This window comes from Schistocerca serialis, chromosome 5 (genome assembly GCF_023864345.2).
Source record: "Schistocerca serialis cubense isolate TAMUIC-IGC-003099 chromosome 5, iqSchSeri2.2, whole genome shotgun sequence".
Lineage (NCBI taxonomy): Eukaryota > Metazoa > Arthropoda > Insecta > Orthoptera > Acrididae > Schistocerca > Schistocerca serialis.
Genome location: NC_064642.1, coordinates 484,125,234 through 484,413,591, shown reverse-complemented (window position 1 = coordinate 484,413,591; position 288,358 = coordinate 484,125,234). Strand labels below are relative to the sequence as shown.

Sequence of the window (288,358 nt, the reverse complement as noted above, 5' to 3'; positions counted from 1 at the left end):
AGACCTGCTCACCAGTTCTGCATCACCTGCTGGGCCATTTGCACATTACTTCCATCTAAACATTAGATTCCTACAAACACTTTGTACATGCATAGTTAATGAGCAATGAGCCTGATTAAACCTTAATCAAAATTATTCCTGATGAATTATTTATGAATTTGCCTTATTGATACAATGGCACTATGTCCCTATATATTTTGTTTCTCTTCATAAAAATTAAATTAGCTGGCTCAATGGCCTAAAATCATTCGAAGAAATTCAAAAAATTCTTTATTTCTTACTTATTTGTAAGAATGGGAATAGATTACCAGGTGGACGTTTAGTCCTTTATGGCAACTTATCTACACACTCGAATGTACTATGGCAGCGTTTGCTGGTGTAAGCGAAGATGCTTTCATAACCCTAAGCAATTCTAGTTCAATACAATTTAGTACAGCTTTAGACAGGAAGCTGAATCAACTGACTTCCTCCCAAGCACGCTTTTCTGACAACATCCATTTATCTACTCCATCTAATTACCAGTCGATGGGCTTTTCGTACGCTACCTTCCTGTAATTATTCCTCACATGGTTATTCTGTTTTACTGGGTGTCGATTTTACTGTAAATAAACTCACAACGAAGAAAACAGACACGCAAACAAACCAGTCCTTATCCATGAATTATTCAAATATAGCGTGAGAAAAATGTTATCATCATAGAAAATATAAATTTAAAACATAAAGACAATTTCTCTGTACCTCTGAATGTTTCCTATGTAAAACTTTATTTTCCCTGGCAGTTTGCGCTTCTGTCATCCAATACATCATCTACCGATATTTCCTTTCAATCTTATTCATCTTTTTACTCTTTCGTCAAAGCCGTCGTATTCATGTATCTAAGAAAAATAAATACGATAAAACATACGTTGTCCTTTGTTTAAATTGGTATACGTGCATTCATTTACATAATTCTTTGCTGATGGACATCCAGCTTCTGTCGATGCATGTCGTACAGCCTCTGCTTCTAGCTGACCTTGGCATTCCACGTCTTTCAGCACCCAATTGTCCCTAAACAAACATAAAGGCGTTGCCAAGTTCTTTCTTCCCAAATTCCTTTAACATTCAGCAGAAACGTATCTTGGCGTGGCCTACACAACCCTTCTTCTTTTCCCTACCTACATTATATTGCAAACGCTCCTCGATGTCCCCTCCTAGTCTTTTCACTATATTAATCAGTGTCCAAACGCGACTTTGGCGTGAAGCTTCACACCACAAATATCAACAACACTTCCCACCATTCTACGAACAGCCCTTTGAAACATCAACTGCATAGTTGCTCTCAACACTTCGAGGAAAAGAAACCTTCCCCGCGTTATAGCCAATTATCACAAAAAATAACCCAGTCTCTCTCCTGTATACTGCCATTCATTTACTTCTCCAATCTTCACAGTCATCGTGGAGATCCCCAAGTCCCTTCCACAAATAAAAACGCGCTACTGGCCTCATGTAGAAAAAATTCGCTTCTTTTATAAAGCCCGGACAACTTTTACAACTCTGTCATTTTTTTAGTGTCGGGGACTATTTTAATTATTTCATGAACAGGAACCATGACAGAAGGAAACATCACAAAAGTCTAAGTTAACTGTCACTATGCTTCTAAATTACTAATCCGTCCTTCGACTCCGAAATAATTTATCCAAGCAGATATTTCCTACATTAGCTAAATGATACGTTCATAAGAAAATGTAACATAGAATCCTGCATTTGTTTGTTCCATACACAGACTCATTATTCTGCGGAGGGCTTGACGTTCCTGATATGATGGACACCACTTGATTTACCTGTTTTCACTCTATGCTTGCTTTATGTTTCTGTACGTCCTTCTCTTTGATTGCAGTTTACATCCTTCTCATCTCTTCTGCTCTGACATAATACAATTTCCTTTGGTCCAGCCTATGATTCCGAATTCCATTAATCATAACCACCATTTTCTTTCTGAAGTCGTAAATATGATTTTTCATCTACTTATTCCTTGTTCATCTCTAGAACCGACTCACAGTCTTTGTCGGCCTCCCTCGCTTTTCTCCTTGACTAAAGCATGGCGTTAACGTTTAAATGCTTATTCTCTGATCCCAATCATTATTTACAACTCGTCCATCTTCGTCACTGCCGTCGCTCTCATATCTCTCCCACCATTTGCGTCTCTCCTTTGCTGCACCCCACCTGGTCTGCTCCAAGGTGTTCTGCGGATGTTCTAATGACCGATCCTGTTTCTGACATTTGTCATTGTTGATCCTGATTTGCTGCGTGACCTCTGACATGAGCATCTGGTTGCCTAATCTCCGTGATTCCCGCTTGCTGCACAATTTCATTGAGTTGTGACGAAGTTGCTATAAATTGTGGGCGTTCGTTCGTTATCTTTGGTGGGAAAGTCTAGAACCACCCACCCATGTCTGGTGATCTGTTCCTATTGTTTATTCTGCTATTATCCCATGGTGGCAGTCCACGAAAATTGTTTTATTGCTCTCCGCATCCCTCATTCTTTCCTTCACCCCATTCTTGTTGAAAGCAAAATCTAACTCCAGTAATATTTTTTGAATGCTTCTATGTCTCTGTCACACCTGCCACCCAATACTTTCTGATGCCTGATAGGTAATATCACCTAGCAAAATCGTATGATTTCACTTGCGCTCTATGGCGTGGCAAAGTGGTGTTTATTGTGTAAAAGATTTTCAAAAAACTTCACAGACTCCTCTATTCTGATGATCCTAAGTCTGTGTGCATCGAAATTTCTTGCCTGGTGCACTTTCGAGCTTCATAGAGCAGTACATCACTAGGAAAGCATCTTCAAACTCCTAATATGAGATATATGTTTCTCCGGTCTCACTCTTTCCACTGTCGGATCTCCTACTAAATGTGCACACAAGAAGTCTACTTTGCGTTGCAATGGCCATGATGGTGGTAATGTTTAACTGAATTGAGATATCAAAACCCTGCGATGGATATATTTGCCGTAGTCCACATATGTTAGGAATTTCCGTATGCAACGGAAGTGGTTAAATTCGAACGCTTCTTCTCCTTAGCATACTTGCTGTCGGTTGTTTGTGTTTCTCTGTATACTGCTATAGATCCCCCGTACGTTTTTCACTCAAGAAGTCTACTTTCCCTTGCGTCAAACTCGTTCTTGTCCACTGCATGCATCCCCATTAGTAGAATACAATTACTTTGTGGGTTGTCCGGCCGGAGTGGCCGTGCGGTTCTAGGCGCTACAGTCTGGAACCGAGCGACCGCTACGGTCGCAGGTTCGAATCCTGCCTCAGGCATGGATGTGTGTGATGTCCTTAGGCTAGTTCGGCTTAATTAGTTCTAAGTTCTAGGCGACTGATGACCTTAGAAGCTAAGTCGCATAGTGCTCAGAGCCATTTGAACCATTTTGTGGGTTGTCATCCATCTTCCAAAATGAACGTAGCGCGATCGGCTCACGAAAACCATTCTACTTACTAATTCTTCTTTTCTTTGCTGTACTCGACTGGACCAGTGATTAAGTTTCCTCGTTGGTCCTGGCTGAAGCTGTATTCTAATTTCGATTATCCTCGTGTCTCTTCTCTGTTTTCTGTGGTTAGAATTCTTCTGGTGCGATTCTAACTGTACTGAAGCTTCATTAGATTTCGTGACAGAATCACGATAAATATTGTATAGTTTTCTTCTGATTTCTACGATGCATGTTTCCCTTTTTTCCTGCATCCTGCTTGCTTAGTCCAACTCCTTTTCGAGGACTGGAAAGTTGTTATATTTCGTATTTATTTCTTCGTGTGCTGACTCTACGTGTTCTGCCAACTGTTCAGGTGATTGCGCTACCTTCTTCGCGTATGTAGCATCACCCGTTGCTTCCATCGCAAATTTTTTTACACCTTTCAAATTTTAGCTCAAAATATCCAATTTTTCCTTTTTCTCTTTCCTAGTTACCTTCATTTCACGTAACACTTCGTTTCTCGCTGCCTTATTCTTCTGCTCAATTTTTTGCAAAAATATCAATAAAGCAAGTTCAAAGCTACTTCGCTCATCTCTTCTACTGCATGTCAACACTGCCGAATATAACTGAGAATGTGTCTACAGTGGTGAAACTGCCCCGCTACTCCCTTCTACAAAGTAATCTCTGATCATTTTAACAGAACTCACGTCTCGTGAAGCGACAGTGGCATCCTCTTTCTCGTTCTCCTTGTCGTATCCGATCGCACATTCTGACCCGAAATTCTCAAAAAAATGGTTCAAATGGCTCTGAGCACTATGGGACTCAACTGCTGAGGTCATTAGTCCCCTAGAACTTAGAACTAGTTAAACCTAACTAACCGAAGGACATCACAAACATCCATGCCCGAGGCAGGATTCGAACCAGCGACCGTAGCGGTCTTGTGGTTCCAGACTGCAGCGCCTTTAACCGCACGGCCACTTCGGCCGGCCGAAATTATCTGTCTGTTCAATCTGAAGCACGGATGGACACAGAATTTCCCATTCTGTTGGAAACGTTATCTTCTCCTCACCCATAACTGATAATTCCAGATTTTGACCTCGCTGTATATTCGAAATTTCCTTAGCTGAAATAACTCCCCAGTTGCTCTCGTCTGACACCTAGTCCTCATTCAAACACCTGTTCAAATCACCTCAAGTATGGGTACAAAAATATTATTAACGCCATCCACAATTGTTTCAGCGCTGTACGAACGTTAATAGATCGATGGAATGCGGAGAAAGTCTATACAAATCAGAGAAAGCTGAAATTTTACTCATATGGATTACTTAATTCGCATCAGCAGAAGTTCTATGACTAACGCAGATTCATGTCATTAGATCTGTGATTATAAACGAGTCTAATTTTAACTGTCGAAAATGTTACTTCTCTCTTCGCTCTATGGTCATTACATTAGGCAAATTTTTTTAAAAATATTCCTGAAAATTTAAAAGTACAAGTTTTTCATTCATGACTTCTTCAAAGTGTCTCCAATAACGGTTGTGTCTCTGTCACGGCTACGCTAAAATTTACTACCCCACCGTCCATGCCTTTAGGCAACTAACCTATATCGGTATGTAGATGTCCAACAACGACTGTAAACTAACATTTGTTATGGAAGGATATCATTTACTAATACTAAGTTATTGCTCTACAGACTTCAAAAGGATGGTGGGATAGTGACCAACTTAATTTTGTGACCAGATAAGATGTGTATGTAATGAAAGTCAAAGTTACCATAAGTTCTGTTGTTTATTATAAATCCTCACTCAAAATGAGTGCAGAAGTCGCACTTAACTATAAGACAAACATGCTTAGTAACATCCTACTCATTGACAAACTATCACAAGATTATGAGACAGTTACAAGTAACTAAGCTTGGTGGAGATTCAAGACAAGAAACTGATCTTTTCCCGCGATCTGACGACAGTGATTGCCAACATTTGAGTTCGTAAACTTATGCATGTCAGAAAGGCGTCCTTCTATTACTCATTAACATTCTAACGTTCAGTAAGTACGTTGCGAGCTGTAGACGACGAAGCTGATTGCAGAGGTTACCATTCTTCCTAACAGCGTGGTTGTGGTGTCCAACAGTGCTGCTGTCAGCGGCTGCTGTGGACGATGCCTGTGAATACCGAAAAGCTACCTGACGCAAACTTTACATCATGCTCCAGTTGGAGCTCCAAACTGAAATGATTACAAGTGATTTCTCCACCGGCAGCGGACGAAGTGTCACCTTAGTTTAAAAATGGTTCAAATGGCTCTGAGCACTATGGGACTTAACTGCTGAGGTCATCAGTCCCCTAGAACTTAGAACTACTTAAACCTAACTAACCTAAGGACATCACACACATCCATGCCCGAGACAGGATTCGAACCTGCGACCGTAGTGGTCGCGCCGTTCCAGACTGTAGCGCCGAGGACCGCTCGGCCACACCAGCCGGCCACCTTAGTTCCTCCTCTTTTTCCTCGTAACATTCGTCCATTCTTCGAGAGCCTATCGTAGCCTCTCACAAGCAGTCATCCAGTCACAAGGCTCACCTTCATGTCCTCCCAGTTCTCAATAATAATCCAGAACTACTGCTTCAAACCAGACTGATAAACGATATTCCCGAATTTTCGCTCTCAGAGGCCTACAGCTAAAGCAAGGAATGTGTTTGGGCTTGTCTAGTCGGTGCGTCAAAGGAACACGTTGACGATGGCCCAGCTACAAGTATTTCTGGGACGAGAAAGTTTCAGTCTCACACATGTACAAGTTAATGCTCCCCATCAGCCGACTTTGATCTGATGCCTGTCTATGAGACTGTCAGCTTAGCCAAACACAAATCTCAAGAAATAAAATGTCTACAAGTGCACCACTTACTGGCAGCCACTATCGGATAATCTTTAATGGTAAAGGAATAAGCTATTTTAAAATCAAATTAATTGAATCTACATTTCATTCTGTATAATACGTATCTGAGATATCGATAATATGAATGTATACGGAACTGTCAGTTTCGTCGTCTCTCAAGGTGCCATACAGATTGCCTATTCAAGTTCGTCCAGCGTAGTAAGGTGGTTTTGATGGCCAAACGTGCTCCACAAGCCGGCCGAAGTGGCCGTGCGGTTAAAGGCGCTGCAGTCTGGAACCGCAAGCCCGCCACGGTCGCAGGTTCGAATCCTGCCTCGGGCATGGATGTTTGTGATGTCCTTAGGTTAGTTAGGTTTAACTAGTTCTAAGTTCTAGGGGACTAATGACCTCAGCAGTTGAGTCCCATAGTGCTCAGAGCCATTTTGAACCGTGCTCCACAAAGCATTGTCACAAGGAGTCAGATTGGTTGAATATGGAGGCCAGTCTACCCTTTTTGCTAGTGAACGAATCGTAGCCGACATTTGCGTAACTTCAATGGAATATGAAGAATATTGAACTTCTTTACGTCGTGCACTGAACTGTGCACAGCCAACTGGTACTGAAATGGACTTCTACTGGTACTTGCAAAGATATCACAGTGTACCTCTGCAAATAGCTGTCGAATTAACAAAAACCCTTGCCTTGTTTGCTCAGGAGCGACATAGTGAAATGGATGAGGATCACGAGGTAGGTAGTGAATGCAGCGACGTACTCGTGAGTAGTGACCGTCAATGGAGCAGAGCCCTGTAGCGCAATGACTAAGTAGGCTGTGGTTCACCTGGTGGGTGAACTTCAGCAGACTGGTGTGGTGACTATAGGCTATCAGTGGCGGCAGCAGCAGCAACTTGTTGACCAGCTGATCCGTAAAGTTAGCTTCCTAGATGCCGTGTCACTGCTGTAATGCGTTGCTGCTCAGTCTCCATACCACCATCACCGGCCATAGTAGGTGGCGTAACAATAGACTGACTCACCAAGTGAGGGTGCAGCATTCCCAAGAAAGTAAGTTCAAATGGTTCAAATGGCTCTGAGCACTTAACTTCTGAGAACTTAGAACTACTTAAACGTAACTAACCTAAGGACATCACACACATCCATGCCCGTGGCAGGATTCGAACCTATGACTTCAGCGGTCGCGCGGTTCCAAATTGTAGCGCCTAGAACCGATCGGCCACTCGGGCCGGCCAAGAAAGTAAGTTGCGCGAATTATGTGTTAACTACAATGTATAAGAAAGAGCATGTTACTTCTGCAACATTCAGCACGCTGTATGTGGCAGTCACAGTTTTAACCAACTGACGAAGAAGACAATGGACTATCTGTAAACGAGACACAGAGCCACGTTCTTCAGGGTTCAGCGCTCCAGATGAAGTGAGTCCTGTTTTAAAAATGGCTCTGAGCACTATGGGAGTTAACATCTGTGGTCATCAGTCCCCTAGAACTTAGAATTACTTAAACCCAACTAACGTAAGGACATTACACACATCCATGCCCGAGGCAGGATTCGAACCTGCGACCGTAGCGGTCACGCGGTTCCAGACTGAAGCGCCTAGAACCGCACTGCCACACTGGCCGGCGAATCCTGTTTTACTTCCTAACGTTGCTTCTAACCACTTCCAGTGTGGTAAGGAAACGAGATTTAGGAACAAGTTGATGGCAAGGAAATAATGAGAAATAAATTTTCGGCTTGGTTCTCAGTAAGGCTGATTTCATGCAGCCTAGCTTGTATTCTGAACGAACTCTGAACACATCAGCTGATAAAATTGTCTGCACGGAAAGATACTGAAGGTCAAAAACTGCAGTATGAGAGTATGTCTTACAATGTACCAGAAAAATACAGGAGTTCTCAAATGTGAATGATAAAGGGAGCTTGCTAAACAAACAAAACGTAAATAAAAAGAAACTGAATGTAAAATCGCCCCGAACATGGCCCGACGAACATAAGCCAATGATGGAGTATTATGTGGCAATAATTTCAAGCAGAATTACGTAAACAGAAAGTATGTTCTTCAATGAGATATCGTTGGGTCTCTGTTTCAGTGAGACGCATCTAAATAGCGAGGTAACGCAAGTAACTTCACCGAAAATAGTATTGCAGTCTTGTGTGAACCATTCCGGATTGTCAATTATACCATACAGGTGTGATATTCGCCGAGATTTTCCGTAACAAACTCCAAGTAGGACCAATATCACAAAAATATACAGTAGTATTTTCAATAGATAGAATAAATTCTACATTTTTCATTTTGAGGGGCACAGGAGCGGTGCCAAAAATATTGCAAAAGCTGAGAAAGGACTGTACTGCACTATGCATAGTCTTCATTACATCTTTGCGACGTTAAGTATCGATTCGCCGTAAGGGAGATTCAAGAATACAGCAGACAAGGAATAACGTACGTCCTTTAATTTACTAAATTGTGTTCGATTTGTAACAGCTTAAACAGAGAGGAGAGAGAGAGAGAGAGAGAGAGAGAGAGAGAGAGAGGGAGAGGGAGAGAGAGAGAGAGGTAGTTGGAAAATACTTTGCAGATAATCGATACTCAACGTCTTACACACACGCCATTTAAGTGGACCTTTTTTTAATACATGACGTCTGCCTAATGGAAATCGTTGTTTCTGATCGAAGCTTTCAACATAATGAGTATGCTTTCCATTATTTTCATGGATATGACAGATAAACCGTTAGCCTCTATCTGAACGGAGCATAAGGCCATCCCGCAAATCACCTGTCGCTGAGAACGGATATAAGAAATTAAATGTCAAATGGTGTATCAACAAAACAGATATAGTCAAGAGAATACATCATTTTCAACGCAAGAAAATCTGTTGAACAAAAATAAAATGTTTGTGAATTCCCACAGTGAAACACAATAACGAATGTAATATTTCGGAAAGAAGAAAACGACATGACATTTGAGGATGACATTAATAAAGTCTGCATGAATAAGAAGCTTTTGGAGACGGATGTAGGTACACTACTGTGGCGTCCCTCCTGGTCGCGGATGTGGGTAAGGTCTCACTGACCCGTCTGCAGACTATACTGGCCATAGCCCAGTCATATATGGCTGTTGTCTGTTGTCTGAGGAGCCAAACATTAGTAATACCTGTGGTACATGCATTATGGAATGACACAGTTATGGAAGACGTTTCATATTTTGAAGAGAAGCCACCATAACTTTAAGTACAATTCTGTTTTCTTTTTACCTGTAGATGAAACTCGGTCGTAAATACAACCATTTAGTTTGAGGAGTTTAGTCTCTTGCAGGGTGGCAGAGTGATCCTATTTTCCCAGAGTTCAGAACCAAAATGTTTTTGTTACACTATTCTGGATTTCAGTTTGGTGGGTGCTTTGCTCTTTGACACCAGCTGTCCGAGTCACTGGCGATTATTGCACTTTAGCTGTGTTAACGTGCGTTCTGACAATTGTTAATACCTTCGCTCTGACTTGGTTTCAGTCGCAATACATAGTCTTATGGCAGGCTGCGGCTACATATACTTCTTTTCCGTACTGAGAAGATATCATGCGATCGATTGTTTCACTTGTGAAAACTTCCTTAAATTCCTATTACCTTGGCCCTTCTCATGCATAGTAAGTAACACCCTTTCACCTTGTTGTGTGACACAACTACTAAAGTTATTCTGTATCACAAATATTTATTCCGTATCGCCTGCAACTCGGAACTGCTTCTACGATGTAACTCGTTATTCTCTGAATGAAAGAGGCTCTATGCAATGCCTTATCTAGATCAAGAACTTCACCTACGTTTTCAGCATCTCGAAATTGACATCCATCCGGCCTTCCTAGGATGCAATGGATTCTGCATAATCTCTTCGGCTTGTTACATATTGCAAGCGTAAAATTGTATGATACGTTCTCTAGAATTATTCTGGGGCACAATGGAACGAGCAAAGACGTAACAGCCATTTCATGTGTCGAAGGTGGTTCTAACGTTACATTTTCAAAGAGACCATCAGGAGTTCCGAAAACCGTCGTTTCCTGGTCTGCTTCGTCAACCTGAACCTGCTAACAGTCTGTCTGTGTGTCCATTGTTGAGAAAGACTTTTGTCCTCTCAGGCGGACTGTGGTGTCTTCAAAGCGCACTAATGTATAGATATCTTCCTTCAATATTTTGTTCACATGTCAGCAGGCACAGCAAAAACACGATGTCGGAACATCTATCTTCACAAGGATCGCAGGAGATGTTCAAAGACACTGTGAATGTTCTTTGAGGTCATCTTGTATCATCTTCTCCACTTCTTCCCCGGTTATCTGTCGTTCAGCTAGCGACACACTACATGATTGGTGGCTAATTGGTGGATCATACCCACTGTTGATACGGTGTTTTATCAAGGGTCAGCTACTCTTTCTTTTCCGCTCACGATGTAAAGGCATCCGAAAACGAAAGCAGAGTGGCTATTACTCGCCGACTTGTTTCTTGGTCGGACTAGACCCTAATGGCATTTCGATACCAGCTTCCCACACTGCGTTGTCTGTATCGGAATCGGAGCACGATTCTCCGTTTATACCACTAATCTGCCCTTCCTAGACTCCTTTGGATGTCCCTGTGCACATACCTTTATCGATGAATTGTAGCTGCTGTAGTGATCCAGAGTTCCCTTTGACCACTTGCAATGCTTAAGATCGCCTCCGGCAGGTAAATTCCTTTGGTGAGCCAGAGTAGCTTTTTGCAATAGATAAAAGTGTCACAGTTTAACTGAAGACTTACACTGAGGACTAGAACACGTTTCGTTCCTGTCGGTGGGCAACAATGTCTTCCACGGCAAAGAAACCTCCTTGCACAGAATGCATACAGAAGAATTAAAAGCCAGAAAAACTAAGTAAAGGCGTAAAAGAGCAGTCGCTTTACGCGTTTCGTGGGAAGACATTAACAGTGGATTGTGGAAGCAAAAATAGGTTTACAAAATTGGAGTGTGACAACAGCATTGCCTGAGATCTCTCGTAGGTAGTGGTGCGCAGGTAAGCTTAGTTAGGAGAAGTAGTTTGAGAAACAGCCGAACGTATTAGGATTGAGGGAATCGCTGATACGATTGCGAGGACTAAAGGAACTGTAATCCTCGGATTATGAACGAGAAACAGAAAGCAAGTTAGGCATCGTTTTGTCGTACTTCGAGAAGATGAGGATTTTCCATCTGATGTGCTGGTGGGCCGAGATTTTTTCAAAGAACATGCAGTCGTAAACTATTAAAGTACCAGAGGCCTGTGGATCCACGGGGAATGGATGAGAATGAAGACAGAGCAGGAGTGTGAGCTCCGTCCAGTGCTGTCCAGTGCCTATAGTCACGGACTATATGCAACTTAAAAATATCTACCTAAAATCAGTGTATCCATTGCCAAGAATAGAAACAATTCCGAATGGTAAGGAAAGGCTAAATTGTTTCCCGACCCTCGACTTAGCAAAGGGTTATTACCAAATCTTATTACACGAACAGGATCGAGAAAAGACGACTTTAATACGCCGTATGGACATTACGAGTACAAACGAATACGGATGGGTCTTAAGACAGTACCTAATGCGTTTTAGAAGTTAATTAACTCCTTCTTCACAAGGCTACAAGGAGACAAATTATTCATCTATTTGGGTGACGATGTAAAATGTGGCTCCTCTTTAGAAGTACACATCGCTCAGCTTACGGAGGTATTCGAAAGGCTTTGATTCCACAATTAAAAACTACAAGTGGACGAGTACGAGTTTTTGCGAAACCGAGTGTGCTATTTGAGTCACATTTTATCGGACCAGGGCTTTAGCCCAGTGCCACAGAAAGTCAAGGTGATTAAGATGTATCCACAGCCGAAAACAACGAAGCTATTTAAGGCGTATTAGACCTTGTGGGATACTACCAGCGTCTTGTAAGCAACTTCAGCAAAATCGCGAAGGCGCTGCGTGAAATATTAAAGAAAGAGGTTCCTTACACTTGGGGTGTCGAGCATGAAAATGCTTTTTAGTATTTGAAAGGGAAGTGGATCAGTCCACCTACATTACAGCACTCGGACTTTGAAGAGGACTTCATAATTACGACGGACGTTAAGCAATCAAGTACTGGAGTGGTTTTAAGTCAGGGAAAAATCGGAAGCAACTTACCTGTCGCGTACGCCTTGAGGGCGCAGCACATGGCAAAATTTCTCATCATATTCTATATCTATATCGCACAGTATTCCCGAAATTCATCATGTGTGAGCACTCTTCAAGATACTTCCTAAATAGCAGAACAGGTAAGTCAGAAATGTTCCTAGTTAAACTATAGAAATACCTTTCTCACTTCAGAATCTCTCACACACAGTCTCTTATTCAAAAGAGTCTATAGTTATCTATACCTCTAGAACTCATTACCTACTTCACAAAATATGTACTTACAGAAAATGTCATTTCATGCACTTTCCTCAAAAATAACACAGTATTCTGTCTGGTAAAGGTAGAGCAAAATGTACATCACAAGTTACCACAAGGCACAAGAAATTTCATTCTTCCTGAACACAAAAAGAAGAAAAATATCTTAGAAACCGAAACCAAGTCTACTCTGTGATATCAAGATCTCAAGTCAACGGAGCCGGTTGAGTGTCGTGTCATCTGACCTTTTATCATTGTTCTTTTGCGTCACCCTCTCCGATAATTCTTCGACACGTTTTGCAACAGTCATCAACGGATTTTGCGTCTTTCAAACTTCAGTAGTCTGTAACTGTAATTACTCGAACTTTTATGTTAATTCCTCAATTTACAATTGTTGTGACGTCTGTTGTCTTAACAGTATCAACAGACTGTAGGTGGTCAAGTGTTGACTCAACATTATTATTATCAGACTTGAGTACCTCGCGTAGCTGAGTGTTCAACCGTTCTGATTTTTCTCAGATTTACGATTTAAATTGTTATTATCTCATCTCGCAACAATCTGAAGTTTCTTTCTGTTTGTTACTAGACTCTTCTATCTCTCCACGAAGTTCCTCATTAGATTTTTTAATCTCGTCATTAACTTCTCCAATTTCCTTATTGGGTTTTCTAAACCATTTATTATTGGATATTATCAAGTTGAACTAGTATTAACTGTGTAACATTATTGCTGAAAGAAGTGAAGACAAAATTACTTTGCTTCATAGAACAAGAAGCAATACCTGAATCTCTCATACCAAACTCAGATTATGTTACGGTATTTCCATCTCCTGACTTCCGTCTAGTTCCCTGCAGTTCATCAAAAATGATTGTCAAATAATAGCCTATACTCTGATTATTCACAGTAGTGTTCGAAATTTCCCTGACTTCATTATCCTCAGAAGAATTTTCTGCACCATGTCTCAAATTTTCTGAAACGTCAGAAAACGGCTGAAACAAAAATTTTAAATTAGTGCACAGCAACATGCAAGCAACAATAATGCTATGCAATAACTTCTGACCGACTACTATTGCATAAAATTTTCCAAATACAGTAGCAAGACGAACTGCGAAATCGTCGAACCACACTAAATCCTGTCAGAAAGGTCGACAGTTGAAAAGTGTAAGTTTTTAACTTCAGTGTTAGTAATTATTGTTTGTTCTGTTCAACTAACTTACGGGTTTGCTGCCGGGTGACGTCGTCGAACACCGCCGATATTTCGACAGGAGCACACCCTGCCATTCTCAAGGCACAAATTCGAGGAAGAAAAAATGTGCAAGCAAATTTAATACCTCGGTTCACAGAGGAGAAACAAGGAAGACACCACACACAGAACAAGTGTCAACACAACCAAAGATAACAACATCAGAAATATCGATAGTTACAATTAATCAACAGGTGAGGTGGCACTAATTCTGTCCCTCTGTTTTTGATGAGAGACAGAGCCGGAATCCAAGCAGCATTTAAACAAATTCCACCATCTCTGTTAATAAGGTTGCTTGATAATCTGATTTCAACAGCTTCCTTAATAACACTACCCCAATAGCTGGACGTGCAAGCCAGAATCTCCGTGTTGTTGTATTCCATAGGATGACCGGTGTCAAGGCAATGTTCTGCAATAGCGGATTTGCTCGGTTGATGTAAGCGTGTGTGACGCTTGTGTTCAATAGATTGGTCTTCCACAGTCCTGGTTGGCTGACCAATATATGACATGCCACAACTGCAAGGAATACGATAGACCCCAGCCTTACGCAAACCAAGATCATCTTTTACGGACGCCAACAGGCCCTTAATCTTAGAAGGTGGTCGAAAAACACATTTCACATCATATTTCCGCAAAATACGGCCAATCCTGTTGGAAATGCTTCCTGCGTAAGGCTAAAAGGCCGTAGACCTAGGAGCCACTTCGTTGCTATCGTCACTCACCCGTTGCAGAGAAGGCTGATGCCGCAACGCACGTTTGATCTGCCTCTCACTGTAACCATTCTGACGATAGGTGACTTCGAGATGTGCTAGCTCAGCTGCCAAACTTTCAGAGTCTGAGATAACGTGGACCCTGTGAACCAAGGTGCGCCGGCCGGTGTGGCAGTGCGGTTAAAGGCGCTTCATTCTGGAACCGCGTGACCGCTACGGTCGCAGGTTCGAATCCTGCCTCGGGCATGGATGTGTGTGATGTCCTTAGGTTAGTTAGGTTCAATTAGTTCTAAGTTCTAGGCGACTGATGACCTCAGAAGTTAAGTCGCACAGTGCTCAGAGCCATTTGAACCATTTTTTTTTGAACCAAGGTGCGAAGTACTCCTTCACGCTGAGCTGGATGGTGACATCTATCAGCTCGCTGATACAAGTCAGTGTGGGTGGGCTTCCTATAAACAGAATGTTCCAACGTACCATCAGTCTTCCTTTTGACCAACACATCAAGGAAGGGAAGGCATCCTTTCTTTTCCACCTCCATAGTGAACTGTATATTCGGGTGGATTGAATTCAGATGTTCCAGAAACCGGTTTAAATTCTCACTACCATGAGGCCACTCAACAAAAGTATCGTCTAGATATCTGAAAAAACACGCAGGTTTCAAGGTCGCTGACTCCAATGCACGTGCCTCAAAGTCCTCCATAAACAAATTGGCCACAATTGGTGACAACGGGCTTCCCATTGCAACTCCATCAGTCTGTTCGTAGTACTGACCATTGAATAAAAAGTAAGTGGAAGTCAGCACATGTCGAAACAAATTAGTTAACTCGACACCAAACTTAACCTCAATTAGCTACAACGAATCAGAGAGAGGAAGGCGAGTGAAAAGAGAAACCACATCAAAACTGACTAAAATATCAGAGTCATTCAAACGCAATCCCTGCAATCGACGTAAGAAATTTGCAGAGTTCTTAATGTGGTGTTCAAACCTACCTACTAGTCTGCTCGGCTCAACAAACTAGCAAGATGTTTAGCTACACGATATGTCGGAGCACCAATTTTAGAAACAATAGGCCTCAACGGGACAGCCTCTTTATGGATTTTAGAGAGGCCATATAATCTAGATGGTACAGCACAGTAAGAATTAAGACTCTTGATAGTCTCCTGTGACCAAGAACTTTTCTTCAGGAGATTATTTGTCTTTCTCTCAGGAGGAGTTTGATCAGTAAACCTTAAGCGGTGTAAAACTGAAAGAAACTAAAAAACAATTTAATTTACTCTATTCGGAAAATCTATGATTTAAACACTAACAGACGTTACAAAGACCTTTGCATTTCGTCTACAATATGATTAGCAACAAGTTTAATTATTTCACAATGTCTACAAACAATAATCATGCCTCTGGTCACAACAGAGATATATATATTACTCTCAATGTATGCATTCAGAAATCTGACAAAGTCCCTCCAGTGCGCAAGCAAGCAACAACTATGTGCAGCAGAAAACGGAAGTTATCAAAAATCATCAATTAATACTGAAGTCTCCTCCGATGCTGCTAGCACAATCTGGATAGGCTGCGACGTCTGACGTCGTACGGTTTCTCTCTACCGCCCAATGCGTCCGACGACTTCTGCCTCCCGCCTCCTCTCAGAAACTGTTCACCCCCTACTTTTCACGACAATAATACGTCAGTCTCAGTGTTTGTGTATACACACCACAGCAAAATCAGCGGGCAAATTTTCATAGAAGTATTAACGACCAAATTTGTAAAAATGGAAACGGCACTGAGTCTGATTGGGCAACTTCCATGGCATGAATCCAATATAAAGAAACGAGGAATCTTAAATGTCGTGGGCGAGGTCAGTAATATTCTGTTCAGAACACTAGACGCTGTGTACTTTAGGGCAAAGACAGATATTCCCCTTCTAAGAAACAGAAACAGCTACTTCGACATTTGAAGTGACAGCAAGTGACAATAGTTAGGACAACCTTGACTAGATTTATTTAAACGATTAGCTCCATAAGGAAATATGAAGAAATTATCACGTATACAATGAAGCAATTATACCGGCACGTAGTAGAATTTAAGAACAGCACTGACAAACGGTTGCAGTAACCCTTAATTTTTATCACCATTAACGAGTAGCTGATACAACTGACGCGCAATTTCAGTGAGCTGGAGCCGGTATACTATATGTTACTATCAGCGATTGTCAGCACTCAGAAAGGTTGCCCTTGATCAATCTAGTTCTGATCGTAAAGTATTTATAACTAATAAAAGGTGACATCAAAGGAAAGCGGTTCCCTGTTGATCTTAAGGTTGACAGAGGATACCGATTAATACAATTAATCAGATTCATTTTCATTGTTGTAAACATTTTACATTACGTGTTAAACGTCCATCTACTAGAAAAAGACTTGTTTAATCTCTACAAAATGCTACCATTACAGTCAGAAATGGTTTGAATCAGACAATTATTTACGTATATTGCCCCAGGGAGAGGAACTATTGCTAATAAATGACTGAGATGTCAATATGCGAAGTTAAATAACGAGAAAATAGAGTGTAAGACGCCAAATCAGAGCCTCAGGATGTGCAAATAAGTATTTATACTTCTGTTCACCTATGATCATGACAAGTGTCAGGTTAAGATGCTGCAACTGTAACACCTATTTTTGACCAATTTTGTACCTCTATCGATATTTTTATGTCAATTTCTAGTATTGCTTATGATAATGTTGTATCTGTCATGTAAAGTCTTTGACTTTGTGTGTATATTTCAGTTATTTGAACTTTTGAAAGATGATGTTTAAATTATGATTGTGAATTTCAATAACTACAGAAATGATTGTTGTGTAATGTACTGTGAATGACTTGGTCCATAGTTAGGGATTATAGGGTTGAATGCAGAAAATGTGGGGAAGCCTTGCGGAATGGCAAAGTTGTGGTTGACGAGCAAGTAGTAACTCGTCCTTTGTGATAGGTAAGGAGTCTAGGCTGAGCTGTGCTGTGGTTAACACCTCGCTATCAGTAGCGGATCATTGTGGCACATATTCCTGGAGTTTTTAGGCCAAGAGCAGTATGGCGGCCATGACAGGATATTTATTGTTCTCAATCATAAAATACAATAAGTATCTAGTGAAAAACTAGTGTGGTTCTAGCAGTGAATGGCCAGTGGCATGAGGGTGCAGCCAAGTCCAGCAGAGTGAACAACAGTACACGTTGAGTACAAAAGTAAATTGTAATATACATTCAGAATGGACAGTGAATCCAGTAACTACACCGAACGAATGAAAAGAAAGAGTGCATAGCGCTATGAGAAATGCGGCCGGCTGAAACAGTAGTTCCCGCGAGCATATAACAGATGGCGCAAGTGATAGGCAGCTCACCTGCACGTAAATGAATAGATCGAGATGTTGAGAGTGTCCCAAATCAAACAAGAAAAAATAGAGGACACAAATGATGAAGACTTTGTAGAAAATACCGGTTATGTGAACAAATCAGCTGACATGTTTGATTCCCCACAAATAAAGAAAGAACCAAAAGAGGCATTTGAGGTAGAAATAGAGCAAGAAACTTCTGAAGAAAAAGAAATTAGACAATCATTGAGGGTGATTGACTATTTAAAAATGTTGCCTGACCAAATGAAAATACAAAGTAGCAATCTTGAAAGCCAGCTTAAAACCCAAGATAGCAATCTTGAAAGCCAGCTTAAAACACAAAGTAGTAATCTTGAAGTAGTTAAAACACACGCCAGCGATCTCAAAAGTCAGATGAAGTTTCATAACACCAAATGAAGTCAACAGATTGAACAGGTAGACCAAAAAGTAAGTACATTAAGTACTGCTGTCACTGAAATGAGAAATGTAACTAGTAAGTGAAAACATGGCTAATACGCAGGGACAAATTAATTATATTAATGAAAGGTTCGATGTTGAAATCATTAGCATCCAAGAGAAAATAGAACGTTTGGTAGTGATGAAAGTGGACACAAAAGGGTTTGGTCAGAAAACTTAAATAGTAGGCGAGTGCATTTGAGAAGAACCGTTTCAGATACCGAAAAAGTTTTAAGTAAACAAGTTGATGAATGCGAACAGAAGTGTGATCAAAACACTTCGCAAATTCAAGGATAAATTTCTGACCTCGAATGTAAAATATGAGACAAGCCCGGTGTCATTAGTAACGGAACACGTCTTAGTAAATAGTGGGAAGGCGAGGAAAGATTCGATCCCACCAAGAAACATAAATAATGGCATCTGTTAAATTTAGTGAAGAATTGCAAAAGAAATTTCCTGATTATCTGATCAGGAAAAGATAAATGTAATGGTTTGCTCTTTGGTAGGTGATACCAAACACTGGAGACTCATACTGAATACAAAGGAAATGACGTTTAACGAATTTAAACAATAATTCACAGAAGAATATTGGTCTGAACAAAAGCAGAAATGCTTATGTAGTGTGAAATGCATAAATGTAAACGCTTCTGTTACCGGAAAAGACTGATTTATATTATTTCTGTTATGGACAATTGTAATGCATTTATGTGTCTTTAGAACGTTATTGTAAAGCAAATGTTTACGTTCCCCGATTAATGGAATAAAATTTGTGAAAAACCTTGTATAAAAATTTGTAGTCGCTGAGGACAGAGCCTAGAAATTTTTCCATAAGGGAAGAGGTGCGGCATATATTAAAAAATTCAACGCCTCAAAGGAAATAGAACAGCAGCCAGAAAAAATAAATTTTCTAAAAAGTACTCAGAGTACAAAGGAGGCAGCACAGGAAGGGCACGGGCTTGGGCGTTGGCCGGAAATGTTACGTAGATACATGACGTATCACGTGAGCTCACATGTCTAGACGCAAGGCGCTGCAGTGTGTTGGTGGTCACCATGTATGTTACACACAAGGTCCCACAGGATGATGTCTGGAACCGCAAACATGGAAAGGGCGGTATGGCCTGCCACACATTGTAAAGATGGAAGCGTCGTAGCCTGTGGGAGAGTTCGGTACAGATAGTGGTCCAGGAGGGCCGTCTGTGTAGTTCAGCCATGGGGCATGGACTTGTAGTAGCCGCTCTGCCTCTGCTCACATTCATAATTTGCTGCATACCTCCCTCCGTGGAATTTTGCAGTGAGGAGTGGTGTACTTTTGTTCAAGTTCTGATCCAACAGTTGCTCAGATGAGCAGCTAAGGGCTGTAGTTATTCAAGTCTTGCCTTTGCTCGATTATTTCCTGACCAAGTTCCATAACTCTTTCAAACCTCCACTCAGCCATCTCCACGTTAGCTGACTGGACTGACCGTCTCGCCTCCAATGTCACTGAGCGTCTAGGCCGCTCGCTGGAACTGGCAACACTCAGCTCTACAGCCATTAGTAAAAACCATCATGGTAAGCAACGACGACAGCTACTTCTATGCTAACACATATTCAACATTCAAAAAACAGAAAAAATACAGTCATCTCAATATACACTTTATATGAGAATTAGCTCCCCCAACGATGTACTATATGAAATAGCACATTCCACCCCATGGTTTACGCAAACGAAGACAAAGTACGGAATAGAGGAATGCTTAATTGAAGTAGTAATGCTGTAGTCATGAATTCACAGACGCATTAGCAGTAAGACTAACTAAGAAAGAATACAATTAAATTCATAAACTAAAGCGCTTGTGGAACCTTACCTCAAGAAATTGACACGAAGAGATGGTAATATCTGTCCCTGACGTAAGAGGTAAGAATATTAAAAGAAATTTCCAGCTGTATTGAATTCAGAGTGAGATCTCAACACGTGAAACTTGAGTACACATACTAAAATCACCGCAGTAATTTCATACAACAGACTTGTCGAATGTGTGTAAAGAACACTAACGAAAAAGCAGCAAGTGGGCACTACTGTATGAAGAACCATATGTCATCACATGCATTCCAAAGCCAAATTATCATTTGAGATTTTAACAGGTTTCAAAGTACACAAAAGCAGAATCAATAACGTTAAAGGTTTGTACCCACATGGGATTTTAACAGGTTTCAATGTACACAAAAGGTTAAGTCCAGCTACGAGAATATTCGTCATGCTGAGCACATAATAAACTGAAAAGCACGAAACGTCACTTATACTAACCTCGTTTTAGCACAAACACTAAATCTGCAGAACGCTTATGTAACAGTGATACAAGATCTACGTTAGTCGGTACTGTATTTATGTGTCTGCATACATACACAAGCATTGATTTGAACAGGACGTACAGTGTCACTGAATCATTTTTACCAACAAAATTTCTTTGTTATTTATAATGTCAAATGTTTTTCGCCTGTGAAGGTATGAGACTGTTCTCTCTGTGTGCGGAGATGAACTCAAACTTTCAGGTTATTGAATGATTCGTATGCTTAACGTATGTAAATGACAGGTAATTTGTGAAGGAAGTAACTGGACCATGAACTGATGAAAAGAATTGCGGAAATAGCAAAAGACAGTGAATGATTTCCTGTCAAAGCAGGAAAGCATTTATAAAGACACACAGCGCTGTTTGACATGTTATCATCTAAACATAACACGGTCAATACACGTACGTAATGTAATATTCTATACACAAAGTAAATGTCAGTAGTACACTTACGCAAACACAGATAGGCAACAAATGGTAGGTTGTTGCTGGCTCGAAACCTGTAATCAGAAGTTTCTTCATCTGCTCATTTTCTTTGATCATTTATTTCTCTTATAACTGAATATTTTTTCATAATAGGTACTTTGCTATTTTGCCGCCAATACTTTAGGTAGAGATTGGGTTGTAACGTTGCTACAACAAATTCGCAGCCATGTGTAACGTATATGCGACTAATATACACTCCTTGAAATTGAAATAAGAACACCGTGAATTCATTGTCCCAGGAAGGGGAAACTTTATTGACACATTCCTGGGGTCAGATACATCACATGATCACACTGACAGAACCACAGACACATAGACACAGGCAACAGAGCATGCACAATGTCGGCACTAGTACAGTGTATATCCACCTTTCGCAGCAATGCAGGCTGCTATTCTCCCATGGAGACGATCGTAGAGATGCTGGATGTAGTCCTGTGGAACGGCTTGCCATGCCATTTCCACCTGGCGCCTCAGTTGGACCAGCGTTCGTGCTGGACGTGCAGACCGCGTGAGACGACGCTTCATCCAGTCCCAAATATGCTCAATGGGGGACAGATCCGGAGATCTTGCTGGCCAGGGTAGTTGACGTACACCTTCTAGAGCACGTTGGGTGGCACGGGATACATGCGGACGTGCATTGTCCTGTTGGAACAGCAATTCCCTTGCCGGTCTAGGAATGGTAGAACGATGGGTTCGATGACGGTTTGGATGTGCCGTGCACTATTCAGTGTCCCCTCGACGATCACCAGTGGTGTACGGCCAGTGTAGGAGATCGCTCCCCACACCATGATGCCGGGTGTTGGCCCTGTGTGCCTCGGTCGTATGCAGTCCTGATTGTGGCGCTCACCTGCACGGCGCCAAACATGCATACGACCATCACTGGCACCAAGGCAGAAGCGACTCTCATCGCTGAAGACGACACGTCTCCATTCGTCCCTCCATTCACGCCTGTCGCGACACCACTGGGGGCGGGCTGCACGATGTTGGGGCGTGAGCGTAAGACGGCCTAACGGTGTGCGGGACCGTAGCCCAGCTTCATGGAGACGGTTGCGAATGGTCCTCGCTGATACCCCAGGAGCAACAGTGTCCCTAATTTGCTGGGAAGTGGCGGTGCGGTCCCCTACGGCACTGCGTAGGATCCTACGGTCTTGGCGTGCATCCGTGCGTCGCTGCGGTCCGGTCCCAGGTCGACGGGCACGTGCACCTTCCGCCGACCACTGGCGACAACATCGATGTACTGTGGAGACCTCACGCCCCACGTGTTGAGCAATTCGGCGGTACGTCCACCCGGCCTCCCGCATGCCCACTATACGCCCTCGCTCAAAGTCCGTCAACTGCACATACGGTTCACGTCCACGCTGTCGCGGCATGCTACCAGTGTTAAAGACTGCGATGGAGCTCCGTATGCCACGGCAAACTGGCTGACACTGACGGCGGCGGTACACAAATGCTGCGCAGCTAGCGCCATTCGACGGCCAACACCGCGGTTCCTGGTGTGTCCGCAGTGCCGTGCGTGTGATCATTGCTTGTACAGCCCTCTCGCAGTGTCCGGAGCAAGTATGGTGGGTCTGACACACCGGTGTCAATGTGTTTTTTTTTTCATTTCCAGGAGTGTATTTAACGTAGATACAGCCAATATTGCCTATGTTCGCCTGTCAAAATAGAATCGGTAAGCAATCTGAGATACCAGTGAACGGAATCTAACCTGCATAACACTGTATGTATGTTGTAGGAGAGTCAGTTTCCCTGTCATTTAAGCCCTCAACTGATCGTTACATGAAAAACCTAAAACCGACATTTGGATAAGCTATCTGACTGCGTTTCTGAATATGAAAAACTGCAGGAACAAATGAACCTGTAAAAATGAATACCTAAGCTATCGGACTGCGTTTTTGAACAAGAATTTACGAGTGGTACAGAATGTGGCTTGTGCAACGGAACTTACTGAATTAGAGTACATGACATGTTGTGGTGTGTTAATGTCTCTCTTTTGGCCCTACGTTTTGCACTCACCTCTTTAGATGACTGTCTTTTTCGAAGTGGTTTACAGCAATGCACAGCAGCTTGCAGCAGCAGCGGCTTATTGTTACTAAGAATGAATTCAATAAAAAGGAGTTTGCTTGGGTAGTGTTAGCTACTAAATAACTTGTGAGACGGAATTTCATATATTGAGCCCATTCAAAACTTCAGAATCATCATGACCGATAATAGGCAATGACAATTAAAATGATATATGTATCAGTCATGACTGACTGCCAGAGTAACAAATTATTTCAATTTCAAAGTTACATTAAGGGGAGTTGGAATGCCGGAAAATGGAAAAAATTCACATTTTCAGTTTTTAACCTTATAACTTAATTTGAAATTTTCTGCTTAAAATGGTGCAAAATTTGTTAAGAAATTCCAATTGGAAGTATTTTTATTTAATTTTTCAAAATTACATGTGCGCCCAGCAAAGTTACCCATCTTGTGATTTGTACACATTTAAATCTTCGCATTTCCGAAAACATTACATATAGAAGGCTGTGGATTTCACTCTTCAGTTGTAGAATCTTTGATCCTTCCATAGGTACCATTGTTTTTACGACTAGCTGTGTTTATTGTTCAGTTTTTGATCTGTGAGTGTTTGTTTTGAGCCTCGAGTTTAGTTTGTCGCTCATTTGGAGTTTGTTATCTGTCTTGTTTTGACTTTCAGTGGTGAGTGCGTAGTTTCTACGATGCCTAGGAGTGCATCATTATTTAAAAAGCGAAAGTTTCGCGGTAATAGATTTACAAATAACGTTTGTTCAAGTGATTCTGCTTCAGCACCTGTTGATGCTGGTGAAAGTTCTGACGTTTGTACAGCTGAGATGTGTGAAGGAGACACGCCCACCAGTGCATCAAAAAAGAAGTTATCAAACTGTGCAAGTGAAATTACAGATGAAGCTTCTAATGAACAATATGTTTTAGTCGACTTTCCTGTTTTTACTGAGTTTATGAAGAAATGTTTGTGTTGTAATCTTTGTGGAGGTTCTTTTGATATGAACATAACAAAATCTATAGGACTTTCCTGCAAAATTGCTATAGTTTGTGCCAGTTGTGAAAATGAGACCTGTTTTTGGAGCTCTAAAACATGCAGTAGCAATTTGTTTGAGAGTAATATCAGGCTAATGTATGCAATGAGAGCAATTGGTAAAGGACATACTGCTGCTCAAACATTTTGTGCCATAATGAATCTTCCACCTCCACCTGCTAAAATTGACAATTACACTGAAGTGATAGGAGATGCTGTTCAGTCTGTAGCAGATTTATCAATGAAAGCTGCTGCCAGTGAAGCAAAATATATAAATGAAGGAAACCCAGATATCCCTGTTGCTTTTGATGGAACCTGGCAGAAAAGGGGTCACACATCCAAAAATGCTGTTGCTACTGTTACTAGTGTGGACAGCGGTAAAGTTTTGGACTATGAAGTGCTCACTAAACATTGTTACCATTGTGCATCTGGTAAGATAGAAGCAGCTCACATATGTAGCAAGAATTATGAAGGTACGAGTGGAGGCATGGAGGCTGCCGCTGCTGTGAAAATGTTTAGCAGATCAGAAAAAGAACGGGGAGTATTTTACACAAAATTCCTTGGAGATGGGGACTCCAAGGCATACAAAAGTGTTACAGAATCCATGCCATATGTCAATAAGACAATAACTAAACTAGAATGTGTCGGTCATGTTCAGAAACGAATGGGCACTCGTCTAAGGAAACTGAAACATAATCTGAAGGACAAAATTTTGTCAGATGGTAAAACCATTAGAGGTCGCCTGTCAGATAAAATTATAAATGAATTACAACAATACTATGGTATGGCAATAAGAAATAATGCAAATAATTTGCAGGAAATGAGACAAGCTGTATGGGCCACATATTTACATCGATCATCAACTGATGATAATCCTCAACATTTTGCTTGTCCAGATGGTCCTCAGTCATGGTGCAATTATAGAAAATCTCAAGCTACTGGGGATCCTTATCACCATAAAAATTATATTCCATTGGCTGTTATGGAAGTAATTAAACCAATATATAGAGACTTGGGGCATCCTGATCTTCTGCGAAAATGTCTTCATGGTTGTACCCAGAATCAAAACGAGTCGTTCAACAACCTCATTTGGACTCGTGTACCTAAGAATGTATTTGTTGGGATAAAAACATTGAAATGGGGAGTCAGTGATGCTGTTATTTCATTCAATGATGGTCATATGGGTAGGCTAAAGGTCATGGCAAGGCTCGGCATTGCTCCTGGTATCAACACCATCAGAGGTCTTCAGCTTCTGGACAGCGTGCGAGTAAGGAAGGCTCAGTATGCAGCTGAATTTAATACAAAAAAAGCAAGGGCAGCAAGGAGAAGAAAGCTTCTAGGTGAAGAAGAAGAACTAGAAGATGACCCTGATTACTCTGCTGGACACTTTTGATAATAGAATAAAAGGTATTTGTGAATTTTCATAATAAATTACTTTAATCGCATTTTCTGGCATTTGACATTTTTAGTGTTACATGTACCTTTATCTCATAAACCACTCAACCAACAACATTCAAATTTTCAGAAATGCTGCAAAACAGTTCAAAGAGGCCACTGAACTAGAATCATGACAAGAACTGGCTTATTCTCTGAACTAGGGAAGTTTATGTTATACTTTTTCCAATAAAAAATGGCTTAATGGTAAAAAATTCATAAATACTATACCAACAAAAAGAAAACATTGGTTCTAGTTCAGTGGGCTCACAATATATGCTGAAAACCTCTGCCAGAATTTCAAAGTTCTGAAGATAATAGTTCCAAAGAAAAAGGTACACAAAGTTAGCAAATTTAACATTGGCGAGATAGGGCATTCCAACTCCCCTTAAGATTTAATAACCGCAGCAAATTATTTAGATGTGGAGTAACAGTATTATTATTTAGAGAATAAGGAGGCTTCCTTAACTGACAAGCAGAACATGTGATTATTGCAAACTCGGACTAACAATCACGAGCCTAACCCTGCAACTGCTTTTGCGCTATGGTTGCTAATTTTGCCTTGAATTCCATCTTCAAGATTAGTTAAGCCATGTAAATCTCTCCTGGCTACATAAATGAAATCAGACCTTGAGTGTGGTAAGATCTGCCATCACCAACGTGAAGGCAGCGTGACACCACTTCTGTCTCTGAGCTCTCGACCGACGCTGCTACTTCCACTCTCGCAGACAGAGCTCAACAATGCTTAGAATCGCGCTCACATGTTTCGCCCTCGGATTGTTGCTATCGATATCTGAGTGCTGACACAATAGCGTTAAGATGGATATATTGTTTTCAATGTTATTGAGAGTTTTGACACACTCCTTACAGGGTCTAATGACTTTTCTCTATCTTGACTTTTTATTTGTACATATTTACTTGGAATACTAAATCCAGATTCTAAAGTGTACTTTAAAAGTCTCAAAATATGTTTAGAACTCTGTAAAAACATGTGACTGTGTGGTTAAAGTAATATTAGCAGATAAAATGACTTGGAGATAATAACTGAAAATATAAAAGGTTACAGTAAACAAGAAATTAATGGTGAGGTTCCTAGTGTCATGTTGTAGTGAAAAACAAACTAATGGCGTGCGTCTGATAACCGGAAAAAAACGTGTGCTGGGTAGAGAATGAGTGAATTGTGGGGTACCAAATGCACAGGACAAGTAAGCGCATTCCAGCAAGGTAACATTTATCTCTGGAACGAACTGAAGCTGCTTCCTTCAAGAAGGCGTCTTACGTAAAGACTGTCGCAGGATTTGCTTGCGCAGGAACTCAGAAAGCTTCTCCAACACTAATGGTCACTGACACCATTCTGTATCACGTAAGGACAGTGTGCAGTGTCCAAAGGTCACGACCGAAGTAAGCTCCCGCACCAGCCCAGCGTTGCCAACCTTTCAGCGTTACTGGATCGCATAACTGCATCTAAATTATCGTACATTTCGTTAAGGGATCGGACACGTCCAAAGTCTATAGCATAAAATCGTTTTTGGTCGTCTACCCAGGAATTTTTGTTGCAGGTGGCCTATCTAACGGCTTGCAGGCCAACACAAATTTCATATTCAAAATTTCACGTAATTAATAACAGAATTTAAATATTAATACGCTGTCATAAACTATTCATGAAGGGTAAGTCAAGTTCAGCATGATAAGATAAGTATAACAATAAGAAACTAAGTATTTCAACTTTCTTCAATCATTATTCGTCTTCCAACAAGTTTCATATAGAACTTCAGAACTTAACGAAACATTTTCTCATTGATAGCCCCAACAGAGTGATAACAGGAAGACAGCTCATCACTTACTACATTTTCGCTTTTCATGTGGTCAAACTTCAGAATCGACCATGACGTTTTCATTTTTTCCTTCTTCACTAGTAATGCTATTCACAACGCACACTGCAGAAAATATTTGCATATATCACCGAATGCACCTGCAAAATTACATCACTGTACAGCACACAGTTCAGGGGGTAAGACCTGACAGACACTTAAACATGTCAAAAACTAACTTCTGCTTAGGGTGGCCTGCAATAGGATTTCAATACAAGGTGTGACGTTTTAATTTATCAGTTCTATATTAATAATTCCATTTGCAACACATATTGTATATAGTATCTACATATATCACTGATTACACTGGCAACATAATATCACTGTACGGCACATAGTTCACGAGATATGACGTCAGAAATAACGAGATGCGTCAAAAACATGTTTCTATTTAAACTAGAGCCCAAATTACCTATCCTATAATCATCCAGTATTTCATAATGAACACACTCAGCTACATCCAACAAGGTTTAAAGATAATTTCAATCCTTTCCTAAACTTTTTCTCACTTACAAGCTTTTCGTCAAGAATAATGCAATTTGAGCGCTACTGTGATTGTTGCAGTACATTGAGAAGAGCTTGTGAACTGCCTCGGCCGATGTTTCATACTCGTACCACGTAAAGAAAGGCGTGTCCGATTATTTCACATCAACTTCTTCTCATTTTAATGCTATCTATTTCATTTTTTTATTAGGAAACCATTTATAAAAAATAAATATTGTTCATAATATTATACAAAAATTACATCGTTATTTGCTTACCTTAGAAGAAATCTTAAAAAACAAACGAATCACATCATCATCGTCAGCACCATCATCATCTACCTCCTCAGAAGTGTTAGAAACAGAAGAACTGGAAGCGGATGGCCGCGAATATAACTGAGTTTCTTTCATGCTGCTAAGCATGTTTCCAATAGGAACAAAATTTTTGCATGATGTACTGCTCTTCGCATCCTGGCTGCCAAGCAAAAATCCATTCACTGTGCAAATACCAACCCTATTAATTTCACTATTATAAGATTCATCTTCCTAAAAACTCTTTCGCAGTTAGCATTTAAGTGTGGAAGGGATGAAAATGAGAGCGCAGACGCTGGTAGGTCTGAGAATTCTCTCCTGCTTAATAAAGTTATCTTCAGTATGCTCCCAAAAAACATTCTCACTTCTCGTCAGTTCTTAATAATTTTGTCTATTTTTAAGATAGAAAGTTGTTGCAGATGCTTATCATGATTTAGAGAGACTATTCTCGGCAATTTTGACATGAGAATTATAAGAGAGGGAGTTTTTTCTCTTTCTTCTCTTGAAAGAGTCCTTCTAGGCGTCAAATCTGCAACCTTTGGCAATAAATCATCTTTTTCACTTCTGAAGTAATGTCTGCATGAAATCCCTACATCTGCGATAAAACTCTTTCTCTGCATCCTGTTCTTTACATATTTCTGGTTTCTGAACTGCCTTCAGAATTTTAACTCCGAAATAGATTTGACTGTCAGGAAGCAAATTTCACCTGATATTGGGTCATTGTCAATCAATTTATTAGTTGCGCCATACTGCCGGTCCACGAAGCAAAGCAACATTTCCTTGTACCTTTCTATCATCTTTTCATGTAAGGCACTAATACCAACCTTACAACTCCGGAAATGCTTATTGAATCTGTAAATTTCGGTGATATATAGACCAAAAATTATAAAACAATTTTAAAAAATTATCATTGAGGGATAGGTCAGTTTCTTCTGCTGCAACCAGCATCTTCTCCAGGTGTTTAGAGTCGAAACTGAAACGCAAAGCATTTTTAAATTTCTAAAATTCTCACTACAAGAACATGGAAAGATAGCCATCCTGTTTGTGGTAGATGCAAAAATTTATCAATTTTGATATCTAAAAACTTGAAATTCATGCAGTTGTGCCTGTCTCTTAGCACTAGCTTTAAAATGGTTATGAATGTTCCTCGCTGGGTGTGGGAGACATTTAGTAGCATCAGTGACGCATACAATATGTGAAGCGAGTGACTTACACATTTGAGAATAATTAGTCTAGAACATTTTCACTTATCCGAATAGCAGCGGAGGTTCTTGACCTCATCGTATAATTAAAACTATCAGAAGAAAATCCTATAATACTGTTTCCGGAAACATTGTACTCAGAAGATGAAAGCATTAGATTAGAATAAAGGTTTTTACTTGTTGCAAATTTGTTTGCCTTATTATATTAGCCCTGAACAAAAATTTCACAATGATTCCGAAATTTACTTTAAGGGTTATTTGTCTGTTTATCAAAATATCTAACCACGACGCACGCCGTTTCAACAAATCCTACGTCTGTTGACTCATCAGTAACAACACTGAATTTTGTACGTCTCAGTTTTTCTGCAAGTGTGTTTTTACGGCTCTCTCCTATCACGCTCTTTACGATCTGGGAATGTTTACTCCGACACAAATGTATAGCGTCGGTGATTTTAGAATCAGGAAAGTAACTGCTAACTACGCGCACCAGGTGACGTACAGCACTAAAAGGGAGATTGCGTTCTGCCATGAAACCTCATAATTTAATTTCAGCAATGTCAGCCTGATTATTTAAAGATGTATCAGTCGCAGCAGATTTCAGAAATGTACTCAAAATTGTCTGTCCTTTAAATGAAACCACCTTCGCTATTTTAACATGATTTTCACTTCTAGAATGTATTTAGCACATCAAAACTGAGTTAAAAATGTTATATTACAGTTTCTACATTTAGCGCTTTCATAGATCGAATCGTTAGCTTACAGCCAACATTTAATTTCATGATTAGTTCCCCAGACTTTCCAATATCTTTCTCTTACGCTCTTACATTTAAAGGTGCCCACTGTAGATTTTCTGGAAGTACTATTGTAACACCTATTTTATATCTGTATCGATATTTACACGTCAATTTGTAGTATGGCTTATGCAGAGAGTTGAAACTATCATGGAAATTCTTTGACTATGTATACGTATTTCAGTTATGTGAACTTTTGAACAATGTTGTTTAAATTATGGTTGTGAATTTAAGTAACTACTGGAATGATCGTTATATAATGTACCGTAAACGACTTGATCCATAGGAAGGGAGCGTAGGGTTGAACGTAAAAAATGTGGTGAAGCCCCACCGCTACGGAAGTTGCCTAGCAGAGTGGAAAAGGTGTGGCTGGCGGGCAAGTAGCAACTCGTTCTTTGTGGCGGGTAAGAGTCTGGGCTGAGCACTGCTGTGGTTAACATCTCGCTAGCAGTAGCGGATCATTGTAGCTCATATTCTTGGAGCTTTGAAGCCAGAAGAGCTGAAGAGCAGTATTTATGGGCCTCGGATGCTGCATGTGGAGATTCCATTATCATGGCAGGACTGTTTGGCCCTACAAAAATATAATTACAACGGCAAGAAGATCTGTAACAGGGCGAGGCAAATAGTACCGCCGTGACTGGATCACCACCAGGTTAACAGCCACTGCAAATTACGCCCCAGTACCATCAGACTTCCACTAAATTGTGGACCTCGTATTTGTGAAATTTGTTTGATATCATTAATAATCCTGGTGTTGCTAAAAACTCTATCTTGCACCCATGACTATCCCAAATTATAAATCTGAACAGCAATCCTATCCTAGTGAATTCAATTTCGAGTGTCCTAATTTATTATGGAAAGACTTATTCGGCAACCGTAAAAATAGTTATGATGGGTTTAGAAATACTCCAGTTGCAGTAGAGTTTTCGATTAATTGTTGCAATTATCCACTTTGATCAGAATTACGAAGTTTTATCAGTGATCATTTCAAGATAAAGTGTCTGAACTTGAATTTAATGTTGTGTTGGCATTTGCACAACCAACTACATTTTCAGTAGGTTAAAAGACTAGTTATCAAACAACATTTGTTATTTAAAGAGTTATAGTTTGTTGTGATTTACATGATTAATAATGATGCAAAGCAAAGTCTCCCTCAGATTTGCATTCTGTTTAATTGTTTCAAATTAAGCTTAAGAAAGAAATATTTACTGTGTTAGCTATTTTAATGCAAGTTGGTTAATGCATAGGCACAGAGACCATGTAGCAATCAATAAAGTTATTGAGAATGATCATTAACAGACCCCCTGACTTAATTCAGAATCATTTCATGTTGTTCCCAGTTTAGTATTGCTACTATTTTCATGTGTGTTGGTGATGAGTTCTATACACTGCTGCATCTAATTCATTTAAGGTATGTGATGTTGAGAGGCGTATGTTACTGTTTGCTATCTCATTGGCCATTTGTTTGACTTTCAGGTTGGCAGTGCACTTATCTGCAAGGTTAGATTATTGTGCTGTTGTATGAATAGATATAAAGAAAGAGTTTATTGTGTGTGTGTCAAGGAAGGTTAGGTTAACCAAAGCACTGCCATCTGCTTTATTATATTGCTTGACACAAGAGTGCCTAATTAGGTTCGTGACCGATATTAATATGTAATGTTACAACTTGCTTTTGTGCTGGGAGAACGTCTGTTCCTGACCCACATCTTTATTGTTAGTTATAATCTGCTGGAGTGTTTCGGAAACGAGTCCCTGTTTTGTTGTTCTGTTTCCATTACGTTATCTCACGGTCACAACTTCTCAAAATTCCTCGCAGAGGTATAACGTTAGCATCGACTGTCGTTTAAGATGGTCGGTCTTACTGTTTCACTATCACTGTCTTTTGTTTCCATTGACACAATTTTGCACTGATTAGCACCTTATAAACTGTTCACTGTCCTCATCTGAGCCAACAAGTTAACTGTAATCGTTTTCACTTATGTATTAGCACCGCGCAGGATGCAAAGCAGTCAATACGGTATATTACACAAAGGATTCATCTCGGGCAGTAACATAAGGTGACTTATGCTGCTGCAACATAATGAAACTGGGGAATCCCACGGCTTCACATAATGGAATCGTATTTGTGAATTAAATTTTCAAAAATTAAATAAACCATAAAAATTGAAATAAGAAAAAAGATGAAATCTAGCAACACTAGGCGTTTGAAATGATCGTAGCCGTGCGAATGGCAGGGCGGATTGTATATTCGTGCTCCATCTTAAATAATCATACATGTAAGATCCAGATCGTACGGTTGGCAACGCTGCAGGCGCGCCAGCAGTAAAATGTAACTGTTACCGGACTTCTGTGTGCTGAACATTACTGACCATGTAAAATATACAGGTTGATGAGAGTGCGAGAAAACAAAACTTGTGGACACGTGATATCTGTGTGAACTCTACAGCTTTTAACTCTTGTAGATAAGCAATTTATTCAGCTTTGTCTGAATACGTATAAAGTCGTGTTACTCCTGTGTCATGAAGGATGTGCAAGACTTATGTCAATGTACAGATGTTCCATGAATCATGGGGTCTCAGTACGTATGTGAGCAAACACTTAGGTCGTAACCAGGAAGACAACAATTTGTGCGTGCTGTAAAGCGCTGAAATGAACCATACTAGCGGGCCTGGTGCCATCTGGGTACTTCACACAACGGCGTTTGGCACTTTAGCCTTCATCTGACGTCACCATCCGCGACTGCTGTCACATCTCTGACACACTCGCAGACAGCCGACAAATGTTTATAACCGACACCCACCCTGAAAACCTTGTGTCGCTCATATGCCATGTTGACAAACGATGAATGTGTGCCAAGGACTTCGCAATGATTAAACTGAACGTTTCATGAAACTGTTTTTATTGAACAAGAAAAAGAAACGTACATACTAACATTTCTTTTCAATGTGTAAGGGCTGAATGACTATTCACAACTAAGCAACTAACTGTACTGTAGTCATTGAGGAGGCATTGTAATACCTCTTTTCTAAAAAACTATGCTTTCTGTAAAACATTTGTATAAAGACTGCTATCACACTTTGTATTATCTGTGTAATGAAAGTAGGCGCACCCTTCAGCTTTTGAGGGCAGAGGAGAAACCTGGCTGTTTGCACTTGTCTTTCTGTCTCCAGCTTCTGAAATGTAAACATCATGAGCTGTAATTATAGTAATTTTACAATATACTAACTCATCTCTTTTATTATAAGTAACAAATTCACTTGTTTAATTTCATTATTCATTGTGTCCTGAGTTTTATTTTTCTTTATTTTTAGGAGTCAAGACGCAACAATTCGTTGTGGCACCGATCCGCCATTTGATGATTTTATTATTAATCTACAATGTAAATTTTTATTCATTATACATGAGGAACCTGTAATCATTAAAAAAGACCAAATTTTTCAAATAAATCATACAGCATAGAGCGACTACCAAATCGCTATATGAAAATTACATTTCCAAAAGTTCATTTGGTCCACATCCTCTGTTGCACGGCTTTCATCACCATTCTGGGACCACAACCTTCAGTCTGATATAGAGATTCTAAAATATTTGAGTTAGCGGAAGTGGAAACCCCAGCTTACATCCCCTAGTGGAAAAAAACTGTTCCAGCCGGGAATAGAACCTGTGCGCACTATGTGACTAGCAGACGCGCTGACCACTCAGCTAAGAGAGTGGACCTGTCAGCGACAAACCGACGCCATCGACATGTATTCGCATTTACGTTTTCTACAGCTGACTGTTCCAATTTCTCCGTATAAATATTAGCGATCACAGGATCTAATGCGTTACCAATTGAGAAACCACCAACTTGCTCATAAAATTCGTCGTCCGAATGGAACTTTATATGAAAAAAATACTACACTAAAAGAACAAGAAAGTCTTTTTGGACTAGCGAAAGCAGAAAAATCAGCTGTAGCAGAGCATGCTCTTCAGCCAGGAAATGATGAAGTGAATGTCTCTATATCCAAAATTTTATCTAGTACGACAAATTATTGTCCATAACTATATAGAGAAGTCATCGAAATATATAAGCGTGGTGACCATTTAAACATAAAATGAACTGAATCGTGTGCACATTGTAATGTAACAGAAGCGAGACTCCATATCATTTTTGTTAGCCCAGAGACAGCAGCGCCCCAAGTGGTCAGCAAGTGACAATTCTGAATACAGTGTAGGATACTTGCAAATAATTAAGTTTATATTGATTTTCAAGACTTTTTTCACAAATGGGAGTCTATGTAGTACCATAAAAATTGACAATAACTAGAAAGTTACACTGAATATGTTATTATTTAGTTCGTATCTTCCTGGGTCCCTATGGACCTAGAGAGATACGAAATGGTGCATCACAGGACAGTTTATTAACGATTATCTTGTAATCTACAGATCTTTCAGTAAATAATATCGTTTTTCTTTAGTAACAAAAAGTTACTAGTAAACACCAGAAGACGTCAGATGTCTATCCAACAAAGCAGTGTTTAGTGCGCTACACCTTCAGTCTAATCAGTGAGTGTGGAACATAGGAAATCTATATGGAATTATTTAACTTATCATAAAGCCGCCACAACCGTAGCTTAAAGGGAAACCACACAGATATGATAACAGATTGTCAAAAGCAACAACAGTGTCTCACCACACAGGAGAAACCAGTTCCATCTTTGTTGCTAAATCTGAGCCACAAACGTCAAGAATCTTCAAAATATGCGCTATTAAAGCAAAAAAAAAAAAAAAAAAAAGAAAATATTACATTCACAAAAACATTCCATTGTTAGAAAGTCCAGAGAAGGGTACGAAAGGGAAAATCATTCAACACTATAAAAAAATTAAATGGCAAGGGAAGTGTCTATAAAAGTAACAACAGACAACAGGAATATATGCTTTCATGCACAAACTGTGTTCGAATTCTGTTCCTTTCAGGGCAATAACCTGTAAATAAAGACCCCTTCGAAATTATTTCTTTATCATTTAGTTGTAGCTTATTTCACTGAATCAATGTGATATAACTGTTTTTACATGTGTTTCATGATAATTCACATCTCTTGGTAAATAAGTAACACAAGGAACGCAGAAAGTAACAGCTATTCCATTCATTAAATAGGAAATAATGAAAAACAAACATTAACCTTACGACAAATGTGACTGTCTGCTTTCTCACCACTTGGAGCGTTAGTGTCGCTCCAGTTGTCAAACGGTAACAACTTTCACCCCACGAGTGTCATGGCTGTATTTATTAGACTGTGATCGTATAAGAACAACCGTGCTGCAGAATCGATAGGTAAGTTTTTATTCTTGGCAGGCGACAATCGATAGTTACATTTTATCTCTGACAAAGATTATCATGACTGATCACCTGTCAACACGACCACGTATATTTTGCACAGTAATTATGTCGCTCTCCGACGTAGAATTCGTCGGTCGACAGACTCAGTGTCGCCAGGACGATCCTCGAAGATGTCCAGCGCAACTCTGGACGAAAAGGCAGGAAATGAAAAGTTTTTTGGCCATACAGTGCGGAAAACTCATCAGGAACTATGACATCCAGTAGTGAAATCTTTCATTGTATGCTTAATTAGTTACACCTGTCCTGTAAATCGTCGCCAGTACCTCTCCCGTACTGCTATTACATGTACACTTTTGTTTATGAGACAGAATTGCAAGATGCAACAACTGTTCGCAGAGTACTGTTCGGTGTGTCTAATGGATCCTAAAGAGGACTACATGTAAGACTGTTTCGTTGAATATCATTTGTCGGTGTGTAGCATCATATACAATCGATATACGCACAGTATAGATCAAAGTTTATATGGATAATTTTTGTTCAGAGTTATAACTTATGTTCATCGATTATATTCATTAATTCACATCAGGGGCACAATTTACATTAATTTACATCTTTTGAATTTATGGGAAAAATATAATATGCTGAGAATATGTAAACGCTATTGTATAGTAATACAGTCCACAGTCTGGTCATCAAGCTATATACTTTACAGTTTGATGGAATGTGAACAGGATGAAAATACACAAGTATGTGAGCCATTAAATATTATTAATGTTTCCAGCCTTTTATCTGGAAGTCTCATTAAGGTAGTTACTCCCGTTGTTTGACTGCTTGCTGATATCTGACAAACCAAATTGGACGAGAACGACGAGGTAGGTGGCGGCGGTGGCCACAGCTGGCTTCACCATTGACAGGTCCAGCGAGAAGAGCCCTGCTGCGCTGTAGCTGACAGACCGCCCAGCCAGCTGCTGGGCGAACAGTTGAAGTTCCGCAGGACAGCTGCGGTCCACTGGTGTTGGCAGCAGCAGCAGCAGCTTCTTCACCAGGCGCCCCGTGTTGCCAAATTCTCGTCTGACCACTTCACTGCTGTATGTAATGCTGCCGAGCCACCAGATGTTAACTATAACCAACAAAAAGCACGACAATGCAATGTGGTCCTCTGCGTATTTCGATGTTGATATCTTTAACTTAAAAACGTTCATCACAAACGCGTATGTGTACGATACGGTACACACAAAGCAGCTAATTAGCTGCAGGAGATTTTGTATGCTGTAAAAGTTGTCGATGTTTCGGCTCACTTCACACAGAAGGAAATGGGCTCTCTGTAATTGTTTTAGAGGAATATAACAGCTCACTCTTGTCGTGGGTGAACTAGGTGATAATTCGTTTTGACGAAACCTGCTGATCAATGTAACAGTCGACTTTGCAGTGAAAAAGTCAAGTTTTTCTCCTGTATTTAGTTTTAGGACTTTCATATTGTTGTAGGAATAAAAAGATTTTTTAAGTGATTTTCCTACTTTTAAATCTAATTCTTCTTCTGTGAATATCTCGAATGCTTGTAACAACTTATCATTTAATTTCTTAAACCTTTCTGCCATTAAAAGGTTCAATGTGAAAAACTGTAGAATACTACAGCTCCTGACAATGTCAACGGCGATCGATGGTATCAGTACACAAAAATTTTTGCTTCCGCGAAAGAGCCACAGAGAGTGACCATAGGCTACACCTAATAAAATAAACGTCCCAGTAAACATGGAACAGAGAAGTAGCGTCAAATAAGTATATCTCTGCAGACAACCGTTATACAGCAAACCATCTACCGCAACTATTTTAACACACAAAGAGTCGAACAGCTTCTGCTTCAACGTAAGACTGCACACTAATGGGGTAAAAGCAGCGGCTATACAAAGCATCTCGCTGAAAATATCAGAATAGTCTGCAATTCTGTCTTCAAGGTCACTACCCTCCAAAATCGATATTATTTCAAAATAGAAGGAAGCCAACAACAGAAAGCTCACGACGGCACTGTGTAATTTTCCCGCAGTCGATACAACTAGTTTCGCATTTGTGTCATCGAAGGAAAAAGGGGCAATGCCTATGACCTTATTGAGAAAGTACACGAACTTCAGTACATCACGCATTTCTGCGGTACATCTGTTTCCACTGAACGTTCTTGGGTGTTAGTCCTGGTATTTAAAAGGCTAATACCACACAGACTTAGCAAGACAGTGTCAATATATCGATTTTGCAATTAATTGGTCGAGAGGTCTTATATGATTGTATCAGTTATTTCCGACTAAGTAATTTAAAGAGACTGGAAAATGTCAGTAAGCTTATCTTTTAATTGCTCAATGCATGCGTGCTTCACTGCAAAATTAATGCACAGAGAATCTCAGAGATAGGAAAGTCACAAGCTTTTAAAATAAAGAAGTCTGTTTTTAATGTCACGATTCATAACGCGATATGTCACGATTTATACCTTTGTCTTCTTTCCTCAATAGAACATAAGTTGTGCATACAAACACGATTTGGTTTGAAACTTCCTGGCAGATTTGGTTTGTTTCTAGAGTATCATCGAATTTATACAGGTTCCAAGAAAATATTTGTTTTTCCGGCAGCTCTATTTGCAATTGGATACTGTATATACCAACTTCAAAAAGATGGTTGTGTGAGGCAGTTGGTAGACACGGCATACATTTATACCAGAAAACTATTCTTTCAGTTCCTTTTCTTTTATTTGAAATCGTTAAACTTTTCACTCTTGGTTGGACGTACAGGTACACTATGAGGAATTGTACAATTACCAAATAACAGTTGTATATAGTATAGTAACGGTCTATTCGAAACTACTTTTCAAGTTTTTCCAGTATCGAATCGTTCTAAATAGAAACTACAGCGTCATTTAGATCAGTTTCTATAGCCTCATTTACAAAAACTTTTCTGTATAGTTCATAACATAAAATATACGTCTACTCTTAGTTGAGAGAGAACGTATAGCAACTGAGTGTTTCGAACGATGGGAATAAGTGCGTCGTTTATTCACAGACGTTACCAATGATTATGTTTCAAAACACCGTCAGTAATTTTACTATAATCTTTTGCAATAGTCGTTGTAGGCATTGGTTCAGCAGTTCTGTGAATAGAGTGTAAGAATCTTTTATTTGCCTTACCTACATTAAGTCCAGTAGGCTCAAAAAATTTGATTAATTCTGAGACATTGTACCTAAGGCATTAGCCAGTACTCAGATACCTTGCTTTTGAAGTCCAGTTTCCACTTCACACTTTTGGGCAGAGTTCATAATTGATCCATTTTGTACAAGTGCAACGTATTTATAAAATTTTCCTCTAACTTTGACGCTATCTTTCTCACTCGGGGAATATGTCACTATTACTCATAAGGGTAACGCTTCATATACATTGAATTTCAGTTGCTCTGTCTGTTACAAAGCTCCACACTCGATAAGAATTTCCACGGATCAACCATGATGCTACTGCCGCAATAAAACCGTTACTATCCGGCTTGTTGACGAATCGACTTTGCAATGTCGCCTTCTTCCTTCATAGGTTTTTCATGTCATTAGAGTACTGTTTGGAATGGACTTTATTTAAGTATTGATGTCATGAAATTTGTATCTCTTGAGTAGGGAATGAAAGATGTGAAATGAAAACGCTGATTGCGACCGTGACACTTAGTGATTTTGTAAACACATACAGTTATATATCCGACCATGGATGACTAGTAGTAGACCTTGGCTGTAGAAGTCTACACTTTGCCTGTTCAAGAAACTTCTTACCTTGAAAATCATTTCGTAGTTGCTCTGGAATGTCTGTCACGCTATGGTTTAATTATCCGAAGACAACGTGACAATCCAGCAAAACAACATGTGTGGCTGCGCCCAGTAATGTCTTGACACCCAGCGGGTGGCGATATGTTCAAAACGTCGAACAAATAATTCAAATGGCTCTGAGCACTATGGGACTCAACTGCTGAGGTCATTAGTCCCCTAGAACTTAGAACTAGTTAAACCTAACTAACCTAAGGACATCACAAACATCCATGCCCGAGGCAGGATTCGAACCTGCGACTGTAGCGGTCTTGCGATTCCAGACTGCAACGCCTTTAACCGCACGGTCACTTCGGCCGGCGTCGAACAAGATGTTAGAAACTGATCCACGACAGATTTTTACCGTTTCCGTTATCGTATCGGCTGTGATACGCAGCTCTTCGACCTTCAATGCGTCCATTTCTCTTGTGATTCCCAGCTACTTAAAGGAGATTGACTGTCGCTTCTTTCTTTGTTACTCATACTTGTTTGACCACACTACAAGTGTCGGCGACACCGACCAACTGTGTCTTATGATGGTGTATCAGTGCCATGTATTTCCATCAGTTCAAAACGGGTTGTTGCAGCGTTGTTTCCGGTGAGGAGTAAAAAACGAATTATCCCACGATAATCTATTTTATCAATGTGCTAAGGCATTTTGTTTCGTTTCCTGAGCAACGATTCTGTGTGTACCAATACTGCAGGCATGTACCTTCAGACAAAAGAATGAGTAACTTTATGGTTTCGATCTGATTATTGAACCTTTGCGCTCACAAACGTGGTAAAGCGTACCAACTACATTAATGTACCACGAATTAAACTATCATTGTTTTGATGGTTACTCTATTAATTTATCCGTAGCTCGCTCACACCTGTCAGTAGTTTTGTTCTGATAAGTGACAATGAGTAAGCAAGCTATTGCACACACAATAACGTCAGCTACTCTGAGGTATCTGTCTGAACTGTACAGTCACATTTGGAACACTTAAGTAAAATTTTAAAATCAGTATGAACTGTTAGCACACAAGCATCCAGATTTACAAAATTGTTAAGGCTTTCGTGGCCACTTGTTGACAAACTGCCTATTGGCTTCTGTCTCGGGTTCTTCGGCCGACGTTCATCTAACGATTTTTCTGACGTTTCGTCAGCATGAGTGCCTGGCATTGTCAAAACTTCACCCTCCATTGCCGGTGGTGAACTGGAGCCGAGCTCGCGGGCGCAGACTATATGTACTTGAGGCGCCAACGTCCGAGGGCTTCTCCGCGGTCATTTCCGGTGCGGTTCTCCCCTTGCTACCTGCGACGGCTGTTCGCTGCAGTACGGGAAGCCATGATCCGTTTACCTTAAGGCTTTCCTCTTTCTTGTTGAAACTGTTCGCGTGTTTTTGTCTTTCTACAGCTTCTCTGAACAAGCGCGTGTGATAGTGCTTCTCTACAGCCAGAACTTCCGTGTCGGCGAATTTTATTACGTGGTCGGTCTCATTCAGTGCGTGCTCTGCCACGGCCGATTTCTCCACCTCCCCCAACCTGCAATGTCGCTTATGCTCTTTGATCCTGGTGTTAATTGATCGTCCAGTCATTTCGACATAAACTTTATGCATGTGCATGGTATACGGTATATTCCCGACATTGCAAGTGGGTCTCTTTTCTCCTTCGCCGATCTAAGACACTCTTTGATCTTTCTTGTCGGTTTGAAAATCGTCTTTACGCCATTTTTGCGGAATATACGGCCGATACTGTCCGTCACTCTGGGAATGTATGGCAGAAAGGCCGTACCCGACATTTCTTTTTCTGGTTCCATACTTCACCGAGTGTTAGGCTCTGTTACACTTCTAATATAATTTCTGGAGTACCCATTGCTCCTTAGAACAGTTTCCAGGTGTTGCATTTCTCGTTTGAGGTGTTGCGGCTCACATATTTGTCCTGCTCTCGTTACGAGCGTACTAATCATGCCTCTTTTCTGGCTCGGGTGGTGGTTTGACAGTTTGTGCAGGTATCGGTCCGTGTGTGTCGGTTTTCGATACAAGCTGTGTTCTAGGTTTTCACCATCCCTTGAGACCAGCACATCTAGAAATGGCGGTTTCCTGTCCTTTTCTACTTCCATGGTAAATGTTATGTTGACATGGAGGCTGTTCAAGTGACTTAGGAAGTCACCGAACTGTTTTTCTCCATGGCTCCACACCACGAAAGAATCATCGCCTTCCAGCTGTTCCTAGAAATCGCCATTCCACGTGAAATAGCTCGTGGTGAGACATGCATGGAAGAGTTTTTGATGTCTTGCAGGAAAATGGAACCGATATACTCCAGAGCGTCACTGAGTGGCACTTTCTTAAACAACGAAATAACATCAAAGCTGACCATGATGTCGTTTGATGCAAGTTTCAGTTTCTTCAGTTTCTCAATGAAGGCGTCGCCATGGGTAGTCCTCTTAGTCCAGTGGTGGACAACTTCTTCATGGAACAATTCGAAGCACAGGCACTGGACTTGGCGACTTGCAAACCTAAGGTGTGGTACAGGTATGCCGATGATACTTTCGTGGTGTGGAACCATGGAGAAGAACAGCTCGGTGCCTTCCTAAGACACTTGAACAGCCTCCATGTCAACATAACATTTACCATGGAAGTAGAAAAGGACAGGAAACCGCCATTTCTAGATGTGCTGGTCTCAAGGGATGGTGAAAACCTAGAACACAGCTTGTATCGAAAACCGACACACACGGACCGATACCTGCACAAACTGTCAAACCACCACCCGAGCCAGAAAAGAGGCATGATTAGTACGCTCGTAACGAGAGCAGGACAAATATGTGAGCCGCAACACCTCAAACGAGAAATGCAACACCTGGAAACTGTTCTAAGGAGCAATGGGTACTCCAGAAATTATATTAGAAGTGTAACAGAGCCTAACACTCGGTGAAGTATGGAACCAGAAAAAGAAATGTCGGGTACGGCCTTTCTGCCATACATTCCCAGAGTGACGGACAGTATCGGCCGTATATTCCGCAAAAATGGCGTAAAGACGATTTTCAAACCGACAAGAAAGATCAAAGAGTGTCTTAGATCGGCGAAGGAGAAAAGAGACCCACTTGCAATGTCGGGAATATACCGTATACCATGCACATGCATAAAGTTTATGTCGAAATGACTGGACGATCAATTAACACCAGGATCAAAGAGCATAAGCGACATTGCAGGTTGGGGCAGGTGGAGAAATCGGCCGTGGCAGAGCACGCACTGAATGAGACCGACCACGTAATAAAATTCGCCGACACGGAAGTTCTGGCAGTAGAGAAGCACTATCACAAGCGCTTGTTCAGAGAATCTGTAGAAAGACAAAAACACGCGAACAGTTTCAACAAGAAAGAGGAAAGCCTTAAGGTAAACGGATCATGGCTTCCCGTACTGCAGCGAACGACCGTCGCAGATCGCAAGAGGAGAACCGCACCGGAAATGACCGCGGAGAAGCCCTCGGCCGTTGGCGCGCCAGGTACCTATAGTCTGCGGCCACGAGCTCGGCTCCAGTTCACCATCGACAATGGAGGGTGAAGCTTTGACAATGCCACCCACGCGTGCTGGCGAAACGTCAGAAAAATCATTTGATGAACGTCGGCCGAAGAACCCGAGACAGAAGCCAATAGGCAGTTTGTCATCCAGATTTTCGTCAGAAATGAAATCTATAAGCAATTGCGTCGGATCTTAGTAGTAAAAACAGGCGCGCTTTGAAATCCTGACGTTATTGCCTGTTCTGGTAAACATCGCTCGTGTTATGCACTCCCTCTCCCCCATCCTACTGCCCTAGTGTATGATTTGGCGCCAAACGCCGATTCACTGCCTAGTGGTGTGGGCATGAGTGCGCTTCTTAGCACTGTGACATTGGAATAGCAATGTGTTATACAATGTGTCCATTATGCAACACATTTAATAACGTTTCGGGATGGTCTGTTTTCTCTGATGTAGAAATGATGTTCTGTTTCACATTTCACTTTTGCTGCCCTCTTTTTCTGTGACCTGTTTTACCAATATTTTGGTTTTCATGTTTCATTCTGTGTGTAAAGAAACTATGAAATTTTTTTGAAAATGTGAGATGACTTACCTTTACGTAATGATACACTAAATGACACCACACAGCCAGCGATAACATATCACAGACATTTTCAATAGAGAGTTGCACTCTCTGGAAAATGTAGAACTCTTACTCCTTGTAACTTTAATAATAACATGGAGGGAAGCGTAATGCGTTAGGACGACTACATTTCGAAAAGACATACTGAACGCTATCGTCATTATATACTACTGTTGGCAGCCCTCTGAACGATTTTGTATCTGATAGAATTACGTCCGATTCTGGATGGGTTTTGAACGGCTGTTGTGAACTTAAAATGTTAGGGATTGTTAACGACTGATTCTTAAAATGTACGATATTAAGGTAAGTGTCACTGTATTTTTTACTCAGAACCCCATTTTCAAGTTTAAAGAGAACCTGCACCACGGTTTTTGTGTTTTTTAGCCAGTAATTTAATTACATATCTTCATTTCATAAGTACATCTAATGTACGACCCGTTCACCCTCCATGAAGAGCACCGCAGAGGCTCAAATGTGGACTCTGTGCTATTTATGGTCACACGCAGAACTCGGTACGCTATTGCTAACGTACTGTGATCAGCGCATTTCAGCTCTGATGCAGCACAGCCTCACAACTTACAAAATCACAATCATGTAATGAAAAGCTGTTAATTTAGATTAGAATACAGGGAAGCTGGATTTGGTGAAAATTTATCGAACCAAAGTGATAAAATTTCTTTGCTGTGCTGTTTACAAAATACATAACTTTGGTTGCACCAAGTAATGAATTTAAACTGCTATTTCAGGCCACTTAGCGAACTACATAGTCAAAATAGTTAAGTTATTATTGAGAAAAGGATGTAGCTTTCACTAAGAAGTTTATTTAATATTCCATCACAATATTTCACAGAAATTAAAGTATTTTCAGAGTTATATGTTCAATTACATAGATAGTTAGGCAACATATGCGTCAGGTTATATAAATTAAAATGTAGCAATGCAATGCACCCTCTTAGAGATTTTTAATTTCTAAATTAGCCTTGTTCTTCTTCAGAGTTCAAACTATACCCATCACAAATTTCATCGTAGTAGGTTCAGCAGTTTAGTCGCGAAAACGTAACAGTCTGAGATACTTTCGTATATAATAATAACGGTGTGAAAGTATGGAGCAAATACATTGAGGGATGTACAAAAATTGTATTCATTACATTGAATCATGTAACTTAGTGCACATCAGCCAATCAAACCATTTTCCATAACTAACATAGTAAAGCTTTTCCAAAGAGTAAGTGTGTTTTCCTAATAATGCTATTTTAGCAGCAACACCGTTTACGATAGGGAAAGTTGGTTTTGAGCGATATTCAGAGCGTGAGTTACAGCCAGGTGCAGGCTGGATTGCAGGAAGTTACGCATACCAGCACTTGCGAAGGCAAATAGAGGCCACAGGGATGTAGAACTGCCAGGGAAGGTGCACACAGCAGCTTCCATGGCACAAGTCACAGTCAGATGCGGGCCACTGGCCAACCTAAGTGTCACGCGTATGTGACACTAACTGGCGAACTTGGCAAAACAGAGGTGCACAGTGGAGAATAAATACGTGCCTTTTTCTAATGAGATTCATTCAAGTGTGGTAGCTCTCCTGGACGGCGGGGCGTGTCACACCGCTGGGCTACATGCAGTAACAGATGGGGCGACAGCGTCCCCGTCCACGGTGGGTCATTGGTTCGACCCTCTGAGGCTGACGCGGGGTCTGCAGCCAGCCAGGGCGGACCACTCCTTGGCTCCCTGCTACGGGCAGTCGTCTCAGCTCGTGACACACGCTGGAGTTTTCCTGAGGCGAAGGCTGCAGATAAAGGCGCCAGATAGTGGGCGCTTGTTAGTCGCTGTGATCTCAGCCACGCCGGCGAGAAGAAGGACGCAGCTGGCCGCCCACGGCTTACACCGAGCAGCGCTGAGTCAGCAGGGACGCAGACCACCGAGTCAACCATGGCATCCTGACGATGCTGCACTCCACTGGCGTACAAGGCCCACACGACACAGCGTAGTGTTGCACGGGCTGCTGGGGTGCTTCCTCAGCATTGCGGGGCCTGTGATGCAGACCGAGGTGAATGGAGCACTGTGGTGGAGAAAAATAAATCATTTGGAAAGTTCTCGCCGAGTTTTAATACGGCACCTCCTGGTACCCACCCACTACATTTGGTATCAATACGCCACATTTGGCGGCTGATATCACAACACTATATACTTCAAATCAATAAATGTCTCATACTACGTTCTTTCTAAAGTAGCCTGTGATCTTCCCCAGAGATGAAGCTACATTCGCTCAAAATTTCATCGAAATCATTTGTATTTGGATTGTTTGGGGAAGGAGACCAGACAGCGAGGTCATTGGTCTCATCGGATTAGGAAATGACAGGGAAGGAAGTCGGCCATGCCCTTTCAAAGGAACCATCCCGGTATTTGCCTGAAGTGATTTAGGGAAATCACGGAAAACCTAAATCAGGATGGCCGGACGCGGGATTGAACCGTCGTCCTCCCGAATGCGAGTCCAGTGTGCTAACCACTGCGCCACCTCGCTCGGCGCCATCATCGAAATCAAATAAGCGGTTTAGTCCCACAAACTTTACAGATAGCGCTGCTTCCGTATTTATGTTATTATGGATGAAATCAAAAAACGGAAAATCCAAGGAAGGAATGTAAAAATATTATGAAAAGGATGGCTGCTACTCACCATGTAGTAGTGATGCTGAGTCTCAGATAGGCACAGCAAAAAGACTGTCACAAAATGAGCTTTCGGCCAACAATATCTTTATCGAAAATAAACAACAGACAGTCTGGCTTCAGCTGCCAGAGACTGTGGTCATGAGTACGCGAAATGCGTTTGCTTGAGTGGAAATTTGCCGTGATGATCTCTCCATTGGCAAGAGTCTCCAAGTCAGTCCCCCATTTGGATCTGTCGGAGGGGACTCCTGAGGGAAAAGCGACGATGCGAAAAAGATTGCTGTTCCCCCTGTGAAATCTGTTACCATTTTATTGTCTACTTTCCTCCCAGCTTGCATTACTTTTCTGATTTTCCTCATCTCTAACCCTCTTGGCCTAAAACCCAAAGCACTGGCCATTTTTTCTATAAAATCTACTATTCCCCTTAGATTTGTAATCTTTTCTTTAGATTTGTAATTTTATTTAGAAAGCCCAGTGGCCTTTCCAGGTGCATCTCCCTGTGCAGTTCAAAGCCGTAGGGTTACAACACGCTTCCTTTCACCCTTTGTTGCTTGGTTCATTCATTTCGCCTGTGCCCTATATTTCGATAATAACATGGCTACGAACCTGATAAATTCTGCAAGCAAATCGGCGGTCCAATTCGCCATATTTCCTTCTAGTTCCGTCTACATTATTCTTAATGCCATTAACTTCAGCAATATCATTCACACGACTACTAAAGTTATTTTTACATGCAGTAATGTAATTTACCACGCCAGAAATTCTTCTATCCTCGATGTCTGGCCCGAGAACGCTATTGCAACATTGTAACCTGACTAGCTACCACCACATTATTAAATTTGTCAAGTATGTGGAACACAATAGTATAGCTTCTGCAATTGCAGTAATTACTTGGAATCAAAGAATAGCACCAGCTGTATTTTTAACACTAAGATCGGCTTCACCCACTAAGGCCATTTTGAAGTGTTATGAGCCTCTTATTGTGGGAGTATACAAACAGACATGACTTTGTACTCCTACAACTGCTCGTGTCAGGGTGTTGAACCGTGATTCATTTTCAAAGAATGTTCTTAAGAATATATTTTATTTACTAGCGATTCATGAAGAACATTAACACATTTCATCACACTGTGTAAGCATGGAAGTAGTTGCCAGGGAGTAACTGATGAAATCATAACCAAATTCCTTTTAACAAATGGGAATTTTAGTCTCTTTAATAGTGCCTAAAATCATTTTTTAAAGAAACAGATTTAAAAATATAATTAGAAAGCACCCTCTAAATATCAAAGTTACAATTTATTCAGAGGCAGAGAGAAACAAGTTTTGACTGTATGAGCGTTTGGGCAGAGAACCTTGCCGCTGCCTTTTGACACGGCCGTAGTTATGACCGCTCACAACAACCTCTGAAAGACTACAATGGTGCAAATCCGCAACACACCAGATAACTTTAAACTAAGAGTTATAACAATTGACACAAGCACACAAACTATGCACCCACCGTAGGAGGGATGGAAATGGTACAAAACACTAACAATTAAAATATTAACCTTGCCACCGAAGGTGCAACTTGATTTTAACTTCTAAGAAAAGTCTTACGGTGAAATGGTGGCAACTTTATATACTAAAATAATCATTTAAATAAAAGCCCATGAAATGCAATCTTACATAAAATTCTATAAGGTTGGCCAAACAATAGTCAAGATGCTCTACAGTACAGAGACACCGCCTCTCAAGATCATAGGCAATAATATCAAAGTTTCCAAAGATCAAAACATATTTCAAGTATTAGGCCGTTACACTCCAAGCAGTAAATTCGTTAACACACCAAATGTCCGCAGTTCGTGGTCGTGCGATAGCGTTCTCGCTTCCCGCGCCCGGGTTCGATTCCCGGCGGAGTCAGGGATTTTCTCTGCCTCGTGATGACTGGGTGTTGCGTGATGTCCTTAGGTTAGTTAGGTTTAAGTAGTTCTAAGTTCTAGGGGACTGATGACCATATATGTTAAGTCCCATAGTGCTCAAAGCCATTTGAACTAACACACCAAATCCTACAAACATGACAGAGGCAGCTACTAACGTACGGTAGATTGATAGGGAGATTACTGAACAACCTGAACCGCAGGTTGCTCTAACCCGCCCCCACTCCACAAGGGAAAAACGGACCACACAATTTATAAACAACCACCTTCCTGCAGGTGGGCAAACGGAGAAGAATGGTGGGACGACCCCAAAGCAAAACGGCTGGTGACCACACCAAGAAAGCAAGTAGAATTTAACAAGGGTAAATCAAACAACATATCACCAATCACTTAACTTCTAATAAACTGCGATTTCTCGAGAAGACCTGGCGCAGCACCCCCAAATCGCTCTCCCGAACCGTCTGCTGCCAGCCGCTTCAACGGATGCAGGAAGGCGCGCCGATCTCCCGTTTCACGGTGTCGCAGCTGGTACCAGCCAGACTGATGTCGTGGGTTGACTCCTGTTGCTCTCGTGTCGACCGCGAAGTCACTACCCCTCGCTATACGCCGCGGCCCACTGGACTCACGTGGCGACCTCACATGCGCCGACGCTCAAGACGGACAAGTCATCTTGTGTCACAGTGCGCGACCGACCAACCGATCGATCCAACCGCCAATGACCATTGCCTGAGCAAACTCGAGCAGACTGGCGGCCTAACGCGCAGACTCAGATGCAGGAACTAAGCCCCCGACCGGGCGACCACTAGCTGAGTTGTCTTACTGGCGGAGTGGAAAGACTCTCATTTTGCCGGCTTTAAAGGTTGGTCCCCGCGACAGACATACTAGCACTCCGAACGACAGACAGACACTAACTGCCTAACAGATGCCGACGAGAGACAGACTAGCAAGCTGGGGACGTGAGTCTGATCCAGACTGACCGACTGGCGAGCTCATAGCGCCCCTTAAATGCACGTGAACAGGCAACCTTTCCCCTTTTCCACCAGAGGGAGACACCAAAGCTGCAATTGCCACAGCGGCGCCACCGTCAGAAACGGAGGGCGACTGCTTCACACTACTCGCTGCGGCGCGCTCTTCAAAACAGCAAATTTTACCATGGCTCAGTCGTGGTGATTCAAAATAAAAATGCAACTTGATATGTTTTGCGTCTGTTGAAGTTAAATGAGAGTACAGCCCAGGTGTTGACAGATATTGGCTACTCTCTCAGTCAGTGGCGGTTGGGAAACGGTATAGTATCGTATGTTGTGACGATTCTGAAAGAGACTCTGAAGAACTGCGGCTGCAGTCGGTGCCTGCCGCAGCGCTCGACAGAAGACCAACTTGGCGTGACAATGTGCCGCCCTTAATACTTGGTCCACGTAGAGATACTGGAAGCGAAAAGGTTCCTGGTGCCAGCGGAATCTAGCGGCGCTGCGCTGCCGCCTGCTGGTATAAGCAGCGTATGTGATTGAAGTTCTGTCGTCTGGAGCCGTAACCCCTTCGGGTTAGGGCGCTCGCCTACAACAGGTGTTAGAATTGTTGCATGTCTGCCAAATTGTTGCATGTCTGCCAACCGAGCGACTGGTACTCCACACAACTGTTGCTGTTATTAGTTCCAAACAACATTATCCGGCATTTATCTCATTTCTGAAACCTCACTGGTCTGTTTATCATTCTTCCTCTCCAGCTTATTCGTTCCATGACGATTGATTCATTCCTTTGCCGGCATAATCCTGTTATTAATGGCTCCGATTGCTGAATTTATGCTTTCATGCCACTGTTTTCACACGAGTTCATGAGCCTCCACTACTTCCACTTTCCGTTAAAATCAGGTTTCTACAACCTGTCATGAATTGTCATTAACAAATCCTTCCGTTGGATGAAATGAGGAGCCACATTGTTTTATATCTTCTTAAATTTGTCGGCAAATACTCCCATATTTCCACTGAAATCCCTCAGTTCTGGCCCTAACAATGCTGAAAAATTTGTTACGACAGCCCACGGATACGCGGTTTCCATTTCCTCATCCTACCTCACTAATACTTGGAGAATTTCCCATCAGACGGTCTTGTCCACAGTCACTCTGAAACATCGTTCTTGAAGTCAGTGTCTTGTAAAATTAGTTCTTCTCGGAACTACACGGCTAACCGCGACAGTGTATTTGACTGTGTGATGCGTTTTTTTCTTCCGCCAATTAGTGCAGTATATTTAGCTCGGAATGACTTTTTCCAGTTCGGGACAATAATAGTGGCAATGCTGTTTATCCTTACATATTTACTCGTGGTATCAACGAAGTTCAAAGGTGCAGTGGTAGATGCTCAAAAAGAGATGGGCTAGCGATCTATCTTTACTAGCCTTTAAAAGTGAACTGTAATCACAGTACTTTTTCGAGGAAAAGGTTGAGAAGTCTCAGTATCCATTACACAATCTCATAATCGATGAGCAGCGTAAGTTTACTATGGAATGGCGTTGCAACACCATGCACAAAGAATTTAAAGACGTAATTTAAAATCAAAGAACAAAAAATTACAATGATTAACAGACGATTTCTAATGGATTAATTGTTTCAGATTACAAAGAACTTTACGCTGAATTTGCAGGCAGGTGTCACATGTTGAAATTGGCGATACGAACAGTAAAGATTCTGAAGCAGCATGCGTTATTGCACTATCACTTTCGACAGTTTTTGACGGACCTGAACGCAGAGTATGCAAATGTTGTGATTCAGCTGCCCCAACCTATAGATTTTACACAACTCGCACCGCCTTCCAGGACCAAGCGTGAGACCCTCATATCCTTTCTCTATGCGCAAACTGTTAGTCCTACACAAAAAATGAACAGCTTCTTTACCGTAGGAAATCCAATGCAGTTGAATTTTGTACTGGAGTACGGCTTCGCTGGAGCTCATGGTTTTCGAGTTATTGGAAATGAAGGTACAGCCTATAGCGACAACGTATTCCAGTAAATATTTCCTGCAAAAATGTCATGTTTATTTTTTCCATAGAACTAATAAAATCTGTGTAGCGAGCGAGAGAGTATGATAACCTTGTGCATAGTATTTGAAGGCACTGTGAGGTACGTAAAACCTATAGGTAGGGGCAGATGAATAACTCTGCATATTAGCGTGAAGTACTTTGGCTAATTATAGTGGCAATGCTTGGAACGGTTTTTCGATTTGAGAGCTAGTATCGTTGAAATTCTGAAGGAGAAAGAAAAGCAGGAAGCCACATTAAAAGATCCAGACTAACTTGCAGACATCGCAGTTTTTAATGGACTTGACTGCGCACTTGAACGCCAGCAGTAAGACGTTATCGGGTGAGAAACAAACTATTTGTCATTTCATAAGGAATTTCTGCATTTACGTAGAAAATCGCAGTGTGGAAGAGACAACTTCAGACAAAGCTCGTCACTTTCCTTAATCAGTCTGGTGGTACAGAAAGAGCGAATTTCGAAGAATTCATTGCAGGAACATCTGTGTACACTTTTATCGGCAACTGCTGTCCTACTAAATACACATTTGTTCTTGAGCTAATTTCAAGAGCATTTGCCATTCCAGTTTCACGTAGCCATGTGAATCTACAAAAGGAACATTACGTAATTCCCATTAAATACAATATTTTACCTAAAAACTTTCCAACGGTTCTTCAAAGGTCTCCTAGAGAATAGTTTCCACATTTTCACAATGAGGCTGCAAACATGATATGAATTTTTCAATCAACAAACATATGTATGAAATTAAGCAAGCTACCATTAAGTGCAAACCTAACTGCTGAACATCACCAAAACTGTTAAACCTGTCCATGTGCGATTAGATTTTCCCTCATATAAATTTTATTATGTCTTCAGTGAAGCAAAAATGTAAATTAACTGTGAAAAATGATTTTATTTGTAATCTACGTTGTTGAGAAATGTGAAACCAACTCACAGGCAAGTTTTTCAATGTTCCTTCAGCGACTGCATTGCTACCAAACGCAATATGGTTGCATTTTTTCCCTCTTCTCGCTCAGATAGCGTGATGTGGCAATGGAGGAAGTGTACTTTCGTTTGAGAGAGACACGCAGGTGAGCGAGAGCTCTGCGTTAGTGCAGATTTCTTGGCCACCCCTGTATTCGGCCCTCTGACCGTGGCTAAATAATCAACCAAAAGCACGCGAGTACAATTGTTCCAGCTGCATAAACTACTATAACCCTAGTACTACTATTGTAATGTAGTATGCTTTTACCTAAGTAACAGAAAGCTCTGTCTTTATGTTGCCACGTATAACCCTCTTACTTAATTTAGTATAGTTTCCAAATAAAGTACGCTGTGGGAGGATACTCCAGTTAATAGGAAAAGTTAATCAGTGGATTTACCCTTTTTACAGGATTTGACCGCTTGTTGCGTCTAATTAATAAGTAAATCCTAAGATCTTACCCTGCGGTTAGAAAGAAACGCAGTACGAATAGTATTATATTGAAACTAGAACAATTCAGATCGAAGTTCATTTAGTGGTTAAAAATGTGTATTAACGGTCGCCAGGCTATTCAGGCAATGAAACAGTAGCGTATTGGAAAAGGAGAAGTACGAATTTTGCCTACTTTCTTGAACTGTTTAAGCTGTTTCTTCACATAAATATTACTCTCTGTAAAAAATGTTGGCGCAGATACTGGAATTATTTGACTACTACTCCCTTATACATAATGTTTTTAAAAAGAGAAAAAGCCCAGTAGATAACTTCAAGGAAGCTAAAAAAAATGTGGCCAAGGGGGGGCTTTTAGAGAATCACTTTCCATAACCAACAAACTTAAATACTAAAATACTTAGCTACTAAGGGACACACTTTTTATACTAAAGATTTCACTTCCTAAAAACCTCTATCTTGTGGAATTTACTTTCAAAAGCTATTACTCTTTGAACTAAGCTTGTGTAGTCATTTAACAGGTTCCAATAACTTTGTTTCTCTCTGACTGAATTTTATGTCAGCAGACTTTTACTATAACACTTTGCAATAATAACAAAAGTTTTTAAAACAAGAATAGTTTGACTTTATTTCTCTACAATGTACTAAAGCATGGACGTTTTATTACTCTGACTAAAATTTTCATTACGCCTTTCAGTGAAACAACAAAGACACCATTTATTTAACTATTGCTCAAGATGAAAATATTTATGAACTCTTTAACTTTATGATGCAAAATTACATTTAAATTCACTCTATTTAATTTACATTCTTCCACTACTGAGACGTTATTTCATTACTACAGGATTCAGTCTCTCACACATATATCTCATTATTTACACAAAACAATTTAAATCGTGCCTCTTTATATTAACTTCGGCACTTCATAAGTCTGTGAACCAGCAGTCAGATTAATCAAGCACTAGGAAGTGACTATCTGTATGATTAGGATGAAATAACAGGGTGAACCAGTTTCTTTTACGTTCAAGAATGATTTTTCGCTAATAAAACACAGTTTAAATTAATGGTTGACGGTGTACAAAAGTAAAATCCCAAAAATCTTATCTGGTGCCTATAGGCTTGAGTGTGGCGAACAATTATGGCGACTACACTACCCACGGAACAGCCTGCAAGTATCTTGCTGTATGGACTCAATTTCTCTTCTTAGCGTCGTTTGATTTTACCTGCAGTAGTCCAACAGCTCGCAGCTATGCCGTAAGCCGTTAGCTGTCCTCATCCGAGGCATTTTTCTGCAGATTTGGAGGCAAAGCTTCTCCTGCTCGGCAAGGGTGTTGCCTCAATCACTGCTACCTAAGGGCTGTGTAACGTACTTCCCGCGCGTGCTCTACGTAGCGCGCCAATTCGCCCTTGCCACCTTTTCCACTCCCCAGAGCCACTGTCGTTTCAAACAAAAGCACATTGCCTTTTACATAACACCTATTCCTTGCATTGTTCCTATGCGTGACCATTTCTACCAGTTGTTAAATTTACATCAACATGAACAGTTTATACACACAAATATTTTAAATACAAAATGGCATCAGAAAATTATTTAACATAATAAACAATTTATATATTATTTTATTTTCATTACTCACCTACAATCCAAAGAACTTCAATTTCCAGGATAGCACACATTACTTTACAAATACAGAAAATACAGTACCAATATGCGAAATTCTTAAAGCAAAAGTTGTAAAAAATTTGGGTTAACTGTAAACAAATAATGTTATACTACGTCCGTAGTATGCCACATCTCTCATTCTGCGCCCAGTATTGTATGATGCTGCCGGTCACTACTGCCGATTTGATGCCTCCATTTCTATGACGACTGATGTAAATAAGTCGTCTCCCACCGTCCCTACGATGTGGAGCGATCGTCAGTACCACGATGTGAAGCGAATCCGGCCCTGGCACATGGCATGGAGCAACGCGATATACGCCTGCGGTGTGATGCGGGTGACTGGAGATTCCGACGCTCGCCTACACTGGCGCCTTTTGTTCTCGCACTGAACGTCAGCACTGCACTGCAAGCGCGCTACGTACGTAACATTCTCGAACCCCATCCCATCTGCCGGTCTACTACAGGTTTAGATTTGTATTTGGTGCACATCTGACCCCAAACCAAAGTTCACAATAAAAAATCACAAAAAATATCCTGGGTATCCACTACGATCATAAATATTACTTACGATTCTATCCTGGTCAAGCACACAGCTACAACTGCACGAGTGGTTTCAAAATTCGTGTGGGTTATTTACCACCCAGACTATCTGCATGGGTCGCTCCTTTGCTCTAGAAATCAGTCATACGCGAGCACCTTAAATCCCTAAACCTGTATCTACATGACTGTCCTCCAATTAAAATTGAACTGCCTGGAAGAGGTTGCATCGGTCACTTCCACACTACTTCTCTACCGTTCCACTTTCTAACAACGGGCAGGAAAAAAGAAACACTTAAATCTTTCCATGCTATCTCTGATTGTCCTAGTTCTGATGTTGCAGCTGTCGTGTGTAATGGAACTAGTCTTAGAATAGTTGTTATAAAACATATTTGCTAAGCAAATTATATTTATACTCGGTAACTGAAATGAGTGCAACACACATACACACAAATATATGCAAACCGACACAGACAAATGAGCGCACGCTGCATGACACACACACACACACACACACACACACACACACACACACACACACATATATATATATATATATATATATATATATATATATATATATATATATATATATATATATATGAACAGATGTTCCTGTATGTTACGTCAGTTAATTTAAAAAAATCATCTTGTCTACGGGTACCTTCTCTGTTTGCTGTCGCTTATCATGCATTTTTTCTTATAGCCGTTCAATAAAATGTTCCAGTTACCAGAAGCGGCATGTCTGTGAATTTTCCCACGTTTACAACCTCAGACCCTGGAAAATTGTCACGTTATTCCAATTGCAGGGTTAGCGATGCTGCAGCTAGAACAAGACTAACCAAAACGTGCGCAGTTTTGGCAGACGTGCGACGGACTCCTATATCCATGTGTTTGCATTTCCTCGTTGTTTAATCATCACCAGCCTTCCGGTTTCAAATTCTGGATGGGCTCTCCTCTAGACGTTCCCACTAATTACGATCTATTTTAAGCAACAATGTTGCTCCTGCGTGTTTTCTAATATCAACCATACAAGTTCATTCACTTTCTCGTCTTATATTCGTATCTCTTTACATTGAGTAAAGAACTTCCTTTGCGCACAGTAAACCATTTGCTTATCTACACGGCCCACTCAGCAACATCTCATTTCCATTACGATGGTAATTAAGTCTTCCTCTCCAGTCTCTTCCCTGATCCATTTTTTGCTTTTCCTTTCTCTGCTAGAAGTCCCCCTCAAGTTGGTTTCCCGTCTCGCTGAATAACCCTCGGTATCTTTAAGGTTTACACATCAAAGTCGGTATCTCACTGCCATAAATGAAAACTGATAATGTTAATCCATTATACAGCATATAGAGACGCTTGGTAGCGTATTCGCAATACTCTAATTGGTTTACTAAAAACGCCATTGGACCTTTTTGTCCTGCACCAGTATCTTTTGCTATCGATTCAGTCGTCGTCACCGAGTGCTATCAAAGGAATAATTCTTCTATGAACCTTTGGCTTGCATGTTAATTCGTACCACTTTCGACCTTTCCAGCGTTCATTATTTTAGACGTACTATGACTGATTTTCAGGACTACATTTGCAATGATACAGTTAGTTTTACCATTCTTTGTAGTATTTCATCTACACTATAGGCAAAAAGTACTACGTAATCATCAACGCCAAAGGGCCATGGAAGTGTTACATTTGCGTATATATCTTCTTTGTTTGTCAATATAACAAACTGAAATTTTCATTATGGACTACTGGGAATGTTATTAGCGATTTGAGCTTCATCGCCCTGCCTCTTCTTTGAGTTTAGAAGTTCTCACTGTATTGAACATATCAAATAGAATTTTACCACTGACATACATATTATTCTATAGAATAACATAGGTGCAATGTCATTTCTCTATTGGACAGATACGACAAAACCCTACTTAAAATCTACGGGGTGCAGGTGGAGTGTTAATTCACTACGACCGCTCAGTCCTACTGTTCGTTCACGAAATTCTAGTGGTCCACTATATTAAATCCTCTCCCAAAGCCAGCTTGTTTCTGTACTTGATATAGCTTGAACATATTTTTCTACCCAGTTGAAAATTTTAATATTGCATAAGTTATAGACTCGAGGCTGATGTCTAGTATTCATATATTTTCTGAAGAACACTACTAATGATGTAGTATGCGGTAATAAGACCGATAAAAGTTATCTCAAGAAGGATTCAACGTTATCTGACATTTTCTTATGCCACCAACTGGCAAAGAGTGAACGATGGTCTACTGCATACCGAACTACAGCAGGCCCGACGTACGGTAGGAGACATGTTTATGTGTTCTGATAGTTACTGAAAATTGGACGACATTCAACATGTGGCAGAGAGTCAAATTGTCTAACTTGTCGGTCTCTACATTTCAGACGTCCATGAGACAGCGTTCTCCGCTGATCTGCTACATTTATTGCATAGTTCACTTTCACTTTTCTCTTATACTTTGGTAAGTCTTGCATTAATAATGGCACATTAGCAGTTAGTTTTAGTACTGATTTATTTTATATTAATAGTGTGAGCCTCATCGTTTAGTTACCTATGAGACATACAACTGTAACCTCAATCTTAAACAATTGCTCTCTAAGTTAACTGTACAGTTCTAACCTAGGTCAGTTAAATTAAACAAGCATACAGTCTAAAGTCCAGATGCCAGTTTTTTCAGTAGAATCCTAACGTCTGTATCATTATCCATGTTGTTCGAACCGTGATGGACTAGCGAAGAAATTTTCTGTTTCAACATAAAGTCATTTAATGATAGTGATATTGAATGAAGACAGAAATTTACTGGCTTAATAAAACTACCAGAGCGCTTGGTTTCTGTCCTGTTGTCTGTTTAAATACTCTCAGCATTTCGAATGAAAGCTTGATTGCGATTCTAGACAAGAATTATGTTTTCTGGAAAAGCAGGTGTAACTTCTCAAAAAACAAATAGCTCATCTGTTTAATACCGTCACCTCAGCTATCAAGGTTTATTTGTTATTATGTCATGTGTATTCACAAACAAATTATTGATTCGAAATTTTGTAAATAAATTTATGTCAAAAACTAAACGTTATCGAAATAACTTTTTAATTAGAAAACCACGTCTGAATATTTAAGCTCCTACGGCTAAATGTTATTGTCCGCTGAAAATTTGTCGCATGCTTTGTTGTCAGTGCTTTCACTTGCTCGTGATCGAGAAAATAAATACGTAGGCCTATGAAGTGCAATTATTTAGCACATTGTTCTCCACACTTGAGAGAAAGATGTTCCTCGGTAGACGTATTGATTCCTAAGCCTTTCTTCTCGATATAATGACAACTTACAACTCAATGTCTTCTCATTATGCTAAGTACATAGGTGGCGTGTTCCATCTTTGTTATGCGTGAGCTAACACTCAGTAGACTGAAACTTCCTGGCAGATTAAGACTGTGTGCCGGACCGAGACTCAAACTCGGGACCTTTACCTTTCGCGGGAAAGTGCTCTACCAACTGAGCTACCCAAGCACAACTCACGCCCCGTCCTCACAGCTTTACTTCTGCCAGTACCTCGTCTCCTACCTTCCAAACTTTACAGAAGCTCTCCTGCGAACCTTGCAGAACTAGCATTCCTAAAAGAAAGGATATTGCGGAGACATGGCTTAGCCACAGCCTGGGGATGTTTCCAGAATGAGATTTTCACTCTGCAGCGGAGTGTGCGCTGATATGAAACTTCCTGGCAGATTAAAACTGTGTGCCGGACCGAGACTCGACCTCGGGACCTTTGCCTTTCGCGGGCAAGTGCTCTACCAACTGAGCTACCCAAGCACGACTCACGCCCCGTCCTCACAGCTTTACTACTCCGCTGCAGAGTGAAAATCTCACTCAGTAGACTGTAGTTCAGAGAAGATGGCATCACTAAAGGCGGAAGCACTACGAAGGGTATTCGATGAAATTCGGATTTTCGTATTCCTTAGTAAACTACTTGGTAGCTCTCCGGTGGTGGGTAGGAGGGCTATAGTCTCTCTGTAGCAATGGTGCTCCTTCTGTGTGCTGTTTATAACAGTACGGCTAGCACACAGAGGCAGATATTCAAATCGTTGAGTGATGTTCTGTGAATTATGCAGCCTCGTATTCGCTACAAGCGTTGCCTTGATACTCCTTCTATGTAGCTGAACATTGACACAAAGAGACGTTGACTCTTTTTGCCTAAGACTTGTTTCGATGGACGCATACATGAATCGGATAAAGTGCACTGAGTCTTGCTTTTGGGATCTTCTCACAAATGGGTAGCAATCAAACTGAGAATGTATTTAGTTGCTGCAACAATTTGCGGTTTCTCGTTTCCAGGAAAGTTATTTCCTTTCGTACCAGTAATGCGTGTCCTTTCTATACTGATTTTGACAAACATCGTACTACTACAGTTTCTTGTTTTCCACTTGCTGTTAAGAAGATGGTATGGACAAATTAACAAGTATTTACTGCAGTTGTTCGGTACTTATACGGAAGATGTCCTCGCTGTCAAGATTACAGAGGCACTACGATCTTCAACAGAAAAAAAAAAAAAAAAAAACCGGAACGTAGTGACTTTTTATTCATCAACTACATTCATATACATACTGTCTCTGTAAAGTGTGAAGTTAAAGCACCTTTCAATAAAGCATTGCAGGATTTCTCAACTCGTAATGAACTTGTATTGACACGGTACAGTTCCATGCTGCTGAGAATGCTGCGAGATGCTTGCCCTGCTGTGGATCAAATTTCGAACTCTGTAAACAGTGCCTTTGGCGTTCAAAATCTTGTACAAATTTCCAGCTACTTTATACGTGTTGTCATGAACTTGTACTTTATTGCTCTCAGGTCGTTGCATTTAAGTAATACTTGACAAGGGGCACTCAATGTACGCAACTTAGTTAAACTCTCACTGTGGACTGGTCTGATGGCTATTCGGTTGATGTGGATATCCTACAGCAACGAAATCGGTATTCAGGAAGCTAGTCGCACACAGCGACTTGTCACCTAACTACATATCCTGCCACTGCCTCCTAGCAGTGGCTGCCAAGAAGAGCTACAGCTGTTTGAGGAAGAACTGGCCCACAATCCACCATATTACAGTGCAGCTGGTTTCTTCAAGCTGGATGCGTCGTTGTTGAAGAGTTTCGAGGCGGCTGTGACGACCTATCTTGTCATTCTCGTGCAGTGCGGGCTTTCCGACACAGATAAGTAAGGAGGTACGTACTAAATCAGTTACTACGACAATCAGCAACGAAAAGGGTTTATTCGAAGATAGAATGTCGCTACTTATTCACAACATTTCAATTGAGTTAAATAATAGATTCTTTGACCTTCAAATAGTCTGCATTATTGACCTTGCCATCGCGAATAGTCCTCTTATTGCAGTGGACTGAAATTAACGTTGATACTAAATGCAGCATGAAATCGGTATATAAATAATTATCATTTGCTGTGCACACTACGACTATCGAAATTCTAAGTCGCAATCTGTTTACATTTTTCATCATTCATCTAATAAATAAGCAATGGAACTTTCTATTTACATAAAGTGTAATCACCTATGTACAATATTGACTTTGTTTCATAGTATACCTATTTCTTAATTTGAGAAAATAAAACTTACGAACTTGTAATTTATTAGATATCTTGATAAGATAGAGATAGTGTGACTAGAAAAACCGAAATGTGGAAATTATAAAACTGTGAAACTATATAAAACAATAAATCCCGTCTAGTATAACAAATTCTTTAAACTGTTATCTGTATGGTACGTTGTTCATCGGTTGCTCCTTAATGAGACGTATCTTCCGTAATAAATAAATTAACACTGTTTGTCAAAAGTGCAGTGGACGTTCTATGTGGGGTAGCGCCACAGAAAATACTGCTTTACGACGTAAAGAGGAGGAAGTACTGTTCCCAGATGCAAAAACTGTTGCAGAAAAACAAATTACCTATAGTAACTTAAAAATGGTAATTACATTTTATTGCTGCAACTGTATGTAAAACACATTAAGAGATATGAAATTATTTCGCATTTGTGTATGTGCTTGTGTGTGTAAGTGTATTTGTGTGAGTGTGTGTGTGTGTGTGTGTGTGTGTGTGTGTGTGTGTGTGTGTGTGTGTGTCTTTGTGTGTGTTAGACAGACATACAGAGAGAGAGAGAGAGAGAGGTGGGTGGGGGGGGGGGCAAGGAGGATGAGAGAGAGAGGGATACATATGGATTAATAAAGAGTGAATTCTCAGTTTTTAACTCCTGTGGTCTCTGGATTCACTAGTCAGTACATTCTTGTATGAATATCGTCAGTAGTAAGCAGTACCAGTAACATTAGCTGTCCAATTATTAGCTCTAGTATTTCACAAAGCATCGCATTCTGCCTCGAAATAAACATCCAGAGGTTTCTTCTCTCTCCTACAAGAACATCTGCTTCCCAAGAAACGTGTTTAGGTTGCTCGAGTGAAAAATAACATATTTATTGTGGAAAGATTCAGGTATTTTCTTCACATTACACCGTGATGCATGCTAATACAGCAATAGAACATCATTACACATAATCAAAATATGCACGGGTGTACTGCCGGTCTACAGTGTACAACGGGCACAATATTTCGGCGATCATACATGTCGCCATCACCAGGTGAACTGACGAACTGAGCTCCTGTGAACGTGCCGGCACGGAGATCCGTATGCTATGACTGCTCAGGAGGAACTGGGCTCGGTCGCGGCGGCGGACGATTTAAATACCCTCCGCCCGCGGCGCGCTCACTCCGCCGTCCGTGCCCCGCGCCACGGTCGCGCGGTGGAACAGATTGCGGCGACGTCTGAGGTGACGTCGGTGTGATGGCTCTGTCCGCCGTGGTCGTCAAAACTATACGTTTGCTCGATTTACTCTATTAACCCAAACGCTGGTTCCCAAGCCTTGCTAAGATTACAGCCACAGTCACGGTTTATGAGGTCGTCATTGGTGCGAATTTCGATGGCCTCTCTAACAACACTGTCCCAGTATCTCGACGTCTGTACCAGAATCCTCGTGCGTTCATACTCCATAGCGTGATTTTCCGACAAACAATGTTCAGCGACCGCCGACTTGCTCGGATACATCAGTCGGGTGTGCCTCTGGTGTTCACGGCATCGATCCTCGACGGTACGCATCGTCTGACCAATATACGACTTGCCACGTTGACACGGAATCTGGTACACGGCGGCCTTCCTCAAACCGAGGTCATCTTTGGCGCTCCCCACCAGTGCACGAGTTTTATTCGGAGGACAAAACACAGTTCCGACCCGGTGTTTCTTCAAAATGCGAGCGATTTTCCCCGAGAGTGCGCCTGTGTATGGAATAAACGCAGTGCCCACCTCCTCCCTCGTGATTTCATCCATCTCCACAGGTTGTGCTGTAGTGGTTGGGCGGAGAGCACGTTGAATCTGCCACTCTGAGTACCCATTTTTTCGAAATACAGTTCTCAGATGTTCCAATTCCTGGGGTAGACTATCTGCGTCAGAGATAGTGCGCGCCCTATGTACTAGAGTTTTAAGTACCCCATTCCTCTGTGAAGGGTGGTGGCAGCTGTCTGCGTGCAAATACAGATCAGTGTGCGTTTACTTCCGATACACCCCATGACCTAGGGTGCCGTCAGCCCTTCTCTTGACCAAGACGTCAAGGAAAGGTAATTTACCCTCCGTTTCAGTCTCCATAGTGAATTTGATGTTGGGGTGTATGGAGTTCAGATGTGTAAGGAAGTCAAGGAGTTTATCCATACCATGTGGCCAGATGACGAACGTGTCGTCCAAGTAACGGAAAAAGCAAGTAGGTACCCATTCGGATGATTTCTCTGCCTCGTGATGACTGGGTGTTGTGTGCTGTCCTTAGGTTAGGTTTAAGTAGTTCTAAGTTCTAGGGGACTGATGACCATAGCTGTTAAGTCCCATAGTGCTCACAGCCATTTGAACCATTCGGATGACGACAGGGCTTCCTCCTCGAAGTTCTCCATGTACAAATTCGCTACCACCGGTGAGAGTGGGCTACCCATGGCGACTCCCTCCGTTTGTTCATAGTATTCTCCATTAAAAAGAAAATACGTGTATTAAAACGTCGGAAATACGAAGTGAAGCTAAGAAACAAGGATGGAAAAGCCGTCAGTAACACTGTGAAATTATGAGTACTGATAAGTTTATTAAAATGTAGATAGAATGTCGGAAAGGAAAAGAGAGGTTGTAAGGAACAGGTATGGAAAAACCTTCAGTAATACAAATTATGAGTAGTAATAAGTGTATTAAAATGTAAGAAATAGTTAAGCTTTACTTTCCAAACTTTTCTCACAAGAGGAAAATATATTGCTTATTTAAATACGTTTTAGGTTGAAAAGCTTAATCGGGTCTTATGGAAAGGCGATTGTTATTTTATATCCAAATGTATTCTGATTGTCTCGTAGTATCATTGCAGCCAGTGATGTGCCGATTTTGAGTCTGACGATAATGCCGCTAAAGTAGGGTAGGCGACGTTTTAAACACGCTTAGTTATTCATGAATTCAATGAGAATTCTGATGTCATGTGCTAGTTACGCTTTGAATTGACAAAAAGTGGATTGGTTTTGCAGGTTGACACGGCATCATTTGCTGCCGACTAATGATAGAAAAACATTGTTTCCACTAGGCTGTATGATTTAGTGGAATAATTAATTTAGAACAAATGACCAATTTAGAGTTTCACATTGTTAAGTGAACAAATGACTGTGGACTTGTCCTTTTGTAAGTATTAGGTTGATGCATAAGTTCGTAGCGTTTTGTTTTGTACGCTGGTAATGCGGTTGCTCTAGGTTTATTTATTGACCTTTTTTTTAATTGTTGAATCTTATTTATATTTTGTCATCTGAAGCTACGGTGTGGAGTTGTGGAAGCAAGAAATGGAGTGGCGAATGGAGATATCGGAATATTTCCCACACATTATTAGATATAGGTTCAGCCTTTTATGTAAACCACTGTTTTTCCTTGTTACCCAGACATGTTTTGAGACCTCTGTGCCATCATCGGTAGATTTCGTTTATTGATCAACCATACAAAGTGAACATACACATATCAAAAAAGTTTTCTATCACCCCGGTTCCCAGAAATCCTGAAAATAGACGTTGACTGTGGATATTGTATCACAGACACAGTCCCTTCGACTGTTCAAAGATGTCACTAAACCGCCCAAAGATATATACAACCATGCACGAGCAGAGCCTACTAGACGGAGGGAGTCCTCGTGTTGTCTGTAGTTCAACCATGGCGACGCGGCCAGCCCCGCGGCTCGATCGCGTCCACATTGTTACTTTGTGCCAGGAAGGGCGCTCAATACGGGAAGTGTCCAGGCGTCTTGGAGTGAACCAAAGCGATGTTTGGACACGGAGGAGATACAGAGAAACAGGAATTGTCGACAATATGCCTCGCTCAGGCCGCCCAAGGGCTTCTACTGCAGTGGTTGATCGCCACCTATGGATTATGGCTCGGAGGAACCCTGTCAGCAACGCCACTATGTTGAATAATGGCTTTCGTGCAGCTACAGGACGTCGTGTTACGACTCAAACTGTGCACAATAGACTGCATGATGATCATCTTCAATCCTGACGTCCACGGTGAGGTCCATCTTTGCAACCACGACACCTTTCAGCACGGTACAGATGGGTCCATGCCGAATGGACTACTCAGGATTGGCATCACGTTCTCTTCACCGATGAGTGTCGCATATGCCTTCAACCAGACACTCTTCGGAGACGTGTTTGGAGGCAACCCGGTCAGGCTGAAAGTCTTAGACGCAATGTCAAGCGAGTGCAGCAAGGTGGAGGTTCCATGCTGTTTTGGGATGGCATTATGTGGGGCCGATGTACAGCGCTAGTGGTCATGGAAGGTTCCGTAACGACTGTACGATACATGAATGATGCCATCCTCCGACTGATAGTGCAACCATATCGGCAGCATGTATGCGAGACATTTGTTTTCATGGACAACAATTCGCGCCCCCATCGTGCGCATCTTGTGGATGACTTCCTTCAGGATGACGACATCCCTAGACTAGAGTGGCCAACATGTTCTACAGACGTGAACCCTGTCAATCTTGCTTGGGATAGATTGAAAAGAGCTGTTTATGGACGGCGTGATCCACCAACCACTCAGAGGGATGTACGCCGAATCGCCGTTGAGGAGTGGGACAATCTGGAACTACAGTGCCTTGATGATCTTGTGAATAGTATGCCACGACGAATACAGGATTCATTTGTGCAAGAGGACATGCTACTGGGAATTAGAGGTACCGGTGTATACAGCAATCTTTGTCACGACCTCTGACTCTCACCGTATGATGGTACAACATGGAATGTGTGGTTTTCACCAACAATAAAAAGGGCTGAAATGATGTTCATGTTGATCTCTATTCCAGTTTTCTGTACAGGTTCCGGAACTCTTGGAATAGTGGTGATGCAAGACTTTTTTTGATGTGTGTATTTGTACACTGTGGCAGGTCCCGATTTACCACTGTGATGCTATATCCCTCTGGCGTTTATGAATCAAATCGTGAGAGGATATATAACAACTTCCAAATGTCACCTACTAGAGAACCCTATACGATTCGTCCAATACATCTAAAACAAATACCACATCGGTGATGACATCCGACTTTTATGCTACTTAACTCGCCTCTAGCGACTTCTGTGTAAAGTTTCTGTCATTCCGCAGATAGTCATTCGTTTTAGCAACAGTGCAGACTCTTGCGTTCTAGTTTCGTAAGCAATTTGATCATCACAGAACAGCTGGTTTCACGCAATCTACTCATATGTCGGGTACAACATGACAACATGTTGACAATCACCGGAAGATGCTGTTCACAGCACGTACAGGGTAGTAGAAATAAAAAGAGGTCCACTTATCTTATAGGTGAAAGAAATTGTCGAGGGCTTCGCAGGATATGGAAATAGGATGAGTCTACAGCATTGAGGAATGCTTCCAACCAACTGTCTGAAGGGGATGACCTCTGCATTTAACCCCATGCTCCGCACATATCCAGTGTTCCCCCAACGCTCTCTCTATCTTGAAGAAGTGGTGTCAGTCAATTATTTGATAATCAACAGAGGGGTGCCAGTCATTTATCTCACGTTCAGCGAGGGACGTCATGGGTTTTTGAGCGTGCAGGCATCAATCGTGCCTAGCCGTCACATGGACTATGCAACTGCCGTCACCCCAACGTGGGCCACGGCACCCAGCTGGCCGTGGACAGTGAGTGTCCACTCGCCATCAGTTGGAGGCCAGTAGCCAGTACGCTGCAAACCAGGGCATGGCGGGTGGGAGCGATAGAAGCTGCCCATTTGAAAAAGACTGTATCCCCACCTATGGTTTAGAGAATGAGATAGAGGAAGACATGAGGGAATGTAACAGTGGCTTTAAGTTCGGTAGATCATGACCGTACATCAAGAAGGACACATGTTCAACTGCCGCACGTCTCTCCTGGTGCAATCTTTAGGGCTGCTGATCTTCCCTAGTATCCAGTACGTGTGTGGCATTATGACACATTGATTACAAGTTCTGGTTTTATTTTCGAGACAGTTTCGATGTATAATGAACAGTGTTGAATTTTCCATCAGTGGTGGTAGTATATATTACTTTTCCAGAATTTCGAAAAATTGGAGTTTAAGTACATCTTCCACCATCTTTCGAGTGGTGCTGTGAATTTTTTTCCTAGAAAGATAAAACCAGTTGTACAGAATCGTTAATTTTTTAGCTTTATCGTCACTTTAGACACTCATTGTGTAGCGCTATACATATAGTTGCGTAATTAGGTCCGATCCTTATGATTATGTAATTGGGACCGATTTCACTTGTTTCACAACAAAAATAAATAAAATACACTAACCTAACTCTCCTTTCCTGCATCTGGACGGTTTCCATATGTTGTGGGGGTGCACTTTGGCTTCCATTAAGAACTGAGGTTCGAGCCTCTCAAATGGTACCACCAATTTTAATTTCCCACAACTGGGTGGTGAGTTGGGTGAGATGTCAACATAACCTTCGGACAGTGAAATTCCCTCCAAAATTTGGGATTCCCCACAAAATTCGAATTTCCCGCCAACATAGTAGGTGGGCGATGGAGGGGTGGTAGGAGCAGAGGAGGGGGTGAGTGGGGGGCCAGCTGGGTAAAGCACATGACATCATCGAGAGGTGGGGTGGGGAAATATGAAGTGGCCTGGTAGAATTTTGCACAGACCATAATTTAATGATCGCTAACACTTCGCTTAAGGATCTTGATCAGTTCAATTAATTTGCATATCAATATATCAAAATATTGCTGTCGTGTCGCCCATATACCACTACTCTCGTCCACGCACGATCTTCTGCTTGGAATGTCACACATTAACTGACTATCAAGTCGTAATACAGTCAAGGATCACACAAGCACACTGTAAGCAAACATAAACATATCAACGTCGTGCCTAGCAAATACACCGGCATATTAGCAAAAACAAGTGTCGGTGTGGAAACTTTTCAAAATACAATCTCTCTTACACTACTCCCATTAGAATCTTGCAACAAACACTAATGACATTCTAAATTACCCAACTTTTAATTTGTTAGCGTCACTATACATTGTTCCATTTAAAAAATGTGTTTGTCTGCACAAGATATACACTTTCTAATTATTAATTAAGTCTCTTATTAACTAACAATAGGAGCCCCTTTACAATTTTTACTTCACTTCAAGTCTAATAGTATTCCATTTAATGATTTGCGCATTTTGTATAAGGAATTGTCTGATACCTTTCCATATAATTTGGCTCTCAAACACACATGTAGGTACAATGCCGGTTTGTCTGGGCTAGGCTTGTGTCCTTTGCTATGAAAGAATAGGTAAGACGAAATTCGATCATTTCGATACATGTTTTCACAAAAAGCGCGTCTAATCAACGAACGACGTCATATTGAGAATTTACCGGCCTAAGAACACAATACGAATTTAAGGCCATTTTAATACACGTACGAGGGGGTTTATAAACGTAAGTTACAGAATACTGAGAAAACTAACTGTTATTGCTTGTTGCCACTAGAAATTAAACTAACAGCGATCATATTTTTCAACACACTCACCACATCTCTGTAAACAACAGCCGGAACTTTCTACCAACTGTTCAGTTCCTCGATGATAGAAACCCACTCCTTGTTCATGAACCATGCGAGAACCATTGTGTGAACGTCCTCCTCTCCCCCTTCCCACAGATGCTCTTTCAACTTGCCGAAAAGACGGAAATCGCATTTTGTAATCTAGGGTTGCCAATAGCCGTCACGTTTCTGTACCCTCGGTCAAATTGTTGGCACTGTTTCGCTTCTGTTGGATACTAAAATTGCATTTCGTCCATATATTGCATAATGTCATGGTAAACATGTGTCTAGTTTAGACTTTAGAAAAGAATCCTATTGTTGCGCTTACTTCAACTTTGGGGTAAGTTTCTAGAAGTCCCACTTTATCATATGCACTTTTTGATGCACCTGTTATCCACACCGCAGGAGAACTCACCGTACAGGAAACGTGGTGTTGTATTAATTAATTAAATATGTATTGTTGGTTTCTGCGATATTCATCCTCCCATGAACCATGGACCTTTCCGTCGGTGGAGTGGCTTGCATGCCTATGTGATACAGATAGCCATACCACAACTCAAGAAAACCTATTGAGAGAACCGACAAACGAATGGTTCTGAAGAGGTGAAGTATTTTCAGTAGTTGCTATGAACGCCTTATCGCAATCAAGGCAGACACTGAGCGCCCACTTACAACAGTAGTACAAGTTTATATGCCAACTAGCTCTACAGATGATGAAAAGATTGAAGAAAAGTACGGTGACATGAAATTATTCAGATACTTATAGGAGACGAAAATTTAATTGTGAAGGGGGACTGGAATTCGATGAAAGGACAAGAAAGAGAAGCAGTAATGGTAGATGAGTAGGGACTGGGGGGAAAGGAATGAAAGACGAAGTCACCTGGTAGAATTTTCCAAAGAGCATAATTAATCATCGCTAACACTTTGTTTAAGAATCTCAAAAGATGTTTGTATGTGGAGAAGAGGCCTAGAGACACGAGAAAGTTCCAGATTGATTCTATTATGGTAAGACAGAGATTTACGAACCAAATTTTAAATTGTAAGATATTGTGAGGGGCATATTTGGATTCTGACAACAATTTATTGGTTGTGAACTACAGATTAAAACTGAAGAATTTGGCAGAAAGACAGGAAATTAAGCAGATGGGACCTGGTAATGTTGAAAGAACAAGAGGTTGCTGAGAGTTTCAGACGAGCATTAGGCAACGCTTTGATAGAACTGGAGAAAGGAATACAGTAGAAGACGAATTGCTTTCTTTAAGAAATAAATATTGAAGGCAGTAGTGGATCAAGTTGATAAAAAGATAAGGTTTAGTAGAAATCCTTGGATAATACAAGAGATATTGAATGACGAAACTATAAAATATAAAAGTGCAGTAAATAATCAGGCAAAAGGGAACACAAATGTTTAAAAAGTCAGATTGACAATAAGTGCGAAACGGCTAAGCAGGAATGGCTAGAGGACATATATTAGGATTTAGAAGCATATTTCAATAGTGGAAAGATAGATACCGCCTACATGAAAACTAAAGAGACCTTTGAGGAGAAGAGAAGCAGTTGTATGAATATCAGGAGCTCATATCGAAAATCAATAGTGAACAAAAAGGAAAGATGCGAGATGTATAAAGAGCGTCCACACGAGGCAGAAGAACTTGAAGGGAATATTACAGAAATGGAAGAGGACGTAGATGAGGATGAGACGGGAGATATGATATTCCGAGAAGAATTTAACAGAGCTGTGGAAGATCCAAGTCGAAACAAGTTCTCGGAGTAGATGATATTCCATCAGAACTACTGATAACTTCTGAGAGCCTGCTATGACCGAACTTTTCCATGTGGTGTGCAGAATACATAAGACAGGCTAAATCATCCAGACTTCAAGAAGAATGTAATTTACTCCATTCCAAGGAAAGCAGAATCAGTTACTAAAAGGTGTGAATATTACCGAACTATGTGTTTAATATATCACACTTTCAAAATACTAACACCATTTATTTACAGAAGAATGGAAAAGCTGGTAGCAGCAAATCACAGTGAAGATCAGTTTGGATTCCGGAAAAATGTATGAACACACTAAGCGATACTGATCCTACAAACTATTTTAGAAGATAGCCTAAGAAAACACAGACTTATCGTTATAACATTTACAGACCGAGAGAAAGTTTTTGACGATGCTAACTGGAATACTCTCTATGAAATTCTGAAGGTTTCAGGGGTAAAATACAAGGAGAGAAAGGGTATCTACAACTTGTACAGAAACCAGGCGGTATTTAGAAGCGTTGAGCGGCATGAAATGAAAGCAGTGATTGAGAAGGGCTATCTCTAGTGTTATTCAACTACACTTCGAAAAAGCAGGAAAGGAAACCAAAGAAAAATATGAAGTAGGAATTAAAGTTCGAGGAGAAGATATAATAAGTTTGAGGATTGCTGATAACGTTGTGAGGTAGCAATGAACTAGGCAGCAATGAACTAGGAAGAGCAGTTGAACAGAATGGATCGTCTCTTGAAAGAAGGATTTAAGATGAATATCATCAGAAACAGACAAGGATAATCGAATGTAGTTCAGTAAAATCAGGTGATGCTGAGGGACGAGTTTTGTTATTTTGGCAGAAAAATAACTGATGATGTCCGAAGTAGAGGGGATATAAAATGTAGACTAGCTATGGCATTTCTGGAGACGAGAAATTTGTTGACATTGAATACAGATCTAAGTGTTAGGAAGCCTTTTTTGAAGGCATCCGTCTGGAGTGCAGCCATGTATGGAGGTGGACCACGGGCGATAAACAATTAAGAAAGAGAGAATACAATCTTTTAAAATGTGGTGCTATAAAATAATGTTGAAGACTAGATTCGTCGATCACGCAACTAATGAGGAGGTACTGAATTTGGGTTACAACTTGACCAAAAGAAGGGACCAGTTAATAGCACACATTCTGAGACATCAATGGATCACCAGTAGAGTATTGGAGGGACGTGTGGAGGATAAAACTCGTAGAGGGAGACGACGAGATGAATACAGTAAGCTGATTTGGAAGGATGTAGGTTGCAGCACGTTTTCAGTGATGAAGAGTCTCGCACAGGACAGAGCAGCATGGAGAGCTGCATCAAATTAATCTTTGGGCTGAATAACGCAACAACAACAATGACATACTCTCACATTTGTATCTGGCATACCCTCGAGTTTCTGATACACTGCTGACATGTGGAATATGCACTTAGAATTTATTGGCACTTCTTGTAACGTGAGTGTGCATTATGGTTCACGTTGTTGTGTCTATGTAGTGAATAAAACATCATGATTATCCCACAAGGAGTATCATTGCTATTTTGCTTTGGCTCACTCACCAGGCTATGGACCCAATCACAGAATTCGAGTTTTATGTGATGTAAATCAAACGAAATGCCGAGCATGGTCTGAAATCTGTGTGAGAAATATGTTTTGAGATTATTTCCGAATTGTACAAGTGAAAATTTAACATTTAAATGATGGAATGCAATATGACAACGATTACAAAGCTCAAAGACGTCAGTAACTGACCGGCCAAGAAGTTTCTAGTGTATATAACCTTCAGTGTTATGGGATGGGAGTTAAACCAATGCATAGTGATGACATGAACACAGCACCTGTACGGGCATAAGAAAAGGCTATTATATCATGGAAAATGATAGACGATGCAGCTCAGAAAATTTACAAAATGGCAGTTGATGAAAAGCCACTGCTAGATATTATTCTTTGTGACTATTCAGGTTCCATCTGAATCAAATTAACCTTAGTTTACTATCAGAAGGACTATGTAAGCATTTATATACTCCAGGTCCAATGCTACAATTTAAAAAAGGATTTTTCAAGTGATATGGCTACATATATTACACATTTAGAAGACCTGGTACATCGCTTGAGAAATAAAGGATAAAATCTTTCGAACTCTGTGGTGATCACAGAACTGTTCATGACGTTGCCAACGCCATGTAGTGACGTTCTGAGGTCGTGGGAAGCAACACACCCTGATCAACAAATACTAGCAAATCTCAAGATTTGGTGATCGAAGGAAACCGCCCAAATATCGATGAAGATACGAAGCGGGAGGCTTGTAAACAACAGAGGAACAACCACATGAAGAATAACACCCATCTTGAAGATAAAAATTCTAGAAACCAGGTAAATCCTTCAAATGTAATAACTGGTCATTTGGCAACATATTTCAGAACGTTTGCTTGAAATATAATAAACCTGGCCACTAATTTAAAATCGGATGGAAACCTGTTTCAAACAGTTAAGGTCAGAATCATTATTACCCGGGGGGGGGGGGGGTGCCCCTGTTGAAAAATCTTTTCGTCAGTTGCAGACCAGAAGGACCCAGTCCATTCTGTGTAAACAAACACAGCTCACGCCATTATGAGGCCACCACCAACTTGCACAGTGCTCTGTTGACAACTTGGGCCAACGGTTCTTGGAGTCTGCGCCACACTCGAACCGTACCACCAGCTCTTACCAAATAATATCCGGATTCTCTTGACCAGGCCACAGTTTTCCAGGGGTCCAGGGACCAAGTGATATGATCACAACGCCAGTAGACGCGCCATAGGCGATGTCGTGTCGTTAGCAAAGGCACTCATATGGCCTTCTGCTGCTGTAGTCCATGAACACCAAATTTCACCACACCTTCCGCCTGATATATTCGTCGTTCGTCCCACGATGATTTCTGTGGTTGTTTCACGCAATGTTGTTTGTCTGTTAGCAATAACAACTCTAAGAAAACGCCGCTGCTCTGTCGTTAGGTGAAGGCCGTCAAACCCTGCATAGTCCGTTGTCAGGGGAACTCTTGAAATCAGGTGTTCTCGTCACACTCTTCACTCTGTGGAGCTCGGAATATCTCATTCCCAAAGTATTTACAGAATGTAATTTCTTATTCGTATAGCTTCAAATTCGGTAACTGCCATCGTATGACCCATCCGTAAAAACAGCTACATAGTCGTGGCAGGCGGTTAAAACCCAGGATTTGGGATTGTACAGACTCCACACCGAGAGACTCTAGCACACGTTGCACACGGATCCCAAACGGCAACGTAGCCCGGGGACGGTGGGAAAAAAAAGGCGGTGCAGAGCAACAAGATGGTGAGCAGGCGAGGTGGGAGCTGCAAGAAACTGACAAACCTGGCGCACCAGCAGGAACTGCCGCCGGGTGGTAAGTGGCGGTTCCCCAGCCTCAGCACAGAGGCTGCGTGTGGGACTGGTCCGATAAGCACCCGATAAGTGTGTTTGTGTTCATTTTAATCGTTCTCGTCGTCTTTTTACTTTTACTGCCTTGCAAATGGGGGATACTGTCCTATATTTTAGAGACACAGTGTTGTTTCTGGGCCTAATTTTTGACTCCAGGTTGTCATGGCTGCCACACCTACGCGACTTGAAAGCCAGAACCCTGAAGGCACTGAACTTCCTCAAGTGCCCCAGCCACAGATCTTGGGGAGCGGACACGGCGCGTCTCCTTCAGTTTTATCGAGCTTTTGTGCGTTCACGGCTGGACTATGGGTGCAGAGTGTATGGGTCAGCGAGGCCGTCTTATTTGCAGATCCTTGACGCTGTCCACCATGCTGGGATTCGACTGGGTCGAAACAAGGGGATTCCGTTGGTTGCTCTGTTGTTTTTCCGGATTGTGTCCTTAAGGTCCGACTGCCTCAGACTTTTACTGTCTTTGATGCAGAATTGTCTGCGATCTTGCAGGCACTGGAGCAGTGAGACATTCTTCCTGTCCTAAATTTCTTGTCTGTTCCGATTCACTAAGTGCCCTTCACTCTTTGCAACGTTTGTATCCAGCAGACAAAATAGTCCAGATCATCCAGGATGCCCTCCTCCACCTAGAGCGATTGGGGAAGGTGGTGGCTTTCTGCTGGGTTCCGGGGCATGTCGGCATTGCTGGGAATGAAAGGGCAGATCTCGCAGCCAAGGAGGTGTGTCTCGATCCACAAGTATCTCAGTGTGCTATACCCCTGCACGCACTCACCTCGCTGTTGAGCTCACGAGTCAAGCGTCGGTGGGAGGATGAGTGGCTGGAAGTGACTGACAATAAGCTCCGTATAGTCAAGCCCACAACGCGTGTGTGGTGTACATCTCAGCCCCGTCGACGGGACGAGGTTCTTCCCACTCGGCTTCGGATAGGCCACAGCCCTATGACGCATGGCTTCCTGCTCCGGCGGGAGGACCCTCCTATGTGTGGTGCTTGTGGCGTCCAGGTCACTGTGCGCCACGTTTTATTGGATTGCGTTTTATTTTCTGACCAGCGGGCCGCGGCTGACTTGCCAGCGGACCTGCCATCTCTTTCAGGCAACACTCGGACAAATGTGGTTAAAGTTTTAAAGTTATTTGCCATGTCAAATGTTTTTACAAAGATTTTAGGGAGAGGATCTTAATTTGCTCACAGTGTGACAAACTCGTCCATATTTTATGTAAGTGACCAGCCAATGACAATTTACTGTGGCATTCTTGTTGCTACGTTTTCCCTTTCCTTACGTTCTACTTCCTTATGTAGCATTTTCCTTCTTTTCCTGCTTTCTTTGCGTGTGTGTTTCAGTTTCATAAGGTCTGTCCACATTCGTTCCCTTTAATGTGTGTCAGGGCGCTAATGACCTCGACGTTGAGCGCCCATAAGCCCCAACACACACACACACAAACACCATTGTGTGACCATAATCAAGCTGGAAAACTTTTCACATTGATCAACTGAGCACAAGTGCCCTTGTATACCTTGTGTACGCGATACAAGGGTCGTCTTTATATGGGCATATGGTTATCCCATTATTTTTGCCACCTCATTGTAAAGTCTTAAACAGTCGAGTGACAGTGTTGGTTGGCGTTAATGTCGATGGTGATTGTAAATTAAACCTTTTATTAATTTGTCACTCAGAAAATCCAAGAACTTTCAAAAATACATCTAAAGCTGGGTCGCCCGTAATTTCGAAGCCAAATGCTACGGTTTGAGTGACAGCTACCTTTTTTGAGGACTTGTTTGGTCATTACTTTATACCTCAAGTCGAACGTATTGCCAATTAAAACAAATCTCACTTAAAGTGATGCTAGTAATCGATAATGTACCAGCTCATCATCATGTTCCTCTAATTAATTTACACCAACTTTATTCCAACGGGTAAAGTTATATTATTGTCACCGAATGCAACCAGGTGAAATTTCATATTCCCTCCACCCCCCCCCCCTCCCCCGCCCCCGCCATGTAAACCCAGGAGGAACGAGCCTCATATCCTGAGCAAATTTTTAATCTGATTGAAGAAGTGTTCAATCTTTTCAGACAATGAAATTTAGATGCAGATGGTGATGAGGTTCGATAACTACTGGATCTACTCAATCAGGAAATGACAATTGACGAGCTTACAGAAACGCGTGAACGAGAGCAAACCACCGAACAACCTGATACTTTAGACCCAGTTCCAACAGAAGGTCAAAGGATAGTTGCAAACTTTCAAGGCCTCACTTCAATTTTAAGAAGGATTACAAATTTTATAAAAAGTGAACCCCAAAGAAATGTACACTTCTCCTACCAAACCGGGAATAAAAAATTTATCTGTGTCCTACGAGGAAGATATGGATAGGAACAAAAAAATTGTCTCGTCAGAAGACTTTGTTACATTCTATGTCCCCTTCATATTAACTTCGGTTTACATTACTGCAGTACATAATACTATGGTGTAATGTAATTTATTTTACTATTCAACGTATTATTAAATATTTTTCTTCTAAGTTACAGTGTATTCATTAGTCTCTGGTCCCACTGGAAGATAATTTGTATATATTTATATCCAAAGAACTATCACCATTTACGCAGATTCGGCTTACCTAGTTGTAGTTCGGTCACATATATTGCGTAAGTCCAGAGTGATAACGCATTTGACGTTGCATTAATTTTTCATCACAAATTAATATTCTTTTTTTCTAATACACAATCACAGAGACATACTGATAAGCAGTCAAGTTCTGTTAAATCTTTATTTATTTTAAATGGTTCATAAATATAGTATATTACTACTTTTGTGACTATTTACCTAAGACTTTCATCGATGAGGTTTGTTAATTTAGTTCTAACACCAAAATCTCGGTTTACTTTGACTTCAATTTTCTTATTAACAAACTTCAGTGCCTTCTTGAAATCAACAAATGCTACAGTTAACTCTGTAATCTTTGACATAGTATAGGTTTCAAACTGTATATTCGTTCCAACCAGGATCTGCCTTCCCAACACACCCTTGATGTTTGATTAGTCGTCAACTGAGAGTTTCTTTAATTTCGTTCCGCAGAATTTTTGGAATTACTTTAGAGACCACTGGCTAGAGATGTATATAGCTACAGCTATTTACGTCTTCTTTGTCACCTTTCTGATGCAGATAATGTATTAGTTGAACCGTACCTCATTGTGAAATCTTTTTCATCACATCAATTCTTGCAAAACAATTTCTAGGTGTTATATAAGCTTTTACAGATACCTTTGTGGGAATAGGGCTTTTATGGAATCATCGGCATTCATTTTCCTATTTCTGTAAATTTTAATTGCTTTTGTGATTTATTCAGTTCTCAGTGTCATACATTACTGATTACGAGCTGTTTTTAATGTGAAGCTTTTCGTATACTCTAATACATGTTTCATTAATCAAAAAATGAATGACGTACGTATGGTTCTATAAAGGAACACAACTTACTTCATACAAATCTTACAAAGTTCAATTACATCAGTCTTTGTGTCAGATTAGCTATGAGTCATCCTTAAGGAATTGTCTACATTAATTTCAATACAAAATTACAGTAATAATAACACCTTCCAAACACAAAAATGATACGTGGCCATTTGATGTTGCTCTTCCTATTTCATTGTTCTTCTGAAATTGATTGAATGCTTTACTGAGTTGTAAAGGTCTGAAACACTTAACAAAAGACTGATTTCCGGTGGACGCATTCATTACCTACGGCTTCGTTTTTAGTATAATGACAACCGATAAATCAATGTTGCCTTAACTCCCAAAGTGCATCGGAGTTGCGTTTCACTCTTCGTGTGCAAAAGCTGACACTCTCGCTCGCCGCAGTTTAGAGATCGCAAGAGATGCACGGACTACATAGATTATTTGACGAAATTCGTATTTTTCTGTACCTTAGTAAAATATTTGGTTGTGCTCCTGTTTTCATTAATAGAGGGAATATGCAAGTCTTGGTGTCTAGGAAGGCGAAATTTTACAGTTTATCTGTTGGCGTGGTGTTGTTTCTCTGTACTGTTTATGATATAAAATTAAGACTTTCAGAAATATTATGGTCGCAGAGCCGATTAAAGATGTATTGTTATGTATGTAACATAATTTTGATTACAAGTGCAGCCTTGATATCTATCCTATGCAGTTGTAAAGTTAAACAACAAGATGTTGACACTTTTTGTCTGAAACTTGTTTCGATTGAAGCATTCATGTGTTCTAGAACATCCACAGAGAACTTGCATTTGAAATCTCTTCACAAATGGACAACAGTTCCACTGACCATATATTGGGCGCTTATGTACGGTTGGATTATTTGGAGTAGGGGAAACTCATTAACTTTTGTGGTATTAATGCGTATGTTTGTCACACATTCCTTGACGAATTTCGTAGTGCTGCAGTTTATTACTTTCAACATGGTGTCGAGAGGATGGTTTGGACAACTGAATACGTATTTACTGCAGGTGTTCAGTATGTGTACAGAAGATGACCTCAATATTAGGATTACAGAAGAATTACAGGCTTCTTCAGTAAACCAATATTTACACCATGACACCCACGTGGTCATCAAACAAGTTCATGTACATAAAATCTCAATACTTCCTGAATGTCAAACACATTCAAAGAGACCACATCAGAATACACCAAATCTTGTCGAAATCCCACTGAGTCACAATAGTTGCACGTTACTGAGAAAGCTACGCCAAGTGTACGGCATCCTTGATCAATTCGTAAAAACTGTAAACAGTGCTTACGGTGTACAAAATCTGACGCAAATATCAATCTGTCTTGTATGTATTTCTGTCTACATGTATGGAATTGCTGTCGACATTCTTAGTTTAAGTAGTTCTCTGCATGGATACCGCAGAATAAAAAACGTTATTGGTTTATTACTATGGACCAGCCTGATGGTTTGGCGGATCGTCGGCATATCCTACAGCAGCGAGATGGTTATTCAGGAGGCGAGATGCACACAGCGGCTGGTCACCAAACTTCAGATGCTGTCGCTGCCTGCTAGCAGTGGTGTTCAGGAAGAGCTGCAGCTGTTTGGCCAACAGCTGGCGCGCAGTCCACTCCACTACAACGCAGCTGGGTTCTTCACGCTGGACCTGTTGTTGTTGAAGAGCATCGTGGCATCTGTCATCACCTATCTTGTTATTCTCATACAGTTCTCTGTTGCTGATACTAACGTGCAGATATTATAGCAAGGAATGACAAAATGTGGTGACATTTAAAGCCTGAGTGTAATAGAAATTCTGGAAGGGAGATTGACACACAATAAGTTATTAGTTCCCGATTTTCAGGTTTTACAAATTGTTCTCAGTGTAACTTGCTTTCACATCTGTGTCTATTATAAATAAAACTGTTATCTGTATGTTGTGAGTATTGAATCTCATACCTTACCATAGTCATTTGTTTAATTATCAGTGCTACCATATGCCCTAACTTTATATTTTTACACAACACCTGTCATGCATGCAATTCACCAGTCTTCCACGGGTAGAGTGCTGCTATTTATCCACAATGTGAAATGAGTATGTGAAATAATTTGTGCTGCTATTAGCAGTTAAAAGGAAAATCCGCCATATTTTCTAAAAGCAAGGACGGTAAAAAATTATTTACTTTAAACGTAACATACACTGTTTTGGTCCTTCATTCTGTTTACTAAAGGGAGATAACGGACTGGCGTTGAGGTTATGTTCTTTTTCTTTTCACCCATAGGTTTGGCTATACTTCTTGGAATTTGTTTGTAAATGTTATAAAGAAGACTGAAGGTAACTAAGTTCAAAATGAAATGTTTCATTGTTTTTTCTCACTTATTTAAAAATCTGTCTGATGTATCGCATGTCACCCTTTCCATTTGTAAGATATGTGCTGCATCATAGATTTAGATTAGTAAAAAGGAAGCCATGTTGGTGGCATTCCCTCACAGGTTCGCCAAGTCTCTCTTCTGATATTACTTAACTTTAAGTTTCCTTACGTGCACCATTTTTGTTATAGGAGTGTGTTCCCACAGCTAAGTGCCGTCGTTTGGAGTACAGCATGTGTGGCAAATGCCACTGTACAAATGCTGGTGATCTGACTGCTATCACTGAAATCAACGACGATTTTTTGGCTGTTGAGTAGGAGATGGTGAGAGACTGTAAGCAGTATCGAGGAGAAACTTAGAATCTATAGCACTACTTACAATTAAAGTGGGATACGCTATTGCATGTATCGAGCTCACCCAAGGTGCACTGGTTAGTGTGTTTAGAAGCACGGAATGTACATAGGAAATTTACTAATTAATTCAGGATACACTCTAAAAGACTTTTGAATATTGTAAAGTGAGGCCAACGGTTTACTCCACAATATTTAGAGTCTTCAGATGTTTCGAGAATAGAGATCATAATGACATTCTCACCAATTTGTATCGAAAGGGTGACATTTGCTAGTATGAATGCTTCGGAAAATTTGCTTTTAGCTGGAAAATGTCTATAAGAGATCTGATGAATCATCAGTAGAATGGAATCCCTGTCAGGAATTTAATAACAATAGTAAAAAGCATTACTATCTACTTCAACAAGTAAACATATTACTAAAGGCGAGGTAATGTGAGATCTAGTAGACACAAATATAAAGGAGGAAATCTGATGATACTGTTTCAAAGGAACCAGCCTGGGACTACACTTAAACGATTTAGGAAATGCACAGATTACCTAAATCTGGAGAACTAACTGGTAGTTAGAAACGGCGTCCTCTCCAATGCAAACCCGTTATCTTAAAAAATGCACATCTCATTAAATTATTCTGCGCTGTCTCATGCGCGGATACTATCTGTACGCAGAATTTGAGACACAGGAAGCCTCTATTATAGTACTACTTTCGAGGAAGGGAGTGGCTACTTGCTGCACTAATCGTACATCGGTAATAATCATCCTGCAAACTAGGTACGGTGGCACAGTGCCAACAGAATAGGTACATAATTTTCTGCAAGGTGGTTTTTACAGCTGTCAGTTACTTAAAGAACCGTATTTGTAACCATCAGCTCTAGAAATAGACCTTTATCCTCTACTGGTTTCGGTCCCTCAGACCATCATCGCGGTAAGACTATCAAGATAGAAACGAAAAAAAAAAAAGATTGTTCACATAGTGTCTAGCAAATAATGTAGACATAAATCTTAAAGACAGGTAAAAGGTACATACAAAGGCAAAAAATCAGATGTAAAAGCATTGCATCTTTCTCCTAGACAATTCGAAACAGTACAGCGGTACAATAAGTAACGTGACTGTGTATCATATATCATGACTCCAAACAGCATCGGATTGGTCTTATAACAACACACGTCCGAGTGTGAAGGAATCGTCATGAAGATTGATCCGAGTTGGCCAGAGAACCACACAATAACTATACATGACCGTCTATCATATACCATGACCTTAAACAATTTCCAGTTGGTCTTACAATAACACACAATCAAACGTGAAGGAACAAACAAAAAGAATGATCCGAGTTGACTAGAGAACAACAAGTTTCAAAAAATCTCCGTAGAATACAATGCAAAGTATGGTTCACCGTATGCGATACAGGTTACACTTGAAGAAACATACAGGCAACAGTCAGAATTATAGAAGCAATAAAATATACCTTAGAAGAACATTATATTACGTTCTGACTATGTCGTCAACCCTCTGAAGTCTTATAAAATACAGGAAAACAAGCACGTCGTCACTACGTAAGTGATATATACATGTAAAACAATATGCAAAGTGAAAGGGGTCGAAAATGAACTCGAGTGGGAATTCCTGGTTGGATGGCAACGTTCTTCTTGAGGGTCTCCCTTGAGAAAATTTAGAGAACCGGCAATCGGAACTGGCTGCAGAACGATTCTGTTGCCAACAGCGGACATTTGCCGTCAGGAACACGGAGACTGGAGGCATATAGTAAGTCTTTTTCCCTCGCTCTTTCGTAGAGATACTGTCCAACACACATTGTACGGTGGCTTACGGATTATGCGTGTATAAATAAACGTAGATGTAGATGTAGAAACCAAATGTTATCTGACTCCCAAACTGTCAACACAAATCCTGGTAACTTAACATACACATCGCAAAGGCACGTCGTTTACGCAAAAGTTCCAACTAAAAAGGGGTATGACAAATGAACTATATCATTTCCAAGTGCAAGGTTCTTTAATTTTACTTTGTGTAAGCTACCATGTATGAATATATCCAAAACATATCGAATAATTGATACATAGGGAACGAAACTATTGACAAACAGCATATACTAACGAACTGTGACGTTAATCAACGTAAATCAAAAGAACTAGACCGTAATTATCTGATAAATACGTTTTGAGGCAATAACTTTGAATTATGCATATCGATTAACTAACGCCTCTGTCACTGCCTGACATAGATCTTTAGTACTATACTTCATAAGAAGAGTAATACACAATACCTGTTATATGTATTGTAATTTCATACACAATGTTCTTATATCCCTACATCCGAGGCACTACCTCAGTAACTGTTGCTTTGGTGTATGGATGACATACAAAGTGGTATCATACAATGTCATCAGTATGCAAATATGTTGAAATGTCAATGTAACCGTCTTACAGCCAACGCAACTTGCATTCTACAAATGTAAAACATCCAAATTTCAACAATTATCTAAAAAATAAACGTCGGGGACTTACCCATCTTACTCATTATAGCTCTACATACAACTGACTTGAATGTATACACAGTAAGTGTCGTAGAATATAAAGAAGATGAAACTGTACGCTAAAATGAAAAAGTAGTCATCATTCAACAACCACAAACTGTATCGTTAAATACCTTATATCTCAAAGGCACATCAATGGCCATGTAATTACAGACACAAAACACATTTAACCAAAACTTCGGTGTACAAATAATTAAGCATTGTGTAGAATGCCATGTGGATAGTACTATTGCTGAAATGTATATGTGACATCCAGGTACATAGTTGTATGTAATACTGGTGTATCCACTCACAATAGTATCAGAAATATCTGAGGGAAATACACTCCTGGATATGGAAAAAAGAACACATTGACACCGGTGTGTCAGACCCACCATACTTGCTCCGGACACTGCGACAGGGCTGTACAAGCAATGATCACACGCACGGCACAGCGGACACACCAGGAACCGCGGTGTTGGCCGTCGAATGGCGCTAGCTGCGCAGCATTTGTGCACCGCCGCCGTCAGTGTCAGCCAGTTTGCCGTGGCACACGGAGCTCCATCGCAGTCTTTAACACTGGTAGCATGCCGCGACAGCGTGGACGTGAACCGTATGTGCAGTTGACGGACTTTGAGCGAAGGCATATAGTGGGCATGCGGGAGGCCGGGTGGACGTACTGCTGAATTGCTCAACACGTGGGGCGTGAGGTCTCCACAGTACATCGATGTTGTCGCCAGTGGTCGGCGGAAGGTGCACGTGCCCGTCGACCTGGGACCGGACCGCAGCGACGCACGGATGCACGCCAAGACCGTAGGATCCTACGCAGTGCCGTAGGGGACCACACCGCCACTTCCCAGCAAATTAGGGACACTGTTGCTCCTGGGGTATCGGCGAGGACCATTCGCAACCGTCTCCATGAAGCTGGGCTACGGTCCCGCACACCGTTAGGCCGTCTTCCGCTCACGCCCCAACATCGTGCAGCCCGCCTCCAGTGGTGTCGCGACAGGCGTGAATGGAGGGACGAATGGAGACGTGTCGTCTTCAGCGATGGGAGCCGCTTCTGCCTTGGTGCCAATGATGGTCGTATGCGTGTTTGGCGCCGTGCAGGTGAGCGCCACAATCAGGACTGCATACGACCGAGGCACACAGGGCCAACACCCGGCATCATGGTGTGGGGAGCGATCTCCTACACTGGCCGTACACCACTGGTGATCGTCGAGGGGACACTGAATAGTGCACGGTACATCCAAACAGTCATCGAACCCATCGTTCTACCATTCCTAGACCGGCAAGGGAACTTGCTGTTCCAACAGGACAATGCACGTCCGCATGTATCCCGTGCCACCCAACGTGCTCTAGAAGGTGTAAGTCAACTACCCTGGCCAGCAAGATCTCCGGATCTGTCCCCCATTGAGCATGTTTGGGACTGGATGAAGCGTCGTCTCACGCGGTCTGCACGTCCAGCACGAACGCTGCTCCAACTGAGGCGCCAGGTGGAAATGGCATGGCAAGCCGTTCCACAGGACTACATCCAGCATCTCTACGATCGTCTCCATGGGAGAATAGCAGCCTGCATTGCTGCGAAAGGTGGATATACACTGTACTAGTGCCGACATTGTGCATGCTCTGTTGCCTGTGTCTATGTGCCTGTGGTTCTGTCAGTGTGATCATGTGATGTATCTGACCCCAGGAATGTGTCAATGAAGTTTCCCCTTCCTGGGACAATGAATTCACGGTGTTCTTATTTCAATTTCCAGGAGTGTAGTATACATAAATGGTACCAGTGAAGCGAAAATAATGTTGACAAATATTGACACTATTGATGATGCTACTCGTATATCATGTGACATAGATGAAGACTAGAAAATATTTAACCTTGGGGACTAACTTAATAGACAACAAATTTTAATTTAATCTAGATCTTGGGATACAGAAGACTTAAGCACTGAAGAGTATTAAACGTAATAAATAACTGAACTACACAACATTACAATAATACAAGTTATACAGTTATAACGCTGAAGTCTGTCGAACTGCGTCAAAGACGGCGAGTACTGAAATGGCTGTATTCATTCAAGCACAGCCTCAATCGTTTTTCTGCTCTCGTATCTCATATTACAGTAACAGACTGTAAATTTCCTTAGATCAACCTGTTGTTTTAGAAGTGTTTTTTTTCGCACCTACGGATCATCGTTTAAGTTACAGCATGTGTGAAGAATGACGCTGCACCAAGGCTAGGTACCTGATTGCTATACTGAAGCCAACTAGGATTTTACAGCTGGGAAGTACTAGATGATGAAAGGTAGTAGACAGTGTCGAGGAGCAAGTTAGCTGAAAAAAGATAGCAGGATTAATAATTAAAGTGGGCAGTGGTAATTAATTAAAGTGGGAAGTACCATTTCGTGAATCCAGCTTACGTAAGGTTAGTTGGAATTAAATGTTTGGCAGGATGGATTGTACATAGGAAATCTACCACATAATTGTGAATACGCCATAAAGAGTGCTGAAATATTCTTAAGATAGGCGTAAATAAATCCTTTGTAGAGTTCCGTGACGTCGGTTCCGATGGGGGATGACAATCATAGCGGTACATGTCCTTCTGTACTAAAAAGATGACATTTGTAGTTATGAATGACAGTCGATAGTGACGCCTGTTTGTACGTTCAGTAAATTTCCTCTTATCCGGGAAATGCCTATAACTAATGTCAGGAGTCATCAATCGAATCGAATCACCGTCCGAAATGCGTACACTATAGTTATATCTAGTACTGTATAGTAAAAGAGGTGAACGTACTACAAAAGTTGATGTAATTTGAGATTTAATACAAGTTTGGATGGAAAACGAAATATGGTGATCTCCTTTTCAAGCAACCATCCTGGGACTGGCTTTAAGTGATTTATTGCATCTCCAAGTTTCCTAAACCCGGAGAGCTCACCAGCAGCCACAACCAATGTAATGCACATAGAGGCTAATAACGACAACTAACTAATATGGATAATAATGAAACAGTGTTGTCTGGTGCACCTAAGAAAAATATACCTTAAGTGACTGGCACATACAGAAACTCCACTACAAAAAATGTTGAAAGTCAACTATGTGCAATTCTCACCGAGATATACCTCAAATTTCACAGAAAAATTGAAAATGTGGAAATATTAACATTTTCTGAAGCTTACATGAAATATTCATAAATTCTAGTGTGAAGCTACCCCACTTACGTTTAAGTATACCAAAAGTTATACATACTAAAAGGAATGGCATAACTAACACAAACCAGCAACAGTAATTACATTATTTGATACAAACCTTGAAACATTCTAGAAACGCAAAGTAATTTTGGAATTGGTTGTATTCTGTGCTTTTTATAACTAAAACTTAAAAATCCTTCTAGTATGAATAGAGAACGCGATAGTTCACGCAAAGTCTGATTATAAAAATTCACCTTCATCCTTCTTAAAGTATGTACTGATGAGCCAAAACATTGTGACCACCTGCTTAACAGCTTGTGTGTCCGTCTTTGGAACGAAATACGTGACTGACTCTGTCTATCTGGGATCCGACAGTTTATTGGTAGGTTTATGGAGTTACGTGGGATTAGATGTCTACGTACAAGTTATGTAATTCGCGTAAACAACGGGCAACTGATTTGCGTCTTCGGTGATGGCGCCCGATAGCGACCTAGATGAGTTTCATGGGATTCACATCAGGCAAATCTGGTGAATTTGGTAGCCGAGTCTTCAACGTCAGTTCGCCATAATGCTCCTCAACCCACTGTAGCACGTTTTGGCTCCTACATACGGACAGTTATACTGCTGAAAGATGACAGCGCCCTAGGGGAAGACATCAAGCATGAAGAGATGCAAATGGTTCGTAGCTGTCAGCGTGTCTTCGATCACTACCACCTGTCCCAGGCAAAGGTAGGACAATGTTTACTCCCACCATACAGAGCCCGTGGCGCGCTGCAGGTTTAAAAAAATGTTCAAATGTGTGTGAAATCTTATGGCACTTAACTGCTAAGGTCATCAGTCCCTAAACATACACATTACTTAACCCAAATTACCCTAAGGACAAACACACACATCCATGCCCGAGGGAGGACTCGAACCTCCGCCTAGACCAGCCGCACAGTCCATGTCTGCAGCGCCTGAGACCGCTCGGCTAATCCCGCGCGGCGTTGCACGTTTCGAAGCGTCGTTCACCTCGATATCGGCGTTTATGGAGACGACTATCGACCTAGTGTAGTAAAAATGTGATTCACCCGAAGACTGGCACGTTTCCATTGACCTACGATCGAATCCCGATGGTCCCGTGTCCACTACAGTCGTAGTTGACGTTGTCGTTGGGTAACCATGTGAACAAGTACAGGTGGTCTGCTGCGGAACTCCATATTCAAGAATGTAAGATGAACCGTGTGCTCCGAAACACTTGTGCGTATACCAGCAGAGATGCCACAGCTCACCATCTACTCTACTTCACAGAGCAGACAAGTTTCCGAACCCCAAATTCTGGAAGAATCGTGAGCGTCCAACCATTTAGCGCTTAGTGCTATATACACTGTCCTTCTACCTCTACCGGCCTCTGGTGGCCGAGTGGTTCTAGGCGCTTCAGTCTGTAACCGCGCGACCGCTACGGTCGCAGGTTCGAATCCTGCCTCGGGCATGGATGTGTGTGATGTCCTTAGGTTAGTTAAGTTTATGTAGTTCTAAGTTCTAGGGGACTGACGACCTGAGAAATTAAGTCCCATAGTGCTCAGAGCCGTAATACACAGCCCTTTGTCAAAGACGCTTATCTCAATGGATTTCCCCATTTGCAACACAGAACTTCGCTTAGGTGATACCACGTCCGTGGCTCCTTCGTTTACACACTTTTTTTGTCGCGTCACATGCCAACAACGCCACCACGCGGCATCCGATGTCACAGTGGGAAGTTTGCTAATGCTTTGCGCTTAAATGACAAATAACGTCATGGGAATCTGTGGATAATTTTAATAATCAGAGCACATCAATTCATAGAAAATAATACGTATGAGTGAGTTACATATGTAAAATTAATTTCCTTAAGGGGCTCCGGAACGCCCTATACTTGCAATGTTAAAATAACGCTTATAAATTACATCTTTCGTCACAAAGTATTTGAGGTAGGAAGTTGAACTTTTTACAGATTATTTATTGGAATATGGGCTACAACTTAACACAGGGATTTTACAAAATTTTAGTTCAGTTATTAAAGATGATTTTTTTCAATTGTAATGAAAATTCACAACATTTTTTTGCAATTTTTTATTTATATATTCAAAAATATACAGTTTTTTGGAAAAAGGCTGTGTTAAATTATGCAGAAGGTACTGTGTAACATTTACTGAAAGTTTGAAACAAATATGTTTGGAAGATCCTTAGAAAACATGTAATTAGTATGAGAAAATAAAAGTTTTGGGAATCGAGCGACAAAGATTGGATTAACTTTTTAGTGCATTCCAGGTCCATAGGATGGATTATCTTCATCCTCTGCAAACTCCTCCTCCAGCTTCCTCTTGTTCCTCCTCCTGTTTACTCTTGCTTGTATTTCTAGACTCTTTACAGCCCTGTCTGCAGCCCGAAGGCGTTCCTTGTCTAAAGCAAGCATCGCTCGTTGTGTTCGTAGATTTTGCTACCATTTTCTTCAGTTGCAGTTACTGTAACACTGTTCCAAAAGGTGGTCATGTATGAACACTTATCGCATTTCAGTTGTATTTCACTAGCAAGTCCTACGTGCTTTATTATGGAGAGTTCCAGACCAACTTCACTACAATGAATACATCTTACACAGTTTGAAAAAATTCCTTTGAGAACCGACATATCAAATATTTCATTCACATCCGATTCGCCCATAAAACATTCATAGTTTTCACTCATTGAACCAAGCTTCTTCTGTGAAGTATTTTCTTTCCCACTTTGACTGCTATGGGCAGGTGAACTTGAGAGGTTAGGTTCACTCACTTGGTTATCGTCTTTATTGTTTACAGTAATAACACATACCTTTGGCTTTCCAACATTTCTCCTTTTCTTAAAAGCCTTCAGAGGATTTCTAATAACTTTACTTTTACTCATTATTATACTTCAACAAAACAGAGACTCAAGAAACAGAATTAATTACGAATATTTTCGAGATAACGACAGAGTAAATAAACATGAAACAATCGACAATCACACCAGCGATATATATTGAACCATCACAGGTTAGCCACAACACATACTTTATCTCACATCACTAAAATGCACCTGATGAACACAGACGTTAATAAGAACACCATTTGACAGCAGTTTAACAGCGCCACAGTGGGTCACGCCCATGTAGATCACATTTCAAAAAAAAATTTAAAAGTAGTTGTAGTCTTCGGAATTGAATAAATTATATATCTATTAAAAGGTAATAGTCTGCAGATTCAGAAAACGCAAAAAAGTAAAAATTGAACTTTTCATGATTTTGAGCCTTTCCGGAGCCCCATAAGACAAACAAAAATATAATTTTCATACACACCATGGGTACTATGGAGTAATTTAACTAGAAAATTTAGATACAGATACCATGAATTTAGAGGGTCTCCTAATATTTTGTGGAGGGAATTAATATTGTAACATACTACAACTTTCATAGATAAGGTTTACTACAATCAAGTTTTGAATGTAAAGTAAATTTACTGCATTTCAAATGAGCACATTCACAAAAAAAGGAAAAACATGGCCGCACAGTTTGAGGAGCCATGTCACGGACTGCGTGGCCCCTACCGCAAGGAGGTTCGAGTCCTCCCTCGGGTATGGGTGTGTGTGTTCTTCTTAGCGTCAGTTAGTTTAAGAAGTGTGTAAGTCTAGGGACCGATGACCTCAGCAGTTTGGTCCCTTAGGAATTCTCACACATTTGAACAAAAAAATTATAACAGGAATTACAAAATTAGACCATCCTCGTACGTTACCTGAGCTCTACATAGGAAGCGGTAGAGAGAATCAGAACAACGAAGGACAGTAAAGAAAGTCGTATATTATTAGGTCTACTAGAACACTGTTCTTCAACTGCGTTTTCCCCATTTTATTTTAACAACTACGAAATTAGGAGTATCACTTTGTATACGAATTTATATATTGTTAGATGCTTTATGAAGTCATTAACTTTTTTCTCATCACGTACTTCAAATTTATTATTTTGTAATTTTGAGGGACTGTGCTGACAAAAGTCATGGGATAGCGATATGCACTTATTCAGATGGCGGCAGTATCGCTTACACAAGATATGAAAGGGCAGTGCATTAGCGGAGTTGTCATTTGTAATAAGATGATTCATGTGAAAAGGTTTCCGATGTGATTACGTCCAATGGGAGTTAACAGACTTTGAAAGCGGAGTGGTAGTTGCAGCTATAAGCATGAGACATTTGATTTTGGAAATGATTTGGGACTCCATTTTTTCGTGATTCTAAGTTTCAGGAGTGTGCCGAGAATATCGCATTTCAGACATTACCTCACACCAAGAACCACACAGTGGACGACGGCGTTCACTTAACAGTCAAGAGCAATGGCGCTTGCGTAGAGTTGTCGGCGCTAACAGACAAGCAACACTGCGTGAATAACCGCAGAAATCAATGTGGGCCATGTCGTACGTATCCGTTAGGAAAGTGCGGCGAAATCTGGCGTTAAAGGACTGTGTCTTTGCTAACAGCACGACATCGCCCGCAGCGCCTCCCCTATCCTCTTCACAACATCAGTTGGACCCTAGACGACTGAAAAGCCTTGGCCTGGTCAGATTGTGAGCGTATCGGTGCTATTCTGTCATTCTGCGCAACGGATTAATCTGAGATGTACCCTTTACCCTGTGGCTCCTGCAAGATGCTATTTCCACCCCCGCACTACTACAGAAGTCAGACAGACGATCCTAACGTTCTAAAGAGAAATGCCTGAAAAGCTTTCAGCACTAAATATCTTCTGGAGTCGTCCGCTGTAAGGAAATGACACGATAATTCACAACTTTTTTTGCGTAACTAGTGGGATACTTGGGTATTGGAGTAGCACTAGTTAGTGTAAAAAAAAACCATGAAACTAACGAAAATTATTATTTATTTTGCAAAAATTCTGAGAAATCACAATGGCACTTATTTTCAGGTTCTTTTCGGAATGTGAAGTTACCTCTTAAGGATAGGATTTGCTAATAAAATTTCCATACAAAGTTTAAGATTGTTATTAAGTTGGCAGAATGGCTGAGAGCTGCGCCTACTCAACTTGAATAATTATCCATTAGAATGTTGCTAGGTATGGTCAAGGCTGTCACGTGTGAAATGCAGTGAAGTGTACTGTTGTGGAGGAAATATGGGGCTCGCAAGAGCTGTAGCGCACAATACCGTAAGCTGCAATGACTGCTGTCTGCGCCAATCGCTGCTGACAAATAAGATAACTGTCGTTCAATCTGGATTGACCTTCACCAACCAAACTCTCCCCACACCTTGATGAAGTCAAGGACTCCTATTCGACCCTAGTCTAACTACTGGCGTGGTACACCAGTCAGATATCAAGTCCACCGCGCTGCCACTCAAAAATTCGCTCGCAGGCGTTTAACTATAACTCTGTCCGTTCACACCGCACAATAAGTGTGATGGCCAACACAGTGAACAATGCTTAATTGCAAGGACTAAATATACAGTCGCACTCTGATTCGCTCTCAACACAGGTGCTCTCCCAGTGAAGTACTGAGGAGAGACTTGTTCCTCGTTCTTTGAGTACATGTACGAGCGCGCACAGTCTCGTTACGTGTTCTCGCTCCAAGAGCGACAACGGAACAGCCCCTCTCCACGGCAGATGTGAAGGGGTATATCTTTCGGTCTCTTCCATTACTGCTTCAGCTGAAGGCGTCAGGAATATCGTCTGCCAATCAGCATTGCTCTCCTAAAATGGGAGAATGACGTTTCTTTTAAGGCGACCAATCCGGAAATCTGTAGCATCGGCGTTTGGCGTTTGCTGTCTCCCTGTGAAAATCTCTGAAACTGCGTGCTATATTTGTATACAATGGGTGGGCTGGGCGCTCCCACACAATGTAGCGGAATTTGCTTTTAAGCCGAACACGGGGTCGTCCTTTCACTCGGGCAAACACTGTCTGCTCTACGGGCGGTCACCGGCCGACGTAGATAGGTTGGGACCGGCCTTCTGGCGTGCGGTTGCTATCCTGAACTAAAAGCTCCTGTGACTGTCGTGTCTGGAATGTGTGTGTGTACGCCACCCTCTAGTATTTCAACCACGGTGCGCTTACTTGTTACTTGCATATCATTTACATGAATTCATACAACATTTACTCTATCTTATCGAGTTTGGGTTCGAACGAAGCGTCTTGATGTGCGGAATATGATTGTGAGGGCGGAATATGTAAGCAATGAAGGTCAGGAGACCACTACATCTTACAAGATGAGTACCGATTTCTGTTGGTAAGAGGTGTCAGTAGGGTTCGAAGCCATAGACCCAAGTTTCAACAAAACACTGTGCAAGTTGGTAATGAACCCATAATGATGTGGCTGTACATCTAAATTGAAGGAGGCTGTGTTTACTAGAAATTTACTCGATCCTCTGGTTCAATTGAACCGATCATTGACTGGATATGGTTGTGTTCAGCTACTTGGAGACCATTTGAGTCCATTCATGGACTTCATGTTTCCATCAACGACGGAATTTTAAGGCTGTCAATGCGCCACGTCACTTGTCCACACGTGTTAGCAATTGGTATAGAACATTCTGGTCGGTTGGAGGAAATGATTCGGCCAGCTAGTTTGCCTGATATAAATCCCACTGAACTTCTTTGCGACATAACCGAAGAGTCGAATCGGGCACGAATTCTTTCACTGGCTACACGTTCACAATTATTGAAGCTTATAGAGGCAGCATGGCTCAAAATTTCTGCAGGGGACTTCCAACGACATGTTGAGTCTGTGCCACGTGTAACTGCAACACTAGGGCGAGCAAAAGGAGGTGCGACACGATATGAGGAGGTATGCCGTGATTTTTGTCATTTCAGTGTGAAATAAAATGTTGTTCAGCATATATAAAATACTTGTGCCAGTTATGGTCACACATCCAACAGTATTTCGCCGATTAACTTAACTGAATTCTTCAGAAAACACCACAGATGTGTTCTTGTATTTTTAAGAGCCAAATTGATAAATTGTATAGTTTTTAATTGAATGAAGCGAATTAACATCATTTCGTGCCTCCGAAGAGCCAGATCTGAAAGGGTGCAGATATGGATCCTATATCTGACAAATACAATCTGCCCTTACTCACAACTTCTCTGTGGAGTACCATCGATGATATCCCATTCTATACAGTAGGGCTCTGTTTCGTCCCCGCCTACAATTTTCGTGCGTTGAGTCCAGCCTGAGCCACCATATTGCAGGGGTTGCGGGTGTGCATGACATGTGCACCCGCTTGTAAAATTATAAACTGAAGATCGGGTTTAATGTCGGGTAGGCCGTTCGCCGGGTGCAAGTCTTTCGATTTGACGCCACTTCCGCGACTTGCGCGTCGATGGGGATGAAGTGATGATGATCAGAGCATCACAACACCCAGTCCCTGAGCGGCGAAAATCTCCGACCCAGCCAGGAATCGAACCCGGGCCCTTAGGATTGACATTCTGTCGCGCTGACCACTCAGCTGCCGGAGGCGGACAATGTCGTAATTACGTCGTTCATAAAGGACCGTGCCGAACAGCAGTGTAAATCTCAATCAAGACGGAGATAAGCGAGTGTGAATAGGCCCATAGGGACATATTTCATGTGCTTCAAGAATAATAAATAGAGTGATCATGAAGACGGTGTTTACATCCGACAACCTGGACCGCTGCTAGGCATGCAGGAAGAGAGTCAGTGAAGTTGTGGAAGGTGTCGAAAGGGTTGTGTACCCAGGCCGACTCAAGGGCCTTGGCCAGCTGCGCTAGATTATACGATTGATGGTACATGACGCGAAGAAACCGATCGAGATGGTGCCATAGATACTCCACGGGGCTTACCTCCGAGAACTCTGGTGGCCAGGGGAATAAGTAAACTGAGACTGGTGCTGCTCGAACCATGCACGTACACTTCGAGTTGTTTGGCACTTTGAATTTTTTTGCTGGTAGATGCCATCGCGCAGGGGAAAAACAAATTATATATAGGGGTAGAAATGGTCCCCAGTTACCGATGCATACTTCTGTTGATCCATTGTGCTTTCCAGAATGGCGATATCACCCAGGGAATGCCACGAAAACATTCCCCAGACCATTACGCTCCCTCTTCCAGTCTGGACCCTTTACTTCAGATGTTTCATGCTGTACACGCCAGCGGCCACCTCTCAGATGCAGCATAAAACGTAATTCATCTAAAATGTTCACCTGTCCCCACTCAGTTGCGGTGTTGGAGTGCAAATTCCAGCGTTCGTCGCCGATGAACGGCAGTCAGCATGAGTGGCTCAAAAAATGGTTCAAATGGCTCTGAGCACTACGGGACTTAACATATGAGGTCATCACTCCCCTTGACTTAGAACTATTTAAACCTAACTAACCTAAGGACATCACACACATCCATGCCCGAGACAGTATTCGAACCTGCGACCATAGCAGCAGCCCGGTTCAGGGCTGAAGCGTCAAGAACCACTCGGTCACAGCGGCCGGCTCGTGAGTGTGTCAACCAGGTGCCTGCTGCAGAAGCTCACATGCAACAACGTTCACTGTACCATCGTTCATACATTCTTGATAGCCCCCTGGTTCATATGCGCGGTCAGTTGGTCAACATTTGCACTTCTGTTCGCCCGTACACATCTCCGCCCCTTCTTCTGTCGCCCATAGAGCAACATTGTTGCCTTGATGCTGGGTTTGGATAGCGCCATTTGGCCAAGCACGGTGTACTGTAATCGCGTCAAGCAAACCGTTTACAAACTTTGCCGTTTCGGAAATTTTTCCACCCTTGACCCAAAAGCCAATGATCAAGTGATTTTGGACGTCTGATAAATTGCTCTGATTGTGCATTACGACAACGATTGCACTGATTGTTTGCATGTCGCCCCCCTATCCCCGCCCCCCGACAGGCTTTATGTACCCTTCACTGCTAGTGACACCACATGCCGTCTGTGAGTGGTTATTCCACGTTACATTAATGTGAGTGGACCGTGTATTATTTCATCCAACATTAAGATAAACTATATTTTATTACGATTGTACGCTTCAGCCTGATTAAACTCACTATTCGTAAGGAATTTGACACACAAAATATATGGCCATTGAAATTCTATCCAGTTGTATTCATTCGTATTTCACCACAGACCATTCAAGAGTCAATGATTTTTATCCCCTCTAAAGATGCTCGTTTGCTTCATATTTAACGGCGTAAACTACTATTAAACAGTTCCTTAGAATATTTTGAGTTAAGGGCCTAGGACATGAATTTTACAACGGATGGTTGAGCGGTGGACAGGGAGAGAGCAGAAAGCCGGTTGAGGGCTATGTAGACTGCATCGGTCAAGTACAATAGAGTGCGACCACCAGCTGACATTATGGAACGAGGTGGCGCAGTGATTAGCACATTGGACTCTCATTTAGGAGAAAGAGGGTTTAAACTTGCGTCTGGCCTTCCGGATTTAGGTTCTTCGTAATTTACCTAAAATCGTTTCACTGAAATGCCGGGATGGCTCCTTCGAAAGGACACGGCCGACTTTCTTTCCGTTCCTTGGCACAATCCGAGCTTGTGTTCCGTCTTTAACGACCTCTATGTCGAAGGGACGCTAAACCCAATCTACTTCCCTTTTCTTTCCAATTGACTTAACCGAGTGTCAACAGTGGTGTGTTACAATGTAGTGCAACTCCTACAGATTACGTGTGAAAAATGTGGTGCGTTTCGCAGTTATCTGTGTAGCTATTCAATTTGGACAAGGCGCTTCTCAAAAGTCCATTGAGCATAATGATTGAGCTTACCACTGATTGAAGTGCAGATTGTTATCGAAGAACAATTCCAACGAGGCGGAACGTCACATGCATCTTAACTAACAGCACAGCTGGCCGCATATTAATGCTGTACAATAACATTACCTTTAGACGGTGGGAGAACGATGCACCACTTCTTCAGTACTCTTATATGTTCAATGGCAACCATCCGTGCACTTGGATTTTCAATCTCTGTCTGCATGGCAACAGATGAAAATACGTTTGTGATATGAGGAGCGTGTGAAATATACTCTCTAGTCCAAATACAAAAGAAGAACGATACCATCTTCATGGTCTGGAAGTAACTTTAGTATTTCGACAATACATTAATTAAGTGCTTCATATTTTCTTATCGGTATCTTGTTATAGGCAGTGATTTACGGTACAATCATTATTTTCTACGAAAATGATAGATTAATTGGCAGCCTGAAACCCAAACAAAAGTGGCGTATCAAAGCTAGTAATCGTAAAAGCAAGTCATTTTTGTTAGATTCTACAGAAGAAAGTTTTTCGTACTTGTGCATCGGAACATTGAGATGATGTGTATAAGAATTTTGAGAGCTGGACTGCATATTTGTATATAAGTCAACAGGTAGCTAACGTGATTGAGAAGTTCTGGAAAACTACAGTTATCCAGAAGAAAGGCTATATTTGTAGCAAACTACAAACTGTAAGATCTTCTAGGCATTTACTCAAAAATTCTACTGCTTTCATCCAAAGGGATTGAGATGAGAAAATGTACAGTGTGAGGAAACACTAAAATACCACAGAAAATTAATTTCTGTGACTCCTTTGACAGGCGAACTTTTAAATTTACAGCAAATGTAAATATATTGACTGGGAAAATTTCCGCTTTTACAATTATACAATGCATCGATCGCCTTCCGTAACGGGTGTTCCTCGATTTAATTTGAGCCCTGAAGAGGACAAACATTGTGGACGCTTGTTTCGTAGATAGCATTATGCTGAAATATCGTCAATAGTGGTGAAGTATGTACACTCATTCAATTTAATTCCTCTAATTCGCAATGAAATTCAGTGCGTCTGGCGCCTAACAGGAACACACAATACAGGCTATGAATTATTTAGTGGAACACTCCCACAAATTGCATTGTAGCTGTTCGAAGCAATTTTTTTTCCAGAGCGTTTATGATCACAACAGTTATTTGTACCACATAAAATAGCAGACACTTTGAACCTCTGAGGCACTGCCATGAACTCTGAGTCTGTCAAAGGCAAATATTTTACATTATACGTACACTGTTTACAGATCAGATGATGGTAGGAATGTTTACCGAAACCAGTCATCGCAAATAAAGGTTTTACAAATGGGACCTTTAATGAAAATTTGTTTTTTATCAAGTGGAATGATTTATTTTATTTAATCGTGTCTGAGCTACATCTGTAATTAATTAATACGCTATATATACTAGATTACAAATACAAGTAAATGATAGTTATTTATTCATATATACATTCATGATCTTCACATATTGTAAGTCGTCATTATTGTGTAAAGCAAGGCTCATATCTCTCTCCAGTGTTCGGCACACTTCACTGCAGCGTCGTTGGCCAACCACAGGTCTTGGAAAGTGCATAGGCCAGCAAAGATGGACAGGTCAGCAGGAGTGTCATGGTTTGTTTTCCTCCACATTGGCAGGGCTTTTCTTCGGCGTATCCCCACTTGATCAGGTTATCCTGTGATCTTCCCATTTGACATCTAAGTCTATTTAAGCTCTTCCAGACTCTCCATTCCAATTGTGATCCAGCAGGAAGTTTTTCTTTAATGTTCCAACTTTTCAGACTGCCTTTATCCAATTTCTGTTTCCACATTGATTCTCTAGTTGTAGACTGACTTTCAGTTAGTGGACGTTCAACTTTTATGAAGTCTTTCCTAGATTTAAGCCTTGCCTCCGCTGGCTGATGTGCGTACAGGTGATATCTTCGCACTGCCTGCTTCGTTCGGCCATCGCCAACGTTTGCCGTCTGATCTCTGTGTGTGTGGGGGGGGGGGGGGGGGGGGGCTATCCCAGAACATATATAAAGGAGATCACGGTTTGTAGGCTTCAGGCATTCCGTGATTAATCGACATGAGGCATTCAGTGCTGCGTCTAGCTTCTGAGCATGTGTCGATCTTCTCCAGACGGGGCATGCATATTCAGCTGGAGCAAAGCGCAATGCCAGGGATGATGCACGTAGAATTTCAGGGTTTGCTCCCCAGTGTGAGTTGGTAAGTTTACGGATTATGCCGTTCCGTGTGTTGACTTTCGCTCTAGTTTCTTGTAAGACAATGTTCGATCTAACGTGACTCCAAGATAAATTGGGTTTGGGCAGTGTTGAAGTTTGACTGAGTTCCATTCCAATTGTAATTCCCTGTTTGCTTCCTTGTTGTTTAGATGAAATAAACAAGTTGCATCTTTGCTGGATTAGGTCGAAGCTGGTTCCCGTTGTAATATTCAGTTAGTTCTTCTAAGGCATCTGTTAGGTTTCTCTCAATCTGTTTGATTAATCTAGATTGGCATGCAATGGCTACATCATCAGCATAGGTAAAGCTTCTTGTCGTCGGTCCAACTGGTTGGTCATTTGTATACAGATTATAAAGTAGGGGGGACAAAACACTACCTTGTGGGAGCCTGTTCTTCTGGTTCCTCCAGCGACTTCTTTGTTCTTGAAATTCCACATAGTATCTTCTGTTGGAGATCAGTGATCTCACAACTTCAGTAAGGTGGTAGTTTCCAGTCATTTTGAAAATTTTTCCCAGGAGGATTTTGTGGTTTATCGTGTCGTAAGCTGCTGATAAGTCGACAAATACCACGCCAGTTTTTTCTCCCTTCTCAAAACCATCCTCTATGTATTGTGTTAGGCAGAGGACCTGGCCAGTGCAAGATTTACCTGGTCTGAATCCTGCTTGTTGTGGAATGATTTGCCTTTCTAGTTGTGGTACTATTTTATTCAAGATAAGACGTTCATATAGCTTGAAAGGGCAGCACAGCAGCGATACTGGACGATAGTTCTTAGCATCATCTCTTGGTTTACCTGGCTTTGGGATAGCTACTACCTTGGCCTTCAACCATAGCTTAGGTATCGTCTTCTTTGACCAGCAGAGATTATAGAGTTCTAAAAGCCATTCCTTAGCTATGGGCCCTAGGTTCTGCATAAATTCATTAATGACGTCTTCGGGACCCGCGGCCTTCCTGGGTTTCAAGGAACTGATAGCAGCTTCCAGTTCTATTGAAGTGAAGTATGGCTCAGGTGGTATTTCAGTCACTTGTGGCCTCTTATATGAGGTGGCAGTCTTACTGTTCCTGATTGGTTTATCATTCAAAAGGAGCTGATGTGCGATTTGGTTAGCTGTTACGGAAACCTGATCCTTGGGGGCTGCCGGGTCGCTGGACAATCGCTTTATGAGGTTCCAAGCTCTTCTGCTACTGTGCTTCATGTCAAGACTCTCCAACGTATGTTTCCAGGACTCTTGTCTGTCTTTGCTTATAGTTTCAATTAGCTGATCCCCAAGTTTTATGGTTTCTTCACTGAAAGGGTCCATGCTGTACTGCTCCAGGTATTCGTTATATATTTGTTTCATGTCGTTGGAAACTCCAGTAATGTAGAGTGTTCTGCAGCCTCTAGGTATGCTGAGTCTTGCTGATCTTTTAACAGCTTGGACGAACTTTTCGTAGTTTTCAGTGTTTGATGGTAAATTTACGATTTCCATGTCTAAGGTGTCCGCAAATTTTTTCCAGTTGGCCCTTTTGAAGTTAAAACGTCTTTTAAAGGGTACTTTTTGTGGCAATATTACTGGTCTAAACTTTAGCATGATTGGTCTGTGTTGGGTCTTTGGGATAGGGTTGAGAACGAATTTGTTGCATGACCCGGACAAGGTTTTGGAAACAAATATGAGGTCTGGGTTATACCCTCTCTTCCATCTTGCACTGTTGAATGACGCAGGCTGTTTCTGATCATGGATGAGATTCAGCTCGTGTTCTTCTGCCCAGCTTTCCAGTAGTTCTCATCCTCATTTGTGTCTTCATAGCTCCACACTCTATTGTGACAGTTAAAGTCTCCCATTATTAGCTGTGGGTGACAGACATGTTGGCTGAAAGCAAACCTTTCCCCTGGCGGTTTATATATTGATGACACCGTAATGCTTCCGATAGTAACAGAAATGATTTCCGTGTTGTTAACGGTGTAAACTTGAATGTTAGATACTTTGATTCCAGGCCGAATAAACAGAGCACTTCCATATTGGTCGAGAGGGCACTCCTTCACCAAGGTCATCCCAGGAATATTTGTACGGCGCTGTGATGGCCCTCTATGTGTCTCCTGGAGGCACAGGACGTCGCAGGAATGAAGTTTACATGTGTTGGATATAAGTTCTTCTTTTTCAGATGATATGCCCTCGATGTTGAGAGATATGACTGTCGAACATGGCTCTGAAAAGGGCCTTTCCTTCGTTTTAGATTCTGAATACATGTCGTTTTAGACGTAGCTCAGTGTGTGGAAGTATCTGCCGGTATTTACCGTTGCCCAGGGGACGCCCGACTGTACTTGTACAATCTTCTGGGAGGCTCCTTCCTTGTCCCCCGTGGAATAATAAAATTCTACTATAGTTTTCTTTTCTTTATTTTTTTCTGTTTTGTTTTTGCTGATAGGTTACATCAGACACGTCTCCGCTGATCATTGAGACTCATTCGAAGTTGTACTTATAACTCAAGACAATTTTGCTGCACTGAATGAGATTGTAGGCCATCAATTTATACGTATGAGTGAGGACAGTTCTGGATAGTTTCAGTACAGGTTCACCACGCCTTCTGAACACTTCTGGGGCTTGTCAAATGCTATGAGCAGTGAGGCTAATGGATTTGTCAACTACTACTCCCATTGCTCTGGATCCAAGTAGTTTCCGATCTACTGCTGCACCCGTTGGAAAACTCTGACTGTGTGTTGTTCAGACGATGCTTCAATGGGAGATACGAAAGCCGTATTTTCTGATGGCTTGTAGCCTCACATCACATATAGCTTGTACATGAACTTGTTGGGTGTTGTGGTTGAGCCGTGTGCGGCTCGCGTTGGGGCTGTTGATAGGTTGGCAACGTGAAATAGGGGTAGTGGCGTCTCGTTTTCTTCTTCTGTTTATTGGTGCCACTACATTTGCTACCACTGTCAGTCTGCGAGTGGCAGCAGAAGCCTTTGTCAATATCTAGTACCCATACCATCTTTGGAAGGACGTGAAGGGTTGTCTGGATCGGGTGTGTCTGTAGTTTGGTTGGGGCGGAGCAGCAGACAGGTCCTGCCGCGCAGAGACATGCCGGGGCAGCTGGTGGCACTCAGGCATTGCCGGATCGAGGGGCTGTAGTTGCAAGGGCCACAACCACGTTGTCACCCCACACCCAGCACGTTTAGTTGAGTGAACATTAATCCAGTAGTGAAACTTCCATTTTGGTGATTACACCATTTGTTCGTGCATTACTGCTCGAGGGTCGCTGTGAGACAATCAGCAACAAGTGGAGTGTGTCGAGTTGGAGAAATCTATTAGCTCCCTTCTATTGCTTGTTATTAGTTTTTGAATTTTGTGTTATTATTTAGTGATGTCCAACCAGCGGTATTTTACTGCCTAGTGGACGCTAACGCGTCAGTTACCTGCCCTGGAGTTTAGCGTGTTTTTGCGGCAGTGTACTTTTCCTCGTCTTGCCGATGCTGTCCGGCATGACATATAGTTCAACAGATTCCTTGATTGCAGTGTGGATTGTGGTTTCTTTTCTCTACCTTGGTTGTAGTGGTTCCTTCTGCCTTTCAATGTTTTAAACACCGGATTCTGAAGATGCAGTGTTGTCTGTCACTTCGCCCTCGCATGAATTTTTCCATCGTTGTTCTGGTTCTCACACATTTGGTGGATTTGGTAAGAGGATTGATCGGCGTTTAAACTGTCCCTAGTTTGAGTTGCCATCCTGTTAGATGAGCATAACTCTCGGCTGCCTGTCTCACCGCTTATGCAGCTGTAAGGACTTCCCTCAGGCCGATCCTTGGAGCACTCTCTGTGGGTCACTCCCCTTTTTTATTTGGCCTTATTGTGTCAATTGTTTAAAAATAATTTTTTCTTTAAGTTACTCCTATTGCCTGTGGCCTTTAGCTGTCAAATAATTTGAATTCATCTTAATAAGGCCTTTAGCCGTCAGTGTAGCTCGCATTACTGTCAGTTTTTTAATCATTGTTTTAAAAATTATTTTGGTATTTTCAATGTGTAGTTGTCTTCCTCACTTGTAATTCAGGCCTTCAGCCACTAATTCGTCTACAATATTGCTTGTCGCCTTCAGCCCACAAATAATTTTGAATTCCCTCTTAATAAGGTCTTCAGCTATCAGTGTAGCTTGCGTTTCAGTCACTTTTTTTTAAAAAAAAAAACATTGTTTAAAAAAGTTATTTTGGTATTTTTAACGTGTAATTGTCTTCCTTATTTGTGATTCAGGTTTTCAGCCGTTAATTGGTTCAAATTGCTCTGAGCACTATGGGACTTAACATCTGAGGTCATCAGTCCCCTAGAACTTAGAACTACTTAAACCTAACTAACCTAAGAACAGCACACACATCTATGCCCGAGGCAGGATTCGAACCTGCGACCGTAGCGGCCGCGTGGTTCCAGACTGAAGCGCCTAGAACCGCTCGGCCACACCGGCCGGCTTCAGCCATTAATTGTTCTGAAGTATTGCTTATGGTCTTCAGCTGACAAATAATTTTTAATTCTCTCTTAATAAGGCCTTCAGCCGTCAGTGTAGCTTGTGTTGCAGTCATTTTTTTAAATGATTGTTTTTAAAAAACTATTTCCTTAAATAAAGTGTATTTGTTTACTGTGCAACCAATGGTAACTGATTAGGCGCCGTCCACACTTTTTCCTGCTTTCCCTAAGTCCCACATCCCAATGCTGTCAGAGCGTGGTTACGATTTTAATACTGCCATTACAGTTACCGTTGGTTCAAACTGTAACTCTGTCAGTGTTACACGATATTTATCTTTGCTACTTGTTTGTTTCAGGTCACCAATTCTAATGTCGGTCAGGCAGCGCCCCGGGATCGGCCTGTTGAGGAAGGACCACCTCATTTATGAGCTGGCGATAAGGCGCCAGCCTATCGACGGTACTGTCCCGGACGTAGCCGCCCATTTGCGTGCTACCGTTCTTTAGCCGGTTGACGTCACACCGGATGTTGTGGGTGAGCCAGAAGCAGCCACTGAGTTTTTGTGTAAGGCTGTTAGGTGCCTTGAGGATACCATTAGCTTTCTGGAAGGCACTCGACCTAGTGGCAGTCAGTTAGACAGGGTGCGGGCACAATTAGTACATTAAACCAACCGGATAGCGGATTTAAGGACATTAAAGTTTGAGAATCGTTATAATGAATCAACCACTGAATTGGGGTCCTTTATTAATGAATTGCAGTTTAAGATACATGTTTAGAGCTTCATGGAAAGAGAACTGGGGAGCAGCATTTGCTTTCTTTAGGAGGGCGTGCGAGCCAGCCCGGAAATGATGCACTTATGTCTCCCGAAAGATTTGATGCAGCGTTTGCTAAATTGCCTAATCCTCTGGTGCATCTCTTTCGGGACATCACAGAAGTAGTGAGAGACCGACTCGAGCAAATTGAAAGGTTATTATGGTTGTTGGTTCGCCTTGAGCACCACGCTGATACCCTTGGCGTTTCGCATCAAGTAGTTTTGTTGCTATTGTATCCGTTAGCTAGAGGCGAATTGAGGACCCTCGTATCCAGAGCCATGGCAGAGGGATTTTCCTTGCGGCGGTTAAGGGAGCTTGTAACTAACGAAAGACCATGGGAGTTCGCAAACAGCTCGAGTGTCACTATATTTCTCAGATGCAGCAAGATAAGGAGGAGTTACATCAATATGTGGATACAGTCAAGACGGCCTGTTTGGCCTTGTTAGTCGACTTGCCAAAACGAGACTTAGTTTCTATTGTCCTGAGGGGAATGCAAGACGGCGGATAAGTCGCACTTTGTTTTTCGTGGTCGTCCCTCCACTTGGGAAGGACTTCGTGGCGCCGTTGTAGCGATATCTGCGTTACCGCTCGCGGACGACCCACGCCGTCAAGTTAAGTTTCAGCCAGCGGGCGTTATCAAGGACAACTCCGGATTATCTACACCGGCTGAATTTGTTAAAAGGGAACCACGGCGCTGCTTCAGGTGCGGTCGGACGGGTCATTTAGTTCGTTCTTGCGTTCAACCGCGCGCACCCAGAGACAATAAATGACGCCGGGGTGGGCTGCGATTTCGGTTCGAGCCTTTAAACCTTGGTGTGCTTGTGTCGCTGCTCGATCATCACCTCCCCTGCCTTATATTTGTTCTCGAGTAGGTGGCGAACCTATTTGTGCCCTTTTGGATTCTGGTAGCTCCTTTTCCTTGTTGAGCTTGGAATGGTTTCTTGAATTTGGTCCTCTTGCGAGACTTAAGTCGGTCACTTCTTCGGTGCAGAGCTGTCGGGTTGCCATTGGGCAGGTGTTGCCTTTGCGTGGTTGGGTCCGAGGGAGTGTCTCGGTTGGAGATTTCTCCTGGCCCTTGTCTTTGGCCTTGGTTAAGAAGCTGTCGATTTGATTTTGGGATGTGATTTTATCAGTAAAACTGGCCTTGTCTTGGATTATTCCGGGAGCATCTTCTTCTTTAAGTTCGCTTCTGCTTATAAGTTTGGGTTCTGTGAATGTGATAAGCGTAAGGTGCATCGATATGCCGGCATGCTGGCTATTGGTGCTAAGGTTAATGGGTTTGATCTTACTCATCTGTTTTCACAGCAGGCCTTTGAACTAGGGGATTTGTTGCAGAGGTTCCCCGAGCTTCTCTGTGATAGACTGGGGGTTAATAATGTTCTTGAATACCATATTCGTCTATCTGACAATATTTCCGTCAGGTAGTCCCCATATCGTCTCTCACCATCCAAGATGAAGATACTAAGAGGAAAGATCTCTAAAATGCTCGAGCAAGGTGTTATTAGGCCTTCTACATCTGTTTATGCTCCCTCCTAATTCCTTGTCGGATCGAGGGCCACAACCTCGTTGTCCACCGGACCTAGCACGTTGAGTTGAGTGAACATTAATCCACTAGTGAGACCTCCATTTTGGTGGTCACACCGCTTGTTCGTGCGTTGCTGCTTGAGGGTCACCGTGAGACGAACAGCAGCAATTGGAGTGTGTCGATTTGGTGGAATCTATGAACAGTCTTTTATTGACCGTTATTAGTTTTTGAATCTTGTGCTATTATTTGGTGAAGTGCTACCAGCGGTATTTTACTGCCTAGTGGCCGCTAACGCTCCAGTTACCTGCCCTGCAGGTAGAGTACTTTTGCGGCAGTGTACTTTTCCTCGTCTTGCCGATGCTGTCAGGCATGACGTGTAGTTCTACAGACTCCTTGTTGCGGAGTGGATTGTGGTTTCTTTTGTCTACCTTGGTTGTAGTGGTTCCTTGTGCCTTTCGATAATTCAAACACCGGATTCTGAAGATGCTGTCTGTCACTTCGCCCTCGCTTGCATTATTCCATCGTTGTACTGGTTATCACACGTTAGGTGGATTTGGTAAGAGGATTGATCGGAGTTTAAACTGTTCCTCGTTTGAGTTGTCATCCATAACTCTTTGCTGCCTCTCTCACTGCTTCCGCAGCTGTAGGGACTTTTCTCAGGCAGATCCTTGGAGCACTGTCTGTGGATCACTCCCATTTTTTATTTGGTTTGATTGTGTCAGTTGTTTGAAAATAATATTTTGTTTAAATTACTCGTACTGCTTGTGACCTTCAACAGACAAATAATTTGAATTCTTCTTAATAAAACCTTCAGCTTTCAGTGTAGCTTGCGTTACAGTCAATTTTTTAATGATTGTCTAAAAAATTATTTTGGTGTTTTCAACGTGTAGTTGTCTTCCTCACAACTCAGGCCTTCAGCCGCTAATTGTTCTGATGTATTGCTTGTGGTCTTCAGCCGACTAATAATTTTGGATTCTCTTTTAATGAGGCCTTCACCGTCAGCATTGCAGTCAACTTTTTTTTAAAAATTGTTTTAAAAAAATTATTTCCTTAAATAAAGTGTATGTGTTTACCGTGCAACCAACGGTAACTGATTAGGCCCTGTCCAGACATTTTCCTGCTCACCCTTAGTACCATATCTCAGTGGATAGTGAAACCCCCTGCTAAACTCGCAGGACAGGACAGGTATTTGGAATTGTGCAAAGGGGCCAAAATGAGCGGCTGTCAGTAACACTCCAACACATATAACTTAATTTATATGACCAAACATTACAGTAGAAATTCTAGAACTTAGTTATAGGCTGAATACGCCACACTATCTTATGACTTAATGGTACAAACACTTAAATTAAATAAAAAAAGGCTAAAAGCCATTAACTCAAAATTCAGACGCCAAAGAGAATATTTAGAGGGTTGATGGACTCACGTTAAGTAAGTTCTACAATTTGGCTCAAGGCCCAAAATCTAACACATGAAAAGCAACAACCTTAATTTAAAGATGGCTGAAGGCCCACGATTTAAGACTCAATGTAAAATTAAATAAAAAACACAAGGGAGAGGGCCTTACCTTCAGTTAGGCTGAAGGCGCCGAACAGTCTGATGCTCGATAGACAAAGATGCTTAATTTAAAAACGGCTGAAGGCCCCATGACTTAAAAATCAAGATAAAATAAATTTAAACAACAAAGCCTTATCTTAAATTAGGGTGAAAGACCCAAACAATCTAATACTTGCCAAGGAAGGAACTTTAATCTTAAAACAGCTAGAGGCCCACGACTTAAAACACAACTAAAATAATTTTCAGTAGACAGAAGGCCCAAGGCTTTATCTTTAAACGATATATTAATCAGCTGAAGGCCCAAACAATCTAACACCTGACAAGCGAGAAACTTTTAATTTTAGAATGGCTGATGGCCCATGACTCAGAACATAAGAAAATAATTTTTAGTAGACAGAACGCCCAAGGATTCATCTTTAAATAATACAATAAACAGGCTGAAAGCCCAAACATTATAACACTTGACAAGCAATGAATTTTAATTTTAAAGCTGCTGAAGGCCCATAACTTGAAACACCACTAAAGCAATTGAACTTTAATTCAAAACCATTGGGAATGAGCCATACAAATACACACAACAGAAAATACGAAAAGCCAGTGCCGCTAACGGCGCTCAGAAGCTTCACTGTCGGCCAGCACTTGAAATACTAACGATCACTTAAGTGAGACAGGCACTCGGCCCAACATTTCTCGATCCGAGAACAACCCAACCAACAGACAGACAACGGACCCACTGACAAGGTACCTTGCGCTCCACTCGACCAGCACACAACCGGAAGTTCAATGCAAAACGTAAGAGGTATTGACGCCCACAACCAAGCATACATTAAGCTGTCAAACTACACACCTTGCTGGACAGCAACAACACGGTGAGGAAAGGACATTGCTTGAATTTACGTCAATGGCCAGGGACAGGTAACCGGAACATTAATGGCCACAAGGCAGTGAATTCCGCTGGTGCACTTCAATTGCAAATAACCAAATACAGTTAGACTCCACCGGACGGTGGCTAAACATTCGCCAACTCGAACGCACACATTGTTGCTCACGGGAATGTCCCAACAGCCAACAACGAGAACCAGACGGCACAATGTGAACAGTCTTGACTTGCTGATAACTGCACTGCTAGTGCCTCCCAACTCACTGGAAGATCCGAACTAACCCAAACACATGACAACCGGGCAGTAATAGCAGTCAGAAAAGATAATACGCCAGGGCTTATATCGATAAGCGCCGCTGCTGCCGCTCACGGGCAGGCAAGGGGGCAACCCAGTGACACCAGTAACTGAAATTAATATAACGAGGTGGTAGTTCAGTAAAAACAGAATGTCAAATGAGATATGTCACGAACACGAGCCACAAACAGCTCAGAAAGGTGACCACCACCATAAAGGGGACTCAGAAATTTCTCACTGGCAGATGTTGTTTCCTTTGGATGGGCTGGAGGATCAGTGAATTTAGTAATGTATGATTGATATCCAGATTTTTGGAGAGGGCCTGAGAAATTTTACTTTGGCTTGGTTGAATAATACAGGCGTAAGCTTTGCAACCAACCAATCACTGTGTGGAGGAAGAGCAAGTGGTAGTCAAGGCTCTTCTCCACTGCACTTCCACGGTGGTAGAGGTAACGAGGTGTGGTATCTCTCCCTGACCTTAGGAAATATGCACTGCGGGGAAGTTTGTAGACCATCATTATGACCAGAAGTTCAAAATCGTCGCCCAAAATTGCGACACTTGTGTGAGCAACAGGTACGGCTTCTGGCGTTCGCTGTGTCAGTGTGTCTGCATCATCAACTGTCTGCTTGGAGACAATTTCATTTTCATTGCATTTTGTCATCGGTATGGTGATTAAACTGTCCTTGCTTTTCACATTTGATAGAAAATTTACTTGCAAAACTGTTGGTGTGATGGAGCTGCTAAACGTCACCTCCATGGACTCCCTTTTGGACTGCCTCACAAAGCGCTCGATGGGCTTGGTAGTCTTCTGGACGACTGGGTACCCATCGAACATAATTGTTGCACCTTGACTGCGCTTACTTGGTACATAATAGAGATATGAGTTATAAATTTGGTTGAACATGTACCCCATCCACCATACGAATCTGTGTAACAGAAAACCCCCATCAACCATGTAAACTCTGCTAATTGGTTCCAGAGCAGTGAGGGTGGAAATGGGAAAAAGAGCTTGGCTCCCATTAACACACTGAAATGTGAGTTCTTCTACTTAAGTTAAGCAAATGAAAGACAGACTGACAAATATCGGTGTGGGTGTACGCAATCAGGACTGTACGGCACGAAACTGTCCCAACAATGTGAAGTTTCGTGCTCCATCATCGACGGAAATTTTGATACATAAGAGGAAGACGAGCCCTTTCAGTACACCTGTCCGAAGGTGAGGCGACAGGAGTTATTAATTCATGTTACTTTTGGCCGTGTTATGTATCTTTAGTAAACAGTTTTTCTTAATAAGTTGAAGAACAGCAACAACTCACTGTTAAACCTGGAACTTCCACAGTCACTTGCGCTTTGGTTGGATCTTCCATTACACAAGACCCTTCGCCTGAACCTTATAGCGTCGGCCGTGGTGGCCGAGCGGTTCTAGGCGCTTCAGTCTGGAACCGCGCGACCGCTACGGTCGCAGGTTCGAATCCTGCCTCGAGCATGGATGTGTGTGATGTCCTTAGGATAGCTAGGTTTAAGTAATTCTAAGTTCTAGGGGACTGATGACCTCAGATGTTGAGTCCCATAGTGCTCAGAGCCATTTGAACCATTTTTTAACCTTATAGCGCTCAAGATAAATTTCCTGCACCAGAACAGACAACCATTTGCTACGACGTCCCAGAGTCTGAAGCAGTCCTAAAAAGCAGAGGCGCTAATACAATAATAGAGTACTGAGCAGCTCTAATACCATGTTAGTGGATCACAACACTTACCTGTATGCCTTCTTACCTTGAAGAGAGACCGTATTGTTGGAGGGGTCATATTCATCTCCCAACAGCAGCGTTTTGTTTACAGTTAATCATACTGTACCGAATGGGTTTAAATGAAGGAAACGAAAGTGAGGAGAAAGGGTTCTGACACAAAGAACTTCCTAACATTTTCCCTTAATCCTCTCGAATTTTACCTGAACTATACTGGATTAATTGTTAGTGTCAAATCAAACGAAACACATCAATTACCTAACACAGAAAATAACGAAAGTTCATAGCCATAACCACCAATTTATGAAATGGAAACTGTCTCTATCTAAATCCGAATATTTAATAGGGGTGCTTGGGTCTAGTGAATAGCAGGCCTACCTTTTGGTTCTGCCACTTCGAAGACCAACCGCACATTCTCCACCTGTCATACTCACCTATTCTTCCCTGCAGGACAGCTGCCAGCACGTGTCACACTAGCACAAAAGATCTGTGAACGAATTTGCTACGGCTGTAACACTCTCGGGTGTGAATTGGTACACCCATAAATAATTCACATACAATTCAGGTAAAAGGTTACTATATTATCGAGGCCCAGTTTCTCCAGTTTGATAGGCGTATTTTCGGTACAGTAACGACACAAAGTTACTAATGCTTCGATTATAATTCATAGAGCTCATGCGAACGAGACCTCTTACTCGCACATCGACATTACCGATGCTAATACAAAGTTACTTCCACAGGAATGCACGACGCGATCCTACCAACCTCTGCAATACTCTGTAGCATACAATTATTAATAATCCTGCCTCGCGGGTCATGTCAACACACTGCGAGGATAGTTTGGTGAATGCTGGCACTTTCTAAACAGCCAAAAATTACAGAATACTGTTCCTGTCATAACCAAGTGGTCATCAACGACGATTAAGTCACAACACAGGTACAGTAATCATTAGAATAGTCAAAGCATCCAACTTACTCACATGAATAGCAGTAATGATGTCACGACTGGTATACACCTTGTTGTGCGTTGTCTGACATCGTCTACATCTGGAATCTGTAACAAATCACTACATACTTGTGATCACCAAACAAATTCCCTTGCTACGCGACTTGACTAACAAAGATGTTATTTATTTAGTATGTGCAGGTACAAAATTGATTTGGCCATAACTGTGGAGCTGCCTCGCATATCACGATCGTCCTCTCCAAACACAACCTACGCTCTTCTGAACAAATGGCACATCCACCCCATTGTTGCCCGTCCTGGACGACAACGACGTCATGCTCTCAGCCTTGGGAATTATTACAGTTTTTGACAGTAGAATAACTTCTAATTATTGTTCCACGGGACATACTTGCAGAATGACATATGACAGAATATTGTGCCAGCCGATTTTTGACCACTTGTTGAGTTCTGCACCCAATTTCTACGCTGCTGCATCAATGAGCCCCTAGGACTTTCACGATGCTTTCTCTCCACGGATGAGTGCAAATTTAATGGGGATTGTGTTTTCAGTTCTCGAAACAGTCATGTCTGCGTAGACGAAAACCTGAATGCCACGGGTGTCCAGGGATGCCAACACAGATTTGGTGTCAATGTGTGGCAGGTATCCTGGATTGGCATCTAACTCGACCATACATGCTTCCACCCAGGCTCACAATTTCCATCTACTTAACTTTCCTATAAGAATTACTGGATGTATTGTTGGATGCAGCGCCATTCAGCGTTCATCAGGACACGTGGTTTTAGCACGACGGTGCATCCGCACACTTTTCGCGTCATATTCCGGTCGGTATCTTTTTAAAAGCTTCTTTACAACAACTAAATGTCACTGAGATTACCTCTCGTGATGAAGTTTACACGGTATGGTAAACTGGTCATTGAAACGTGAAATGCAGATGCCTGTTTGTGATTTAACATGACTGCTTTTTCATCCAGCTTACTGAACATTAAATCTTCCTACTTGTTTAAGCTGCCATTAGTACTTCAGTAATCACTATTGCTACAACTACATCTTCGTCACAGCTGCCTGTTCAAATATGGAGATCCTCAAAAATGTCGGATCTATTTCTTGCTCTTCGATCTATTATATTTCCATTATGAGTGGGCTTCTGAAATATATCCTCTAGATAGTAAAGTTTACTCACGAGTAAATAATTTCTCTAATGATTTGGGTTACATTCGTGGGAGTGCCTGGTGGTCGAAAAGAGAATCAAATTGCAAGTTAGTGCCCACCATTTACAGTGAGTCTTGCCAAAACACTCACGCAAACAGGCATCAGTTTATATCACGGTAGATAGGAGTTTCATATCGCCAGTGACAAATTACATCCCTCCATTCCCATTAGCCCATCTGTTACGTGGCGTACTGTCAGTGGTTGCTTGGGACGTGGAAGGATCGGACAATGGGAAATTGAACATCATCCGTAAAAAGGACATAGTTCGTTAGGTCTTTCAGTGCTGCACTAATATATAAATAAAGTAACAGTTTGACAATGCAATAAGGAAAACCGGCTGCTTCAGTAGTAGGCCTACTTCCTAGTAACACATCAGGAAACAGGACTCAAGCCACGTCGTCGCCCACTACTCTGGACGCGCCGCAGCGCACACTGGTCGTGTAAAGCCTTGCCGGCGGTAGCTGGCTCGTACAGACGTTGTGGCCATACTCTGGAGGCCGACGGTTCCCTCCTCCGTGAACTGCTCCCCACCTGACTGCCGCTCCGTGCCTCAGCTGACGGAGTGCTCCTGATCCGATGTACTTCGGAATTTTAGCCATTTTTGCTTATAATACAGTCTCTCTTCAAGGTAAGAAGGCATACAGGGTAAGTGTTGTGATCCACTAACAAGGTATTAGAGCTGCTAAGTACTCACAATTGTAGTAATGATAGACTGAGATGACAAAAGGCCATGGGATACCGATATGAACATATATGAATGGCGGTAGTAACGCGTACACACAGTATAAAAGGGCAGTGCGTTGGTGGAGCAGTCATTTGTACTTAGATGATTCATGGGAACAAGTTTCCGAGGTGATTAAGGCGGCATGGGGGAAATGAACGAATTTTGAACGCCGAATGGCAGCTGGAACTAGACGCATGGGCATTCCATTTCGGAAATTATGGTGGAGCTCAGTATTCCGCGATCCACAATGTCAAGAGTGTATCGAGAATATGAAATACCAGGCATTACCTCTCAGCACAAACAACGCAGTGACAGACGGCCTTCACTAAACGACCGAGAGCAGCTGCGTTTGCGTAGAGATGTCAGTGCTAATAGGCAAGCAACAATGCTTTAAATAATCGCAGAAATCAATGTGGGACGTGAGAAAAAAGTGTCTGTCAGTACAGTGCGGCGAAATCTGGCGTTATTTGCTATGTCAGTGCAATGCAATGTAAGGTATTGCTCTGTACTTGTTTTGACATTAAAATCCAGGTAATGAATGACTTAGATTAAGGTTAGTATAGATGCTGATTTGTGACTTTAGCTCTTAATGGATGTCATTGTTAATACATCTTACATCTTTTACCTGTCACTTTTTTGAGATCATATGTTTAATATATGCTCATGATTCTCAAAATATTTCATCCAATTCTTCTTACGGCTGTATTTAGTATCCCTATTATGACTATATACATAATACTACACATTTATCATAATAAAGTGATTAAATTTTGTATTTTGACTGTTGTCTTGATGAAAGGGAAAATATTGTTTTTGTTCTTCGATATTTCAATTTTTAGGCAAATAACTTTTGAATCTTTACAACCGCTTCAATTTTTATCATTTCAATTCCTCTAAACATACAAGTTCCTTGCAAACTGACCGACTTAATATTCTTTTATAAATGTATTATATATTCAGTATTTTGTATATGTCTTGAAATTCTGTTTTCTTTCCTCCGACAAATAATTCATTACTATCCTGAGTATCAGCTCATCCATTAGAATTCTCATAAATACCTTTGATGCATGCACATTTGTCCCATAGCCAGGTGTCAACCCAGTTCATTTTAGATCAGTTTGATTACTATGGATTTCTTGGACTGTTTCAAATTTTCTCCATAAGATCTCTCATTTAATGTTGAAATTTATACTTCGTAGTGCAAATAATACAATGTCACCAATGAAATCGAGGTACTTTACGTATTGGTCTCTCGTTTAATGGTGATGTTTATCTTGAATCTTGCCTGTTTAGTTGAACTTCCATTCTATTTTTCCTCTATAAAACAGCGAATTAACTTTGGAGTGATTTTTAAGTTCCTACTGTGGTCAGCTTTGATTACTCGAACCAATCTCTTTGAGCTTACTCTTTGTTTCCACATTGGAGCATGTTTACAAGTTTCGGGTGTGAAACCACAAAACGACGAAGTTTAAATGGGCTCACGCTGCTCGGTTTGATTTAGTTCTATCTATGCTCTGCTTTCTGGTTAATCTGCTGTCTTCTGGAATCGACGGATGCTGATTTCGTGTACTGTAATGTTGGAGATTCTGGGTAAAATGTTCAGAGTTACTTGTTGTGGCGAAAAACAGGCAATGTATGGGATATTTCGGTCATGTAAATATTCTCACATTCCACATATAGATCATCCAGTGATTTATGACATGAAATAGTGTCCATGCGTGAGGTTATATGAAGACTTGTACACTGCTTCCCGTGAAATGGAAGTTTATTGTAGGATCGAATAAAATCTTTTCAATCCTTAGTTTTGTAGGTTCACATTTTTCATTCTCTCCTGCATTATGAACGTTTTATAGTTTTGCTGTGATCTTGTCTGGATCACAAGTAATTTTGTTAACTTTTTCAATAATCTAGCCTAATATTGTCTACACTGAAAACCCATGTGATCCGTGTGATTTTTCTGCAATGTTTTGATATCAGTACATAAATTATTTGCAACATTACTCTGATTCGTTTCACTCTGACTCAGTCCTTTCTTTATTATCGTACACAAATTACGTTGGTCCATGTTGCCGTTCCGCCATTTTGCTCACTCTTGCTGCTACAAGTTTCGTCATACTGCTCAACAATCAAGGTAGGAATTCCATCTTTAGTGTAGCCTCTTTTCAGTAATATGTGGGGGTTTCATTGTTAACTTTTAACCTATTGAGGCAACTGACCAATTATTCTTCAAAGGTTCGAATTCAGCGATTACAAATACGAGGAAACAGCCTCATTGGACATATTCAGTAAAAAACTGAAAGTGTACATTTTTTTAAAATTTGAACAGATTTCAAAAAAAGTGAAATCTTATGGGACTTAACTGCTAAGGTCATCAGTCCCTAAGCTTACACACCACTTAACCTAAATTATCCTCAGGACAAGCACACACACCCATGCCCGAGGGAGGACTCGAACCTCCGCCGGGACCAGGAACAGATTTCGAAGTGTGATAATTTAGTATTTGATCTTCCGATATACACACTGTTGAAAAAAAATAGTGCACAGGATAGACGAAGTCGATTTTGACCCGATGACGGCATATGCCATCTGGGACATAGTATCTGCAATGATAACGATTCCAACGTCGTACGTCAACAGAAAGTGCTGTGGTACAATTACCACAGCACCAATCTGTATCTACCTTTTATTAGGGAATGCCCACAGTTAGAAGGCTCAGTGTTTGCGACGTCCACGCAGCACAGACGCCCGCCAGGTAGTTGTATTGTAAGGGCAGCAGCGGCAGATCGCACAGCGATCACAGCACATGCAACAGGGCTTGTGAGCCGAGATATGTCAAACCAACTCTGATGAACTGGTTATAAGCAGTACGTCTGCGAGCACGTAAACATCTAGCCTATCTTCTATTTACGCTATAGCGTCGACGTGCGCGGCTAGACTGGTACCATCATAGCATCCATTTGAAGATAGAATGGCACGAAGTGCTCTTCAGCGAAGACTGCAGATTCTGCTTGCACATAAATGAGGTCTTTTGCCTGTAGGATGTAGACTTGTTGACTGCTATCTCGTAGAGTGCATTTGTCAAAGACATTTAAGCGCAACCCCAGGCTTTATGGTCTGAGGTGAGATAAGCTACAACTCTCATTCACCTTTGTTGTTTCTGGAGGGAACACTGATCAGGGAATTGTTAGACATGTTATTTTGCCTACTTCAGCTGCAGGTCTCTGGTTCTCCTTCAGGAAATGCAGCAGCTCGTCCATCATTGGCTGTGTGGGGAAACTTCTTGATGCCAGTTTCTGCATTGTGCACAATCTGTTGTTCGAGCTTCCTCTTGGGCGCGCGGTCTCCAGCATGGTGAAACAGGATACAAGACGCACCCACAACGACCATATTGGCACCAGACGTCAAAAACTGTTGGTGGTGTTTAGACGAAGCTTCAATTGGCATGTTGTGTTCGAAGTTTGTGTCAAGTGGAAGCTTTACATTTCACACAGTATTCGCCTGCAGTTCTTGTTCAAAGTATGGGATACAAGCGCTGCGTTCCCTTTTGGCAAGGAAATTATGAATCCGTACAAAGCATGAAAGTACATATGTTTCGATTTCCCAAATGCGAGAAGTTGAGAAACGCTAGATTGCAACTATATCCTGAGAGGAATTGGTGCCTGGGAATCATTCAAGGATAAGTAAATAATGATAAATTTATAACGGGTTATTTTTTTCTTTGCACCATATTTGTCAATTGTTTCCAAAGCAGTACTGAATGATGTAAGAATATCTTTCTTTTCCTAATTCTGTACCGTTGTAGATTGACGTTATTACAAATCTGGCTGTAGAACCTTTGTCGTTAATGCAACTATGTAGACACAGAATAGTTGTACTAATTAGTGCTGTGGTATTACAGACTTGTGACAAACTTTTCCAAATGAAACGTATTGTATGGACAGCAGGCTGCTTTGACGCGAAAACAGGACGGATTTCATCTCTGAATCTCAAACGACCGACGTCTCTCATCAGTGTTTCCTGGTTGTCCATTCGACTCCTCATCGTAATTGGCTTTCCGGGAATCGCCTGATGGAAAGCGAATGCAGCTGGAAGCAGCAAAACTTCAGAAAGCGATGAATGAATGTGTTACTTCTGATTATCAATATGGAAGCTAAAACAAACTTTCAAGTATATCTCAGTTACCTGGGGGGGGGGGGGGGGGGGTATAAGATCGGATTTTCTTTGTTCTCGGGTGTCATCAGCAAGATAGACACCTTATTATTTGATAACACTGAAACAACAGGATCTGTACCTCATTTATGTTATTCTGTAGCTATTAATGACATGTAGGATGTTTCAACTTTTTATAAAGGAATATCAGGGAATAACCTCCAGAACAGACACCGGTTTCATACGAAAATAAATTATTTTCATGATACTGAAAGTGTTGTGAGGTTTCACGGCCTTGTCTAGCGCTGCGTTCTGTACACTCCGTTTCATTTACACTTAGCACAATACGTAGCTTCCGCTCGATACAAAAGAACAGAGCGTACCAAATACACTACTGGCCATTAAAACTGCTACACCAAGAAGAAATGCAGATGATAAACTGGTATTCATTGGACAAATATATTATACTAGAACTGACATGTGATTACATTTCCACGCAATTTGGGTGCATAGATCCTGAGAAATCAATGCCTAGAAAAACCACCTCTGGCCGTAATAACGGCCTTGATACGCCTGGGCACTGAGTCAAACACAGCTTGGATAGCGTGTACATTTATTTATTTATTTATTTTATTTATTTATTGCCAAATTATAGACCTGTTACCTGATGTTTAAAACAGGTCGTACATCTTACAATTTTCGTTTTTCATCTTTTTACAGTTTTCTTTCATTTTGTTTTATCTACAAAATTTACACAGAATGATTCAAAATAACAATAATTTGAGGTAAAATAACAATAATTTGAGGTACAGGTACAGCTGCCCATGCAGCTTCAACACGATACCACAGTTCATCGAGAGTAGTGACTGGCTTATTGTGACGAGTCAGTTGCTCGGCCACCATTGACCAGACGTTTTCAATTGGTGAGAGATCTGGAGAATGTGCTCGCCAGGGCAGCAGTCGAACATTTTCCGTATCCAGAAAGGCCCTTACAGGACCTGCAACATGCGATCGTGCATTATCCTGCTGAAATGTAGAGTTTCGCAGGGATCGAATGAAGGGTAGAGCCACAGGTCGTGACACATCCGAAATGTAACGTCCGATGTTCAAAGTGCCGTCAATGCGAACAAGAGGTGACCGACACGTGTACCCAATGGCATCCCGTACCATCACGCCGGGTGATACGCCAGTTTGGCGATGACGAATACCCGTTACAATGTGCGTTCACTGCGATGTCGCCAAACACGGATGCGACCATCATGATGCTGTAAACAGAACCTTGATTCATCCGAAAAAATGACGTTTTGCCATTTGTGCACCCAGGTTCGTCGTTGAGTACACCATCACAGGCGCTCCTGTCTGTGATAGAGCGTCAAGGGTAACCACAGCCATGGTCTCCGAGCTGGTAGTCCATTCTGCTGCAAACATCGTCGAACTGTTCGTGCAGATGGTTCTTGTCTTGCAAACGTCCCCATCTGATGACTTAGGGATCGAGATGTGGCTGCACGATCCGTTACAGCCATGCGAATAAGATGCCTGTCATCTCGACTGCTAGTGATACGCGGCCGTTGGGATCCAGCACGGCGTTCCGTATTACCCTCCTGAACCCACCGATTCCATATTCTGCTAACAGTCATTGGATCTCCACCAACGCGAGCAGCAATGTCGCGATACGATAAACCGCAATCGCGATAGGCTACAATCCGACCTTTATCAAAGTCGGAAACGTGATGGTACACATTTCTCCTCCTTACACGAGGCATCACAACAACGTTTCACCAGGCAACGCCGGTCAACGGCTGTTTGTATATGAGAAATCGGATGGAAACTCTCCTCATGTCAGCACGTTGTAAGTGTCGGCACCGGCACCAACCTTGTGTGAATGCTCTGAAAAGCTAATCATTTGCATATCACAGCATCTTCTTCTTAAATTTCGCGTCTGTAGCACGTGATCTTCATGGTGTAGCAATTTTAATGGTCAGTAGTGTATATCTCCTGAAGAGCTCATATACATCGTCCGTCGGCGATATTATTGTTCAGAGTCATCATAGACCCCTCCCACATCGATTGCGGAGTACGGGAGGTGGCGCTATCACTGCGATGAATGACTGCCACCGCCTATGTGAGTTGGTAATCTCTGAATATCTTGGTCGTCCACTCTCGTCGGCTGTTGCTTGGGTGACGCTGTTCGTCCACGTCTCCCAACGTGGGCGGCGACGACGAAAGCGGTTTGCTGTCGGTGGAGAGATCTTCCAGAGTTCACGTCTGCTCCAAACGGTTGATGGCCACCGTTGTAGGTTTTGCCGCTGTTCCCGATTCGGAAGGTGCTGTCGCTGCGGCTGATGGTATGGGCCCTTGTAGGACGGTGTGAGTGCAGCTCGGATATTGTCGTCACGCAGCATGTCGATCCGCGTCGTGGCCAGCGCCTTGTACACGAAGATAGGCGGTGCTGTGCGGGGCCATGGCAATGGGATGGCGATGCGCTCAATTCTTCTTCGTACCGCTTGTAGTAGTTCCGGTAATGGTTTTGGGTCATCGTGCGTCGGTGGCGTGAAAATTTCTGCCGGTAGTCGCAGTGTGTCTCCGTATAGCTATTCTGCAAGTGACGCCTGTAGATCCCCTTTTGCAGCAGTGCGCACCCTAGCAAGACCCAAGGTATCGCTTCTGCCCACTCACTGCCGTCACAAATTAATGCCACTATCATTGTTCTGTGCCACCTCTCGGTAAGACCATTACTCTGCAATTGGTAAGCGTTCGTAAGCCAGCAGTCGAAGCCACACATGTGAAACGTCCCCTTAGAAAAATTATAAAGGACTATGCTTAAACCGACACACAATATTTTTTAGCGCAACGCAATCTAACATACAAAAATCCCTACAAAAGAATGGCCCTGACTAACAATAACCTATACCTTTCACGAATCACTTACCTCACAAAAATCTTCTTTACTCAAACTGCTGCAATACAGCGTGCGCCAATACCGCCAGCTGAATAAAAGATTCTAACTACTGAAGGCACTAACTACTGATAGGCACAGTTAGCAAATGAAAGATTTTGATAGAGAACAAACAATCTATTTACCTTAATAGTGTTCAAAAGTCATAGTATATGTATCAGTTCATGACATTCAGTCTTACAAATTTACTGTCTCTGATGGACACACGTCCAGATCATCCGCTCTCAAAACTCCGTCATCTCTCTCCCCACATCCACCACTGCTGGCGGCTCACCTCCAACTGCACACCGCTACGCGCTGTTCATATCTAACTGCCCAACACTAGAATGTTCCAACAATGCAAACCAGCCACAGACTGCACACAGCGCAGTCAGTGATTTTCGTACAGAGCGCTTCGTGGCGTTACCAACATAAAAACCTAAACAGCCTGCTTACACATGTTGCATCATGCTTCAAACAGCGAGTTCTCAAACTGTCGTTATCGTGAGTGGGCAGCCGATCAGGGCGATCAATGTATGCACGAAGTCCGTAGCTGTGGCTTCCACTGTCATGTCAGTCATTGTGTCGCCTAAACCCATCATGTCACATGATCAATCAAGGAGAGGAAGTATTTTTGTCCTGCCGATTGTGGGTGGGCTAAAGCCACAGCCGAAACCAAATTGTCGACTGAACGTGCGAAAGCCATTTGTGGTCCTTTTAATGTGTCAGTGAGGCAAGGCTGGATATCTGCTGCATGTGGGATGTTTCTCCGGTAAAAATTTAAGATGCCAAGATACCACCAGAGGTCTTGGAATGTTTGTGCTCATGGAAGATTTTGTACGAGCTCCAACCCGTCGTACATTGGACGTATTCCTGAAGCGGGGACGGTATATCCTGCAGATGTGACTAGTTTCTGGCAAAGCTGTAGTTTGTCTTTGTTGATTTCCACCTCCGCTTCGTCTAAGGAGCCGAGAGCTTGTTTGTGGTGTCATGACATTATTTATCTTTGGAGAACCCTAATACATCGTCTGTGTAGGCATAGCAACCGGGGACATTAAAAAGCCCACCCTGTCTGCGTGGCTTTTTTGAGTCCATATTTCATTAACAAGAAGTCCAACAAACCGAAAGGCGTGATGATGGGACTTTTTTGAATATCGTCTGGGTGCATGAGAATCTGGTAGTATGCTTTCTTGCAATCAATGAGAGAAAACATCTACATCTACGTCTACATACATACTCCGCAATCCACCATACGGTGCGTGGCGGAGGGTACCTCGTACGACAACTAGCATTTTCTCTCCCTGTTCCACTCCCAAACAGAACGAGGGAAAAACGACTGCCTATATGCCTCTGTACGAGCCCTAATCTCTCTAATCTTATCTTTGTGGTCTTTCCGCGAAATATAAGTTGGCGGCAGTAAAATTGTACAGCAGTCAGCCTCAAATGCTGGTTCTCTAAATTTCCTCAGTAGCGATTCACGAAAAGAACGTCTCCTTTCCTCCAGAGACTCCCACCCGAGCTCCTGAAGAATTTCCGTAACACTCGCGTGATGATCAAACCCACCAGTAACAAATCTAGCAGCCCGCCTCTGAATTGCGGTCTCCTTTACAAATGAACCACATCTTCCCAAAATTCTACCAATAAACCGAAGACGACTATCCGCCTTCCCCACAACTGCCATTACATGCTTGTCCCACTTCATATCGCTCTGCAATGTTACGCCCAAATATTTAATCGACGTGACTGTGTCAAGCGCTACACTACTAATGGAGTATTCAAACATTACGGGATACTTTTTCCTATTCTTTTCCCTGGTCATATGCATTAATTTACATTTATCTATATTTAGAGTTAGCTGCCATTCTTTACACCAATCACAAATCCTGTCCATGTCATCTTGTATCCTCCTACAGTCACTCAACGACGACACCTTCCCGTACACCACAGCATCATTAGCAAACAGCCGCACATTGCTATCCACCCTATCCAAAGGATCATTTATGTAGATAGAAAACAACAGCGGACCTACCACACTTTTCTGAGGCACTCCAGATAATACCCTCACCTCCGATAAACACTCACCATCGAGGACAACGTACTGGGTTCTATTACTTAAGAAGTCTTCGAGCCACTCACATATTTGGGAACCAATCCCATATGCTCGTACCTTAGTTAGGAGTCTGCAGTGGGGCACCGAGTCATACGCTTTCCGGAAGTCAAGGAATATGGCATCCGTCTGACACCATCCATTGTTCGCAAGATATCATGTGAAAAAAGGGCGAGTTGCGTTTCGCAGGAGCGATGCTTTCTAAAGCCGTGCTGATGCATGGACAGCAACTTCTCTGTCTCAAGGAAATCCATTATATTCGAACTGAGAATATGTTCGAGAATCCTGCAACAAACCGATGTTAGGGATATTGGTCTCTAATTTTGAGGATCGGTCCTTCTACCCTTCTTATATACAGGCGTCACCCGCGCTTTTTTCCAGTCACTCGGGACTTTACGTTGGGCAAGAGATTCGCTATAAATGCAAGCTAAGTAAGGAGCCAATGCAGTAGAGTACTCTCTGTAAAACCGAATTGGAATTCCATCAGGACCTGGCGATTTATTTATTTTCAACCCATTCAGCTGCTTCACAACCCCAGGAATGTCTATCACTATGTCCTCCATATGGGAATCTGTACGAGACTGAAACGGCGGTATATTTGTACGATCCTCCTGCGTGAAAGATTTCTCAAATGCTAAATTTAAAATTTCTGCTTTCGTTTTGCTGTCATCCGTTGCCAGGCCAGACTGATCGGTGAGTGATTGCATGGTAGCCTTCGACCCGCTTACCGATTTTACGTAAGACAAGAATTTCCTTGGGTTTTCAGCAAGATTATTTGCTAAGGTGTGACGGTGGTAGTGGTTGTATGCTTCGCGCATCGCTCTTTTTACAGCAGCACGAATCTCTACTAACTTTTGCCTGTCCTCATTTTCCCGATCTTTCTTGTACCGCGAGTGCAACTGTCTTTGCTTCCTGAGCATTCTCCGAATTGCGCTGTTAAACCACGGTGTGTCTTTTCCGTCCGTAACCCACTTTTTCGGCACGTACTTCTCCAATGTGCGATTTACAATGTGTTTAAAATTTGCCCGTAATTCTTCCACGTCCATCGTACCGGAAGTAAATGAAGTCGTTTCATGTACTAAGTGGGATGCTAACAACTGCTTATCTGCTCTTTCTAGTAAGAATACTCTCCTAGACTTCTTGACCGACTTTTTAACTTTCGTAACCATAGTCGTAATGACAACATCATGATCACTAATCCCTGTCTCAACACTGACGCCGTCGATGAGGTCTGATCTGTTCGTGGCTACCATATCTAAAATATTTCCATTATGCGTTGGCTGTTGGTTTAGGTGCTCAACACACTTTTCGGATAATGTGTTCAAAAGTAATTCAAACGACGGCTTGTCTGTACCACCTGTAATGAATCCATAGTCATCCCAGTGTATACTAGGTAGGTTGAAGTCGCCTCCGACTAATATAGCATGATCCGGCTACTTCTGCGATACAGAGTGTAGACTCCCTTTGAATGATTCTAGAACTGTCACGGTGGAACCTGGTGGCCGGTAACAACACCCAACAATTAACTTTATTTCTCCTAGCCCTGTTAAACGTGTCCAGATAACTTGACAATCACACTCTACTTCGACCTCAGTAGACACAATATTTTTGTCAACTGCAATGAAGACACCACCTCCTATGGTGTCTAAGCTGTCTTTCCGATACACGTTCACCGGCCGAAGTGGCCGTGCGGTCAAAGGCGCTGCAGTCTGGAACCGCAAGACCGCTACGGTCGCAGGTTCGAATCCTGCCTCGGGCATGGATGTTTGTGATGTCCTTAGGTTAGTTAGGTTTAACTAGTTCTAAGTTCTAGGGGACTAATGACCTCAGCAGTTGAGTCCCATAGTGCTCACAGCCATTTGAACCATTTGATACACGTTCCAACCCTCACTAAATATTTCAGAACTTCCTATCTCAGGGTTCAGCCAGGTCTCAGTCCCGAGAATAATTTACGTGCCACTAGCTTCCTGGAGGGCAGTAAATTCAGGAACCTTATTCTGAACACTCTGAAAATTTACTGCCAATATCTTGATAGCTGAAGTGTCTTTACACTGACCGCGTCGTGATCTCCCTGCCTGCACGTCGACTGGTGAGTGTTCATCAGGACACCTCGCACTACTGCCTAGCCTAAAAAACCACCATGTGCACGCCACAAGTAGTGTGCTACCCGAGTAGCCGCTTCCTTTGTGTAGTGCACCCCTGACCTATCTAGAGGTGCCCTACAATTCCCCACCCAATAGCGCAAGTCTAGAAATCTGCAGCCAAGACCGTCGCAGAGTCGACGAAGCCTCTGGTTGAGACCCTCCACTCGGCTCCAAACCAAAGGACCCCGATCCACTCTGGGAACGATGCTGCAAATAGAGAGCTCTGCTTGCACCCCGCGTGCGAGGCCAGCGGTCTTCACCAAATCCGCCAGCCGCCTGTACAAACTGAGGATCGCCTAAGAACCCAAGCGACAGGCATCATTTGTGCCGACGTGAGCAGCTACTTGCAGGCAAGGCCGCCTCCACATCTTGGATGAGGGCGCCCGGCAGACAAACCGAGTGCACATTGGAATTCTTTCCAACCCTGTACGCTATTTCCCTAAGGGGCTCCATCACCCGCCTAACGTTGGAGCTCCCAATAACCAGCCAGCCTTTGCCCCCGTGTGCCTGCTCGGGCCCTGCTGAAGGAGCGGCCACCTGCCCACTGACAGGATGAACGAGCGAGGACCGCCGGACAGCCTCCACATTGACCCTCCGCCTCGAGCGACGCGAACGGGATGCAGTCCGTCACTCACCCTGAGGTGAGAGCGGCCCCAACACGCCGGGAACACTAGAAGATGCCTCGGCGGCTGAGTCAGCGCACGCAGCAAGCGACACCTGGGGTGTCTCAAGCGACGCGCCAGACCCTCCCCCGTCGCTGCACCTCGAGGCAGCAGCCTGAAGGCGGCCGACCGTGGCCAACAGCATGCTCAGCTGCTCGCGAACCGCGGCCAGTTCCTCCTGCGCCCGCACACAGCACGCACACACCCTATCCATCCTACTGCTAATATCTGGACGTATAGAGTTGCGACAAATAAAACAGCAATATGCGACTGCGCAGTTGCGTCACCAGCGCCAGATTGAGCTGCGATATATGAACAATTACTTATGAACTAAGCAATCAAATGACCACGACTACGCCATTGTACAGATATTACAATGCCATCGCACCCCTGTCTTTGTACAAAAGACAACTGCCTACGCGACGTTACACTCTACCATTATTAAAATTTGATACTACCACTTTCTAATTCGAAAATACGCAAAGATCCGAAAAATTTCACCAGGCAAGCACACAAACACACAAAGTAATTTGAATTAAACCTGCGGAACTAATACGAAAAACTGAATATACGACTAGTTTCTGCTACTGCTGCTCGCACACGTCACTCTACAAGCACAGATGAGACTGCACTGTCCTCTGTCTGCTGCTAACTGCTTCTACGAAATAAACAGAAAGCACTGGCTGTCCAAAATAAACAACTGACTAACGACTCCGCGAATTTAAACTTTACAGCTATCAATAAGCAATATAACTCCTCTCAAGTACGAGAATACGGAAGGATTTTATGTAATTAAATAAGCAAGCGCACAAACACTCGGAAAGAAATTAAGAATCAAACTACAAAACAAATATGAAAGCTAAATATGCGACTCGCTACTGCACTGCTGCTGCACTACTGCTGCACTGACACTTCACCAGCGGCTGCTCAAGGCTCACTGAACTTGTGCTAATTTGAGGGTGAAGTCTTGAATGTCTGGCACTGGGTACGAATCATGCACAGTTCGAGCGTTCAGTGTATGATAATTACAGCACATGAGACCAATCCATCTTTCTTCAGAACCACTTTTATTTGCAAGGTCCACAGGCAGATTGTCGAAGCACACCAAACAACATCACTTAATTGACTGCTTCTTTTCCAGCATTCAGGTTTTGAGGATATAGTCTATGCGCCTTGTGTCGTACCGCAGGCCCGAGTGTAGTGATAATTCAATGGACCGTTCTGTTCTATATGTACCCAAATACATCATTGAGGGGACATGACACGGGCTGGGGAGGTAGGTGATGCAGAGCGCAAAGAACGTACCTGCGTCGACATGTCCACCCAGGTTGGCTGTGGTCTCGGTTCTGGCGCGGTCGACAATAAGCCTGTGCCCCCCCCCCCCCCTGTGAAAGTGACTGAAGACTGAAGTCATAGTTGCAATGAGTGGTATCCTTCGCAGGCATCCAGGAATTGTAAATGGTTTGCACTCAGCTTGTCCACTGCAGCGAATTTGCCTTGCATTCGGTGGCACTGACGTGAGGGATGGGCCGGTGGACCGTCGGAGGTACATCCTGATGGTGTAGTATCAGTTGGTGCGGCGCCAGTGATGGAGTGTATGTCGTGGTGGTACAATGAAGACCTTGCAAGTCATGGCAAAGCTTGAAGTGTCGCAAGAAGTGCACCGCAACAATGGTTGTGTGACATCAGCTATGCCAGAAGTCCATATGCGTTGTACCCCATCGGCGAAGTCACTGTTCTTGTAGCGGTGCCCCATACCCCATACGTCGTTAGCAGCCAGGAGGTGCAGAGCTTCTAAAGGAATCGGTGGGAGCTTAGATTCACTTTTGGAAGCTTCATTCTCGGAAGTACAAAAAATGTACAACTTGTAATCTGACAAATTGGTGAAATATGGCTATGAGTTTTCGCTGGAAGCACTCTACCCTTCTTCCCTTGAAAATGAAAACGTGAGATTAGTAGTCGAAATTTTCAATGACGGCATTATGGAAGTACTGAAGACATTGTGTCCACGTATTAACTTGAACACCTGTGTAGGTACAGCAGAGTTAATCAGGATTATTTCTTTATGGTGGAAAATTTTAAATGTAATGACTCCTCACAAAAGCTTATATATTCGTAGAAGAGAGATGAAATGCAGGAACCTTTGACTAACTCAGACACGGACTAGCTGTTCATCTTCTTTAATATTTTGGCTAGGCAAGTGGGAAGAGTTCGCAGAAGGTTAGGAAATTTCAAAAAATAAACATTATCTTCTCTGAAGTTGTCTACACAATCTACACACATAAAAAAAGTTTTGCATCATCCCGGTTCCCAGAACTCCTGAAGATAGACGTTGTCTGTGGCTATTGAATCAGACATAGTCCCTTTGTTCAGAGATGTCACTAAACCGCCCAATGATGTGAACAACCATGCATGAGCACTGTCTATTAGACGAAGGGCGTCCGACATCCGATTAGTTCCACCCATTCCACCAGGAAGGAGGTACACAGCTCGTGTTGTCTGTATTTCAACCATGCCTAGACGGTCAATACCGCGGTTCGATCGCGTCGGCATTGTTACTTTGTGCCAGAATGGGCTCTCAACAAGGGAGGTGCCCAAGCGTCTCGGTGTGAACCAAAGCGATGTTGTTCGGACATGGTGCGACATCCGATTAGTTCCACCCATTCCACCAGGAATCCGATTAGTTCCACCCATTCCACCAGGAAGGAGGTGCACAGCTCGTGTTGTCTGTATTTCAACCATGCCTAGACGATCAATACCGCGGTTCGATCGCGTCCGCATTGTTACTTTGTGCCAGGAAGGGCTCTCAACAAGTGAGGTGCCCAGGCGTCTCGGTGTGAACCAAAGCGATGTTGTTCGGACATGGTGGAGATACAGAGACACAAGAGGTGTCGATGGCACGTCTCGCTCAGGCCGCCCAAGGGTTGCTACTGCAGTGGATTCTGCTACATAGGAAATGTGGCTGGTAGATACCCTGACAGCAACGCCACCATGTTGAATAATACTTTTCGTGCAGCCACAGGACGTCGTGCTACAACTCAAACTGTGCTTAACAGGCCGCATGATGCGCAACTTCACTCCTGATGTCCATGGCGACGTCCATCTTTGCAACCACGACACCATGCAGCGCGGTACAGATGGGACCAACAACATGCCCAATGTACGGCTCAGGATTGGCATCACGTTCTCTTCACTGATGAATGTCGTGTATGCTTTCAACCAGACAATCGTTGGAGACGTGTTTGGTGGCACCTCGGTCAGGCTGAACGCCTTAGACACACTGTCCAGCGAGAGCAGCAGGGTGGAAGCTCCCTGCTGTCTTGGGGTGGCATTATGTGAGGAAGACGTACGCCGCTGGTGGTCATGGAAGGCGCCGTAACGGCTGCACGATACATGAATGCCACTCTCCGACCGATAGTGCAACCATATCGACAGCATGTTGGGGAGGCATTCATCTTCATGGACGACAATTCGCACCCCCATCGTGTACATCTTGTGACTGAATCCTTCAGGATAACGACATCACTCGACTAGAGAGGCCATCATATTCTCTCAACATGAACCCTATCGAACATACCTGGGATAGATTGGAAAGGGCTGTTTATGACCTACCACTCTGAGGTATCTACGCCGATCGCCGTTGAGGAGTGGGACAATCTGGACCAACAGTGGCTTGATGAACTATTGGATAGTATGTCACGACAAATACAGGCATGTATCAGCTCAAGAGGACGTCCTGTTGAGTATTAGAGGTACCGGTGTGTACAGCAATGTGGACCACCACCTCTGTATGGTGCAATGTGTAATTTTCATAAGCAATAAAATGGGTGGAAATAATGTTAATGTTGATTTCTACCCCAATTTTCTGTAAAGGTTCCAGAACTCTCTCAATCGAGGTGATGAAAAACTCTTTTTGATGGGTGTATTATTGCGATTACAATTTACTGTGTGGATGAACTTTCTCTGAAACACAGTTAGCCTGGACGATTTCATAGCGACCTTCCTGAGGACTGGTTTGTAAAGTACAGACAACTGGCAGGGGTAGAATACCATGTATCAATCAAGCAAACATTTGTGGGCAGAAATATTACATCACTATTTCTAAGCTTGTTAGTCCTAAATATGAAAAGAACTTATGTCACTCTTTCTAAGTTTGTTAGCCCTGAATGTGAAAAGAACTTCCTGCAGGAGCAAAACTAAAGACAACAGGCTACCAGTCTGATACTACATAATTTGCCTTCAAATTGGGAGCTACGTGATTTATGTGGTTGTCATATAACTGAGAACATTCGCAAAATAATTCTCTGAGTAGCAACAAATTCATTTCTGGAAAACTATAGCAATAAAAAATAAGCACAGCAGACCCACATTGAAAAGGTTATAAGAAGAGGAATCTGGAAACATCGTTAAAAAAGGTGATAGTTCTTTTTAATCTGTCTGTTCCACTAATGCTGCAACAGAAATGGCAGTCTTGCGTAAGTTGTGCGCTGCCTCGATAAACCTATTGTCGCTTTCTTCTTGGCTTCTTCTACTTTCTTCTTGTTTCTAAATATCTGCTCTAAAATATTTTACTTGAGCTGGGATGTGTTGCTGCTTTGAAGTGACCATGTAAAGGCAGTACAATACATCTTAATTTCTTCATTTCACTAGTATACCATGGTTTTTCTTCACTGTATTCTGCCTACGTTGTCGCATGCTTCCAGGACTTTTTGTTCTTCTGTCAAAAGATAAGGTTAGGTTTGGTTTTGATGGTCAGGAAGAACACTTTAAATGCATAAGTTACTTCCACTTCATGTAATCCAGGCTGCCACCCCACTGCAGATAGCACTGTTAGAAAAGAACTTAACATTTCCCTTTTATGACCCTTTTTGTTAATACACACAATGTCAGGAAACAGCAGGCTGATTAACTATTTTGAATAAAGTTCCATAACCAATGCTCTGTTGTCAGAGATCACAGTAAGCTACAGCTGCTGTAAATATTGCTGTGATGATTTTCTGGTATTTCTATGTGATATGAGTAATTTGCTATATGTTTTTTATTGTGTTTATTCATTCATTGGCACATCACCTTTCCTAAAGCTTATTCTGCCAAACAAATCAAGGTACACATTATTAGGAAGATGGAGCTACTGTAGGCTATTCCTGTAAAGTATAGAAATAATAAATCACGGCAAGAGGAAAGTAGTTGCTTTGAAGAAAAAATCCAGAACACTTTCTTTTGTGATATATAATTACTGTGTTATATCTTTAAGTTCTTTCCAATCATTTATGTAACTTTTCACGTTGAGATAACATTTTCTGACTCCAAATACTCGGATAAACTATGAGACAGCTAGTAGCGTAGTTTATCGGGAATATCTAAGGATTTCTGATTTTCTGCCTCATGTCTGCCAGTAACATGTTAGGCTTTTATGAAAATATGCTAGAAACCTTTTCTCTATTTCCATTTCAAATATTTCTGAACTGTGTTAAATTTAAACTGGATTCATAGCATTTCTGGAGATAAATTTGTCATCTCCTTTGTACGATTAGCAAATTTCTTCCCACTGTCCATGTAAGAAATTCTGTCTGAATTATGTAACTGAGTCAGCATTTGTGGTTCTGAGAAACTGCACGTTCTCTCTTCTTCAACAAAACGTGACTGATGAAGATGTTTTATCGGTGTCATGTGACTGTCATGGCCAGACAATCCATTTGCTATGGAGATCACGCCTGTTTCAGCAAATACAAATAGATATAGAAATAAATTATCAATCAGGGTGTTGCACTATGTCCTCATTTTTAGTTGTGAGTACTGCAACGGGTAATAAACAAAAGTTAGCAGTGATTTCAGTCACTACTTGCAGTACAGTTAACATTACCCAAGATCAAATTAATATTGTATTATCCAAAATGAAATTAATATTAAATATGCACTTACAATGACTTCCAAGTTATTTCTGCAAAGTGTTATTTGTACTCTAATTGAGTGATGAGGTTTAAAAAATTATGATGTGGGCCTGTGGATTGTCAGATCTAAAGTAACTTAATTACAGTACTTGTTTATGGCAGTTGTCTGTAGTTTGGTTCCATTCTTTATGTAGGTTGTATAGCCACTCTCCTTTCCTTATATTATGAGTATGGTAATATGATATTATTATCCGTCTTGGAGCGTTTGTTCAGTTTCTGTGACTTTCAAATGACGTTTCTTTACACATAATACACATCAGTTACCTATAGTTTAACGAGACGTCCTTTTTCCGTATGTAACATGTGTGTTACATTTTGATGAAAAGTCTAAGTGTGTTTCTGTAAGGTGTTCCACAAAGTCAGAGGAGCATAGTTTTACTGCAGTGAACTGTGCATTGTAATTTGTGCACAACTTCCTCCCGTTAGCAGCTTGCCTTACAATGAATTATGTGTCAAGTGTTCTAGATAACTTGCCTGTCAGTATGTACAGTGTGTGCTCAAAGCTGAATGTGACATTGATTTATATGTAGTGTACCTCCATTACTTCAATCCCTTTATAGTACCACTGTGTATTTTGGTGGAGATACAAGAAATTATGTAGTTGTTTCCTGATCCTGATCAATTGGGTAAATGGTGACAAACTAAACTTCTCAGATTATGTTGAGTGTATGCAGAATGATTTTTAAACAGATTTGTGTTCCTAGCAATCAAGAAATAAAATATTTTGTGTCCATTTTAGCTATGTTCTAATGAATGAATCAGCTTTGTTTCGAAAGTCGACAAACATCTGAGTATCTTGTACTATATTGCTACTCTTATGTATCTGTCTGAATTTTATAATGGTTTAGTGATTCGTACTGTCATACTACTATTCTGTGCTGAAGAATAAATTTCCGTTAACTCTGTGGCTCGAAAATGTTTAGTATTTCTTATCATTCCAACCAGACTACTGATTTTCCATGATTATCTTAGAAAGTTGCTTTAATGAATTCAGTGTTCCACAGATTAAGCAGTGTAGGAAGCAGAATTTCGAAGTATGAGCCTTATGATGAAATTAACGGCACTCTGTGACAGGATTTTCAGTCAAAGATATAGAAGAAACTATCTGCTCATGTTTAAGATTCCTACAGTTCTGGAGAAACAGGGAAATAGAACATCTTTTTCTCATTTTTTGAGTTATTAAACATTGTCTCAGGAGGTGCCCTAGTCCATCGAATGATTTGGGTATCGTGTGACGTCAACAAATTTTTCTAGTGGATATGAAATTTTACGAAAATAACCAGGGAAACGTATTCTTATATTCTATATGAGCACCGCTGCGTGATTCCAAACGGAAAAAATCCGTTTGTTGTTGCATATGATGATTTTGTATTGCAAGAAAACGCAAATCCCTGAGGCGAGAGATAGAAAGGATCTAAAATTACACTTTGCCTTCAGGCCTACAAATGCATGTTCTAAGTAAATCTTCGAACAAAAACACATACAGTGGTTTTGTTCAGTTACTTTACGCAATGTTACAAAATTCCTTACTGTCATTACAAAGTGATGTAGAAGAAGGAATCACGGGAATACTTATGTCATTTCAGTACCAAAATTCTTAAGGTTCATATAGCTGTAGGGTGCGTCACAGCAGAGTTTTGACACAGACCCGACCATCAGTGTGTGACGTCAGAAGGGTGAGCGCAGGCCTTTTGTCCAGGTGGTCCTGGCCATACTCGCCTAGGGTTTTTAGCGGCTTCTTGTCGGCGTGGTCGATGGTGTATTCCTGTGGTGCTGGCTCAGTGGCCTTGAGCTGCCACTGACGTCACCACCTCGCCGCCTGTCAGTGGCTGCACGTCACGTGCTGACCACGGCACCTTCTTCGATTGGGCGTGAACTGTTAATGTCCCTTGGGCGTTGGCATCCCGAGGCAACGACACTATGCATGTACCTTGCGTAAAAAGTTAACGGTTCTCCAAAGCTTTTCTCCGATGTCTCATCGGGCGTCTTACAGGCAGCCAGTCACCAGTCTGCAGCAGCCTTCGCCTTAGGTTTAAGTATTCCGGCATCCTAACCTCGAAGTACCCACTTCCAGTATCAACCGTAGCGGCCAAACAACCCGGCCGCTGTAATTCATATAATACAGCACATCTTAATATTTTAGGACTTGTTATCACAGAGCACGCAACTTACAATTTGTTTTACTGGAAAACAGAGCAACGCCATCAGCTCAGTGGTAGTGGTTCTGGTATAATGACATTAACTTCATTATAGCCCACAGCCATATATAATTGCTGAAAGAAATTTCCGCCACTCAGCTATCAATTGTTTAGTTATTTTAAATAATCAAGCTTTTGTCTTTACGATCATTCTTAAGTACATGTTGGAATGTTAAAATACGTCTGACGTCTCTGCGAGATATCGTCGTCGATAAAACATATTTCTCATTGTTGTATAAGAGAATTTGAGTCCTTATCGAGGATGCATAATATGGCTGACATTGTACACAGTGAAAAATCATTAACACACAGTATGGCCTATTTTATGAGCAGAACTAACGAATGTAGATCTGAGGAGTATGTTGGCTGTTATTGTGCGTTAATGGTTTTTCACTGTGCACAGTGTCAGCCATACTGTGTGTCTTCGAAATGTAGTCATACCTTGTACCACGACAACTGGTCTATAAGACCATAGATATGATTTTTCGACGGTGACATGTCAAAGACAGGTCAGACATATTTTAAAATTTCAACATGTGCTTGAGAATGACTATACAACACAAATTATGAGCGTGTAAAGTAAATGAACAATTAACAGCGAAATAGGGCAAATGTCTTTACAAAAAGTGGTTCTGGCTTGTTAAAGGAACATTTATTACAATTTATTTTTCCCAGGTTAGGAACATGGAAAATTCTCCTAGGGTACTGCGGACATAGCTCTATCAAATGGTCTTGCCTGATTCTTCTTTCAATCTTAAATTTCACAATATCCTGAATGACTCTTACGAAACCTTGACCATTGATTTCAGTACTCCTTACGATACCAAGATAGGACCATACATCACCTAGTTTCTTGAAGGCTGTTAGTAACATGCAGAATCAGAGCCTTGCTCAGAATTTATGAAACATAAGTAATTCATAGGTATTGCTCCATTCTACAATTTCGTACACCTTACATATGTGCACTGATTTCACTGAATATGTTTAGGGGTCGTCACAGAGTCTGACAGTGACGTAAATGCAGCTTACATAAATTACTAAGTCAGAGACAGTATAACGGTCAGTTAGGTTGTAAGTCTTTTCTATGAAGAAAGCATTCGTTTCATACAAATATTTTTTCTGTGTGTTTGAAAATGTGAAGGAGAAGTTGAACTTATATTCGACAGTCATGTACGAGAGAGACGAGACTGGTCTGGGACTCACACAAAGCATATAAGAGGCAAAGTGCTAAATTATTCCTAATAATTAATAATGAATTAACATTGGAACGTATTTGACCTTTTACGATCCTGTGTATACAATTTTCGTATCCATCCTGTGAGATAGACCTTTTGCTGTGGGGCGTAATTCGACAGGCGTCACTGGGTAGACAATATTTTGCTACCGACAACAGCTGAAATATTTCCTGAGTGAAGACGGAAATTAACTAGCAACCAGAGACTCTCAATTACGATATCATATTGATTTCATCACTCTATTTCATTACACATATATAATTGCTTTCACCCAATAGGTAACAAAGAGCTTTAAGTAAATTAGAAATTGACATTTTATTCGCCGAAGGGACATGGCTAATCGATATGATTCCATTTACCCAAGCACTGGCAGCGCATTAGCAGTCACCCGTATACGTGAAGTGACAGACTAGGACGTGTGGTGAAGTACACACTTGCCGAGAAATGCATGTGGCGACGAAGGTGTTGTTCTGTCTTTTCAAAGTAGTAGGTACTGCGCCATTGTTCTTCGACTGCAACACTGAGAAGCTTTATGTGTCTAATACAAGAAAACTGTATAGCGCTGGTGTCGCCACAATGCTAGTGACATTTTATTCCGTTGTGGTTACGAAACTGGTTCGAGAATCTCAGTATGAAGACAAAGTAGGGAAATATTCAGATGTTTTTACCGAAATTCTTGGTGCAGCCGCTGCTTTCACGGCTATGGTCTGTAGCTTAACACTACAGCAGCGACTCGTCGATATTTTGCATTTGCAGATTGTTACAGTAAACAAGATACTTTTCGAGAGCCGATTGACAAACTGTTTATTTTCAACACCATTTCTGAAGTGGACACTTACAGGAATTTTAAGTTTCTCAATTTATTTATACACCTCTACAATGTATTGCTATTCGGATGGAGTTTTCATGATGACACCGGTCTTAGTCCAAGACTTCATCAGGAATTTAGCTGTTCTACAGTTCTTCATGTTCAATGTAATGCTTGTGAGAAGCTTTCACCGACTGAAAGAAAAACTACTGCTCGCCTTTGGAGTATCTACTGAGGAAGAACTTGAGAGAGCAATTTCAGTATCCACAACTGACAGGAACAGCGATACGCGAAAATTAGAAACCCCAGCAGCAAAATATTTTCCCGTAGTTAACGAAACAATTGTCTGGTCTCGGAGATCAGTGAAAGAGTTTTGTAACAGCGAGCTATGTGACGGCCCGAAAGAAATGTGTGGTAACAAACGCATTAGTCTGGAAAAGTTAAGGAGAATCCACTGCCTCCTCTGTCAAATTAGTAAGACTATCAACGCAGCGTACAGCGTACAAAACTTTGTTGAATTGACGAGTTGTTATATGACCACTGTGTTTCTCACGTACTATGTTATTGTTATTTTCTTGGATGCGAACGCACAGTGGGGACCGCATGATCTGTACGTAGATGTGCAGATGACTGTGGCGTGGATCATACCTAATGCGTGGCGCGTGTGTAGCTTAGCCTACAGCAGCGAAATGGTCGTACGTGAAGCGAGCCGTACTGAACAAATGGTCGACAAACTCATGCTGTTACCAGTGCTGGGAGACTACAGGCGCTGCAAGGAGCTTCAGCTGTTTGCCAAACAGTTGGCTCTTGGCAATGTCAGCTATAGTGCCGCGGGATTGGTGACGATGAACTTGGGAATGCTCAAGTCCTTTATAGCGACAGTAGCTACATATATGATCATACTTATTCAGTTCGCACTGCCTAATGCAAGTGGGCAATAGAAGCTGCAGTGACTAGGCAATGCCACGTGACTCTTATAAATCTGAAACCTTTACTTAGCTTTCACAGTGTGATGTTGTTATTGAAAACTTATATTTTACGTCTTAAGACAGAAATAAAGCATCTTGTAAACTTTCTTTTTATAACTGTATTACCGTTAATTCTTATTTCTCAAGATCGCAGCCACAATCGTATTTCATTAACATTAGAGACACACACTGTTTCTGTTGGTTATAGAATACACCTTCTAAATAAAGACAATATATAACATAAGCAAACTACAATGTTGAATATGAAGTATTTAAAAATGTATTTGGTGCGGTATGGTTACGGCTCTCTCAAAATTAAGACGATATGTCTGTGGCAATTCTCAAAGAATACAACCCAATCTTGAATACCTCATGCACACAGTAACATCCGTAAACTTGCTGAGCCTTATTACAGTTCAGAGTGTCCCTTACTCATCACGTCATTAAATATTAAACATGAATGTGGTGTATCAGGAAATGATCTCGTTAAGCAAAACAGCAGTATGTGACACTGAATGTTCACTCGTTTGAATATAGAATCCTTCATGAGTTTTATCGAAGTGTTAAACATTCATTTTAGAGTACCAAATCACGTCTTGGGCAAATCTTAGCAGACCTACTCTTAGACGTACTCAGAAGATAATGTATCTGAAGATGCACAAGTAAACTATCTTTTTGCGTTTGGTACAAAGGTAACAATATATTCATGAACGTCGTATATCGATAAAGGATATCGTTAAGCTGAATATTATAATGTGACATGAAATAGTAACTTTCCTGAATTTTTTATCTTTCATCTGTTTCACCAGTGAAACATCTGAGGAATTAAGGTAACTAATTGATTTGCGGTGTCTCATTGAAATCTGGGGCCTATGTTGTCTAACCTACCTATCAACTACATTTAGATGCTTATGTACCTGGACAGGAAGAAGCAAACTACCATTCGTTTTTCTTTTAAACGTAGAAACAAAAACTTGACAATCTAACCTTGATCGTTAAGTAATGGACAGTAAGTAAGCATCAATTGCAAGTAAATTATATGTAGTAAGTAGATCTGATTATTGAGCAGTTAGACTGGATAACGAAGAATTCCGCCGTCGATGTGTCTCGGAAGTTAATTATTCATATTTAGGTCTTTAAAAGTATATTCTTGCTTTAGGTCCAAAGGTGTTGTCGCTACCACTTATCCTATGAATAAGTACTTTAACGTACTACAGTTTTTGTTGCTGTCCTTTATGGTCTTCAGTCGGGAGACGATTTGATGCAGCTCTCCGCGCTACTCTATCCTGTGCGTGCCTCTTCATCTGCGAATATCCTGCAACCTACTTTCTTCTGAATCTGCTTACTGTATTCACCTCTTGGTCTCCATCAACGGTTTTTGCCCCCACCGCACTTCCACCAGTACTATGTTGGTGATCCTTTTTTTCAGAATGTGTCCTATCAAATGATCTCCTCTTTTGGTCAAATTGTGCCACAGATTTCTCGTCTCCTCAGTTATGTGCAGTACCTTCTCATTACTTGCATGATCTACCCATCTAATCTTCAACACTCTTTTGTAGCAGCTCATTTCAAAAGCTTCTTTTCTCTTCTTCACAAAACTGTTTATCGTTCCATGTTTCACTACAGTACATGGTTATACTGCAGACAAATACTTTCAGAAGACAGTTCCTTTCACGTAAATCTATATTCGGTGTTAATAAATTTCTCTTCTTCAGAAATATTTTTCTTGCCATTGCCAGTCAACATTTTATATATTCTCTATTTTAGCCATCATCAGTCATTTTGCTGCCCAAATAGTAAAACTCATCGACTGCTTTAAGTGTCTCGTTTCCTAATCTAATTTCTCCAGCATCATGTGTTTTAATTCTACTATATTCCATTATTCTTGTTTTGCTTTTTTCATGTTCATCTGATATCCTCCTTTCAAGACACTGGCAATTCCGTTGAACTGCTCTTCTGAGTCCTTTGCTGTCTCTGACAGAATTGCAAACCTCAAAGATTTTATTTCCTTTCCCCGAACTTTAATTCCTACTCCAAATTTCCCTTTGGTTTCCCTTAGTGCTTGTTCAATGTCCTGATTAAATAACATCTGGAACAGACTTCAGCCCAGTCCCACTCCCTTCTCAACCACTGCTCCCCTATCAGGCCCCTCGACTCTTATAACTGTCGCCTGGTTTCTGTACAAGTTGTAAATAGCATTTCGCTTTCTGTATTTTATCCCTGCTGCCTTCAGAATTTCAAAGAGAGTATTCCAGTCAGCATTGTCAAAAGCCTTCTTCAAGTCTACAAATGCCTTTCCTTAACCTATTTTCGAAGATAAGTCTTAGGATCATTATTACATCGCGTGTTCCTACACTTTTCCGGAATCCAAACTGATTTTCCATCTTCTGTAAGGAATTCGTGTCAGTATTTTGCAACCATGGCTCATTAAACTGATCGCAGGGTAATTTTCACATCTGTCAGGATCCGCTCTCTTCGAAATTGAAATTATTATATTCTAATTGAAATTATTATATTCTTCTTGAAGTCTGAGGGTTTCTCGCCTGTCTTACACATCTTGCTCACCAGATGGAAGAGTTGTGTCATGGCTGGCTCTATCAAGGCTATCAGTAGTTTTTACGGAGCAACATCTACTCCCAGTGATTTGTTTCGACTCTGATCTTTAAGAGTTCAGTATGGTGAGCATATATACACTACCGACAGATTACTTTGCTGTATGTGAATAGTAATTACAGATTTATGATCACTAAATCCCCCGTTCAGCTTTATATGCTATCGAATAACATTCAGGTTTTAAGAGTGTGTCTGCAGTTAGGTCGTTTTCTTTTTTGGTAGCTACATTTCATTTGTTAATTGGATGCAAGTTAAGTTGCAGGAGACCATACCAAGCCTAAGTATTCCCAGTACACAGGAGTAACGTCACATATACTCTTTTAACGTCTAGAGAGATAACATATGCTTTTCTGTTTCAGAATATGTAGCTGTATCTAAGCATATATCGGCTAGAGTGCTCATTGTCGTGTGCTGTATATAATAAGCCAACGATGAGGATTGGTCGACTGACCAGCGTGGATGCGGTTTACAGGCGATTTCGCACATCCAAGTCGGTAAATACCCACCTAGTACCCACAACGCGCCTCAGATACATGATACGCAAGCTCTTAGAACACGTTCTCACACTTGAAACATGAGATTACTCTAGAATCAGACGATGAGGTACACAGATTCTGTACTGGGGGTAGCAGTGACGTCTGCCCACCAGCTATCACTAACATTGCTTCTACCAAGAACAAAATGACGACCCCGCATAGAATGGGAACTGCCAGAGAACAAGATGGAGAATAAGCAGCTGTAATCTGAAATATGTAGTTCCTTAATATCACTGTTCTCCATAGAGCCTACATTTACTGTAGGTAGTTGTTACCAAGTATCATGTTTGTAAAATTTGGTCACACAATTCTATAAAGGAACATTTATGCCTGATATCTTATTTTAAACGTGACGTAAATTCATCGAAGTTCTATAACTATTTCGTTACGAAATTTGAGCTTGGTGGATTTCTTTATACTAGGACACATGCCTCTACGAGGAAATATACATTCCAAGTCAATCTTATCCTTGGTTTAAATGTCACTGACAATTCAATCGTGGCGCAGCAGCCAGAGTCAAAGTGAAATCTCATAATACCATTGTACCTTACGTAATAGTTGGTTATCAGCGACGAGAAAGGTGTAAGCAGCGAACATAACGTGAGTCGTCATCTGTTAATTGGTATGTGGTGATATTATTTTGCAAGCCGAGTTGTTTTGTCTCTGACACACAAAAAAAAAGTTTCTTTCATGTTCATCAGCAAAACGTCTCAATGTTCGCATAACCATAACAGCCTCTGAGAGAAACAAATGAGACAGCCAGGGTATGTCATAAATCATTTTCTGCGGCAGTTAACTGAGAAAACGGCTGGAGACAGAATTGACTATGTTCCTACCTAATTCTTTTCACAAGGTCTCAAAGGAAAGTTCTACTTCAAGCCGGTCACTTCGCGTTCTGGATGAATTTTCGTTCCAACTGTGCAGAAGCTGATGCTAACGATTCGAGGACCTCTGGTCAGTTCGAAAGGCTGGATCTTAAACCGGGTATCCTGGCTGATTTTTGCATGTCTTCTGTGTCGCAACTCACTCTCTACATTAGGAAAACGTCTGGCCGTCAACCTAAAGGAATTAAGGCAGAGTGAGCAACACATTTGATTCAAAAGATTGCCAGTGGTTCACTGAACATAATTCACATATTCTGACATGTGAAAATTCATTATGCAGTGGTACTGTCATACCCAAAACTATCCAGATGACCTGATTCGCCCACATAACGTAGCTGTTTTACAGGTCATTTAACTTTTTTACAGCGCAACCGTTTGACTATACAAAACGGATACCACAAAAGATCACTAGAGAACACTGTTCTGTAAAGTAACCAGCTGTAAATAAACAGCACGATCTTGTAAAGAATAGGAAAAGCATCATCAGAGTTGAGACAGTTCTTAACACTTGCAAACTCAATTCTATGACGTTTCCAAATCCCCACCACACTCTTTAGAATTTGATTTAACTAACTCCATCACGTAAGTAATTCCAGTGATCTTTAGGCAAAATTAAATATTTTTATGAACTAGAGATTTTTTGACAAAATCTGGACGCGTGAAAACCTATAAAAAATCGATGCATTTCTATTCTTTAAAAGGTTTTCCCGCACCTGTGAAACCTCCTTCCTGATACGAGCGTTTTGTCAAAAACTGTATTTTGAACGAAACATTAAAAGCAACTTGATACACAGCGACACTCTATGGAACCTGAAAATTAACATCGTATGAGCAGTAACTTCTCTGTACTCATGCTTGATTGGTGGGTTGGTTGATTTTTGGTAAGGGATCAAACAGCTACGTTATCCGTCCCATCGGTTTAGGGAAAGATGGGGAAGGAAGTCGGCCGTGCCCTTTCGAAGGAACCATCCCGCCATTTGCCTGAAGCGATTTAGCGAAATCACAGAAAACCTAAATCGGGATGGCCGGATACGAGTTTGAACTCCTGTCCTTCCGAATGCGGGTCCAGTGTGCTAACCATTGCTACTAATGACTGAACAATTACTTGTGCACATGTCTGAGCTTTAAAAGACAAGACGAACTTTTTTGTTCTGAATCTACACTGAACCCAAAAACCTGTAGCCATTGTAACTAAGCAGTGCTTTTGCGCTTGACCAAGTCTCGATCATAGCAACATTTGACATTGGTGACTAGGCATAAAGAGTTGAGAAATAACGAAGTTTTTTACCAATATCTGTTAGCAAATGTGAAGACAATTTTTGTGCTCTGCCCGAAATTCTATCAAGACCCTTATCTACCTGTTACCTACACAAAAAACGTTGGCAAATGTTTCAAATGAGGTACCATGATATAAAATTTTGTGATGGGGACTCGAACCCTGCACATAATCAGATTGTTAACAAAGTAAAATCAGTTGTTGGTTATCAGATCCTTTCACAAGCAGCGAGATGTTTGAATCTGAAATGAAAATACAATTCCTTCGCCGGACCGGGATGCGAACCCGGCACTTGCCACCGTTGCTTTCTTTCCTCGAGTTGTTTCTTCACCAGTAGTGAGATGTCTGCATGTTTGGTTAGAAACAAGGCATCTATCGTTATTCTTTACAACACATAAAGGTACACTACAAATGGAAATTATTTGTGCAGATGGAAGGGCTTGAAATGAAACCATGTAGGACCAGGAATCGAACCCACATATGTGCCTTCCGTGGAACCCTAGAGGCGTTTTTCATTCTCGGAAAACAACGAAATGGTCGAACTATATCTTTCCGCATTGGTCAGATACCACGAAAGAGGAGATCCGAATTCCAATCCCAGTCCAGCAAAAAAATTTTCAGCGTCACACTCTCAGATGAAATACGAGCCCTGTGACCTTAACGACCATTGGGTCATTAAATATCGTAATGTGTCTAGAGTAAGGAAGATGGATCACTGGCGACAAAGTTTCTGTTTGCCGCGACTTCCGCTTCTGATATAGCCCAACCTAAACCTGCTTTGCCCCATTTTGCAGCGAAGGATATGACGTTTATTATACGGATTCTAAACTACGGTTCAGCCTGACGTTCTTCAATAGGCATTATTAGATGTGAAGGAGATCTGTTCGTGTGTGTTTAAAATTAATGCTAGAAGCGGGAATCGAACCCATATCCAGTGGCGGCTCGTAGGTATACACTCTGAGTGCTCAAAAATTTTTAAATTCAAATAAATATGAGAGTGCGAAATCAATAGCATGTGCTGTATAACAGTTATGCTTATCGTCATATTTATATCACTTCAGACGCTGACTATAATAATGTGATTAACATGTCTGAATAAAAGGAAGTATTATTTTGAGGAATTTTGTTTTGTACATAAAGTACAGTTTATGGCAAGAACGAAATAATGTTTAAGCTTTCCTACTCTCCGTTTCGCATTTTTGTGTAAGTGGGGGTTTTCGTACTGTTTTATTTTTTCGGACAAATGTACAGGATTCCTAAATCATATATTAGTTAATGAATTAACTTCTGGGCTAGATATCAGGAATTCTTACGTTGCACCCACACAAAAACTTATGCTTATTACACACATCCTTATTAAATGTTTGCTTGTAGTCACGCCGATTTCGTCACTTTCCTAGGCAACGGATCTGCTCTGGGATGCCCTAGTTTCTTTGCGACTATATTTTCGTGGTAATTTACTTTTCTGTTGGCTCTTAATGCAGATTCAACATCTTTCATGTTGACACTTCTCAGGAAAGCCGATTCCTGCATAGGAGACAACCAACTCCAAACACAAACTGTCATTTGCGGAAATGATTAAATTCAAGTTGTACTATCCATCAACAAGGTCACTTGACCAGAGTTCCAATTGGGCTCTGAGATCCGTAAGGGCCAAAAGCACGCTGCCTTCGATCACTGATACTGAAGTAAATGTCAGAGAAACCATTGAGACAGTTTTCCGTGAATAGTCAGATATAAGTAGAATGTGGGCTACGATACAGATAAACCTGACTCACCATAAAATTAAAAGATGTCAAAAGCATGAATAAATGCTACAGTCTCAGAACCGACGATGAGCTTTACGGTTCTCAACGAATCAAATGGATTATTCTGTGGTGAAATCCGTAACTTAATGTGGTATATAATGGAACGTAGTCGAATTAAGTCGGGAGATGCTGAGGGAATTAGATTAGGAAATGGGACACTTAAAGTAGTAAAGGAGTTTTGCTATTTGGGGAGCAAAATAACTGATGATGGTCGAAGTAGAGAGGATATAAAATGTAGACTGGCAATGGCAAGGAAAGCGTTTCTGAAGAAGAGAAATTTGTTAACATCGAGTATAGATTTAAGTGTCAGGAAGTCGTTTCTGAAAGTATGTATATGGAGTGTAGCCATGTATGGAAGTGAAATATGGACGATTATTTATTTATTTATTTAGCGTATGGCAAGTACAAATCACGTATGAAAAATCTAAAAGTACATAACACACAAAACAGTTACAATATCACAAACAAACATCTAGGTTTGAAATATAATCGATTGCACCGTTAGTCGCATCCATGAAGTCCCTTGTTGGCCCAGGGTAGGCCCTCAGAGGGCATTCTACCACGATATGGTGAATTGTCTGCCTGTCAGCGCCGCAGTCGCACTGTGGTGATGGCACTATGCTCCATTTGTACAAGGAGTCCGCACAACGGCCGTGGCTCGTCCTGATCCTGTGTAAGTAGGCTGTTTAGGTTTTTTTATTGGTAACGCCACCTCTGTATGAAAATCACTGGGTGTGCTGTGTGCACTCTGTGACTGCTTTGCATTGTTGTAATACTCGCCATTGTAGTGTTAGGCAGCTGGCTGTGAACAGCGCGTAGCGTTGCGCAGTTGGAGGTGAGCCACCAGCAGTGGTGGATGTGGGGAGAGAGATGGCGGAGTTTTGTAATTTGTCATGAACTGCTATATTTATGTATGATGATATCAAGGTAAATACATTGTTTGTTCTCTATTAATATCTTTCATTTGCTAACTATCCCTATCAGTAGTTAGTGCCTTCCATAGTTTGAATCTTTTATTTAGCTGGCAGTAGTGGCGCTCGCTGTATTGCAGTAGCTTGAGCAGCGAAGATTTTTGTGAGGTAAGTGATTTGTGAAAGGTATAGTTTAATGTTAGTCAGGGCCATTCTTTTGTAGGGAATTTTGAAAGTCAGATTGCGTTGCGCTAACAAAATATTGTGTGTCAGTTTAAGCACAGTCATGTATAATTGTTGAAAGGGGACGTTTCATATGTCGACCCTTAGCCGAGGATACCTCACTGGAATCTTCTGATTTTTTCTTGTAGTTTGTGTATTTAGTGTAGCTTTTGTTTATTGCTAGCGCGTAATTGTAGAGAGAATCTCCTTTGTAGTTGTAGCCTTTCATTGTTGTACAGTAAAACAGTTGTGGCAGGCATATAGATTTGCACCAAGTATTTCGCAGCTACGCTTGTAATTAACTAGATATTATTTTCAGTGCTATGTTAATGTGTTCTCCTATTTTTGCACTTCAAATTGTGCTTTCCTGTGTTATCGTGTGAAATATTGTGACAATTATGGCGTGTGAAAAACGTAACACTAGGCTCCAAACTAAACTGAGAAATAATAGTGACGACGAGCGTAGCTTATCAGCGCCGCCGAGTAATGAATTTACTAATGTTCAAAGTAGTAATTTGGTAACTGTGCACAGGGAAATGGAGCGGGCGTCAAACAATGGCGTGGACAGTGAAACAATTAGTGAAGAGGGAAGCATTATCGATCGATCGGTCGGCAATAGCTCGCCTCAGGAAGCCGAAGTGACACGACACGATCTCGCAAATACTGTAGATTCAGGTTTTGGATCCTCACCGTTTTCTCAAATAAGTCAAGACACATTTTCTGCTGGTCAAAATGTGAATGTTTCCGGTGCAAATTCACTGCCGAAAAGCACTGAGGAACATGTTTCAGACACCAATGCATTGTTATTACAATTAATACAACAAATGGGACAAACACAGCAAAAGCTTCAAAAGTTAGACACAATGGAACAAAATCTTAAAAAGTTAGACTCATTGGAACAAACTCTTGAATAAACACGTGAAGATTTAACTACTGAGTTACATAACATTGAATCGAAATGTCAAAAAGTCTGTAATGACGTAAAAACACAAATTTGTGAGCATTTTCAACCTATTTTTTTGCGGCATGAAAATGCATTACAGAATCACGAAGCAGCCATAAAAAAACTGCAAACTATTGTTCATGAAAATCATGAGACCTTGCAAGCAAAATTTGACTCAGTTGCATCTACCGATACGGTTATGCAACTTGCAAAATCTCAGGAAAACTTGAAGGACACAGTAGATACGATTTCAACGCAAATGGACACTCTGAAACTTGGTTCAGAAAAACGTACAGAGGAAATTATTTCACTATCGGATAAAGTAGCCGATCTTTCAGATCAGTTCACTAACTTATCTACAAAGGTAGATGATGATCTGAATGACACAACACCTGTAGCCTTCACGGACACTGAAGAGTATGAACAAATTAGAAAATTCAAACAAAATGAAAATCAAATCAATACACAGTACAAAAGAGAAATCCGAGAAGTGCAAGATCAGTTGGCGCAAGTAGTACAAGAATTACATACTTCAGAGGACACTCGCGCTCCAGTACGGGAAGAGGGACATAGAAATACGGAACAGACACAAAATAACAACACAGGGCACTTCGGAAATTGTGAAAGAAGTTGGCAAGGTACGCCGAATTTTGAGATGGAACCGCCGAAACGACGTAACAATGACCGCCATGCGACTTGCCGACATGATGATTTTGACTATAAGCTGTTCATTACTACACGTAAATTCAAAACATTTAAGAATTCTGGCAACGACATTCATCCACAAGCATGGCTCCATCAATTCTCTCATTGTTTTCCTCCCAACTGGTCGTTAGAACACAGATTAGAATTTATGTGTGGCTACTTAGAGAATGAACCAGCTGTAAGGATGCGATCGGTCATTCACGATTGCCACAGTGAAGGAGAATTTTACCATGCCTTCCTCTCAGCATATTGGTCTCAAACCACACAAGACTGAGTAAAACATGGCATCATAATGATGAAACATTTCGAACAATCTGAATTCTCCAGTCTTGTGAAATATTTTGAAGACATGTTGCACAAGAATCAGTACCTGTCAAACCCATACAGCCCCTCAGAACTCATCCGCATTTGCTTAATCAAATTACCTGAACATTTACGACATATTATTTTAGCAGGACGTTGCAAAGAAGACATTGAGGCTTTTCAGGGACTGTTACAAGAACTGGAAATTGACACTGACAATCGGGGAACGCGGGAACAGGAGCACAACAATTACAGGTCACATCTGTCACAATTCCGCGATGACAGAAATAATACACGACAAGGCTATTCTTATAACGTAAATCGTGACCAAAACAGACACCACCCGTATGACAACCGTTGGCAGAGTAGTAATAATTACAGGGAAAGATCACCTCTCCGGGGTAATGACTATTACAGAGACAATCAGAGAAACAGACAATATGGGAACCAAAATAATTATTATTACGGGAGACAGAATAACTTTAGACGCAACGGTCCAGCGCGCAGTTACGATTCAGGGAGAAATTCTCCACCACTTAACCGACAAGAAAGAAACCACAGGAACTACCAACATGACGACAGACGATGTGATCGTAACGACAGACGTGAATTTCATCAGAACTGGCGGGATTCAGACAGAGCTGGGCACTTTCGACAACGTGAATTTGTAGAAGTTAGGTCTCCAAACCCCAATAACGACACGCGCCAACAAAGAGGCAGACAATGACTCGCACAGCAGGCAGCTGCGTGCGCCGGCTGGCTCAGAGAAAAATAACATTGACGCTAACCTTGTGAAAAATTCCAGTATTCTTTACCGACGTATACTGCATGATAATTGCGTTCAAGCTGAAATTCTGAGTACTTTGAAGAGTAAAAGATTGTACCACATTTCACATGTAGAACCGATTATTGAAAGATAATCTGCCTTTTAACTTTGTCTTTGCCATAAAACTTTTCACTTCACATTTCTAGTATGCTTTGTCAGATTTAGAATCTGTTAACATGTAACAATGTTTGAAGTGAAATATCCAGTCAAGAACCAAGAGAACTTATTTAAACAGAAATTATGAATGCATTGTTATAGTGAACAGACGACACAGTGTTGTTATTTGTACATTCTTGCTTGTTAGCTACACGATTACGTAACGACTATAAGGCTTACATACTTAGGACACATACTGGTACTGCTAATGAGATTTTAATGCAACATTTTGGTTTACTTGAAAATACATTCTGGGTTTAAAGTACTTTCTGTGAGATACCAGACGACAGAGTGATTAGTTTATGTGACAGATACACGATTTTATCACGAGGCTACTAATGAGTGACAATTTACAATGTTGCTTTTGCGCTATATCTGTTTTATATCTGCACAGTTTTTCTGTATTATTCTGGAAAGTAAAACATGTTTTAGTAGTAACTTTTGTGGTATAGCTACAATGAGACTGCCTTTTCCGTAGCACAACAATACGTTACAGCACAGTACTTCCCTCATCACGGCAATAAGCGTAATAACTAAGACATTTATACGCAAAGCATTTCACTTTTGTGTATTATGAGGTAAGTACATTGACTTCTGCAGAACTTAGCTTTCGGAGGACGATAACTACGACACTTCCACACAGATTATGTTGCAACAAGACGCACATTTAGCGCTACAGTACACGTATTTGAGTGATTAATTTTGTACTTAAAACATTTATTTTTAAAGATTTTTGAATTACAAAGAAAGTTTTCCGTGATACATTTCATTCCATTGCTGTAATCTGTAACACCTGAGGGTATAATTACATTAATCCAAATGCTTACTTTGTGCACCATGTGTGTGGCAACCACAAGGAACCCTAGCTAATATGGTATTTGCTTATACAACTTTACACATCGGTACCATATTTCTCTAACACACAAATTACACAGCTATCTGATCATTTAACTGAGAGATAAACATGTTTTTTACTACGTCAGTGACACATGTTTACGTAATTACACCGTTGGATAACTTCACACTTACGAAATTGTATTTTGTCTGTACTGTGTGAACTCTTCATATTTTTTCGGAACCATTGTGATACTATGAGAGCTTTGAATGATGTATTTGGTATGGATTCATAATTTTTAAAGTACGTTTGAGGCAGATGACACTTTTGACATGAGCAGAGAATTTTTTTAATTATTGGAGGAAGCTACGACGATTTTGAGATTTGACTGAGGTGTTATGATGTTATTTTTACGACGACGATGTGTACTATGCTGCTGAGGTATGTTTATGATTAATAGGCTGAGGGTATATGAGTTATTTGATTATGCTTCATATTTATAATGACGAAATATTGACGAGTGTCGATGGATACGTATATGTGTAATAAGGTAAGGAGTAATGAATAGTGGGTAGGGACTCTTGACTTGTGAAACAGGATGTTGGAAACCAAGAATCGTACTTTAAGAGTTATGAAATGTGTGTAAATGCGTGAATGTATCACAATGCCGGCGAAAATTTTTTGGACACTTATATTTATAGGATTTTGTTTCTACAGATTTGCAACGCTAATTCTTGACCTGTGAAATATTTTTATGTGAGACTGTCACTGTAGCGGAAACTGCTGTCGTAAATATTTCCGTACGAAAGTTAAGTGACCACCTGCACGTAATGCGTCGCGGGCACCCACCTGGGCGACAGCCGCCCGAAAAAAAAAAAAAAAAAAAAAAAAAGCCATTAGCCTTTCAGCGGCACAGGTAGAAAAAAAAGGGGGAGGCCATTGTCCGTGCTACTGACATTTCCTTGTTGAAAGCATACTGTGGAGCTCGTAATTTATGATATTTACTGAATTGCCTAATAAAATGAGAAGAAATATTTTTACATCTGCACACCTGATTATGACAAGCGTCTTTCTATGAGAGTTGAGAGAATTTCTACTAACTTATGAAATGTCACATGACTACTGAATGATATTTTTATGCTTTGCTTTTCATAGTTGCTTATTTCATTTGATATCTGGTTTCCAGCTGTGTTGCAGCATTGCTTTTATAAAATGAAATGCATTTGCTAATGTGAACACTTTCTGTCAACAGATCTATTAAATAATTATTTTATGATCCACATTCTTTAAAAAAGGAGCACTTGGAAAGGAAAGAACAATAAGAAGGGACTAGTAACAGTAACTGGACACATAATTTTCTTTTCAAGTACATGGTAATATTTTTTTTACAATAAGTTGTTGTGGTGCACCACTTTAATTACTTAGACATTAAGATGTGATTATACATTTCCCTTATCTGCATTGTTATCTTTAGTGTACTATTTTTTCTGCGTGAGCTATGTCATGTTTAGATATAAGCTGCTGTTTGCCAGGCATAGTGCTACTGAACTTTAATTTGTGTTACTCTGCTAGGCCAGATTTATTTTTTTGTTTGCTGCGCATTGCCTCATATTAGTTGTAATGTTGAATTGCTTGGTAATTTAGATTTACTGTAGCTTGCTTTGCGATTTTCCATTTTTTTTATTGCTGTTTATATTAATTGTTTTATGTGCTGCTGCATTGCCTCGTCCCTTAGTTTAGCATCTGAGCTCAGTAGATTTAAGTTAGCTTAAGAGGAGTAGACTATATAAGAAACTAACTATTATAAATTTATAAGAAATGCATTGAGAAGCTATCAGAAAATGGTCTGGCAAAATAAAAAGGATACTGTACAGTGGCGAAAAACTATTATTGACAGAGGATGTGAACAAAATACAGAAGGCAGGCTTAGATAGGACTTTTGGGAATAATGATGAATGAAGGGAGATCTCCAAGAAGCAAAGAAAGTTTTGTTTGCAAAATACTGCAATGAAACAAACCCTGTCCTTTCCTTTTGTGTTATCCCACTATGTGTTTGGGTACCCTTGTGTATATATGTTCTTCCTGTCTTTATATGTTTACCTCATAAGACTTATGTTGTAGAATTTTTCTCATACTCAGCTACATGACCTATGATGAGGAATACTGTTATCCCCAAATATAATTTGCATTAATAATATGTTATTTACTTTGTAAAGATGTTAGACATTATTAATTCTGTTCTGTTTTAATGCTCATGTGTGAAGTTGTTATTTCCAAAGCTATACTGATCTTTATGTAGGTACTTATAATTCCTGTAACACTGATGTATATGTTATTTCGATTCTTTTGTAAAGCCTGTATTACTACAAATGTTATCTGTACTATTATGTTCTTTAATGATGTATTTGTACCTTTGTAATTGTATTCTTATGTTATTAAATTGTAATTGTCACCAGTTCATGATATTATTAACTTGTTAGTTACATTTCACTGCACACGTTTCTGTTGGTCATAGTATATGGACAATATGTGAGAAGTAGGGACTGTTAGTGTTTGCACATGTGTTAATAACTCAGCAAGGGACTGGATAACAGCATTGCTGGATCTAAGGACAATTTAAAAAACTTTGTGAGTGCACAAGTGGTGGTTTATGGACTTGCTATATTATCCGCAAGACTCTTCAATGGTGATTGTGCACCTGCACAGTCACAACAGATGGCTGCTGGCTATCTCTACAAGGACTACAGTGGGTCTGCATCTTTGATGACCCACCAGTACCATTATCTCTACAAGGACTACAGTGGGTCTACATCTTTGATGATCCATCAATACCATTATTTCTACAAGGACTGCAGTGGGTCTGCACCTCTGGTGGCCCACCAATACCGTAATCTCTACCAGGACTACAGTGGGTCTGCTCTGTGATGACCTACCTACCAATACTCTTCAAAATTTCGACCGACTCTGCTGTGGGTTTGCTCTGTTGTGGCCCATTACCTATATGCATGTCAAGAGTCAGCACTGTCTTTCCGTTGGAAGGACAACACTACTTCTTCAAGACTGCATGGAAATCCACTACTTCCATGTGCATTTTCTTCTATTGCTCAGACTTTGAACAAAACACTACTATTTTACCGTGATGAACGATCAGGACTGTCTTCATGGACTGTGAGAAAATTTTAGCTTTTGACCAACATTGTATCAATAAGTGTGTGCATTTGATTTCTTTGTTATTGTAATTATGAAAAATTTTTTTAAAATCTGTATTGGCCACTGCCCAATACAATTTGTAAAATTTTTTGTGGGGAGCATGGGGGCTATGTAAGTAGGCTGTTTAGGTTTTTTTATTGGTAACGCCACCTCTGTATGAAAATCACTGGGTGTGCTGTGTGCAGTCTGTGGCTGCTTTGCATTGTAATACTCGCCATTGTAGTGTTAGGCAGCTGGCTGTGAACAGCGCATAGCGTTGCGCAGTTGGAGGTGAGACACCAGCAGTGGTGGATGTGGGGAGAGAGATGGCGGAGTTTTGTAATTTGTCATGAACTGCTATATGTATATATGATGATATCAAGGTAAATACATTGTTTGTTCTCTATTAATATCTTTCATTTGCTAACTATCCCTATCAGTAGTTAGTGCCTTCCATAGTTTGAATCTTTTATTTAGCTGGCAGTAGTGGCGCTCGCTGTATTGCAGTAGCTTGAGCAGCGAAGATTTTTGTGAGGTAAGTGATTTGTGAAAGGTATAGTTTATGTTAGTCAGGGCCATTCTTTTGTAGGGAATTTTGAAAGTCAGATTGCGTTGCGCTAACAAAATATTGTGTGTTAGTTTAAGCACAGTCATGTATAATTGTTGAAAGGGGACGTTTCACCTGTTAAGGGTAGACCAGATTTTGTGGGGCAAATCAAAGCTCCTAGGTCTGTTAGATGTTCCCAATAAGGTGTTCACCTGAGGCGGTGTCTTTTCCTCCCATTCTTCTCTCCAGCGGTCCTCAAGAATAAAAGCGTTCTTTACCAGATCTTTGGCTCTTGCGAGAGGGGGGTGTCTGGATTTCAATCTATTTTGCTCAATTCCATTACTCAGGGTGTGGATAGGAAGATCTGGGCTATTTTGGATTTTTCGACACTCCCTGACAAGTGCGTGTTCTCTGCGCAAATGTGGCGGTGGGATATGGCTCAATACAGGCAGCCATTGGACAGGAGTTGACCTGATCGTTCCAGAGATAATCCTCATCGTTTGGTTCAAGACTGCATCCACCTTCTTGATGTGAGCACTATTTAACCATATTGGGGAACAGTACTCTGCTGCAGAATAGATAAGTCCTAGTGCAGAGCCATGCAGAACGGAGGCAGTGGACCCCCAACTAGTGCCACAAAGCCTTTGGACAATGTTGTTTCTAGTTCTGACTTTTTCAGCAGTGTTTACAAGGTGTTGTTTATAGCTCAATGTTCTATCGAGTGTCACGCCCAGATACTTTGGTGTTCTATTATATGGAAGAATGCCGCCATCAAAGCGGATCTTGAGCTCTTTGTTTGCTAATTTGTTATTCAGGTGGAAACAAGTGGCCTCTGTTTTGGATGGGCTGGGTTGGAGCCTCCAGTCACGGAAGTATTTTCCTAGAGTGGTCAAATCGCTGGATAGTGTGATCTCAGTTTCCTCCATCACTCGGTGTTGTGTGGCCAAGGCCCAGTCGTCCGCATATCCGAACATTTTGGATCTCGTCCTAGGCATATCGGCTATATACATGCTGAAAAGCAGTGGAGCCAGTACTGAACCTTGGGGCAGGCCATTATTAAGTTTCATGAATTTACTTCTGTTGTTACCGATGACAACCTGGAATAGTCTATTGCAGAGCATTTCGTTGATAAGGTTAGCCGTTTTTAGACATGGCACGATGCGGAGGAGCTTATAAATCAGGCCCTGTCTCCAGACAGTGTCGAACGCCGCCGTCAGGTTATGGACGATAAATAGTTTGGACAAGAAGAGAATAGAAGCTTTCGAAATGTGGTGCTACAGAAGAATGCTGAAGATTAGATGGGTAGATCACATAACTAATGAGGAGGTATTGAATAGAATTGGGGAGAAGAGGAGTTTGTGGCACAACTTGACAAGAAGAAGGGACCGGTTGGTAGGACATGTTCTGAGGCATAAAGGGATCACAAATTTAGCATTGGAGGGCAGCGTGGAGGGTAAAAATCGTAGAGGGAGACCAAGGGATGAATACACTCAGCAGATTCACAAGGATGTAGGTTGCAGTAAATACTGGGAGATGAAGAAGCTTGCACAGGATAGAGTAGCATGGAGAGCTGCATCAAACCAGTCTCAGGACTGAAGACAAGAACAACAACAACAACATATCATTCAGAATCCCAAAAACTTCATTTTTATGTCAGTATAACTATAACACAAACTGTTGTCCGATCTAATTTTACTATATAGTGAGTGAATTCGCATATCTGTGGAATGTGCTACTGCCTGGCGGGATTTATGCCAAGCGAAAGTAGGTAAAAGTCTGCTGCAGTGTGCTGCCACCTGGTGGCATTGATGTAAACTTGTACGAGTAGTTGCGTAATGGCGGGCTAGCAGTGCAGCTTTCAGCTATGCACATGGATTATCACATCCGTAAGTACAGTATTTGGCCCGTAAGACAATTACGTCACTCCACTTGCGTAAGCTCCTTAAAACATGCACAAGTGTAGGTGTGCCCGCGACCCTGACGCCAGGTTTCACCGAGTCTAGAGGAGCAACATGTAATACAGCGCTGTAAGTCTAGTGACGTGTATTTCGGCTAACCGCATCTACATTACGTTTAACAGCATTCAAAGAAAAATAAAACAATAAAAGTTATGGTGTTCACATGCTCTTGTGCTCTTACACAGCAGCCGCCACTGTCTGTACCTTACTCTAAGAAACTAGGATAGCGTGCTGAATTCATTATTGTGTCGTAACATATGACACGCTTATCTTACAAATTAGACACGGTGAAAAAAATTCAGCTCTCTGTTACCTGCCAAGTTATCATGAGATATCAGAGGTGGAAATTATTGTACGGCTAAAAAGCCGTTGAAAGCCATTTCAGAATTTTCGGTATTTCAATATATTTCTTAGATCGAGAAGTAATGTTCAAGTGTATGAAGTTACCAAATACTTCGATTATTACTGCCATTATCGCTTTTGACTATTAACTTCTTCATTCTGTTGGTGCTACATTTGTGACTGAAGGAAACATTTAATGTTTCTTGGTTATTTGTGAAAGCAGTGGCTTAAATACGGGGAAATATTTAGTTTGCTGCAAAAGGTTGCGGCGTTCTGTGACAACTGGTCAGTAGTTTTTCTGGTCATCACTATTCCGAAATACTGGAGAACGTAATGATTGTTTCTGTTTGTCAAAGATTTATGGGAAACAGAATAATCTTCCAACATGACCATACTCCTGTCCGTACAGGGAACTGTGTAAAACACTGGTTTCAAATGAACGGACACGTCAAGTTGTCGGATTGAACTCCCAGATGTGCAGACCTCAGTCCCATGGACAGAGATGGAGAAAATTATTAGGTAAAGAAGACCAGCGTCGACAACCAAGACAGCCGCCGTGCTGTGCGAAGCAGTTCACGGTGCATGGAAAACGTTGTCACGTAATAAGTTTCATCCGGAAACTTGGTACCTCTATTCCCTAACGGCTAAATGCAGTGGTAGAGGAGGACGGAAACTGGACATGGTTCTTATTTATTGTGTAATTATGGAGAAATTATTTATGAAAATGAACGTTTTGTCCTCCTTCGAAAAATAGGAGAATTCGTATGTTTTATCTCTTTTCTCTATGCATAAAGAAACTAGGCTGTCTATTTCACTCCTTTCAGTCGTGCAATAGGCTCTGGATTTTAAACTATTTTAAGACATTTGATCAAAAACACTGACACAGACGTGAAATTAATTTTTTGTCACATGGCCCCTGACGTAAGTGCTGATTTAGGCCTGATGGTAAATTATTTAGCTTTTTGCGTCAAGAAAAAGCATACTGTCGAAAGCACACTAGAGAGATTATTTTGTTTTAATGCCAAGCAGAAATCACAGTACGTAGAGAAAAAAGTGTTGCAAGAGCTATGGTGTTGATGCAATACCTTAAAATTATGCACTCTCAATAATTTTCGTTGTTCTCCTAAACTAATAACACTTACCACCTATTAAAATTCATAGAAGTGACAAGATTCGAAACTCTTACCTGCAGATTAGAAACTAACCGACTTAACTATTAAGCCATCGAGCAACTGCGTACGAGATGCATACGAAATGGTATATTGTCTGTATTTTCACATTTTTCTTGAGCCGCGATGGGTAAGCGAGCGGTCTGAGACGCCTTGTCACGGTCCGCGCGGCTTCCCCCGTCAGAGGTACGAGCCCTCCCTCGGGCATGAGTGTGTGTATCGGCATTAGCGTAAGTTAGTCTAACTTAGATTAAGTAGTGTGTAAGCTTAGGGACCGATGGCCTCAGCAGTTTGGTCCCATAAGATCTTATCACAAATTTCTAAACTTATCAATAATTTTTCTTGAAAGAGAAATGATATACCGAGTGAAAACGGCGCAGTGCGTCTTCGACGGAAATGCAGACAATCCATCAGGCTTTAAATTCCATGAATGGGGTTATGAAGAAGTTAAGCTAATTGAATGTGACAAAGGAAGTATTCTGCTAGGTTTTATCAGGTCTGCTTGCTTTGAAGATGGCGTGGGTGAGAGAGTGTGAGAATGTAATAGCTGCTAAGGCAAATGTCATAAAATCTCGACACAGAGGTGGCAAAGTTACTCACGTGGCTATTTCTCGTGCAGAAAATAGCTTGAGAACATTTAAAGCACATTTTCTATCACCATGATTGAAATGTCTCAGAAAATGCAGTTGAACTGTATGCTTAACGTGTCAACTGACTCAGGTGCGACTATATCACACGTGTATATTTACAAGGAAAATGTATGTGTTCTGATGCAGAAATAAAAAGAAAAATATGGAAAAGGCTACAGATCAGCTATTCAATACGTTTCTCGCCTACCGATTTTCCTGAGTATCATCGTTGCTCCGTGACGTTTGTCTCGGATGATGATTCCCTCATCCGAACTGACTTGTATATCAACCAGCACAGTAAAAAGCTATCACTTTTCCACTAAGCCAACATGACACGGCTGTGGTGTACCTTTTTTCTTTACAACTGTATTTCCTAATGTAGATTACTCGGAATGTAACATTAGAGAGCACTTTTGGCTTAGGTGACAAACGTCAGATCTAGGTTTAAACAATGAATTTCACTTAGTGTATCATCTTAATGCAAGCCATTTAGCATATTTCATCGAGATGAGAAGAAAGCAGAGTGAAACTTTTGTTCTTTTGTCTACTGAAATAACTGAGTGGCTGAAACTTCATAGTTTATACTGAAACTGCTGAATGCAACTGAACCTACTGTCTCATTACTTATTTTTATCATTAAAACACTGACCTACAGAATTTTCCCTGACAAGGACGACACAAACGTAACGATTAATCACCCACAATATACAAGAGCAACGAAATCTGACTGCTCTAAAATGAGAACCTAACTTCAAATAAATAGCATGAAAGAATGGCCCTAAATTCGAAGAAGTCATAACAATAACCCATATTTTTCATAAGTCATTACCTCACAGAAAATCTTCATAGTACGAACTACAGCAATTACAGCAAGCAGCAACTACAGCGAGCTGAATAAAAAGATTGTAACTACTATAGGCTCCAACTACTAGTAGGCATATGGTTAGCAAAAGAAAGATTTTCCTGAAGTGCAAACAATGTTTTTACCAGAATTTGACATCCAGTTCCTAAAATTATATATAATCGTCAATAATTCCACTACCCACGCATTAGCAAACACATCAGTGATCATTTTACAATGCATGTCCTACCAACACTTAATCTCAATGAAAGACACACGTATAAACCGTCCGCTCGCTAACTGCTAACTGCTAGTTCGTCCAACCACAGAGTCTCTTACTGAGGACGCAGAGCGCTGTCAGCGATATTAATACAGTCTATAGCACTGCCAACATACGAACAGGCTACTTCCAAGGTAACAGACGTAAAAGCTGGTCGCTGGCCGGCCACCTCAGAGACGAAGTCTGAGTTGCTCACTAAACGCAGCCAATATTCACGCCCGCCCCTCAAAATTCTGTGTCCGGCCACATCCAGTCAGGGTCCAACTCTCAGCCGATATACTACGAAGGGGCAAGTTAAGTGGTTATCTTCTTCTGTGTTTTCTTCGTAGCATATTTATTTAATTTCGTGAGTATTTTCCTGTTTAAGAGGTTAATCTCGCGTTTTTGTAAGTATAAATGTTTCGTCCAATCTCGCCGTCAATGTTGTAGTGTCTAGGAAGCATGCCTACACGGTTCGCTACACAAACAATCAAATAAATCGTATTAATGAGTTTTATTACAATAAGAAAATTTACAACTTGCTCAGTTACATAGATGTGTCGCAAGCAAAGGGCGACAAACGAAGCAATCAATCTTTGGAGTGACTGCTGATCTCTAACTGAAAATAATTTTTCTTGAAATGCTACCGAGGTACCCACTGTCCAAGTCGCTAATCTTGAAGCTGCTATGGAACTGGGGCATCACCAGTCGATCACGGCACTTATGTCCTCTTCGCATAGTGGCCGCTGCTGTCGCGTTGTCCTCCTGGTCGGAGGTCCGGTCAGCGTCCGATTGTCTGACTTCTTCTCACAGCCATCTCTTTCCTGTCGTTCCCGACTGGCGTGCCGGCGCTGACTTAACGCCGTAACAGTAAATTCCCTCATTCTGTAGGGCAGTAGTTGCTCATTTGTTTTGTTGTGAAAGCACCCGTCCATTCGTTTAGTAAGCCAGACAGTCAGGCTCCAGCTCTCAGCTGAGACTTAACTACAGCGAGGCATCTTTAGTGTACCTCTTTTTCTGTGTTTCGTTGTAGGATATTTACTTAATTTCGTGCGTGTGTTACTGTTTATAAGAGGTTCAATCTCGCGTTTTTGTAACTATAAATTTATTCAGTCTGTAGCGCTATAGTTGCTCACTGAACAGCTACCAGCTATGTAGCTCATTAACGCTTCAGTGTCCATCGATGCCACATCAGGAGGGAAGCAAATTGGATGGCTAGAATTCTGACTGCTTTTACAGTTTACATCTTCAGTTACTCTTGCTAAGATGGCTAGGATGTGTGCATGCTGTGTACAGACGCAGGAGGCGCTGGCTTCAGTTCGCAAACAGATGAATTCGCTTTTGGCTTCGGCCAGTCATCTTTAGGCTGCTGCCTCGGGTTGTAGCGGTGGCGGAGAATGTGGCGCGTCGCATGGGATACGTTACGTATCGCTTCTTTTTCCCGCGGGCTCTGCTTCCGAGGCACCTCCTAGTGCACCTGACACGATGGATCCGCCCTCACAACAGGGTGAGAGCCAGGTGGTAAAGCGTTCGCTTTGCTCGAGGCGGAGGACCAATGTGGACACTGACCGCCTGGCCTCGCCCATTCATTCTGTGAGTGGACAGGTAGCCTCTTCTTCAGCATGGTCCGAGCAGGCTCATGGGGCGAGCGGTTTGCTAGTCATTGGGAACTCGAATGTTGGGTGCGTTAAGCAGATATCGCTCAGTGCTGGAAAGAAAGCCATTGTGCTCTCTCTAAGTCCGCTGGGGGGCCTCATCTGAGATGTGGACACGGCCTTGCCTGCGGCTGTTGAGCGTGTAGGGTTCAGTCTGCTGCAAGTTGCGGCTTATGTCGGCGCGAACGATGCCTGCCGCATGGGTTCCGAGGCGATCCTCAGTTCGTACAGGCGACTGGCGGAGGTGGTGAAAACTGCTGGCCTCGTGCGCAGGGTGCAATCAGAGCTCGCAGTTTGTAGCATTGTTCCCAGAGTTGACCATGGTGTTTTGGTCCGAATCCGAATGGAGGGTCTCACCCAAAGGCTTCGTCGACTCTGTGATGGTCTTGAATGCAGATTTCTAGACTTGCGTTGTCGTGTGGAGGTTTATAGGACTCCCCTTGATAGATCAGGAGTGCGCTACACAAAGGAAGCAGCTACTCCGGTAGCGGAGTGCACACGAGAGTCTTTCAGGGTAGGCAGTAGTTTGAGGTGCTCTGATGAACACTCACCAGCCGATAAGCGGCAAGGTAAGTAAAACAGCGTCATAATAAAGACACTTCTACTGTCATAATTTTATCAGTAAACTTTCGAAGTATTCGTAATAAAGTTCCCGAATGTACTGTCCTCCAGGAAAGTCTTCGAACTCAAATTATTCTTGGTACCGAGACTTTGCTGAAACCCAAAGTAGGAAGCTCTGAGATATTTAGCGAGCCGTGGAACGTATATCGGAAGCACAGGTTAGAGACCAAAGGAGTGTGTGTGTTCACTGAAACTGACAAGAACATTGTCTCTAGTGAGGTCGAAGATGAGTCTGACAGTGACGTTGTCTAGTCGCGTATAACAGGTGTAGGTGAAAACAAGTTAATTTTTGGATGTTTCTACCGACCACTCGATTTTGCTGTGACAGTTCTAGAGCCATTCAAAGAAGGCCTACGGTGGAGGCAAATTTAGCCTAGAGAGTGTAGATTGGGATGTCTATGGATTCATTGCGGGGGGAACAGACAGACAATCATGTGAAGTCCTTTTGAACGCGTATTCTGAGAACTGTGTTGAGCAGCTAGCTCGGCAGTCACACACAATGGAAATGTCTTAAACCTCGTAGCTACAATATCAGTATAGAAACGGGGATTAGCGATCATGATATCATTATAGCAACTATGATTACTAAAGTTAATAAATAAGTGAAGAAAGCTAGGAGAGTGTTTCTGCTAGACAGAGCAGATAAGCAGTTATTAGTATCTTACTTAGATTGCGAATTGACATCCCACAATTCCAGAAAGATGGATGTACAGGAATTATGGAGAAATCCTAAGTAGATTGTATATCGTGGTTTGGAGAGTTATGTGCTAGCAATTGGATAAAGGATGGAAAAGATCCACCATGGTTTAATAACGACATTCAGGGGGTGGGGGGGGGGGGGGGGGTGTGGAGGAAGCAGAGCCTGTTACACTCTCGGTTCAAAAGGGAACGCACAAACGACGACAAGCGAAGGTTAGTAGAGATTCGGGCATCTGTGAAAAGATCTATCCGCGAAGCATACAACAGCTACCATCGTCATACCTTAGCAAAAAATCTGACAGAGATGACAAAGAACCTGAGGAAATTCTGGTCTTAGGTAAAATCGCTAAGCAGGTCTCAGGTTTCCATTCGGTCCCTCGTAGACCAGTCTGTTGTGGCAGTTGAAGATAGCAAACCGTTCAAGAAATCGTTCACACGGGATAACCGTACAAACGTACCGTCAATTGACCATCGGACAGTCTCCCGTGTGGACCACATAGCAATAAGCACCACCGGCGTAGAGAAACAACTCAAAATTTGAAAGTAAATAAATCATCCAGATGGAATCCCTGTTCGATTTTACAAAGAGTACTCTACGGCACTGACCCCTCACCTAGCTTGCATTTATCGTGAATTTATCGCCCAGCACGAAGTCCCGAGCGACTGGCAAAAGGAGCAGATGACTCCAGTATTTAAGAAAGATAAAAGAACGGACCGCAAAATTACAGATTAAAATCTCTAACTTCTGACTGTTTCAGAACCCCCAGTTAAAATGTAATAAATTTTCTGGAGATTGAGGATCAGCATGGTTTTAAAAAGCATAGCTTATGCGAAACTCAGCTTGCCCTTTTCTCCGAACTATGGATTAAGGGCAACAGGCAGATCCCATATTTCTAGATTTCCGGGGAGCATTTGATACGGTACCCATTGGAGGCTCTTAACGAAGGTACGAGCATATGGAATATGTTCACAGTGGCTCGACGACTTCTTAAATAATAGAACACAGTATGTTGTCCTCGACGGCGAGTGTTCACAGAGACAATGGCATCGTCAGGAGTGACCCAAGGAAGTGTGATAGGACCGTTGCTGTTCTCTATGTACACAAATGATTTGGTTGTCAATGTGGGTAGCAATCTGCAGTTGACTGCTGATGATGCCGTGGTGTACAGTAAGATGTCGAACTTGTGTGACTGTAGAAAGATACAAGGAGACTTAGATCAAATTTCCAGTTGATGTGATAAATGGCCCTAAATGTGATAAAATGTAAGTTACTGCAGATGATTAAGAATAAGGAGCCTGTAATGTTCGGATACAGTCTTACAAGAGTCCTGCTTCACACAATAAAGTGGTTTAAATATCTGGGCGTAACATTGCATGCGGAATCAGAGGGAACGAGCATATGAAAACTGTGGCAGGGAAGGTGAATGGTCGACTTTAGTTTATTGCGATGATTTTAGGAAACAGTGTTTCACTTGTAAATTAGACCGCATATAGGACGCTGGTGGGACTTAGTGTTGAATACTGCTCCAGTGTTTGGGATCCTTACCAGGTCGGATTGAAGGAAGAAATCGAAGAAATTCAGAGGCGCCCTGCTAAATGTGTTACCGATAGGTTCGAACAACACGTAAGTGTTACTGAGATGCTTGAGGAACACAAATGGGAATCCCTGAAGGGAAGACGATTTTCAACGATTTTACTGCCACCAACGTACATTGCGCGTAAGAATCACGAAGATAAGGCACAAGAAATTAGGAGTCAGATGGAAGCATATAAACAGTCGTCTTTCTTTCCTTCTATTTGCGAATGGATCAGGAAAGGAAATGACAAATACTGGTAAAGGGTACCCTCTGCAACGCCCTATACTGTGGCTTGCGGAGTATCTATGTACATGTAGACGTAGATCCACGAACTGGCAATGCAGGATACTGAAGTATATGGAGAAGGTGCTGTCAGTCTTCCCGAGGGGTCATGGAAACTTATCTGCTCGTGATAAGTGTCGTGCACTGTAAACATCAGTTCGGACGTTTGAGTCGACTCTGTTCCCTAATTGCTTTAAATCGCAACTGGATATCTGCTAATATTTTGAGTCTAATGGGAACTCAAACATAATTCGTTCCTTTCCTAATCCACTTGTAATAGCAAAAATTTCCAGAAACATATACGCCAAATAGCTAGTGTCTGCGTCAGTATTAAAACAGTTGGAAGAGGACGACTGGACAATGCCCGACCACGCCAACACAGAGGTAAAAAAATGGAAAGTCGGCATGTGAGTCAAAATTGGTCACGTTTCTGCCCAAAGTGAGAGGCATAGATCAACAACTGAAGAGTCAGTCACCACCCTAAAAACGTGGTGACATTGGCAAAAATACCGAATAAAGATCTCCGATAGACGGGTGTGAGGTGGTCCTCTGAGGAAGTCCTTCTAGGGGAGAAAGAAGACCCGATGCGTCTTTCACATCTCACCCACTGAGCCAAGGAAAGAGCATATTTCATCTCCAACAAAGTGTCTCTTTCCCTCCCAGCATTACTGACAAAATGGTGACCTTTGCTCCCTTCTGTCACTGACGTTCACTATCACTAAACGCCGACCAGCTACAATATTTAAATCTTAAGAAGAATTAATGGCTGTGCCCTAACTAAAGACAAAACAATGGACAGTGTGAACATAATATTTTTTCCAGTGGTGACTCAGAAAGGGTTTTGTGCAGTACGAAAACCTCCCAAGGGGAGATTATACTATACCTGGTATTTTATGCCAACAACTAAGACATGTATCGACCACAGTGTAAGAAAAATGACCTACAAAATTTCATCACATGTTGATACTACAGGATAAAGCACTCTATCTACTTCACTAACAAAACTATGCAGGAATTAGAAAACTCGTCCATCACGCTTTTACTCTTCCAATCTTACGCCTTTACCTTTCAAGCTCATTATCGGAAAACAGTCAAGAAAATTTCTCTCTGGAAGAAAATTCACTTGAAACGACATCTGCAACTCACATCTAGTAGGTAAACGCGGAATCGGTAAACTAACTGATCATTGTCGGACTGCTCCTGATAGTGCAAGGGAATATCCTGTTGATGATTACGTTCTCTCTGATGTTTACTGTTGTGTTCAATAAAATGATGAACAACGCCATTAAAATATGCACAGTACTAATTCAAATGAAATGTAGATTACCACAGTATTCTTATGACGAAAGTCTATTTTAATGAAACATGTTGTTGTTGTTGTGGTCTTCAGTCCTGAGACTGGTTTGATGCAGCTCTCCATGCTACTCTATCCTTTGCAAGCTTCTTCATCTCCCAGTACCTACTGCAACCTACATCCTTCTGAATCTGCTTAGTGTATTCATCTCTTGGTCTCCCTCTACGATTTTTACCCTCCACGCTGCCCTCAAATACTAAATTGGTGATCCCTTGATGCCTCAACTTATGTCCTACCAACCGATCCCTTCTTCTAGTCAAGTTGTGCCACAAACTTCTCTTCTCCCCAATCCTATTCAATATTTCTTCGTTAGTTATGTGATCAACCCATCTAATCTTCAGCATTCTTCTGTAGCACCACATTTCAAAAGCTTCTGTTCGCTTCTTGGTTCAAATGGCTCTGAGCACTATGGGACTTAACATCTATGGTCATCAGTCCCCTAGAACTTAGAACTACTTAAACCTAACTAACCTAAGGACAGCACACAACACCCAGCCATCACGAGGCAGAGAAAATCCCTGACCCCGCCGGGAATCGAACCCGGGAACCCGGGTGTGGGAAGCGAGAACGCTACCGCACGACCACGAGATGCGGGCTGTTCTCTTCTTGTCCAAACTATTTATCGTCCATGTTTCACTTGCATATATTGCTACACTCCATACAAATACTTTCAGAAATGACTTCTGACACAAAACTATACTCGATGTTAAGAAATTCCTCTTCTTCACAAACGCTTTCCTTGCCATTGCCAGTCTACATTTTATATCCTCTCTACTTCGACCATCATCAGTTATTTTGTTCCCCAAATAGCAAATATCCTTTACTACTTTAAGTGTCTCATTTCCTAATCTAATACCCTCAGCATCACCCGACTTAATTCCACTAGATTCCATTATCCTCGTTTTGCTTTTGTTGATGTTCATCTTATACCCTCCTTTCAAGACACTATCCATTCCCTTCAACTGCTCTTCCAAGTCCTTTGCTGTCTCTGACAGAATTACAATGTCATCGGCGAACCTCAAAGTTTTCATTTCTTCTCCATGGATTTTAATACCTACTCCGAATTTTTCTTTTGTTTCCTTCACTGCTTGCTCAATATACAGATTGAATAACATCGGGGAGAAACTACAACCCTGTCTCACTCCCTTCCCAACCACTGCTTCCCTTTCATGTCCCTCGACTCTTATAACTGCCATCTGGTTTCTGTACAAATTGTAAATAGCCTTTCGCTCCCTGTATTTTACCCCTGCCACCTTCAGAATTTGAAAGAGCGTATGCTAGTCAACATTGTCAAAAGCTTTCTCTAAGTATACAAATGCTAGAAACGTAGGTTTGTCTTTCCTTAATCTAGCTTCTAAGATAAGTCGTAGGGTCAGTATTGCCTCACGTGTTCCAACATTTCTACGGAATCCAAACTGATCTTCCCCGAGGTCGGCTTCTACTAGTTTTTACAGTCGTCTGTAAAGAATCCGCGTTAGTATTTTGCAGCCATGACTTATTAAACTGGTAGTTCGGTAATTTTCACATTTGTTACTACCTGCTTTCTTTGGGATTGGAATTATTATATTCTTCTTGAAGTCTGAGGGTATTTCGCCTGCCTCATACATCTTGCTCAGCATATGGTAGAGTTTCGGCAGGACTGGCTCTCCCAAGGCTGTCAGTAGTTCTAATGTAATGTTGTCTACTCCCGGGGCCTTGTTTCGACTCAGGTCTTTCAGTGCTCTGTCAAACTCTTCATGCGGTATTATATCTCCCATTTCATCTTCATCAACATCCTCTTCCATTTCCATAATATTGTCCTCAAGTACGTCGCCCTTGTATAGACCCTCTATATACTCCTTCCACCTCTCTGCTTTACCTTCTTTGCTTTGAACTGGGTTTCCATCTGAGCTTTTGATATTTGTACAAATGGTTCTTTTTTCTCCGAAGGTCTCTTTAATTTTCCTGTAGGCTGTATCTATCTTACCCCTACTGAGATAAGTCTCTGCATCCTTACATTTGTCATCTAGCCATCCCTGCTTAGCCATTTTGCACTTCCTGTCTATCTCATTTTTGAGACGTTTGTATTCCTTTTTGCCTGCTTCATTTACTGCATTTTTATATTTTCTCCTTTCATCAATTAAATTCAGTATTTCTTCTGTCACCCAAGGATTTCTACTAGCCCTCGTCTTTTTACCTACTTGATCCTCTGCTGCCTTCACTACTACATCCCTCAAAGCTACCCATTCTTCTTCTACTGAATTTCTTTCCTCCATTCCTGTCAATTGTTCCCTTATGCTCTCCCTGAAACTCTGTACAACCTCTGGTTTAGTTAGTTTATCCAGTTCCCATCTCCTTAAATTCCCAACTTTTTGCAGTTTCTTCAGCTTTAATCTACAGGCGATAACCACATAACCAATAGATTGTGGTCAGAATCCACATTTGCCCCTGGAAATGTCTTACAATTTAAAACCTGGTTCCTAAATCTCTGCCTTACCATTATATAATCTATCTGAAACCTGTCAGTATCTCCAGGCTTCTTCCATGTATACATCCTTCTTTCATATAGGATATTAAAAGGAGCGTTCCTACATCAGCACGAATTAGTAAAATAATACTCATTCTCTTCGAAATGATCTCTGTTTACTTGCTGTCCTGTCACAAACAAGTACGGTGGAAATGTGTCATTTCATTAATAAAATAAATAAAATTTCCTGATTGATTTTCGGTGTGATTCCTGATATCTCTTTCGTGAAACGGCTAAAAACGTTTCCAGCAATGAGACTGGAACCGGGATTCACAGCAGTCTCCCCCCCCCCCCCACCCGCCCTCCCCCCCGCCCCCCGCCACCCCGGTTATAGAGCGACGCTATTACCTCAGAGCTAGCAGAATAGTGCAGCGTTGCGCTCTCCCCTAATGCTCGAGTTCTGGCTAGGAGAGATAAGTTTGCAACGTAAAACAGGAGATTAGCTGCAGTTTCCGAGTCCAATGACTTTTCTGGCCTCAAAACTGTATTTGACACTTTATGTGAAAATCACTCTGATCATTTAATGGAAATTACTCGAGTAAATCAAGCGAATTTGCAGACTAACTCTGTGTCATCCAGCGCTTAGCTCATAGGTCACCGGGTTGTCAAACACATCCTGCGTTGTTACCAAGATTCAGTTATACTTCTAACTGGAAATATCAGCCATGAGCGGTCTAAGAAGTGACTACAATTCACGTCTCAGAGCCATGGCGGTCGAGCGCCAAAATATACAAAGTATTTGTCAATGAGTCTTATTTTCGTTTCTATAACTGGTTTTAGGAACTACAGTCTCATCACTAATAATACATAGATTCGCTGATGGCAAATTAAAAAGTTTCACATTTTTAGAACATCACCAGTAATTATACTGTAAATGCTACGAGTAGGCAACACATCATTTTTATATTAATAGACTTGGAAATTATTTTTCTTGAGATCGATGTCAACGGTGCTATCCATGAAAGACGAGCACACAAATTAAGGGACAACAACACAACACGGATTTCAAAATGTAAGATCCTCAGGGAGACTTCATAAGCTACGAATGGCATCAGTTTCCAAATCAAGAGATGTTACTGTGCAGGAAATCATAAGAAATGACATAAAATGGATGCTCAAAATTCCGTTTAAAATTAAACTGGCGAATATATGGAGTGCAACTTCAATTCCAGCGTCTGCTAACGCGAAAGGACAAGTAGTTGTTATCAGAAAGTGGGATAAGGAACACTAGAAGCTGACAGTAATGACTAGAATAAGTCATCCTCGAGTAAAGCTGTTCACATGGCTCTGAGCACTATGGGACTCAACATCTGAGGTCATCAGTCCCCTAGAACTTAGAACTACTTAAACCTAACTTACCTAAGGACATCACACACACACCCACGCCGGAGGCAGGATTCGAACCTTCGACCGTAGCGGTCGCGCGGGTCCAGACTCTAGCGCCTAGAACCGCTCGGCTAACCCGGCCGGCGAATAAAGCTGTCATTCAGACCATATATACTAAAAGAAAGATACATATCATCTACTCTTTATGATTAAAATGTTTCGTCTGCTGATGCTGTGTCGATAAAATCGAAAAGCGCCTATGTTGAAGAGCTTTTCTGCTTGCAGTCTGCAAAAGATAGAGAGAACCCGAAATAAAAATAGGTTCACCAAGCTTAGCGTGGTACTATGATTCTACGCACTGTTTGCGCAGACTGTTATTACTTTAGACCTTAATGTTTTAATATTAACAACATCTCTTGGCTACCACAATAGTCGTATGGCAATTATTGAGTTCCATTGCGACGGCACAGATGGGCAGACGGTTCTAGAATTTACAGAGACTGTCCATATGCTGCTGAATCATAACGACAAACCAGCAGTACATCAGATTATAGGCGATACTTAATTTCTACCTGTGAAAGACTTGCTCAACAGCGCGTGAATAGCATCAACACCACTAACCCTCACTATACACACGACACGGTCCCAGTATATGCCAGTTAATCGTTGCAAAACGCTGCAAAGTCGCATCTTCCTGCCAAAAACATAATTTCTGTCACAGAACTGACACCCCACAACCGAGGAGATAAAAAAGCGCTATAGTGTACCTCATTATCATTCATGCCCGCTCTCTCCACCCACCCGTCACTCCCACTGTGGTTGCCTCATAAATTATGACCAAATTCAGATTTTTGCCTAAATTAACCAGCTTCTTATCAGCTTTTCTGACTAGGGATTCTGCCGTTGCTTTGAAGAGAAATATTTAAGGTAAATACGAATATTCTGTACGGCGATCATCCAATGTTTCCATTCTTCTAGCTCCATCATTCAGAAAATTGTGAATAAAAAAGCGACAGATCGCATACTTCATCAGTCACCGTACGACTATAAAATCTTATTTTGATCTACACAGCCCTCCAGTACAAATTTAAGGGTTTGGTTGCAAGTTGTTACTTAACTTGTTTGAGGTCTTTATTCATTAAGAAGTCGAGGAGGAAAAAGTTTGACTTTAAATTTATTGTCGGAGAGGGATTTGAGCCTATGCCTACAGCTTTAGTGGCACTCAGCTGCCAAGAAACCGAGAACGTGAAGAACATTCTCTCATTACTGTAGCAGAGACTAAAGCAGAGAAAATCAGTTGAATTATTTATTTTATATTTACTTTAACATAGTGCAGCGCAATTCAAGCTTGTTTTGCTCATCATCAATTGCTTGTACATACAGAAAACTGTTACACGAACATAAATGATCTTAATCTAACTTAGCGTAGAAGAATATAGATATATTGGGCGTAAGTGAAGTGAAACGGAAAGAAGACAAGGATTTCTGGTCAAATTAGTATAGGGTAATATCAATAGCAGCACAAAATGGTATAACGGGTAGACGATTCGTTATAAATAGGAATGTAGGGCAGAGAGTGAGTTACTGTGAACAGTTTAGTCATCGGGTTGTTCTCATCAGAATCGACAGCAAAACGACACCAACAACGAAAGTTCAGAAGTACACGCCGACGTCGCAAGCTGAAGATGAAGAGGTAAAGTATATGAGGATACTGAACAGCTAATTCAACACGTAGAGGGAGATGAACATGTAATAGTCATGGGGGACAGGAATTCGGTTGTAGTTGAAGGAGTAGAAGAAAGGGTTAAGGGAGAATTTAGGCTTGGTACTAGGAATAAGAGAGGAGAAAGACTAATTGACTTCTGCAATAAATTTCAGCTACTAATAGCGAGTACTCTTTTCAAGAATCAGTAGAAGAGGATATATACTTATGAAAGGATATATGTACTTATAGAAGGATTTCAGTTATATTACAACATGGCCAGGTAAACATTCCGAAATCAGATACTAGACTTATGGCGTTCCCAGGAGCAGATATAGACTGAGATCACAATTTAGTAATGATGAAGAGTAGGCTGAAGTTTAAGAGATTGCTCAGCAAGAATCAATACGCAAAGAAGTGGGATACAGAAGTACTAACGAGTGACGAGATAGCCGGCCGCGGTGGCCGAGCGGATCTGGGTGCTTCAGTCCGAAACCGCGCGACCACTACGGTCGCAGGTTCGAATCCTGCCTCGGGCATGGATGTGTGTGATGTCCTTAGGTTTAAGTAGTTCTAAGTCTAGGGGACTGACGACCGCAGATGTTAAGTCCCATAGTGCTCCGAGCCATTTGAACCATTTTTGAATGACGAGATACGCCTGAAGTTCTCTAAGACTATACATACAGCAACAATGAAGAGCTCAGTATGCAACACAGTTGATGAGGAATGGAGATCTCTGAGAAGGGCGCTCACAGAAGTTGGGAACAAAAACATTGCTTTAACGAAGATGATTGTGAAGAAACCGTGGGTAACAGAAGAAATACTTCAACTGATCGATGAAAGAAGGAAATATAAAAGTTGAAGAAAATTCTGGAATGCAGAGATATAAGTCGCTGAGGAACTGTATCAAACGACTTCTGGGAATCTAAACATATGGAATATACCTGAGATCCTCTGACGATAACATTCATTTCTTCGCGTGGATAACGAGCTAGTTGTGTTTCACATGAAGTTTTCTTCGTCGTTATTAACTTCTGTATCCGGCAGAATCTCTATGCTTCACGTCTACCACAGCCTTTAAACGTGTGTTTTCACAAAAATCTGGAGGATGTATTGATATCACCACAAATTACAATTTTATGAGTGGGTCGCCTATTGGTTATGAGACTCAAATTTTCTTTAAATCTTTCAGTAACTATGTCATCTGAGTTTCGGGGTCTGTAAAAGGAAGCAATTATTAATTTAATCCAGTTTAACCTCTTCCAATAAAATGTCGCTCTCTATTTCCAAGCATTAATCCTGACCTGCGGGGTCTGCTGGTTAATTGGATGTGGAATGTTAATTTTAAGGGGTGGCTGGATTCCCTTCCTGTCGCCACCCCATACCCCCCCCCCCCCCTTCCCCCCGGAGGAATTAGTGTACCCAAACTGTCTGCATCTAGTGTAAGCCATGGAATAATGCGAATGTGTTCATATGTCTGCGAGTCGTGTAACTGAGGTGTAACACGGGAACCAACCCAGTATTTACCTATCGGGTTGTGGAAAACAGGCTAAAGACAGGCTGACCGGCGCACCGCCCCTAGTCGTTAGTTAATCCGCCAGGCAGATTCGATCCGGGGCCAGTGAGACTACCCGGGTCCAGGAAACAGCGCATTAGCGCTCCCAGCCACCCTGGCGGGTTCTTCCCATACTAACTAACAGCAACTATCTACTTCAGTTTCGTCAGAAGACAAATTACTTCCAACCACAACAAACACTCATCCACCATTAATTGCATTTAATCCATCCTTTCTGAACACCATTAGTTCCTTTGCACAAAATGTCACCTGAATTCATTTCCGGATTTATGTGAGTACAGTGTTGGACGGGTAGTCAGGTGAGTTCGGAATTATAAATACAAAATCACACATGGGCAATGCAGGAGTAAGTCTAATAATGAAGAAGTAAATACGAATGCAGGTAAATCACCATTACCAGCATAATGAAGCCATTATCATAGCCAGTACAGACACAAAGCCAACATCGGAGTACAAGATTGTGTATACCAAGTAGCCCATCAGATGATGGAAACACTGAAGGACAGTATAATCAGTTAAAAAGTCATTATTTAGGTAGTTGATGGAGACAAAAATTTAGTTATAGAGTGTAATTGAGAAACGGAATTCCATAGTAGAAGAAAAGAAGAGGAAGACAAATAGTAGGGGAATGTAGGCTCTGAGAAAGGAATGATAGAGGAAGTCACCCTGAGAATTTTGTACAGACCATAATTTAAACAACGCTCATACTTGATTTAAAAATCGTGACAGAAGGTTGTCTACGTGGAAGCGACCTGGAGACATAGAAAAGTTTCACACACATTACATAAATGTAAGACAGAGGTTCAAAAACCAGATATTAAATTGCAAAAACATTTCCAGGGGAAATGTGGATTTTATCCAGAAATGAGTAACGAACTGCAGATTAAAACAAAAGAAGTTGTAGAAAGGTAGAAAATTATGCAGATGGGGCCTGATGGGTTTGAAAGAGGCAGAAATTGTTGAGGGTTTCAAAGGGAGCTTTAGACAAGGATTGACTGAAACAAAAGGAACGCATCTAACGACGAATATGTATCCTCGAGGAATGAAATAGTAAAGGCGGGAATGGATAAAACAGGTAATGAGACTATGCCCAGTAGAAATCCTTGGATAAAGCACAAAAAGTTGACCGTAATAGACAAAAAGAGAAAGTATATAAATGCAGCAAACGAAACAGACAAAAGAGAATACTGGCGTCTAAAAATGATATTGATAGAAAGTCCAAAAAGTGGCAAAGATGAGAAACGCAAGGAAGTAGAAGCATGCGTAACATAAATGCCCTGTACAGGAAAATTAAAGATACCTTTGGAGCGAAGCGAAGCAACTGTTCGAAAATCAAGAGCTCAGATGGTAATCCATTACTAAGCAAAGAACGAGGAAATGTAAAGGTATACCATGTTATCAAAAGTATCTGGACACCCCCCCCAGAAACATACGTTTTTCATATTAGGTGCATTGTGCTGCCACCTACTGCCAGGTACTCCATATCAGCAACCTCAGTAGTCATTAGACATCATGAGAGAGCAGAATAGGGCGCTCCGCGGAACTCATGGACTTCTAACGTGGTCCGGTGATGAGGTGTCACTTGTGTCATAAGTCAGTACGCGAGATTTCCACACTCCTAAACAACACTGGGTCCACAGTTTCCAATGATAATGAAGTGGCAACGTGAAGGGACACGTGAAGCACAAAAGCGTACAGGCCGATATCGTCTGTTGACTGACAGAGACAGCTGACAGGTGAAGAGATTCCTAATGCAATAGGCAGACATGTATCCAGACCATCACACAGGATTTCCAAACTGATCAGGATCCACTGCAACAAGTACTATTAAATTTAGGTGGGAGGTGAGAAAACTTGGATTTCATGGTCGAGTGGCTGCTCATAAGCCACAAATCACGCCAGTCAATGCCACACGACGCCTCGCTCGGTGTAAGGAGCGTAAGCATTGGACGACTGAACAATGGAAAAACGTTGTGTGGAGTGACGATTCACAGTACACAATATGGCGATCCGATGGCAGGGTGTGGGTTTAGTTAATGCCTGGTAAACGTCATCTGCCAGCATGTGTAGTGCTAACAGTAAAATTCGTAGGCCGTGGTGTTATGGTGTGGTCGTGTTTTTCATGGAGGGGTTGTTGTTTAACGTGGCAGTATCACAGCACAGGTCTACATTGATGTTTCAAGCTTTTTATTGCTTCTCACTGGTGAAGAGCAATTCGGGGTTGCTCGGAAAGTAAGGAACGATTGGTCGCGAAAAGGAAAACACAGTTAAAATTATAACTGTTCTCTTTACACATTTAGCTACAACTTCCAGTTACTTCTCTACATGGTCACCGCTCCGACTAAGACATTTTTCGTTGCATTATACCAAATTTCCAACACCATCGTCATAGAAGGCAGCCACCTATGCTTTCCAATAATTCTCTACGCTGGTCTATAACACATAGCCTGCGCCCAAGTGTTGTCTTCGTATCCAGCGTATCAAGTGAACAGATATGATACTCAGGACAAGCCAATTAGGACTGTGTTGTGGGTGAACACTTTCCATCGAAAAGGCTGCAGGAGCTTCTTCACTGCCCCTACAGAATGCGGCTGAGAATTGTCATGAAGATGTAAGTGGGTGGCAGATGTGTTAGGTGGGCTGCATTTATTAAGACTAAGCCTCTCAGTGGACCCTCCTACTTGGCGAGAGACCTTGTTGTTCTAGGCACCTTCACTCGCCCACAGTGCGCTCACAACTGAAAAGAGGGTCTTGATGCGATCGTTAGGCATACTAGAGACACTGCCCAAAAAGCCTCGTCGGATTTTCACAGTGGTTTTCATTTTGCGACCGATCGTTCCTCACTTTCCGAATAGCCCTCGTATCTTTCAACGTGATCGAGCACCTGTTCATAATGCACGGCCTGTGGTGGAATGGTTACAAGACAATAACATTCCTGTAACAAACTGGCCCGCACAGAGTCCTGACCTGAATCTTATATAACACCTTTGGGATGTTTTGAAGCGCCTCACTGACCGACTCGATACCTCGCCTCAGTGCAGCACTCCGTGAAGAATGGGCTGCCATTCCCCAAGAAACCTTCCAGCACCTGACTGAACGTATGCCTGCGAGAGTGGAAGCTGTCATCAAGGCTAAGGGTGGGCCAACACCATAATGAATTCCACCATTACCAAAGGAGGGCGCCAAGAACTTGTAAGTCATTTTCAGCCAGGTGTTCAGATACTTTTGATCTCATAGTGTATGTGGAACATGTAGAAGAACTATACAAATGAAATGAATTTGGAGGCAACGTTATGGAAACAGAAGAGGAAGTATTTAAAATGGAATAGAGAGATACGGTATCACAGAAGAATTTGACAGACTGCTGAAAGACTTAAGTCGGAACCAGGGCACTTGGGTAGATGATATTCGCTCAGAATTACTGACATCCTTGAGAGAATCAGTTGTGACAATGTTATTCCATCTGGTGTATAAGTGTATGACAAAGGAGAAATACCCCAGTCTTTAGGAACTATGCAGTAATTCCAGTTCCAGAAAAGGCTGGTTCTGAAAGGTTTAAATATTACCAAACTATGTTCAATAAGTGGTGCTGGCAACCCACATCCTTCTGAATCTGCTTAGTTTATTCATCTGTTGGTCTCCCACGACGATTTTTAGCCCCCTCTTTCCACACTTCCCTCCAGTACTAAATTGGTGATCCCCTGATGTCTCAGAACATGTCCCATCAGTGGGACAGGGCAGTGCCTTGTCTCAGCGGACATCCCTGGCGGCGGCCGTCTGGCGTCGGAGGGCCAGCGTCCCCAGCTCTGTTCCACAAGTACACACATTTTTTTATAATTCTTAAATCATGTGTTAGCGGTAATGAAACTGTGCTTCCTCTTTCATTCCTTGCACTAAGTCCATATTCACCTACAATTTCCATTCTCTTCGTTTCCCTACTATCGAATTCCAGTTGCTTATCATTATAAAATTTTCCCCTACCTTAACTATGTGAATATTTTTTTTTTAAATTCATTATACATTTATTCAATCCCTTAATCATCTGCGGAGCTAGTTGGCATAGGAACTGCACTACTCAAGTGAGCGTGGGGTTCATGTTTATCTTGTTTACAATACTAGACTATTCATAGTAACTTACCACATTCCTACATTCTTATTCATTATTAAACCTACTTCGACATTACCCCCATTTGATGTTGTTTTTATAGCCCTGTATTCACCTGACCAAAATTCCTGTTCTACTTGCCTGCCAACTTCCAAAACTCCCACAATATGTAACTGTAACCTCTCCTGATGACAACATCCTCGTAAGTATTTCCTTCCCAGAGATCCAAATGGGGGACCATTCTCTCTCAAGAATATTTTACCCTTGCCTATGAGGATGCCACCATCATTTAACATATTGTAGAGTTTCATGTACTCTGAAAAAAATATGTTTGTAGTTTCCCCTTGCTTTCAGCAGTTCGCAGTAACGCCACAACAATGAATATTTGGTTGACGGTACAAGGCCAGAGCAGTCAGTCATCCAGACTGTTGCCCCTGAAATTACTGAAATGGCTGCTGACCTTCTTCAGGAACTATACATTTGTCCGGCCTCTCCAAAGTTACCCTTCCAGTATGATTGTACCTATGGTATGGATATCGGTATCACTGAGACACACATGCTTCCCCACCAACTGCCATATCCATGGTTCTTGGGGGGAAGCAGAAATAAAATGCAGAGAGCAGAAAGTAGTATACAAATCAGATTGCGGCTGTATGAAGAGGAAGAAATGAAAAGGAAGTAGTGGACGAGAAGGGAGTGAGACAGAATTGTAGCCTTTCTGCGATAGTATTCAGTCTGTACATTGAGCAAGCTCTGATTGAAGGGAAGGAGAAATTTGGAAAGAGTTAAAGCTCATGGAGAAGATATAAAAACTTACGGTCTGCCGGTGACATTCTAATTCTGTCAGAGACAGCAAAGGATTCGAATCAGTTATTAAGCTAAATGGATAGCGTCACTAAAAGAGATTATAAGATGAACATCAGCAAAAGTAAAACAAGGAAATGAGACGCAGTCACGCGAAATAAATAGATTAGGAAACGATACACTAAAGATAGTACTTGAATTTTGTTATTTGGACAGCAAAATAACTGATTGTGTCGGAAGGAGGAAGGATACTAAATGCAGATGGGCACTAGCAAGAAACGCATTTCTTTTAATGTGAAATTTGTTAATACCTAATATACATTTAAGTGTTGTAAAGCCATTTCTGATTTGTCCACAGTTTAGTCTGGATGGAAATGGAACGTGGACGACAAGCGATTCTGGCCGGAAAAGAACAGGAGCTTTTGAAATATGGTGCTACAGAGGAGTACTGTAGGTTACATTGGTAGGCCAAGTAACTAATGAGGAGGTATTGAAGTGAATTTCGGTAATAAGAAATATGTGGCTCAACTTCATTGATAAATGAGTTACATTCTGAAATATTTATTAATCGTCAATTTATAACTGAAGAAAAATGTGTGGTGGTGGTGGTGAGATAAAACTTTTAGAGGAATATCAGGGGATGAATACAGTACATAGTTTCATGTGGATAGAGGTAGAAGTAGTTATTCGGAGATAAAGAGTACTGCACATGTTAGAGTAGGATGGAGAGCTGCATGAAAGCATTCTTTGGACTTAAAAGAACAATGTCAAGAGCACCTGTGACTAATTACACGTGTCTAACCTCTCTAAAGTAATTATATAAATGATTACATTTTTCACAAATATTCCATCTGAAAATAGACTGAATGTTACAGTCACAGTATAAAATGATATAAACTTAGTAATCGAATGTACAGCATTCAGTTTATTTGGTGGTGAAATAAAAGTCCGTCAATTTTCTCTATAACCAAATACAATTTGGCATTAATGAATAGCTCTATTTCTCAAACAACCTTCAGGTTGATGATAAACTGTGGGCTTTTGGGAAGCTTGTACAGAACTGATAGACGAGACACGTCCAGCTGTGAGTAGGAACTAATTATATCATATTTAGGTGCCACTGAAGAAATGAAAATAGTCTTTTAAAGCAGTTGTAAAGACTAAGCTTCAAGGAACACTAAGCGGATACGACTATGTTAACGTTGTCACTTTAAAAAATCCTGAAACTAAACCTACAACTGATTATAGATGTGCGTGTGTCTGCTTGACGCCGGACATCCATGAGGTATCATATGTGCAGTACAGTTTCACAGAATGTACCAGGAACGATGAAAGCATTGCTATCACTAGGAATTCCACTAATTTACAGTGATTTCCCTCAGTCAAGAAACTAACACCCTTAAATACGGAACGCGTGCAGCCAAACTAGCGTGATGAAAATTGTTTCGGATATCATTGTCAGATAAATTGTTGTATGTCAATTATAGATTATTGTATGTGCTTTTAAACGTCATCAACCCTTAATTTGACTCTTCACCTAAAAGAAAGAATTTATAAGAAAATTTATGACTATCTGAATCCAAACCACAAAAACGTTCCTGAGCAGATTTAGGGTTATTCTTCAGATGCTTAAAGTGAGAACACGGGAGACAGAATACAAGTTAATAGATGATATACGAATTTCTATCGCTTTACTAACAATATTGTACATCCTTGCTTTTTGAACATATCATAATGCAGCAGGATTGAAAGTAGACTTGAACTGCAATTACTATGACAGATAAATTAAATCAAATGGCGGCAAACGAGAGAAAATTGAATAGATAAAAACTTAAACTACAGAATCAATTAATAAGTTTTAGTTTGCACGGTGTTTTCAGTCTACGATTGAGTGAAAACGAAAGGAAAAAAAAATGAAAATATTGCTCGTAAAATGTTCAATCTGTGTATAGGACTAGTTTTGATCAGAGGTAGTGAGACACAATCCTTAAAAGCGAAAATCGTTCGAACACTGTTAATCGACTATCGTTGCGGAACCGTAGCTTGGGATTTACGTATAATGACAGGAAATGATAGAATAATATCAGGGAACTAACTGATGAAAATGAGATGACATTGTATAGAACATCTGTACTAGTGAATGGATGGTTGATGTCTGATGCAAAACAGTTGGTATATCCTGCTTGTAAATGAACTTTCTCGGTTTAACAATTAACCATGCTTTGGTCAGATACCCTACCCTTGGAGAGTTCATTTTCTTCACAGTTTTGATGACGTCTTCCATTTTAGTTTGTTAAATGTTCCTAGTACTTTTATACCTGTCCTTGCATTACATTTCCCACATAAATTTTTCTATTGGTTGAATTGTATCTAAAGTTTTCTCTGTGATGATATCATGCTGCTGAACGATTTGCCGCCTGCTAAAGTTACTGGACTTGCCGGTAAGGTGACAGCGATAATATAAACTGCGAAGCTAGAGATCTCAGGTAACACTCCATATGTGAATGTCAATCTGGGACAATTGTTAGTTTCCTACCTCAAATCATGATGTCTCCTACTTACTGTGACAGTGAAAGACTTCTCCTTGATGGTGTTCTTTGAAATCGTATTCGTAAATCAATCTCAAAATATCGTACTGATTTGTCCGTTTACTTATGTGTGTTATTTTGTTTCACTGTAGGAACCGAAATTTCCTTTACCTTTTCACTGAAAAAAGTTGTGTTAAAACCGTATCCTCACTTTTAATGCATTTTGGGGATAAACGTGCACTCTTTGGCAATACAGTGTGGTATTTATTTTCTGATATACGTTCTCAATAACATGTGACGTATTTGTTGATCTTATGCTTCGTTCAATTTACTTTCTCAACGGAAACAGGACCCTATGTACACGTTGCATTGAGAGCTTCAGATAATAATAACCAACGTTCTTCTCACTAATAAAGTTCAATAATCTCCATTAACAAATTAAAGAGGAAACGTTAAGTGTTTACATTACTTGTTGTTCTTCTATCGATTTCCAGAAAGTACTTTTTAACTCTGTATATATCGGCTTAAGCTGTTATTAGACTAATCAAACGTCATTTAGCCAAGTAACCGAGGCTCCATACATTTTATCCTCTGTAATCCTATTATGGGTCATCCCTATGTTGAAGGGATGTCGTAATAGACCTTCGTCAAGATGGAGGTGCCTAGTGCAGTCGGCTTCTTTCTCGTGTTTTGTAAAATTCTTGGTACTGCACCAGTTTCCTTCCAAAAGAAAAATGAGAAATTTACTGTGTCTCTTGGTGGAATATCCTACGGTATCACTGTTGCCATAGTGATCGTACTTGGGGCGTGTTATGGAATTGTTCGGCGAATATCAAAGCTGTATGGTAAAATGGACAGTCTGGTATGGCACACTCGCAACTGCAATATTCTACTGGGAGAGGTCACATGCATTATTTCATTATTACGAAGCATTGCAATGAAGGAGAGAAACATTGACGTCTGTTTGAGGAATGTACTTACACCTGACGTTCTTCTGTACAAAAGTGATGCCACAGAATATTCCAAAATAGACTCTCTCATCCATCGGGCAGTGTTCGCCGTGATTTGTTATTCTGTTTTAACGTACTTTCTATATTCATGTCTGGCAAACGCCCCATTCCATTTGGATTTGATGATTCCGGTATATTTTTGCTATGTTGTAAGGCATACTGTCATATTGCAGTTTTTCATTCTTAATATGATTATATGCAGACGATTTTGTCAGTTGAACGAACATTTGCTGAATGCTTTCAGCGTTTATTCAGAGGACAATTTAGACTCCATGATAACAGTGTCACTGAAAACATATTCGAAAAGTAGTTTTCCATTATTTCCATGCCATTTAATCGTTTCTGATTCTCGTCTTCTAGCAAACGGCAAGCGATCACAACCGAGGATGAAACGTAACGTGAAATTTATTACACCAGAAGCACCAGACTCTGAAGGATGCATTTCTGTGTCTCGTTTACAGACAGTCCATTGCCTCCTTCGTCAGTTGGCTGGAAATGTCAATGCAGCATATGGCGTGCAGAATGTTGCAGAAGTAACGTCTTCTTTTTTAAATATTGTAGCAAATACATACCTAATGCTGTCTCATTATCTTGGGAAACCGGCGCTCTCGAGTGCCCTGTCGACCTGGGAGCTATTGTTACAGTGCATGCCGTGGTCGACAATGGCAGCCTTGAGGCTAGTCAGCATTGCATGCAGTAGTGATGCAGTCATCAGAGAAGCTAACCGTACGGAATATTTGGTCAGCAAGTTGCTGCTGCTGGTGCCTCCACTGGGAACCTGCGTTGAGCACTCCAGTCTACAGAAGTTTGTTCATCAGCTGAGCCACAGCCAGCTCAGATACAGTGCTGCAGGGCTCTTCTCCATTGACAGGTCACTACTCACAAGTTGTGTGGCTGTAGTCACCACCTACCTCGTGATCCTCGTCCAGTTCGGTACATCTGTGTAAACAAGGCGAGGGCCTTTGTTAAGTAATATGCAGCGGTACAATGTGATATCTTTGTAAGTACCAGTAGAATTTCTATACCAATTTCAGATGAACAAGTAAATTCATGATGTGGTATTGTATAAGATTATCAAATTATGTGGTGTTACCATTATGTGTTGACATAAACCGTTATTACCAGCATTTATGCAGATGGTATCCCTGGTATATATATGCAGTATAAAATTTTATGTAGACACGAACATTGTTAGAACTGTAAGATAATCAGATAATGCAGAAGTTATTTGTATGGCAAATTAGTCTTTCAAAGCTGTAGTCCATTTATTTATTAATATTAAATAACTTCACAAACAAATAATAATAAAGTTTCAATGCAATATCTTTGCTCGCAAGATATAACAAAGTAGACCTGAATGATATAAATAAAGTTTGATGTTATATTTAAACTAAATTTCTAATTAATTTGGATTTGTTTATATAAAAACTTGTTTTAGCTGTCATTCATGGTGCTGTTTCTATTAAGCTCTTGCACGACATAGAGTGGATATGGTTTCGATTTGAGTTTTTCGTTTGTAATGACTTTTTGAAGTGATATGTTTGATGTATGAAGTGTCTATTTGTTCAGTGTCAGTAAATATTTTGCTCACATAATGTTGTAGGTATTGTGGTGTAGCTCGTTGCATCTTTTCAGCAAATTTTAAATGTGCATGTATTGTTGTGTATTGTGTTATTCATGTTCCACTGTAAATTTAATTATCTGGTGTAAACTACTGAATCAGCTTGTAATGTCCACTGTACCTTTGGCATCCACTTTAAGTAGGAACAATCTGTAATCTACGTATTTCCTATAAAAGAACATTTTCTTTAGGTCTTAGCTGTTAAGCAATTTTTATGCCATACAATATCTGTATATGTTACCTATGGTAAGAGATGTATGCAGTCCCCTTACTAGACGATCTGGCTCCTTATAAATATTTTTACCAAATGTTAAATAATTGTATTTTAGGTAAATTTGAGGAGTTCCATAATTCGGAATCTCAGTGTATGCAAGCCTTTTAAGGTTCTTTTGAAGACTGCTACAACTTCTTGTGTAGATTTTATGAATGGAAAGCTGGCAGTTTCCAGTGACAAATAATGTGGCTTTTGGAGGAAATTTTTGGCTTTCATCCTACAGGTAATGCCATGCTGTGTTTTTATGAAATTTGTCCACTGTAAATTTAATTATCTGGTGTAAACTACTGAATCAGCTTGTAATGTCCACTGTACCTTTGGCATCCACTTTAAGTAGGAACAATCTGTAATCTACGTATTTCCTATAAAAGAACATTTTCTTTAGGTCTTAGCTGTTAAGCAATTTTTATGCCATACAATATCTGTATATGTTACCTATGGTAAGAGATGTATGCAGTCCCCTTACTAGACGATCTGGCTCCTTATAAATATTTTTACCAAATGTTAAATAATTGTATTTTAGGTAAATTTGAGGAGTTCCATAATTCGGAATCTCAGTGTATGCAAGCCTTTTAAGGTTCTTTTGAAGACTGCTACAACTTCTTGTGTAGATTTTATGAATGGAAAGCTGGCAGTTTCCGGTGACAAATAATGTGGCTTTTGGAGGAAATTTTTGGCTTTCATCCTACAGGTAATGCCATGCTGTGTTTTTATGAAATTTGCTATTCGTGTGTACAATTTTCTGCCAGTATTTTGCTTAGTATCTGTCATAGATTGTATGATGGGCTATTTATATAGGTGACTTATGGTCTTATGTGATTTCCTTATCTGTTGCACTCTTAAGTGGGGTCTGTAGGGTTCAAGAATGTGACGTATTTCTTTTTAGTGGCTATCGCGAGGCTATACTTGTTCTCTAAGTGTTACTTAATTTTATTTTGCAATTTTGAGGTCCCTTTTTATGTGATGAATATTATTCACATCAGTGAAGTCATGTGTTTCTCATGTAGTCTCTTACTTTCACTGAACTAGTTGATTGTATTTGTCCACCTTTGTAAAGATGGACTTAGATTTTTCAGTACATTACATGTGGATTCTAGATTTTTTGTAATTTATTACATATTGTGGTCCCAACATTATTCCTAAACTCTTTTTCAAGAAACTTGCGCACTTTGTGAGTTACTGTTGTTTCATATTTTTATTGAATTATGCTGCATCAGGTGTATCTTTAGTTGTAATTGTGAGTGGCTTTAGTGTATAAATTGTTTAGACTGGGTTTTATGTTGAAGCTAATTTGCAATTATTTTGTAACTGGGTTTTATGTTGAAACTGATTTGTAATTATTTTTTAACTTGCATATGTTTCTAATTATTGTTTGTTCTGGAGAAAGATGTATGGAAACATGTCACATTACATCTCTGACATAATAGACTTCTGATTGAGAACAGAAGGAAACAGAAATTAATTCTTCTTCCTACAAATCATGAAGAAATCAATTCTCAAGTATCTGACTGCGAGTTTTAAAATATTGTCTAAGAACTCCTGACAACTGTTCTGCAGTGTTCCTGTTTGCAATGGACAACTTATGTCACCTTCCCACTGCAACAGTGTGATCAGCAACATGCTAAAAATATTTCAAAAAAACTAATGTCACCCATGCAAAGTGCAATGCACAGTCATAATAAATGTCAAAACAACTCCCATATTTTTTATATGGAGAAATTGAATGATCAGGAGATATTTTGTCAACTAGCCTTAAACAGAGTAAAGAAAAATGAAAAGAAACCAATAAAGACTTCAGTTAACATATTCGGAGAATAGATTGTTTAAACACTGACAAACTTTACACAGATTTTAATTAATCCACAATGTCTATACTCAATAAACACGTCTCTGGCCACAACAAAGATACGAATACTACCCTAAATTTTGGCATACACAAATCTTACAAATTCCCTCCAGTTCGAAAGCAAGCAATAACTACATGCAACAAAAGAACATATTACCAAAACTTCTCAATTAATATCAAAGTCTCCTCCGGCGCTACTAGCACAATCACAGCAAGTTGCAGCCTCTCAAGTCACACGGCTTCTCTCCACTACAGGCTGCATCTGACCACTTGCGACTCCTCTGAAGTATGGTTAGCTCGCTTCTCGTGATATTAATATCTCAGATTCAGAGTTTGTTTGTGAACATCGCAGCAGAATCAGTGGTCAACAGTCAGTGGTCAACTCTGTGAAGAAGTATTAACGTCCAACTTTCATAACCCCCACCATCACTTTTATGAATTTTGTGGTGTGATTCTTGCTTAACAAGTTGGCAAAGAGTAAATGCAAAATTCTTACATAGCAAAAGCGACAGAATACAAAAGATCAACATAGGATTACGTGGTGAATGTAAGCACTCATCTCCATCTGACATTGATAGTACTTCATTTGATAGGATAAAAAAATATCATGTGCAGTTCACCAAGAGTGTAAAAAAAGTCTTTCAGTTGTGTAGATACTAATATTATGTAGAACTGCAAATAGTGCAAAGAGAGAGAATATAATTATACAAGTATCACTGAGCAGGTAAGCACTTACATCTAAATGTCACTGACGATAGTTCATTTCACAAGATAACAAATGTTATTTAGAGTTCTTGAAAAAGTAAACATCATCTGGCAATCGAAAACCTGGTAAAGAAACATAAGTTTTTGATGTAGCAGATTCATGGAGAATTCACACTTTGTCCACTGGAAACCACACATAAATGTTAATATATTCATTTGATGACACACAAGTTTAAGGTGTAAGCAGACTCAGCGACTCATTACATACACCATGTCCACTGACAACTACACGAAAATGTTTTAGTGTGACTCTCGTTTTCAAATTGAGATAAAGATACTCTACAGAATCAGTAGTAATAATGTAAGGCACAAGAATACCTTCTTTAGTACCAAAGAATTCATGAAGATCATAAAAGCATTGATGTTGCATCCCTATGAGATAACAGGTTCTCCTACCTGACATAGTAGACCAAATGTCTCATACATGACACTATCACAGGAACGAACTGTAGCGAATAAGTGAATAATAGTAAGTTATATACACCTGAATATAAAAATCAGCATTGTGTGAATAGTCACATAAGCTCATTGCTCAGTAAATGACTCAAAATATAATGACAGAAGAGAATTACATAAGTATGGTATGTTACTTGAAGTACAATCGTAAATATGAAGTCTAGGCCACCCACATATTGGCAGACGTGTTCTACATAGATTCATCTTCTGATGGTACAGTTCACAGCATACCATGAAGAACATTTTATGATCCACAACATTCAAAATGTGTGACATATAACAGCATTAAATGACATACAGATTTTTCCAAAGACAATAATCGTGACATATTTTTTAAAAATGTTACAGTTAATTGTAGATCCCAGTGTTGTTATGTACATAGTAGTTACACGTGATTTGAATTGTTGTACAATAGAAAATCATCATCACTCGAAGAAACATTCATACATACAGTAAAATTACAGGTAAATAATAAAAGTATGAGGCTCATATAACCTAATTTCTGTGGTAGACAATGAAGGAAAATAGTGAGTATACATGCAATTCCTTCTTATGAAATACATGTGACTTGAGGTCCGGTCAACGAAAGTTAGTAAAGAATATCATTTCCTATGACTGCATATTCATTTTAGTTGTCATAGATTATTACACATTCGGTCATTGAGTAATGGATCTGTGATTATCACTAGTTATTGCTTATTATTACAACATAATTCTTTCATTTTTTTAAAATCATAGTAATGTTTGCATGATAATCATCAAACAAGGTCAATATCATCAAATGTTAAATGTCTGAAATTCTGCGTGTGGAGTCACAATTGTATGATGTCAGAATCGAATGGAGTCATTACCTTATGGGGTCAGAATCATATGATCCAGGCATAGTCAATCACAACAGTAAAATAAATAAAACAGTCAAAAGATATATCTTATAATGCAACTAACAATTATGTTACTTACTTTAAGATGAAACAGACAAAAGATTTTGTCTCGAACTGTTGAATACTAGTTGAAAGAAATCGATTAATAACCAAAAATCAAGAAAGTAACCTCTCTTGAACTTCAGTATTGGTTAATGACAAGAAAAATAAGTCATCATCTTACACTCACTAACGTAGCGTGATAGAATCGGCACTGCATCACTTCAGTAGCAGAATCAGAGGAGAAAGGCTGAAATAAAATTGTTTAAGTAGAACTAAAGTACTGAAGTAACTTATTTTACGCAATTATTTACAGCACACATAAAAATTTAGCTAATCAACTTCCATCAAGGCGTAAAAATACTACAAGCTGGACAGAAGAAGTTGTCAAAATACATAACATATTCAAATCCAAGATCAGTTTTTTTAACATGACTGGATACTTGTGGAATGTTTAGTTTTCTGTAACAGACTACTGCAACGTTCATATTGTTACAGTGTAACTCCCTCTCTACGTACGTTATACTCCGATATGAAAGTATTGTTGAGGTCATACAAACGCTAGAGTTTTGTGCTCTTTTTATCACTTCTGTAATAGAGAAAACTTCAGTTACGAGCACATCACACACAAAAAATACGTATAATTCGAGTAAAAAGTAGGAAAACAAAATTTTTCTCTGAGATAATATCATTTTACAACTTCTCAAAGCTAGAAAATTCGTTCACACATACCTCACGTAATTCAGCGGTAAAGAAAAAAATCCTTGTAAAACTCTCCACGCTCATCACTCGACAGATATCTCCACATATGCACTCTTAACTCGAAATAAGTGAAAAGAAAATGTGACATCTGCAAGCGCTGGTGTATCATACAGGTAAAAATATCCTGTTTTTCTGGAGTTTTCAATGAATATAGCAGGTATCATTAGTACCTCAAATTGTAATTCGTATTCTTTCTACAACCGATAGCTCTTGCCGTCATAAAACATCTCTTCAGTAGCAACAAAACTTCAATAGTACTGTCCGCTCAGAAATGCTTTCATGACAAACTAAATCTCTTTAGAAAATATCACTGTGACTCTACCTTCGAATAAAGTGTGAACAAAACAGAGCCTCCATGTATCTAGTAAAGGTATGGGTTGCTTCGTTTACAAAGTGTATATTCCTTACCTTATCCTATTCCATAAACAGCTGCAAAAAATACTCCCCGAATAAATCGTATAAAATGCCCCGTCTGCCTTCCTCAGAAAAAAAACATTTCATTTCCCCTCAGCATAATATCACATGAATCATAATCCACTTCACATAACATACCATAATTGCACCATGATATACCAAAGTTGAATTGTAATAAGTCATAATAAGATCAAGAGCCTCGCATGGCAATCCTAAAGCAAAATTGTTCATCATATTCGATACCTACATTAAACAGCCAAAGAAGCTGGTACGCCAACTTGATATCATGTAGAGCCCCCAAGAGCACGCAGAAGAGCCGCTACACGACGTGGCATGGTCTCGACTAATGTCTGTTGCTGTGAATTGACACCATGAATCCTGCAGCGCTGTATATAAATCCTTAAGAGTACGAGCATGCTTACGAACGTGTCACCTGCCAGATTCGTATCTAGGCGCATCAGGGTTCCCATGTCACTCCAACTGCACACGCCCCACACCATTACAGAGCCTCCAACAGCTTGAACAGTCCCCTGCTGATATGTAGGGTCCATGTATTCATGAGAGTGTCGCCATATCCTTACATGTCCATCCACTCGATACTATAACGAGACCCGTCCGACCAGACAACATGTCTCCAGTCATCAATAGTCCACTGTCGAAGTCGTCGGGTCCCAGCGAGGGGTAAAGTTTTGTGCTGTGCAGTCATCAAGGGTAAAAGAGTGAGCCTTCGGCTCCGAAAGGCCATAGCGATGACGTTTCTTTGAATGGTTTACACTCTGACACTTCTTGATGCCCCAGCACTGAAATCTGTAGCCATTTGCGGAAGGGTTGCACTTCTGTCACGTTGAATGATTCTCTTCAGTCGTCGTTGGTACCGTTCCTGCAGGATATATTTCTAGCGGCAGCGATGTCGGAGATACGATGTTTTATCCCGTTCCTGATATTCACGGTACACTCTTGAAATGGTCGTATTGGAAAATCCCCATTTCATCGCTCTTTCGGAGATTCTGTGTCCCATCGCTCGTGCACCGACCATAACACCACGTTCAAACTCATTTAAATCTTGTTAACCTGCCATTATGACAGCCGTAATCGTCTAACAACTGCGCCAGTCGCTTGTTGTCTTATACAGGCGTTGCCGACCGCAGTAGCGTACGTATCTCTGCATTTGAATACGCATGCCTATGCTAGTTTCTTTGACGCTTCAACGTAAATCGCACAGTATTGCCTAGATTCATCGTGTGAAGGAATGCAAGTCTGAAATTATAACTCGTCGAATTACTTGCTAACTATCAGAACAAGCATCAGTCAGAAATGTTCCTTTTTGAGCTACTGCCCATCAGAAATATCTTTCTCAATTCAGAACCACTCACATACAGTCCCTCATTCAAAATAAAGTCATTAGTTATACTTTAAAAATTCGCGATCTAAAGGAAAATTTATCTCATGTACTTTCCTTAAAATAACACAGTATTCTCTTTGGTAAAGGCAAAGCAAAATGTGCATCAGAAGTTACCACAAGAAAATTCATTATATGTGAAAACTATCGTCCTAAAGAAAAAAAAATAATTATCTTAGAACCTCAAAACCAAGTCAACTCTGCTATACCAAGTTCTCAGAGCAAAAGTTCTTAGCTCATGGAATATGATAACACTATTGCATTTTAATCACATATTTCACCAGAAAACACAGAATAATACCAGCTGAATACAAATTGTTTTCAGATGGCTTACCATTCCATATTGTCATAGTGGAAATATAGAGGCAAAGAATTGTCTATTTCCACTGTATTATCACATTGTCAGAATATACTTAGCAAATTCAGAGTACTTCTCTTCACATAACACAAACCATAGATCATCACTATTCGTTAAAATTCCCTATTAAGTAGATTGACAGTAAGATTAGTTGAAGAGTATGAAACAGTGCTGGAAGCTAAAGTAAGAAAATGCACTGCAACAGCTGGGGCACTATGTTCGCCACTGCACATGTTTACCAAAGCGCACTAAACCCCCTACCGTACTATTGTTTGAATACTTTGATTTTCGATACATGTTGAAGACCTCGTGATTTTTGTGTGTGTATGGTTCAAGTACCATAGTATTTGCATGTGCTCTTCGCTGTGTGCGGAAAGGACCTTCATACACCGAGAAAACTTGCTACTTATAGTCTTTCCTTTATGGGATAAACTATGCGATTTGAGCAACTCTCGGACCTAGCTGTAAATTCTTGGGGTTCACTCGTGGATTCTGTATCTTCTTCCTTTTCTCTGCAGCTTTCTTGATGTTTTACAATGGTAAATTAATTATTTTACGGTGTCTTAAACGTCGTTGAGTAGGGAAGGCTACTAACTAGTTTATACGATCTGGTGGTGGTTTATTCTTTAATACAAGGAGTTGAGGCAAAGTTGTAGAATCATTCGGTAGTTCGTTAATGATATTTTGAAAATTAGATATATGTGAATCCCAATTTCTGTACTGACGAGAACAATACAATCTCAAAAGTTTACCTAATTTTTTCATAATGCGTTCTTAAGGCTTGCAAGATGGCATAAAACGCGAGATAAATATTGGTTTAATTATTCTACGTCTAGAAGATTTTACACATGCATTAGAACGAAATCATCGATCTTTATCAGAAATTAGTTTGTCAACTTCCTCTACTTCTTTCTGAAATTTTTTTACAAATGCTATATAAACAGATCTTGCAGTAGCTTTCCATACAGGTGTGGATGACACAAATTTAGACGCAAGCTTAACATCTACAGAAACAAATGAATGACCATGTTCATATCTCGAATCAAGATCGGAAGTGTCAGCAGCATCTACTTCTCTTAGTTGCATAGGAATGATCGGAAATGGGGAAGTTCTGTGCACAACGGTAATTCATTTTGACTTACTGCACACTCAGCAAAAGCCAAGTATCAAGATCGGAAGTATCAACAGCGTCAAAAACTCTTTAGTTGCATAGGAATCGGAAGTGGGGAAGTTCTGTGTATACCGATAACTGAATTTACTTGACGCACTTCGCAAAGGCCAAGGTAATACGTACCCATTTTTCCATATTGTTGAAGTAACATGTATCCTGTAATTTATTGTTAGTAATCAGAACCATAGTTTTTCGTAACTGATGAGTTTTCTCTCATACAGTAATTCGCATTCCAGTCATTGTGTACTGGAAACATATCACGTTCACGACACAATCATTGCGTTCGTTGTGATTTTACAACTGGGTAATTGCTGAACCTACTGCTGTCGTTATCATGACCAATCTTTTCTTTGATATTTGCAAGCTGTTCCTGTATCTTTCTTACTACACTTTTATTCTGCTGATTAATCGTCACCTACCCTTCTTTCAAACGTTGCAGAGACTGGAGTTCCTCACGTACTTGAGCTTTGAACTGTTCTTCAATTTCCTCAGATTTACGATTTAAGTTATCACTAATTCATCCCGAAACAATTTGAAGTTCTCTTCCTGTTTGCTACTAGATTCCTTGCTCTCGCCACGAAGTTCGTAGTTAAAAATTTTAAGCTCATTATTAGATTCTCTAATTGCGTCACTGGATTTTCTAAATCATTCATTATTTGATTTTCTCATCTCATCAAGTTGAGATAGTGTTAATTATGTAGCGTTATTACTGACAGAGGAAAAGACATAATTATTTCGGTCTGTAGAAGTAGACGCAGTACCTGAATCCCTCATAACTAAATCAGATTTTGTTACGGTATTTTGATCGCCCGAATTACGTGTAGTTCCCTGCAGTTCGTCACGAATGACTGGCAAATAAGAGCCTACACTCTGATTGTTCACATTATCTGTGCCAATCCAGTAGTGCTGGCAACTGATGAGTTACGCATGAGGATCATATCAACCTGCACCCCATCAAAATAGCCTGAAGATGACGCAATGAAGCGTCGAAACTGGTAGCCACAAAACAAAATAAAATTATAAGGACGGCTGTAGGTGTTTTTATTTGTCACGATACTGTAAATAGGATTTGAGCATGGCTAGTTGATGGAAAAACTTATTCATTCCCAGCCGGAAATTCCATTTGCCTTGCTGAGGCCTTATCATCGAATTCGCTAGCTTTGGCGTATGAGTCTACACCATTGTGCTCTTCAGATTACATTTTTGAGTATTTTCTAATTTTTAGCATAACACGGGACTACTTGAAATTACCTGAGCCAGTTACGTATTTTAATTTAATAACGCACACAAATAATAATAATAATGCAGAATGTGAACTGTTCAGTAACAATATTAATCTGTGGAATGGTGTATCATGACGTTCTCATATGACACCAAGTTAGCCACCTTGTGCAACATCTTTGGGTATCTTGCAATTAACTACCAACGAATTCGAATATTTAAACGTTGAACAAACAATGAGCTATGAAGTATTAATGTGACCAGCAAACATTACGGTATGCTAAGCGATGGAAATAAGTAATGCTGTCCTCATCTCGTATGTTGCATCGTGAAAAATATAAATAATCTCAGAAAATTAATTCATTTCCTCTTTACTCATAAAGTGAAATTTTCTTACCTAATGTCGTTTCTTTTAATAAGATGTAGTTTTGTTCGACTTCAGATCGATTTCGTCAGTACTTTTCAGTTTCCATTTAATACGTGAAAAACAATGCGTAACGATGTACTGAACCGAAATTATTTTTAAATAGTCCTGTAAAACAGTTACTGCTGTAATGTATCACCTTTTTTCGCCAGTATGGATTTTGTCAACTTAAATTCGTTATCAAAGTAACGACACATCAGATTGCCATAAGGAAAGAAAACATGTAGCTATAAAATTAGAAAGAAGGTATTGGTTTTTTTACTCTTTTCTTAGCGACTAAGAGAATCTGTAAGAGACTGCGTGATTGATTTCATTCACATGGAACAATTAGCTGCAGGCCAAGAAGTCGTCATTGACGTGCTACCGTGTTGTTGTTAATTGTCAATGCAAATAAATAGTTTGCATGATAATAATAATAATAATCAAAACCCGTTTAAAAAACATCGATTGCAGGCTCGACTTACAGATGTTGAAATGAGAAGACGATAGAGCGCTTATGGCTCTTAAGCAGAGTTATACATCATATTACAGAATAAAAATGAAACATTTCAAACGGCATTATTATTTCTCAGTAGAATTAAAGCTACTGGAATAATACAATCTTCTAACAGCGTGACTGGCATGAAAGAGGAAAAATCACAATGTTGCATTAGTTCAGCAATAAGCGATCCGACAGATTTTCACAGGCATAATATCGACAAAGACGACGCTTATCATCAGCGATTTAGTCTTACTTTCAAAGTCTTATTCAGTCCGATTTAATCGAGATAGCTGTCTGCAATGCGATTTGCTACAGTGTGTGCGGCTTGTAAATTTTAGTTATCGCAACTTCGTTAGTTTGTCTGCATCAGAACTGGCAAATCGTATCTTGACGTTGTTTTATGCCATTTATCCCTTCTGATTTTTCTTACAATTCTCAAGAAGTGATCAGTTGTATCATCGTGAGCACCTGGTTATTTAGCACAGAGCTCATTGCTCTCTTCAGACCATCCGGCAACGCACTGCTTCCGAAACCCTTATAGAATGTATTTCCTAGCATTAATCCAATGAATAATATTATCAAGATCTTCCTAAAATCGTTCTCCGGTTTCAAGATGAAAATTCCATCGAGTCTGAGAGACTGGCATGACTAACAGATTTTCAGTACCACAATGAATTATGACTGGCGTATGCTGCCTGAGTGAGAATGACTTGAAGACCTTTCATTGTGTCACGTAGGCGATTCTACATTTCAATATCATGCAAAAAATCAGGAGAATTATCTTTTAGCCATTAATCATGTCAAAACATTGTTGGATCTACAGCATTGTACACAAGCTGGAGATTGCTCATATCCATCTATTCATTTAGAATAAATCCGTTGTTGTCTTCAGTCTGGTATTTTTATTTATGAATTTATTTATTTATTCTTCACGGTTACAGTCTATTCTCTGAGTATCTAAAATAGGCCACACAGTTCACATTTTTGTGTCTAGTAATCAATGTACATAATAATTGTGTATTCATCGTACGTAGTAAAAATGAAGAACAAGCAAATGTTTAAAAAAGTTTAAGCGACAAAAATAAAAATGAAAAATATCAATACTTCAACAAGGCTAATAGCCTTCTTCCTGATATAACGAGAAGTGACTATGCTTTATGGTTCTTAAATCAACAACATACTCAACTGGGTGACTACAGGACCTTAGGGGATCATTTAGCCAAGTGGCTTGTGGAGGTTTGTAAATATTGACAACAGTGGTATTGACACTCGCTGTAGCCAAATCAAAGACAACTGATGATCTGCCGTAATAAATTAATTCGTAATCAGCTAGATTAAATCTGACATAGCAATGTCTTATTGCTCTTGATCTATGGCCCCACCGAGAACATATCCATTCACGTACTTATTATTCTGAACATAACTGTGCCATCTTTGGTGTGAGTCTCCTGTGTTGATGTAACATTTGCAGCATGCGGAAACATCAGGCATGAAAGATAATGAAGCTTCTCAGATGAAATCCATTCAATGTTCAAGTGATATCCGTAAGTTGTTTCCTGTGGGGACTGATGAGTTTTCTGTGCTTTACTGATTCTGAGAAGGACTGTTCATAAATAAGCTCTCTTGCACTCTCTTTCCTGTGTAGCATCCCTTATTAACTGGCGCCAAGGATCAGCCTCCTGCAGTAACTACTGTCTTCAGATGGCTTCTTCCTTAAACCCGACCTTATGAAAGATCCTGTTATAAATCAGTAGGAGGTTACCAATCTTTTTCAGTATTGGGACCGTATAGTGTGTGGCTAAATTGCAATAAACAAAAACACTGTCTATTGTCATTTCCCAAAAGCACCCATCCAGCTACTCTCTTCTATTAACGATGTAAATTGTCACAGAGCAGTAGATAGGCATTAGATCTTGAAGTAAATCAATATAAGTTCTACGATATGCGGGAGTTTTGAGGCGTAATCGAAATAATGAAGAACGCGTTAATCCATGCCATTCAAATAAATAAATGTACTACAACTTATGCAAAACATTACAGATGCAGCTGTACCTTTCTCAATTACACATGAATAATGACACATTCAAACAAGTTTAACAGAGAATGAGATTTTCACTCTGCAGCGGAGTGTGCGCTGATATGAAACTTTCTGGCAGATTAAAACTGTGTGCCCGACCGAGACTCGAACTCGGGACCTTTGCCTTTCGCGGGCAAGTGCTCTACCATCTGAGCTACAGAAGCACGACTCACGCCCGGTACTCACAGCTTTACTTCTGCCAGTACCTCGTCTCCTACCTTCCAAGGAACCTTGGAAGGTAGGAGACGAGGTACTGGCAGAAGTAAAGCTGTGAGTAACGGGCGTGAGTCGTGCTTCTGTAGCTGAGATGGTAGAGCACTTGCCCGCGAAAGGCAAAGGTCCCGAGTTCGAGTCTCGGTCGGGCACACAGTTTTAATCTGCCAGAAAGTTTCAAGTTTAACAGATTTCGCTTTCTACAGTACAATTTAAATCAAGCTTAACTGCTCACAGATTAAAGCCCAGTTGTAGTTCCTGAGGAGTCAACGTGGAGTTTAAGAGTGTGACACACACCGTAGTCGATCCGACGCACTCTATGGCCCTTCTGTTTATACTTACGAACAAATAGGCAGTTTTTTAAACAAGATCTTTCCCACATAAAATTCCCATGCAGTCGCTGCTTTTATTATAGTTGTACTAACAACCTGGATTTAAATTGATCTCGCCGGCCGCGGTGGTCTAGCGGTTCTGGCGCTGCAGTCCGGAACGGCAGGACTGCTACGGTTGCAGGTTTGAATCCTGCCTCGGGCATGGGTGTGTGTGATGTCCTTAGGTTAGTTAGGCTTAAGTAGTTCTAAGTTCTAGGGGACTGATGACCTAAGATGTTGCGTCCCATAGTGCTCAGAGCCATTTGAACCATTTTTAAATTGATCTCATGCACAGTGGCCTATAATATTTTTCTATTAGCCGTGAATACTCCCTTGTTTCATCGCTCTGAGGTGATTCATGTGTTACTAAGACACTCCATGGACGTAACTTTCGTTATACGTATCTCGCAGGTTTTTGCTTATAGTCTCTGTTATATTTTGTTCCTCTTTGTTTTTACATCATATTCCATGCATGATTTTCCTCTATGTGGTAAGCAATAACCTAATCTGTAATTAAAATTTGCTTAAAATTGTTATTTATTGTATGCAGTAGATTTTCAGTTCCTGTTTCAAAGAATTTGTTGCCAGAACGATGGCAGGGAGGCACACATGATTCTTAAGGTGGGGACATTCAGTCCACAAAGAGCTTCCCGTGCACTTCATCCGACAGCTGTACCTACTGTAGTTGTGTGGTGCATTACATGGTTATACCTGTCGCGAGTTTGGTATCGTCTTGGTGGCATGTCGAATTTGAGGTTAATTCAACATCAGATGACGCTCATTGCCGACGAAATAGTGCCACTGGTTGTTTGTAGCGTACATAGTCCTCGTTCCTCCTTCTGAGCTGGTGGAAGGGAGGGTTCTGTGAAAGACGAGACCCAGAACAGAATTTTCTCGCAGAGCGTTGAGACTTGTTGAAGAAGTATGGCTCACCAGATGCGTTACGCAGTTAGCTTACCGCCAAAAGGAAGGCCACGTGGAACACCCTTCTCGCTACATTATTCTGAGTGGGCTTTAGTAGATTGACACGGCTAGTAGCGTCAGTTCTTCAGACGTCTTTGTCTTACTTCATGACTGCCAGAATGCTCATTTGGCAGTTGTAGAAACCATAGTCTACCAACTATCAAGAGTTCCCATTAGTCTTGGATGGAGCGCGACTTACTGCTAGGTTCTTAGCTTACGCACATGAATAACGTGCTCTTTCATGTGTGCTTTTTATCTAGGGAGACCTCCAGGTATTTTGACGATTTGGCCCATTGAACTGACTGCCCGAAGAGCACTACATTGGCGTCTTCTGGTGGCGACGCCAAATCAGGATCACGCCTTTACTTTGCCGGCTTAAAACTGACCCTCTAGTTCGCAGCCGATTGTTAAAGCCGTTGACAAGCATTTTGCAGTAGTCGTTGCACAGTTATAGACCATTTTCTGAACGTCAGAAAGTCTGTGCTATCAGTGTACATAGTACTTATAACAGGCGCTAGAGTCTGGAACCGCGCGAATGCTACGGTCGCAGGTTCGATTCCTGCCTCGGGTATGGATGTGTGTGATGCCCTTAGGTTAGTTAGGTTTGTTCTAAGTTCTAGGGGACTGATGACCACAGCAGTTAAGTCCCATACCGCTCAGAGCTATTGTTGGTTCTGATGACCCACGGCGACTATGGTAGACCTGCATTATAGGCTACAAACGGTGCTGGGCTTAGGACGGTGCCTTGTGACATCGAGGCCATAATGTTCCTGTTTGGAGACTCCCCTTCTCCAGCACGATTGATAAAGTTGAAGTGTTCAAGACGGATTTGAGTGAGTTTGACAAACTCTTCTGGCAGACCCTGTACGAAGGGGTTAGCCAGCAGTCCACGGCAACGTATGTTCTCAAACGTCATGCTTAAACGACCACTGCTTTTGTCTACTTTAGACTCTTGGTTCTTTTGGTGGCTTCTATGTACACTTGATCATATGTGTAACTGATTGTCTAGAATAGTCTCGTGGTAAGTGGTGCGCACAGGTCCTTGCAGTGTTCGACTGTTCATGGTCACGTATCTGTCGGTTTTAAGAACACTACCGTAAGAAACGCATGAGAGATTGTCGCCTGGATATCACGGGTAAATTGGCAGTAGCGGATCAATCATAGGGACCAGGGAAACACCAAATTACAGTTTGTTACAGTTTTATCATGGTTCAACATCGGTGTGCTAGAACAAATAGAGATTCAGAAACACACAAAAAGCATTTAACTGAGGAGAGGGATGATCGATTGGAGAAGTTGCGGTCCTAGCGCTAAATAAAGAAAGAGCGCCTTCTCTTTTGCAGTACAGTCTAAATAAAATAAGTAGGCGCCAATATGCGATCTTTGGAAGGTGTTGGATAATTTCATGACCCAACGGTAGGGAGAATACCTATAAATAGTTCTGCTTGCTGAAATTGTTTTAAGTTCGAAAATCACTTAACTACGCTTATATAGCCTCTGAAAGGAGACAAAACGTTGGGCGCTGAAACATGCCTTAGAAAACGGCCTAGCGTCCATAATAGAAATACCACCAAAGATATAACTATTATGAAAACGAGCGCTGTATTACAACAGTCAAGCTATTGTATTACTAGCATCCGATTATAATTTTTGCAAAGTCGAGATAATTTACTGCGTTCAATGATGAATATCTTCATATACACTACAGGCCATTAAAATTGCTACACCACGAAGATGAAGTGCTTCTGACGCGAAATTTAACCAACAGGAAGTAGATGCTGGGATATGCAAATGATAAGCTTTTCAGAGCATTCAAACAAGGCTGGTGCCGGTGGCGACACCTACAACGTGCTGACATGAGGAAAGTTTCCAACCGACTTTTCATACACAAACAGCAGTTAACCGGAGTTGCCTGCTGAAACGTTGTTGTGATGCCTCGTGTAAGGAGGAGGAATGCGTACCATCAGGTTTCCGACTTTGATAAAGGTCGGATTGTGGCCTATGGCGATTGCGGTTTATCGTATCGCGACATTGCTGCTCGCGTTGGTCGAGATCCAATGACTGTTAGCAGAATATGGAATCGGTGGGTTCAGGAAGGTAATACGGAACGCCGTGCTGGATCCCAACGGCCTCGTATCACTAGCAGTCGAGATGACAGGCATCTTATCCGCATGGCTGTAACGGATCGTGCAGCCACGTCTCGATCCCTGAGTCAACAGGTCGGGACGTTTGCAAGAGAACAGCCATCTGCACGAACAATTCGACGACGTTTGCAGCAGCATGGACTATCAGCTCGGAGATCGTGGCTGCGGTTACCCTTGACGCTGCATCACAGACAGGAGCGCCTGCGATGGTGTACTCAACGACGAACCTGGGTGCACGAATGGCAAAACGTCATTTTTTCGGATGAATCCAGGTTCTGTTTACAGCACCATGATGGTTACATCCGTGTTTGGCGACATCGCGGTGAACGCACATTGGAAGTGTGTTTTCGTCATCGCCATACTGGCGTATCACCTGGCGTGATAGTGGGGTGCCATTGGTTACACGTCTCGGTCACCTCTTGTTCGCATTGACAGTACTTTGACCATTGGATGTTACATTTCAGATGTGTTACGACCCGTGGCTCTACCTTTCATTCGATCCCTGCGAAACCCTACATTTCAGTAGGATAATGCACGACCGCATGTTGCGGGTCGTGTACAGGCCTTTCTGGATACAGAAAATGTTCGACTGCTGCCCTGGCCAGCACATTCTCCAGATCTCTCACCACCTGAAAACGTCTGGTCACTGGTGGCCGAGCAACTGGCTCGTCACAATACGCCAGTTACTACTCTTGATGAACTGTGGTATCGTGTTGAAGCTGCATGTGCAGCTGTACCTGTAAACGCCATCCAAGCTCTGTTTGACTCAATGCCCAGGCGTATCAAGGCCGTTATTACGGCCAGAGGTTGTTGTTCTGGGTACTGATGTCTCAGGATCTATGCACCCAAATTGCGTGAAAATGTAATCACATGTCAGTTCTAGTATAATATATTTGTCCAATAAATACCCGTTTATCATCTGCATTTCTCCTTTGTGTAGCAATTTTAATGGCCAGTAGTGTACGTCGGGAACAAGAAGTTAACGAGCGGTAAAAACTGTAACAGCAGTGTACACAAAAATTTAAGCTGCAATACAGAAAATGCCCAAAGTTACACCCGCACGTATAACAGCTGTTGTGAGCATAAAATGAGGCGGAAACACCTATCCTGTGAAGCTGCTCACATTTTTGCTCGTACACGGCTGTACTGCACTCTGTTATGGCGACTCAGAATTGTCGTAACTTGGATTTTATTGGATTGACAGCAGTATCAGTGTTAACTGTTGGTCATTTCTAATACTTTATGCTACTTCGGTGATATTCAAGAATTTTTTCAGCCAATATAGAGGGTTGCAATATTTTTGTTTCCTCGACGACCGGTTTAGACAGGATGTAGCTGTCATCTTCAGATCTTGTGGAAATAATATTACTGTACATCAATCGCACAACCATAACGACAGAACTATTTCCGGAGATGGCATACTATCGGAACAGTTCATTGAGGAAAATAAAAATATTTCAATCACGCGATCTTAGCTACCAAAATTCTCACTTATCGAGAAATAACAGATCGCACCCAACTACATTTACAACATTCTGATACATTGATGTAGCTGCGGTAACGTTCAGTGTTAGTAGCAGTCTGGATATGAGGAAGTCCGAATAAAGGGGTGAGCTACATCATGTGTGAAGAAACGAGCGATACTGTCTACAAACTATAGCCATGTTCGTCGCGAGTTAATGTTGAAGCTTATAAATCATAGTTTTACTTTACAAACAAGGTGGAAATGTCTACATATAATTACCACGGCACGTAGTTGTAGACTTCACAGGCGTTCATGGACTACCAGTGGCTTTCTGCGATTAACACCTTAGTAAAATTCATCCAGCAAGGAGCCAGCCAGTGCAGCTGTTCACCCCCATTAATGCTGGAAGTACCTGTATCTGCATTGCTTTGTGTCGCAGGCAGATTCAGAAAGATTCGTCCGATTTCCTGGAACGAATTTTAAGGTATGTGTAGAACTTTGCAGTTAACAGTATGAAAAGAGCCGTTCGATCTTACACACAAATATCATTCTTGAGGCAAGTGGCTGGTGCCAATGGATCCAGCCAGACACCTACAAGAGATTGCTATGAGCTGCTGCCCTGTCAAGTGGCCTGCAACTCAGTTGTGCGCCTGCGGAAGCCGCTGCAGTATGTGCTGGCGCCATATCCTCTGCACACAGCCGGCACGAGCTCTCTTCCGCGAGCCGGATGATACTAGAAAACTTTCAGGTATTTGTCCTCTGGGTGGCCTTTTACAGGGCACCGCCCAGCTGCTTGACAGTCAGTGAGAGTTCCAGGCTCAACGCCTTCCATCGGACGTCTGCAAGTATATTCCTCAGAGTACAGGTCACCCAGTAGAAGCCTGAGACGCTGCCAGTGCGGCCTACACAGACTTTACCTACTGCAATGTTTCTTTGTGGTACCATAGACTGGTTACTCAGCTTGTATCTTCAAGAACTGTGATTGTGTTAGTAATAACTCTCATCAGATGAGGACGATTTTTTCAGTTGCCTTCATTCTACACTGTTGCAGTGGCAGCATCATGTGTGAACGTTAGAGCAATACTGTCTATAAACGGCAACCAAGTTCGTCGTGAATAAAGTACTGAAGCGTTTGAATCCTAGTCTTAGTCTGTAAACAAGGAGGAAATGTCTACATATAATTACTGTGGCACGTAGTTATAGACTAGCTAAAATTATAAATCACTGTGTACTTTGTGTAATAATGGATCTTAGCTACCTGGGCACATTTATCGTCTTGTAGTGTGTATGCCCCACAAAAGAGTAATAAAGTGGTAATAAGGTAAATGTTTCTTCTTTCTGTCTTGCTCGTGCCTGGGAGACGACTGTTTTGATTCCAGGACTTCGTCCCCAGCGTACTGTGCTCGACCAGGTAATTTTGCTTTCTCACATCCCATGCTTTCTGTCTTCTTGTGTTTTACCTGGTTTGTGTCTCATGCTTGCACACCTTCTTCTGGTTCGGTGCATTTCACCACTTCTTTTGCTTCCTGTCCCTACTCTGGGACCCTTCACGTTGGTGCCCCCTGCTGTGGCATGTCTCACTCTGGTGCCCCACACTCCACTGCCTCCTGCTGTAGTGCCTCCTGTTTTAGCACATTCCACTCCAGGGCCCTCTACTCTAGTGCCCCCTGCCCTGACACTCCTGCTCTGGCTTTACCAGATCAATTGTCACCTCTATATGTTCCGGCAGCGCTCTCCTTGACACTGGCCGGCACTCCACTCGCCCACGCAGCACCAATTTCCACACACTGGCTGTCAAGCAGTCAGCCTACTCTCCACTCTCCTCTACCCTTGTTCTTCCTGGGGCTTTGACTCCAGTCCCCTTCACGGTCTCTCCTTCTCGGTCTGATTGTGACAACACACAGTCCTCTGCCAACTCCGCTGACCTTGAATTCTCCCCCCCCCCCCCCCGTAAATGTTTCCCTCGGATTGACCTTCTCTTCTGCCTCTTACTGACATTTGGCCCACAACCTCAGAATTCTCGTTCCACTTCTGGACCTAATCCACCTAATTTGGAGAAAAATCCTCAATGGGAACCTTAGACCAATAGACAGATCGTAGAACAACGGAATTCCACCAATTATATACTGACTTATTCCACTGAACTTTCAAGTATAACAATATTTTGACTGAAAAACAGTTATCTTAATAGTCAGTTTAAGTTCCACGCAACAGCGGTCACAGCCCAAATGGTTGACTGTCGCAAGTACTGAGTATTGTGGGAAGGGGCGATAACAAATATAGTGTGTGGACGGGAAAGTAGAAAGTGTGTGTCACACGGGGAGCGTGGCAGAGATAAGTTCATGTAGTCGCATTCTCGTCTGTGTACTCGGTGGCTCAGTCTGATAGAACATCTGCCATGTGAGCGGGAAGTCCTGGGTTAGAATCCCAGTCGAGGCACACATTTTTCAACTGTCGCGAGTACTGAGTATGGTGGGAAGGGGCCCTACAAATATAGTGTGTGGACGGGAAGGTGGAAAGTGTGGGTCTCACGGGGGCGTGGCAGGATAAGTCCCTGTAGTCGCATTCTCGTCTGTGTACTCGGTGGCTCAGTCTGATAGAGCGTCTGCTATGTGAGCTGGAAGTCCTGGGTTCGAATCCCAGTCGGGGGGATTTTACAACTGTCTCGTGCGAAAGGTGCAGATTTCATTATAACATAAGTATAATGAATGTAATCCACCAGTATAGTAAAAAAAAGTCGAGCTCCTATCATTTGGCCAACAGCATTTAATCTGTCACACAAATGCACTTTAAAGCAGGATATAGCCATGAAATAAAGACAGAATAAGAATATTGGGGCGATAACTTCACATGGTACTTTAAAGAAACTAAGTATTACTCACGTATTTTTGTGTCCAACACCAATGACTTTGGAAAGTGTTTGACATGAACGTACTTTAGTCAATAATATTTTTCGTAATTGAGTTCAGATCTTGTTTCCTTTGTAAATGGAGCAAGCCACAAGTTAATAGAACATCATGACGTACACACATGCGATAGTATTTTGCAAATCTTTATAACCAATACATCGAAAATGAAAAGTTGCAGTGGCCACATGTGGAACATTAATCACTATGGAGAAAACTGTTCATTTCATTTTGATAGCGTAGTCAACATTACTTTAATCATTGAAAACGTCGATACTGGAGGCTCGTCATGGGATTGAACTGGATGTGAAATGTAATAATAGCATGACATTCAAATGTATATTGAAATTCTGTGAACTCTCTGAGTTGTGAGATATTTAGACCCTAAATATTTCATGAGATAAACATGTCAACACAATAAAAATCAAAAACCATAACTCCACTGGAAACTGTACACCAGTAACATAGAACACTAACGAAGGAAGGAATGTGTCAGATTAATATGACCCCAATAGTAATAATTTTGTAGCATCAGTAGCATCATGGTTCATCCACAAAACTTCTTATCTTAGTATTAAGCTTTGTGTCAGACAAAGTAGCTGACGTTCAGTGTAGGCTCATATGAAGTTTCATGCTTATAAATTATAATTTAATCTTACTCCCAGACTGAGGATGTGTGATACTATATGGAAATTCGTTCCCACCTCTAAACACGATGTCAGATATTTTTCTATTCATATGCTTGAAAACATGCGATGATAATCACGCGTTATGATAATATGTCAAAGATAGCCCTATAGAAAATTTTTCGAAGTATATAGCATAAGTACAAAATGATACAGCATAACAATTTTCAAATTTGGTATGAAGTGTGAAACGGAAATTGCATTTCAGCAACAAGAAATATGAATTGTGCCTATTGAAGAAATGGGTACGCTGTTATAGAATTAGTGAAATTTTGTTAAGTATCTTGTTGGAGTGTAGACAAGAAAAGACAAAGTTTCTCATATTTGTTCACAAAATCGTCGGATCAGTAACGACAACGAATACGGCAAAATATAAGAATAAAGATATTGATCTAGTTTTGAAATATAATCATTGCACACTTCTGCAAATGAATTTAGCACTTTCTCTTATCGTTGAAAGTAGTCAATCATTAAAAGTTTTCTCTCGCTCACCCCTACACTATCATTTCATGATTTCTGCTTTCATACATTCAACTGCTTTAAAACTTAGGGTGTCAAATATGATCTTACTGGAAGAATAGTTACTCTTTGTAATAACAAATTACGTGAAACACTTGAAAAACAGTTTGGTAGCGACGATTGCTACACTACCTACAACTGTTATTTGGTAATTAATGACGCTCACACAATGCCACATAGTTTAACTATACTTAAAATTAAGGATTAGGACTTAAAATTAGTTTCAGTAAGAAGAGCGCAATTGCAAAAATGATTTTATCTGAGATGCTTGTATGTCGTGTCTACTAACTGAAGCAAACAAACATTTTTTAAGCTTGTATGTACGTTATATAACTGAAAACAGAACTGGAGAAAAAAATCTAATTATTTCTAGCAAGCTGAATAAAGCTGCTATTATTTATTACAAATAACACTGTGAATCCAAATGAGGCATATGTAGAAGGCTTTTCTACTATTGAGAAAACAATAACGTATGCACCGGGTTATGGATCGCAAAATTCAAAAGAAGCACTTTGACTTAAACACTTTAGTTTCTCCTTCAGAATTACACTCTGTGGCTAATTTCTCGATGAAAAATAGACCTACTGAATAATGAAAAATACGCTTAGACATTGTTAACTCGTTAACTTCCAATTGCTTCATCATAAGTAAGTGACACCGTAGAATATCCGTCCAGTTATAGCCATAATTGCTTACAAAATCGATGTACTGACGCAACGCATGTAAGGTCGCGGCTGGTGTCAGCCTTTTATATTTCAGAACAGTCGTGTAAGAACGTTCTGTTGAAACAGATGTATCCCAAAAAATGTGTGATGTGCTGAAGTTCTTGTTCCTTTTCAGCAGGGCTATAGGCATTGCTCCATTTTCCTTCGATTACATAAATGTAAAACTAGTTGCGTCTACTGCAGGAAAACTATTGAGTACTGTTGTGAGCTTGCTATTATTGATTCCCGTCTATCTTGAAGTTTCATCAGTCTTGCAGGGTCATAGTTATACAGACAGTATACTAAAATATTCTGATATTTTCAGCGACATGCTCTGCATAGCCTCGGCTTTTGCTCCAGTACTGTGCAGTCTTAGAGTGAAGCAGCAACTTATGGACTCTTTGTTTGTTAAAATAGTCGCAGTAGATACTTTATTGTATGAAGGGCGTACGAAACGTGGCACTGATTCTGCATCATTTCTCTGGTTCATGTTTACTGGAATGTATATTTTATTAGGTGCAGTTTATGGCAACTATTTGTGGATATTCCCAGGAAGCTATCATTTTTACAAGCTGATGCCATCGATCGGTATAGACACTATCAGAAGTTGTAATATTCTACAGTTTTTCACCCTCAACCAGTTATTACGAGAGAGGTTTAAGAAACTTAATGAGAAGTTGTTACAAGTATTCCGGATATCGAGAGAAGAAGAATTAGATTTAACAGTGGCAACATCCCTTAGTAATTTCTCCGATTCACACATTACGTTGAGAGTCCGAAAGCCCAACGCAAGAGAACAATTCCTCTTTGCCAATGCAAAATCTACTGTTACATCGATCAGAAGAATTAGTAGCAGCAGATTATCATCTCATACACCAGTGACAACAGCGAACAGTCGTATACGTTTGATACAATTACGGCGGGCCCACTTCCTTCTCTGTGAACTTAGCCAAAATGTGAACAACCTCTTCAGCATACAAAATCTCCTACAGCTAATTAGCTGCTTTGTGTGTGGCTTGTCATACACATACACAGTTGTGGTGAACATTATGAAATTAAAGATATCAACGTCGGCATACGGAGAAGCTCACCTTATACTGTTGTGCATTTTAGTGGTTACAGTCAATGTCTGGTGGCTCGGCAGCATTGCCTACAGCAGTGAGGCGGTAAAACGAGAATCTGGCCGCACGGACCGTCTGGTGAAGAAGCTGCTGCTATTGCCAGTACAAGTCGACTGCAGCTGTTCTGCAGAACTTCAGCTGTTCGCCCAGCAGCTGGCTGGGAGTCTGGTCAGCTACAGCGCAGCAGGGCTCTTCTCGCTGGACCTGTCAATGGTGAAGCCAGGTGTGGCCACCGCCGCCACCTACCTCGTCGTTCTCGTCCAATTTGGTTTGTCAGATATCAGCAAGCAGTCAAACAACGGGAGTAACTATCTTGATGAAGCTACTAATTAAAGGTCGGAAAGATGTTGGTTTCTTACAACTCATATTTTTGTATATTTTGATTCTGTCTATTTATTTGCAAACTTACAGTCTTGTAAAGAGACATTGATTCTTTTGTTATTTATTAATATTTATCAATACTTACTGACTACATTTTAGACGTAAATTCGAAAGCTATAAATAAATGGAAATTGTCTCTGATAGATTCATGCATTCTCCTGTGTGACCTGATGAATTTGTTCGTTAACCTGGCCGGCCATGCCAATGAATGCAATTTATCAACGTGAACTATGAAGAGCACTATCCATGGATTCAAGCCATTCTACGATGTTAGACAGCAGTGGAGCATACGCAACGAAACACGTTTATATGTAGTCCTCCTCAGAACTAATCAGACACACAGTATATTACTCATTTAACGTTGCTTGCAATTTACGAATCTGTCACTTGAATACAGTGTACATCTCACCAAGAAAGAGCGAATATCTAACATACCTTTATCTGGAGAATGGTGTTGATGTAACAGCAGTTAAGGAGACACTTGCTGAAGACAGGAAAAAATTATGACTACATTATAGCCGAGGGAATCAAAAACAGCAGTATGGAAATGCTACATGTCTTAATACATGACACACAGATTTTAAAGCAACTCGTAAGAACAGATCAGTAGACATACCTTTCCAGCAGTTGAATTACCCAGTCACTGCAGTTAATACCCACAAGCCTGCCATGCTCCACATTAAGGTCCGTCAGACAACCAATGTTATTTGTTGACGATTTTAAGATCCTGGGGCATGAATGAGGAATTACGGGAGAAAATGGAAACAGTACCACTCTTTGGGACTGGGTGGAAGTGAACAATTTCAATCTTGTTTACAATTCTAAACATTCAGGTACATTTACATCTTTTAGACGACTAGAAGCTTATTCTGGTCACTGTTATCATGAACATCTGTCAATGAAAGCGTGTCACAGAAGAGAGTATTCATGTCGTTTACCCATATCCAACATAGACAACATCCAGTGTGAACCTTCCTGACAGGTTAAAACTGCGTGTCGGACCGAGACTCGAACTCGGGACCTTGGCTTTTCGCGTTGTACTAGTTTGGGGCGGACGTCCTATGACGCTTGTTCAATTTTATCTTTTATCAATTAACTCAGTTCTTTTTTATTACACAGCGCAGGTAATCCTCTGATCGCACACACTGAGCTATCATGCCAGCATGCCATCTGAGCTATCCAAGCACGACTCACGCCTCGTCCTCACAGCTTTACATCTGTCAGTACCTTGTCTCCTACCTTCCAAACAACACAGACGCTCTCCTGCGAACCTTGCAGAACTAGTACATCTGGAAGAAAGGATATCGCAGAGACATGGTTTAGCCACAGTCTGGGAGATATTTCCAGAATGAGATATTCACTCTGCAGTGGAGTGTGCGCGCACTGTACTGTAGGCTCCCAGATGAAAGAATAGATTCTGTAATCGTTGAATGAAATGCTCTTAATTGGAAAATTACCCGAAATATTAATGAAGTAAAGAAATGTCAATTTTGATAGTAGGTACAGAAACAATTGAGGTTACTCAGCGTAAATTAACCTTCCTTTAGGAGTGGTGCTCTCCTCAAGGAGATCAGGATTGATGTACAAAATTCATTACATCTCTTATTGCCGCGCGGGATTAGCCGAGCGGTCTACGGCGCTGCAGTCATCGACTGTACGGCAGATCCCGGCGGAGGTTCGAGTCCTCCCTCGGGCATGGGTGTGTGTGTTTGTCCTTAGGATAATTTTGGTTAAGTAGTGTGTAAGCTTAGGGACTGATGACCTTAGCAGTTAGGTCCCATAAGATTTCACACACATTTTGAACATCTCTTATTCACTTGCTCTTTTATTTAAGTGCACCAACTAAATCACATTATAAATGGTAAATATCTTTACAGAAACAGAAACGTGTCATAAGAGCACAACAACAGTACAAATATTAAGTAATCAAATGTCTAATCATCACTGTTGGTCCATGATAACAAATGTGGAATTTTGTAGCAGTCTTAGGAAATAGTTCAGTGTACATTAAATCGGTTTGTTTTGATACTTAACAATGTGTATAAGTCTTTTCTTCACTGTGTAGGTATTACACGTTTTCCTCACGACCCGAGTTGCATTTTCTTGAAATTTGTGTCCGTCTCTTACTTCTGCTGTACATGCTACCCTCTGCTGAAGATCCGTATGAATTGATGACGTGCTCAAATGAGATGTCGAATCGAAATGAAGTAAAACTGACGCATGAGTTTCAGAAATTCTTGTCTCCTGATACGATTTTAACTGTTGGAAAAATTAATTATTAGTGCACTGATTACACTCATACAGATCATTGCACAAAATATCAGCATGAGCCAATGGTGCACATTTCTTGCGATATTGTGCGAAGCGGTCTGTTTATCTGAAGTGGCAACATCAAAATCAAATGGCTCTGAGCACTGTGGGACTTAACTGCTGAGGTCATCAGTCCCCTAGAACTTAGAACTACTTAAACCGAACTAACCTAAGGACATCACATACATTCATGCCCGAGGCAGGATTCAAACCTGCGACCGTAGCGGTAGCGCGGCTCCAGAGTGTAGCGCCTAGAACCGCTCGGACATGGCAACTTCAATTTTGGTGCTATTACAAAATTCACAATGAATGGTTTCTGTTTATCTTCCAGGTGGGCATCTATGGAAATATCATTATGCAGGCTTATTGCCAAGACACAATTTTCTCTTTTTTAGGGACATGGAAAACTATAGAACAGCCTTCGTTGAAGCCATAAAGTGAACTACTGGTTCTCTTCCTTCACTAGTAGTAAACTCAGGAGGAATCCCATGCCTGTTTTCCTAACGAAAGGAATGTTCTTATCTTCATCTTCCGTCATCCTAGTACTAGTAAACCAGTTGTTGTCTTCCCATCTAGTTGGGTATAGAGTCATGCTTCGGTGAGAAGCCTAATGGCTGGAAGTGACACATAATAAGCTGCGTTTTGTAAGGCCCGCTACGCTGGCATGTCATACCTCCTTTCAGCCATGAAGACAGGATGACATCGTCCTCATTCTCTTCGCAGAGACCACTACTCCACGACGTATGGCTACTTGCTCCGTCGGGAGGACCCTCACCTTACAATAATGTAATATCGTTCGAAAAGTTTCTAAAAGCAGCGTAGTATAAATAGCCTTTCTAAGAGGCCTTTGATAAAATAATTCCATCCAAGCACGTGACTATAGAAAAAATTGGAGTTCCTACGATAACATGTGAAGATGTAAATTGAATAAAGAGTTCAGAGAGGACTTAAAGCGGCTGCAACACTCGTGAATCTGATGGCAGGTTAGCACAGATTGTGGAAAGAACTATGATGCTGAAGTTTGTTGAGGTAACAGTATTCGAGAAGGTATTAAGTGTACTCGAAAGTGCTCTCTCTTCGACATTTTAAATTTCTCTAAGTGGGAAAACTGGCAGATGAACTCCGAATAATGGTCAGTCTCAAGTACCAGAGCTGGATCGCATGCTGTTAAATTTGCATGTCCATGTAATGCCAGTTTCTAACTGCAGGGAATTCCAATACTCAAGTGACCTAACATTAATATGTAGCACATAGACATTAGGCATTATGAGAAGACAATCTCAAATGACCTTACCATAAGTAAGACATTCTCATTTTTTCTTCAGTTCCATTAGCACATTCTTAATTGCGTGATATGTTTCCGCCTCTTTAGATCATCTTCAGGCATAAGCAGTTTCGTCAGTAACCAGTCATGTCTGTGTAAGAACATATACGAGGTTCTGACAGAGACAAGACGGGTTGCTGACGCAACTACGTAGATCTGAAGATGATCAAGAGAGATGGAAATGTGTCTCGTAATTAAAAATATGCAACTGAGACTGGAGAATAAATGAGAATAGTTTTAAATGTCAGTGCAGTTGCTGATTCTCTCGGGGCGAATATGTCACCTACAGTGGCCAACAAATTTACTAACTTCTTGGAAAAATTGATACTCTATGTGAAGCTAAGTAAATCAGAGCTCACAAAAATCCATCCTCACAATAAAGTGGCATGCAGGAAGTTACCGTGGTATTTGACGGTGTCGCCTTCGACTGGACAATGCCATTTAAGCAGCATTAGCCTAACATGTGGAAGAAATTTGAATGAAGACTAAACCAACTCTACAAAATATTCAGAAACACTGTGACAGCAACTGCAGTGCTTTCATTAATGTATTTAGCTGTTGGCCATTTTGGACTTGAGCGCGAAACCGTGTACACCTGAATAAGGCTGTTAAATCAACTTAATTTCGGTGCTTGACTGTTTTATCCAAAATTGTTTGATTCAGAGTTTAGAATAAAAGCTATCGAGATGAAAATTCTTCAGAATGCAGTTCCATATGAACTCAGTTCCTTTCAACGATTTGCAACGTCCACCAGCTGTATACCGGAAATCACGCAAGCTACCTTGGGATTACACAAGTTTTGATGTCACGGGAAAGTGGAAAGAATGCGCAAATGAACTACCGCAGATCTCCCGCATGTTAATCCAACGAATAACACTCCAGGAATGGATCTTCCTTATGACGAATGGTTCGAACGCGACATAGAAGTATTGATCCCATCTCGAAGAAGTGAGTTTACTGTGAAAGAGCTGCATGTTACTGTCGTGGGAGGAACAGATAGTAAGGCATATTTTAACGAACTACCCACTCCATGCATTAAAGATAGTCTGGAAGACTTGCATAAATTGTGTGGACTTATAGCAACTGAATCTGTCTAATTTTCGAATAAATATTTTTTTTTCTTTTACAGTGTTGATTTAACTTGAGACAATTAAAAATTTCAAAAACGATGCATCGTACGAAAAAAATATTCTAGACGTGAAGTTGATGGTAGTAAGTGGATACCTGCCTATGCTGCAGCTGGCCACCACCTAAACATCCCTCCTGCGAGGGCGTGGTCAGCTTTACATTTTCAAATAGACTCCCCCCCCCCCCCATTTTATTGCATATTCGGATTCTACGCAAAAAAGTATGTGCTGTTGACTCAGAGCACTGTTTCTCATTCGTGGTAGATGGCGATGTAATTGACAAATATCAGGTCTTCCTGTTTTTGCAATTAAGAACCGGTACACTTGATTCTACATTTCATTTACGATGTAAATGTAAACCTTAGGGTTCTATTATATTCTAAATTTTCGTTGGTACAGTAGAATATGGTTAGCCGTTTCAATGTCTAGTTAGAAACTGCGTTTAGCGTGACCCAAGAACAGGGATATTTATGTAATCGTTCTGCGTTCCCATCTGAATGATTCATTTCGGTGAGTCCCTTGCCACTCACTATTTGCTGGTTGGTTTTGGTGAATATTCACAGCACGTGCACCTGTCACGATCACTCCATGGATATTTTACCACATTACAATGGTTGTGGTTTGTATTACGCTTGTAGGCGAATTGCGACCAGTGCCACAGCTATGGTAGATAGTTAGAAACACACACCAATGTCAGTCACCCTTATGGCGGGGATTGATATCGGCCACCGACATCAAGAACACTGAAGGTTTGGGAACTCACTATAATCAATCCCATAGAGAAAAGGAAACTGCCATGCAAGGAGTGTATTTGTCAGAAATGTCGATGTCGATAAATATTATTGTGGTTTACAATCACATTTCCAACACTCAAGTAACGCCTGTGCACCAGCATCACCGGTTAGAACCAAAGGGTTACATTTACATCGTAAATGGCATATAGAGTCAAATGCGTCGGTTCTTAACTGCAAAATCACTTACGAAACACAGATAATGAGTTCTGCTAACGCAAGATAAATTGCCTGCCACTTAGCATCAATAATGTCACACGCAAAATAATATTCCTAGATCTTAGTTCTTGACAATGAGTCGTGAAATATGTCACACGCAATTCCTATAATTGACACAGACACACGACAATAGCGACAATACATAATTATTGCAGAAAAAGAAAGTACTTATATGATTAGTAACAAGGCGGCGCAGCTGTAACCATTGTGTGTGTGTAAGGTTGATCTGACTGCATCTTATGATTTACAAGTGTGTCGCCTAGCAACAGAGTTCGCCATATGTAACGCACCCACAACAAATAAAGCCTATGTTTGTCTGTGAAAATGGACACGATAAGCAACCTGAGCTACCAGTAATCGGAATCTAACCCGCATAACACTGTGTCCGTTTTGTGTGAGTGTCAGTTTCACTGTCTTACTCTGTCATTTAATCCCACAACAAATCGTTACATGAAAAACTTAAAACCAACATTTGGATAAGCTATCTGACTCAGAATTTGAATATGAAACACTACAGGAACAAATGAACCTTAACAATGAATACACAAGTTATCTGACTGCGTATTTGAATAAGAATTTACGAGTGATACAGAATCTGATTTGTGCCATTACATGTTGTGGAGTGTCAGTGTCTGTGTTTTGGCCCTAAGTTTTGCACTCAAGCCACAGTATATTTATGAATTAGATGTGGAGAATAATTATTATTATTTGGAAGATAAGGAGGCTTCTTTAGCTGACAAGAAAAACATGGGATTATTACAAATTTGGACTAACAATCACGAGCCTAACCCTGCAATTGCGCTTTACGCTATGCTTGTGAATTTGACCTTGAATTCCATCTTCAAGCGTCGTTAAGCAATTTAAATCTCTCAAGGCCATATAAATGAGATTAGGCGTTGAGTGTGGTAAGAATTGTCATCACCGACGTGAGAGCAGCGTGACACATCTTCTAAATCCGAGCTTTCGACCAGCAATATTGAAATTTTACTCTCGCAGACAGTCCTCATGTCACAACAATGCTTAGAATCACATTCCCACGTTTCGCCCTCAGATTGTTACTATCGATATCTGAGTGTGAAAGGTATGTGCTAAGGTCTGATCAGGGTAGCTCCAGAAAATAGTTAGTAGTTGCCAACCGCAAGGTGGAACGAGTATAATTTCTTTGAATAGGACGTTCTTTGATGGTTAAGAGAGCTGGGCACGCGCAGTAAAAAACCGAGGGGGTCGCAGATAGGTGCCCAGAGAAAGCGCACGTGAGCAGACAGCTTTAAGGCAGGAGTCGCAGGTAGGTGCCCGGAGGAAGCAGACGTGTGGTGACAGCTGTAAGGTAGGTCGCTCTCGCTGCCCCAGACCAAACCTTAGCACATAAATGAGAGAAGATATATAATGATTACAAATCGGTTTTGTTAGATAATATTCTGAGTTAGGATTTGTATGTCCAAGGTTTGACACAGTAAGTGTTTGGTAAATTCTTTCTAAGAATGTTTCGTGCTACGGTAGGTTTTGTATATGACTTAAAATTTTAACAATATATATTTTGAGATCAACATTGTGTTTCTAACAGCTTGAATCATAATCCAAATCCTTTGCTTAAATTGAATATGAAAATGAGTAGTAGAGTACAGTTACCCACCAATGAAAGAACCAAGTAAACCTCAGGGCCGAAAGTTAATTTTCCAGTACCATCTTAATGCCATTATTCTCTTAAATTTTATTGCTGAGTCAAATACATGTTGCATTTCTGGCAAAATGGAGGAGTGCAAGAAAAAAGTTCACAGACGCAGGTTTGCTGAATAATTAATTTAGAACAATCTTATCACTGATACTTTCACAGAATAAGAGGATACAATTTTGGTTAGATACTTTCAAGTGCTTATTTATTTTCATAGAGAACTGTAGAATCTTACGCAATGAAATGAATAGTCTTAAGTTGGCTATATTTTTTCGATACTCAATGTGAAATTTAATTAATGTAATGGAGAGTTCTGACATACTCCTTACATAGGTTGTCACAACTTTCCACAGCACAACATTTCACGAGAAAATAAAAGAATCAGCAAGCACTGAGTTTGCAGTTACTTATTCTGAAATACTAAATTTTGAAAGTAAATTTAATCCTTGCTATTGGTTCAATAAATGTAATTAAAACCTGGTTATGAGAAAATATCCATTTAAGCAAATAATATAACAACAACAAAATACATACCAAGCCGACAGAAGTCTCTCGCTAAGCTGAATGAGAATAAATTAAACTGTGCACTCTTAATTTGTGCTTATCTATAGTTATTACTTTTGGAAGCGAATCTTTATGTTACTATAAGTGAATCAAGTTAATACTCAGTAATACAAATTACTTCAGCCTGTGTTACGAAGTACGAGAATGAACAGTTACTGAGGCAAAATTTTTTATTGAAACTGGTCATTAGCAAACAAACGAAAGTAGCTATAAATAGGATCCATTTCATATTCTTAAAACGCTCAGTGATTGCATGGAAAGAGCAGGGACCCTCCCTGGTAATAATGTCTGGAGGACAATGACAACACAGATGCACTGCAAGTTTTAAATATTGCAGGTTATTATTCAAGTTAGTCACACCTTGTGAAATAAATATCACTGGGTAATGCCTTTATAGTACACTACTGGATATTAAAATTGCTACACCACGAAGATGACGTGCTACAGACGCGAAATTTATCCGACAGGAAGACGATGCTGTGATATGCAAATGATTAGCTTTTCAGAGCATTCACACAAGAATGGCACCGGTGGCGACATCTACAACGTCCTGACATGAGAAAAGTTTCCAACCGATTTCTCATACACAAACAGCAGTTGACCAGCGTTACCTGGTGAAACGTTGTTGTGATGCCTCGTGTAAGGATGAGAAATGCATATCATCACGTTTCCGACATTGATAAAGGTCGGATTGTAGCCTATCGCGATTGCGGTTTATAGTATCGCGACAGTGCTGCTCGTGTTGGTCGAGATCCAATGACTGTTAGCAGAATATGGAATCGGTGGGTTCAGAAGAGTAATACGGAACGCCGTGTTGGATCCCAACGGCCTCGTATCACTAGCAGTCGAGATGACAGGCAACTTATCCGCATGGCTGTAACGGATCGTGCAGCCACATCTCGATCCCCGAGTCAACAGATGGGGACGTTTGCAAGATAACAACAATCTGTACAAACAGTTCGACGACGTTTGCAGCAGCATGGACTATCAGCTCGGAGACCATGGCTGCGGTTACCCTTGACGCTGCACCACAGACAGGAGCACTTGCGATGGTGTACTCAACGACGAGCCAGGGTGCAGGAATGGCAAAACGTCATTTTTTCGGATGAATCCAGGTTATGTTTACAGCATCATGATGGTCGCACCCGTGTTTGGTGACATCGCCGTGGACACAGAAAGTGTTCGACTGCTGCCCTGGCCAGCACATTCTCCAGATCTCTCAGCAATTGAAAATGTCTGGTCAATTGAGGCCGATTAATTGGCTCGTCACAATACGCCAGTCACTACTCTTGGTGAACTGTGGTATCGTGTTGAAGCTGCGTGGGCAGCTGTACCTGTACACGCCATCCAAGCTCTGTTTGACTCAATGCCCAGGCGTATCAAGGCCGTTATTACGGCGATTTCTCAGGATCTATGCACCCAAGTTGCGTGAAAATGTAATCACATGTCAGTATAATATGTTTGTCCAATGAATAACCGTTTACCATCTGCATTTCTTTTTGATGTAGCAATTTTGATGGCCAGTAGTGTGCTACATCTATCGCTTCATAGTCTTACTATGTTGTAACTGCGTGGACGAAGAAGAATGTAGTCGATGACAAGGCTGAGCTGCCGCTGTTGCTGCTGTTGGATGAGAGCCCTGAGTCGTCACCAGAGCCACGGATAGTTATGGGACAGGCATTAGAAGTGCACCTCCCTCCGCCTGTCCACTCTTACCGTGATGTCGATATTGGATGGTTAACAAATTAGGCGCGACTACACTGGTGCGACCATAGCTGCAGAAAGCGTCTGTGGATGTGCTCAACAAACACTTCATCACTGTTTCATGACTCAAGCTGCTCTGATTCCACTCTGTCTCAAAGTGACAGAGTGTCTCCATGTGCAAAGGTCAACAATGGCCCGCTACAGCCCTTTCGTAGTTGCTAAGGATACATTTAAATAAAGTTCCTTTGGCTATTACCCATCAATTTACAATATTTTCATTATAATTAAAATCAATTACATGCAATCAGAAATAAATACACTATTACATCGATTACGTATTAAATATAGTTTCTGCAATGAAGCTTACAGGTTCAGAATCAGAAGTACAGCACAAGTTATCAACGGATGTTAAACGGCGAAAAATTTTGGATGGCGCTGAAGGTATTTTATCTGCATTTTCGGTGTTAGAAAGTTCAACAACACGTTACACATGTTGACTAATCTTCAGCACTGGGATCGCTTTGTTGTCCTTTTTGACACTGATAATCAGATTCTCAATGCTGCGGCTTCTCCACACATGTTGCCGTCACAGGGCGACGGCACAAATGTAAGCTGAGAGGTCCGAGAAAGCTGCAGGCCACAGTTCCGCATCCTGTGTTCCAGCGACAAGAGAGCGTGAGACACTAATTCGGTCGATGCGGCTGGAAGAGTGACTCGTGAAGTGTGTGAATCCCGGGCGGTGGCTGTGAAGATGTTCCCAAATGTCCACCATCTGCAGGTCTCGAATTGGCGTCTCGATTTCCGGGCACGGATTATGTCGTGGGAGTTGGTCTCTGTGCGACAGTACGCACTTGTAGTCACCTCCAAACACCAGATGGTCGTGACGGCCTAGGAAGAGCGGGACGACGTCTTCCTCAAAGAATCGTGAACGTTCGCGATGTTTGGCCGTCCCGGAAGGTGCGTAGATATTGATAAGGCCGACGCCTAGTACTGTGAGTGCCATTCCTGTTCCCCAGGCAGAAAGAGGATATCGTCCGCCACTATCTCTTCCTGAAGAAGTATAGCGTCGCCTCTGCCTGTGGTGGAAGCTGGAGAGACGCAATCATCGTAACCCTACATGCTTGGGAAATCGTCGACGTACACTTCCTGGAAAGGGCTATATCGATGGAAGCAGAATCCAACATATCCTGAAGCAAGGATAACTTAGCGCGTGTCCGTATAGTGATGATGTTTATAGTCGCAAAGCGATAAGTTTGAGGTCTATACATAGCACCCGTGTTGACCATCAAAACCTTTGTAAGGCTGTCTCATCACTGTAACAGATGGCGGGAAAGGATCAACACTGGTAGGGTAAATTCCCCCGCGTGTCGTCCGACACGATGACCAAGGAGTTTTCCTCATTGTCGTCCGCCCGGTCGCCATGAAAAACTATCGGCGCTGACTCCATAGGCTCTACTGGCTGGGAATCGGCAGTGGCTGTCTGCTTGTGATCCTGCTGTTGTATGGGGTCGGACGGACTGAAGCCGTCACCATGGCGATCTGTTGGGTAGGATGTTAGTGCGGCCTCTATACCACGGATACCGTTGTCGGAGTGTCCACAGTCCATGTCAGACGATCGCAGAAAACACTGGTCCAATGGAGCACGCCGCCATCTCTTGTGCTTCCGCGGGGAATGCTGTTTACGGACGTGTGTTCCAGTAACCCAATGTGGGTGGATTTCGTCAGCTGCTCCGGTGTCTGGAAGAAAAGCCGCTGTCGGCACAACCCATGGGTCAATGTCCATCCTGGCATCAATGCTTTCTTGCAGGGTCGGTCGGTGATTATCTTCAGGTGGGGACGCCGTTGTAGAGGCCGGATCCGGTACTGGAGAATTCATCATGGTCTCGCTATCGGGGGCGGCTATCGGATGAATGTGGTCAGCTGCCCATGCAACCTCGGCATAGTTGAGAGGAAGGCTCATCACCGTAGAAGGAGGCATAGATTCACCTGTCGGGATTTGGGTAAGCCGTCGTCGGAGACGGGACGTGCCCTTCTTGGCCACAACCGGAGCAAGTGTGTGGCTGACCGTCAAACATAATGATCGCCCTACATCCGCCGATGACAAGATAGGATGGTGCATGTTCGGTCAGTTCAATTTTGATCTGTTGTAACCTGTTAAGAACGGGGTATGTTGTAAAGGTGGTCCATTTTTCGGCCATGCGGCTGACCACTCTGCCGTAACGCTGGAAAGAGTCCGGTGGTACTTCGAAAGGGAGTTCGAAAACGCGGTCGTACAGAGGCCAAGCTCCGCATGATCGATAGAGACCGCTCCAATATGGCCATCAGAATGTTTGAATTTAAGATCGTTCACATGTACGCGCACGATTCTGTTGCACACCTCCTCACCAACTTGACGTAGACAACACTGCTCGTGATACAGAGATGGATACCAATTATATTCCGCGCCTCAGTTTTAAAGTCGTCACGTAGAAAACGTTCCACTTAAAAAGCTCGCGGTCGTGCATGATCGAGTTGAAAACTGATCTTGTCTGTCTGAATGTGCCATATTGCGTCGGTAGTGATGGACTCTAAACTAGCGGCGATGAAGTAGTAAACAACTACGGGCACTCGCGACCACGCGGACGGGACGTAAACAAGACGTCCTCGCCGCAGCGCTGCGGAAAGCAGACTGAACCACAACACCACGAGCTACGGACAACGTAGCAGCGATCTCTAGCGCAGCGCAACGGCCTAGCAGCAGCGCTCTCGAGACAGCCCCTTGAGCGGCAAAGATGATAATCGCACGGCGGATTCGAAATTTGTCATGCCAGGAGCAGGCAATACGCGTGCGCGGGAAGACGCTCTTAGTTGGAGGAAAGCGGCGATCCTGGTGCCCCGTTCTGGGAGCCGCAGAAAGGCCATCCGAGCGTGCGCTATGGGCATTGACTGTGCTGCCTAATGCTCTTGCGGTGAAAGTCTGAACTAAATCTCAGTAGCGCGTTGCGTCATGTGATGAAAGGGAAGTTCTTGTTTTCACTGTTTTGATTTAATGGCTGCCAGTGCTGGATTCCAGGTGGCGCTTAGTTCAAAACATGCAGCCCTGTTGAGAAGATTGTCCGCTGTACGGATATGTATGGCATCCTTAACTTTTTTTTTTTTTTTGGTCATCAGTCTACTGACTGGTTTGATGCGGCTCGCTACGAATTCCTTTCCTGTGCTAACCTCTTCATCTCAGAGTAGCACTTGCAACCTACGTCCTCAATTATTTGCTTGACATATTCCAATCTCTGTCTTCCTCTACAGGTTTTGCCCTCTACAGCTCCCTCTAGGACCATGGAAGTCATTCCCTCACGTCTTAGCAGATGTCCTATCATCCTGTCCCTTCTCCTTATCAGTGTTTTACACATATTCCTTTCCTCTCCGATTCTGCGTAGAACCTCCTCATTCCTTACCTTATCAGTCCACCTAATTTTCAACATTCATCTATAGCACCACATCTCAAATGCTTCGATTCTCTTCTGTTCCGGTTTTCCCACAGTCCATGTTTCACTACCATACAATGCTGTACTCCAGACGTACATCCTCAGAAATTTCTTCCTCAAATTAAGGCTGGTATTTGATATTAGTAGACTTCTCTTGGCCAGAAATGCCTTTCTCGCCATAGCGAGTCTGCTTTTGATGTCCTCCTTGCTCCGTCCATCATTGGTTATTTTACTGCCTAGGTAGCAGAATTCCTTAATTCATTGACTTCGTGACCATCAATCCTGATGTTAAGTTTCTCGGTGTTCTCATTTCTACTACTTCTCATTACCTTCGTCTTTCTCCGATTGACTCTCAAACCATACTGGGTACTCATTAGGCTGTTCATTCCGTTCAGCAGATCATTTAATTCTTCTTCACTTTCACTCAGGATAGCAATGTCATCAGCGAATCGTATCATTGATATCCTTTCACCTTGTATTTTAATTCCACTCCTGAACCTTTCTTTTATTTCCATCATTGCTTCCACGATGTACAGATTGAAGAGTAGGGGCGAAAGGCTACAGCCTTGTCTTACACCCTTCTTAATACGAGCACTTCGTTCTTGATCGTCCACTCTTATTATTCCCTCTTGGTTGTTGTACATATTGTATATGACCCGTCTCTCCCTATAGCTTACCCCTACTTTTTTCAGAATCTCGAACAGCTTGCACCATTTTATATTGTCTAACGCTTTTTCCAGGTCGACAAATCCTATGAACGTGTCTTGATTTTTCTTTAGCCTTGCTTCCATTATTAGCCGTAACGTCAGAATTGCCTCTCTCGTCCCTTTACTTTTCCTAAAGCCAAACTGATCGTCACCTAGCGCATTCTCAGTTTTCTTTTCCATTCTTCTGTATATTATTCTTGTAAGCAGCTTAGATGCATGAGCTGTTAAGCTGATTGTGCGATAATTCTCGCACTTGTCGGCTCTTGCCGTCTTCGGAATTGTGTGGATGATGCTTTTCCGAAAGTCAGATGGTATACCGCCAGACTCATATATTCTACACACCAACGTGAATAGTCGTTTTGTTGCCACTTCCCCCAATGATTTTAGAAATTCTGATGGAATGTTATCTATCGCTTCTGCCTTATTTTACCGTAAGTCCTCCAAAGCTCTTTTAATATCCGATTCGAATACTGGGTCCCCTATCTCTTCTAAATCGACTCTTGTTTCTTCTTCTATCACATCAGACAAATCTTCACCCTCATAGAGGCTTTCAATGTATTCGTTCCACCTATCTGCTCTCTCCTCTGCATTTAACAGTGGAATTCCCGTTGCACTCTTAATGTTACCACCGTTGTTTTTAATGTCACCAAAGGTTGTTTTGACTTTCCTGTATGCTGAGTCTGTCCTTCCGACAATCATATCTTTTTCGATGTCTTCACATCTTTCCTGCAGCCATTTCGTATTAGCTTCCCTGTACTTCCTGTTTATTTCATTCCTCAGCGACTTGTATTTCTGTATTCTTGATTTTCCCGGACCATGTTTGTACTTCCTCCTTCCATCAATCAACTGAAGTACTTCTTCTGTTACCAATGGTTTCTTCGCAGCTACCTTCTTTGTACCTATGTTTTCCTTCCCAACTTCTGTGATGGCCCTTTTTAGAGAAGTCCATTCCTTCTCAACTGTACTGCCTACTTCGCTATTCCTTATTGCTGTATCTATAGCGTTAGAGAACTTCAAACGTATTTCGTCATTCCTTAGTACTTCTGTAACCCACTCCTTTGCGTATTGATTTTTCCTGACTAATGTCTTGAACTTCAACCTACTCTTCATCACTACTATATTGTGATCTGAGTCTATATCTGCTCCTGGGTACGCCTTACAATCCAGTATCTGATTTCGGAATCTCTGTCTGACCATGATGTAATCTAATTGAAATCTTCCCGTATCTCCCGGCCTTTTCCAAGTAAACCTCCTCCTCTTGTGATTCTTGAACAGGGTATTCGCTATTACTAGCTGAAACTTGTTACAGAACTCAATTAGTCTTTCTCCTCTTCTATTCCGTGTCCCAAGCCCATATTCTCCTGTAACCTTTTCTTCTACTCCTTCCCCTACAACTGCATTCCAGTCGCCCATGACTATTAGATTTTCGTCCCCCTTTACATACTGCATTACCCTTTCAATATCCTCATATACTTTCTCTATCTGTTCATCTTCAGCTTGCGACGTCGGCATGTATACCTGAACTATCGTTATCGGTGTTGGTCTGCTGTCGATTCTGCTTAGAACAACCCGGTCACTGAACTGTTCACAGTAACACACCCTCTGCCCTACCTTCCTATTCATAACGAATCCTACACCTGTTATACCATTTTCTGCTGCTGTTGATATTATCCGATACTCATCTGACCAGAAATACTTGTCTTCCTTGCACTTCACTTCACTGACCCCTACTATATCTAGATTCAGCTTTTGCATTTCCCTTTTCAGATTTTCTAGTTTCCCTACCACGTTCAAGCATCGGACATTCCACGCCCCGACTCGTAGAACGTTATCCTTTCGTTGATTATTCAATCTTTTTCTCATGGTAACCTCCCCCTTTGCAGTCCCCTCACGGAGATCCGAATGGGGGACTATTCCAGAATCTTTTGCCAATGGAGAGATCATCATGACACTTCTTCAATTACAGGCCACATGTCCTGTGGATACACGTTACGTGTCTTTATTGTAGTGGTTTCCATTGCCTTCTGCATCCTCATGTCATTTATCATTACTGATTCTTCCGCCTTTAGGGGCAATTTTCCACCCCTAAGACAAGAGAGTGCCCTGAACCTCTATATTCGCTCCTCCGCCCTCTTTGACAAGGCCGTTGGCAGAATGAGGCTGACTTCTTATGCCTGAAGTCTTCGGCTGCCAATGCTGATCACTTATCAAAATTTAGGCAGTGGCGGGGATCGAACCCGGGACCGAAGATGTTTTGATTATGAATCAAAGACTCTACCCCTAGACCACGGGTACATCCCCCATCCTTAACTACACAGACCCAAAAAGATGACATAGCGGATAAAATTTTTCGTCTGGTCGTAAAGCGTGCGATGTAACGTGTTCAGGCAATGCTCCACTACTGCTGATTTGTTAGATTGCCCCAGGTATGTATGACGATTGTGTTCAACGCAACGTTCTTGCACGGTTCGGATGTCTGCCCACTATAAGATTTTCCACATTGGCATAGGATTTTATACACACCACGTTTCCTAAGGCCGAGGTCGTCTTTGACAGATCACAATAAATTCCTGAATTTTGCTGGTGGCCGTAAAAACACACTTTTTGAGGATTCTTTCTGTTCTCGAAGTCATACCACCAAAACAGCGCAAGAACGCAGCTGCAGTGGGTGCCTCCGCATCTTCATTTACATCCCTGCTGCGAGTTTGCTTGGAAACGGAATGCATGGCGTATGTGCCTATCGGAATAGCCATTATGTTGGAATACCGTTTTCAGGTGTTGTAGCTCCCCAGGTAGACTGTCGGCGCCTGAGACCACAAGCGCTCTATGCACCAAAGAGCGTAGGACACTATTGCATTGCACAGGATGATGACAACTTGCGGCCTGGGAATACAGCTCCGTATGAGTCGATTTGCGATAGACGCTGTATCCCAGTGTACCACCAGCTTTTCTTCTTAGCAGAAAAATAAAGGCTTCAAACAGAATAAAATGTTATCTAGAAGTTCTCACGGTACCTACACATCCAACAAAGTTTTCTATAGTTCGCCTAGATAACTGCTCGTTCAGCGCGTAGATTGATAAGCGAAGGGCCCGGGTTCGATTGCGGACCGGATCGAGATTTTCACTGCTCGGGGACTTGGTGTTGCATCGTCCTTACTTTCGTATCGTCATAATTGACATTACTATTAAGATGGCCGAACAGGCCCGGCTTGAAAGGCAACAAATAAATAAAGACGTTTTTCAAAAAATTGCCGCGACTGGGCAGGATGGAGTAGCGTGAAGAGTAGCACCAGTAACTGGACTGAAGACCACAACCACAATATTCGTCTAACGGCTTCTATAACACTGTTTTCTTACAAAAATTAACATCCAGTCAAGTAATAAATTTGTGCTCTCAATTTTTTAAAGTTCACAGAGATATTTAATATTTCATAAAACGTGTTTTGAGAGCCATTTTTTTGGGTTGTTTGAGTAAAGGGTAACCCAGCACTGGAAACCATCCAAAACGATATCAAACTGTCAGGTAAATCCGGCCAGAGCGGCCGAGCAGTTCTAGGTGCTACAGTCTGGAACCGCGTGACCGCCTCGGTTGCAAGTTCGAATCCTGCCTCGGGCATGGATGTGTGTGATGTCCTTAGGTTAGTTAGGTTTAAGTAGTTCTAAGTTCTAGGGGACTCATGACCTCAGAAGTTAAGTCCCATAGTGCTCAGAGCCTTTTTTTTTTTTTTTTTTTTTTTTGTCAGGTAAAATCTACTCTTGACAGTCTAGGATTGAACCAAGAACGGCCTTGTCCCCCCAGTCTGACAAATTATTACGCAGCCATGCCAATGAGATAGCTGAATTATCTTATGACTGCATTTTATGCTGTGTTGCTCCCCATGAAGTTCGAGAAGGTCCAATTTCCATTAGTGGAAATATTTTCGATCATACTTTTCTTCCTCTCTGCTGGCGCAGAAGGTGGTGTTTTCTCTTTTAGATTGATCCATTTGGCCCATAGATTAAGTACAGATGAACACACCTACAGTACGGTAACATCGTGTGCTTTGGAACTTACTATATTCAGTTAGAAAACTGAATATGCAATCAGGAAGCCGTGATTAGTCTTGTTTGACCAGACAGATGGTTAACTGCTGTTGTGATTCAGTTTGCGCAGAATGAGAACGGGTTGTCGTTGTGGAAATTGGGGACGCTTGTTGGTTAGGGATAGTCTAACATGTTTATTTTATGCTGGAAAGAGATGCAGAGATTTGCGCGTCATCTTGTTAGTGTGTCCCCTTTCTGCCGCTCGAGAATGGCAGTATGAAGAAGGGAGAGGAAAAGTTTTAGGACTATACTTCACAATTTTCTCTAGATCTCCACATCCGCAAAAAAATGCAAATGGCTCTGAGCACTATGGGACTTAACATCTGAGGTCATCAGTCCCCTAGAACTTAGAACTACTTAAACCTAACTAAGCGAAGGACATTACACACATCCATTCCCGAGCAGTCGCGCGGTTCCGGACTGAAGCGCCTAGAACCGTTCGGCCACCCCGGCCGGTTTCCACATCCGCCTTGAATACGCCGAAGTCACTGACGAGTCAAAGAAAAGGCGTCAATTTTCCGTGGCCAGCCTGTGAGACAATTATGTACACCAGCTTCTAGGAGGACACAAGCACCGTCTCTTTCCTCTCCTAGCAAACGCTTACGTACTGGACGTAAAATATAATTAGCGATAACTTTATTTGTCACGGGGTGCACTCAGCCTCGTGATGCCAATTGAGAAGCCACTCGACAGACTAGTAGCGGCTCCGGTCAAAGAAAACCATCATAACGACCGGGAGAGCGGTGTGCTGACCACACGCCCCTCCTATCCGCATTCTCAGATGAGGATGACACGGCGGTCGGATGCTCCCGATGGGCCACTTGTGGCTTGAAGACGGAGTGCTTTTATTTGTCACAGTTGCATTTTGTGGTAAATTTAGCGCTGTCTAGTTTTCATTAAAAAAAAGGAAAAAATGTAATTTAATGTAAAGAGACGTATTTGCACGCTGCACGCATTTGCTTCCTAGTGAATGAATGTGAATTTAGTATTAATTTCTAGTACTGCAAAAAATGCCAGCAATAACATGTAATAAATAGTGACGAGCGAACTCCATCAGATCCCTCTCACATACATATAGATAGAGATCTTTCTGCCTGTTTTATGATATCTGTTGCCTCTGTGCTACTAGCCCCTCGGTAGCAAGTGTGTCATTTACGTGGATATGTCTTTTTTTCTTCATTATGTTAGAAATAAGTTGGCCCTGATATACTCTCACATCACTGTTCCATCATTCAACCAGTTGTATCTGACTGAAACGAGTGAATATGAGTTTTCTTTAAAAGTATCCAGTAGCTTTCTGGTGCTGCAGTTTTCGTCCACTCCTCCAGTTTTTCCAACAGCTGTAGGGGAAGTAGAAAGGCAGAGATGCTTAGCTTGGTATACGAAGACGGTGCAATAGCACACACAAGAGTTAGGTTGGAAGGTATGACATCTTCATCTTTGTTGACCTCTCCAACATAGGGTCAGCGGAAGCCGTTAGGCTGGGTACCGAAGGGCATAATGTTCGGCGGGAGCTTGGTGAATATGGACTGATTTGTGCTTAGTCCACACATGGTGGAATTTGAAATATTAAAGGTGCGAATTTTCAGTCATTTCAAACTTATTTTTGAATCAGTGATTATCGTATTATTTAGCGTGGGAATATAGTTCGTGAGAAGTTTCAATATAATTTTTTTGAGTTTTGAGAAGACTACTGTCTGCGTCAATGAGCTAGTTTCTACGTGTGCAGAGTATAAAGTAAACTTATTTAACGGAACTGTGATAACCGCGAGTTTTACAGACCGGCATGGTAGCGTATTTATTCCAAAATATAGAGTATATTTATTAAACGTAATTGTGAGAACGGCCAGTTCGCACTTTGATTCGTTCGTAAGTTTCGGTAAAAAATACTTACTGTGTGAATGAGCTTGCTTCCACGTATGAGGTACAACAAAAGAGACTTTTTTCCCGGACCGGTATGGTACTGTATTTATTCCAAAAATATAGAGTAAATTTAACAAAGCAAGGGTTGTGTAACTTAACACACACTCTGGAATTCCCTCTGTACCTTAGGAACAAGCCGTTCTGAATCTCCAAAGCAGGATTCTGAAAACTTCAATGATTCTTTTGCTGAAAATGGTAAACCATATCATTTCTCTCCGTGCACGTCATCCTCCTTTATCTAAATGACATAAGAGGAGCTTAGCAATAGCATCATGTATGTAGCATTTCCTAAAAATAAAGGCATCGTGATCAAATCAGGGAACTATCTCCAAGTATAGGTAAAAGTGTCCACGTTTAGAAATAGCACTAAGGAATTGGAGAATCTCTTAAAAATTGAAGGTATCCTCACATACTCTTAGTCTACACGTGGCCTGAAGGATGTACTGAATACACAGATCAATAGCGATTTTTGACTGACACTTCGAAACAAGTCTTACAGCAGAGCTATTACATATTAGGAAATCCACTGAAGCGCCAAAGAAACTGATATAGGCGTGCATATTCAAATACTGAGATATGTAAACAGGCAAAAGACGGCGCTGCGGTCGGCAACGCCTATATAAGACGTCAAGTGTCTGGTGCAGTTGTTAGATCGGTTACTGCTGCTACAATGGCAGGTTATCAAGATTTAAGTGAGTTTGAACGTGGTGTCATAGTCGGGGCACGAGCGATGGGACACAGCATCTCCGAGGTAGCGATGAAATGGGGATTTTCCTGTACGACCTTTCCACGAGTGTACCGTGAATATGATGAATCAGGTAAAACTTCAAATCACTGCATTGCTGCGGCCGGAAAAAGACACTGCTAGAACAGGATCAGCGATGATTGTGGAGAATCGTTCAACGTGACAGAAGTGCAACCCTTCCACAAAACTGCTGTAGTTCCAATGCTGGTCCATAAACAAGTGTCAGTGTGCGAACCATTCAACGAAACATCATCGATATGGGCTTTCGGAGCGGAAGGCCCACTCGTGTGTCCTTGATGACTGCACAACACAAAGCATTACGCCTCGCCTGAGCACGTCAACAACGGCACTGGACTGTTGATGACTGGAAACATGTAGCCTGGTCGGACGAGTTTCGTTTAAAATTGCATCGTATGGGTATAGAGATAACCTCATGAACCCATGGACCCTGCATGTCAGCAGGGGATGGTGGAGGAAATCAATTTTGCCTAGTTCCTTATAATAAATTTACAAGGTAACATTTTTATGCAAATAAATATACTGTAATGGTGTGGGGCGTGTGCAGTTGGAATGATATGGGACTCCTGATACGTCTAGATACGACCCTGGCAAGTTACAAGTACGTAAGGTTCCTGTCTGATAACCTGTATCCACTCATATCCATTGTGCATTCCGACAGACTTGGGAAATTCCAGCAGGACAATGCCGCACCCTACATGTCCAAAATTGCTACAGAGTAGCTCATGGAACACTCTTCTGAGTTTAAACATTTCTGCTGGCCACCAAACTCCCCAGACATGATCTTTACTGACTATACCTGGGATGCCTTGCAACGTGCTGTTAAGAAAAGATCTCCACCCCCTCGTCCTCTTACGGATTAATGGACAGCCCTGCAGGATTCATGGTGTCATTTCCCTCCAGCACTGCTCCAGACTTTGGTGGAGTCCATACCACGTCGTGTTGCACTTCTGCTTCCTCGTGTGGGCCCTATGCGATATTAGAAAGGTGTACCAGTTTCTTTGACTAGTCAGTGTAGTTCTTTCCATTCCAGTGGCTTATGTTTACCAACACAAAAGACGCTTATCCAGATATAAAACTTTTCCTTGTGTTAGCAGACTATGTGGAGTACCTGTGGAAAAAGATTGCAGTGTTTGTGGTTCAAATGGCTCTGAGCACTATGGGACTTAACTTCTGAGGTCATTAGTCCCCTAGAACTTAGAACTACTTAAACCTAACTAACCTAAGGACATCACGCACGTCCATGCCCGAGGCAGGATTCGAACCTGCGACCGTAGTGGTCACGCGGTTCCAGACTGGAGCGCCTGCAGTGTTTTTACTGCCGTTTTATTGAAACTACAATCAAGCTAAATCAAGAACTATTGTTTGCTGTACGACTGTCATAGCCATTCTAGGGATAAGTACACTGCTCATAGGAAGTTTGCCTGAAGAGGCAGGTATTAATTGCTGGAGTGAAAAATGTTGAGCTTGAACCATTGACAGAGTCAATCAAAGTTTTCCTTCAGTAATACTTATAAAATACGTATATACTAAATACAAAATATATAAACATCAATGCAAAATATTTCAGAGAACTTGCGGATGGCCTGATGCACTCATATGAGTAGCTTCATGGCTACATTACACTGAAAGTGCAGTTCTTTTCAACAACAGATTTCTGCTAAATGGTTGTGTTGGGAGCAACGAACGTCGTTTATGGTTTCACCCGGATATCTCACCGATACAGCAAAGACAAAAATAATGGCGAAACTTAACTTGTTTTGAATTATGTAATACAGACCATGCTCCTGGAGATGACAAATTGAATTAACGTGACAGATGATTAAAATTCTTTTTAAATAGAAACAGAGACGTGGCAGAGGTACTAGACAAACGGTTACAGCTTTGTAAGTTTAGCAGGTATATCCTGTACCGTCAAAATAAATGAATTCTGATTGCCTTATTAAAACTGTCGAACGGTCAATATCCCACAAATATGGGACGAGAGGGTGACAGGCAGCTTTTAATCTACATTTACACAACTTAGGTGCCTTTCTTATCTACCACATCATGATAAGAGTTTATCTCGCGTTACTGACTTCAGAAAACACTAATATTACAATTACAAATCTTACATTGTCTAGGAAGTACAGAAATGTTCCGGGACATTCAGTAATGCAGAAATACAAGTCAATTAGGAATAAAATAAATAATAAGTTGTAATGGTACTTGAATTGCGTAACTATTACGGCACCTCAACTCAACCTCGCGATACCAGCAATATTCTACTGTATTTCTGTAAAGTAGTTAACGTATTTCTGAGACAACATTCAGATTTGATTTCATTAACGTAGAGGTACTTTGATACATCGATATGTTTATATTGAAATGATATTATTCTTATGTGTATTCTTTCTTTTGTCACTATGGTCTTTGACGTACTTGTAACTCTTGATTTTTGGGCGCGTAAGCGATTATTAGTTAGAGTCGGACCTTGAGAAAGTCAAGTCTTGATCGTCATGTTGGAAAGACGCATATTGTAGACAGTTTATAAAATGTGAACTTTAACAGTGAGGAAGATGTTTTCAAGTATGTTTTGTATTGTGAAGTGATTTTTTTGTGTGTTACGCGATATTGCAACAAAAGCAATAAAAAGGAAGTATAACTTAAATTCGGAGTGCTGATTATTTTTTTGCATCACCATTGTGCTAACTTTGAAAGGTTTAATCTTCAAGAATGGTTCGTGAATCACATCTATAAAACTTTTGAATATAGCGGAATAAAACCTAGGCCTCTTTGCATCCGAGCTTGGAATCATCACCACCTAGATTTTCGACGATTGAGCCATGGTTTTACAACGAGACCAGCGTGGGAAACACGAAAAGATGAGTGCCTAGTATTCATTATTACGTGAAATGACTTTATTAACTGTGCTCTAATGACATCTGCCACATAATAACTATGTTGTTGCCCGAAAATGCAGTATTTAGCAGCGTGAGCAACACCACAATCATTATTAAATTTTGACCTTTGTTGTGGTAGGGTTGTTAGAAAGTGCAAGTAAGTTAAGGCGAAATGGCTGTGTGAGATATGTGAAGAAATCGACAAAGAAATGATTGTCGAAAGCAATGACTCAGCATATAAAGAACTGAGAACAATCTTCGGCTAAATTAAAAGCAAGAATGCTAACATTAAGAGGACAATCACATTTCCGCTGTTAAATACAGAGGAGAGTGGGGATAGGTAGAAAGAGTACATTGCAAGCCTCTGTGAGGGAGAAGACTTGCCTGATGACGTGATAGAAGAAGAAATAGGAGTGGTAATAGAAGAAATAGGCGATCGAGAATTAGAATCAGAATTAACGAACGACTCTTCACGTCTATGTGTAGAAAGTGTAAGCCTGGCGATATACCATCTGACTTTCGGAAAAGCATCATCCACTCACTTCCGAAGATTCAATTCCCACAGGTGCGAGAATTATTGCACAGTCAGCTTAACAGTTCATGCATCCAAATACACTCCTGGAAATGGAAAAAAGAAGACATTGACGCCGGTGTGTCAGACCCACCATACTTGCTCCGGACACTGCGAGAGGGCTGTACAAGCAATGATCACACGCACGGCACAGCGGACACACCAGGAACCGCGGTGTTGGCCGTCGAATGGCGCTAGCCGCGCAGCATTTGTGCACCGCCGCCGTCAGTGTCAGCCAGTTTTCCGTGGCATACGGAGCTCCATCGCAGTCTTTAACACTGGTAGCATGCCGCGACAGCGTGGACGTGAACCGTATGTGCAGTTGACGGACTTTGAGCGAGGGCGTATAGTGGGCATGCGGGAGGCCGGGTGGACGTACCGCCGAATGGCTCAACACGTGGGGCGTGAGGTCTCCACAGTACATCGATGTTGTCGCCAGTGGTCGGCGGAAGGTGCACGTGCCCGTCGACCTGGGACCGGACCGCAGCGACGCACGGATGCACGCCAAGACCGTAGGATCCTACGCAGTGCCGTAGGGGACTGCACCGCCACTTCCCAGCAAATTAGGGACACTGTTGCCCCTGGGGTATCGGCGAGGACCATTCGCAACCGTCTCCATGAAGCTGGGCTACGGTCCCGCACACCGTTAGGCCGTCTTCCGCTCACGCCCCAACATCGTGCAGCCCGCCTCCAGTGGTGTCGCGACAGGTGTGAATGGAGGGACGAATGGAGACGTGTCGTCTTCAGCGATGAGAGTCGCTTCTGCCTTGGTGCCAATGATGGTCGTATGCGTGTTTGGCGCCGTGCAGGTGAGCGCCACAATCAGGACTGCATACGACCGAGGCACACAGGGCCAACACCCGGCATCATGGTGTGGGGAGCGATCTCCTACACTGGCCGTACACCACTGGTGATCGTCGAGGGGACACTGAATAGTGCACGGTACATCCAAACCGTTATCGAACCCATCGTTCCACCATTTCTAGACCGGAAAGGGAACTTGCTGTTCCAACAGGACAATGCACGTCCGCATGTATCCCGTGCCACCCAACGTGCTCTAGAAGGTGTAAGTCAACTACCCTGGCCAGCAAGATCTCCGGATCTGTCCCCCATTGAGCACGTTTGGGACTGGATGAAGCGTCGTCTCACGCGGTCTGCACGTCCAGCACGAACGCTGGTCCAGCTGAGGCGCCAGGTGGAAATGGCATGGCAAGCCGTTCCACAGGACTACATCCAGCATCTCTACGATCGTCTCCATGGGAGAATAGCAGCCTGCATTGCTGCGAAAGGTGGATATACACTGTACTAGTGCCGACATTGTGCATGCTCTGCTGCCTGTGTCTATGTGCCTGTGGTTCTGTCAGTGTGATCATGTGATGTATCTGACCCCAGGAATGTGTCAATAAAGTTTCCCCTTCCTGGGACAATGAATTCACGGTGTTCTTATTTCAATTTCCAGGAGTGTATCTGACAAGAATAATATACTGAAATACTGGAAAGCAAAGTGAGGATGTACTAGATGACGGTCAGTTTGTCTTTAGAAAAGATAAAGGCGCTAGAGAGGCTATTCTGACGTTGCGCCTGATAATGTATCAAGGCTAAAGAAAAATCATGACACGTTCATAGAATTTATCGATCTGTAAAAAAGCATTCGACAGTTAAAATGATACAAGATGTTCGAAATTTTGAGAAAAACAGTTATAAGTTACAGGGAAACACGGATAATATACAAAATGTACAAGAACCAGAAAGGAACAATAACAGTGGAGGACCGTGAACGAAGTACTCGGATTGAAAAATAAGACAGAGGTGTAGTCTTCCACCCCTACTGTTCCGTTTATACATCATCAAAGAGCCAACAACGCAAGTAAAAGTTCAAGACTGGAATTAGAATTCCAGGTGAAAGGTTATCAATGACAAGATTCACTGATGACATTGCTATCCTCAGTGAAACTGAAGAAGAATTATGGGATTTGCTGAATGGAATGATCAGTCTAATAAGTTCAGAATATGGACTGAAAGTAAATCAAAGAAAGACGAAAGTAATGAGAAGCAGCATAAATGGGAACAGCGAGAAAAGTACCGTCATAGCTGGTATTTATGAAAGTAGATGAGACTAGCAGTGGTAGAAAGGGCATTCCTGGCCCAGAGAAGTCTACTAGTATCATACATAGCCCTTCATTTGAGGAAGAAATTTCTAAGAATGTGAGTTTGGAGCGCAGCATTGTGTGGTAGTGAAAGATGAGCGGTGGGAAAACCGGAATAGAAGAGAATCGAAGTATTTGAGATATAGTGCTACCGAGGACTGTTGAAAATTACGTGGGCTGAAATGGTAAGAAATGATGAGGTTCTCTGGAGAATCGACGAGGAAAGGAATATATAGAAAACACTGAGAAGAAGAAGGAGCAGGTTGGCAGGACATCTGTTAAGAAATCACTGAATAACCTCGACAGAACTAGAGAGGGCTGTAGAGGGTAAAAACTGTAGAAGAAATCAGTGTTTGGAATACATTCAGGACATAACTGAGGAAGTAGGTTGCAAGTGCTACTCTGAAAAGAAGAGCTTGGCAGAGGAGAGAAACTCGTGGCGTACCGCATCAGAACAGTCAGAAGATTGATGACTCAAAAAAAAAAAAAAAAAAAAAAAGAAAAAGAAAGAAAGAAAGAAAAGAAAAGGACAACAGAATAAGAGATAATCTACAGTCGACCGTTTTCAGTGATCTGAATTAACGGCTACCTCAGGATCCGTCCAACTTCTTAATTTGTACAATCTCTGGCTTCCAGGGAGGGATGATTAGTTTTAAGTTTTCTATACGAATGCTGCAGGGTATGAAAATTGCTTATTTCGTTATAATCGTCTTAATGACGCACAAATATTTTGGTATCTGTTTAGAATATATCTTACACTGAACAGACGTGCGTGCCAACGCTGAACACAGAAAATAACAACACTAGTACATAACACGTTCACGTCTCACAAACAACAAATTTGTTCCGTTTGAGCTTATAACTTACAATTTACGGCACATACTTCTACGTTGATCAGATCGTTAACGGACAGGTGTATCAGAACATCCTGCAAAACTAGGCCGTACCGCACATAGAAAGCGGTAGTGTGTAAGTATTCTCTGTGTTCACACTCTCAAACAGTCTCTGGTAATCCATGAAGGAAAGTGCGAGTGCAACCGGATAGGTAGTACTTAATTAATGATAACAAACCACCGGCTTTATTTGAATCTGCCATCGTTTACTCTTTTTAATACACGCTACGAGTTTCGACATCATATGGTGTCGTCTCCAGGCCCCAATTTAGCCTGCCATCCACAACCGTTTTAATGCGCAGTGAACAGAATCTTATGCAGCGGGACAAAATTCACAGGATTCCGTAACTTCCGTGGCAGCAAGCCCAGCACTGTGAGACAATTCCTCCGCGGCAAAACAAGCTCAGCATCGTCCGACGACCATGTTGGGCTTGTTGTTGCCAAGGAAGGCAGGAATTTTCGCCCACTGCATACGATCCTGTTCATTCCACATGAAAACGGTTGTGGATGCAGGTTACATTCGGGCCATGAAGATGACACCATGTGGTGTCGAAACTGGTAGCATGTATAAAAAGAATAAACGACGGTAGACTCAAATGTAGTTGCTGGTTCTGTTATCATTATTCAAGTACACTCGAGCAGTCCACTGCGATGTGACACACTGCAAATTTCCTGAAGCTGACAGAAATGGTCGAATCGTTCGATGCACCAATGAAGGAACAGTTGCGTCGTATTCGTGACGAGGAGACTCACTACTGCCACCTTGGACCGCAAATTCAAGACGAAGTGACTGAGCTGTTAGGTAAGTCGTTTTTATATTCGTGGGTCCAATAACGAAACAACATTGTGAAATAAGGTGGTGCGGGGGGCGTGGAGCAAAATAAAGGCCGTATGTAAGAAATTACGTGACAGAATAGCAAGATTTACCCCTTACCGGTTATACAATTACCAATTTTTCATTCGTCCGTAAAGTGCCATTTAAAACACAAAGGCACGATTGTGCTCGGGTCCCCTAGCGTTCAAGTCTCCCATATGAATGCGTATTAGTGGCTAGTACGGAAGAGTTTCCTCGCTCTTAGATATTTATTTTGCAAGGCTTTTTTGGTGTCTGACTCGCCACACTGATATTTGCTGTCAGCGAGGTGTAGCGTTATCGATGGTCGACAGTTAGTGTTGGCAACTTGCTTGCTGCACTTACGGTTTCCTTTCTTACCGTCATTCTTGTCTCGACGTGCCGTTGTAGACGATACATCCTTTCACTTTCAGCCGGCCGGTGTGGCCGAGCGGTTCTAGGCGCTTCAGTCCGGAACCGCGTGACCGTTACGGTCGCAGATTCGAATCCTGCCTCGAGCATGGATGTGTGTGATGTCCTTAGGTTAGTTAGGTTTAAGTAGTTCTAAGTTCTGGGGGACTGATGACCTCAGATGTTAAGTCCCGTAGTACTCAGAGCCATTTGAACCATTTCTTTCACTTTCGTGTATAAGGTAATGAGAAATAATTTTGAAATACAGGCAAAAATTATACATTACTGATAGGATTCAGGCACAAGGCGTCTGTGATTAAAGCGCGTCTGTTTACGGGTACGGCGATGCTCACTTGTCAGCCGACATCCGCTGTTACACACCACGCACCGTGTTTGCGAATAGAGGCGCTTGGATCGGTAAAGGTCGTGCACGGCTGTGGATCGGACACCTTGTACAATGCGAAAGACCGCATTATTTTCCTCGGTATTAACTCCCTTAGTGTTCTTCAAAACAAACGTAAAACCCTTCACATTTTTAAAAATATTCTTCGTTCGTTTTCTTACAGATATGACAACTAATTGAAGTATTCCAGATTAAATTGGAGCTGCAAAATATTGCGCCGTCAGCGTAAGTTCGACGACAGACGTTAGTCATCAAGAACAACCGGGTTGGATTAACCGTTACAGCAAGATGTCGGGTATTCAAGTTCCGACAATTCTTTCAGTTTTTAGTAGTGAGAAATGAGGTGGAAGAAAACAATATCAACATTGTTGACTGTGGAGGCCAAACATATGATAAGAGAGCAAATATGAAAGGAAAATCCGCAGGTGAACAAGTTCAAATTTTGCAGATCAACAAACGGGTCTTGTGTTACTCATAGCTAGAACTAAGTCTTTGGAAATATGTCCAAATGTCGTACAGGGTCAATGACACTTTTCGGCATAATACAGCAATTGTAAAATCTATTTTTGACATCTATGGAGAGGCCGAATATTCTCACTGAGATGTGTTCTAAACTAACCTTAAAGACACATGCAGATGATGGATGGGAATCTCGTGTTGAGAGCGTCAAACCTGTCAAATACCGGCTGCGGAAGTACGCGAAAGTTTGCGGAAACAACATCTGTCCGAACTGAAGCGCTGGCTTTAGTAACGCATTCCCTCAGTTCCACGGAATTCGTTTTTGCTCTTGTCATGTGGGACGACCCGTCACATGCTGCAATGAGGTCAGTAAAGTTCTTCAAGCTAAAGGTACGCAGTCAGACGTTTTCCTACAACAAATAATCGAACTGAATGACTTCCTCACAAACTACAGGAAGACAGTGTTCGCATCTGGTACGTCAGCTGCAAAAAAATTGATGGCAGATTTAGGATGGGACGCAAAGTTTTCAACTCGTCGCTAAGAGAAGTATAAACGATTTTTCGGTGTGGCTGAAGACGATCCAGACATTGTCGTCGATGACACCCAGAAGCAGCACGAAGCAGAAGAAAGATTTACAATCGAATACGTCTTGACGGTGGTCGATGATGCTTTGAGCGGTATCAGATCAAAGGTCAAAGAGATGATAAGTTATTCCGAATACTTCAGATTTCTCTTTCACCCACGCGATCTTCGTGTCATGAAAAAGGAGGATACAGAAATGAGTTGTCAGAAACTAGCAAGTTATCAACAAGACGGCAAAATAGATGATGAAAAGACATCTGACCTCGTCTAAGAAGTAAAATTGCTACGGTTTACGATTCCTCTACAGTGAAGCTGGACACATTTAAGCACTTAGCTCCTCTCAGAAAATCGTACGCCAATAGCACCACAATCTACGGTATTTTGCTTTTGAAAAGTAAAACTTACTACGAACTATCTAAGATTTACCACGGCGCAGGACCGCCTTAACGTAAGCGCTATCCTTTCAGTCGAAAGCGACGAGGCTCTTCAGGTGAAGAAAGAAGGCATGCTTCGGGGGTTTACTTTGCGCTGGGCACGCGAAGTTCCGTATTTGTAGCATACGCAATAGTAGCTGCGCAGTTCCGACTGTTAAGGTTTAATTTGCTTGTTAATAAACATTTTTACTTACTGTACATGATCTATGTTCTTGTGTTCGCCACAATATTCGTGCGACGTAAGAAACTGTTATTGATACTGACAATAGTACTACATGCATGCAAGTATGCAGTTATACCACGTTAAGGTAGCCAAAAATAATAGCGCATTTTCCATATGTTTTGTTTAATTTTCTGTTAGTCAAATACTTTGACACCTGTTTTTATCTTTCGTGATTTTACATATTTAAAATGTGGTAATAGATGATTTTATTTGAAGTTGGGTTCAATTATGTTAATAAAGAAAACGAGGTATTTTAAAGTAAGTTTTTCTCCTGTTTCTCTCCTGCCCGCCTCCCCCCCCCCCGCCTTCCAACATGTTCCCGCCCCCCCTCCCCCACCCCGTCCCCCTCCGCGGCCTTGTGCTTGGCTTCACTGACACAATGGAAATTTCCTCAAGGTGATAGAAATGATCGCGTCTTTCGATGCACCAATGTAGGAACAGTTACGTCGCATTCGTGACGAGGAGACTCATTACTGCCATCTTGGACCAACAATTCAGGGCGAAGTGACTGATCTGTTAGGTTAGTCCGTCGTGGACTAGCAACGGGCCTGGTTGAGAGCCATGAATCACGTTAATGAAGTACATGCAGTATTTCTTGTCGTCCGGAAAATGGTACCGCGACGACGTTTTTTAACGAAAGTGCGATCATATGGACCCTCAAACACTATTTGTAACTTGACTAAGAATTTCTTGGTAGGGAGGACGCAGCAAATTATCTTGGATGGAGAGTAATTGCCAGAAACTGAAGTAACTTCATGCACACATCGGGGAAGTGTATTGTTGCCCGTATTATATATTAATGGTCTAGCAGAAAATATTAATAGTGACCTCAAACTTTCTGCAGATGGTGCAGTTATCTATAATGTGCTATCTAAATGAAGCTGCGCAAATTTCCATTCAGATTCGACAGTGGTGCAGATATCGGCAACTTGCTTTGAATGCAAAAACATTCATTTCGTTGTCTGAGTAAGATAACTCTCAACTTGTACGACATACAAGGGTTGGAACTTAAATAGTGGCAACTATTTATTTACAACCGACACAAAAGAGTTACATGTTTGCACCTGTTACTGTCCATCAAAGTGTCGGCAGCTCGTGGTCGTGCGGTAGCGTTCTCGCTTCCCGCGCCCGGGTTCTCAGGTTCGGTTCCCGGCGAGGTCAGGGATTTTCTCTGGCTCATGATGACTGGGTGTTGTGTGATGTCCTTAGGTTAGTTAGGTTTAAGTAGTTCTAAGTTCTAGGGGACTGATGACCATAGATGTTAAGTCCCATAGTGCTCAGAGCCGGCCATGTCCATCAAAGTAGTCACCAGCGTTGTGTAGAACCCGTTCCCAGCGATGTGGAAGGTGTAGTATACCGTTAGCAGAGCCTGTTCTGTTGGTACGAAACTGCTCTTAATCGATGGGAGTCTGTTGTATTTGTCTGGCACGTAATCAGTAGAACAGATTTGTAGTATTTCTCTGAGAAGTGATCAGCTTTAACTTGCAGAGTTTTGTGGTCTTAATTATTGGACCAGCTATTTATAAGATTCACTCTTTCCCTTTTTGTATACGTAAAATTTATGTGATTTATAAAAAAATGCAAGTGGAATTAATGATTCTTTTATTCCTAACGTCAAAATGAAGGGGTCTCCACAAGTTTTCACTGGTTTTGTAGTACCCTGTCATCAAAGGTATTATAAGAGGGCTTTTAAGTCTCATGTTTCATAACGCTATCACTTAATTTCAACCTATGCTGATGCCCATCAGGTTGAAGTGATACTCTGAAAACAATCATTATCACAATGATATACGTAAAGTACAGCAGTTTTATTTCAGCTGCAGTGGACTTGCACGATATGTATAAAATATCTATGCAGTTATATAAATGGACAAAGCTGATTATGCCCGAAAAATACGGGAAATGCCTCTGATTTACCCATTTACATAATCTATTCATTGAATATGTCGTTGAGCAGGCCTATTCTAAATGTCTGTTCTACTAAACACGTATGAATAGGAATAAACAGTTACTGATTTTGAACTTCATAATGAGCCTTTGAAAAGAGTTTAAAATTAATTACCTCTTGCCATTCAACTAATGACACTTCGAGCAAAGCTATTGAGCGTTATTTCCTGACAGATTAAGCTTCTTGCCCGAATTCTAAACTAAACTATAGCTTTTGTTTGCAAAACTGAGGAATATCAAAATCAATTCGTCTTCAGTAAGTCATCCTGGGTATACTGCTACAACATTACACAAAACATTTGTAATACAAAAAAAAAAAAAAAAAAAAAAAAAAAGCAATTCGGTAGAGGTCTCCCTCAGGGCGAGGTCTGTGCTCTGAGGGAGGCAGTTAAATCACCACCAAAACGTCGCTTACTTAAGGATTTTAATATTTTATGCGGCAGGATTTTAGTGAAACTCACACGATGCGCGGGATGCGAAGTGTTTCTCGTATTAATTGGATTCATATCCTATTTCTGCTCTGCTGGCCTAAATCACGCATGTTTTCAACAGTTTGGTCCACCTGCGTCAGCAAAGGTGGTTTTCGATTTTCAGCTACTTCCACATAATGTTGGGATGAGACTCAAGACAAGTGAAGAAAAACGAGCTCGCTATGCTATTCTTATTTACGCAATAGTCTTCAGTTACGTTTTAAAAGTACTGAAAATTAGGCTCGTTTTCTTTTTAAGATTTAAAACTAAATTAGGTAGTTTTTACAGAAATTGAGGAAGGTATGTATGATATGACTAGATCGCACAGTGTCGTGTAACTACAGGTCCTCTTAAAAGTCTCTGAAAGAAGGAATCACTGATACTTGTCTCATTTCTGCGGTTGTTTTCATAAATTACGTTCGTATTTTCATCATTCCTTTATCTCTGTAAATGATCACAAAGAAACTGGAGCGAAAGATTTTAACACCCATCTCAGTAATGAGATGGAATGGTATTACATATATTATATATATTTTAGTAGAAATACTTTACTCAGTGAGTCAGTTTTTCATTCTTTAATATACTGCAACAGTTACAATAGGGCCGCCTATATAGAATTATGGAATTTAGACGTATAATCACAAGAATCAATTCTACCCTGGGCAACAGAACTATGGGATCGCCATTGTCCCCCATGGCGGCAGGTAAGTTTGGAATTTGCCTACGCCCTTCTTGTGCTATGATAGAAAAGCGTTACACCCTGTTATGTCGCCCTCGGGCTCGATAACGCCTCACACGAAGTTTCGAAAAATTCGAAAAAAAGGCCGCAGCTCCAAAGCTCATGTGAAGTGTAAAGTGAGTTAATGAGGCAGCTGATTTCACCAGAACTCTGAGTACTCCCCTCTGGACGTGTCACACGGTAGGAACGTCACCACAGTCCCTCTCACCCACATCCCATCCCTTCTTTTGGTGCCTCTGCGATGCAGGTCACAATCGCGACGCTCAGAACTGAAATCATGCGAATTTCGTATGCGTGCCCGAGGAAAATATTTCCCAGACGAAAAGGCCGCAGAGGGTGGCGTAAGGTACATCAATGAAACCATTTCTCTTTTTGCGTCGTTGATTCCAACATACTTTGCTGTCGAAAACGCCAGTTTTCAGTGCGACGAGCTACAGGAAGACGTACCTGACAAGTTTTCATAGTGCTATCATCTCAGTCATGTTTCCATCCTTCTCTCAGGATTCTATGGTGTAGCAACTCCGCTGAACGTGATCTTATCCGTTTGGAGTGCAGCACGACTGCAGTTTTTGCTCTTGTGTACAGGACAAAATCACTAGGGATCGTTCAGAACCATTCAGCGAAATCCCAAGATGGTCCAGAAAGGCAAAGTGCCCCAGTGTTCCTGTTTCGCGTCCACCTGTCGCATGATCACAGACGAGTGAATAAGTGAGCAAATGGTCTCTGTAAGACCCGCCAGCTTTGAAAACCCGTCAGTGCCCGTAATTATTGAGAATTTTTAAAATATTGCTTTACAGAGAAAACCTACAAAATTTCTCCAGGCGCAACAGGCAGGCAACTGGTGTCGGTAATGTACTTAGAGGTTGCCTACCTGCAGACGCCTAGGGCTATTTCGCCGGCTTTCTCTGTAGAAGCACATTTTACAATGTTCCATTACAGATAAAACACACAAAACGTTTCTATGCGCCACAGGCAGCCAACTGGTGTCGGTAAGGCGTCAAGTTGTTGCCTATCTGCAGGCACCTGAGCTACTTCAGAGTTCTCTGTAGAGACGCATTTTTAAAATTCTCAATAAATGTGAGCACGTCCCACCGAGAGTTTTGCCGAACAAGCGAGTCTCATACGGACGCTTTGCAGTTTTATTCATGAAAGTGTCACTGTCCCACCGCTCTGTGATGACGCCACAGGATTGTGTGAAACAGAAGCACTGAAAAAGTATAAGTATCTTTGCTCTTTCAGATCACATTCAGATTTCGTCAAATGTTTTTGAAGCGTCTGTAGTGGTTCTATCCTGTAGACAAGAGCAAAAATTCCTTTCGCAGTGTACTCCAAACGTATGAGATTATGTTCAACGGGGCTGCTAGACCACAATGTCCTTAAAGAAGGGCTGAAGTGTCAGGAGATGTCGGTAGTGTCAAAGACTGTCAGGAATGTCTTCCCATTGCTCATCGCGCTGCAACCTTTCGTCTTCGACCGAAAAGTGTGTGACACTGTGTGTCCCAAGGAAAAGTGTAGAATCACTGACATCCTTTATGCCATCCCATGAGGCTTTTCCGTGTGGATTTAGAGCGTCGGTGTGCCTGGAATGTTTTCCTTGACCACTCATACGAAATCCGCGTGATTTCAGGGCTGAGAGTCTCGGTTATGATCTCCGTCGTAGAGGCGTCAAATGGTTCAAATGGCTCTAAGCACTATTGGACTTAACAACTGGGGTCATCAGTGCCCTAGACTTTTACCTACTTAAGCCTAACTAACCTAAAGACATCGCACACATCCATGCCCGGGGCAGGATTCGAACCTGCGACCGTAGCAGCCGCGTGGTTCCGAACTGAAGCGCCTAGAACCGCTCTGCCACAGCGGAGGTAGCAGAGGCGTCAAAAGGAGGGATTAATGTGGGTGACAGTGGGTGTGACGATGTTACTATCGTGTGACATGTCCACTGTGGTGTTGGGCAGAATTGTGGTGTAACTTTGTGCCAATGTGACATCATTAACCCAGCTTACACGCCGTATAAACTAACCTCTCGAGGTTTTTTCATGTTTGTCGACTCGTTGTTTGAAGCGTAGCCGAACCCGAAAGTGGTGTTCCAGGACGCCATGCCTTTGCACCATTATAGAGCAATGTTGTAGGCACCCTTGAGCTAAATATGAAACTTCTGTGTCGTAACTGGAGACAATTACGGGTTTTCGAAAAGCGATTTTTTAATGCTGTTGCGCAGTCCAACTACAAGAGATTCATGGGGGAAGCTACTGCAAATACATGGGTAAAACACTTCATAACCTTTAGATGCTAAGTCTAGAGATTGTAAACGAAATTTGTGTTATGTCACAGTGCAAAATTACTTGTATGTTAGATTAAAGTGTATTGACTTGTTCTAAAGTTTCTCAGCAAAATGTGAGCTTCTTCTGCAGATGGCTGCTTGATCAACAGCTGCACGAATCGATCTACTGCTTACTCAGACTGGGCAGACCGAACTGGACGAAGATGACGAGGTAGGTGGTGATGGCGGCGACGCAACTCGTCAGCAGTGACCTGTCAATGTGGAAGAGTCCGGCAGCACTGTAGCTGAGTCGGTCGCAGCTTAGCTGGTGGGCGAAGTTGCGCAGATCCGTGTGGAGCCGACGGTCCTCCAATGGAGTCACCAGCAGCAGCAACTTGCCGACCAGCTGCTCGGTGCGGTCGGCCTCCCGCATCACCGCATCGCTGCTGTACGCTGTGGTGACCAGCCGGCAAGCTGAGAAGAACGACCACGGTAGGCAATCCAATAAAAGCTCTCCTGGCGATAAACTTGACGCCACTGATCCTTTCTTGAGGCTGTGGGCTAGCATTATATAAGCGTTCATTACGATGTTCAGAAAAGAGCACATTACTTCCGCAACATTCTGCACCCCATACGCTGCACTGACAGCTCTTCCCAAGTCACGAAGGAGACAATGTGTATTCTGTAAAGTGGCCAGAGAGGAGTGGCTTTCAAACTTTGACACTGTTGGTATAATAAAATTCGCGTATGTTTTCGTTATGGTGCCTAATCGCTGTTTTCGTCTTGTAAGACGAGGATCTTCAACAAGAGCTTTGGGAGAAAATAACAACGAACATTTTCTTACGTTGGTTCTCACTGAGGATGATACCGTACGATCAAGCTCGTCCTCTGAAGAAACACCAAACAAATGCAGCAATAAACTGTTCACCTTATGAAATCTTCTGCTCAGTAAAACGTTAAAGGCAAAAAACTGCAGAATTATTGTATTCCTGGCACTGTACAAGAAATATAAGGGAATTAACAGGTCGAATTGAAACTTTGAACGTGCTAGACATGTAAATGCACAGAACAAAATAGCTGAGCTAGACATCAGTCCAAACACCGCCCGACGCACAACAGTGGCAAAGTCGTGGTATTCCGTCTCAATGTTCCTATATAAAAATACGTCAACTGAAAATAGCCTCATACACCAGTTACTGACGTGCCTCTGTTTTACAAAAGTGCCTCGTAATATTACTATGAAACCAGTAATGTATGCACTAAGGACATTGCAATAGTGTGTATACCATACAAAGCTGCCCATAGTCTCAAACATTCGCTGTGACCTTCGTGCCCTGTAATATGTTAACAATAGGATCGTTAAAGCTGTAAGTGCAGAATAGCATCTTCCACCTATCGAAACAATGAACTCCGATTTTTCCGTCTCGAAGGAGATCGGAACGGTAGCAAAAATTTTGCAAGGTACTAAGAAGAAACGCAGTGCACCATACATCATTCGCTTTGGTTCCAACTTGGTGAACTATACCAGGTAGAGTGAGAGAAGAATGGCAACTAATATAAGCGGTCCTAGAGACTACAAAAAGAAGGAAATTTGCCAGCACTTTAGATGGTGGAGGATTATTGATTTGGCAGCAGCGTCAACAATAGCCCAATTAAAGTAATGTTGTAATTGTATCGATCCTGAAATAATTATCCGGACTACGAATAATTAACTTGTTCTCCTTGCTGTACGTTCTACGGAATTCATTCAACTAAAATTTCAATAAATGGAACGTTTTCTTTATCGAACATCATTAGATACTTCGTCTTTGTTGTCATGCGTGCGATGTAGTTGAATCAGCTCAATACTAGCCACAAACAACTGTCGGTAAGTTAACGAATACTACCGATAGGCGACGGTGTTACAGTGGGAAAGGATTATTTAGTCGTGTATTAAAACATACTACAGAATTCGTTATGATAATAAAGTACTGCGAAGAGAGGATAAATTTAATAAATTGCGACCTCGTGCAGTGAAACCTAAGTAAATACACCTACGAGCAATTTTTTTTTTTTTTTTTGCAGTTTTAGGGCGCACAACTACAGTAGTAATTAGCGCCCACACCCATCAATGACTTATATTCCAGCCTATATGTAGAATACTCCAACTCTGGGGTTTTGAGGGCGCTGTGTTTTCAACTTACAAGGGAAATGCAGCGCTCAGAGATAAATTCATGGGTATAGGGATGAGATAAACCAACAACCGATGGCACAACTTTATTTCCATTTTCTTTTTTTTTTTTTTTTTTTTTTTTTTTGCTAGTAACCGGGCATAAAACCTGTGTAATCCATTCATAATAGCTATCCCGCATTCCTGTTTTCTTATTTAGTATTAGACACGTCCCTTCATTACCTCTATAACCTTTGTAACCTTGTACTCGAGTACAAGTGGCTGAAACTACCTGTTTCCGATTACATCGGCTTTTTTCGTCTGCAGTTTAATTTGGCTGTCAAAAGCGCACAAATTTACCAGTATCTAAAATAACCGATTTTTCGTTTTTAATTGCTATTACTTCTAGTAAAAAATCAGACTTTGATCAAAGAGTGAAAAATTCTAATACATGTGAAACATTAGGTGATCACTATCGATTGGGGTTATGTTTGCGGAAGAATTCGGCCTCCTTGTCTCCAGGAAAGATTGCGAAGATGAAAGAGGCGGGCGCGTCGACAGCCAGGGTGAAAGGTCGCAAGTTGATGACACACACCATGACTTTTGGTTGGTATCAATTTTTCGTCCTGAAACCACCAAAAAATTAAGAGTTCAGCTATTAATAATATAGCACATCAATAAAATTAGGTATGTCAGTCAAATTTACCTTCTCTTGTCCTTGCATGATGGAAGTTTGTTGCGCCACCTCCCGTTTTTAATGTTGTAAAGCAAACGGAGCGTTCTATTTCATCGCTACCGCACTTCGTAAAATAATTTCCGAGCTAGGAATGGTATCATTCTGCAATAAAACTGATGTCCGAGGATGACAGCGAGAAACTACCGTACGAACCAGTTTGAGATAAGTCTTCCACACTGTATGCACGTACAGACGTGCCGTCTAGTAGGCCACGCCATACGCCAACAAACACATTATTGTCTCGGAAATGCTGTACCGATTCTTGTAGTCCGTTTGTTGGTAGTTTTTAACTGTAGGTGCTGTTATTGAAATAATGCAGTTTCTACCATAACTCAATATTTTTAAGCAATGGAAATTTTATGAACAACATTAATCGTTTTTTATGGAGTTTGATTTGATATTTCAAAATTAGAGTACTGCTGTTGTGACAAATTTATTAAGATGTTCGCCTTTTACGCGGTTATTAGTAAAAAATTAAAGATAAACCTATAGCCAACAAATACCAAAAATACCGATTATTCAGAACTAACATACCGGAGTCGGTTTTAGATGGTTCGTTTCTCCCATCCCTAAACAGTACTCACGTGACCGAACATGCTGTTGTTCTTGTCACCACACTTCACTAATTTCACTAGATCTAAATTCAGCGTATCCATTTCCCTTATTAAATTCTCTGAGCTGTCACCCCTATTAAAGGATCTAACATTCCACCCTCCAGCCCATAGAGCTTTAGTTTGGTTTTTCCTAACGACGAAGAGCAGTCAACTCCCAGAGATCGGAATATGGAACTATTTTGCCGTTGGATATTTTATACGAGAGCGTGCTATGATCATCAAGGTACACAACAGAGCTTCATGCCCTTGGGAAAAGTAAAGGTTGTAATTCCGGCTTGCTTAGTACCTTTCGCAATGTCACCAAAGCATGGCCTTTATGGCTTATGTTAGAAGGTTCGCAGTTCATTAGGGAAAGCGGGTGGGGCGGAAATTTTCTCTTTCTCCTTTATGAACCCTATGTAATAAGGGTCCAAGACTGGCGAGCAGTACTACCCTTTAGTGAATAAGTAACATTTTCTTAGGACGTTAACAATGATTCACAGTATAACATCCTCTTTTCTTAAACCAGTCATTTTATGCATGTAGCTAGATATCTTACTTCGTGTCCAGTGATTCATTGTTAGTACTATAAATGAATAATTAACGCTCTTTCTGCCAGTATATGCGTAATAGGTTACATTTATTCAAGACTCAATGTGCAATGCCTAAAACAAGTGTCACTATTCAATATTCCTTCCGTGGTTTCGCAATAATTTTTTGGCGTTGTAACTCTCCTGTATACAATATCATCCTCTGTGGACAGCCTGACTGAGTTTCCTACATTATTTGCCAGATAATTTATTTATATCGTGAATGGTAAACGTGTGTTACACACCAGAAATTCGTTTCCGTCTGATAGTTTCCCACTTATTGAAACCATATGTTGAACTGTGTTTGCTAATAAGTCCTAAATCGAGTCTCAAGGCTGATTGTGTATTCTACAAGGTCATATTTTGTTCACTACACAATAGTCTCTTATTCTGTACGTGACCTTCCAAAATAAAGGAACGCGGCATCTACATTGACGCCGCTATCTACTGCTTTCTCTATCTCGTTGACGGATGGAGCCGACTGAGTTTCAGAAGATTTCTACGGAAGATATTTTCCGTCCCCACAAGGGTCATAATGTGCGATCATAAATCAAGTTACATAACAGAATGACATATACATTTTTTTGCAGTGACGTCGCCACACCTCCAAAATCCTATCTCCATTGATAGTAAGTTCCACTTACTTGTTTCAGTTGTTTCCCCTATTTCTGCCCCACACGTTGCTGTATTTTCTTCAGCAGTTTTGTACATCCTAATTGCATTTCCGATCTGACATGGGTGCTCCACTAAACTCTATTTAATTGTTTGATTGCTTGTGTACCATTCCTACGTGAAAGGGCCCCAATGAAATACGAGTGATGAAAGACTATGAAACTTTTTGTAAGCATTCCTAAGGAAATGTGGAAGAGAAATGTCGTATAAAGAATTGAATTAAATGCGTTTTAGTGTCCACATGAGAGGGTAATATTTGTTAACAGCGTACCACGTTTACGTTCCAGGTTACAAACGTTGCTCAATGTGACAACCATCTGCATCCACGACAACCTGGTTAACATCTCACAATTGTTCTCAGTACTTTTCGAACAGTGGATTACGCAATGTTATGCGTCATTACACAGCTCGTTGCCTTCAGCATTCTCAGCCACGGCAACAGCACATCTTCAACAACTTGTGGCGCAATTGGCCGTCAAGCTCTCCCAGGAGGAATTCCCAAATCGCCAGTTAATTCAAATCTCCGAATCATGTTCTTCAATCACGGTGAGGAAATAGGACTTCTCCGTATTTCTTTAATGCGACGATAGTGGCGAAGGGCAGCAGCAGTATTGCTGTTGTTTGGCTAAAACAGCTTTATGAGCAAAGCCGTGTTCACCCTTCCAGACCCATGTAATGCACACGGATCCTTGTTTTTAAACGCTACGTCACCGTACCACGACTGGCGCTAACAGAAAGTCATGACACTAACACTACTAACAATGCAAATCCTGCAGCGCACAGTGTGAACATCATTCCTATAAAGTTCGGTATCCATATCGTAAGTATTTTTCCGTCTACACCTGCTCATATACCAAGAAGTTCAGTTATAACCATTTCGTACATTGACATACAGGGACCTAATAAGCCTCTACAAAATGAAAGTTACATTAATATTATGCGTTAACAAATGCTATAATAAGCTGCCGCTCTTATGGGAGATCAAGGTCATGATATTGTCAGAGCAGATCTGATGTCGAGCATTTCAGAAAAGACAACAGAGTTCTTGTAGAAACCTTCCTGTTTGGACGACGTCGTCAAGAGTAACTCGTCACTCACTGTTGCAAAGCTAACACTTCTCCATATTAGAGAACGTTCTGTTAACTCCCGTCATCTCAACTTCTCAGACTGAATCTCGTGTTCTCCCATCCTGTACGACTGTATACTACGACCTTTTTTCAGGGGAAATTCCATCACCTAAGAGTATAAGAGATGTTAGTGTGAGTGAGAAACATATGTCATGAAGATTTCAATTACATAATTAACTGAATCCATACCTTGATTTCTTATTGCTTTCAAGATGACACATCCTCTACCAAATTTCTTTAGAATACAGTAGAGGTAAAGCAATAGTCGCGACATTAACATGCGAGTGTCTGTACTGAGTAAAACGTGTGTAAGGGAAAAAAAGTCTTGAAGTGTTCCTGGACAACATTTGTCGAGAAATAAACACTTGGCTTAGTGTTCTCTGGAAGGTTAACAAGGACTACGAGCGGATCGATGAATTTTCATTACGAAAATGACTGTTTGTAACGTCTTCTAGTCGCACGAATGAGAACTAGCTACCGACGAGCTGATCTGTTAATGTCTTTGTAATGATGGACAGACTATGTAAGCTTTATATAGAAATTCGGTACTACTTCTTTCTGTACAAAGTGTTGGGTACATGTCCAGTTCCATTGACATGATTCATGAAAAAACAACGGTAACTTTCAAGGCGCGACTGTACTGTATACTGCTCGTTTTACTAATCCTTTTCTCTGTCCTTTGTAACCTTCTGACGCGCTTACCACGAGAGTTGTATAACTATAGAGAATATCACGAAGTACTCGGACGCGTGCAACATACCATTCGCTACGGCTGCAACTTTAACGTGTATTTTTCGCAGCTTCACTTTAAAACTAAGCTTCAGCGTAAAACTTATTTGAGTTGACGAATTTTTGTATGGAGATGAAACAGGATATTTACGTCTCGCAGGTCGTTTGGTGTGGCTTATTGTAGTAGTATCCTTTTATTCGGTGGTTTTATATTCTCACGTTACATGGCTCATATAACTATTCGTGTCATGCAGTTCACAAGAGACCTCGCCGTTTTACACTATTTCATTCTCAGTGTGGCGTTAAAAATGATATTTGCAAGACTGAACAGGTATAATCTACAGTTATCCTTCCTGCCTAGCAAACACGCAGAATGAGATCTTGATATCAGTTCTATCTTTTGAAAGTACATTTCAGACTACTGTCTTTGAAAATGGATCTAGGAAAACGTAAATGCAAAATCACTTTCGTGAGTAACACGTGTAGCAAAGTCACAATGGATTTCAGGAGACTCGTTGTGTTTATCACAGTCTAAAACTTGATTAAGAGTACAGAAGGCACAACATAGTCACAATTCCAAATAATCTTATCAAGTAAAATAATGGAAAGGAGCTTCCGAGGAGATAAAAGTACTTGATTGCTTCAGCAGTTCTCCATCATATTGCTTAAAACCACGACAGACATTGTCCACCATTTAACGTTACCAGTTAGTAACTTAGGACCTCGCATTCACTACTATGTTAACGAAGAGATTCTTTTTCACCACAGAACAATGTAGCAGATAGGCGCACTTACACACTTCACACCAAATAACAGAAAAATATCATCTTTTAAGCCGTGCATGGAAAAAGTGTCTCCCACAGGAACTACTGCTAAATTAAAAGCTGTTAAATAAGAAAAGGAAGTTACTGTAAATACACTTTATTCAGAAATAATACATAGTGGAACGAAGTCTGCACGCACACTTATCATATGAAAAGATAGTGACTATTGCACGTAATAACAATGGCTTTCGTGGATACATATACATATATGTGAGACAGTACTCAAAATGCCTAACTCTAAACAAATGTCTACAAGATGGCCACAGGTGAATACCAAGTATTATTCATTCACCATGTTGATGAACTAAGGAACAGTTTCATACTCGAAGTTGAGCTACCCCTGAATACTATTCAGTGTGAAATTATTGAATAAAAGTACAGAGTCTGTCCACAGGATATGAAATGATTCGAAGTGTGAAATTTATGTGACTGAACTAAGATGTTTTAGTAGTTCCAAAATGTGTTTTCTTTCCAGTTTATATTCTCTTCGGTATGGACACCAAAAAATTTTGATTTTCCCATCCTACTTATTATTTCTTCTCTATGCGCTACACTTACCATTGGTGCAGTACTTGTAGATGTACTGACTGAATATGTTGTGTCTTTGTGAAATTGAGAATGAGACCATTCGCAGAAAACCACTCAATTACACTTTTAAGAACATTATTGCCATTTCTTCTGAGCTGTGTTCGTCTGGATTGACTGCAGTAGTAGTGTCTTCCACAAAAAGACCTAACTCTGCTTGTTGTACATTAGGTGGAAAGCAGTTTACATCTATAGAACAATAGTGAACCTAAGACTGAGCTGTGTGGAACCACATTAAAGATTTCTTCACGGTCAGAAGAATCTGCTCTGATTACATCGTTCGAATTATTTAGTATAACTTCTTGTTTTCCTTTAGTTAGGTATGACGTTACCGATTGTTTTGATTTGCCATCAGTTCCATAAATCCTCAATTTACCAAGGAGACTATTGTGGTTCACACAGCCAAGTACCAACTGCGGCTGTTTTGTTATTTAGCGAATGTGTAAATAGCATCCTCAGTTGAGAGCAACTCTACCGAAATCCTGAGTATGATTTACTGAGGATCTTATTGTTGTTCAGGTTGGATACTATTCCAGAATGTATTGTAACCTCCCCACCGTAATTTTTTAAGGAAAATGAAAATGACAATACTTAATACACAAATGGCAGCCGAGTGTAACCTCCCCACAAAAATTTGAAAGAAAGAAACACGACAATATTTAATTATGAATGCTAATGGACATTGCGCTAAACGTAACCCGCGCACAATGAAATGTACTGACAATGGCAACAAAAATCTGAAATACGCAATCTGACTCAAATATAAATCCTTCAAAAAATTAAAGTCCATTCAGTGACAAGAAAATTCAATAAAACCGAAATATCGGTCTTTGGCCCTGTGTAAAACAATCAGAATTAAAGTCTTACCTCAGAATAAATGGACGTCACATATCTGCTCTTGTTGTTGCGCACCGCTTGGAGGAACTGCATTGCAAATAATAATATTCTCTTTTTTTGTGATTTTAGTGGAATTTTTCTTCAAAAGAAGTGGAATGAAATGGGAAGTGCAACGAAATCTTGAGTTCAATAAAAAATTAAATTTTTGAGAAAATGCTTTTGAAATAAAAAAATTATTATTGGGAGACTTGTTGGAGAATAATTACAATAAATAAAATTTTTCATTATCTAATGATTATATTAATTAACAGTATACCTTATTCCTCATCTTGACCAGTGTTGCCGACCGCCTACATCACACAACCGCACTGGGCTGCTACTACTGACCGACCGCTCTGCATGACGACTACAGACTGAGTACTGCTCTCAACTAGACAGAGCTACAGAGTCGCAACGACTGACTGACTGCTACTGACTGAGAACCGCTCGCAACACTCGCGCGGTCAAGCGCATACTCTCTGGTCACAGATGCTACAATGCCTCGCCATCGCTGCTATGTTACATACGTGTTTCATAACCCTCCACTGGGGGGGCAAAAATTTGGCAGCGATGGTGAGTCATTTGGACTTGCCAAGCGCGGCAAAATTTTTCTTTAATTAACAAAATTCTACAACTTACAGAGTATTTAAATGTTGTGCACACGCACTAAGTACAAAATATATCAGACAAAGACAAAATGTGAGTACAAAACATAGTAGCAAATCAGAAAAGTATATACAAATTATTTGACAGATAACAAAGTGCACAGGCACTGAAAAAATTCTTTAGCATATGCAGAACAAATAAACAGACTGGCAAGAATAATTAGATGTAGTACATAGAGTAAATGTTGTGCACACGCACTAAGTACAAAATATATCAGACAAAGACAAAATGTGAGTACAAAACATAGTAGCAAATCAGAAAAGTATATACAAATTATTTGACAGATAACAAAGTGCACAGGCACTGAAAAAATTCTTTAGCATATGCAGAACAAATAAACAGACTGGCAAGAATAATTAGATGTAGTACATAGAGTAAATGTTGTGCACACGCACTAAGTACAAAATATATCAGACAAAGACAAAATGTGAGTACAAAACATAGTAGCAAATCAGAAAAGTATATACAAATTATTTGACAGATAACAAAGTGCACAGGCACTGAAAAAATTCTTTAGCATATGCAGAACAAATAAACAGACTGGCAAGAATAATTATGTTGACAAGTGACATAAGTGTACTCGCATTGGAGTTCAGCGAATCGAAAAATGTATAACCTATGAACATAAATGATGTTACCAAAAAATTTTTTCTTTATGTGACAAGAATCAGGATAGGAAAGGGAAGGATTGCATCATGGTTGTAGCACTTTAGATTGCACACAGCTGCTCTGAAAGTCCATATCTTTCCACAGAAGTACAACACCAAGTGACACAACTTGAAGATCTTTTCCCATCAGAATTTATCAGTGTAGCAAAGACACTGAACTGTCGTAGTAATGTTCCATGTTTTCATTTTGGCAGTACATTACGTACACCAAACAGTGGGACCATAATAATGTCTTCATCGCTCATGGTGGTGGACAGCATGTCGTGTCAACACCACACTCTTACAAGGCACACCAACGTAGAATTAGTGCAAAAACCAAATATAGTGCTCCATGATCACTAGGATAAACAGGACAAATGGACATTGCAGTAATTTAGGGTAGTCAGCTTATGAGGTGAAGGACATCAAGTCACATAATATTGACAGTTACAGACTTAATTAGCAGTTTGTGGCATTCATAGCTCAGTTATTGAACATTTCTGTACCAAGTATGTAGTATTACAGAAAAATGTTCATTAATTGTTTTACATAGAATCAGTAGCCTTCTTTTCCTGGTTACAAAGCATTATGAAATAATCGCATTCTTTTCAGTTACAGAGTATAATTAAGAATCATTAACCTTCTCCTAATTACAGTTAATTAATCATTTGTCATTCCAATAATCATTAGCCTTTTCCTAATTACAGTTAATTAATCATTTGTCATTAATTAATCATTTGTCTAATTACAGTTAATTAATCATTTGTATAATTCCAGTTAATTAGTCATATGTCGTTAATTAATCATTTGTCATTCTAATATAGTAAGAATCATTAGTATTCTCCTAATTACAAAGCATTATTAAACAGTACCATAGGTAATTAATTGTGTCATTCCAATGTAGTAAGAATTATTACCCTTCTCCTAATTACAAAGCATTATTAAACAGTAATTAAGATTCATTAGCCTTCTAATTACAAAACATCCTAATGACAGTTAATTAATCATTTGTCATTCCAATCTATTAAGAATCAGTAGCCTTCTTCTAATTACAAAGCATTATTAAACAGTCACATTCTTTTCTGGTTACAAAGTACCAACATTGGAAACAAGAGCTAATCAATGGCATAATTAATCACAATTCTTCAAGTGACATTAATTATTGGCACTCAGTGGCCAGCAAGTATTGAATAGAATCATCATTCAGTATTATTCAGATTATTACGAAGTCATTATTAAAAATCAGGTAATTATAGTCATAGCATTAATAATCATGGGCATTACAAGTACTCATTACAATAAACAGTGTTCCTCCTTCAGTAGTATTCAGATCATTACAAAGTCATTATTAAAATCAGTTAATTACAGTCAAATCATTAATAATCACACGCATTATAAGTAGTATCATTACAATAAACAGTGGCAGTTATTAGCTAGTGACAAAGCATTATTTTGAATATAGTCTCATTAAGAGGTCATTACTCAAGTGACATACTATTCAGAGCTAATCAGTATTATTCAGAATTTTCTCAAACTGGTATCACTATTTGGGACTGTTAATACATTTTATTTTTTGTTTTCTTTGTTAGCAATGCGTTGCGTTGGGATCGATAATTAATTGCTGAAACATAACACTATTTGCTTTTGACCTATTGCAGCAAATGAGGATAGGTAACGTCATTCGTCATGAGTCAGCTGTAGCAAGATTATGTAACAAGGCAGTACATGTGATCACATTTAGAAGGGATAAACACAAATGGGTAAAAAATAAAAATGCAAGTACTAGAACAGGTATAATAAGTAACAGGTTTAGTAAGTGTCATGAAAAACTTCTCCTGGAAAAAATACAAAAACGGATTATTGACCTGAAAGAAGAAACGCACACTATGCTGAAAAGTAGTGAACTTCGAATTAACAGGCAGTGAAGTGTGTATAAAAATGTGTTCCATAGCTGTCCTTTCCAAAACTTTCCGTCATCCTACTATGCAATATAACACCTGCTGTCAAAACAAACTGCAACAAATACTTAAATAACTACATAGTCTAAATACATAACTTCAACATTATCTTCATCTGTAAAGAAAACTTCATTATACATCTCATCATAACACCATTATCATCATCACCTGTAAAGAAAAACTTCATTATTCATATCAGCATATTCTTCATCATTATTCATCAGTATTCATTATCATCTGCAATAAATCACTTCATTACTCATTATACAATTATTCCTTATCTCTAGCATATTTCATCACTAAAACTAAGATGTGTAGTTCAGTCTGACAGCCTGCATCAATCACCTTGTAATCTGAAAGAAAAAATTAGTTAAGACTGCTATTCTGTGATGAGTACAGTATAGTCTTGTTAATGCTTGTTAATCCTGATCCATTTACTCTTCCTCATAAAGTTATTGCATCTCCTTTCGTTTATCCCGTAGGTGAAATTCCCATTTCTGTTGAATTTATTTCTTACATGCATCATTTCTTTCTGAAATTGATGACAGAGATTAATGTCTTGCATTTAAATCATATACCCACTAAATAATGACTGGTTTATGGTGACATAATTAGCCATACAGCATAACATGACAGAAAACGTAATATGTCAAAAACATTGACAGTGTTCAAAAACAAAAATATACACAGAATAATACTATGCAGCAGCAAAAAAAAAAATGTGAAACAGTCACGATGTTGAGATGTCATAAGGCAAAAAAAATGTCAAAGTCGACTGGTGTGTGTTATATCTTAACTATTTCATAGTGCATACAAACAAAACAGGAGTACAATCATACACACAAAAAAGTGGAAAATGTGCACGGTCTGATGTGTAACGACAAGAAAAGCGACCTGCTAACCTTACCTTGCCGGGCACTTGCCAAGAAAAAATACGATAATCATCAATAAGTAGTCACATAAATATAATTGCAGAAATAGTCGTAAATGTGTAAATTCATCTGGAAAAATATGCACGGTCTGATGTGTAACGACAAGAAGAGCGACCTGCTAACCTTACCTTGCCGGGCACTTGCCAAGAAAAAATACGATAATCATCAGTAATTAGTCACGTGAAATAATTGCATTAGTAAATGGCATCATAGTGTGTTGAATCATACAGTGGTTTCACTCAATAAACGGTTTAATGTTTGAGATATGGTGATTGCCTTTCGATTTTCTGGTTCTCAAAGTTTCGACGTGTACAACATTGGGGTGAGGGATGCTGCGAATCCGATATGGACCTGCGTATAGAAGTTCAAATTTACTGCACTTACCTTTCAATTTGCTGGATAAATAGTGTGTACGTACTAGTATCTTCTGTCCAACGTGAAAGTCACGGCGTGTACAAACCTGTTTTTGCTGTCTTCTCCGGCGCTCTGCGGCACGTTTGATGTTGTTCAGCGCAATGTCAATTATTTCGTGGTGTCGTAGGCGACGACTTTTGGGAAATTCTATTAATTCTTTAATTTTGTTCGGTGGTTCAACGTTTTTCAGTATAACGGACGGAGATAGCATAGTGGATTCATTTGGTATGGAATTAATTACATCTTGGAATGAGAGTATGTATGTATCCCAATCAATATGTCTTTTGTGGCAGTATATTCGGCACAGTTTACCAATTTCTTTCATTAATCTTTCACAGGGGTTCGAAGAAGCGTGGTACTTGGATATATAAATCGGAGAAATGTTTCTAGCTCGTAACATGCGTGTCCATACACTACTACGAAATTGTGATCCATTGTCGGAAATTACTTTCATTACATGCCCTACATGAGATAGAAAATGTTTTATAAATGCATTTGAAACAGTTTTAGCAGTAGCTTTGCGTAATGGAGTGAAAGTAACAAATTTTGAAGTGAGCTCAACAGCGACAAATATGTAGCAAAAACCTCTGTTAGTTCTGGGAATCGGACCAAAAATATCTACAGCGGCCATGTGTCTTAATTTAACAGGTATAATGGGATATAACGGAGGAATATGTGAAGTGGTGTCTGATTTAGCTTTCTGGCAAATTTTACAAGACGCTAAAACTCGTATACGTTTCTCCATGTTGGCAAAATAACAGTTCTGTCTCAGTATAAGAAAACATTTTCGTGCTCCGTAATGTGCGTAGCTTAAATGAGTGTACCAAATTAATTTGTTAACCAGTTCGTCAGGTATGCATAATAACCAATTGTTGCTGTCAGGGTGAGAGCGGCGAAACAGAATGTCATTGCGTACAGTGTAATGGTTTCTAATCGTAACATTATTCTTATCTTGCCAAAGGTGTTTAATTTCTTTCCACACATTGTCTTTATTTTGTTCTTGTGCTATGTCCTGTAATGACGATGAAATAAAGTTTTCAAATGCAACTTGCTGAATGTACATGACACTGAAATTTGTTTTACAGAAGTTGGTTGCTACGTCTTGCTGATTGTTGCCGAGAGAACGCGATAGTGCGTCTGCTATAACATTTTGTGTGCCGGGAATGTGAACAATCGTAAAATTAAATTCTTGCAAATAAAGTTTCCATCTGCTTAATCTGTCGTGAGTAAATTTAGCTGAAAGTAAAAATTGTATTGCTCTGTGGTCTGTGTAAACTGTGGTATGTCTGCCATAAAGAAAATGCCTAAATCTCGTGAAAGCCCATACAACACATAATGTTTCAAGTTCTGTGACGGAATAATTTCGTTCAGCAGGTGACAGAATGCGGCTTGCAAATGCGATGTTTTTAATAACTGTTGAACCATCTTCTTCAATTTCCTGGAAAATGTGTACGCCTAAAGCGGTGTTGGAACTGTCAGTGGCAATGGAAAAATTTCTAGTAAGATCGGGGTGCGATAAAAGTGGAGCATTCAACAAAGCATGTTTCAGGTTCATGAATTCAGAATGTGCTTGCTTATCCCAAGACCAAATAGTGTTTTTACCTGTTAATTGACATAATCTGGGTGTGTCTAAAGCAGAGTGATGAATAAATTTGCGAAAAAAGTTAATTAAGCCCAAAAAACTGCGTAATTGCTTTTTTGTTGTAGGAACAGTAATGTCACGTAGAGCTTGAAGTTTTTCCGGATCAGGTGCAATGCCTTCTGCTGAAATTACGTGTCCAAGAAATTTTATAGAAGTTTTACCAAAGTGCGATTTACTAAGATTAACTGTGAGTCCTTGAGCATGAAAAGTTTGTAACAGTTGTTCAAGAATCAGATTGTGTTCGGACCAGTTAGCTTCTGCGATAAGAATATCGTCTACGTACGTCGTAATTCTGTCCTTAAGTTTTGTCGGAAGTATGGTGTTCAAACCGCGAATAAAAGCTGCAGAAGAAATAGTTAAGCCGAACGGTAATTTGCAAAATTGATAACAGTCGCCAAAACAGAGAAAAGCTGTATATTTTCTACAATTCGGATGAAGTTGAATTTGCCAAAATCCCGATTTCAAATCTAATGTAGAATAAATAGCTGTACCGTGAAATTTCTGTAAAAGTTCCTCTAATGTCTGTGGCCGATCTGTTTCATTAATAATAATGTCATTAATGTGACGTGAATCAAGTACAAGGCGAAGTGAGCCATCTTTTTTCTTAACAATATGCAGCGGGTTTATGTACGGACTAACTGCTGGTTCTATAATTCCTTGGTCGAGCATATCCTGCAATTCCTTTTTAACCTGTTCTCTGTGAATATATGGGATGGGATAATGCTTTGCTTTAAATGTATCGTGCTGTTTGACTTGAAATTCATACATAAATCCGGACATAGTACCAGGAATGTTGTCAAAAACTGGAGCTTGCTGTAAAAGAATTTTGTGTAATTGCGTTCGTTCGTCGTCTGTAGTTGCACTGCTCTCTTTAACCTTATCAGAAATTAACTGCATAACGTCGTAGTCAGCTTCATCTGGAGTATTATAGTTGTGTACGTACGTATCCGTTAACAATGTGGGATTACAGTCTATGTCACGTGTTGCGGAAATGACCTCTGTGCGGTTAATTGTTTGTTCTTCCGCAGATAAAGAGTGCTGAAATTCTAAAGCCAATTGTACATTTTCATCCTTTAACATTAAATAAGAATTCTGAAAGTCGATAACTGCGTCGTGTTGTACCAGAAAATTCGTACCTAAAATAACGTCTGTTGTCAATAAAGGCACAATCCAAAAATTAGAGTGAAAAGTATGACCTCCAATACAAAATGATAAATGCGTCTGTAATTTAACGTCTACACCTTTACTCGATACTGCTCCTTTCACTTTTGTTTTGCCTAAAGGTAACGTCGGATAAGTATTCTCTTTGTTGCACTCGTTGAAAGTCTCCTCATTAATTACTGATATAGGTGATCCGGAATCGATTACCGCTGAAAATTTCGATGAACCAATTTTAATTTCGATAACAGGATGTGAAATGGTTTTCTGAATAACTGGTCTTTCCTGTAAAAGAGTGTCTCTGATGTCGTCAAAAGTAATTACATTTTCGTGAACAACATTTTGCGTGTCTAAGGTAGTGCTTGTGTTATTAGAAGATGCGTCCTGTGCAGTATTTAGTCAGATTCTATCTGACGTGTTATTATTATTAGGAGGATTCTGTGGCATTTCGACTATTTGAACTGTCCTATTACTTCTTCCAGGCGTGTTACGCTCTGGATGGTACCTACTGTCGGGTTCATTCATGAGAATATGTTCTTGCGTATGATTTTGCTGTTGGTATGACCGACTGTTGTTAGATGTTCGCTGAAAATTGTCCTCATTAGTTTTACGTCTGTCGTAATAGTCATTCCTATACGGTGCATTACGATAGGAATTGAAATACTGTCTTCTTTGTACGTAGTTGTTTCCTTGCTGACGTACGTTACTATTTGTTGGACCAGGGGCTATACGTCCACGCGGCGAAACATTAAAGCCTGGTTGACCTTGTGTATTCCATTGTTGGTTAGGTATGTTAACCGGCTGGTTTTGATGTTGTTGTTGTGAAACACCTCTATTGTTACTAAAGTGTTGTTCCTGTTGCTGAAAATTTTGACGGTATTGATAATTATAATTTCGCCTGTTATTAAAATTTTGGTAGTTGTCGTTCCTAAAACGTCTGTTATCTTTCCGATTGGAATTACGTCCCTGATCATAATTGCAATACTGTTGTTGACCTTGGTTGTTACTCAAAAAGTTTTTGTTTACAAAAGAATAATCAGATTGCTGTACTTCCAAGAGCTGTAAAAGATCTCTGAATGCTGAAATGTTTTCTTTTTGCTGGCCTGTTAGAAGCGACACTCGTAATGACCGTGGTAATTTGGAAATGCATAATTGTATAAGTGCAGATTCACTGTACGGTTCACTTAGGTACTGATTTTGTTGGACCATATGCTCAAAAAATTGCGTTACACTGGGAAAATTTGAGTTTTCATAGTTTGGCAAACTAATTAGTTGGTCTTTAATTCCGCGCTGTGTCGTCTTCGACCAGTACGCTGACAGAAAAGCATTCTGAAATTCCTCTACCGAGTAACACTGTCTCGCGATCGGTCTCATACGAGTTGCCGGTTCGCCTTCCAAAAAACTGCAAATAAATTCAAGTTTATGTGTTACAGGCCAAGTCGGTGGAAGAGCAAAGCTAAACTGTTGAATCCAATCCAGTGGGTGAATCTGCGTTCTATCGTTTTTAAATATTTTGAACTTTCTTACTGACAGAAAATGTTTATAGTCGAAATTATCATCTCTGTGTAATGGAACAGGTTCAGGATCGTAAGAGTATCTATTGAACTGTGGTTGTTCGGAATCTAAGTCCCGTACTCTCTGCAGATTACCCAAATTATACGCGCTGCGTGAGTCTGACACATGTTCATAAAGTGGCGCCTGTTGTGGTATGTTATTAACTGAAATGTTTTTGATTTCCGTTACTTCTTGTTGTAAATTTGACAACTTCCTACGTAACGTATTGTTAGATGAATCGATCTCATTAATTGTCTGCTGTAAATTTTGAAATTCAGGTGTTTGGTTAAATGACACCGGTGCAGTATCGTCTGACTTATTGTCATTAGCACTTTCGATAGCATCAATACGACTGGCTAATTCATCATATTTTTCTGTCAGTATTTTTGCCTGATCATCGGTTTTAGAATCGGACGCATTAACCTGTTTTTGCAACTTACGCGTAGTTTCGCTCAGTTTTTTAACATCAGCTTTGATAACATCACAATCCTGTGTTAGATCTAATTGTTCGAATCTATCTGTCACTGTTTGAATATTTACTGTGTGTGTATCTGTTTTTGATTTAAGATCAGAAATTTCATCCCGTAACTCCGCGTTCAATTGTTCTATGGTATTAATTTTGTCGGACACTGTAGTAATATTATTGTCTACATACGTCTTCGCTTTCGCGAACATTTTACGTTTGTCCTCTTGTCTTTGTGCAGTGATTGTTTCCATAACCTGACGTTTGACTTTATTTTGATCTTGAATAAATTTGCGGAAACGCGTGTCACTGTTCTGTATGTGCTGATTAAAGCGCTCGTTAATCTGAGTGCTCTGCTGTTCGAATTTCGCGTCTATCTTTGCGTCCATTGTGCGCGAAAGTTCTACCGTTATTGCTTTAAACTCGTCCCGTAAATGTGTAGCTTTTTCAGAGCATTGTTTAGCGACTTCGCTAATTTCGTCTCTGAGTGTTTCTGTTGCGGCTGTCTGCATTTCCCTTAATTCTTGCGCAACAGACTTTATTTCTTCGCTATTTTTTCGTGAACAAGCCTCAATTTCCACGCGCAACTGTTCCTTAGTGTCATGGCACTGCGCGGCAACGGCTCTTATTTGTTCACTAAGCTGTCTGGAATTGTCGTCTAATTTTTCATTCTGTTGTCTGACCTGTTCACTAAGTTGTTTGAGATTTTCGTCATTATTGTCAAGTTTCTCGTTCTGTTGTTTGACCTGTTCACTGAGTTGTTTAAAATCTTCACTTTGTTTGTCTAATTTTTCGTTCTGTTGTTTGGAATTTGCAGTAAGGTCGTTCTTAAACTGTAGCATTATTGCCATAAATTGATTCAAATCATACGTGGCATTTGCATTCTCAGTACTGTTTAATGGTGTACCTGCAGTTGTCGCGCTTTGTGTGACCATTTGGTCATTCTGTATTTTAGAAAAAGGTTTGCCAGTCAAATGTACACTATCAGTCATTGTTTCGGAATTAAATAAATCCGCCCTACTTTGTGTGATCTGTTCATATTCATTAGACAAATTTGTCTGTTCGTTACTTGGGTTTTCCAAATCGGGTGTGTTAAGCTCTGCACCGCTCATTACAATAGAGCATTCTGCGTCATCAATTGTCGTCAAGTTAACAGACGAGACAATTGAGTTCGTTTGTTCATCATTAAGGTGAAAGTCATCATTAGTGGTTGGAATGCACTGATTGTTAGTGAACGCAGGATTGTCATCATTACGTTGCGTATCACAATTACTATCGGTCACGCTGTTCGAGTCGGTAATTTCATTCAAAATACCTCGCGATACACTATTCACAGTCTTTCGCGGCATTTTAACAATAGTCACAATTTTTCAGAAAAATAAATAAGCACAATGCAAAAGCAACACACAAATACAACAAAGCAACAAATTGCCGTTGACCTGTAGAGAGAAAGTCACAATATTATTAAAAGCGTTGCGCTAAATCCTAATTATATCTAAGCAAACAAGAGCAGATATCTGACTGTTGTTCAAAAGACTCTCAACGAAATACGATCCTGGACTGGGTGTCGCCAAGTGTAACCTCCCCACCGTAATTTTTTAAGGAAAATGAAAATGACAATACTTAATACACAAATGGCAGCCGAGTGTAACCTCCCCACAAAAATTTGAAAGAAAGAAACACGACAATATTTAATTATGAATGCTAATGGACATTGCGCTAAACGTAACCTGCGCACAATGAAATGTACTGACAATGGCAACAAAAATCTGAAATACGCAATCTGACTCAAATATAAATCCTTCAAAAAATTAAAGTCCATTCAGTGACAAGAAAATTCAATAAAACCGAAATATCGGTCTTTGGCCCTGTGTAAAACAATCAGAATTAAAGTCTTACCTCAGAATAAATGGACGTCACATATCTGCTCTTGTTGTTGCGCACCGCTTGGAGGAACTGCATTGCAAATAATAATATTCTCTTTTTTTGTGATTTTAGTGGAATTTTTCTTCAAAAGAAGTGGAATGAAATGGGAAGTGCAACGAAATCTTGAGTTCAATAAAAAATTAAATTTTTGAGAAAATGCTTTTGAAATAAAAAAATTATTATTGGGAGACTTGTTGGAGAATAATTACAATAAATAAAATTTTTCATTATCTAATGATTATATTAATTAACAGTATACCTTATTCCTCATCTTGACCAGTGTTGCCGACCGCCTACATCACACAACCGCACTGGGCTGCTACTACTGACCGACCGCTCTGCATGACGACTACAGACTGAGTACTGCTCTCAACTAGACAGAGCTACAGAGTCGCAACGACTGACTGACTGCTACTGACTGAGAACCGCTCGCAACACTCGCGCGGTCAAGCGCATACTCTCTGGTCACAGATGCTACAATGCCTCGCCATCGCTGCTATGTTACATACGTGTTTCAGTATGATATTCTCAAATATTTTGGGGAGATCTTTCATATGTGAAACGGGTCAGTACTTAACTGACATCTCTGCTATCAGGTTTCTTATACAGGAGTTTAACTATGACATATTTGAGTGATCCTTTACTTATTTCAGAAAAGGCAGCTGTTATTATATGGGATCTTGTATTTAGTACTCAGTTGTAAAACCCTTCAAACACAGATGAAATTTTATTTTCGAGAGAATGTATAATTATCTTAGTTTCATAAGGTGAAGTGAGTGATACATTCATATGAAAACGTTTTATATAAGTTTCTTGTTCAACATACATTTACATTACATTTAAGAAATGATTATGAAGTATATTTGATACCTGTGACTGATCATTTATAGTCTTTCCATTTAAATCAAGGGTGATGTTATGCTGCTCCCTGGTCTCTTGTACTGTTTCTCGTTTCACTACATTCCATATCATTTGAAATCTGCAGTCGAAACTATTGATTTCTCATACAATGTGCATGTTCCTTGATTTTTTATTAACTTTTCTTTGTAATTTTGTGTAAATTTTGTAATGTGTAACTACCACTGGAGCTCTACTTGTTCCCCCAGTAGATATAATTCCCTTCTCCTTCAGCAAAATACTTCAACCTCTATGTTGTACCATGGGTTTTTACATTGCCATTTACTGTCCTTTCTGATTAGCTTACGTGGAAAGCTTACGTGGAAACCTGTTTTCAAATAATAATATGAATTTATCATGAAACAGATTAAGTTTCATGTAGTCATTTGGTTTATTGTAAATTCCATCCCAGATCATCTCTTGGAAATTATTCTTAAAAGTGTTTGTCCTGGAATGATTAATTATTCTGATTACCACTGAGGGTTATCTATACTATAAGGTATTGTCTCATTTATCCTAACTGTGCTTAATGATCAGAGAGAGAGCATTTGTTATTGAGTATATAATTATTTCCTTGCTTTGAGCTACATCGAAGAAAACGTTATCAGTTATGGTCCTAATGTTTTTATCCACCAATGCTGAAAATGTAATTACAGAGATCAAATGGTAGGAGCGAAATAAGATTTCGTGATCATCTTCCTTATCATAGTCCATTGGAAAATTTAAATGGAAATCAACATAGACTATTAATTCCTTGCAGCTGTCTGACAGATAGCACAGTAACGAATCCACATGCCTAATAAACAGTGCAAAATTTTCCCGTGTGTGTGTTTGGGGGGGGGTTTCTATATACGGTTACAATTAAAGGTGAACAATTTTTCAGTTTTAATTCACAGGCACACACCTCTATGTGCAGAGTACTACAAAATCAACTTATATCAATGTTTTTGGACTTGTGTTTTGTGTTAAAATATATTCCCATATTAATTCTTAACGAGTAACATGTTAGAGTGCAGCATCTCATATTTAACTTGTGTAACCCTGTGGTTTCGTGTGTCATTGCTCAGCTAGACACTGAATGTCTGTCTTTTCAAAACATTTTAATTTTCCAAATAGATGGGAAGTTTTTCTGCCTTAACACTCAGTCCCCTAATATTCTGATCAAATAAGCTTAATAACTACTAACACAAGACGGTGCATTGCTTACGATAAGGATAAAAAATGATGTCACTGAAAGTAGACACTTTCATTAGTTTTCGAGGTACGTTACATGCAGTTACTAGTACTATTGTTCTGGGCGTTTGAAATACTGTTCCTGTGAAGTTCCGACGTTGCTACGCAGCCAAACTTTGCCAAAGTTAGTCAGGTAATAACCTGAATAAGGAAGTTCTTGGTTGCAAGGTAATGTACAACGATTTAGTTTACTTTAGTATAGACTAGTTCAATCGTGAGATGTGTACGTGTGTGAATTTGGGACGATTGCTATGTTGAAGAAAAACTAGTTTTCTGGACGTTCAATATGTTTGGATTTATCTGAACAACAACAGCGAATTTTATAGTATCAAACCACCAAATGACAATCTGAATATACTATTAAACGTACAATGAATGAAGTGAAAACTATAATGAAAAGTACTTAACACCATAATCATAGGCGATTATGTATTTCATGGGCTCGTTTGAACAGTATGATATCCACTAATATGACGATATGAATGGAATCAAGATTATATACAGTGCCCTAAACAGGCAGCAGGGAATATTCAGTTAGTCCTTAGGGCTGGGAGAAATGGACCTTAAAAATGTAAGCGATTGTAGCTACATAACCATCTAGAGCAACAAGGACAAGTTAAAACTCCGAGCCTCACTGGAACTCCTCACCCTCCACGTTGAACCTAACGTTCCTTGTATTTTCAAGTATTGCATAGGATGCCCTTCATAACTTGCTGGATTAGTTCCCTTTGTAGTTCTAAACTTAATGGATAATGGTGAGACCCAAGGCCTAGGACAGGACTCCAGATTCTGTAGTGGAGTGTGGTCCTATGTTGTGTTGAATCTTCGAGACTAAATACCGTAAGCTATGATGTACAAACCAAATATCCTCGAATATCTCATAGTATGTGAGTAAGGAATGGCAAAAATCCCATTGTGAGAGCCACTTATACGCAATGATGGTAAGTCCTGTCAAGAAAATGTCAAACTAAATTAGCAAGACATACTGTACTACGGTATTACAATGAGTACTTACATCTGATACCTGCCCTTCTTTCGTGTGAGCATCTAGCTATATGCAGAAGCAGGGTACGCTATTTACCTATCGATCACATTCGTGATTTTGCAGGCGGCAGCCCAAGCTCGGGTGCAATGTAACAAATGTGGTAATCACCCCAGTACGCCTGAGCCATACATTACAGTATATTGTAGAACGATGTACAATTAATGCCAGTGGATCATTGCAGAACGAGCTAGACTGCAACGTAATATGGTATCAGCATTAACAATCTTAATGAGACCAGAATTCATTAACAACCCAGTGAAAATTTTTAACTGATGTTTTTGGCATCGCTCGTGTAGTAAATTCTCAGCACTACCGGGGGCCGAAGGAATGGTAAAATTGGTGTCCTTACAAATCATCAAGTTGAATTTGCTTGATAAAATGTGGTACATACAAACACTTCAAACAGTGTATGGAAGGCGGTACCGTCTTTATCTCTTGTGTGTTATTGTCTTTTCACCAAATCTCAGAGAACCGCTGCAAATTTTTTCATTGGTTAATCAGTTTTAATTGTTTATAAGTTTTATTAATATTTGATGTTGTTTTTGCACAGTGGAGACTCTAGATTTGTCCTACAAATGGAAACCGTAAATCAATTTTCGCTGTTATTTAATTCCTATATTTAATGGGAGAACACTTGTATAAAAAATATCAAGTACTTAAACAGCTTTCACAGTCTGTAAAGAAAACACAGTAACCGATAAAAAATTATTGAAGAAAGATGTCTAACACACAAAATCATGAGTGAGCGCGCAGAGAATATGTTAAACTCCAATGTTAACACATGACCTCCGTCAACGACTACGTCGAGACTTCAGTCCTGGTATTCATTCAGAGATCAATGGATTCACTGACACTGACATTCCTTTCTGTCCTGTTAAGCCTAATATCTGTGTGAATGGCTCCATGGGAAATTCACTGTGGCATGTTTGAATGTCACGGAACGGAATGCCAACTGTGTTAACCGATGTTTTATCTTTGTGTAAAGTAAAGGATATTTCTTTTGAAGAAATATGCCGTGCAACGTCAGTCACGCTGTCTATAGGCGTGTTTAGGTAGTTCTCTTAACAGCCCAGTAGCCATAAAGATTTACTGAAGAATCTCAGAGGGAATTTTTATTATGTGAAATTATTTGATGAATTAACGCTTGTGAAACTATGTGACGTGCTTTTCTTTTACTGAAGGGGGGCATTAATTGCTACAAAACACTCGATAGTTGACAACTCCACGCAAGTGCTAAATATTATTCTGTAATTCATTTGATACTGATTTATAAGGCAGCTATTGTGACACCAGTACCACATAATTTGTACCATACGTAATCTAATGTTTACGATTCTACCTCATTACTCTCTTATTTGTTGATTTTCTTACCGTCTACCGCACTTGCGGATCATACACTTAAATTCTACAGACACATTTGTCAGGACAACTACAAGTATGATGACAGCATAGTGTCAGACCACAAATCATACGTTACTTCTAAGGTGCAAGAATATCCCTTTTAGTAAGAGAAGCATAAGATATTTTGCTATATTGCTGGTATACAGTATCCATCATCGTATTCCATTCCATCTTCTGAATATTCATCTGCATCTGAATTGTTGTCGATAATGGTATCATTTCTTACTTTCACCAGTCAGCTTCGTTGACTGCTTTAAATTGTTTACCTTACGCTTACCTTATTTCCTACACGAAATCGATACGATTTGTATGTCTATATTGAGTTTATCCTGTTATTTGTATGGGCCCTGCCAGTCACGTGAATCCGTTAGAATGCCTTGGTGGACTGAGGTACATCTAATTATAACAATGAGAAACTTAGTCTAATGAATGTAACATGAATTTACGCAACGTGAATGCAACCCTGATACTCAGACGCTTAATTGAACAACCTATATTTGGGTTAACCCAGAATTGCTAATCGTAGAACAGCTGCTAAACCAAGCGGATCTCCAACGCGGACGGCGTCTGGAACGAGAATCTGGCCAGGACACATTAGCACTGGCCGTTCGTGTAGTTAATTTCCTTCAGAATATTAGTGTACGGATGGTGCTTCTATTGCTACAGCTGAGCTCCAAGAGTGCGATCTGTTAGGTTAAGCTGCAATTATCTTCTCCCAAAGAAATACCTTTGGTATCGTTGCTGCTGCTGTACTAAAATAATGGAGGAATTATGTCGGTTTTCTCTTAACCTTTGCCACGTGTCTGGTCGCTCACGAGTCCGGTACCTCGGGACGATTCATATCTCCCAATAGGAGTGAATTAAGGCCTAAGCGACAGAAGCGTCCATTTGTTTCACCAAGCTGAGAAGCGCCCCTACTTCAAACTTTGCACACAGGGTGTATCACAGACTGAGGTAACGAAAATCATGGGACGTCTCCTAATACAGTGTCGTATCTCCTTTCTCCCGGTATAGTACAGCATATCCACGTGGCATGGCCAAATTTCGCCGCACTGTCCAAACGGATACGTTCCTCGCACGTCCCACTTTGATTTCTGGCGCTATTTCACGCGGTGTTGCTTGTCTGTTAGCATTAACAACTCTACGCAAAAGGCGTTGCTCTCGATCGTTAACTGAAGGCCGTCAGCCACTGCGTTGTCCGAGGTGTGAGAGGTAATGCCTGGAATTTAGTATTATCGACACTCTTGACACAGTGGATCTCGGAATACTGAATTTCCCAATATTTTAGAAATGAAGTGTCCCGTGCGCCTAGATCTAACTACTTTTCCGTATTCGAAGTCTGTTAATACCCGTAGTGCGGCCACAATCCCATCGGACATTTCATATGAATCACCTGAGTACAAATGACAGTTCCGCGAACGTAGTGCCCTTTTATGTCTTGTGTACGCAGTACTGTAGCCAGCTGTGTATGCGTATAACATTATCTCATGCCTTTTGCCTCCTCATTGCAATTAGTAGCAAAAACAACCCATTTCCACGTTCATGAGAGTTAGTTTTGTTTTTAAGGATCTTACCGAAAGCCCAAAAACGGCAAACAACGCACAAGCGAGAGAAGAAAGGGGAAGCGAGGGAAGGCCGCCAAATGATATGTCGCTTGTGTCGAAAAAGGAGGCAGTGAGCCCAATGATATCTCACAGGTGCGGAAAAAGGAAAGGGGGCCGGTAAACCTCCGTGTGGGCTCGAATCTCCAATTTTATCTTCACGGTCTTTTTGAGGGGTACGTAGGAGGAAGCAGTATGCAAGTGTATCGAGGAACATGTGCTCTAGGAAATTTAACACGAGACCGTATCGTGATATAGAACGCCTGTCTTGCAGTGTCTATCATTCGGGTTGACTGAGCATCTCCAAGAAGCATTCCCGCTTACTAAATGAACCTGTGGTAAAACGTATTGATTTTCTGTGGAACTTCACAACTTCCCCTAGTTATCCTATCTGGTACAGACATTCCACATGCTCGCAGCTTGTGCACGAAGCGACAGTGCATAACCGTATCGAATGCCTTCCGGATGTCAACTAATATTGGATCTACCTGGGAGCATCTTTCTGTTACTTTATGAGTCTCACGGACAAGCAGAGCGAACTGGGTTTTACATGATGGCCGTTTTGGAACCCAAGTTCATTCCTACAGAGCAGACTCTCGCTCTCAAGAAACGTCATCATAGGTGAATGTAAAACATGTTCCAAAGTTCTTCAACAGGTTGACGGGAAACATATAGTTTTGTGCGTCTTGTAATGGGGAAATATTGGCGCCCCAGCATCGTGAATAAGGATTCTAGTGGAAGGACTGGACCCCGGGGTTTGTGATCGTCATCCACCATTGGTTGCACGCTAAATGATATATTTATGAAAAGTTTCAGAACTAAAACAAACAATGAACTTTACATGAAAATGTAAATGTTCCTCATCTCAAATAAAGTTTACGGTTTAAAGCAACAATTCGATAATACATAGCTTTCGGGCAGAAAAACTATAATTTAATTTAAAAATTGAAAATTTGTTCGAATGACTTTAACAACAACCCCTTAATGGACAACACATCAGTAAATAATGTTTTATTTCACATGAACCAATTAAAAAGGTCAAGAAATAATGACAACCCCAAAATTTCTTTACAGATAACAAGGCCCAAGATGCGGCAAACATAGTCTATGCCTACCAACGTTTTTAGGAAAGCATTAACAAATGAACTTTTTTCCTTTCAGAAATATAAAAAAAACAACCGTAAAACAATCTCAATACACAGCCCGAAAATTACGGTAACATACAATCTTAAATCCCTTTTCTTTAACATAGAATTTAGTGGTCGGTTGCAGAACACAAGCTATTAAAGCAGACACTCCAAAACTGTGTCAAGGGCTTTGAGGGGTAGTACAAAACCAAAACAGCTTACCTTGCATATGAATTCCGTGCTCTCTGAATCTGGTTTTAAAATCGCGACCTTCACAGGACCTACATCTAATTTGGTAAATGCCAGACATTGATAATTTTTACATTTTCTGGTCTACTGAAAAACGGACGTAAGTTTCTTCCGCGTGCGAAAGCTTATCTGTAATTCAGTATTCTGAAAGCACTTGCAGTTTGTTCACAAAACTGACCCGAATTAGATATCGAGGCACATTACAGTCATCACACTGAACACGGCCGATATTTTGCTTGTCAAAAACGGCTGTACCAATGCCAGTATTATCCTTTCCGCATAGCCATTATCTATACCTATTTGCCCCATCATATCCGTTCCCATATTTATGCAATCCCTGTTCGGGTTTAACTTTGCTAATATATGAAACATTGCTTGGAAAATGCCCTTTTGTGTGCAAGGGTATGGGACCAATTCGAAACAATTACTGTGTTTGCAGTAGTAGGTTTTCGAAACATATCTAAACCAAAGCTGGTTCCTTCTATTATCTCTTTCAAATCTAGGTTAGAGGGCATCTGATTAATATTGTCAGCAAGGGTAATTACATCACTCTCATCACGTCGAAGTAGGACAAACACACCATCAACAGATCTGCGATATATCAGAATACTACTCGCAGCTGATGTTTATTCCTGAAAAATTCTTCTCTAAATTAACAAGTTTGTTTGCGTGGCCATCAACCGCAGCAAGCACAGAAATATTCATTTTGTAAATAAAATCATCTTTTCTTGCTGCAGCGTATTTTATTTCGTCCAGTCGAATTTCTCTTTTATAGATTTCGTTGGAGATGCCTGAAAGAAAAAGGCGAAACGCGTTTGGAAGGAATAAAATACGTTGCAGAAGGAAAATGCGTTTTTTATTTACAAAACGAACTTCTCTAAATCATTGATGAAAGTGTCAGCCGGAAGACTTGACAAACACAACAGCCAGTAGCAAAGCCATCTCCTTGAAAGTATGTTTTGTTGTCAAAAGCAAATTGACAAAGAGAGACACACATATTGACTCCAGTATTCAGGTATTTCATCAGGGCACATCAAAACAAAAGATTTCTATGTAGATATAAAGAGTCTCCTCAATCGGAATGTTCGTGTATAGTTTGGTGATATCTGACGAGGCCATAAAGGCATTCGGAGCGATACTAAAATAACTGTAACGCCATAAAGCAACTCGAACGCGTGCACAAAACATATTCCGTTTCTTTCTTACCAGAAACAATATGGCATCTCGTTAGCAGCCTGTATTTAAAAAAATTACTTTGAATGTTGTTGTTTCTTTCTATTATAAATTTTGAGTTTTGTTCTAAATTATTGTTAACCATAATAAAGTCTTCGCCAAGCTTGATGGCGCTTTAATACCCCATAGCTATTCACATTAAAATTTATTTACTTTATACATTGCTCAGGTTTCTTGTTTAGCCTGTCCGTGTTGGTTACGTTAATATCCTGTAACTATTAGGTCTACTGGTTACATTTAGGGTCAGGGTATGTGCTTTCTGTCTGCATGTGCACAGAGGTTTTGTAAATGGCTTTTATTTCATGAGTAGTTATACGTAATGTGCCGTTTTTGACAGATTATCTGATGGTGGCATACGCCTAAACGTGTCGTTTTTGGCCAATAAAGTCTTTTTGTATTCAGTTAATAATTTATTACCTTTCGATCTACTCAACTTTACAGACAACATCTACGGTTTACCATGGTCGCTTTCTTCTTATGAGACTTAGTCACGACTTTGTAATTTAATGCTGTGCTGGGCTGTTCACGAGGTCATAGTGCTGTACCATTTAGAAGAAAAATATTGGTTAATCAAATGAAATAAATATATATATATATATATATATATATATATATATATTATATATATTACCGCTGTATGTATTTCGTAAACCACATAAAACACTGACGAATCGATTCCACAGACCGAACGTGAGGAGAGGGGCTAGTGTAATTGGTTAATACAAACCATAAAAAAATGCGCGGAAGTATGTTTTTTAACACAAACCTACGTTTTTTTAAATGGAACCCCGTTAGTTTTGTTAGCACATCTGAACATATAAACAAATACGTAATCAGTGCCGTTTGTTGCATTGTAAAATGTTAATTACATCCGGAGATATTGTAACCTAAAGTTGACGCTTGAGTACCACTCCTCCGCTGTTCGATCGTGTGTATCGGAAAGCACCGAATTACGTAGGGATCCAAAGGGAACGGTGATGGACCTTAGGTACAGAAGAGACTGGAGCAGCACATTACGTCCACATGCTAACACCTTTTTATTGGTCTTTTTCACTGACGCACATGTACGTTACCATGAGGGGTGAGGTACACGTTCGACGGGCGTTTCATAGGACGTGGAGGACGTATAAATTGGCCAGCCCGTTCTCCTGATCTTACACCTCTGGACGTCTTTCTGTGGGGTACGTTAAAGGAGAATGTGTACCGTGATGTGCCTACAACCCCAGAGGATATGAAACAACGTATTGTGGCAGCCTGCGGCGACATTACACCAGTTGTACTGCGGCGTGTACGACATTCATTACGCCAGAGATTGCAATTGTGTGCAGCAAATGATGGCCGCCACATTGAACATCTTTTGGCCTGACATGTCGGGACACACTCTATTCTACTCCGTAATTGAAAACGGAAACCACGTGTGTACGTGTACCTCACCCATCATGGTAATGTACATGTTCGTCAGTGAAAAAGACCAATAAAAAGGTGTTAGCATGTGGACGCAATGTGCTATTCCACTCTCTTCTGTACCTAAGGTCCATCACCGTTCCCTTTGGATCCCTACGTAATTCGGTGCACTCCGATACACACGATCGAACAGCAGAGGAGTGGTACTCAAGCGTCAACTTTAGGTTACAATATCTCCGTATGTAATTAACATTTTCCAATGCAACAAACGGCACTGATTACGTATTTGTTTATATGTTCAGATGTGCTAACAAAACTAACGGGGTTCCATTTACAAAAAGGTAGGTTTGTGTTAAAAAACGTACCTTCGTACATTTTTTTATGGTTTGTATTAACCAGTTACATTAACCCCTCTCCTCACGTTCGGTCTGTGGAATCGATTCGTCAGTATTTGATGTGGTTTACGAAATATATCCAGCGGTAACGTTAGGTTCAAAAAATGGTTCAAATGGCTCTGAGCACTATGGGACTTATCTACTTAGGTCGTCAGTCCCCTAGAACTTAGAACTACTTAAACCCAACTAACCTAAGGACATCACACACATCCATGCCCGAGGCAGGATTCGAACCTGCGACCGTAGCGGTCACGCGGTTCCAAACTGACGCGCTTAGAACCGCACGGCCACACCGGCTGGCTAACGTTAGGTGACTCACCCTATATATATATATATATATATATATATATATATATATATATATATTCAGCAATAAGTGTTTAAATAGGGGAGTGATTAGAAATGTGTAAGATGAAAGCTAAACAATTGTTCTGTGAGTGCACGATGTATCAGTTTTTGTTTGTTTATGAAAAGTGAAATAAAATAGTCTACAGAACGAAACAGTTGGCGGTCAACATAGATTGTTACTTTTGTTTTTTATAGCTCTGTATGTGTAGTGTACATTGTACGAAAATAACCTACTCAGTCCTCATAATACATCATAATTCTTCAACCATTGCGTCTTCCTACCATATTACCATCATTACCCTCATAATCATCATCGAAAATCACTAATAGCCTCAACATATTTCTCTCTATTGTATGACTTTCATAATAACCTCACATTTCATATCATCATAAGCAAAGTAGTCTTCTTTGCTTATTTTCACTCGCTTATGGCGTATGGTATTATATTCTGAGAAAAAATTCTTCAAATAGTCAAAGGATATTTTTGGCTCAGAAACTGTCAGTTAGGGCAATAAGTGTTTTAAATTCGCGAACCTCTTGTCAACCCCTGTTAACTGTTAACTAGCCTGGGTATTCTGACAGTGGCCTCTTAATATACTGTCGTTTCTTGTTAACAATATCAATTTATTACCTAGAATGATCAGTTTTCTTTCAGTTAACACTATGCCGAAATCCAGTCTGCTTTTGGATGGCATTTCTTTGACTCTTGTGCAGGAAGGTGCGCAGTATAATGCTGCATGCGTTTCCAAAGATGTTTACAGCAATCCATGCGCTTTCTAGTCGAAGCTGTAGAGTTTCCTCATGGACCACTCCTTCTCTTCTGTCGAGGAGTCCCTTGAAAAATTAAGCTGATTCCTATGTTATGTTGTTGATTGCGTTTACTTAGACTTATGGCTTGTCTTTTTTGGGTTTATAAAGATTTTATATTATTTATTACTACTTTTATTGCACTGACACGTTCCATAACCTTGAAGATTTGCTCCTCAATTTCGTCCTGCGGAACTAGAGGTGTAAAATAAAAATAGTGTTTAAATTATTTAAACTCTGTTTCATTAATCAGTCTTCACACAATAAACACTTAGCAGTTACTCTTCATGTATAACACTATTGACCAAACAAACCTTCTTTACTGCACAGCTGATCACGAAAAGAAAATTTCCACAAAAATATGTATATTACCTCACACACTGACAGTTTCCTTAGTAATCTGTATATTTCATCAGTTCTGGTACCAAACTTTTCATATTATACCCCACGTCTGCTACTACTGCTTGTAAAATAATGACGTTCAAAGCTGTATACATGTTTTGTCAACATGTGTTTCACGTCCAAAAATTTCGTATTGAGAAAAGTTTACTGAAACTACAGTTATTATTCCGTGGAAAGTGGGTAGTTGAACGTCGTGCTTAGGACACTCGGTAAGATGCCCAAAGTATACTGCCGGAATTACGTCATTGTTTCATGGTATTTCACCGTCCCGTGTTGTTATGTCCAAGAACTTCAATTAAATGCCGCTTGTTTTTCTTTACGTTTTATCCTAACAGACTCAAATAGTCATGAAAAACGAGTGATTTTTCAAATGGTTCAAATGGCTCTAAGTACTATGGGACTTAACATCTGAGGTCATCAGTCCCCTAGACTTAAAACTACTTAAGCCTAACTAACCTAAGGACACCGCACACGGCCATGTCCAAGGCAGAACTCGAACCTGCGACCGTAACAGCAGCGCGGTTCCGGACTGACGCGCCTAGAGCCGCTCGCCCACAGCGGCTGGCAGTGAATTTTCATTTGCAGGTTTTTTTAACCAAGTAAAATACTGTTACCAGTCATTAAATGTTTAATCGAAGTTTTCAGTTTTGTCAGTATCGGAATGTACTTTGTAGCCAGTCTTATCTCACAAATCACTTAAATTACTTTCAGCACATTTACATTATGATAGTAGAAGAAAATTCCTTGTAATTATCGACTAAAAAGGATAGTAGGAGAAGACGAGTGTACCAAGAAACGGAAAAAAATTATAACACCCAGCTCAGGGAGGTGTCGTTCGCAAATCATGTATCGACAAAAGTACGAGGGCAAATCAAAGTGTTTTCCCCTATATTTTTAGCCAAATTACGGCTGTAACTGTGAATTCAACATATCCATTCCAGTGCTGGACCTTTCTTGTTTCGTGCCGCCCTTATCTGCTGGTAGTCCGCCGAACTGGGCTGCTATCAGTTGTTAAAGATTGCGGTCGTGCTCCACACGTCCACTGCGTTAGAGCAACGAAGTTTCATTCGTTTTCTATAGAGCAAGGGAAAAACGCCCATCGAAATCTATAGGGAAATACAGCCCACATATGGGGAAAACTGTCTCGCATCACAATGAGCGGCCAGGGAGCCCTCGTTCGTCGGTGAATGACGACATTTCCCGCGTGGATGCAATGGTGAAGGTAGATCAGAGGGTACACATCACAGTCGTTTCCTAGGATCTTGCCATATCGTATGGGAGATAGGACGACTTCGTTAATGGGTCCTTAGGATACCAGAAGGTTTCATAGTCAACTGGACGGATTCTATTGCAGAGGCATCACAAATTTAGTGCTGCAATGGGGCAAATGTGGAACCAGTGTGGAAAAGTAGTGTAAGGGACGTAGAACAGGATGTATATTTGTCATTACCTGTATGTATCTTACTTTGGCTAGTAAAAAATTGGGGCAGAGGCTTTCTGATTTGACCTCGTACAATGGATCCCCTATCTACATTTGAAAGTAGGAAAACGCATGGAATTCAGACTGTCAGTTCTTTTGGTACTTCTTTTACTCCAATGATCAGTGCGGACTGTTCACTGTCCTGTGTATAAGTCCATTTTTATACAAGAAAATAATCGCCTAATTTGACTGCATGAAAATGTTTGTAATCGTAACTGTAATCTTTCCGAATCCACAATACTTGTTTGCTATGTCACCAACGCTGTTCTTGCGGAATGTGGCATATATGTCATGAATACATACAAATATCGAAAGTTCCAAAATGTAAATAAGAATAAATAAAGTAATTACAATTGAATTTGCTTTCCCTAAGTGTTAGCCGTTGTTTCATTATTCTTAGATGATAGCCTGCATAGTGTTTCAAAGCTTTACGTCTCTATGTACGAGAAGAACGAGCTAGTATAATATTATCTGAGTTTATGTTATTTTATTCGAAATGGTAGCTGTCTGTTCGTGTTATTCACGGGTTGGTATAGCAAAATGCTTGATTTGTGTTAGTATTTGAAATCGTAATATCTACCTTTTCATCTGTTTCCGACGATTTTATTTTTATTCTGTCGACTCTGTTATTTTTGATTTATTACTGAATCTGTTCTCAACGTAATTCCCCATCATGGACTCCGTTTCTAATTTGAACTGGCAAATTCTGTAACCGTGATTTTATCTCTTCCAGTGACTAAATTTTAGAGACAGAAACAATTCTGCGATAATGATGTAACCAGATTCAACACTAGTGCCAACAGAAGGGAACACAGATGCAGTTTAAATACATAGTCATAATGCCGATTCTTAATAAGAATAAAATAAGAATAAACAGCTTTCAATAGCGCACTGCCCACAGAAAGATAGCCCGAACAGCAACACGTAAAAGTAGAACTACAATGACTTCAGAATGTCAAATGGCTTTTCAGCATAATCACAAAAAGTCAAGTAAATACCCAACAATCTCGGGACTACTGAAGAACGGGATGCAACGCGTCGGCTTTGAGCAATGACGTCAAAATTTGCCAGAGATGATTTATTACACAGATTTAAAAGCTGAGAGGAGTGTTCATAAACAAAGGAATGCAGGAGAGAAAACATATGGTGGACATATACCTCAACCAGTAATATTTTCAGCATAATGTTAAGGATATCGTTTTTTTGAGTTCTAGTACTTCTGTAAAGAATAAATGGAAAAAAGACAGAAGAAGCGGTAGCATAGAATACCTCAGTTGACGTATATATGAGTTGTATCTCGAACTTCAGAGTCGATCTTTATAGGTTAACTGCAGTACAGGTTACAAATTTAACGTTCGTCGATTTCTTCGTTTTCGTTGCCATTAGTATCCTATTCTTCAGTTGAACTATATAGGTCAGCTGAAAGACGGGACACAAATTTAACAGGTGTTGTTTCTTTCGCCTGCGCTACTACTAACAGTCTGTTCTTGTATAGATAGTACTACTAGCGAAGGCGGAAAATCTACATACACGATATTTGTATCCCATACTTCAGTTGACCTATATGTTACGTATATCTCTTTTTTCGTCTAGTTAGAACCAGTATCCTGTACTTCAGTTGACCCGTATGCGTCAACTGAAGTACGGGAAGCAAATTTTTCGTATGTCGGTTTTTTCGCCGTCAGTAGTGATACTAGCACTGGAAAAGGGAAAAGGAGCAACAGCTGCAAAAATTTGTATTCCGTATTGCAGGTGACGAACCCATACGTAACGCAAAGCAGTACAGTACAATAAATAAATACATCAAAATAGTCAATTCAGTAAAACAAAAAAAAAACAAAAAAAACCTAAACTTACCACACGCAAACTCCTCCGCAAAAACAACAAAAATCACATACTCACATACACAAGAAACATAACATTACGAAAAAACACACATATACACACACACACACACATACACACACACACACACACACACACTTCACACCAACGAAATGAAATAAAAAGAAAAGCCACAGAAGGAAATTACGTAACATTAGAAAATGAAGAATGACGGATCAACCCCAAAAAATCCAAATCAGTATTTTAACCATCACGACCAAAGCCACCCTTCTCCTTAATTATCAGTTACCCCCCACCTCCCATCACGATCTGAGATTAACTAACATATTTTGGACGATACATTTGTCCAACACTTTAAAGGAAATACTTCAACGTGCAATGTGTATCAGATACACTAAGCCCCCATGAATATTCATCTGAATGGCTCTGAAGTGTCGAAGTCCGTACTTTCCTTCTCCCTACAACAGATTTTATGGATGACAAAGAACCTTCTATACTATTGGTACAAGCCACAGTTGATGAACATCTGTATTCAGTATTATGATTGACAACAAGGTGCTGAAAACTCCTATTTCCCAAATCCCTATAAGAAGGAAAACCATCAGAAATAACTACAGAACCCTCTGCAACATGATCTTCAATTAATTTAACCAAAACTTTCTTCTTTCGTTTAGGAACTATTTTAAAAACTACATCGTCACATTCTGGACATAAAATTACAGCTTCCCAAACCCATAATCCTGCCACAGGTACCCCTTCTTGTACTTCGTTTTGCCAAAATGAGACTCTTCGATTTCGACTGCAACACCTGCTCTCCCCCCCCCCCCCCCCCCGCCCCCCGCCCAAAGGTCCCCGATACTTCATGCATTCCCCACAAACTTCCCTACAAAACGAGTACCAGACTACTGCGGTACGCTCACTCATACGACATTGATGTGCATACAGCCACACGGGAAACTTCAAACACCTACAGTATGTAATTCTTGTTATACCCCTCAACGCCAGCTTCGATTTCTCAAACTTTGTTCCTCGTCTAACTGAGCGCCATAGTCGATCCTTGCTATACCCCCATACGAATAAATCGCGAGTACGACGAGCATACACACTTATCAGGAGCATATGTTCGCCGCACTCGCGATATCGAACGTAATCAGCAAGAACACCAGACATTTGTAAAAATCGAATGGTTACCATCATGCCTACATCCAAAGGATCCTTTAAATCTTCCATATTCATGTGAATAGATAAATTCATACCTACAAACGAAAATGGAAAACAAAAATTCTTCTAAATGAAAAACTATTCTTCCAAATTATCTCATACTCACCAAGAATGAAATTAAGTACTGAATGAATTGGAGAGAATCAATTACTTAAATCAATGCAAACGAAGAAATCTTACGCAACGTCTAGCTCTGTCGTTTAAAACCACACTCATTTCTTTTAAACATACAATGATGGCGATTATCCACAGCAGACAAGCCATTTATGATCTATGGCTTTAAAGTAAACACATAATATTTATGTGTAACCTATAACTTCAGTGGTCAAAGCCGACGGGTTGTATCCCTTTCTTCAGTTGACCCACAAACTGTCACAAAATAGCATGCATCATGGAGTACAAACAGCAATACACAAGTAAAAACACACAAAATTTCTTACCTTAATAAATGGAGGTAGAAAAGGAAGGGAGATTACTTTATAGTCTTACGCTGTACGTTGTTTTCAAGCCAGAATGGGCGGGGGCTGCCGCCACCTTAAATAGCCTGTAGCGACTGCTACACGCTGATATTGCGGTCGACGCGTGCGATTGTCACTCGCACCAATCTCAAATGTATGCTGCAGAAGACGATCGTTTGGTTGCAATGTGCGGATCAGTTATACTTTCCAAAGAAAAATGTGTAACCACTACATTCCCAGTGCGTCTAATAGATGTTTGCCCATCACACTCATTACTCGTGGCAGATTAATCTACCCAGCCATTGCCCTTCTTGTGCGAACGCACACGCTATGTCCCAACTCGTACGGGGCTTGGTAGATTAATCTGCCACGAGTAATGAGTGTGATGAGCAAACACCTATTAGGCGCACTGGGAATGTAGTGATGTGGAGAGGTTGTGAATGTGGGTCTCACGGGAAGCATGCAAGGGATAAGTCCCTGCAGGCGCACTATCCTCTGTGCCCCCGGTGGCTCAGATGAGTAGAGCGTCTGCCATGTAAGCAGGAGATCCTAGGTTCGAGTCCCGGTCGGGCCTCACATTTCCAACATGTCCCCAATGAAGTAATTCAACGTCTGTTTGCAGCTATGGTGCCGATTTAATTTTATTATAATCAAATGTCTTAGATAAATCAAAAAATATTCATAGCATTCGAAACCTTTTGTTTGGCCCATCCAGTACCTCACAGATATGTTCAAATGTGTGTGAAATCTTATGGGACTTAACTGCTAATGTCATCAGTCCCTAAGCTTACACACTTCTTAACCTAAATTATCCTAAGGACAAACACAAACACCCATGCCCGAGGGAGGTCTCGAACCTCCGCCGGGACCAGCCGCACAGTACATGACTGCAGCGCCCCTAGACCGCTCGGCTAATCCCGGGCGGCGTACCTCACAGAGAAAAGAGAATATAGCATTTTCTGTTGTTAAACGACTTCTAAAGCCGAACTGCACATTTGATAACAAATCGTGTGACATACAATGATCAATTATCCTTACATACACTGCCTTTTCAATAACTTTAGCAAACACTGATGGCATTGAAATAGGTCTAAAATTATCTACACTGTCCCTGTTTCCCTTTTTATACAGCTGCTTTACTACTGAGTAATTTAATCGTTCAGGAAGCTGACCATTCCCAAAGGAAAAATTACAAATGCGCCCAAATAAAGCGCTAACATGTGCAGCACAGTACTTTAATATTCAGCTAGCTCTCCATCATAACCATGAGAGTCCTTAGTATTCAGTGATTTAATTACTGACTCAATCTCCCTCTTGTCTGTATCGCAGAGGAGTATTTCAGACATCAATCTCGGAGAGGCATTTACCAAGAAAGTTATACGATTCCCTGTAGGAACTAACTTTAATTTAATTTAGCAGCAATGATTAGAAAATGATTGTTAAACACTGATTTATCAGCAACAGAAATATTTTTACTGTGAACTGACTTTATATCATCGGCCTTGTGCTGCTGACCAGACACTTCCTTTACAACTGATCATATTGTTACAATTTTATTCTGTGAAATAGCTATTCTATTTGCGTACCACATACGCTTTGTCTTCCTAATAACATTTTAAGCACCTTGCAATACTGTTTGTAATGGGCTACTGTAGCTTGATTGTGACTACATGTAACATTTTGGTATAATTCCCACTTTTTTCTACATGATGTCCTTATCCCACTAGACAGCCACCCGTGCTGCCTATTACTGCTAGCATCCCGTTTAGAACATTATAATGGAAACCAACTCTCAAAGAGAATGAGAAAAGTGTTAAGGAAAGCATTATATTTATCATCTATGTTATCGGCACTAAAAACATCCTGCCACTCTTGTTCCTTGACGCTCTCTACTGCTGTTGGATTAAACTTTCCCACATAGTTTGTAATTAAATGTGACATTTGTTTGAGTATTACAGCCTTTTCGTGGTAAAATTTGTGCTTCAAGACCATTCACCCTTTTACTAACAGCATGCCTGTCTAGTAATGAAGAACGAATAAAAACACTGTCCATGGCTGTGCTACTGTTCCCCTGTAGCCTATTTGGAAAAACACAGTCTGCACCAGATCGTATGCATTTAAGAGATCAACCAACATCCTTTTTCTTGCACCATCATATACAAAATTTATTTTGAAGTCATCACACATAACTAATTTCTGGTACTTCCTGCAAAGTGACTCGAGAACCGTCTCTAGCTTGAGCAGAAATGCTCTGAAGTCAGAGTTAAGGGACCTATAAACAAAAACAATTAGAAGTTTAGTTCCACTAAATTCAACTGCCCCTCCACAACATTGATATATCTGTTCAGCACAGTGCCTTGATATGTCTATGGACTCAAATTGAATACTGTTTTTTTACGTACATAGCCACTGCCCCACCCCACAAATAACTCCTTGAAAAAGCCTGCTAAACTGTATCCTGGTAAAGGAAGCCACTGAATTGTCAAATTATTTAAGTGGTGCTCTGATATACCAATAATTTCAGAGTCAAGATCTACAAACATTTAACTAACTTTGTCTCTAATACCTTTTATATTTTGATGAAATATACTAATTCCTTCTCTACTTGGAAACGTTATACCCTCTGAAGGCGAGCCCTTAGAGGCACTTCCTTTAAGCAGCTATACCTATCAGCTGACTTGAGTCTAAAAAAGGTGCATCTCTAACACCAACTACCAAAGGAATTTTTATGCCCTTCGAATACTAAATTCAGTGGGTAACATGCAGTGTCTTTTAGTTACATACTGTTCGTATGTACACTCAGTTCTTAGCTATGACATTTATTTTAGTGGAACAAATGCACAAAATATGAACACAATTATCAACCTACAGAAAAGAGCCATAATAATAATAACCAATAATAGTAGTCACGCTCATTGTAAAAATCTGCTCAAAACACTGGGGATTTTAACTGCTCCATATGAATACATTTACCAGTTAGTTGTACACATCACAAGTAACATTGGTAATTACTGCACAAACAGCTGTGTCCATTACCATGCAGCAAGAGCTACACTCAATTTACATTTACCAAGAAAAAATAAACATAAAACTCAAAACAGTGTTTTCTGCCAAAGAATAAAACTGTACATTAAATTACCAAAAGAGATTGAGATATTCAAAAAATATACTTTTTTAAAAAGGCACCTAAAAAGTACCTGTTATGCAATACAGTTTACACATTGAAGAATGACTTAGACAGAACAGAGTAGGCGTTTGGTAAAAAAAAAGTTATACAAATAAATAATAACAATGTTTTAAAACAGCCAACATTCCACATAACACCTTCACCCTATGTTTATTCCCTTCCTTTTTCCTTTTCTAGAAAAACTTACTCCCACACTATACATTGCACAATACTAACGCCTCTTCCTCTTTCTGAGTTCAACATCTCACTCATTATAAGGGGATGCTGACTCAGTTCTTCAGGATAGCGAATTGGAAGTTGCGGTACAGAAAATGGCCCAAAGATCACCAGTGTGTGTGTGTGTGTTTGTGTGTGTGTGTGTGTGTGTGTGTGTGTGTGCGTGCGTGCGTGTAGTTGGAGAAGTTTTATGAAACAATTTGTGCATAATCTGTGCAATGACTGATAGTGAGATATGAGTGAACAGTGTGGCATTACATTTGTTACTAAGTTATTTGTAAAAGAGCTATTGTATTCCAGGAGTAAATCTCATGATTGTCTCTAACTACAAGACTGCAAATCTATGTACATACGAATGAGATTTGCCTAAACTTATAAATACTTTGACATGTCCTATACATTTTTAAAAAAGAGATCTACGGATGAATAAAGCTACTACTACTACTACTACTACTGCTACTGTGAAATCCAAGCTGGAGTCTCTACCACTACTTAGTCAACTGAGACCTGTTTTTCTCCGCAATCAAGATAGTACAGCTGTCTTCGTTGTTAATATCAGAACGCAAATATCTGTTTCCTTATTTACTAAATCCCGACAGAGCGACTCATCAGTAAATATTTTAGCGTTATCAGGAAATGTATTTTGTTTGTCTGATAGCGTATTTTCAACAATGATTGAATTAGTTACATTATCATCGGACAGGAGGAGCTTCTGGGTAACGAGAATAATTCCGGCACGAAAGATATTGACGTAATCGAGTCGAAGAGGCTGCGGGGCCCAGCTACTCAGTATAGGCGTCGATCCTGGCGACTGACCTTGGCCCACTACTTCTGAGCCAGAGTGTCTTTATAATCAGCGGCAGGTGCCTCCACCGACATAGCGTCCGAACAGTGAAAACTGTTAACACCATCCTGGTGACGTGCAGCTTGAATGTGGCTACTCTATAACGGACTGTGAACTGCTCTTCAGGCAGCTAACTGCTGCGCCGGTAACATCTTTGAGAGGAATAAGAACTTTATGGTATTATTCTTCCATCATTACGTTTGTACGCTCACGCCTATCCAGCTCGTTCGTGTTATGTGAACTTTAACTTTCTTCTGCGATTATTGTTAACTGTGAATCAATGAAAGTCGTGCACATTGCTACATAGGGATCCAACAAACACATACACAGGGAACTATGCAGTTATAAAGTGTGTCCACAAAGTCACACTATCATTCCAAAACAATCATAACTTTGAAGTATTACAGATGAGCCAGGATTGTTTGTCGGAAAACGTTTAGCAGTTCTCAAAATTTTTCTCCCTCTTATCTAAGAGTTCCAACATGTGCCCCTCTCATTGATTATAGAACATCAAAGCAATATTCGATTTCTCCATTATGGGTCAGCACTGTAGTATCATTAGTTCTGATTATCTCGTTGATTCGTGCACGATGGGTTGCAATATCATTGACTCGTGTTGAGTACACATGATCCTTACTGTATCCCCACAAAAAGAAGTCTAATGGTGTGACACTGGGAGGGCCGGGGACCTTGCTACGGGACCATCATGACCCATCCATGTCTCAGCAAATGCGTCATTAAGTGTTGAAACTCCAAGATGAGTGCCCACAATTGAGCCGGATGATGAGGGACGTCTGCAGCTCTGGAGGAAGTTAAAATTCGATTACTCCTGCGATGTATACGGTGTGTAACGTAAATTGGGAACTCTGTATTGTTAGCAGCTGCTAAGTTGACTCCCATGCGCGGCCTGCAGCAAAGGAATGATTTTCTTGGTAAAATACTCAGATCAGATCCTGTATCTACTAGATATTTTGTTCCCGAGGTCCGACCTGTTATAAATAGGCGCCGCGAAGAATTGTGGTCGTCTATGGCGCCCACTAACGACCGCTGTTCCCAATTGGAAATGTGCATGGGCTTGGACACTTTTTCGCCTGTTCGCCATATCTTACAGCGTGAAAGCAAAGCTTCCATCTGCGCTGTTAAGAGAACCACCTTAGCGGCTGAGACATCATAATAGGCTTGCGACACGGTAGGAGTTATGGACACAACACTGGAAGGAACGGTTGCTGTACTGACCTGTGCGCTTGGCGTGAAGGCATTTGAACACGGTGAGCAAGTTCTGCTGCCGCGTCCACTGACATGTCCGACTGAGTAGCTATGATGGCTTTTACCTGGGCCAGCAGACAGTGGCTCCAAATCAGGCGCAGGATGTTGTCAGGAACGGCACCGATGTCCACTTTCTTGAGCAGATGGCGAAGGTATTTTCGCCTATTTTCTCCTGAGTCAATACGTGGCGAATGTGATCTTCCCGTGAAGCCGCTGTACATGTGAATATGTGAGCTCCGCTTTTAATCTGTCACAGGCGTTTTCCACGGGAGGAGCTGTTATTATATCTTGCACATCTACATCTACATTTATACTCCGCAAGTCAGCCAACGGTGTGTGGCGGAGGGCACTTTACGTGCCACTGTCATTACCTCCCTTTACTGTTCCAGTCGCGTATGGTTCGCGGGATGAACGACTGCCGGGAAGCCTCCGTGCGCGCTCGAATCTCTCTAATTTTACATTCGTGATCTCCTCGGGAGGTATAAGCAGGGCGAAGCAATATATTCGGTACCTCATCCAGAAACGCACCCTCTAGAAACCTGGACAGCAAGCTACACCGCGATACAGAGCGGCTCTCTTGCAGAGTATGCCACTTGAGTTTGCTAAACATCTCCGAAACGCTATCACGCTTACCAAATAACCCTGTGACGAAACGAGCCGCTCTTCTTTGGATCTTCTCTATCTACTCTGTGAACCCGACCTGGTACGGATCCCACACTGATGAGCAATACTCAAGTATAGGTCGAACGAGTGTTTTGTAAGCCACCTCCTTTGTTGATGGACTACATTTTCTAAGCACTCTACCAATGAATCTCAACCTGGTACCCGCCTTACCAACAATTAATTTTATGTGATCATTCCACTTCAAATCGTTCCGCACGCATACTCCCAGATATTTTACAGAAGTAACTGGTACCAGTGTTTGTTCCGCTATCGTATAATAATCATACAATAAAGGATCCTACTTTCTATGTATTCGCAATACATTACATTTGTCTATGTTAAGGGTCAGTTGCCATTCCCTGCATCAAGTGCCTATCCGCTGCAGATCTTCCTGCATTTCGCTGCAATTTTCTAATGCTGCAACTTCTCTGTATACTACAGTATCATCCGCGAAAAGCCGCATGGAACTTCCGACACTATCTACTAGGTCATTTATATATATAATGGTCCCATAACACTCCCCTGTGCCACTCCAGAGGTTACTTTAACGTCTGTAGACGTCTGTCCATTGAGAACAACATGCTGTGTTCTGTTTGTTAAAAACTCTTCAATCCGGCCACACAGCCGGTCTGATATTCCGTAGGCTCTTACTTTGTTTATCAGGCGACAGTGCGGAACTGCATCGAACGCCTTCCGGAAGTCAAGGAAAATGGCATCTACCTGGGAGCCTGTATCTAATATTTTCTGGGTTTCATGAACCAGGGTCTCATACGTAGCATATCGCTCGTCGAGCTGGCTAACGAGCAAACAAAATGTAGTGTTATTTCCTCCCACATGAGCAAACCACAATACGAGACTGTGGGGCCAAAGGGGCGGTAGGTGCACTACCAGGCACGGTACCGTTGACGATTCCATCACTGTATGTTATCTCCTACGGCAAAAATTCTTGTTAGGGTCACCACTGACGGGGTGTAAAACTAATTATAACAGAGTATCCTTCACTCGAACTTCAATTCAATCAATAACGAAATGGAACTTCAGCACATTTATTAATTCTCAAAACCACATTACTTCGGTACAGACGCTGATTTAACAATAATAACAGAACGCCTAAAACAAAGAGTAAAAGGCGGTAGTTGATCTGCTGTTCTAAGAGTAAATGTGGTGCATCGCTGGAAGCATATCATCGTGGCTCAATCTGCGAAAAATGTCAGCGTCAGGACGACATTCTTCTGTCTTTCCACTCGCACGTGAACTGTGTCGAAGAACATTTGGGATTGGCGCAAGTGACTATCGCAAGCGTCGACCGCAAAATCAGCGTGTAGCAGTCACTACAGGCTATGTAATGCAGATTAATGAATGTAATTTTCCTCTTGTATTGAAAGTACATAAATCTTACTCATGTTGAACCGCAGTGGATTATTTAAATCAAATATCATGAAGGAATAAATATACTGTAACCATTAGATAAAATGTCCAATTCTGTAAACATTTGCCTACAAGACGATTGTGAGTGACCACCACTAATTATTTGTACACCTCGTTTTTGAGCTTTGAACTATTTCTTTATTTCTTGAAGTTGAGTTACCTCACAATATTATTCCATATGACATTGTTGAGTGAAAACGCAGAGAATATGTCAAATTTCTTATTTCTTTCCCTAAGATTTTCAGTGATTCAAAGTGCAAGATAAATCTCTCTGAATTAAAACGTTTCTTTACAGTTTAAATTCTCTTTAACATGCACAGGCTATAATTTTTGATGTTTCCGCACTAGTTATTATTTCCTCAACATGTGTTGCACTTTTCATTGGCGTGGTACCTCCAGACGTGCAGAACCGAATATGTTGTGTCTATTTGAAATTGAGAGTAAGACCATTCACAGAAATCTACACGATAATAATTTTAAGAAAATTATTTACCATTTCTCCTGTTGCTGTATGTGGTATTACTGACTGCAATCCTAAAGTCATCCACAAAAACAGCTAACTCTGCTTGTTGTACATCAGGTGGAAGGTGTTTTTTCATATATGACATCAACAGCGGCTTTAAGATGTAGCCCTATGGAACCCAGTAACTGATTTCTCCCCAGTCAAAAGAGTCTTCCCTGCTTGCATTGTTTAAATTATTAGGTGTAACTTTCTGCATTCTTTTAGTCAGGTTCGGCGATATCGATTGCTTTTTTTATACCATACATTTCATAAGCCCTCCGATTATCCAGGAGAATACAGTGATTCACAGAGTCAAATGCCTTAGAATGTTCACAAAAAACACCAACTTGTGCCATTTTCTTATTCAGTGAATGTTTAACTGGCATTCTCAGTGATTATCTCTTCTGAAATCCGAACTGTGATTTACAGAGGATATTAGTGTTACTTAGGTTGGATACTATGCCTGAATATATGACCTCCCCAAAAATTTTTGAAAAAGATTCCAATTTGTTAACCTGGTCAGTAATTACTGGCACCTCTCCTTTCAGCTTTCATACAGAGGGGTTTAACATTGGCTATTTCTATCTCTCTGGAAAAATTCCCTGTGTTAGTGATGCACTACGTGTTTTGTAAAAGATAGTGCTTATTATATAGGAACAAGCCTTTAGTACTGTGATGGAAGCCCCACCAAATACATGTCAGCTTTTATTTTTGAGAGAAGGTATAATTATCTTAATTTTAGAAGTACAAGTTGGTGCGACACCCATACAATTCAATTTCATATACTTTTCTTGTACAACATACTCCTTTGATTTTTCTCTTGAACTGTATCGAATAGTTATAAGTCTATTTTCAGAATTACTGACTTAAGACATACATAATGTCCATTTTGATTGATTTTTCAATAACTTTTATTAATAATTTTGAGTTGTTTTTGTAGTGTACCACTACTGCAGGACCTTTACTTTCTTTTTTTTCTTTGCCAACCGATGTAACAAGGTACTTTAGCCCCTCTTGTCAATCGTTGCTTCTTTACATGGCTGTTTACCATCCTTTCTGATTAGTGCATGTGGAAAACTATTTTCCAGTAATGATATGAATTAATCATGGAACAGATAAAATGTGTTGTTATTTGATTCACTATAAATTTCATCCTGCGTCATGTCTTGTAAGGTATTCTCAAAAGCATTTGTCCTGGAATTGTTAAGTACTCTGATATCTTTACTGTAAGGTACTGTCTCATTTATCCTATCTGTCTGTGCATCACGGTCAGAGTGGCCATTTGTTACTGGATATATAATTATTTCCTTGCTTTGATTTCACCAAATAAAAGTGGTTATTTTCATTCCTAATGTCGTTATCCACCTGTGTTGGAAAGTTAATTATTGACATCAAACTGCAGAATCCAAATGAGGTTTCTGGATCATTTTTCCTATCAGAATCAGATAGACAATCTACATTAAAATCACTTCATACTAATCACTGCTTGCTGCTGTCTAACGGATAGCCCATAGCAGTGAATCTGTAGTCCCTATAAACAATTCAAAATTTCCTACTGTAGATGTATATAGTGTTCCATTTAAAAATAAGCTATTTTTTAGTATAAATTCGCAAGAACTTAGTTCTATGTGCTGATTATTATTAAATATAATTGTCTCAATGTTTTTGAACTTAAGTTTTGTGTTAATATATGTCCTCCTTCTTTTCCCATATTAGTTCTCTGTGAGTAAGAATGTAATATTTTCTATTTTCTTATCTAACCCTGTGGTTATGCAGTGCCCAGATAGGCACAGAATATCTGTCTTTTCCGAACTCTGAATTTTCCAGACAGGAAGGAGTTGTTCTACAGTACTATTGAGTCACGTAACATTACCGAAACTTCTTACAGAAGACGGTACATAGCTTATGATAAATTTAGAACAAAAAATGATTCCATGAAAATATGTACATTCCCTAGTTTTGCCAAAAGCTACATTCAGTTACATGTACACTATTTTTTCTTTGGCGTGTTTGAAATGCTGCTCCTTGGCGAAGTTAGACAAACGGCAATTTCAATATGGAAGTTCTCGATTCCAAGGTACTTCATAATGATGCAGTACAACTTCAATATATACTGTGTTCGTCGTAAGAATAAATCTGATGTAAACAGTACACCATGTATTCTTCCGCGTTTGCTGAAATCTCATTGGATTTCGTTTCACGTTTCGCAGAAGTCAACTGTCTCGAGTACAGTCAAGTACTATAATAGGGATACGTTTTATGCTGTGCATTACACGTACACCGACTGAGCGATAATACGAGACAGCAGCTTTACTGCCACATTTAACTTGGACAGCACTGGCCAGCCAGTTGGTCCAACTAACCGGCAGTGGTTTGAGCAGTTCAGACGTAAAAAGAGACGGGTAGAGAAACAATATAGCTTTCAATGTTATTTAATTAGAATGATACAATATTCGGCAAATTCCAGCAAAACCACTTGCTTTTTAGAGAACCAGACGAAAAGACTTTTAACATAGTATTGTAATTAAAAACAAGAGTGATGAAAATACCCTACTTAAACACAGGGTAATTTTTACGCCTAAGCAATGTGTGACTCAAAAGCGTATTGCAGGGATTTCATGGCACAGTTAAATATTCAAGACACTGAAGGTATTATTCACTCAGTCATCAGGTAATTCTAAACTCCTTCCGTATCGGTATCTGAGGAATACATTTTAGTACTTTTCAGTCAAGTTGATTACAGGCTGATCAACAGTAAAATCCTCGAAGCTACCCTAACCCCACAGTTTTATATTCTTACGTGCTGTTTATATCCCGCCAGCGTTCACCAGTGACGTGTAACAATGCCTCGTGCATTAGTTACAGTACCCGTGACATCTTAAACGTTTTGTTATTTCTCGCCACAAATCCTTTAACTTGGCTCCGGATCAGTTCTGTTAGGTTCATATTGCAGTGGTACGATGGCAGATATAAAACCGCAGCACTTGTATCGTGTGCTCGATGCCGTAAAATTATTGTTTTCCATGTTTCTACGACGCTTAATACTTGCTCGTAAAGACCACATCTGTGGTATACACAATTGACATAGTACAAATAAAGAGCACGTGGTTCTTCATTTCAATTGTAAAATTTCAGTTCATTACGGTTTCTTATTTTAAACGATCTTCGCTAATCAAGATTTTAGATCAGCAACGCAGACTGGAATTTTTCGTGCAATATGAGACTAAAGCAAGAATACGTGCATTTTTTTTTATAAAGAATGATGATTAGACGTATGCTAATTTGCATATATTTGATGAATTTTATCTTAAGAAACTGTAGGTATTCCAGACTAAACGAAAGAAATGCCGACCACAGCGAAATTTGAACCAGTAACCATAAAGACTTTTTTAGTTCACGATTCAACAACTCTACCAATTCATCTCTGCATACTGTTAACAAAAACGCCTCAAATTTAGTAAATAAAGCACTCAGAAAACTTCAAAGCCAATGTTTTTCTCTGAACTTCTGGAAAACGTTGAGAACAATCTGTTTTTTCCTACTTTTCAACGGTGGTCCACCGGCGTTTTCACCAAGGAGCAGAAAGCAGCATAACGTCGCTAGGCAATGAAAACCTCGTAACTCCATCTGACAAAGAAATCCAAGTAACTTCATTACCAAATGTAGCCAATTATGCCGCATACCCTGTTGAAACCTTCCTTCTTAGAGTTGTACGGTGTCGCCATCTAGCGGCAATAATGAAAACCTCACATCTCCAGTGATATGTAGTTTGTGCCGTAAACCTCGTATCTCCAGTAAACGCCATTGTTAGTGTGAAGGGCGAACACATGCTCCAAGATTAAAACGTTTTTTGATGTGATAGTAACCTTTTTGACTGACAGATCCAACATTGCTTTATTGCTACAGGTACGTGTTGGTATTTCTAGGTAAATAAATGTATTGTATTTTAATATACAGAATTAGTAATGACTTCCTTAAATACAATGTTGATTTAGGAGTTTTTCATCACGCGTAAAGCAGACTGCATTTGGTACATAATTTTAGAACTTAACAGAATCCTATACATTCTACAAATGGTTCAAATGGCTCTGAGCACTATGGGA

At 40.9% G+C, this 288,358-nt stretch overlaps 1 protein-coding gene across 1 annotated transcript; it reads right to left on the bottom strand.

Moving 5' to 3' along the window:
* Window positions 1-36,569: 36,569 nt before the first annotated feature.
* On the bottom strand, window positions 36,570-37,259 carry LOC126482017 (putative gustatory receptor 28a). The gene has a single exon (XM_050105987.1). The coding sequence runs from the start codon at window positions 37,257-37,259 to the stop codon at window positions 36,570-36,572; it is 690 nt and encodes a 229-aa protein (XP_049961944.1).
* Between the last annotated feature and the right edge of the window lie 251,099 nt (window positions 37,260-288,358).

What these genes read in the sequence shown, in the direction of transcription:
- LOC126482017 (XM_050105987.1), bottom strand. Translation starts at nt 37,259, where the DNA reads ATGAAAGTCCTAAAACTAAATACAGGAGAAAAACTTGACTTTTTCACT.